Source organism: Ochotona curzoniae, unplaced genomic scaffold (assembly GCF_017591425.1).
Source record: "Ochotona curzoniae isolate NIBS_2020 unplaced genomic scaffold, NIBS_Ocur_1.0 scaffold_2476, whole genome shotgun sequence".
Lineage (NCBI taxonomy): Eukaryota > Metazoa > Chordata > Mammalia > Lagomorpha > Ochotonidae > Ochotona > Ochotona curzoniae.
In genome coordinates this window covers 14,570,235-14,856,639 of record NW_024467095.1, presented here as the reverse complement: position 1 = coordinate 14,856,639, position 286,405 = coordinate 14,570,235, and the positions used below count along the sequence as shown (strand labels likewise).

The 286,405-nt window shown below is 40.7% G+C and overlaps 9 protein-coding genes and 1 long non-coding RNA gene across 12 annotated transcripts; 6 read left to right on the top strand and 4 right to left on the bottom strand.

Moving 5' to 3' along the window:
• Positions 1 to 8,837: 8,837 nt before the first annotated feature.
• TAS2R3 (taste 2 receptor member 3) lies at positions 8,838 to 11,448 on the top strand. Its single transcript, XM_041002113.1, has one exon. It carries the CDS (start codon positions 9,835 to 9,837, stop codon positions 10,783 to 10,785), a length of 951 nt encoding a protein of 316 aa, XP_040858047.1. The 5' UTR covers positions 8,838 to 9,834; the 3' UTR covers positions 10,786 to 11,448.
• Positions 11,449 to 15,626: 4,178 nt separating this feature from the next.
• Positions 15,627 to 17,121, top strand: TAS2R4 (taste 2 receptor member 4). The gene has a single exon (XM_041002204.1). The coding sequence runs from the start codon at positions 16,114 to 16,116 to the stop codon at positions 17,011 to 17,013; it is 900 nt and encodes a 299-aa protein (XP_040858138.1). The 5' UTR covers positions 15,627 to 16,113; the 3' UTR covers positions 17,014 to 17,121.
• A 6,873-nt stretch (positions 17,122 to 23,994) lies between these two features.
• Positions 23,995 to 25,456, top strand: TAS2R5 (taste 2 receptor member 5). The gene has a single exon (XM_041002255.1). The coding sequence runs from the start codon at positions 24,563 to 24,565 to the stop codon at positions 25,454 to 25,456; it is 894 nt and encodes a 297-aa protein (XP_040858189.1). The 5' UTR covers positions 23,995 to 24,562.
• A 1,152-nt stretch (positions 25,457 to 26,608) lies between these two features.
• On the top strand, positions 26,609 to 46,938 carry LOC121170858 (trypsin-like). Of its 3 annotated transcripts, none has more exons than XM_041002258.1 (5): positions 26,609 to 26,767; positions 41,316 to 41,457; positions 44,735 to 44,985; positions 45,673 to 45,809; positions 46,651 to 46,938. In XM_041002258.1, exons 2-5 carry the CDS (start codon positions 41,372 to 41,374, stop codon positions 46,798 to 46,800), a joined length of 624 nt encoding a protein of 207 aa, XP_040858192.1. In that variant the 5' UTR covers positions 26,609 to 26,767; positions 41,316 to 41,371; the 3' UTR covers positions 46,801 to 46,938. The 3 variants fall into 3 exon arrangements, with proteins under 3 accessions (XP_040858192.1, XP_040858190.1, XP_040858191.1); XM_041002256.1 differs by lacking the exon at positions 26,609 to 26,767 and adding an exon at positions 35,357 to 36,097; XM_041002257.1 differs by lacking the exon at positions 26,609 to 26,767 and adding an exon at positions 38,789 to 39,354.
• Positions 29,694 to 35,918, bottom strand: PRSS37 (serine protease 37). Its single transcript, XM_041002259.1, has 6 exons — positions 35,835 to 35,918; positions 35,445 to 35,560; positions 33,393 to 33,534; positions 31,378 to 31,631; positions 30,467 to 30,603; positions 29,694 to 29,951 (listed from the first exon to the last, which is right to left on the bottom strand). Exons 2-6 carry the CDS (start codon positions 35,476 to 35,478, stop codon positions 29,805 to 29,807), a joined length of 714 nt encoding a protein of 237 aa, XP_040858193.1. The 5' UTR covers positions 35,479 to 35,560; positions 35,835 to 35,918; the 3' UTR covers positions 29,694 to 29,804.
• Positions 44,871 to 48,414, bottom strand: LOC121170861. The gene is made up of 3 exons (XR_005886062.1): positions 48,114 to 48,414; positions 45,509 to 45,970; positions 44,871 to 44,959 (listed from the first exon to the last, which is right to left on the bottom strand). It is a non-coding gene; the product is annotated as an uncharacterized LOC121170861 (long non-coding RNA).
• A 3,956-nt stretch (positions 48,415 to 52,370) lies between these two features.
• Positions 52,371 to 61,205, bottom strand: CLEC5A (C-type lectin domain containing 5A). Its single transcript, XM_041002011.1, has 6 exons — positions 60,880 to 61,205; positions 60,323 to 60,421; positions 56,049 to 56,156; positions 55,614 to 55,750; positions 54,858 to 54,964; positions 52,371 to 53,604 (listed from the first exon to the last, which is right to left on the bottom strand). The coding sequence occupies exons 2-6, from the start codon at positions 60,399 to 60,401 to the stop codon at positions 53,457 to 53,459; spliced, it is 579 nt and encodes a 192-aa protein (XP_040857945.1). The 5' UTR covers positions 60,402 to 60,421; positions 60,880 to 61,205; the 3' UTR covers positions 52,371 to 53,456.
• Positions 61,206 to 68,732: 7,527 nt separating this feature from the next.
• Positions 68,733 to 69,898, bottom strand: TAS2R38 (taste 2 receptor member 38). The gene has a single exon (XM_041002010.1). It carries the CDS (start codon positions 69,681 to 69,683, stop codon positions 68,733 to 68,735), a length of 951 nt encoding a protein of 316 aa, XP_040857944.1. The 5' UTR covers positions 69,684 to 69,898.
• A 20,145-nt stretch (positions 69,899 to 90,043) lies between these two features.
• On the top strand, positions 90,044 to 215,140 carry LOC121170993. The gene is made up of 117 exons (XM_041002490.1): positions 90,044 to 90,121; positions 96,099 to 96,225; positions 97,188 to 97,258; positions 100,145 to 100,265; positions 101,189 to 101,298; positions 101,620 to 101,771; positions 102,281 to 102,452; positions 103,753 to 103,852; positions 105,777 to 105,889; positions 106,230 to 106,355; positions 109,330 to 109,461; positions 109,586 to 109,702; positions 111,492 to 111,605; positions 112,552 to 112,636; positions 113,859 to 113,976; positions 115,442 to 115,613; positions 116,761 to 116,877; positions 117,428 to 117,582; positions 118,657 to 118,741; positions 119,245 to 119,301; positions 119,806 to 119,930; positions 122,894 to 122,982; positions 124,475 to 124,524; positions 124,817 to 124,984; positions 127,929 to 128,081; positions 128,379 to 128,579; positions 129,830 to 129,984; positions 130,069 to 130,237; positions 130,507 to 130,603; positions 131,415 to 131,527; positions 132,882 to 133,007; positions 134,042 to 134,170; positions 134,412 to 134,522; positions 134,824 to 134,886; positions 137,413 to 137,547; positions 137,999 to 138,086; positions 138,809 to 138,947; positions 140,121 to 140,254; positions 140,365 to 140,399; positions 140,492 to 140,608; positions 141,324 to 141,472; positions 142,047 to 142,131; positions 143,247 to 143,303; positions 145,036 to 145,160; positions 145,453 to 145,541; positions 147,467 to 147,516; positions 147,641 to 147,808; positions 150,414 to 150,566; positions 150,949 to 151,149; positions 152,426 to 152,580; positions 152,665 to 152,833; positions 153,095 to 153,191; positions 153,974 to 154,086; positions 154,839 to 154,964; positions 155,907 to 156,035; positions 156,297 to 156,407; positions 156,685 to 156,747; positions 158,565 to 158,699; positions 159,143 to 159,230; positions 159,957 to 160,095; positions 162,159 to 162,292; positions 162,403 to 162,437; positions 162,530 to 162,646; positions 163,033 to 163,181; positions 163,792 to 163,876; positions 164,965 to 165,021; positions 166,551 to 166,675; positions 166,938 to 167,026; positions 168,959 to 169,008; positions 169,457 to 169,624; positions 170,840 to 170,992; positions 171,312 to 171,512; positions 173,730 to 173,884; positions 173,969 to 174,137; positions 174,405 to 174,501; positions 175,919 to 176,031; positions 176,213 to 176,338; positions 177,510 to 177,638; positions 177,900 to 178,010; positions 178,249 to 178,311; positions 179,249 to 179,383; positions 179,908 to 179,995; positions 180,693 to 180,831; positions 181,832 to 181,965; positions 182,076 to 182,110; positions 182,203 to 182,319; positions 182,664 to 182,812; positions 183,427 to 183,511; positions 184,627 to 184,683; positions 185,004 to 185,128; positions 185,350 to 185,438; positions 186,818 to 186,867; positions 187,317 to 187,484; positions 188,551 to 188,703; positions 189,040 to 189,240; positions 191,742 to 191,896; positions 191,981 to 192,149; positions 192,395 to 192,491; positions 193,288 to 193,400; positions 194,673 to 194,798; positions 195,779 to 195,907; positions 196,169 to 196,279; positions 196,909 to 196,971; positions 200,055 to 200,189; positions 200,657 to 200,744; positions 201,449 to 201,587; positions 202,921 to 203,054; positions 203,164 to 203,198; positions 203,291 to 203,407; positions 204,320 to 204,468; positions 205,001 to 205,085; positions 206,226 to 206,282; positions 208,313 to 208,437; positions 210,760 to 210,848; positions 212,154 to 212,203; positions 212,712 to 212,882; positions 214,835 to 215,140. Exons 2-117 carry the CDS (start codon positions 96,099 to 96,101, stop codon positions 214,916 to 214,918), a joined length of 13,515 nt encoding a protein of 4,504 aa, XP_040858424.1. The 5' UTR covers positions 90,044 to 90,121; the 3' UTR covers positions 214,919 to 215,140.
• Positions 215,141 to 222,241: 7,101 nt separating this feature from the next.
• Positions 222,242 to 281,667, top strand: LOC121170694 (probable maltase-glucoamylase 2). Its single transcript, XM_041001936.1, has 48 exons — positions 222,242 to 222,347; positions 223,721 to 223,797; positions 228,165 to 228,288; positions 228,392 to 228,501; positions 228,819 to 228,973; positions 229,469 to 229,640; positions 231,535 to 231,634; positions 232,001 to 232,113; positions 233,260 to 233,385; positions 234,751 to 234,882; positions 234,981 to 235,079; positions 235,649 to 235,762; positions 236,342 to 236,426; positions 237,254 to 237,371; positions 242,146 to 242,317; positions 242,849 to 242,965; positions 244,161 to 244,315; positions 244,468 to 244,552; positions 245,444 to 245,500; positions 246,226 to 246,350; positions 247,148 to 247,236; positions 248,437 to 248,486; positions 248,865 to 249,032; positions 250,593 to 250,748; positions 251,787 to 252,065; positions 254,242 to 254,396; positions 255,239 to 255,407; positions 255,970 to 256,066; positions 256,532 to 256,644; positions 257,105 to 257,230; positions 258,948 to 259,076; positions 260,291 to 260,398; positions 261,711 to 261,773; positions 262,565 to 262,699; positions 264,264 to 264,348; positions 265,158 to 265,296; positions 269,168 to 269,301; positions 269,546 to 269,580; positions 269,682 to 269,798; positions 270,416 to 270,564; positions 270,654 to 270,738; positions 271,113 to 271,169; positions 271,893 to 272,017; positions 272,727 to 272,815; positions 275,182 to 275,231; positions 277,798 to 277,971; positions 279,175 to 279,365; positions 279,540 to 281,667. The coding sequence occupies exons 1-48, from the start codon at positions 222,242 to 222,244 to the stop codon at positions 281,665 to 281,667; spliced, it is 7,737 nt and encodes a 2,578-aa protein (XP_040857870.1).
• Positions 281,668 to 286,405: the final 4,738 nt, after the last annotated feature.

The following is a 286,405-nucleotide window of genomic DNA, read 5'->3' as shown; positions in this document are numbered from 1 at the left end:
TGTGTATTCTTGTATTGCAATATTGATTCAACCACTGTTTCCTGAGCGTCACTCTGTGTCAGGCATTTACCCTGTGGTTGTGAGTATTGATTTTCCAATGTCTTTGCTCTGTAGACTTGAAAGCAAGGACTGAATCCGCTCTGTTACTGGTCCTTCACCAGTGCTTGGTAAATGTTGACAGATGAGTAATCCCAGTGGATAGTAAGCTTTAGCCAAATTGAAGGGAGTTGCTGGGCAGTGTGGTTAGTGTCTAACATAAGTAGCTTCAAGACTATCTGACCTTCTTCACATCTTCTGTTTTGGGATAGTTTTAGTAGTAGTATTCTATAATAGTTCATCTCCTAGTGTTCTGGCTCCGTTTTTCTTTTACCCTTGTGAGCTCTCTCCTTTGGAAGTCTTGTCCATAGCTCTCGGGTAAGATTCGGGTGCTCGTACAGCTTGGGACAGTGTCTCCTTAGGTTAGAGCACTGGATATTTCATTTTCTTATTTTTACGTAATCTCTTCTTACGTGTCTACACAGGTCATTTTGTGTACTCAATTACTTTTATTACTGACTTCAAGAAACTACAGAGTACTAATAATTTACTAAGAAAGACTTCCAAGTTATGAATTTTTTTGGTGCATCTTCTGTTTTTGGGGTTTTCATTGTTACTCTCCAGTTCTGCTGATTGGCTGCATTCTCCCAGAGGCGAGATGAGCAAATTGCTTGTTGGATGGCTGAGTGCCCTTGTTCTGTACAGGCCACTCTGTCCCCAGCTTGGCTGCTGGCCCGGCCTTTGCAGTTTCTCCTTAGGCTCCACGTATCATGCCCTGTGCTGGGAGTGTGGCACTAACTGGCTGAGGTTATGTTGGACTCGAGCGTTTCACGATTCGGGTGCTGTCAGGGGGGTCTTTGGTTTATATATTGACTTCTGCTTCCCTTGAGTGTTTCCTATGCACCTGAACAGGTTTTTTTTGTTTGTTTTTTGCAATATACTTTGGTTGAGGAAAGATGAAGTACTTTGACTTTTTCCTGTCTTAGGTATAGTAGAAAGTTAAAGACTGTTCCTTTTATCAACAGGGTTTTTTTTTTTTATCGGTTTTGTTTGTTTGTTTGTTTGTTTTTAATTTTTATTACAAAGTCAGGTATACAGAGAGGAGGAGAGACAGAGAGGAAGATCTTCCGTCTGGTGATTCACTCCCTAAGTGATCGCAATGACCGGTGCTGCGCCGATCCGAAGCCTGGAACCAGGAACCTCTTCTGGGTCTCCCACACGGGTGCAGGGTCCCAAAGCTTTGGGCCATCCTCGACTGCTTTCCCAGGCCACAAGCAGGAAGCTGGATGGGAATTGGAGCTGCCGGGATTAGAACCAGTGTCCGTATGGGATCCCAGCACGTTCAAGGCGAGGACTTCAGCTGCTAGGCCACGCCGCTAGGCCCACAAAACAGCTTTTATACTTTATGAATGCTGCAAGAGGTACTGCACATCAATTTAGATGGAATGATAAATCTGCATTGGAATAATCACAGTGTGCAAAGCTGCTTGATGACTAACCCACTTGGTTACCATGTCCAGGACACAGGGACAGTGGAGAAGTGTGTCTGGCCCAACTGCTGGGAGCTCCGAAGCTCTTTTGTAAACTTCCACTGGAGATTGCCTCCTATTTCCATAATCCTGATAGGCCAGGAGGCTGTGCCAACAGCGGTTGAGTCCTCAGCACACAGCTGGTTTGGCAGACCCAGTGGCCCAGCCAATGTCATGACCCCAATCGGCAGGTTTGCTGGTGTGTATGCTGTGCCCTGCCTACATGGGCGGCCCCACCTGCTAAGCAAACATTGTGCTGCTCCCCACTGGTTTTGACACAGAGTAGACTTGTGGGATCTGCAAGACATTGTAGAGCTCGCTAGTCCAACTTCTGGGGCTCAAATCCCCGTGTTGGATGTCATGTTGGGATCAGGAATCGCTGCAGGAAACCACCCTGCGGCTTTGCTTCCTGCGTCTGTGTGGCATGGAAAGATGTGCTGGTGTACAGGACAATGGGATAGAGTGTATCAGACAGCATGCGTGGTATTATCCCATTTTTGAACACAACTTACAGTTTGTGTAAATACGTGTTTAGAAAAGTCTGGGAGGAGAGACATTAAAGTGCTGTGATTATCTCTGAAGGGGGTATATGTGCCATTTATTTCTTTACACTTTCATTTTTTTTTTAAAGATTTATTTATTTATTGGAAAGTCTGTATATCTGTGTATCTGAGCGCAATGGCCGATGCTATGCCAATCCGAAGCCAGGATCCAGGAACCTCTTCTGGGTCTCCCACGCGGGTGCAGGGTCCCAAAGCCTTGGGCCGTCCTCGACTGCTTTTCCAGGCCACAAGCAGGAAGCTGGATGGGAAGTGGAGCTGCCAAGATTAGAACCGGCGCCCATATGGGATCCCGGGGCGCGTTCAAGGTGAGGACTTCAGTCACCAGGCCACGCCGCCGGGCCCTACACTTTCATATTTGTATAGCTTGTATAATATATTTTTTTTTTTTAAAAAGCTTCTTTTTCCAGGGAAGAACACCTTTCCAATATTTCGGAACCAGGCTTACTTAGTCATCTTCAGCCAGTGCTATTTGATTTTTTTTTTTTTAATGTATATACTGGAATTGAACAAGAACATTTATTGTATCTTTCCCTCAACCAACAGCATTTCGGCATCTTTTGCTTGTAGATTTCTTTCATCTCCTAATACTTTAAAGACCAGCCTATGTGAGATCCAGTGAATGTTGCCAGTGCAGTTCCCAAAGGGGCATTTGCTTGTCAGGAATCACCGGATGGGAAGTCCAGAGGCTTCCCAAACCACAGGCAAGTATGCGTTTTACAGACACTGTTGTCGTTTAGAACCAAGCTGCAGCCTACCCCTTACCTTCAGCTAGGAGAACGTGTTCGCAGTTTCTGTGCTCAGAAGTGCTCTTGCCTTTCTTGGAGGCAGTTACTCTCCACTGAAATGATCCTTTTGCCTAGCATACAAAAACTATAGGACTTTGTAAATGACCTTCAATTGGATTGGACTGAAGCGTTTGTGGGAAAATGAGGGCAGGATCTGGATTATATTTTGTCAATAGTGGTGGCAGTAACGTCAAGAAAATTATTCTAGAAAAAGAAATGATTCCCAGATCAATGAGTTACAGGGAAACTTTGGAGCAGTGACAATAATCACACTCGTGACTGAAACTTGTGTGCTTGTCAGGCACGGCACAGGGTCTTTTTAATCATTATCTTGAGTATTCTAAGAAGGTTATGTTCTCACGTTACAGGCAAGGAATACCAAAACAGAGATTATATAACTTGTCAAAGATGTGGCTTGCAATGTGCACACCTGGAATTTAAATTCAGGTGTGAACTTTGCATTTTCTGTTCCCTACCTGTTTCCTCCTATACTCAGATTTCCACTCACCGTGTGTGTCCAGTGTGACTGTTAACTCTTCGAGTGTCCCTTGCAGAGTGCATCAGAATCACACTAGAATTTGGATAAATAGTTGATAGTGGTTAAGAAAAAAGTTCCGAATGCAGGAGAAATGTCTCCACCATGGGGGGTGAGTCTGGGTAGCAGCCTGAAGGCCCTTCTCTCTGCCAGCTTGCCACTGGGCCAGCTCCACAATTACATCTACTTAGGGTAGTGTGTGGCTTTTTAGGTTGTTGCTAGCACGCACCCAACAGCAGTGAAACATCTTGTATCCTTAGTCTTTAGCCATTGGCTCTCTGCCACATTTTAAATGTCAGGTAGTGTTTCAGTCATACAGGCGTCCCCTGTGCTTATTTAGTTTCTCTGCCTCACCTGTAACTTAAGGGGGGAAGAATGTGCGATAGTATTTCAGAGCTCAAGCTGTTCAGGTAGGATGGGTTTGGGTCCTTGCTGTTCTATTCACCAGCTGAGTGTCATTTGGTGGACTGAGTTCCTCTGCTCGGTCTTTTCTGATTTTGTCCTGAGTCCAGCATGGATGGCAGTGCCTGCCTTGTAAGGCTGCTGGAAAGAGCACAGCAAACAGTAAGATAAATTATTTGGTAACAAGTGTTTTATTGTAAAGATGAGTGTTTTAAGATGATTTATTTTGATTGAAAAGGCAGACAGTGCTCAATACATGTTGGCTGTTGTAGTTGCAGTTTTATAGGCTGCATCATTCTTTCAGTCCCTTTGCCCCTCTTACCAAACCTTGTAAGGTGTTCTTGAGAGAATGCTCACCAGAGGGTAGTTTATCATACATTTGTGGTTGGATTGACGTCTGCATTACTGAGTATTTCACATTGATGTTGTTTTTTTGATGGTTTTTAGTCTTCCGCATATATTTGTAATCATCTCGGTGGTTTTTTGCATTTACGCCTCCAGGTCAACTAAGCATGTGCTGTGTGTCCTTCTCTCATGCAGAACCTGGGTGTAGGGGATGCATGTATCAGACTCTTGTGTTGAAGGGATTTCACAATTTAGAGAGATGGGGCCTGGGCGGCAGGTGGCTCAGCAGGAGCCTCTGCCTCGACATGATGTGGTGCGAGGGAGAGGACCAGTTCTCAGTAGAGGAAATAACATGAAGGCAGATCAGAAACCTTGAAGCCTGTGAAGCAGAGAAAGATGGTACGTGGGAAGTGAGTCTGGCCAGAGAACTTGAAGAGGATCTTGGCAGTGAGGAGCCACAGATGGTTGTCTGCTCAGAACTATGCGCTTGCTTTAGAAGAACGACAGAGTGACAGGTCGGGAGAGGGAAGCCCTAGAGACAGGGAGATACTGTGATAACCCTAGAAGGTTTACACAGTGGGGTGAGTGGGATCCTAGGGCACATTTGAGATTCAAATCGATTGATCAGATTTCAGTTTGATTTTATTTGGAAAGTAGAGAGGTCTTCTGTTGTTTCCAAAGAGGATTTATGAGATGATTTTCAAATTTTTCCAGGATTCCAACTTTCTATTGTGGAAAATCATAGTGTGGCACAGTTGCCGACATACTTTAAATGTATCTGGATTTGTTAGTCATGTGTGATTTGATGGCAGACATGAAGACAGCTGCTGAAGGGAACGTGGTCCTTAGAGGAGAGTGTGTCGTGTCATGGCGAGCCGTGTGGGGAAGCACCAGGTTAGGCTCAGATGCAGGACAGTGTCAACGAGGGAGTGTGGGCAGAGGAACGTGGGCCAGGCGAGCTGAGCAAGTTGAGGATTATGCTGTTTGGAACAATTTGGCCTGCTCTGGGCTGTGGATTCTAATAGAATCTTCATGCTTAAGTACCTTCCTGGAGGTGGTCGAAGGCCAGTGTGTAGTATTTTAGATTGCCAAAGTGCCAAAGACAGAGATGGGAGTCAGTTTGCATATCAAAGGTATGTTCTGACAAGTTGTTTTGATCTGTCCAAATTCACCAAGACTGGGAGAGGCAGGCTCTTTGTACTCCAGGACCCCAGGATGAGAAAGCTTTATAAACTGTAAAAATAAGTAAGGAAATAAATAAAATAAAAGCATGTATCTGTTGTTGCCTCTGTGTTTCTGTGACCTGTCTTTTTTTCGGGGTGATGGAGTGCACGTTCCTAGTCTCGTTTTCTGTTGGGATTGCCGAGAGTGTGGGCAGAAATCATTTGGTTGTGCTTCCAGGAAGGTTCTTAAGGGGGCGGAGTCTGGTGAGAGACCCAAGCCTTGTGCCTCTCCAGGCCTTCACCCTCGGGTTCCCTTTGTGAAATGTGCCTGTGATGCCTGAGGCTCTAGCAGCCATCTTGGATCCAGAGACAGCCTTCAGGATGCCACGTGGGAGAAGCTGGGGTCTGTGACGGCCTGGAACTTTGAGGGCTTGGACGTTCTGCTGCTGGACTTCCTTAGGGGATACAAGTAAACATTTACCGTGTGTAAGCCACTTGCTTGTGTTTTTCCACTAAAATCTAACTCTCAAAAATTCATACATTCTTGCATTTTCTCCAAGTCCACATCAATTTTTTACCCGCAGGTCTTTGAATACATGACCTTTTGCTTCTGGTTGAAGTCATGTCTTTCACCCTGACCTAATATTACTGTTTCACAGCCTTATTTATTTATTTGTTTGTTTTGTGAACAATACCATAGGTGATCTGTAGGGTTGTCAGTTAAGACAGAATTCTGAAGGGAGTCTTCCTGGAGTGGAATTTCAGCTTTTCTCCTTACTAGCTTTGTGAGTCATTAAACCTTAGCTTTCTCTAAAAAGGAGGATAATAATAGAACCTGTCTCATGTTCTGAAAACTAAGTGAATTATTGTAGATACCTTAAAATGATGTACACACATAATTCAATACTGTAGCTATTATTTTCTAGCCTAGATAGTCTGCTACACTAATAGATAATTTATCATCATTGCTGTCCCTTCTATGTTTCTAGTGCCTGGAATTCCCTTTATTTTACCTCACTTAGTTTTAAAGCCTTAGCTCAGGAGCACGCGTTACTTAGCCTGGTGATTAGGCTGTCCACATCTCGCACTGGAGTGTGTGGGTGTCATTCCTGATTCTGACTCCTAACACCAGTTTCCTGCCAAAACAGACCCTTGGGTAGTGAGCAGTCGGCGATGGCTAGTTTTCCCTGCCAACCGTGTGGGAGAATTGAGTCCCAGGTGTTCAGTTTTACCTGGCTAACTTGGCCCTGGCCATTTGGGGAAAGAGGCAATAGATTGGAGCCTTCACCCCCTGCTTCAACTAGGATAAAAGTAAAATATGTATAGAATGAAAACTATGTCAATGGCAGCTCTTCTAATAATGTTTACGTAGTTGAGAGGGATGCATGCCCATTTGGGCCTCTGTGTAGTGGGGAGGATTGAGGTATGGAGGAAGGTGAGTGGGCTAATTGTCTTAGTATTTTTTTTTTCCTCCTGTCTCTGAAGTGGGGGAAACGACATTATCTGGGGATGGGGAAAAGTGATTTGATGACGCATCAGAGACCCCAGTATGGGGAAGAATGTTCCGAGGGTGTTGCCTGGGGTGACTCATTCTGAATCAATGTCTTTGCTATACCAGAGTTGAAAAGATCTTTCAAGGTCTTTTGATTGATCAAGTCCACCTTAGTGCATCCACAGATCCAGAGACTTGCTGCAAAATTTGGTCAGCCTGTTCTGCTTTCCATCATTTGATGAGGTAGTTGACATCTCCTGCTGGCCTACATGAGCTGGCTGTCATGTGCGCTGTATGCATACTATTCACTGCATGGGCCTCAGCAACTGAAGAGACCCAGACATGATGCAGATGCTTCTAGGTCGAACCACGTATCTTGTGATTTTCCCTGCAGCTAAGGTTTGATTTGTTGCCTGGGGTGATCTCAGACTGTTACGCGCACCAATTAGTACAGGGTCAGTTTTGATCTGTCACCTGCACCATCCAGCCGGGGAACCCTGCAAGACATGCATGCTGGTGGTATGGCATGGCTGCTGGGGGTGCCCTGCCTTCAAAATAGAAACACTGAGTAAAGCAGGGTTAGAATTAACGGCCTGTGGTCTCGTTGGCTCTCACAGGTCACGATGCCAAAGCTCTTGACAGGTCAGGTTTCTTGTCCAGGGCCACCCTGCCCGTAAGCCTCAGGGCAGGGTGTGGACCCAGACCCAGCCTGCTCTCTGCCCTGACAAGGGTCATCAGAAAGGCCATAACAAAGTGGGAGAAATGTGTGTGGGTTTTTTTTTTTTTTTTGTACTAAAATAAACTTACTTTGTGATTCCATTTTTCCAAAAAAAAAAAAAAAAAACCATGCACAAATACCATGGCTATAGAACCTGGTTAGTTCTGCCCCCATTCCCATCTGGGTGATCCAATGGGTGCTGTGATCTAGCCCAGTGCAGCCACCATAGGCCTGTCCCTTATACTGACCAATGGGTACTACAGCCTAGTTGGGGCAACCCCTGATAATTCCTACCAGGCCTGCCCCACCCCCTATTTTCTGTGTGTGTGGGCAGGTGCTGCAGCCTAACCTGGCCCATCCTGTGTCCTATCTGGTTGCCCCCAGATCCAGCCCATATGTCTGCCAGTGGTTGCTGCCACCTTGTCCAACCTGGCCTGCCTCCAGCTCTGGCTGTGTGCTCACCAGTGGGAGCTGCAGTCTAGAAGGGGAGTACCCACAGTTTCCCTACCAGGCCTGCTCCCAGCCCTGAATTTTGACCTTGCTAAGGGGTACTGCTCTCAATCTGAGTAGGTACTGTAGCCTAGCTCAACCCAGCCCAGCCTGCCCCTGTAACCAGCCCACTTGCAGGCTAATGGCTCAGACTGCCCACAGGCTCAACTCTATGAAGCCAGGACACCACAGAGGTTTATCTTGTTCTGATGAGACTAGATTTCAGTCCTTCAGGTTTATCCTCTGTCACTCGAGATGTGCTCTTGAAGGACCTAGGGGTATGTCCTGTCGTTGGCTAATGTTGCCAGAACAGACCACTTTTCTATCTTGATGGCTTTGATTTCCTTCTTCCTCCTTCAGGTCAGTGCTTAAAAATAGTATTTGTTACAACTCATTTGTGGATTATCAAATCAATGATGTGAGATGTGATATAAGCAACATTGAAAAATAGGATATGAGAGAAAATGTTAGAATAGCACTCAAGTAGAAAGAGGAGATACGGTTTTATGAAGCCCTTGTATTCTCAGATTATATATGTATACATAATGTGTACATGTATATTTATATTGTGACACATACATGCATCCACATACACATAGCCATATAAAAATTATTACATTTGATCATAGTCAATTTTTTTTTTCAGATTTGTTTATTCTTATTGGAAAGGCAGTTTTACAAAGAAAAGGAAAGATGGAAAAAAAAATCTTCCATCCCCTGGTTCGCTCCCCACGTGACCACAACAGCTGGAACTGAGCTGATTGGAAGCCAGGAGTTAGGAGCCTCTTCCAGGTTTCCCTTGTGGCTGCAGGGTCTCGAAGACTCGAGCCATCGTCTGCTACTTTCACAGGCCACAAGCAAGAGGCTGGATGGGAAGTGGGGCAGCTGGAATACAAATCTGCCTGTATGGGATACCAGCACTTACAGCTAAGGATTAGCCAGTTGAGCCACCACACTGGTCCCATAGTCAAATTCTGTCAGGCACTCTTAGAAATACGAGGCTCTTTTAGTGGATAGATTGGTATGTGGTTTGTCAGCCTGAACTACTACTGATTTATCGTTAGTGATTGTGTACTTGAAAAGGCCACAGTTTTATTAGTTTATATGCTGCAAATCTGTAGTTACTGCTCATATATCCTGATAATTTGTCATTTCTCATGATATGATTCCCTAGTGAAGAATTATTTGGAACCTCTGTTTGTTACATCTGAAAGGTCGTGCCTTCTCATTTTAACCCTGGGAAAGTGACATTGAGCTTTTAAACTGTTTTCATCTAAAGCTTCTTTCAGGGTAATGGCTCATCTGTTTTGATGGAATTCTGATAGTTCTGCTTTTCTGTTTATGCCTAAGTCCTCCCTCCTAAAGAAGAAAGCTTTTTTTGCTCTCCAAAAATGATTCTCTGCTTCTCCCTTTTGGAGCCACTCATTTTCTTTTGGCTCCACACCCTTCCCCTTTTGAAATGCATTCCAAGTCCTATGGTTTTTATGCCTCTAATCTCTTCCTTCTTGCTGAAACTAGATACTACTCCATTTGCATTTTGGCAAAGAGCTGAATGTAGGATCATAGAGGAAATGTGACAAGCTTTGTCCGCTGTGAAGAGAACAGATTAACCTTAGAGAACCGGGGAAGACTCATTAAACTGTAGTCTGCAACAGACTAAATTGGGCAGACAAGAGAGAAAGAGAGAGTCTGTGAGACAGTGGGCAGAGTGAAGAGATTCCAGGAGTTTGCGTGTATCAACCGAAAGAACAAAGAGCAGAGCTATCTGATCGCTGACATGTTGGGATTCAGTGAGTGGCTGTCCCTAGTTCTGTCTGTCACTCAGTTCGTTGTGGGCATTCTTGGCAATAGTTTCATTGGCTTGGTCAATGGCAGCAGCTGGTTCAAGAACAGGAGAATCTCTATGTCTGACTTTCTCATCACCAACCTGGCCCTTTCCAGGATTGTTCTGCTGTGGATTTTCTTCATTGATGGTCTTTTAATAGTGTTTTCTTACAGCACTCATGACTCAGGGATAATGATGCAAATTGTTGATATTTTTTGGACATTTATAAACCAGTTGAGCATCTGGCTTGCTACCTGTCTTCATGTCCTCTACTGCCTGAAAATCGCCACTTTCCCCCAAGCTGTGTTCCTCTGGCTCAAGTGGAGAGTGTCCAGGGTGGTGGGATGGATGCTGTTGGGTGCACTGCTCTTTGCCTGTGGCAGTACCATGTCTCTGATCAATGAGTTTAAGATATATTCTGTCCTCAATGAAATCGGTGACTCAGAGAATATGACTGAAGTCGCCCAAAAGAAGAAAGGGGAATACGAAGTGATGCATGTTCTTATGAGCCTTTGGTATTCCCCTGCTTTGTTTTTATCCCTGACCGCCTGCGCTTTGCTCATTCTCTCCTTGGGGAGGCACACACGGCAGATGCAGCAGAATGGTGTCACCTCCTCAGATCAAAGCTCCAAGGCCCACAAGAAGGCCATTAGACTCATCTTCTCCTTCCTCTTCCTCTTTCTCCTCTACTTTCTTGCCTTTTTAATTTTATCGTCAAGTTATTTCCTACCAGGAACTAAGAAAGTGAAGATGGTGGGTGAAATAATTACAATGTCATCTCCTACTGTGCACTCATTTATTCTCATCCTGTGGAACAACAAGCTGAAGCAGGCCTTTATGGAGATGCTGCGGTGTGAGTCGTGTCATCTGAAATGTGGGTCTAAGGTGTGCTGCTTCCCTTAGAGATCAGAGACTAGAGCCCGGGAGACCTCCGGCCTGGCTCAAGTCTGTCGGGGTCTTCCTGACATTCCCAGGCGGCCACTTCCGTAGCAACAGTAAGAGAGACACTGCTTCTTCTCTCTGATTGCTTTGGAAGGTTTAGAACAGTGTTTGGTGATGGTAAGATATCAAGAATGCTATGTAGTCCTGTAGCTGTGTTTTAGTAACTTTTAAAGCATTGGGAACACTGTTACTGTGTAGACATGGAGCTGTAGTTTAGCAACTGTCGTCTTGGGACTAGGGATTTGAGTACATGTCAACTTAGGTTTGGGACTAGTGTAAATGAGTGTCATGGACTTTAGGGAAACAGCAAAAGCTTTTCAATATTCTAAGTGTGGTTTGGACTTGCGGTTATGTCAATTTCCCAGGACTTTGGCCTTATGTGAATTACTTTACTTGTCTGTTTATTTTCTTCTACTATTTTAATGTAACATCAGCTTTATAGGGTAACAGAGAATCACAAGATCACATGTGCCAGCATTGTAGGACATTGTAATAAATGAAGAATATTGTAACCTAACTGTCATGTAGCAATACCAGTTCTCATAAGACAGCAGTTGTTGCAACACATTGTGTGGTGAAGAAAGCACTGGAGTGTCCCAGCATCATAGCCTAGCAGCCAAAGTCCTGGCCTTGCATGTGCCAGGATTCCATATGGGCACTGGTTCTAATCTCCACAGCCCCACTTCCCATCCAGCTCCCTGACTATGGCCTGGAAAAGCAGATAAGGATGGCCCAAAGCTCCGGGCTCCTGGCCTCAGATCGTCGCAGCTTTGGCTGCTTGAGGAGTGAATCATTGGACGGAAGATCTTTCTCTCTGCCTTTCCTTCTCTCTATTTATCTGCCTTTCCAATGAAATAAATCTTAAAAAAAAAAAATAGGCACTGGAGTAAAAATCAAGACCTGTAGATTCCAGGTTCCAATCTTCTCTTGCGTTTTATGGCCATTTTGTGAAAGTAAACTTACATTTTCTAAACTGGACCAAAAAAATCTATTTCATTTTTGACCTTGAACCAAGATGCTATTTTTAAAAGCACAAAATCTCACTGAGTTTAACATAAGCAACTTTAATAAGTTACCCTCATTTAATTTGAAGTCTGTTCAGCACTGATTTACTTCCTGTCATTAAATACTTTTGATATATCAGTTAGTGGAAATATGTTTAATATTAAAAATTCTCAAGCCTGTGAACATATTCAAATGGTATTTCGGATTCCAGAAGAGATGGTATTTCTGAATCTGTATCGGTGATTATATTTTGGCTTTGAAGTGTGCAGTGTCTGAATGAGAATGTGTGCACTGAGGCCAGACGTTCTGTGCTCAGATCCTGACGACAGTTCTCGGGAACTGAGAGACCTGATGAAAGCTTGTCTTAACCCGTCTCTGTTGTACTTTCTGTGTTTGTAAATGGAGATGTGGTGGAAGAAATGAGTGCATTGACATAGAAGTAGTGCTCAGAGCCTTATGTGAAGGAAACACTCAGAAAATATTTCTGTTGTTATTGTTGTTATTTTGGAAAAGGGTATATTTTGACCTGACAGAAAGAATTGTCACATTACTTGGCAGTTAGGGATAAGTAACCAAAAGTTAATTTGATGATTATTCTGAAATTCTTACCTCATGAGGCTTCTATGAATATGCCTAATTCTGACACAACCTCAAGTTCCCTTTCGAAGAGGTATCTGCTGAAACTTGAAGCATAATTTGTGACTCATTCATAATTCTTTAACCTGTAAATGTTAAAAAATTGCTGTTTTCCTCTTCCGGCATTTCTGCAATTAGTAAGAATCTTGGTGGCTTTTCAGTATAAAGGAGGTACACTGGAAATCTATGCTTTTTTAAAAAAATAGATTATTTAATTTTTGATGATGTTTACATAGTTAAGAAGGATGCATACCCATGTGGACCACCAGTTATGGTGGGAGGATTAAGGAATAGGAAGTGGTTGAGACAAATGTTTCCAATCTTTTTTTTTCCCCCCTGTATCTGGGAAAGTGGGGAGAGAAAGGGAGAAAGCTACTCCCAGCAGCCCAACCACATCAGTACCCAGGCATAGGGGAAGGCACCCGATGTGATCGCAGGGTCCCCGATGCGGAGCATGTTCTAGGGGTACTGCTTAAGTGGTTTTGATAGTCCTGAGATGCTGTGGATTTCATTGTTTCAGGGTAGAGGAAATCCTGGCAAGATCCATTGGCTGACATTATCCATCGCAGAGTCGCCACTAGCCCAGATACTCACTGTCAAATCTTGGCTGGGAGAACTGTCCAGTTTGTTCTGCCCTCCATGGTACTAGACGTCCTCTGTAGGCCTCAATGAACTGATTGTCATGTTCCCCATCTGGACATGCTGTCTGCTGCACAGGCTTCAGCAACTGAGAAGATACACTTCTGACACATACTCTTCACAGTCTTAGACTACAGATCCTGTGATTTTCTTCCTGGTTGGAATTCTGAGTCCAGTGGTAGGTTGCACAGGGGATTCCCCAAAGCAACCTCACCTGTGGTGACTCCTGATCTGACTCCAAGGTGCCAGTCAGTACAGGGTCTGACTCAGTCTGTTACCCTCATTGGCCCACACGTACATTGATTGTTGTAGTTGCTGAGTCAGTTCTGTCCCCAGCCCCATCTCATAGGCAAACCAATGGATGCTGTGGTCCAGCCTACCCTTGCCCACCACATATTTGACCCTCATGCACACCAGCAGGAACTGCAGCCTAGTTGGAGTAACTTCCCACCAGGCCTGCCCCCAGCCCTGGTTCCTGCGCATGCCAGTGTGTGCAGACTATTCCAGTCAGTCCTGCATCCCATTCAGCTCTCGTACATGTCAATGAACCCTATCAGCCTGACCACCCCCACTATCCAGCCCACATCCTTGCCAGTGTGTGCCACTGTTTCTCCAGTCAGGCCTTCCCATAGCCCTAGTTCCCATGCCCACCAGTGAGAAATTCAGCCCATCAGAGGAGTGCTGACAATTTCCCTAAGGCCCATTCCCAGGCCTGGATCTTGCACTTTCCAGGTGGTTCTGTGATCCAGCCAGATAGAAATGGCCTGCAGTCCCAGCACCTGCCAGCCAATGCTGTGGCAAATCCCATTTAGCCCACACTTACTCATGCATGCACCAGTGGATATGGTCACTTGCTCAGTCTGGCATGTCTTGCCTCATTCAGCATTGGCTGGTGGGTACCTAGCCCAACCTGGACAGCCTACAGTCCCAGCCGTAATGTGAACTGGCTTGTGTTGTTGCTCAACCTGGCCTGTCTTGCACCCCATCCTGGTTCTCACATCTGCCAGTGGGTGTTATGAACTGGCCAAGCCCTGCCTGACCCCAGAGCTAACCCTAGACCCACATGTAAACTGATGGGTAACTATAACCTGGCCTGGTCTGGACTGCTTCCTGCCTTGGTTCCTGCCTGGCAGGAATAGTCCCCTTACCTAACCAGCCCATACCTATTCTGGCTCTTTCCATTGGGTGCTACAGCCCAACCTTACCTGGCCCACCTCAGACCCAGCGTTCATATGGTCAGATCCCAAGACCTAGCCTAGCTCATCCTACACCCATCCTGGCTCCTGGCTCCTGCAAGCACTAGTGGGTGCTGGAGCCTAGTCCAGTTTGGCACACCTCAGCCTAGTCCACACCCAGGCTGAGGGATGCTGCAGCCATGTTCAGCACACTTTGCTGCCCAATTCCAGCTCTTGCACTCACTAGTAGAACCTCATCACAGCTGGAGTATCCCTTTTGCTCCCAATGAGGCCCACTCTCAGACCCAGATCTCATGTGTGCCAGTGTGTTTTAGGCCTTTGTCTGACACAGTCTGTACCCTGTCTTGGCTTTTGTGTGTGTTGGTGGATGTTTCAGCCAAGCCTGCGCCATACCCAATTCTTGGGTCTGCTTGTGGTTGCTGCAGCCTGGACCAGCCTGGCCTGTACCCAGCCCCAATACCCATGATTGTTGGTGAGTTCCATGGTCATGCTTAGCTTGGCTCATCTCCATTCCCAGCCTTCAAACCAAGCAGCTGGTATGGCAGTCCTACAGGGGTGAGCCCTCAAATAATCACAGAATCTGCTTCCAGACCTGGATCTCGCACATGCTGGTTGGTATCATGGCCCAGGTTGATATGGTTCACTCTCCTACCCTGACACTCACTAGTGTGTACTGTGGTTGAACTCTGCTAGGAAGGCCCTTCAGCGATGGCTTTCATACATGCCAGTAGATGGTCATTGATACCAACAAGCCCAGTTCAGGTCTCCCTCATGGGCAGGTTTATTGGTTTGGCCCTGAAGGGTCCCCTGAATTCTCTACTCCAGACCAGCTGTTCTCAGCCCCCTTGTTTATCTGCAGGTGCATTAGCCTGGTTAGTGGAGGTCCCCCGGAAGTCACTCTTCATTGGCCACATTCTCTTTCAGCAGTCTTTCCTGCTACACATCTCCAGACTGCTTTCCCTGAGCATTCCACAGTCCCCCATATCTGTGAGTATGCTCACCGCCAAGCCCAGTCCTCAGGCAGTGTGTTGGGCCACTCTGGGGCCCTGCTTGCCTGCCCAGGGCCCATGCACGTTTGGGCACAGGTCACCTGATTCCATCTGCTGGCATACTGGCATTTGCCCCCAACATATGTTTTTTTTTTTTTGATTGAGTTTACATAGATGATTAGGATGGGAAGGGTCCAGGAGTAGAAAATGGGTGAGACCTTTTTTCCACATTTTGTTTTCCTCTTCCTGTATCTGGGGTAAAGGGGGAGACAAGGGGAGAAACCACATCCAGTCTTCTCAGAGAAGAGGAGGGGCCTCGAATTTGGTTAGATAATTAGATATCATCATGGATGCAAAGAGATAAAGAAGTGGCATTGGCCTGGTCAGGAGAATGGTTAAAGAAAACAAAACAGCAGAATAGAGGTATGGGTAGGAACGAAGTATGGGCTTCTCACCACATTCTGCGATTTCTATGAAGAAAACGGCAGAAGCAGTGCTTAACTGGAGTGCTCTAATTTGAACTTGAAATCCTTGGAGCCTGCCATGACTTTTCTCTAGCCCTTCTGCTGTTATGGGAGAGGATTTCCTCGTTCCCCTAGGCTTGTTCCAGTAAGGCCTTTCTAAGAAGAGGTTATGGCTGAAGAAATAGTAATGCAATCCTCAGAAGATTTGCATCGTAGGAAAATCAGATGGCTCTTAGACCACCAGTGGCTCATTCGCCACACTGAGGGAAAAATAAAAAGGGAGACCTTCTTCCTGGTGTGTCTCAGTACTTCTAACTCCCACCATCAGAACCACAACTGCTGACTCCTTAATAAGTAACAATGCTTCGGGTGCTTTATTTCTCTGCTTTTATCGTCTCGCTTATTTTTGATTTTGTAGGGATCATCACAAATCTGTTTATCACAGCGGTCAGTTACAAGACTTGGATCAAAAGCCACAGACTCTCTTCTTCTGACATGATCCTATTTAGCTTGGGCATCACTCGATTTCTAATGCTGGGATTGTTTCTCCTGAATATGGGCTACTACATTGCTGCCAAAGTGGAAAGGTCGGTCTACATCTCCGTCTTTTTGCTAGTGTGTTGGATGTTTTTTGAGTATACCAGTCTCTGGTTTGTGACCTTGCTCAACGTCTTGTACTGTGTGAAGATTTCTAGTTTCCAACCCACTGTGTTTCTGCTGCTGAAACGGAATCTCTCTCTCAAAACCCCTTGGTTCCTGGGAGCCTGTGTAATGATTTCTGCCTTTACCACTCTCCTACATGTCATGCTCAGACAGACACTAGCTTCTTCTACACTTGTGACTGAGAGAAATGACACATCCTTTGACCCCAACGAAGACATCGTGTTTTTGGTGGTCTCTTCAGTCTTAAGCTCATTTGTCCAGTTTACCATTAACGTGACTTGTGCTTCCTTGTTAATCCATTCCTTGAGGAGGCATATAAAGAAGATGCAGAGAAACGCCACTGGGCTTTGGAACCCCCACACTGAAGCTCACGTTGGTGCCATGAAGCTGATGGTCTGTTTCCTCGTCCTCTACATTCCACATTCAGTGGCTAGCCTGTTCTATTTTCTCCCTCCGAGTGTGAAGATGAGTTGGGTATCTAAAGCTATTTGTACAGTGATTTCTACTCTTTACCCTCCAGGACACTCTGTCCTTATCATTTTTACTCATCGTAAACTAAAAACCAAAGCAAAAAAGCTTCTTTGTTGCAACAAATAGTAGAATTTCTGTAGTGAATATTGCCAGGAGTCACCTTACGGTTTGAGAGTTTCGTCCTCTTGCAGTTTTCTCAAAAGCCTGAAGAATTTGTGATTGCTAATTTGACAGTTCAGGCCTGGAATGGCTGGCTGCATTTCAGTTCACCTCCGCCCCCCCCCCCCGCCCCTTTCTTTTGCTGTATTTTAAAGTAAGGAATGTTCTGTAAGGAATTTGTTTGAAGCATTACTTAAGTATTTTGCATGGCCGCTACATCCGTGGATAATGGAACTAACTACATCTTTCCAACAGCTACTGAAGTTTAAATGGGAAGTTTCCCTAAATTAATGAATATATTGAGATATTTATGAATAATTGCATTTTTGTGGCTTAGTAGAGGAGCACTGGGTAAGGGCCCAGCAATGGATATGTAAGAATCAATGAGAGTCTCCAGATTAGTAGAGACAAGGGAAGGAAAGGGAGGTTTCCTAGAAAAAAGAAAAAGAGGAGAAAAGTGAAAAGAAATAGGTATGTATTGTGAAACTAGACAGGAAAGGTGTCCTCCCAATGACTGGGTGACAGTAACTGAGTTAATATCAGCAAGAAACCCTAGGACTGAATTTATAGGTTTGTTCTTGAAGAGAGGAGAGAACCAGAGTTTGTAAGTTGAGGGCAGTGAATAGTATTAAAGAAACTAAGTCCAGAATAGTTCCAAGGATCTTTCAATCTAGGAAGCTAGTGTAAGGTCAAAACCAAGTGCCAAACAGTGAAGTTAATGTGATAACTATGCATATACAGGGTATTGTACCTGATCATGTGATAAGATTTCACTGGAAAGTCAAGAGAAGGTATTGAACTCCCATGGGGAAAGCCATGGACTTTTGGTACATTTATTTCATGGGTTTATGAATTTGTGCACAGTGCACTGCTTTTCTAGAAGGAGGTTGTTTTCTAATTTGGGATAGTAGGACAGTGGTTTCATACATAAGAAATCTGAAGACAGAACGTTGGCAAATTTTCACATGGTAACTGGGAAATCATTCTATTTGTAAAACTTAAAAATTGCTTATGTAATGGTTCTACAATATCTACACATCTCAAAATAAATGCATCTTGAAATTTTGCATCTTACATTAATCATAATCTTGGCTTGAATATTCAGTACAAAACCGGAAAGTGTTTGTCACGTTAGAATCGTAAGAGGTAAAGTAATTGCTGAAGTAATTAGGTACATATTGGGAACTCTGAGTGTTAGAAACTCCCCTGGCCTCCCAATATCTGTTCTCTCCCCTCTGTTGCGTAGTGGTCAAATTGATGCTTAGCATCAGGATGTCTAATTATAGTCTCTAGTAACCCAGCACCCACATGGGAAACCTGGAAGAAGCTCCTGGCTCCTGGCTTTGGTTTGGCTCAGCCCCGGCCTTTGCAGCCATTTGGGGAGTGAACCAGTAGACAGAAGATCTTTCTATTTCTCCTCTGTATAAATCTTCCTTTCCAATAAAAAATAAATATTTTAAAAAATTACATAAGTTTTGGTGAATGTCCTTTTTCTGTTCTAGTATACCACCATCATATTCAGTTTTCACATCTCATCCTGGGCAGTTTCTGAGCCTTTTCTGGTTTTCCACGACCTTGACAGTTTTGAGTGTTATTGTTGGGACATTTTGTGGCACGTCTTTCAATTTTGGATTGTCTGATGTTTTTCTTGATAATTATATGGGCTTTGGAGGAAGGTCGCCAAGGTGACTGTCCCTTCTCATACCACATCACATCAGGGATACATAGCAGTGACCTTTCACTGTGATGCTAATTTGACTCATTGATTAAAGGGTTGCTTGGCATTTTTTTTTATAGTTAAAGTTACTGATTTTTTTCCATTTCCATACTCTAATCTTTTGCAGTTGGTAAGTCTAGTCTAAACTCAGCAGGAGGGAAGTGAAACTCCATCTCTGGGTAAATTCCACATTGTGTGTGCTGAATTTGTCCCTCCAGATTTTCATACTCCTGGAAATAGACAAAAGTAGTTGTTGCTCTCCTACCTGCGGCCTTCTCTCTGATGGATTTTTACTGTCTTCACTTTCTCCGCCCCAAGCAAGGCTGCCGATGCTCAGCCCTTTCCTCCTCCAAGGCTGCAGCGCTTGCTGCTCTCCGGTGTGTGGATGGTGTCCTTTGAAGCTTTTTTCTCCCTTTAAGTTCCTACGTTAAGTACCAAAAAGGAAAGACTCACCAGTGAGACAGAACCTTTTCTAGAAGGCTTTGGAGAGGGAAATTGGAAAGGCTTTGAATAAATGTCAAATTGTATTTTTGTTCTTGTCACATATACTTAATAACAAAATGCTTTATTTGATCCGTTTCTGAAAATCTGGATCAATATAAGACCTTCAGAGTGCTAATTTCCTCCATTGCTACAGAGAGGTCTCCAGGACGTTCTCTAGTGGCAAGATAGGTTCAAATCTGGAGAGTGTTTCAAAAGGGTGTCAGAGCACAGGGATACAAAATGTTTCAGAGTTGCCAAGGGGTGTGTGTGTGAGGGGGAGGAGGGGGGCGGAGAGAGAGATTTGGATGGAATGGGGAAGTGTTCCAGAAAGGGCTGTATTTAATCCCACAAAAGGGGAAAGGATTTAAAAAAATTTTTTTAAAGTAATGATTACATGGTTGATCAGGGTGGGAAGGATCAAGGTTTAGGGAAAATTGGGTGAATTCATTGCATCCAAATTTGCTATTTCTTCTTGTTGCTCCTGGGGGAAGGGAAGAAACAAAGGGGAAAACCACTCACGATTTTTCGTACACCCCAGTACCCAGGGATGAGGAACTGCCACCTCCTATCAATCCAGAGTCTCAGTGTGTGCCTATGCCGAGGGTTCTGTCCAAGTGGTCTGGATAGTTCTGAAATGCTGCCGACTTCACCGAAAGGATTCTTTTGGAGTTGAAGTCTTTGAAACCCATTTTGTTCTTGCCTTCTGTGCTCTCAGTACTCTGTTTTCTTTGTAGAATGGACTGTTCTGTCGGTGCTGACTGGGAGGCCAGTCATCTTCTCTGTAAGATTCTCTTCTGATGCCTGCTACTTCCCTGGCTTGCTTTTCTTGGTTCAGATACTGTGAAAATACTTGAAGACTCACAGCAGTGCAGTTTACAGTGAAGGAACTTTGAGAAAGATACTTGATCACATCGTTTCAATGCCAGCAACAGGAAGAAGCCTGAATGGTTGCTCTGATAAACCGGAAGGCATTGAGTGTGTGGCTTTGCATAGCAGCATCTGCATCACAACTCAGTCATTAATATCTGTCTTTTTTGGAATAAAAATTTACTCATTTACTTAAAACATAGAGTTACAGAGAAAGAGATTTTTTTTTCCTACAGATTTATTCATTCCCTAACTGATTGCAATGGCTAGCTGGGACAGTGTGAAGGCAGGAGCTTCATCTGAGTCTCCCATTTGGGTTGCGGGACCCAAGCACTTGAACCGTCCTGTGCTGCTTTCCTAAGTACGTCACCAGGAGTGTGGGTCAAAAGTGGAGCCGCTGGGAGATGCTGGTGCTGCAGACAGCAGCTTTACCGGTTACACCATGGTGCTGGCCCCTTCTCACCGTATTCTTACCATAGTATTCCTGTTATTGTAAGTAAGGCATTATATATGTATAAAGACAAGTCACATTTATATATTCTAATGGCAGCCATGTCAAAATGGCTAATTATTTGAGCCTCAGGAAAGCATGAACTTTGTTTTCTTTACACAATATCTGAAGGTGTTGGAATGGTAGTCTGGCTGATGGTGGTTACGTAACCAGTATTTGCCAAGTGGTTAATAATGTTGAACTTTCCCTTTTTGCAGGGTGGGGTGCTTTGCAGTGGTTGCTCTTCAGGGTTGTGGAGTCAGATGAGCTGGGATGGGACTTAATGAGGCTGTGCGGCCAGGTCTCAGGATTTTAGGAAGGACAGACTGACTGTGGCTCTGCATGGCCTCCCACGTTCCCCTACCTTCCTGTAGTTGTGTGTGAAACAAACGTGTCGCCTTCAAGAACATGGCTGTGGGTCACAGGTGCAGTGTCTTTACCAGAGAGAAGATGTGATGGACTCTTGAATTGGAAAAGTGAAACTTTTCTGCTCTGATTCTGAGGTCCCTTAGTAGCTGCCCTTGGCCAGCAGATGCACTTGCTCATTAGCAGTGAAGCAGGTGTTCTGGGAGGGCAGTCAGAGACTCCTCTCCCAGCATCCGTTCCTGCGGCTCCCCTAGGATTGCTGATGCAGGTTGCGGTGTCAGAATTTGTCATTCACCTGCCTGGTTAGAAATGGAGTCACTCTGATCTGGAATTTTGGAAAATGAGTCAAATAAGATCTAAGAGGCCTCTGCAAGCCTTCATTGCCTCGTGCACAGTGGTTGTCCACTCTCTCCCCCACTCAGGCTTTCACGGTGACCTCTGTGGGCCAGGTGAGTCTGATTTCACTTTTCCAGGCTTGCCTGGTGTCACTCAGCATCTTCCGATCCTGGCAGGCCAGGCCAGCCTGCAGTTTCCCTCTGTCCTCAGTAGCACCTACTGCATAAAGATCATGACTTTTGGCTCTTGATTCCTAAGGGCTGAAGAAGGTGGCCTATGGGTGGTTTTTGTTTTCTATGTTAAAATTTTAGTTGAAAAGTAGAACTACACACACAGAGAGAGAGAGAGAGAGTGTTTTCATCTATAGGTTGACTCCATAAATGGTTATAATGGTCAGGGCTGCTCCTGGCTGAAATCAGGGACTCAGAATTCCATCTCATCTCCCATTTGGGTGGTCCCTGGTACTTGGGCTGTTCTCTGTTGCCTTTCCAGGTGCGTTGGCAGGAAGCAGGATCAAAAGCAGGGCAGATCAGGACTTGAGAACCAATGCCCTGATTCGGGATGCTGGGAATACTGGCATTACAGGTGGCAGATTGATCTGCTGCTCTATAGTTCTGGCCTGTGCTTTGCATTTCTTAGCTTTTGTGGGCTTGAAGATTGACAGAAAGCAGCAGTGTCTCATATTCCATATTCAAACCATGTTGGAAATGGAGTGCTGTTTGTGATGTTTCTGTTCCAACGTGCTCTCTGTATGGACACCGTGGAAGATAAAGTCACGCACTTGTGGCGGTCTGAGTCAAGTTTCCATGGCTTTGAAGTTCCTCCTTGACCCAGTTTAGGCTTTGTCTGGCTTTTCTCCCCATCATCTCCAATCTTGCCTCTTGAAGCTCATCACCACTCTTGTTTTGTGCTCGCCTCTTTATCCTAACGGTCATGAGAGCTGAGAAACCTGTGAACGGGGTCTGTGCTGGGGAATGTGGATGCTGTAATGTGGGAGGGGGGCATAGTCCCTTAACTGGATGATTGACCACCACAGCATTAAATAAAAGATGTAAGTCCTTGAGAGGATAATGTGAAAAGCAAGATAGAAATTCAACTGTGTGCTCATGAAGCACTGCAAAGTCTATTATTTTCATAAAATCTGGAAGTCACAGCTGGGTTTTCATGTTTTGCATGGAAAGTGTCATGTTTTTCCAAGTTACTTCAGATAATCCAGTTTTCTTTGCCAATATGTTGCAAATTCTCCTTTATAAAAGGAAGTAGAAAATAGTTACAATTTCAAAATAATACATGTTTTAAATAATGATAAACTTGTACATTAATTACTGGATATGTTTTGGGCAAACATTTTTTGGGTAAAATTAACAAAATAATGATCTCAATTCTCTATGTGGTTTAGCTTCTCACAATACCAGCAGTAAATTATTTGTTAAAACTTTTGCTCTTTCTGAAGATACAGTTTTTGAACCCAGACTAGACTTTCTGGAAATACATCAGTTGGCTACCACAGCTTGTAGGAAGGTTCAGGTCCTAGGAATAGAGTGGGTCAGCTGGGGACATAGGGACAATCATGTTTCTAAGAATTGACACAGAAATTGCTTCTTAACAGGTTCAAGTTTTTCCCCAGGTTTTCTGGCTGCTGGAAGTTGTGGCTGTTTCCTCTGCTTCCTCTCAGGCTGTAGCCAGAGTGTAGAGGACTGGATCTTGGAATGGGTGGAAGTGACATGGAGAGCATGATTCCTGCAGGGAGACATAGTGTGGTATTCCTTACATTGTTGCCCACTCCCCTAGAGCTTACACCTACTGGGCACTCTGTAAATCCCATGGAAAGGAATGGGAGTCTAACCTAAAAATTCCATTATTCTATTCATAGAGGAAGTGAGGCCCAGGGAGGGGCAGTGCCATGGCCACAGCTTCCTGGTATCTGAGGCAGTGTTAGGCCACCCTCCAGGGCTGCTTGCATGTGGTACAGCACTCTTTCTTCCACACGTGTTTTTTTTTTCTCTCTCTCTCTCTCTCCTCTCTCTAGAAGATGTCCATTCCTTTTGCAAAGCTTTCAACTGATTAGCTTGGATCCACTCAGGCTAATCCCCCATACCCCTATTTAAACTCAAAATTGACTGTTGCAAAGCTTTAATTCATCTACAAAAGCCTTTCACCTTTCTCTAGTCACAAAAATGAAAATTTTAAATGTGTGTTTCAGCTTAAACATGCATTCTTGTATTAGAATCTGAAGGATGGTAAATGCTTTTCTTGTATTTCTGTGTAACTGTGATAATTTCATACTTTCAGCTCGTCCTAAGATCTTGATGTAAGTTACATGTTAAGGCAAGTGTGTATATATAACTGGCAATAAACAGCATGTGGTTTTGAAGACCATGGTTAACAGTAATGATTTCTATTCTTTTTTTAAAAAGATGTATTTATTATTATCTGAAAGACATATTTCCAGAGAGAGAGAGAAATAGAAAATCTTCCCTCTTGTGGCTCATCCTCCAGGTGGCTACAATAGCCAGGCTGAACCTTCTGAAGCCAGTCTCCCAAGCAGCTGTGGGAGCCTAAGGACTTGAGCTGTCCTCTGCTGCTTTCTCAGGCTTAGGGCAGGGAGCTAGATGGAAGTAGAACAGCTGGAACCCATATGGGATACCAGCACTGCAGGTGAAAATAAGCCTGCTAAGCCACCGTGCCAGCCCCTATTTCTGTTCTACGACACTTGAATGGGTTATGCCCCAAACTTCTGCTTCTCAACTACAATGGAATATGTCTTTAATGTCTAAGATTATTCATTTTTATGATTATATGTTCAGTGTTCTTTTACAGAAAATGAAATTTCCTTTTTTCATAATGGCATGTGAGTTTACATGTGACACACATATAGAATCTGAGGAGTGTTTTGTTTTTCCTTGGTGAGAGATATTGTAATATTACCAGCTGGTGTCTAGACTTCAGACAATGATCTTTGAGGAGCTGGTGTCTATAGTGATGTTTCCAGTCTCAATCTAGGATTCAATCAGGTAGATGCAAAAGCAGAGGATATCATAACTTCTAAACTCTCTGTTCCCAGTCAAAGGCATTCAATTTCTGCTTGAGAACAGGGTTTGGAAAAATAAGCCAAATTCAGATTTGCTGTTGTGAAAATCTCCCCCGAGTATGCTGGTGCTACCAGCAGATCTGACATCAGCCAGAAGTCATACATATTCATCAGCACGGAGCCAGGCACATCTCGGTGCAGCAGTGAGACACCCTACTTTCCAGCCATGCTGACCGCTGCCCTAGGACTGCTCATGTTGGTAGCTGCGGTTGAATCTTTCATTGGTCTGGTCGGGAATGGAGTCCTCGTGGTCTGGAGCTTTCAAGAATGTATTAAAAAATTCAAGAAATCTTCATACCCCCTCATTGTCCTGGGCCTGGCTGGCTGCCGATTTCTTCTGCAAGGATTGCTTATGTTGAATTTAATCCTACTTCTGCTTTTCAGGAGCAACCACGAGCTTCAGTATTTTAATGTCTTATGGGTCCTGGTAAGCCAGGCTAGTCTGTGGTTTGCCACTTTCCTCAGTGTCTTCTATTGCAAGAGGATCACGATGCTTGAATTCCCTGTCTGCCTGTGGCTGAAGCAGAGGGCCAACGGCCTGAGTCTCTGGTGCCTCCTAGGGCATTTTTTCATCAGTATGTTGCTTCTTGTCAACATTGGCTTCAACTCCTGTAGGCTTTCCCAAGGAAACGACAGTTTTCCGTACTGTCTTTCAGACTGGCGTTATAGGTATATCCATCAACTCACTGCAGGCAGTTGGTTTCCTTTCATGGTATTTTTCGTTGCCTCTGGGATGCTGATTGTCTCCTTATACAGACACCACAAGAAGATGAATGTGCACACAGCTGGCAGGAAGGATGCCCGTGCCAAGGCGCACATCACTGCCCTCAAGTCCCTGGGTTGTTTCCTTGTGCTTCATCTGGTTTATATCCTGGCCAGCCCGCACCCCGTCACCATCAGATCTTCCGTTGATCTCACTGATGCCTTCATTGCCGAGACACTCATGGCTGCCTACCCTTCTCTTCATTCTGTCATACTGGTCATGGGGATTCCTAGGGGAAAGCAGATTTGCCAGAGAATCCTGTGCAAGATCTTGTGTGCTTGGAGAGCCTGGGGCTAGTGATCTTAGCAGACAGGTGTGACCAGGACAGTCCCGGGAGATGCTTCTTGATGGTCAAGGGGCTGACTTTGTTTTTTCATAAGATTTTTCTTCTTTGATGTCAGCTCAATGAATGGGCAACAAGACATTCAGAATAACAGCCAGAATTATTTCTCTTTGTGTGATGCAAAATTTGTATATTCCATGACTTATAGAAATCAAGGCTGGGGTTTGATGTTTGGTAAAAGAAATGTCATGTTGTGTATGTAAGTGGCAAATGACTTAGTTGTGTGTTTTCTTTAGGAATATTTAACATAGTTTTGTTTTGTTTTGTTTTGTTTTTCAGAAATTTCACTTTATCATCAATGGTAATATTTTGAAATAAACTTAGAAAGTATTACATAATTCTCTCATTTGTTAATTGTAGCAAATCCAGTCATTTAACTGGAAGCAAAAGAAAACTTCTGGAAGTGTCTTGTGTCCTAGAAGTGCTTTAAAGTAGAACAGTAGATGTTTGTCATGTGTATTAAGCGCTGATGTTGAGACGTGGAATAGGGAGAAATAGGAATGAGGATCGCTTTCTTCTGTGCTCTAAAAGATCACTGTGTTCTCCGTGGCCATTTTGTGTCCTGCATGGTAGTGTTCTCTGGTGTTTCCACAGTTCATCCTCAGATTTTGTTTTGTTTTGTTTTGTTTTGGTACCAGATCTTTGATTTGGGAATTATCTGAGATGTCAAATCCATAGACACAGGCACTGTCTGTTTTTGTTTTGTTTTGTTTTGTTGTTTTGTTTTTTAAATCTCTGTATTTCCCAAAGGTTAGAATCTCACCTAACCTATAGTCAATCCACTATATATTTTCCATATTTTCTATATATTTTCTATGATTGAGTGGCCAGGGTAATTGGTCTTGCAACTCCTCCTTTGTGTTAGAGATGAAGAAAGTGAAGCCCAGAAGGCAGCAGAGATCCGCTCAGAGATTCAGAGGCAGCTCGAACTCAGCTTCTCATGCTCCCTTACCAAAGAACTAATTTTGCCTTTCTCTCCAATCTTGTCCATTCCTCTCTTCATGCATATTCTTAGCTTTCTTTGCAGCTTGTTGGAACACATTTTCTTTGGTTCAGTTCTTAGAAGATCTGGAATCTAGAAGACAATACTTGATATAGGTCAGTATTTTTTTTTTTCAATTAACTATGCTGATATTCTGCCATTTATTTATTCTCCAACAAATATAATTTTCTTTCCCCAGACAGTGAACATCTAGGCACCTGTGGATATCACCCATCACTCAAAGGAGGCTTGGCCCTGCTGCTGTCACTGGGAGAACTGTGAGGTCAGGCACATCTTTTGTATACTGGGAATAATGACATTTATTCTCTCTCTCTTTTTTTTTTTTAACTTTTTTAGTAGCAGAATGAATTTCCATTACACCATTCCTATTTTTATACAGATTTCTTTTGTGACCACTTATGATAATATGTGACATTCATATCAGAATTTACATTTTATCAGTCTTATTCACATAATGTTTTATTTCATTAGGTTTCAATAGCAACTATACGCAGTTATTTATTGTGATAACATTTAGTAGATGGCAGAACTGAGGCCAAAACAATGATTTTCAACTGCTAAGTGGATGCAGGTGCAAACAACCCTGGATTTTCTGAATCCAAGTCTTGTATTCTTTTCAGGAATTTTCATGTATTGCATTGATTATGCTTGTGAGTCTTCACACTAGGATTTGTATTATTGAATGTAGAAATTCATGTATGTTTTTACAGCAGGTAAAATAAACAGCTAATATTTCAAATTTGATACTAGTGGGGCAACTTGATGCTAAGATCCAAATCACAACAGAATAATTAACCCAAGTGGACACCAATGGATGAATGGATGAAGAAACTCATATCTCACAGATACGGTGGAATAGTTTTCAAGTTTGAATAAAGAAGCAAGGGTAGGCATTGTGGTACGCAGGTTAAGCTGCAGATTGGGGTGCTTACATCCCTTGTTGGAGTACCTGGAATTTAGCCTTACCTCCACTTCTGATCCAGCATTTTGCTGAAAGATACTGGGAAGCCATGCGTGAAGGCTCAAGAGCTTTGGGTTCCTGTCACTTGAGTTAGAAATCCAGATAGAATTCAAAGCTTTTGGCTTTATAGTCAAGCCTAGCCCTGGCTGATCTTTCAAATAAATAAAAATAAATAAGTTAACATTAAAAAAAACCAAGTGCACCTTGTCATTGATGGAAACAGGCACAAACCTGCAGGATGTTATGCTGAGTGGGATACACTGGAAAAACAAAGACTGCTATGCAATCTCATTGATATGTGGAACTAAAAGAAGTTATTTTCACAGAAGCAAGTAGTAAAATAGTGGTTGACAGGAGTTTGGAAGATGAGAAAAATGGAAGGTGTTTATCAGAACGTATAAAGCTTTACATAGCTGAATAAGCTCTAAAGAATTATTGTTCAGTATATTGACTGTAGTTAGTACTTTGTATGCTTCAAATTTCCTAAGAGAGTAGACCTTAAACATTCTCACTACAAAGAAGGAACAACTATATGAAATGATACACTAATTAACTTGTGTATGATAGTATTTCATAATGCATAGACAATGAACACATCACGTTATATGTTGTAATTATAGGCACTTCCCATTTGTCATTCTGATACAATAAAGACAAAATCCCTGCGTTTTCCCATTCATCTTTTGGAATCCTACTTCTTTTCTTTTTTCTATACATGATTGAGCTTCTGACAGAAGTGAAGCTGCTTTGTGTTTTAGCCAAAGAAACAAATCTGGATGCAAATATGTGCTCTTGAATGGAGTTTTATGTAAATAATCTTATAATTTGCATTTTTAGTGCTGCAGTTCAGTCCATTGTGTGTGTGTCTGTGTGTGCTTGTGTATTCAAAATCTTCTAAATTATGTTCTCTGTGATGGTATAGTCTTTCAAATGTTAAAAATGTGATATACGGGCACGCATAAGAAAGGATTCAAACAGCAGTGTGCTGCTCTCTCTTTCAATTGTTCGGCCCATTGTCCAGATACAATCGTATCAATTTTTCTAGTTCTTCTGTGATTTCTTTCACACCTCTGATCATATTTTTGCTTCTCTTACAAGCTTCTCAGATTTAAATTGTAGATTATGAATCTCATTAATCAGGATTTGAGTTATCTTATTTAACTCCAAATTCATTCTGCTCTCCTAAATTAGATTTTAGTTTTATTTTTCCAGTGCTTTCAAATTTTTGTGGACCATGACTTTTACAATATCTACAGATACTAGCCATGTAGGACAAAATTAGTGCCTTGCTTTTACAGAGGTTGCTGCAGTGTCTTTAAGAACCGCTTACTGGGGCCCGGTGTGGTGGCCTAGTGGCTGAAGTCCTTGCCCTAAATGAGCTGGGATCCCATATGGGTTTTATAGGCACTGGGATTTGACTTACTGGTAGTGACTCTGTCCTGGAGTTTTGCCCTTTATTTCCTTTCATCCCATTGGCTCGCTCTACAACTGCTGCAATCATGGTGGCCCTAAGCAAAACCGAGCTTCCCCAGGACCTGAGCCCTTAGCCAGAGGCACAGTCTTTAACCTTTTGAATGAAAGGTAACAGGGAAATAGCAGATGCTGGTCACTGTGGTTGCTTGGACCACCCCATAGTATTCATGGTGTTCAGGCTATGAATATGACAGAATTTCAAGTCTGATTTTCTTGAAATACATTCCAGGTTCTGATACTCCCCAGCTATGACTAATGTCAAATAACCCTTTTTAACCTCACTATTCTCATTTGTCAAGTGAGAATAAAAGAACTCCAGGGGCCAGCACTGTGGTGCAGTAGGGTAAGCCCCTGCCTGTGATGCCACCATCCCATATAGGTGCTGGTTTGAATCTCAGCTGCTCCATTTCCTATCCAGCTCCCTGCTGACATGGCTGGGAAGGCAGCAGAAGATAGCCCAAGTCCCTGGGCATCTGCATTGAGAGACTCAAAAGAAGCTGTAGGCGCCTGGCTTCAGATCAGCCCAGCTCTGGACACGGTATCCATTTGGGTGGGTGAAATGTCTTTCTGCCTTTCACATAAAATAAATAAAGTCTTAAAAAGAGAACTTGGAAGGTTTGTCTATAAGCATTTTTGAGCTTAGCAAAATAACCCCGTCCAGTGTAGTAACTGCTTCTGCTTGATTTTGGTTCTTCACATCATCAAAGGACACGAGCAGAGACATAAGCAAGGAAACCAAGACTCCCTGGCATACTGTACCCAGAGATTTGATTTGGAGATTTTATTTTGAGGTTAGGGAGAATATGAGCCTCTACAAATAGTGGAAAGGCAGAGCTGGCGGGGCACGAGAGGCGGAAGCGAAGTCTCACTTTTCCTTGTCCTTAGTGATGTTCTCAATCCAGGACACGTATTTGTAAACATTGGTGTAGATGCCGACGTCCCCTCCCATGAAGTGACCCACCTCAATTCCCTGCAGTTTGTTTTTGCAGAGGACAGTAGCGACAGCCACCTCCTATCGGAGATCATGCAGGGAGAGAGAGAGAGATGGTCAGATCCTCTCTTCTATCTTCCCTCATAGGAACCTGCCCCTGGTTCTCTATTGGAATGAATCTCGTCTCCAGGCAGCGTATAGGTCATAAGGAGAGCCCCGATGGGCAAACAGACGGCCTGATTTCTGTTATCACTGGTCTGGTGCGATCCTGAGCAAGAGAACAGTCTCTCCAGAAGTTGCACAAAGACACTTAAGGTGTGCTTGCACTGGCTGGGCTGGTTTCGGTTTGTGGGAAACTAGGATGATTTTTTGAAGCCATGCCCATCTTCACAGTGTTACTTGTGGCTCTGAGAATGAACACGTAGCCAAGTGCTGTGGACTGGAGGTACTGCCTGGTGCTTTACAACAAGTAAAGACACCTGGAGACTCAATTACTGAAGAAACAAAAATGGCTTTAGATATCAAAAAAATAATATTAATGGTTACTTAACCGGGCACAGGTAGGCAAATGAAGGAGAAAATAAAGAAAAGATTACCCCAAAAAGCCTGCTGAATACTTTGATAAATTTAACGCATAGAGAGTTGCGGTGGCTTTTCCCTTGTTCGGTTTGCTGGCACTCTCTATCAGACATGGTGGGGGCCTCTATGTTCTGTCGCAGGTCAGGATGTCTGCCTAAAAGGAAGCAAATGACAGTTGGTATTTAATCCTTCTAACCAATGCTCCCCCCTCATTTAAGTCTTTTCATGTTTGTTTCTAAATCATGAGAAAAAGATGAGGTGGAGGGCTGGCCCTGTGGCACAGTGAGTCAAATTGCCACTTGTAACAGTTACATTTTGTATGGCAGTGCCAGTGGGAATCCTGGCTGCTTCACTTTCAGTTCAGCTGCCTGGAAATGCCAACACACTTCACAGCAGATGTCCAAGTGCCTAGACCCCCGCCACTCAAATGGGAGATGCAGATTGAGTTGCTAGCTCCTATTCTGGCCTTCTGTGGTGTGTGAGCTAGCAGATGGAGGATCTCTCCCTCTCTCTGTTGCTATGCCTTTTAAATAAACTTTTTTTTTAAGTGAGAGAAAGAATAAACTTTAACGTAGTTATGAGAGTCAGTCCTGAGATTTTTTGAGCTAGTCTGTGTCTCTTTCTTTCTGGTTCGTGTTTGGTCTTGGACAAAAGGAGCAGCTGAAAGGAACAAGTGCTTTGCCTGTGGAATGTGTGTGTGGGCTGTAAGGCCACAGCCTCCATCACGTGGTTTGTGCCTCTGACACTTAGGAATGGCACAGCCAGGTGGCCTGGTGGCTGCAGGTGCCAAAGCCCCCAGAAGCTTTTGGCACTTACGGAGCCTTCTCTTTGGTTCAGGTCAGGCCTGCAGCATACCCCTGGGGTCTTCACCCCTGCCCCTCTCCTCCCCTCTGCTCCCCACTGCTGAGGGCATGGGTGCTGCACTCACCGTTGTTCTCCTGGCTCCAGTCCAAACCCGAGAGCAGGCAGATGGTGCCTGGCCGGACATTGCTGGTAGCCAGGGCGATGGGCTGGACTTTGTGATTAAGAGTGGCAGGCTTGGCTAGTTTAATGAGCATAAGGTCATCCTGGGGGGAGGTGTCAGTTAAGTTCCAGTAGCGGACAATCTGGATAGGGTTAATTGTCTGCTCTGTGCCGTCTCTGATTCTGCTCTTGAAATTTCCCAGCATGACTTTCAGGTTTCTGAAGGGAAAAAGTTGTTAGTAATGACTACCATCATCATCGTCATCTTCATTGCTAAGATTCCAATATGGTAGATGTTGTAACCAGTACCTTATCTGGATTATTTATTTATTTATTTTAAAGATATATTTATTTTTATTACAAAGTAAGATATACAGAGAGGAGGAGAGACAGAGAGGAAGATCTTCTGTCCGATGATTTACTCCCCAAGTGACCACAAAGGCTGGTGCTGCACCGATCCAAAGCCAGGAGCCAGGAACCTCCTCCAGGTCTCCCACATGGGTCCAGGGTCCCAAAGCATTAGGCTGTCCGCGACTGCTTTCCCAGGCCACAAGCAGGGAACTGGATGGGAAGTGGAGCAGCCGGGATTAGAACTGGCGTCCATATGGGATCCTGGCGCATTCAAGGTGAGGACTTTAGCCACTAGGCCACACCGCCGGGCCTCTTATCTGGATTATTTAATTTAGCTCACAAGTCTATGCATGGATCCTCTTTTTTTTTTTTTTTAATTTACCTATTTAATTATTATTTGAAAGTCAGATATACAAAGAGGAGGAAAGACAGACAGAATGATCTTCTGTCCACTGAATCACTTCCCCCAAGTGGCCGCAATGGCCAGAACTGAGCCAATCCTAAGCCAGGAGCCAGGAGCCTCTCCTAGGTCTCCTATACAAGTGCAGGGTCCCAAGGCCCTGGGCCGTCCTTGACTATTTTCTCAGGCCACACAAGCAGGGAGCTGGATGGGAATTGGGGCCGCTGGGACACAAACCGGCAGCCATATGGGATCCTGGTGGGTGCAAAAGGCAAAGGCTTTAGCTATTAGGCTACCGTGCAGGGCCCAGTGGATCCTCTTTTTGTTGCTTTTATACATAAAATAATGGAGGCACTTGGGAGTTATTTTCCTATGGCAATTGAGGTCCTTAACTGCCATATTTTCATGTAGAAGTTCCCAGTGGAGTGGAGAGAAAAAAATAATGCATCCCCAAGAAATATTTACCATCCACTCAGCAGAATCAACTGGGCAGTTTCATTTTTTGTGAGGATGGGAGAATGGAATGACTTGAGTGTTGTATAGTTCTGTTTGTTGCACTGAATCCACTAACAGCTTTCCTTCACATTGCTGTGTACTTATGGAAACTAAATCAATGTGTTCTCTTGTCCTCTGACTTCCTTTTGGGTTTTGTCCAATAGAAACTACCAGGAATATTTAAAGGGAGAAAAGAGGACCTTGGGATATTGATATCCTCTCAGTCCTATGGCTGCAGTATTGCCACAGTCTGGCTGTGCACCTTGCCAAAGGTTACTATTTCTGTTACATCACTTAATGGTGATCCTGGGAATACAGAACTGGTCCCTCCATTTCCCGGTAACATCACTGTGATATTACAGTTAGTTCTTCTATCAAACTCTCTTCAATTCACCCAAGTTAAGTGTATTATCAGTTGCCTGCTGGGCTTTTACTGGTAAAATGTGGTCAACTTGCCAATAAAAGAAAAAAAAAACTTGAGAAAATTGCTGGTGGGAGACTAAGAAGTTATAATGTAAAACAAGGTTCATCAGTTCTGACACTATTGATATTTTGGGCTGGACGAGTGTTTATTGGGAGGGACTGTGCTGTGCAACATAGGATGTTAGGAGTATAGTTCCCCTAGCCTCTACCCACTTGATGCCTGTAGCACTGTTGTCCACTTGTAACAGGTGAAAATATCTTTGATATGGTCAAATTTACCAGGGAAGGAAGTTGTTGTTTTTCGTACTCACGGTAGGTAGCAGTGAGCTGGGGCCAGCACCCAGCTGGGTTTGATGAGAACCCCGACACAGGGGTTGAAGTGAGATTTGAGATACACCAAGTAGGGAGCAGGATCTTCTTTCTGCACAGATGAGTGAGTGAAGGAAGATGTGCCTGGGAAAATAATTGAAAAAAAATTTTTTCTCATTGAAAAGAAATATAAACAATTGGTCAGGAAATGGGATACTTGACATTTTTCTAATAAAGATATAGGTTAATATAACATTATACTTAACACCCATAATGTATTGGTTAATATGATAATACTCTATCTAATAAAGAGTAAATAGAGGGTGCTACAGCTCAATAGGCTAATCCTTCTCCTTCAAGTGCTGGCACCCCCATATAGGTACTGGTTTGTGCCCTGGCTATTCCACTTCCCATCCAGCTCCCTGTTTATGGGCTGGGAAAGCAGCAGAGGATGGCCCACTGCCGTGGGACCCTGCACCACATGAGAGACTCAGAAGAAGCTGCTGGCTCCTGGCTTTGGATTGGCTTAGCTCCAGCCATTATGACTCTCTGGGGAGTGAGCCAGCAGGAACGAAGATCTTTTTCATTCTCTGTAAATCTTCCTTTCCAATAAAAATGTAATAAAATCTTAGAAAAGAGTATAATGAGTATAACTGAATTTACTGCTTGTAAATGGATTCAAATTTCTTGAAAAGGCAAAAGAGTTGTAAATTATCTCCTGCAAACTCATAAGTCCAACCAAAGAATGCATTTTAAAGAAATAAACAATTCTAGGTAAAGACAGTAAGAGTGTTAATCAGAATACTATTTAATAACTGAATGTGGTAGCATGAATATCTAATATAGCAATGTTGGACGCTAGAATATAGACCATATGTACTATGAAATTCATTTGGAACAAGTGAAGCATTATATAAAATAATTATATATTAAAGAATTGTACTTAGAAGAAATATCAAGCATCAAAGGAAATGATAATGCTTCAGTTTAAAAATAAAATAGATGTATATGTTTTTTGCTATATTATACTTATAGCAGCAAACAAAAACATTTTAATGTGCGAAATTAATATATTGAGTCTGGGAATACATTCAGAGCATTTGAGGTGCGGTAGTATGTGTTGACCAAGGTGGGATTCTGATAATGATTTTTTCCCTTCCTGAAAAATTTTCAAATTTCTAGTATGAAGACATGGTTTATAAATGAATTATTACAAGGAATAAAGTGGAAGGAGGTCAATTCTAGTGTCAGAAATACAATATTGGTCATATCTTGTCTGATTTGGGTTTTTTTGTTAGTCATCTCCAAGCCTGAGATTTTATTGTGTCATTCTCTTTTCTGTGTGATAAACATTGTTAAGAATCCCAAGGTGAAAACAGCGGGCTATTAATAAGGCAAGAGACTTTGAACTTGATACCCGGGGTAAACCTGAGTGCTTTATATGGATTTATTGAATCTTCACAACTACACAATATAGACACTAAGATTCTCATTTTGACTGCAAAAGTGGAAACATACAAGCATGAACTAGTTCTGTCTCGTGCAAGTAATATGTGATGTAACATAAGCCAACAGGGAGGGACTGATGAGCAATACCTCAGCAGCAGATTCTGCCATTCAAAGAAAAAATCTTAAAGGAAGGTAGGAATCGAAGCGAGTAGTACTGCAGGATCCCGGAATGCCTTATATTCTGAGTAAAGTTTCAGACAAAGGAGACTACCAGAAATCAAAAAGAGTTTGTATCCCGGAAAGCACATGGGGATTTGCCAGAGGGGGATGAGGTAGATGTTTTGGAATAATCATAGGGAAGGCACTCACTATTGAGCATCCTTCAAGGCAGGTGGGTGCCATAACCCACCCCATCCCTTGGAACCAGAAGAATCAGCTCGTCCTGTCCTAGGATCCTTAGGTTGGAACCCAAAAGGGAAGAGCCCTCATTTTGTTCCTGAGAGTATTGACTCCTCTGTACCTGCCACACATCCTCCTTCTGTCTTAACTGAATTCTACATTAACTTCTGCCTTACAGGACAAAGTGGAAGGTGTCAGATACATACCAGCAAGGATGCACAAGCAGAATATAAATTTCATGATGGATTAGATTCCTTGTAAGATGTAGAAGAGGAGCCACAGAGTGTGGAGCCCTCAGCTCAAGTCGTCTCAATAACGCCTCCTAGAATCAGTGGAGTAGATTAGGAAGGGTGCAGTATGGGACTGGAAGTCAGTTTTGGACACTTCGGGAGAGGGAGATGAGCGGGGACTATGTTCTTATTAGGGTTCTTCATGGAAGGGAAAAGCTTACTTCCATATATTCCTCTCTTCTGTTGTTAAGGGGTCATCTGCTTGATGCTAGTTCAGCTCTCCATGGAAAAGGGAGCTACAGGCCAAAGACTTATCGTCCCCACAAAATTCTCGAGGCTAGGGCTGTGGTGGACAGAGTTCCTTACCTTACTTAGCTCATGGAGACAGTATCCCGGAAGTTTGCTCTGAACCCCTGACTGGTTAGTTATGCTGTCCTCAGGCCACTCCCCTCTTTGTTACGCTAGCATGATCTCTCTCCCTGATCACTGTTTCATCACTCGGTGATGACCACCAGTGTACTTGGTCTGGTTATCCCAATCCATAGCTGTGGGGTGCAAAAGTGAAGAAATGGAAAAACTTTCATGGAGCAGTTGTCTCAAGAGTTGGCATATAGTTCACATTCTACAGGGTCCATATCTAGGATCTCAAAGTATGATGGTGAAAATTCATTGGGTAGTGGCTCTTAAATACTGCTTACTTAATGCAAAGCTTTTCTGCCATAATAGACTCCCACAATCATGTGCGGATGCTTGGAAGGTATGCTTTAATGAGAACATGTATGGGGACAGTACTTAGTAACATCCATTAAATACTTCCTGAATGTCAGGCACTGAACTGAGTTCTTCAGAATTTCTTCAGTAGTAATTTTATTTAAAGTTAGATATACAAAATTATTTGTAATGCATATCACTCAAACCCTTTGCAGTTCCTTAAATTCATTTTCTCATCCCAATGGCACAACTTTAGAAAGAGAACTGGGGCTGGTTTCATTTCTTCAGTTTTTTCTTCCCCCCGATCTCTGGGTGACAGAAGTAAAACAGAATTTAAGTGATCTTCTTGATCACACATGGTAGGAAATGTGAAGCTCAACGTACATTTTGTTACTGGATGCCTACAGCTTTTCAACTGTCTCGTCCAGGGTTTATTCTATCAATTAGCATGGATGTTGTAGATCTGTTCAAATTCCCTGAAGTGTGGAAAGTGTGGCAGGGTGCACTATCTTGAACCTCACAACAGGCAGAGAGCTGTGTGGGCGAAAGTAGGCTGATTATAAAATGTACTTATGCTTGGAAGACAAGGTGAAGGTGGATATGGAAGTGAAATTATGTAAAATAATTGAACAGTTGAAAAAGAAACTTTTCTCTGAGGTTGTTTGCCCTAGAGTTTTTCATATAGATTGGGGCTGGAAAGGAAGTGTGTGGTTTGGTTCTGAACATAAAAGGAGGACCCCTAGCTCTCTGAAAGAGATGAGCCATGGGGACTACAGTCTGTCTATGAATTTGCAATTGACATTGTAGCCCAGACCTCTGGTCTCACACACACAACTGCTGGCTGGAAAACATATTTACATTTCCTCCAGTTGCCTGAAATTTACCGTATACTAAAAGAAAACTCTTCATTCCTGTCAGCTTTTAAACTCACTGTTCTATCATTCACTTGTTTGACTTCTCTTTTTCTCACCACTGACTCCTAAAGCCCTTCTTAGTTCCCATGAATTTCTTGAATCTATGTCTTTCCATTTCCATTGCAACCAGTCTAATCCTTTCCATAATCTTGTATCATTTGGGCTATCTTCCATTGCTTTCCCAGGTCAAGGGCAGGAGCTGGATCAGAATGAGCAGTTGGGAGCACAAATTGGCACCTGGTTTTCCTTTCATATTCTTATGATTATCATGGCTGTAGCCATTTAGTGTTTGTTCAAACACATAAGTAATGCTTGCTTTTGTGAAGGTCAGAAACTAGTCTTGAGAAAGGCAGTTGAAATTGGAAAGTAATCCAGCCCTCTCCCACCAGCATGGTTAGAGGCTGAACTTTATTGTAACAGAATGCAAAAGGGGGACAAGTTAGGGCACAGAAAGCCTAGATTCTAGGCTGAGAGAGTGTCAGCGTGAGTAATGAAATGCTAGAATCTCTTAACACAATACTTGGCTTCTTTCAGATCCCAGCCCAATAACAATTTGCAGCTGCTTGGTTTTCCAGAACACCCTGCTAATCCCTTCTCTGGGTAGAGTCAAGCCTTCAAGCAAGTTTCCTAAGAACTGCACTGATGTCTGAGCTACCCTATTATGAGGCAGACAATTGGCCTCAGCATCACACTCAATAGCCCAACATCCTTTCTGGCCTAACAACTCTAAACCATCCTCCCCAAAGAGGGTGCTAGTTCCTGAAATTGCTAACTGCTACCCACTCATCTATTAATGGGTTAAATGGTCTTTATGTTCAAACTTGCCTCATGTTTTAATTTGACCCTAAACAAACTTTTAGTAATGTATGTAGATCTCAATCATTCCTCAAGCCAACATCCTGTCTTTAGGATGGCCATTTTGTTTTCCAAAACGTAGATGAAGTCTTACTTATTTCCTGCTTAAAACTTTTCTGTACATCTATATTGCTTCAAAAAGAAGTTCAATCTTTTAGTATCATTTCATGGCCCTCTCCCAAACCTCACTGTATCCCGACAGTGCCACTCTATAGTTCTGCCTCCTTTGTGCCACACCCCTCTCACCCACCTTCCTTACAGTTTTATCTGGGTGCATACAGGCCTTAAGAAAAACAGGTGTTTTTGTTTCAATATTAATTACTTCAGCTTTTAGCTGACTCTTATTGTTAATCTCTTCCTCCATTTTTTGAAGGCTACTAATGTTTGATATGAGCATCTTACTTAAAACTTCTCTTAAAAAATTAAGACTCCTGCAGATAGATGTGTATGTGTATTGATATCCAACATTTCCTCATCTATTGACACACGTTTGATCTTCAGTTCTTCGACTGTTAGTGTCATAGATTCCATGTATGTATGTTTACATCTGTCCCCAGCCACATTCCACAGAGCATCTCAAAGCTACAGAGTTACTGAGTCTAGTATTGTACCATTTTACCATCCCCACTGGTTTTTCATTTGTATATTACTGATAAATTTTGTCACCAAAATTCAGTTATTTAATTTGAAAATGGTACCTACAGAGACAGGGGTTAGAAAATATGTGAGAGAGGATAGTACAGTGATGCTGAGACTGGCATTGGTTGGGAACTTAGTTCACACTGTGTTGTCATGAGATATAACCTGTAAAAGGAAAGCTGTTTTGAGGAGCAGTGGGAGTGTGACTGGCATCCATACAGGGGTGGGAAGTCAGTGTGTCACACAGAGGGGCGGAGATGTAGCTGACCACTGGGAGAACAACGCCAGTGGGATGTCTAGAGGGAGAGGATGCTGGACACAGTGCAGGGAAGGAACTGAGGAAAAGGATTGAGAGGTCAAGGGAGGCCTTTGGAATGATTCTACCAATACAAAAGGGACTCTACGGAAGGCTTACTTGGCTCCTATTTTGGAAGCGAATAGAGCTCAGATTCCTGAAACTAGCTTTTCCCAAGGCAGGTGTCAGTACAACTGAGAAGATAATAAAAAACTACTGGCTGAAAGAGCAAGCAGTTGTGTACTGAGGCATCCATTTTACACAAAGACCTGGAATGGAAAGGAGAGACTTCTGGGTGACAGACTTGTAGATTATTTATCTCTAGTTCTCCCACTTGCACCTGGTCCTGTTGTTGAGAATCTCTGACATCTGCGCTGTGTCTGTTCATTCCTTCTATGACTTTTATCTTCAAGACAAGATTCAGGCGGCAACATGAAGTTCATCATCTTATCTACCTTGCTCATGGTGGCTGGTGAGTGACTGAAGATACTGTTTTGTCAGGTTGATTTGTACTCTCCTGGGAATGAGGCTGTGGTGCTACAGTGAAGAGGGTGAGCTGGCGGATCAGGCCAGGATCAGGACAATTTGGGAAACAGGAAGTGTGCGAATTCTTCCCTTCTATCTATCATTTCATGCTCTATCGTTTCCAGGACTGCAAATATTTTGTTATGGCCTTAAATTCATCTCTGATGGGGCCAATCTGGGGCACAGTGCTTTTGAGGCTGCCTGTGACCCCAGCATCTCATATTAGAGCAGCAGTTTGAGTCTTGGCTGCTCCATTTCTCATCTAGATTCCTGCTAATGCACCTGGGTAGACCCTGGGCGATTGCCTAAATACTTGGGCCCCACTACCCTTGTGGAGAACCAGATGAGCTCCTGGTCTTGACACGCCCAACTTGGGGCATTGTGGCAATTTGGGGAACAAATCAGTGACATCTTTCTCACCCTCCCTTTGTTCTTTCTCAATCTCTCGCTCTTGCTCTCACTCTCTTTACTGTCACTCTGCTTTTCAAATAAATAAATAAGTTTTGAAGAGCAACAAAAGGCCTCCTCTGAAAGGATGATAAGGTTCTTGGCCTGAAACATGGAGATATGCTGGAAGTGAGGATAGAGATGGGAGTCTGGAAGGAGGTGTAAGAACTGATTATGTACACAAGAAGCAGAATAAGTTTTAAGTTTCAAAAGAATAAGAGCTTTCCTGGCTTTATTATCATGTAATAGTAAATCTCTAATAACAGTGATAATCACTATCATCACCATCATCATTATTATCACCATCAGAGAAGCATTTTGTAATTATTATTATTATTTTAATTTTATTTTTGATGATGATTACATAGTGGAGAAGGGTGCATGCCCATGTGGACCACTGATTAGGGTGGGAAGGAATAGGAGAAGGTGGATGAGACCATTGTTTCCAATTTTATCTTCTGCCTGTATCTGGGGGAAGGGAGGAAGGAATGAGAGAAGCCACACCCAGCATCCTAACAGCATTAATACCTGGGGATGGGGAATGCCACCCAATGTCATCCCAGGGTCCCCGATATGGAGCAGATTTTTGAGGACATCGTTCAAGTGGTTTTCATAGTTCTGAGATGCTGTTGATTTCGTTCTCCAAGGATGAGGAGATCCTTCCAAGGTCCAGTGACTGATATGGTTCATCTCAGAGTCTCCGTTCACCTAGATACTTGCTGTCAGTGCTTGGCTGAGAGAGTTATCCGATTTGTTTTGCCCTCCATCCTCTGCTTTGGAACTAGATGTCCTCTGCAGACCTCAGTGATCTGTCATGTCCCGCATGTGCATCTGAGCATGCTGTCTGCTGCACTGTCTTTAGCACCTGAGGAGTCCCAGTTCTGACACATGCCCACCATGGTCAGACTACAGATCCTGCAATTTTTCCCTGCAGCTCCTCTATCCGGTCACCTCCCAGTGAAAGATCTCAAACACCTGGGGGATGGGAATTGCCACCTGATGTCATCCCAGGATTCTTGGGCCAGCCTGATTTGGCCCACCTCCTGTCCTGCCTGGTACACCAGCCTTGCCCGATTAGGCCACACCCAATGTTTTGCTTATTATATTTGTAAGCTCTTTTGGAGCCTGTTTTGTACTTATTTTTTATTTTCATTTTCTGTTTTTTTTTTTTTCTGATTTTGAGTTCAAAAATATTCTGCTTTTCTCTCCTCGCAACATTATTATCAGTTTAATCATGGAGGCTTTTCACTTGTTGAAACTTTTAATTCTTTAATTTGCCTTTCTTTTTTCACATATTCTACTTATTAACTAAGGTTACCTATTTTAGAAAAAAAAATGGATTCAAAAGCATTCTCATTAGTTGAGACATTTGATGATGACTGTTTTATCATCTTCAGTTAATTCTATCATATTAGTCATACTGATGTTGATAGCTGTTGTCTTTTCTCATTCAAATTCCAGGTGCTGTTCTATTCTCTAACGAGGAACTGGAGGAAACAGATAACCTCCTCTACTTAATGTACCTGAATTCCAGTTACCAGTCCTGCCTGGGGACTCTGATTGCCCCGCAGTGGATTCTGACTGCTGCACAGTGCTTCTTACCGTACGTAATGGGCTCAGTCTGTGTCTTCCGAGGCTCCACAGTTGGCATTTAATAGTCCTTTTGGGAATTCTAGAAAACTTGCACTGATCAAAAAGTCTTAGCCGAGTGAAGATGCAGGAGAGTTTGGCTACTTAGATAAAACATGCCCTATGATTGTTTTACTTTGTAAAGATCCAGAAAGGAAATGTAAATGTAATATTTTATATATATGTAAGAATAACTCTCAAACCCTGTTTGTAATGTTTTTAATGTCCATTCAAAGTGATATGTCTGTGATTATATTCCATTTTCTCTGCTGTATAATATTTTAATGTGGATGTCACTCAATTTATTACTTTTCATTTTATCTAACATTTCAGTTTCATCTTCCTTTCTTGTGAAATATATAAAGTATGAAATATAAAGAAAATATTATCCTTACTTTTTTGTCATTTATATTTCATTATGGCTCTCAGAAACAACCGCTTATCTACTTTTTTCCCTTTGTACTTTAGTCTTGAATGCCACAGAATTGTTTTAACAGAAAACTTATCTACTTACTTGCCCAAAAGTCACGTATTTCCCATGAACTTTTTCTGGTATTCATGTTTATATTTATATAGGAATATGCTTCATAATAGATTAAGCCTCAAAGTGATCTTAGGACAAAGCTAATTTGACAAACCAGACAGACAAGATAGTTAATATCCCTGCTGTAAACAGTATGCGGAGCCAATGATCCCATCATGTTGCATGAGGAAAACAATGGTGTTTATGTGCTTGATTATGCACGTCATCTCTTATTCTCAATGCTTGGAACTCTAAGTACTTTGAAATGTTTTATGCTTGACAGTGAGGCTAACCTAAATCTAATCAAATTTATTTTTGTTCCATGTGGCCTAATACACATATCCTGAGAGTAACTTTATCTTTTTAAACAATATTTTGTGTACTTTTTGTTCTAAGAGAGCTCTCAAATGAAGACTTACTCTGCTCAAACATTCCTGAAGATGACTATACCAAAATGATTCCTCCAGTTTGCTGTACCAATGATAGAAGTAGTTGCATTGATTTGAACAGAGAATGAGCTTGTATTTGGTCTAGTTGACTGAACAGACTGTAATGACTCAGAACTGCAGTAGGAAGTGGAAAGAAGCTGGTCAAAGACCAGTCATCTCCAACTGGTGTTCAGGCCGAATGCCCGGAGTTCTCAGGAGTGCAACAGCAAGACCAAGGACAGCCATGTTTTAGTGACTGAAGGCACAGTTTGTTTAATATTGATGATCTGATGAGACCTTGGCAACTTCCTGGTTCCTGGAGTTGGCTCAAAAATGGACTTATTGGGTCACTTCCTGCCTTGTTTCTTTAGACTTTCCTTTTTCTAAGTACTCAGCAGTTGACAAAGATGCTAGACAAATGATTCTGCTGGGCTGAGAAAATAAACTTAGCATTTGGAACTCATCAAAAACAAATGAGCGCTCATTAGCAACATGGTACTTATGGTTGAAGAAACCATGGGTAGGTGCTGCATTCTGTGTTTGGAGTTTCAGTGCCTGTTAATGAGTAGATTTCAATTGGATTTCAGTGGAATATCCAGAATGGCTGATCGCTGTTTCACTAAAGGGTCATCAGGAAAACATCTTTGTTTCAGAGAATTTTAATGGAGAAATGAGTAGTGTATATTCAAATGATGTGCCTTTGCCTTGAAATATTTAAACTTTCTTTGTTGTTTTAAAATTAGAAACTATTTAATTGTTTATTTTTAATCTCCATTAGCTTTAGAATCACCTTTTAAAATTATTTTCCAGGGTCCAGCATGGTAGCCAAGCAGCTAAAGTCCTTGCCTTGCATGTGCCAGGGTTCCATTTAGGCACTGGTTCTAGTCCAAGCAGCCTCACTTCCCATCCAGCTCCCTGCTTGTGACCTGGGAAAGCAGTTGAGGATGGCCCAAAGCCTTGGGACCCTGCATCCACAAGGGACACTGTGAAGAGCCTCCTGGCTCCTGGCTTCAGATCGACTCAGCTCTGGCCATTGCAGCTGCTGGGGGAGTGAGTGAATGGACATAAGCTCTTCTTCTCTGTGTCCCCTGCTATCTGTATGTCTGACTTTCCAATAAAAATGAAAATAAATCTTTAAAAAATTGTTTTTCATAATACATTTTTGCAGGTATAGGGTTTCCTTCACCCTTCCGCTCTACTTCCTTCATTCCCGTGACTGCTGTTGATTTCTTAAGTATACTCTCACATTTGTTTCTCTTTCTGTTCTCAAAAGAGGCTCTTTCACAGAAGCTACTACATTCACAGACTTGATCATCTACTTTTTTTTTTTTTAAGATTTATTTATTTTTACTGGAAAATCTGACACACAGAAAAAAGGAGAGACAGAGAAGAAGATCTTCCATCTGCTGATTCACTCCTCAAGCAGCCACAATGGCTAGAGCCAAGTTGATTCAACGCGAGGAGCCAGGAGCCTCATCCAGGTTTCCCACACGGGTTGCAGGGTCCCAAGGCCTTGAGCCACAAGCAGGGAGCCGGATGGGAAGCAGGGCTGCCGGGATAGAGTCGGTGCCCATATGGGATCTTGGCAGGTACAAGGTGAGGACTTAAGCCACTAGGCTACCATGCTAGCTCCAATCGTCTACTTCTACGCTTCTTCTATCTGCTTCTGGGTCTTGAACGTGAGCTGCTTTCTGGAATTATGAGTTAGGGGTCAAGTTATTGCATTGCTTATTTCCTAAAGGCACCGCTCATATCACATTAAATTATTGAATTCCTTTTTTTTTTTTTAAAAAAAAGATTTATTTATTTTTATTGGAAAGGCAGATTTACAGAAGGAAGCAGATACAGAGAGAAAGATCTTTTATTTTCATTTCCCAAGTGACCGCAATGGGGCACATTAGAAGCCAGGATCCAGGAATCTTGTCTGGGTCTCCCACATCATTGCAGGGGGTCAAGGCTTTGGGCCATCCTCTACTGCCTTCCCAAGCCATAAGCAGAAAGCTGAATGGGAAGTGGAGCAGCTGGGACATGAACTGGTGCCCATACGGGATGCAAGCGCTTGGAGGTGGAGAATTAGCCAGTTGAACCAACGTGCTGGCCCCAACCCACCGAATTTTATAACTTACTGCGTACTTATGCATAGGTGGCAGTTACAGATAAAGGATCATGTGAGCAGAGACGAAGGAAAAGAGCTACATGCATTACTGATCAAGGGAAATTGTGTATACATATAGTATGATTAGTCTTTTCCTCTGTGTTAATATCAGCTATATATCTTCTCTCTCTCCTTCACCCTCCAGAGATCTTCAGATTTTCTTTCATGGTGGTTCTAAAAACATTAAAAAATTTTCTGGGGAAATACTCCCCTATGAGAAGATCATAATTCACCCAAACTTCACTGCCACTTCCCCTAAAAATGACCTTATGCTGATTAAGTTGTCAGTTTATCTCTCCTTCTTCTACAACCTGGAATTTCAATTGCCTACTTTGGACACACATGAAGTTAGTAGTTGCTTAATTCCTACCTGGATACCAAATAAAGAATTTAATGGTGAGTGATTATCCAAAATACATTTTAGTTGTTTTCCTAAGAGAGATTAAAAATTTCCAAATATTTGAGGAGTTAGGAGGCAAATGAATTTTCAGGCTTGGTATCAAATTGTAAAACATGTGGAAAACTAGGAAAGGAAAGCCAGTATTGAGTAGAGGGGATGCTCTCTTGAAAGACTTTGGCAATCAGTCCGTTGTTGAAGAGTTACTTGTGTGAGCCACATTGGTGTATATTACAGGAGACTGTTTCTCAGAGTTGCATATTCATGTATTGGTTCTTGATGTTATCAGTTATAACAATGGTGTGTATAATCCAGGAAGCACTGATTACATACCCTGCAGTAAGTATTCTACATGTATTATATAAACTTCACTGATACAGATTTCTTAATATTTGTATCTTATACATGAAGAAATTGAAACTTGGGGAGACGGATCTGTTGACCCAGATCATCAACTTGGTGATGGAAGAGTCTGAATTCAGATATTGGTCAAATGTGTGTGAATACCTCCCCGCCCATCACTCCTTTATGCTTCAGTTGGAGATAAACTCATCTGTGGCATGGGCCAGTGCTTCTCCCTCTGATACCCAGTCTGAAAAGAAACCTTGAGGGAGGAAGTGGAGGCGGGATGTTTTGTGAAAAAGCCAACAGAAATGTAATTTTTTTTTTTAATTTCTTGTGCATAGGAAATTCAGAGTTAATCCAGCATACTGTTAAAACTGTAAGGCATTCTGATGCAAACTGCGCCAAATTGCTGAAAGAGAAATTCCTCAAAGGCACGTTCTGTGCGGGATTTCTACTAGGAAACAAAGAATACTGCCAGGTAACTTCAGTCATTTCGTTGCTCATTAGCTCAACCTCTACTTTTTTTTTTTTTTTAAACTCTGTTACCTTTATGAAGGGCTTGCATTCTACATCAGGCTGAGTATTCTGATTATTCTGCTCACAGTGAAGGGTTGAAAGAGTAGCCTTCTCCTCTCCACCCTGTGTTAGAGATGGAAATAAAATCTGAGAATGGAACTTGCATTATTTTGACATATTGTTTACTCAATACTATGTCAATTAATTCCATAATGTTGTATATTGATGCTGATGTTTTGTTGGGGATTTTAACTGACCGGAACTTTACTCTGTTAGCTCTACCTTCAGACCAGAGAAGGTCTCCCCAAGAGGCCACTGAACTTATCTGGACAATAAGATGCTGGACTTTATGCTAGGTATATGCTTGCAATGAAGGAATCTCAACTGAACTTGAAACTGTGGTTATGCAGCAAGGTGGAGGAATCCACTATGGAGGGAGGGGTGTGGGAGGGGTGGGGAGAATCCCCAGTGCCTATAAAACTGTATCACATAATACTATGTTAATAACAAAAAAAAAAAAAGAAAGAAAAATGCATTGGAAAGAAAAAAAAATAAAAAAAAATCTGAGAATGCAATGCTGCCTTGCAGCCCCCGCCCTGGAATGTCCGTCTGAGGGATGATCGGGAAGTAGTGTTAATCAGGGTGGTGGATTTTTTTTTTTTTCTTATGTACTGGGACTCTATGTGTGACAAACATAGTGACCTTGGGTTTTCTTCGGATTTTGTTCGGACCTTGGGTTTTGTTGTAAGGATTTTCCAGGTTGAAGGACAATCCCGATGATCTCTTGTCCTTTTCTTTGGTAGGAGTTCAAAGCTGCACCAGCTATATGTGGCAGCCAGTTACACGGGATCATGTCTTGGGAAACAGGATGTTCTCTGAGGGGATACATCACTGTCTTCACTGATGTTTACAGTTACCTTCCTTGGATCAACAGCATTATTAACACATCATAAACCGACCCAAAGCTCCACGGACACAGTTAACTCGCAACTGATCAAACACGATCTATGGAGAACACATTGGGTATCTGGTCCCAACCTTTGTGAGGGCCTAGGTTAACTGAAACTTCAACAGAAATTGTGGCTAACTATTGTGTTGGCGTGACTGGTTTTCTTAGTGTTTCTCTGCTTTTTCCAACACCATAAGTAAGTATTGATACCGCTGAAAAGGTGAATACTCAGGAGAGAAGGAGTTTATTTGGGCACAATTTTTAATTTTTAATATTTAGCCCTAGGAAATGGATCAGGGGATTAAGCAGATGAGGAGAAGGACATAGATATTTTGTCTCCTTTCTTTACATACAATTTGATTGTTTAATTTTTTAAGATAGATTTTGCTAAGAGTTTGTAGTTTATTCTTTTTTTTTTTTTAAAGATTTATTCATTTTTATTGGAAAGTCAGAGTTGCAGAGAGGACAGACAGAAAGATCATCCATCTACTTATTAATTTCCCAAGTGGCCACAATGGTTGGAACTGAGCTGATCCAAAGGCAGGAGCCAGGAGCTTCACCTGGAACTCCCACGCAGGCACAGGATCCCAAAGCCTTGGGATATCCTCATCATTAGTTTATTCTTATAAGGGATTGTTTTAAAATCAATTTTCCTGTAAGCACTGTAAAAATCAGAACATTGCCAAGTATCAGATCCCAGAAATAGTTGCCAAGGTTTTCAGTGTGGGCTTCACTGATGCAGATCTTTGTGGCATGTTGAACCTGTTTCTCAAGAATGAGCTTTCAAGTTTTCATGTCATGCATCTATTATATGCTCTAACTAATGTTTCTGTTAAAAGGAGATCTGGGAACTGTGAGCATGAGAGGCTCTGAGAGGCAGGCAGTCTGTTGAGATCAGTGTATGTGATTTGCTTTGTAATTTCTGTCATTGCTTTGAAAAGAACACACAGCCCATTTAGCATAGTAATCACATTCCTTATGATCACCATAATTAAAAACTCAGCTGTTTTGAAAAATTGGGTCAATTATCACAAACTTGCACTTGTATAGTTAGTCACAAGATTGTTTTGAAGTATTCTACAGGAGGATACAGTTGTATTAAACAATGGATTTCTCAGGTTTTCCAGCTCCTTCCAGGGCACACATTAGCAGGAAGTTGAAATTAGGAGCATAACTGCACTCAAATCAGGCGTTTGACTAAGTAGGACATGGACCTCCGACCAATGTTCTAATTGCCAAGTCAAGTGCCCATCCCTCGCCTCATTTTTATGCCACTTTTCTGTTTTACTCTTGGGAATTAGTTTTTAACTTTTATACCTCAGCTCAAGCAGCTCATGGAAATGTAGCATTTGAGGACATCCGGGGAGAATGCGCAGCTGACCAGCCGGAGCTGAAACAGGCATGTTGAAGATAGAAGTGGTCCCTGGTGCCAACAGACATGACTCTGAAGTCCACGCTAGAGAAGTGAATAGAGGAAAAAGCTAGTCAGGCTGATTGTCTTTATTCCTAAACTGGTTTTTTTCCCTTTAACTTATTCGTTGGTATTCTGATTTAAAATACTCACAGCATGTATAAAACACTGTGGCTACAAAGAAAGATGAAGCAAACAAGATACAACCTACTTCCAGGCACTTACAATTCAGTGTGGGTGGTGCTGGCAATGTGGCATAGTGGCTGAAGCTGTCATCTGCAGTGCTGGCTTCCTATCCAGGAGCACCAGTTTGAATCTCTGGCATTCAGCCCTGAGTGCTGAGAGTTTGATGCAAAGCAGCAGAAAGAAGAGGACAGCCGACCAGGTGTGTGCTGGTGGAGGTGAGGCTGTCCTGTTGCAGAGGTGATGATGGGAAGGGGCTCTGGCAAGGAGACATTTGAGCCATTTCCTGTGACAGTGAAGAGCTCAGAACTCCTGGCCCGTGGAGAGGTCTGGCCTGTCTGCTGTATTCCGACTGTATTCAGCAGAGGACTTTGAAGTTAAGGTCGTTGTTGCTGAAAATTCACTTTATTGTTTTTAAGAGATGCATACCTTTCTCAAGTTCTGATACACTTCACAAGAAAGCTTCAGAAATTTATTTGGAAGGCAGAAAAAAGATAGATATAGATACCGACACAGAGATCTTACAGCTACGAGTTCATCAGTCAAACGCCTGCAGCAGCTGGGACTGCCCAAAGTCAGGAGTCAGGGATTCAGTCGGAATTTCACAGTGTCTATATCACTAAGCCATAGATTGCCTATACTGTAATATATACAATATATATGATATACTGTAATATGTAGCTCTCTTTTTAAAGATTCATTTATTTTTATTGAAAAGATTTACAGAGAGGAGGAGAGACAGAAAGAAAGATCTTCCACTCATTGGTTCATTCCCCAAGTGGCTGCAATGGCTGGAGCCAGGAGCTGCTTTTGGATCTTCAACACTGATGCAGAGTTCCAAAGTTTTGGGCCATCCTCAACTGCTTTCCCAGGCCACAGGTAGGAAGTGGAACAGCTGAGATATGAATCGATGTCCATATAGGATTCCGGCAATGCAAGATAAGGATTTAGCCACTAGGCCCAATATTTAGGTTTCTGAGCAGGAATAGCCAGCACAAGTGTTTGTTGACAGTAGAATCGAATGACTACATAATCCTAGGTTCTTGAAGTTATTCAGTGTTTGGTGACCACTGGCTGTGCAAAGCCTCTTTTTACTGCTCTGGATTGAGGATACACTGTTGATTTCTACCCCAAGTACAGTTCCCTTTCCCTTAGTGCTTGTCTGGTTTCTAGGCTGCTGGAGTTTGGGGAGTTCATTCATTTCACACTTGTGGACCCCTTTATCACCCTGGGGTGGTTCTTTTTAATTTAGACACACGTCTTATTGGTGGCATTTTTCATGGTATAGGAAGAACTAAATAGGAGCTCTTCTCTTGCTTAGCAGTTGTCGGATGCTGTTGCCTTCTACAAAGAAGGTAGGGTTGAAGATCTGAGTTCTGGGAGCTCAGGAGAGAAAGGCAGGCTGACCTTCAGTGGTCCTGAGTTTGAGGCAGGTGCAGGCAGAGAGGTAGAGGAAGAAGCAGCCTTTGGTACTTCTCCCAGCATTTTTCATGTTCTTGAAACCCTTTGAATTCCATGACACCTGTTCGCTTCTGTTCCCTTCTGTTATTCATGCTTTCCTTCCTGCTTTCTTGCTCATTCCGGTTGGTGTTCCTCTTTTGACAGCTCCGGTTCTGCAATTCTTTCCTGGGTTCCCCTTTCCCCACTCCCTCACAAACCTCAAGCTGGCCATGTTATAATCCATATTTCCTCAGCATTGCCCTGATGCCACATTTCCAGCATTGCCCAACCTCTCCTCTCCTTGTCAACTAACTTCCATTTCTCATCCTAAGGCTCAGTGTTACCCACTACAGCATTTTTGTAACAGCACAATGTTGATACTGGATGGAATATCAATAGGTGACCTGATCAAATAAAATATTATTTATCTAAAAAATGGAATGTTACACATCTGTGCAAAGGGTGACATTCTTTCTGCAATGATTAGAAATAATCCCCAAGGTTTCTTGTTAAGTGTACTGAATTTACTATCCAACACTTTTTTTTTTTTTTTGCAAAAGAGAGGTATAAATGGGCATACAAATGTATTGATTTTGTTTGCACATGGAAAGCATCATAGCAAAGCTATAACTGGCTACTGTGGATTGTGGCGTGGAATTGGACAGGTGAGGTAGGGAAGGTCAAAGAACACCTGATAGTCAATAACCTTGGTTAATGAACAGGAATATGTTACGTTCTTGCATTTATCCACTAACTTATTATTCCTATGAAGAGAAAGGACCACAATTAGCTCCTCAGTCATTCTTCTTACAATGGCAGGCTCACTACTTCCAAAGATACAATAGATGTTCCTTGCTCATGTTTAGAGTTCACTGAAAGATCATGTCGATTGAAAGCCGACTGCAGAGGACCATTACAACACAGAACAACATCCCCAGTGAGTGGGGCTTTGCAACTGCTATTCTCCTCTGAAGTCCACACTTGCTCATCTGTGTACAGGGCAGAAAGAATCAGAGAGAACGATTAACCCAGGATTCTGTGCTCCAATGAAACTTACCATATAATAACTGGAAACTTGAGCGATTGATCGTTTGCACTGTTACTCCCAATTCTCAGGGCAATAGTTTCGTAGTATTTTGCTTATTTTTCTACTTTCCCAAATTAATTACAGAAATACTTGTTTATTATATATAAGTCATACAATATTGTTATTAAACGGTATATCATATTCTGTCAGGAGCCTCTCTCACATCTGACTTTGGGACTTCTCTGTTGATTTCATCCAAGAGTGAGACAGAATTTACCGGCTGTTCAAATTTACACATGGACAACCTGGAAGTTCTGAGGAGGTAGTCCCAACTGAAAAAAAGCTTCCACTAGTGAAAGTGGAATTTGGTATCAAACTTACCCTAAGAGGGACAACCATGAGACTTAGTCAAGGCAAATAGTCCCAAAGATCAAGCAAGGTTGATGTTGTACCCGTTGTTTTTTTGACAGGCTTGTTAGCTTTAATTTCTTTGTCATTCACTCTATTCCCATGGACATTTTTTCTTAATGAAATAATAGCATATAAATTCTTAGCTCCTGGTGAACCCAAGCCAACACTACTTAGCTTTGACACTCTTACTAAGCAAAGAAGGACTCATTTAAATCATAATATAACTCCATAGAGTAATATTATTATAAATCAAAGAATTGTGACAGAAATGTAATTGACTTACTACATATCACATTGTTAGCACATAAGGACTCCATATTTAAACCTAGACTGTCTGGCCTGGGAGTTATTTCTCTTAAACACTGTGCCAAGTAGCCTACATTCTTAAACCATGTGATGGTGATTATTTGCTACAGGTCCAGATTTAATCAACATTAATGTTGTTGGTATATCAAAAGTCACTAAGAGTGAGAGGAAAGCTATGAAATGGAAGAAACTTTTGGCAAATCAGCTATTACATGAAGACATTACATGTAAAATGCAGAAAGAAAATTTGCAACCTAATAATGAACAGATCAATAACTCAACTTTAAAATGGGCAAAACATCTGAATAGATATTTCTCCAGGGAAGACATATAAAGGGAATAAGAACATAAAAAGATGTTTGACATTATTATCAGGGAAAATTTTTTTTTTAAAGATTTGTTTTTATTATTTTTTCATTGGAAAGGCGGATATACAGAGAGGAGAGACAGAGAGGAAGATCTTCCATCCGATGATTCACTCCCCAAGTGAGCGCAACGGGCCAATACTATGCCGATCCGAAGCCAGGAGCCTCTTCCGGGTCTCCCACGCGGGTGCAGGGTCCCAAAGCTTTGGGCCGTCCTCGACTGCTTTCCCGGGCCACAGGCAGGGAGCTGGAAGGGAAGTGGAGCAGCCGGGATTAGAACCGGCGCCCATATGGGATCCCGGGCGTGCAAGGCGAGGACCTTTAACCACTTGCGCCACCGCGCCAGGCCCAAGGGAAAATTTTTTAAGACATTTAATTTTTCCTTGAAAGTCAGGGAAGTTTTCACTTCCACTCAATTTTTCTCTTTTTCATTCCACACTGGGGTCAACTGGAACAGCACTAAGTCAATTTGATGCCAGCTATTGAGGGAGTCTTTGGATCAGTAGACTGTATTGGGTAGAAAGGATTCTGGAGAACTGAGTTGAAAAACACGGTGTGGTCAACAGGACCCACCAGACTACACTAACTTATTAAAATATACATATGGGATGACTTAATCAAATTCTGCAAAGCAAAAAGTGTTTATCCAAATTTCTGTTGTAAAGGAGCTATTTGGGATAAAGGGAAATGCCATAATAGGACACATTTTTTATCATGAATGATTTTTTTGGGTTTTGTTCAAAGATCTATGTTTCTTGGTCCCCTCATCCATTTAGATTTCTTCCGAGAAGTTTCTGAGCAGATTGCTGTGCTGCATAGACACCTCACCATTCCCATAAATAATATTCTCTCTGCTACAAGGCCAAATCTATGAGCTATCCCCAAGTTTAAATCAGTTCAGACTCAGGAGGGCTCTGCTTTCCCACCTTGGGGATGCGAATGGGAGAGAGCTGAGCAGAGCTGAGGTCACAGAAGCTAAATTGATCCCTTCTGCCCATGCTACTCTCTAAATAGTGTTGACGCCTGTCCAGTCTGCAGCTTCTCCCTGATTGTATGGGGGAGTACTCCAAGGATGAAAAAATTCTGTTAGTACCCTAGACCTTGTTGATAAGTCAAAAATGCACATTTCTACAGAAAGTGATGCCATTTTCATGCCAGTTAAACTGAATGCATGACACTGGCTCTATTTCCTGTAGATGGTTACAATCCAGGCCTCCAAAGCAGAATACAGAAGCTCATTTTCCTAAGCGGGCGAGGATCTCCCCTGGTGGAATGACTGAGTATACCACCTGTGTGGATCCAAACGGGGCTGCTCTTACGGGAAATGCGGTCTTAGGGATGGCTCAGAATGCAGTGTTTGCCTTGGTTGTGCATGTATAAGTATAGTAAGAAGAAGGGTAATGGTGCGTTAGTCCTGAGGATTCATAAGGGAGCTGTGCCAGTACACTGGCATAGTAAGTTGATGTCTGTATTTTCTGGACCAATCCCAGTTGGAAATATTCTCCTTTGCTGTCTCCCTAAGTATATTCATTCTTGTTGTAGAGTTGTGTTCGCTGGGGGTTCTTCTCGCAGATCCAGCGGTAAGTCACGTCACAGGATGCTGCATCAATTGTTTTTGATAGGCCTATGGTTGCACAGTTGAAATTCTCATTATGATTGGTAACTCTAGGTGAGAAAAGAAAGAAAGGTTAAGGCTTAGCATTTCAGCTCTGCCGTTCACTTACTTCAGGGGGAGAGTCTTCTAGCAGCTGTGCATGGAGGAATGGCTGGGAAACTAGGTTGGCATCCCGCATCTGAGCTGAGCCTTTTGCCCTGATATGAACTTCCTTTCCTAAACCCACTCCCTTCAAATACAGTTCTAACTTCATTTTTTTCTTGGCAACGATCTTGTGAGCTTTTGTGGATTCACACTATCTGAGATTAGCTTCTTCTGTTTGGTCAGAAATATCTGAAACTTTGCCCTTTTTTTCCTCAAGAAAAAATTTTTTGGACTGGCATGTATATTCACAGCAGGAGGACTAAAGAAAGTGTAATAGAGAGTTCCCATTGCTTCCTAGACCCAAGCTAGGCTTAAGCAAAAATCAATGGGTCTTTATTATTATTATTTCTGTCATTTAGTCTTTTTCATTCTGATGATTCTGATTTCATGGAAAAGTTATATGAGTTTCGGGCTTAAATAAATGCAGAATCAGACTGTGTGATGCTCAATATAATTTGAAGCCTTTTTTTTGGAAGGGGTTGTTAATTTAACTATTAGATGACAGTTTTAATAGAAGCTCTCTGTGGATGATCATGGTGATCATTGCAGATAATTATATATGTAAACTGTTTATCATAATTAGTGTTTGGCATTTAGTTGACATTGAATGAATATTAACATCTTCTTTATGGGGAAGCTCAGACACAGACTGGGGAATTAACCTGTTTTCAGAATCAATGTTTTCATATGAACATTGAGACTATTATGTTCTCCTCTGAAGATGATCTCTATGGTATGATCCGTAGGAGAAAACTCTTTGGGAATTAGAACTTCATAGTTTTAAGGCATTGACTAATTGCTTGTAATAACTTTTCTTTAGGTACAGAATCCCCATCTGGGGAAAGTTGTAGGCACTGGGTAGTAAGGTGTGATTTGTGGGTTAAAAGAGACTTATAAAACACAGTGAAGAAATGCTATGTGTATGTTGATTTGTTTGGGTCTTGATTTGAGCAGATAATTTGTTATATGAATACTATCATCACTACTTCAGGATGTTCAATATTTTCTATAAGAAAAAACTTTAAAAAATGTGTCTGGGAATAGATGGGTTGGAAGAAAGGAGGAACATCAAACGGCGGCAAGTCCCAGCAGGTGAACTACTTGAAGACAAATCTTAGGATTAATCTCTTGAGGACAGGAAAATGTGATGTTCACATACTTGCCACTGAATACTGAGTTGTTGATCCAGCGCCACTTCTTCTCGGCAGGTTGGTAGAGTAAGCCAATGAAGTATTTCTCAGCACCAGCTAGGTCCTGGAGATACTCCTAGAAATCAGAAGCAGGTCCTTGAGCTGATGGGCTCCATGATTATGTCTGATCTGGGAACAAGAAGGGCTGATAGGGAACTCGGGACTGACTATTGCTGGAATTGAGCACTAACTCCAGAAGTTCTCAATTCTCACACGGAGTTAGGAACACCTGGAGGTCTTGTTAAAAATGCAGACCAAGGGGCTTCTGATTGAATAGGTCTGATATTATGGTGATGTGACAATGCAGGGACCAAACTGTGGGATATGGTACTGTACAATCTGAAACAGGGTAGTCTTAAATGCATCTTTTAACATTTAACATCTCTGAACATAAGCTTGCTTTTATTGAAGGAACTTTTATATTATAAATAAGGTTGAATCAGAATGTGTTGATTGGTGAGTTACTGGCAAGCCATCAGTGTGATGAGCTGCTTCTGGGGTTAGCAAGGAGTGGAGACAGTGGAAACCCAAGGATCATATACCATTGCTATTGAGGACAGTCCCCAAAATCTAGTCTCAGGATGAGGGGTTAGAGGCTCTTCGCCAGCCACCTCTTCATTCCTCACCCACTCCACCTCCACCATACCACACGGTTCCCCATCCTTCTCACCACCTGGGCCCAGGGTAGGGTAAGTTGCTTTATGGCACCACTCCAACGATCTCACCATTTTCTCTGGGGTGTTGACAATTGCCAAAGTGGATCCTTTTGTTTGACAATCATCTCTGCTTTTGTTCCAAGACAACTCAGAGGTAGACAAGAAGAAACATCTTCCTTGATGAAGATCCCAGTCTTTGGGGCACACTGAAATGATTCAAGAAGAGAGATTAGCGAAATTAGTGGTTTGGATTGTGAATCCTGGAACTGAATCATAAAAGGTGGGGCGTGGGTTTCTTTCTAGCAATTATACAAAGCATTTTCAACTGAAGAAGAAATTTAACCACTCTAGTCTGACTTTAGTCTGTCAATAGTCACAGAAAGAATGAATTATAGGTCTTTATGGCCTTGTTGAGCAAATTCCATAAGAAAGGAGATGATGAGAAAGTCTTTAAGAATTCAGTACTTGGAGAGAGGAGAGGAGGTAGTAAAACATGAACTTTACCTGTTCCATAGCTCTGAGTGGGACTGAAGCCATAGCTTTTAGTGGGACTGAAGCCATAGCTTTTAGTGGAACTGAGGCTCTCATCTCTACTCCCAAATATTTGTGGGACTGAAATAAAAGGAAAAATCTAAAAGTTACTATAAAATAAATGAAACACACAGACATTGGGGCATAGGCACAGTTGTGTGTGTGTGACTCTTGTTCTCTGGATGTTGGAGATATTTCCAGATGCTTTCCTACTTCGGACCTTCCATATAACTAATTGTCATGCTTGACATGTCAAGTTTTATTTCATGTCTTCTAATTTATTTGTGTGTGTGTGTGTGTGTGTGTGTGTGTGTGTGTGTTGTGGAAGTAGGTGTGAATTTCTGGGAAAAGAAGAAGAAAAGAAGGAAGAGTGGTGGAGGAACTTAGCATCAAAGGGGTCTCTTGCCCCTTAGGTAATTTTTTGATAGTGTTATCCTTGTCAAACTTGTTAAACTGTGGGGTGCAGGCTGCTGTTCCCACTTCCAGTGTCCAAACCAAAACTGGAAGTATGATATTGTAAAAATTAAAAGAAAAATAAGAAAAAAAGGGGCAATGGAGGGTAGGAGGGAGAGAAGGAGGGAAGGTGTCCTGGGAAGTATCATTATGCTCTGAAAACTGCATGTGAGATAAAATCATTTCAAAAATTAAAGGAAAGAAGGAGGAGGAAGGGGTTTGAAGGAGGGGAGAAAGAAGGTAAATATGTTTATCTTTTCAGCATGGTTTCTATAATATACATAAAATCTATTACCTTTATATTAATAAAAATAAAATGCATAATTCTTGGCAGATTTTGGATATTTCTTTCACTAAGACTGTCTCAGCTCTAAGAATGATGTTAATAGGGTCATATTTCATGATTATAGGGTGGGGGGATAGCAGACAAAAAAGTTGATGAACTACTCGAGATTTCCTATAAACAGTAAGGAGAGTGTTCTTTCCCCTCTGATAAAAATAGGGGAATCAGTGTCACTCATATTTTCCCTAAAAACTCAGTTTCTACACTGGCTTCTGCAGTGGCTTGGGAAGCTTACTGGAACTTTATTCAGCAGCCCATTATCTAAATATACAGGTAAAATACAGGTTAGCATCCACTTCTTATTCTGTTCTTCAGCTCACAGACTGTATAATATTGAATGGCCTGGTTTCTTTTGGAAACTACTTTGGGATCAAAAATGAAAGAGCTCAGGGCCAGGCCCAGTAGCCTAATGGCTAAAGTCCTGGCCTTGTACATGCTGGGATCTCATATGGGCACTTGTTTATGTCCTGGCACCCTGCTTCCCATCCAGTTCCCTGCTTGTGGCCTGGGAAAGCAGTTGAGGATGGCCCAAAGCCTTGGGACCCTGCCTGCATAGGAGAACTGGAACCAGCTCCTGGCTCCTGGCTTCAAATCAGTTCACCTCTGATTTTTGTGGCCATGAACTAGCAAACGGAATATCTTCCTCTCTGTCTCTCCTCTTCTCTGTATATCTGACATTCCAATAAAATAAACAAGTCTTTAAAAAAATGGAAGAGTATGTATATATTTCAGGAATATTTGCTTTATGTAGCTTACTGGATGGGGTTGCTTAGTGGACATCAAGTTGAATTTGAAATGGTTTTTCTTGAAATGGTTTTTCTCTTGAAGACATTTGGAGTAAACTCTGTCTTCAGAGAAAGAGGTGGCTAGTTCTTAGAAAGGTCTTCAGGGGTGAAGCATTTAACAGGGAGAGCTGTGTGACTCACATCTTTCTTTATTCCTCCATAGCTTCTGTCATTGTGCCCCATTAATGTATCCTATTTTTTCTTAAATACTATGATTGGTCTAACATAAAACTTGTCACACTACACAGTCTCTCTTAAAACCATTTCTTGCAGGTAGATGCTTTTAGTCTAGGAAGTGTTTTGACGTTACAGACTGTACACTGTCCTCATGCTGAAAGGCAAGCTTAGGACCAGAAGGGTCTTGTTTTTCTCCCAGACATGAAGGAAAGGGAATTGGGGTGAGTGTGCTGCTGCAGGCTGAGCTGCTACTTGGGAAATGCACGTGGTATATCAGCGTTCCTGTCTTAGTCTTGCCTACTCTTCTTCTGATTCAGCTTCTTACTTATCTGCCTGGAAAGCAACAGATGACAGTTTCATATTTGAGATGCTGTTGCCTATACAGAAGATTCACTCAGAACACCTGGCTTTTGCATGGCCTAGCCCCAGCTGTAGTTGTCATTTGGGGAGTAAATCTATGGATAGAAGGTCTCCCTTTCTGTCTGTTTTTCTCTGTTTCTCAGTCACTGTCTTTCAGATAAACATATAAACAAATTAAAAAAAACACGAAAAGGACTAATTAGGAGATATTTATGAACCCTTTTGTATAAAAGAAAGGTTTAGGAAAGGAGGCCTTGGGGGAGTCTCTAAGAGTTCAGCACATCAGAAGCCGGATGATAAAGATGACGTCACCATCATGCAGTGTCCATTCCAGAGGGACCCATGAGGATGAAGACATCGTTGCTTTGACCAAAAATCTGGAGAACTGAAAAGATAGCAGGATGTTGACTCAGCCCCGGATCTGGGTGCTTGGTGCGTATAACAAGCTTGTACTTCCTGAGGGCGGCTGGGCAGTGTGACTCTCCTGGGTAATGGTGAACCACCTAACGCAGGTCAGTGATGCCTAATCAGTTACTCAAATTTCTACTCCTTTCTTCCTCTTTTAACTGGTAAGATTGGCACCTTCCTATTGTGTCTCGAGGAAGACCTGGTCTGCTTGCCCAATTGCGGGGTACTACTCACATTTCCTTCCTCATTTGTTTTCCATTTTGGCTTCAGGGTTTGGAGACAATTCTACTAATTCGAAATAAAATCCTGTGATGTGAATATTTTTTACTTTTATTAACTTATTTGAGTTAATTAATTTGTATGCCTATGGAGAGAAATTTCTCCCAAGTCCTATTACTGTATAAGTCACCTCTTAGCACAGCCTTATTTTTGACTTGAATTAGACAGTATTTTCTTTTTTAAAAAAAAGATTTATTTTCACATAATTTTAAAGACAGAGTTATGGGTGGAGAAAAAGAGAGAACTTCCATCATCTGTTTCACTCACCGACACTCACCAAACAGCCACAATGGCCACAACTGGGCTATGCCAAAGCCAGGAACCAGAAGATTCACCTAGGTCTGCCACACAAATGACAGGGAGCCAAGCACTTGTCCTGTCTTCTGCTGCTCTCCCAGGCATGTTAGCAAGCAGCTGGATTGGACTGGAGGTTGGGCAGCTAGAACTTGAACTACCGCCATGTGGGATGCTGGCAGCCATGAGGTAGTCTAAGCTGATACGCTACAACTCTGGCCCCAGAAAAAGTAGTATCAAAATATTTTTCAAAAAATATTTATGTAGGCATTTGAGAAACAAATACAAAGAGAAGACAGATGCAGAAAGAACTCCCATCTGCTGATTCACTCCCTAAATGTCTGTCACGGCTGGGAATCCAAAGTTGGGAGTTGGTAATGCAACCCAAGTCTACCACCTGTTGCAGGAACCCAGCTACTTAAACTATCACAGCTGCACCCAGAATGTAACGAGCAAGTTGGGAGCGAGAGACAGATGCGGGAACTGACCCCAGGTGTTCTGATGTAAGACATATTGATACTATGCTGAAATTTCATCTGCCTGTATTCTCAAATTTGAAAACACTAGGGGAGGCTGGTGTTGTCGTGTAGGAAGCTGAGCTTCTATCTGAAATGTGGGCATCACTTATGAGTGCCAATTGGAGTCCTACTACTCCATTTCCAGCTCCCTGCTATCACACCTGGGAAAACAGCAGAATATGGCCCGCCACGTGGGAGACCCAGAAGAAGCTCCAGGCACTTGGTTTCCTCCTAACCCAGTCTTGGCCTTTGGTGCATTAGCGAGTGAAACAGCAAACACAAGATTCTCTCTCTGTGTCCCCAGTAACACTGCATTCTGAATAATTAAAATAACAGTTATAGCGATTTCAATTCAGATTACCCAACTAATATTCTGGTTGAAAAGCTTTGCATGAGGTTCTAGCCAGTAGACAGTGGTTGATTCTATGTCTGTAATAAGGATCAAGGGAGCCAGCCCCATGTGTAGTTGGAGAATGAGAAGGCATTGCCAATTGTCCTCTATTGGATCAGCTACCCTCAGCTGTGGATACATTTGGCATTTAACCTTCAGATGTTTTGCATTTTGAGACAAGAGTCAAAGATGAGCAAGACAACACACAGGCTGGGGTAAGCCATTTTTGAAATACTTACAATACAGCAAAAATAAGGTCATTCCAATGACCTTAAGCACCACTACCACAAGCGCAGAGATTACCATATGCCAGTTCATGATGAAGGAGATGTGTGGGCCTGTGGGGTTAGAACATGCCACCATTAGAACCTGAGAATGAGTATTCCGTTCACCAGGACACACTGCGGGCTCTTGTTCAGATCCCCCCGGAGGGGTTGGAGGTAGGAAGATGGGCATGTCATGGATAAGTACAAAAGGAGAGCAGCACATGTCACAAGATAGATAGCAGCTTTGACATGCTGCCTCTCCTTTCCCATCCCTGAGTTCTGGGCCTCAGCCTTGTCTCTGTTTGTCACCCCCCAGGCTCTAACAAGCACGTCCTTTCCTAGATTTCGAGAATTCTTGGCCTTGCAGTGATTCTGGCTTCCCAGGACCTGGGTGTAACCTTGATCACACTGACATCTGAAAAAGTCTCAACTTCAGTACATCTGAGGTAGGTGACAGAGCAGCCATGTCTGGAGGGTCGTGGCATCGAGAACAAGACAACAGTCAGTGCAGAGGGGACAGACAGACTAACCTGCTTCCTCCTTCCGGGCTGGGCTGGCTTGCAGATGGGGGTCGTCCTGGTGGGGTAGGCAGGGGTATGATCTCCCTGAGAGCTCACTGCCTCTGCTCAGGCAGCGTTCTGCTTCACAGTCTCCCTGGCAGCGCACTCCAGCCAATCATCTTTCCTGTTCAGTGTTCACTGCTGAGGGAGCAGGCGGGGCCCAGAGGAGGTGGGAGTCTGAACTGTGGCAAGAGGAAGCTTCCTCCCGCCAGAGTTCCAATTTAGGGGAGCACTTGTAGGAGAATTTGGAAAACAAAATATCTTGATACAGATTCACCCCACCCTTTGGACTGAATTCCCTTGGGCCATAATGGGAAGAACAGGATGCTAACAGCCAGGGAATATCAACAAGGGGGAGTACTTTGTAACTTGTGTTGCAACACTTCTACACAGCCCAAATTATGTCAAAAGAGTTGTAAGGTAAGAAATCCAGCTGAGGCTCAAATTAGTGGGCAACTCTTTCTGTGCTACGTCTGTTCTGTTCACTCTCAGCTCTGCTGCACCTGTCATCTCTAAAATCAAATGTGTATAGCTGTTACAGCCTCTGCCTGTATTCTCACAAGAGGAGTAGGAAGGGCAGAATACATGGGTAGGTAGATGGTGCATTTAGAAACAGGACCATTTGTCAAACATTTTGCAAGTTACATGTTAAGAATAAACCAACACTATGTTACAGTTTTGGATAGTGTGCTATTTAATATATGCATAAAAGTCAATGAGTTATTTGACAGCGTGACAACTGTGACTCTTCAGTAAAGAATAGTGAGTACGAATGAACATTCTAAAGTTAGGTTGGGATTGGATTCCTGGATCTGGAATTCACTAGCTGAGTGTTCTTGACCAAATGACTTAATATATGTTAAGTTCCCAAGTTTTCCTCTTTAAGTAGGAATAAATCTGATAAATGCTCTAAAGGACTGTTGTGAGAAATAGCGGGGCAATCTTCGCAACGTTAAAACCACGACACCTGGCATCTTGAATAAAACTTCTGTGTATCCTGTGTGTCTTACACCTGATGCATCGTGGGCTCCTAACTGAACAAGTGTTTGTATGTTTCCTTAGTCACTCTCTTAAGCTAAGTTTCCAGAAACTGGAGTAACGGCAAAGGAGATGCCTTGAAAGTTAAGGTTGCATCTTGTTTTACTAGGATCATAATCTGAAGTTTTTAAGATTTGGGCGAAACTTGATTTCTCTGGACAGTGTACTCAGCTGTAGCCTGGGTTGCCATCCAGAAGTATTCCACTTATTTATTTGCTAGTAATTGATTCAATCTGTTAGGGTGGAGTTCAGCAACTTGATCAGTATAATGTAGGAATTTCCTGACTGGTAGAAAAAGACACTTTCTAATCAAATTAAAATATTGAGACTCTTGGATAGTAGGCCAATTTTCTACAAAGTAACAGTAAAGCAAATCTTTCATATACCATCACGACGGGAGAATATGTCGGTCAAAAGGGCTAGCCACAGAGATTTTTGGGGGTCACATTCTGGCAGATGCACTGGGAGATCTCTCTGTGTCTTCTGAGAAAGTCTAAGGAAACTTCCAAATACTTCTTCAATCTTTGAGTTTTTGAAAATGTCAGAAGTGCTGCTACAAGTCAAGACCTGTAAATGTAATTAAAAATGCCACTAAGAGGTCATTAGAAGGTAAGGCCGGCATCGTTGGGACCAGCATTGGAAGGGCCTTCTGATCACACATAGTTTGGAGTGTCCCCACTTGCTTCAGGTGATAACCAATGCGTCCTGCTTACTAAGTAACCTACATTCACCCATGCTGTACTACTAGCACTGTGTTAACTTTTGACAAGATTTGCTTGTTTTATTCCAAGTGCAGAATGAGAGAGAGAAAGACAGAGCGAGAGAGAGAGGGAGAACGTATCACTCAAGTGTTGGCAGCAGCCAGGAGAGAGGCAGGCTCATGTCAGTGGCCAGCAGTCCTGTCAGGTCTCCCCCATGAGCTGTAGGAGCCCAGATACTTGGGCCACCTCTTGCTGCTTTCTCAGGAGGAGTGGCAGGAAGCTAGATTGGAAGTTGAGCAGTAGGAACTGAACTAATAAGGGATGCTAGAGTCACATGTGACGGTTTAACCTGTTACATTTTAAAAAAGATGTATTTTTTTTTATTGTAAAGTCAGATATACAGAGAGGAGGAGAGACAGAGGGGAAGATCTTCTGTCGATGATTTACTCCCCAAGCGACTGCAATGGCCGGTGCTGCCCCGACCCAGGGCCAGGAGCCCAGATCCTCTTCTGCGTCTCCCACGCAGATGCAGGGTCCCAAGGCTTTGGGCTTTCCTTAACTGCTTTCCCAGGCCACGATCAGGGAGCTGGATGGGAAGTGGAGCTGCGGGGGTTAGAACTGGCACCATATGGGATCCTGGTGTGTTCAAGGTGAGGACTTTAGCCACTAGGCCACAGTGCCAGGCCCTAACCTGTTACATTTAAACACTAGTCCAAACATGAAACAATTTAAAAATTAGATTCCACTCAGCAGGGTGACAACCTAGAATTCACAGAATGCTCAGAAAAGGCCAAGTTTGGAAGTAAATGGAGGACTCTGTAGTAGAATTCAGTTATTCTCACAGGGTCCCTAACCTGATAATGTTGGAGGTGGGAGGTAAAGGGGGACTATGGGGCCTGAAGGCAGGGTGATTTAGAACTGTCAGGTTCTGGAGCTTACCAGGAGCAGTGATCCCATGGAAGCAGTGATGCTTGGCTTCCACCATGCATGGTGGCTCATGGAATAATGTGCAAGTGACAGTCATTCCAATTGAATGGTGAGGCAATTACCCCATTAACATCATACTACAGCAACACCACAGAAAAGAAGCACTATGTCCAGTGGTCACATTTCCTGCTCAGGTTGCCTATAACCTGATGATAGAGAACTGGAATAAAGGGACCCGTGCTGAGCATATGTGACAAAGCCACAGTCTGAAGTGCTGACATCCCATATGGGCAAAAGTTCCAGTATCAGCTTGTTCCACTTTCAATTCAGCTCCCCACTAATGTACCCAAGAAAGCAGCAGAAGACAGCACAAGTGCTTGGTTCTCCTACCACCCACATAGGGGGCCTGGATGAAGTTCCTGGCTCCTGGCTTTGGCATGGGTCTGTACTGGTCATTGCGGCTATTTGGAAGAATGATCCAGTAGATGGATGACCTTTCTGTCTCTGCAACTCTATCTTTCAAATAGGGTAGATAAATAAGTTTTTTTTTTTTTTTTTTTAAATGGAGCTGGACAAAAGGAAAGACATTCCCTACCTTCCTTACTTAAGTCCTGTGTGGTGTCTGAGCCTTACAGTAGCCACAGGACCCATTGCGACTTGAGTGTGAGTAGAACTCCTCTCTAACTTCAGAGTTTAATTATGCAAAAGAAAGTCATTGGAGGTGCTGGAAAGGACATAGAATAGGGTGAGGACTGTGAAACAGGAGGTCCAGTGTCCTTACAAGGCAGCAAATGTTAGAAAACGTTAGGATTCTTTTCACTTTTTTTTTTTTTGGTTAAGGTTTTAGAGAACAATGACTTCATGACAGGATTATCATGAAACAAATACATGCTTTGGGATTTAATGACTGATTTATATATTTTTTTTAAAAAAAATATGTGAGTGAAGATCTCTGAGTAGCTGGTTGGAATAGAAAAAGTTGGAAGATGTTACTGAAACATGAATGTGGAATTTAGAGGAAAAAGGAAAACAAAATGGAGTGGAATACAATTAGAAGACAAACAAAGGGATTGTTAGACCCAATAGACCTTCTCATGGACTGTGGTCTGTCAGAGAGAAAAACAGAAAAACACAGAAATCAGAAGAGCAATGAGTCAAGAAAATGTAGGTGAAAAAGCTAAAAGCTAGGCAGAAATCAAAGACAAAAGTTCCCAGCCTAATACATTCTGCTGAATCCCTATCTTCTACCTGTCCACCCACCCCAAATGAAATAAATAAACAATTCCAGGGACTGGCAGCCTAGCATTTCACATCAAAGTGTCCAAGTTTGACCACTGGCTGTAACTCCTTATTCCAGCTCTCTGATAATGTAAACATTGGGAAACATCAGATATGGCTCAAGTAAGTTGATCCCTGAGAACTTGGCTTCATCCCGCCCCAGCCCCAGCTGTTGTGGAAATCTCAGAAATAAACCGGAATATGGGAGCCCTATTATTTATCTTCATGTCTTCATAAATAAATAAATAAATAAATAAATAAATACTCTATAGGTGTTTGGGTAGACAAACTTACAAAGAAAATGAAATATTCATTTTACTTTAAATTTTTTTTTGTTAAAAACTCACCAGCTTAACAGATTATAACTCAACATCTATTTTTTAAAAATTTTATTTTTGAATTTTTATTGGAAAGGCAGACTTTACAGAGAAGCAGAGTAAAGGAGAAAGATCTTCTGGCTGCAGTAGCTGGAACTGAGTTCATCTGAAGCCAGGAGCTAGGAGCTTCTTCCTTGTTTCCCATGTGGATGCAGGGTCCCAAGGCTTTGGGTCTTCCTTGACTGCTTTCCCAGGCAGCAAGCAAGGAGTTAGGTGGGAAGTGGAACAGCTGGGAGGGGCATGAACCAGTGCCCATATGGGATCCTGACACATGTAAGGCAAGGACTTCAGCCAGTAGGCTACCTTGCCACACCAAACATAGTTTTAAGAGACAAACAATGCATGGCTTGTAAAGTACCACAACAGGCTTATTGTCTGGCTGCAGCAACAGCATCCCATATGGGATCTGGGTTTGGGTCCTGGTTGCTCAGTTTCCAATCCAGCTCCATGCTCATGCATCCAGGAAAGCAGCAGAGGAAGGCTTAAGTTCTTAGGACCCTCCACCTAGTTGGGAGACCCAGAAGAAGCTCCTGGCTCCCAGCTTCAGACTGACTCAATTCTAGCCTTCGCAGCCATTTGGGAAGTCAGCCAGTGGATACAACACCTCTTCTCTCTCTCTCCTTCTTTCTTAGCCTTTCAAACAAAGGTAAATCAATTTTTTTTTTTTAAAGAAATAAACACCCTAATTTGGGTAATAATAATACAAATGAAATCCAATATAGCATGAGATCTATAAGTTGATCATGGATGTTGCTGTTAGAACTTTGAATTTAGAGTCCAGCCCCCCATCTTTCCATACCCAGAGTGCTCCAAGCTTGTCTGCAGCCTTAAAACAGTTTATCATTATATTCTGGATTCTTCAGCCTGACACCTTCTCAGCGCTTCATCTCTTGTGAGCAAGTGCTCAGACAAACGTCTGCTTCATCACTCCCACCCCTCTGAGAGAGACAGGTGGCAAGGGGTCAGCTGAGGTTGCACACACAGCCCACAGATCACTTTGAGTAGACCAGTATTTTAGCTTCATCTCTTCAGTGTTATAAGTTTGGATGTACATCTGAGACGTATTGAGAGTCTAATAGATATTTGTGTGTCCGCAGAGCAGTGGTAGGTAGGAACTGGGGCTTAGCCAAGTCTCTGGATGCCTTTCCTGTACCACTGCCTCCTTGGAAGCTCTAGTCCTGTTTGTAGAGCTGTTTTTTTTGGAACAGTGTAAGAATTGTATCAGGTCATGCCTCCACTGAAAGAGGGTGAACAAAAGATGGAATGGAGACCGTGGGAGAGATCTATTTCTTTGTGAAAAGCAAGTGATATCTTATGTATTAAAGGTGCAAGATGGAGGCCTGGTGTGGTAGCCTAGTGGCTAAAGTCCTTGCCTTGCAAGCGCCGGGATCTCATATAGGTGCCAGTTCTAATTTCGGTGGCCATGCTTCCCATCCAGCTTTTGCTTGTGGCCTGGGAAAGCAGTGGAGAATGACCCAAAGCCGGATTGGCTCAGCTCCAGACGTTGTGGTCACTTGGGGAGTGAATCATCAGACGAAAGATGTTCTCTGTCTCTCCTCCTCTCTGTATATCTGACTTTCCAATAAGAATAAATAAATCTTAAAAAAGAAAAGCTTTGACATTTTAGTATAAAATGTCAAATTAGTAATGAACTACAGAAAAATTCTGAGGTGTCTTAAAGTCATACTTACTGGTGAACTTGACAACAATGTGGCAACATTTCATAAAAAGGAACTTCTCTGTTGATTGCCTCAATGATTAGGAAACACACTGTGCTAATAATATATCATGATGTGGCAATGGATACTGTACAGCAGACATGCGTGAGTGTTTGGAACCACTAAAATATGTGGGGCTTTGCATGATGAGTTGAGTTCGTAACACAGTTGTCTACTGTAATATAACAATATTCTGTGGACTATTATTTCTAGGACCACCCATCCCTATACCCAAATATGGAAATGTTCAAGTGCTTTATATAAAATGAGCTAATGAGTGGGGCATCTGGAATAGAACCAGCACCCATATGGGATCCTGGTGCTTGTAAGGTGAGGATATTAGCCTTTAGGTTATTGTGTCAGGCCCCATGGAGATTACATTTAACACCCCACTTCTGGGGCTAAAGTCCTCACCTTGAACGCGCCATGATTCCATATGGGCGCCGGTTCTAACCCCAGCAGCTCCACTTCCCATCCAGCTCCCTACTTGTGGCCTGGGATAGCAGTGGAGGACAGCCCAAAGCCTTGGGACCCTGCACCCATGTGGGAACCCTGGAAGAAGTTTCTGGATCCCGGCTTTGGATCAGCACTGTCCGTTGTGCTCACTTGGGAAGTGAATCATCGGACGGAAGATTTTCCTCTCTGTCTCTCCTTCTCTCTGTATATCTGGATTTGTAATAAAAAATAAATAGTCTTAAAAAAAAAAAACCCACTTCTGTGCAATACAGGTGTCCCAGACAGTGGCTTAACCTGCTGTCATAATGTTTCCCCTTATAGTTTTTTATAAAATTAAATGTAGATCAGTTTCACGATGTGATAACTTCTTGTTTCTCTACTTACCTATGAAAAGTGAAAACTGTATTTACAGGAAGATGGAGTCAAGAATTTTTACAGAAGCTTTATTTTAATAGCCTCAAGTGTTAAATAATGCAAATGTTCGTCAACAGTAAATGGATAGGCAAATTGTAAGTGGATGACACCAAATCATGTAAATACGTATATGAAAAAAATGTTCCATATCTTAGTTTATCAGGGAAATGCAAATTAAAGCCAGATACCATTACGCACCTGTTAGACGACCCAAGAAATAGAACACTGACATCACCAAATCCCAGCGAGAATGTGCAATAGCAGAAAGTCTTCCTGCTGGTGGGAATTGGTGGCAATGCAAAATAGTAAGCCTTTTTGGAAGATAATTTGATGGAAGATAATTTGATGGAAGATAATTTGGAAGATAATTTAATTTTTAAATGCAAAATCGAACATGCCCCTATTGTGTGCTATAGTGTTCATATTCCTTGGGATATATGTAAAGGAGTTGAAAGCTCATGTTTACATAAAAACCTACACAGTAGTTAATATTTTTAAATATTAAGTTAGCACCAATAATGAGGAATAAATGAGAGGTTGTGTTAAAAGCCAACCATGTTATTTTGAAGTATAAATATTATTTCAAAATGGTGACTTCTCCTGGTTTGGCTTATACCAAATGATAAAAGCTACATTGTCTAAAGGCTTTACACTGAATATTCCACTTTTCTACTTTGTTCATTTAGTCAATCTAGGGAATCAACACTGTTATGTCTGTCCAGGTTAGATGTAGAGCTTTAATTTGTATTCATCTGTGGGTGATTCCACTGATATAAAATAGAGAGAATTTCAGTTATAGATTAAATTAGGAATTTTAATGAAACATCAGAAGTATTTTAATGAAGAACTGGAAGCATATTTACAAAAGTCAACACGGCATCCTGGAATCCGCCCCGTGTCCTTCTCTTAACTGTTCAGCTCAGGACCCAGTGTAGAATGGTCCCCAGAGTTCTCCTTAACTTGGCATTGCTTGAGATCAGGACGGCTGCATGTCCAGTGGGACAAGCTGCCATCAGCATTACACAGACCATGCCCCCCGTCTTGCTGTGCCACTTTGTCCGTAAGGGCACAGAGATCCAGGCAGCACCAAATGAGACCACATAGAAGCAGAGGGAGGACACCAAGGACCTCAGGGCTTTGATGTGGGCCTTCAGGCTAGGGTCTTGGTTATCTCTGGTGTGGGTCTTCATTGCTCTCACGTGCTTCCTCAGGGATGCAATCAGCAGCCCGGTAGAAATCAGAAAAGACAGAAACAGGGGAATGGAGACCACATTGCAGAAAAGGAAAGAAAATGAGAAATGGAAGTTTGTCATGTGCAAATTGAGCTCTGTGTTGTTCCTGAATAACAGAGACGTGATTGAGATGTGAGATCTGCTGAAGAAATCCCACACACAGAAGACCGAACAGATGCAGGAGAACAAGATAGCTCCTAGGAGCAACTGGCGGATCTTCCTGGAGATCAGGCTTACCAAGCATAGCAGGAAGGCGTCGGAGAAGCGGGCGACCTTGGAGCAGTAGAGGAGACTGAGGCAGGTGCTTAGCCAGAGGCTGACTTGGTTTGTGACTATCCAGAATATGATGACGATTTGGTAGCTGTGGCTCAGAGGATCCTTCATCTGTTGCAGAAATGTGAGATGGATGGCATCCAGAAACAGCAGCCCATGCAGAAAAATCCGGGTGATGCCAAGACACAGCAGTACCAGGTCACAGTTGCTCAGTGGCCGTTGCTTGACCACATCCCAGCAATTCACCAAGACAATGAAGGCGTTGGCCAGCATCCCCACTGCTAGTTCCAGCAGGGAAAGAGATATGAATGTAATCTTGACTTCGTAGGACACAGATAATTCAGGAGTCAGAGTTAACATGCTGCTTTTTTCCTGGTTAGCTGATCTACATAAGACTCAGATACCACCCAGTGGAGAAGTGTGTCTCACAGCCAGGATCTTGCCTTTACACAGTATGCAATTCTTATCTGAGCTCTATCACAAAGTGGGGACACAAGAACCTCAACATCAAGCCCAGAAGGATGCTGTTGCTTCGGAGGGTCTCTTGGAAATGCACAAGGCTCATCCCGAGGGTGGCTAATTTCAAGTTAGACTCACAGCTCTGACTTCTCGGGTGACACAGAAACTTTTTGAAAAAATAAATTCAGGTGTCCCGTTGCAACAGCTTCCCCAGAAGGCCACAGCACAACATCAGGGATGCAAATAAGATAGGGTCTTGTTTCCTTAGTTCAATTTTGCATGTCCATCTGGACATGTGGGGGTAGAAGACAAAACAGGATTTGCTTATGGATTTCAAGAAAACTGGCAGCAGGCAAAGCAGATATTTTTAACGAAGTGAGGTTTGAACTAGTTTCCATTTGCATGCTTTGTATTTCCTTCGAGGCTGTCATCACAGGCTATGTTTTAATGAGGACAGGTGCCTTCTGGCGCCACTGTGAGTGACTGCCGCTTTGGTTGCCATTGCCAAAGGTTTTAATTCAATCATCTTTATTATGCGAGACCCTGTGCTTGTTAAAAGGAGTCTTAGCATGGACTAGACCAGCATCTTCGCAAGAAAAAAAGAGGCCATCTGACCTGAGTTGTTGAGGGAGAATTTTGACTCTTCTGTCTCTCACTCTGACTTCTTCACTCATTTGCTACAAAGCAACACTGGAGGTCCTGGCAGAAGGGCACTGAGGTCACAGCACTGCTCCTCGCGGCCCTTTCAGAGTTATCCATCTCCTTCCTGACCAGCAGGCCCCGAGCCCACCGAGGGCTGAGACAATGGTGTTCACTGGCTGCAAGAAGCACTGGAAACAAAATGGTGAGGGATGTTCGTTTCTTAGGGAGAACTCACAATCTTACATAGGAGGGGAAAAATAGGGACGGCAGAAGGGCGGTCCCAACAATACTCCACCCAGCAATAATTCCAATTGGCTAATAGAGATGCCTGTCTCTCTGGACCCTCCAACCAGAAATCACATACTGCACATAGAGGTGGAAGCTATGTCTTAAACCACAGGCAGGTAAGCCGAAATTCATTACCTGAGGTAACCACACGTGAGCCTGGAATTGTGACCAGCATGTGATGTCTCAGCAGTAAATGTGGATTATGGTTACCGTTGTTCTCATGTGGTTATTCTTTTCAAATGAATTTTAAAATGACTGTTTAATTGTATGGATAATGGGGGTGCAGCATGATCATTTGAAACACATATTCAGTATACAAATATCAGATCTGGTCATTAGCCTTTTCATATCCTGTTTGACTGAAGATCCTTACTTTTTAAAATCGTTTTTTTTTTTAAATATTTAAAGATTTTTAGACCTATCTTCAGACCATAGAAGGTCTCCCCAGGAGGCCACTGAACTTATCTGGACAATAAGACGCTGAACTTTATGCTAGGCATGTGTTTGCAAGCAATGAATCTCAACTGAACTTGAACTATGGTTATGCAGCAAGGTGGAGGAATCCACCATGGGGGGAGGGGTATGGGGAGGGGGGGGGGGAATCCCCAGCGCCTATAAAACTGTACTACACAATACAGTGTAAGCAACAATAAAAAAAAAAAAAAAGATTTATTGACTTACTTGAAAGGCAGAGTTGAGAGTGAGAGAGAGAGAGAGAGAAAGAGAAAGATGTCCCATCAGTTGGCTTGCTCCCCAAATGTCTGCAAAAGTCAGAGCTGGGCTGGTGCAAAGTCAGGAGCCAGGAGCTTTTTCTGGGTCTTCCATGTGGTTTCAGGGGCACAAGGCCATGGGCCATCCCCAGTTGCTTTCCCAGGTACATTAGCAGGGAGCTGGATTGGAAATGAAATGGCCTGGCTCTATGTAGGTCTGTAGGGGATGCCAGCACCACAAGCAGTGACTTTGCCTGTGATGCCACAGTGCCTCCCCTTCTTAATTTCTTTGTAAGTAGAAACATTAAGTAATTGGTCACTAAAAATGTTCCTGTTTCATTCTAGCCTGTTCATACACAGAGAGTAATACAGTGCTGTATCTAAACAAGTAGCATTGCAACTGTGTTTAACTCCTTGTGTTTGTGACTACCTCATGTGGGTCATTTGTTCCTTATTATATACCAGACTAAGAAATTGAATTTCCTGCTTTCAACTGAGCAACATTCCCCCTTCTCTACACTCCACCAGGTGGCAGTATTGTACCAAAGGTGTTCAGGAAAACTTTGCTTCCTGTCCACAGTCCAGATGGAAACAGCTTGGTCCACTGCACAAACAGAATTACAGAACATCCAAATTACAACCTCCCCTGTCCCGTCATAATTCATGGAGGCAATCAGACACGTTGTCTGTGCTGGATTTTTGGAGGGACAAATCCCACCATAACTCCAAGGGATCTTTCATAGAATAGCACAAACCACCAATGACACTCTCACTCTCACTTGCCTTATACACACGCTGTAAGAATGACATAAGCTTTTATGTAGATAGCCTTTAGCAATTGGCTATTGGAAAACTGATTAGGAAACTAAGAAGCTCAAAATCAGTCTCTAATAAGAACATAATAAAAGCAGTGACGGGAACAAAAATTATTTTATCAGCAATTATAAAAAGCTAAACACGTCTTTACTTAACAAAGTTGTGTTTGGATTTTTGCTGCCACTGGACTTGAAGTCTTTGGACTGAATGATTTTTTTTAAAGATTTATTTATTTTTTTATTACAAAGTCAGATATACAGAGAGGAGGGGAGACAGAGAGGAAGATCTTCCGTCCAATGATTCACTCCCCAAGTGAGCCGCAACAGCTGCTGCTGCACTTATCGGAAGCCGGGATCCAGGAACCTCTTCTGGGTATACCACGTGGGCTCAGAGTCCCAAAGCTTTAGGCTGTCCTCCACTGCTTTCCCAGGCCACAAGCAGGGAGCTGGATGGGAAGTGGAGCTGCTGGGATTAGAACCTGCGCCCATATGGGATCTCAGCGCGTTCAAGGCTAGGACTTTAGCTGCTAGGCCACGCCGCTGAGCCCAGACTGAATGTTTTGTAAAGCTTGCTTTTATTTTGTCTGAGAGGAGAGTGTAGAGAGAGCAATCTTCCATCTGATGGTTTACTCCTTAATTACCTACAATGTCCAGGGCTGAGCCAGGCTGAAGCCTAGAGGCAGAAATTCTATCTGGGTCTTACACTGTAGGTGGCAGGGACCCAAGTACTTGAGCCATCATCTGTTGTCTTCCAGGATGTACATTAGCAGCGAGTTGGAATCAGAAGTGGAGGCAGATGTCAAGCCAGGTATTCCAATACGGGACCCAGGCATCCCTGCACCGCAACATTTGCCCATGAGTAATAAGCAACTGCTCTTGTTTAGTTTGCCAGAACACTACCACTAATAATATTAAACATTATTCCCTGAAAATATCTTGCTTAGATGTTTCCAGTGACTGGCTAGATGGACATATTAAAAGACACCGATTAAGAAGGGAATGTGTGGCCTGATACCAGTGGTGCAACAACTCACAAGCTTATAAGTCACTGCTTGTAATTCCGGCATCCTGTGTCCAGGTATTTGTTATTTGAGTCCCAACTGTAATGCTTCTGATTCAATTTCTGGGAAGACACGGAGTGATATTCCCAGAATTTGCCTCCGTCACCACTGTGAGAGACCTGGGTGGAGTCCCTTACTCCTTGGCTTCTGCCCTGCCTTTGCTGTTGGGGAAGTTTGAGGAAGAAATCAGCAGACAGTAAACCTCACCCCCTCTGCTACTCTGGCTTTAACGAGCCTGAGGGAAGAAAACAGAACGTGTTCCAGATACTGTGATAGGCACTGCAGACGTGCTGGTCGACAAAGGCACATCACAGGAGCTCATCGGAACGCTGGAGGGGAGGGAAGCTTTCCACAGAAACTTCCTAGAAGTGACACTGATATTGAGAACTTCAAAGATGAGCAAGAGACTACATGTTACAAAACAGTTGAAGTCATCTTTGTAGGGTGATAGTCACTCCAAAATTGAAAGAGAAGATGAGCAGCCACCGAATCTAACAAGGATCTAATCAAACAGGATGCAATAAATGAGGTTATTTGTCACCCACCCTGTGAATATAGGAATGTAGTTTTCAGCTTGCACTTTGATAAATAAGCTATGATTCATTGAAAATGGTGTGCTGTGGCATAACTTGTGCCCACGATGGGCTGCTGGCGAAGATGGCTTCTTTAACTTCTGTGTGAGTGCCAACTTGAATGCTGAGTAATTGCTATTCCTACCCTCCATCTACCCACATTCCACTGGGAGCTGGTTTCAGTTCTTACCCTGTGGGTAGCCAGAAGGGGATGTAGAAGGTTGCTTGAGACAGTGTAGACCTCCTGCGCTCTGTAGGAGTCACAGCTAAGCTTGAATCTCTATGTTTCCAATCTTCCCAGGCAGCTGCATGAAGAAATGGGCACCACCAAACCGGCAGAAACCTTTAATCACTGGTAGCTTCTGCAAGTTCAAGCCAGTTGGGGACCTAGAACCCTGCTGTCATTTAACAATCCCACCAGAAGGAGCCAGACGATCACAAGGTCTAGAATTTCTGTCTTGCTCACATTGCAGGCTGACTCCTGCCACTTTATTTAATGTAGCAACATCGCAGATTTTATACAACTGACATTGTAGGTGATAATGTGTTATAATAGGCTAGATATTCTTCATTTATAACTTCCTTGTAAAGAATGTAATATATATCTATATATATCCTTAATATATATAGATATATAATATATATTATATATAATATATATAATATATAGATATATATTAGATATATATTTTAGATATATAGATCTATATCTATATATATAGATATATATCTAAAGTAGAGCTTTAGAAAGATTAGATAGTCAAGCATCTTGGCCGGGGCAATTAAGCTTAATGAGAACTCAGGATTCCTACGGCAGATATTCTGACTTAACTTAACTTTGTTACTTTGACCAGTGGGGGTGTGGAGTGCAGGGAATACCCTTGCTTTCATCAGATGCTTGATAATGTTCTTTCCAATCTCAACCATATATGAGCTTTATTGTTCTGGAGGTGGGAAGTGGGGGTGGCAGTCAAACTCTTAGGAGCGCCCCCAAGGTGGTGGAGGGAGAAGGGGATGGCAGTCCAGCCCATTCCCAGAACATTGGGATAGTTGAATCTCAAAGAGGCTACCACTCTGGTCAGGGAAAGAAGAGGGAAAGCCTCATTACTCTCATTACAATGACTTGTCTGTCTACCCAGCAGGTTCACATCCCGCAATTACTGTTTCTTTAAGAAGGAAGCTCATGTTTTATTCTTTTAGGACTCAGCATGGTGCTCCTGTTGGACACATAACCAGATTTCTGTCCATTTATTGGTCATTCACCTTAAATCCACCAATTTTTCTTTCCTATGAATGTTGTGTGTAGGCCCCCTTGGAAGGTGGGTGAAGGCACTCCTCGGATCTAATTACGTTTTCTGCACTTGAGGAGTAAAGACTTCCAGCATTCTGTAACTCATTGTGCAGCACTCATCCAGTGAAGAAAGAGCTGAGCTGGGAAACACGCCCTGGGATAACACTGTAGTCACCACAGTGTAAGCACGGTCCCGGGGAGCATGGTGTTTGCCAGGAGGCCTCGCCTCTCTTCCAGGTCTGTGGACTCTGGAAGCAAGGAAGTGACCTCTTTGGGCTGCCAGGAGGGAAAAAGCATTGAGGTTCTCCAGGAATGCAGATTTATTGTGAACTATATAAATATTTCTCAAAGCTTAAAGTGCCCTACTTTGGGAGACCAGTATTACCAGGGAACTTGTCATACATGTAAATTCTTGGTGCCCACCTAGATGTTTTGAATCAAAGACTTTGTAGGCAGAGCCCATTAACCCATGTTTCAACAAGCCATTCAGGCACACATGATATTTGAAAGTATCTGGGATTTAAGGTGAGAAACAAATTTTCCAGGATCTCAGCAGTAGGCACATGTCACAGAGACTGGGGTTTTGCCTGGGTGCTGGAGCTTTATTCTGGATCTTCTTATCAGAGGAGCTACCTGCTGTCTGCTTGTAGGCTCTTCTGTAAGCAAGGCTCAGACTCTAATTGGAAAGTGAAGAGGGAGTGACATGATCATTTCTGGTGCTATGTGGGCAAGAGTCTCAAGAATTCCCAATGCAGCTCTTCCAGCTCTTGCTGTTACGTGAGGAATATGACAATGAAATGGGGTGTGGTGTGAGATGTTACTCCATAAAAAGTAAGACCAACCTCCCAGAGACTCCCAGGACAGAGAAGTAGACCCCTGCAGTGTCCATGCCCCCAACATGCCATGTTGTGCATGCTAAACGCTGTCATTGCCTTTGAAAATTATTTCTGTCCTCTCCACTGCTACTAGTGGAGTATGCCACTGGAGTATGCCAGGAGACCCAACTGTAAGTCAGCTGTCTTTCTATCTTTGTTTCAGAGAGAAGAGTCCAGTTGGAGCAAATGTAATTTGGTATGGTTTCTTAGAATGTCGCCTTTCCTGCTTTCTGTGTTGGAAATATGCTAGGTGTTGGACTCCAAGCATGAGGGCAAAGCCACGAGAATTTCAAAGCCTGTGCAACTCAAACCAAGTAGTAACTACTCCCCTCCACACTCCTTAAATGATACGGGTAAAACCTTGAGCAGAGATGTCTAGGCCTGCATGACTGGAAGTTCAACACAGTTACCAACTGATCCAATAAGAAAGGTAGGCCTTGCTGCTAGAACTCTTAAGGGTGGAGATGGAGAAGGAGAAAGACAGAGATGAGGACAGATACTGGCAGTCAGGACTTACTTATTTGGCAAACGACAGAAAGAAGAGATCTCTGTAAGAAGGACCCCTAGTCTAATTGTCTACTGAAGCAGGAAGTGGCCAGGAGATGCCAGTCTGCTTTCTCTCTAGGTCTTCTTGTCATGAAGAGGCAGAAAAGAGGAAATGCTCAAGAGGAAATAAAAGAAAGATTATCTCTACTTCCTTCATTTTTAAGCCATATACACCATGTAATTGTAATTGCTGAGAGGATGTGGGCAGAATGGTGTGAAGAAATGAAGTTCAGTGTTTATTTCTGTTCTTGCTGCTCATTCTTTCTGTGTGTTATGTTCAGAAAGAGAACCTAAGTGGACAAGTGGCGAAACAGCAGAATGCTTCATAAATTCTGGGCTGAGTTTAAGATTGGCTGCCTTTGAGCTGGGAGCCCATCTCTGGCCCAACTAGTCTCGAGGCCAGTGTGGACTTTTGTGGTGAGGAATGTGACTAAGGGACTTTCCTTGGCAGGGACCTATGGTCAGGGGATCATTTAGAAGGAGTTGTGGGCCCATTTTCAAGCTTTATTTTGTCTATAAACAGGGGCTAAGGAAGAGAGGATAAAAACTCGCTAAGCTGTTAGACAGTGAATAATAATTAGCTCTGTTCTGTTTTGGAAAGCGAAAAAGAGAACATTGTAGATCACAGCACTCAATTCAAATTGTGCAAAGAAAACACATGGATCCAGCCTTTCTCAGAAAACAAAACAGGACAGGTGTGGTTGAGCCAGAGAAGACAGCAGCAAATGGTATTCTGAGCATGACTATAGGTCATTGTCAAGGAATTTAAGACATTTACTCTGATGCTGTTTTTATGCATTTCCCAAGAGATTTGGGATCAGAGGGAAACGTATTTCTTATGTGTGAAAATGTCAATGGAATTCAGAGTGATGTTGGAAAAATCATGTACATTTGCATACTGCTATATGCTTAATCCATATACTACCACATTTTAAGTAATTCAAAATATGATAGAAACTTCTTATTGTTCTCCAGTTACCTTTGACTAAATTGAACATCTAAAAAACACATTATGCACTTTATGGCATGCTACTAACTGTACGTTTCCTAGGACGTGTGTACCCTGACCTAAAACGTTCAAATTTTATGGGATGTCAAATTAAAGTCCCTGAGACTGGGTTGCAAAATTTGAGAGACACAGATAAAAGAAGGATCATTTGTTGTTTATAGTACAGATTTTAGTTGCTAAGAGCTTTTGCTGGAAGTATTTGCTTGTGCTGGGCAAAGGGAGATGGTGAGAGTCTTGCAGTGGGGACAGCCTAGGCCATTTGAGAGCAAGTCACAGGAACTCACAGAAGTTGGTTGGAAGTGAAGTGGCAGTGGGAAGGGAACGGAAGTGGAGCTTGTGTTTTAGTGAGAAATTAGGACAATCACATGGGATTAAATTGTATCAGTTGTCTCAAAAAATTCAAAAATTAGGCCTGTTACAATGTCTCAATTGGCCAATTCTCTCCTTGCAAAACATCAGTTTCCCATATGGGTTCTGATTCATGTCCTGGTTACTCTACTTACCATTCAGTTCCCTGCTTATGTCCTGAGAAAGAAGTGGAGGATAGTCCAAAGCTTTAGGACCCTCCACCTGTGTGGGAGTCCTGGGTTTTAAATCAGCTTAGCTCTGGTCATTGCAGCCAGTAGGAGAGTGAACTAGCAGGTGGCAGACCTTTTTGTATCTCCTTCTAAGTCTGTCTTTCCAATAAGAATAAGTAAATCTTAAAGAAAAAGAAACTGGAAAAATTTGCCACCTAGTCTTTTTCTTTCTTTGAGTTTGAATGAATCTCTTTTAAGAAAAAAATTACACCTCCCTACACATCTTTCCCATTTCCTGCCCTGATGCCCAGTGGCCCTCAAAGGAATGAGGGGTAATTCTCATAGAAACTTTAGGCTTAAACCGAAGCTGCCATCTCTGAGGTGAGCATGGTAGAATTTGATAACTGGCAGGATTTGAGGTTTTCTCCTTTGGGAAACTTGATTGGAGCGAGCTTTGTGTTTGGTGAGTGAATGAACAAACACCTGTGAAAGCTGTGTTCTTCCTGTAATGATGGCATCCTCTATGAACACTGAGTTGGCTTCAAATGGGATTAGTGTGAGTTCAACCCTGTCATCACTGAGTGACTTTCAGCAAGTAATTTTTTCTAGTTTCTATTTCCTCACTTATATACAAGTATTCAAAGTATCTGGCCTACCTCCCAGGGCTGTGTTGATCAGAGATAATGCAGAGTAAAGTGCTCTGAAAAATGCAAGTGTCATATAAGTGTAAAGTTTTATTACTAATACGTGAGTGCTGGATAAGTATTATGGCTGAAGACTTGCATATCTGAGTGTGTATGTTTTCCTGTGTCTGTGTTGGGGAGGGGAAGGCGGGGGCAGAGGGGCAAGATGGAAGGCAATGTAACACTGCTGAGTAAGAGCTATTTCACAAGAGAAAGGAATTACTGAAATGTTCTGTGTAAGTGGTTCATGACTCACTGTCGTTGCCACTTTCTTCTTGCACCCTGTACCATCGTTCCCTTTCCAGGTGGCATGTGATGTGAGGGGCTTATATGTGGGCCAGAAGAAGAGAAAGCACTTGGCTTCAGTAAAAACAAAAAGGTACAATTTAAAGTGTATAGGCTGTGGGGATTGAGACAGACCATTTTGTGGAGGAGGAAATGTTTGGGTATGTTTGCTCATGAGTATGTATAATATGAAGGGGGACGAGAGCGAGAGAGTAATAGCAAAAAGTTATGAGGTCTGGTTTTCTTGTAGTAGTCTGTAGAGTCAGTTCAGTGTGGGGGTGTACTGATGGTTTCCTAGTTGTCTACTTCTTCAGGGATCCCTGATGGAACAAAACACCTCCTTCCAGCCGAATCCTGTGAAATTATTCTAGGGGTTGATAACCTAGAGGAGTAGTTCCTAACAGGGTTGAATTAGAGACACTGCTGGATTTTCAGAAAAGACAAGCTGGGAGTGGCTAGGACCAATATTGAATGTCAGCTACTTACTATTTCAATTTTGGCTCAAAATAACTTTATGAAGTGCATATTGTCATAGCTAATTTACAGATCAATCAACTGAGCTTCAGATTTAATGACTTTCCAAGATCTGTAGTAAGTGGAGAATTAGGTGCCCAAACTCATACTGGTTGGATCAGACTGCATGGTTTTTCTATGAAATTGTACTGAAGACTGGGGAACCTTAAACTACCAAGATTTAACATGGACACACTATAAGAAATGGATTATCTTTTAAAATCATTATAGTTAACAGTTTCATACTAAAGGAATACTTCCAGGGACAGTCATCATAGCCCATTACTGATAAAATTTATACAGATGAGAATATTAGTTTCCATAAGAACGTTATTTCAGGGAGAGTCCATGACCTCATTTTTTAAATTATTATTATTTTATGATGTAGTATCATAGGCTCTGGGATTTTCCTTACACCCTCTCAAAGTCCCAAAGTCCCTTCCTCCCCATGTTATTAGAGTAGTATAGTCCTTCATAAGCAGTCTTAAGTCTGTAATTCTGTTCTTTAAGTTTATTCTGACATTGTATGTATGGACAGTGGCAGACAGTTCAGCATCCTATTGTCAAGATATATTTAACAATTTCCTTGGGAGTTTGGGAGTCCATCTTTGATTTGGAGGTAGAAATACATACTGCATTGTATCTTCACATCTGGATATGATAGCTCCTATTACACAGCTACAGTGCATCCCATTAAATGAAAGGCACAAAACAAAATCAATGATAGGATGAAAAATAGAAAATTCACAATAACATGAAGTTAAATAACATGCTACTGAATGACCAATGTGTCACTGAAGAAACAAAAAATAAGATAAAAACCTTCATGCAAACAGAATAGTCAGTGAAGAAATTAATAAGAAAATACCTTTTAAAGAAATGAAAAGAAAAACAAAAATATCATAATCCATGAAATGCAGCAAAAGTGACATTGAAAAAGCTATTGGTCTTACATTTTTCATGAAGGATGCCTTACATCAGAGAGAACATGTGATATTTGCCTTTTTGGGAATGGATTTATTTCACTGAGCATAATCGTCTCTAGTTGGGACCATTTGTTTTCAATTGGTAGAATTTCATTATTTTTAGTGTCTGAGTAGTATTGCATGGAGTAGATGTACCACAGTTTTGTTATCTACTCCTCTTTGGACTGGCATCTGGGTTGTTTCCATGGCTTTGCTATTGTAGGTTGTGCTGTAAATATAGGATTACAGATCCTTTTATCACATGCAGATTTCATTTCCTTTGGATATATTCCAAGAAGTGGAATTGCTAGGTCATGAGGCAGATCAATTTTCAGTTCTCTTAGCACTTTTCATAGTGGTTGTACTAGCCTACATTCTCACCTACGGTGAAGGAGGATACGTTTCTTCCCACATTCACGCCAGCAGGTGTTGTTAGTGAAGTTCTGAATATAGGTTAATCTCACTGGAGTTAGGTGGAACCTCAATGTGGTTTTCATTTGTATTTCTCTGACAGCTAGGGAGCCTGAGTATTTTTTTCATATATCCATTGGCCATTTGAATCTGTTCTTTTGAAAAATGTCTGATCATTTCCTTCATCCATTTTTTTTACTGAGTTGTTTGTTTTGCAGCTTTTGAGTATATGCATCTCATTTAATCCTGGATATTAATCCCCTATCCCTTGTGTAGTGTGCAAAATTTTTCTCCCATTCTGTTGGTTGCTTCTTCACATTGTTGATCATCTTCCTTGCTGTGCAGAAGCTTTTCAGTTTGATGTAGTCCCACTTGTTTATTTTGGCTTTGACTGCCTGTGCTTTTGGTAACTTTTCTAAGAAGTCGTTTCCAATTCCTATATCTTGCAGAGTCTTTCCTATGTTTTCCTCTAATAAATTGTTGGTTTCTGGGTGCAGATTTAAGTCCTTCATCCATTTAGAGCTGATTTTTGTATAAGGTGACAGGTGGGGTGGGGATCTTGCTTCTTCGTTCTGCAGGCTGCTATCCAAGTGTTGTAAGAACATTTGCTTTAAAGAACTGGGCTTTTTTTCCTGGATTATTTTTAGTTCTCTATTTTTAGTTCTTTATTTAAGATTAGTTGGCTGTGTCATGACCTCACTTTCAATATAAGGAGGCTGGGCTTCATGGTTGGAATTGACTGGTTCTGACTTTGATGAAAATTGTGAGGGGATTCAGCTAGCAGAGACTTGAGGATTTGCCAGCACTACTCTGAGTACCTTGAGGAATATACATATAAAACAGGATAATATGTTCTCAACTGTATGATTCAGTTTCTGTATGTTTCAGAAAAGGGAAAACATCAGAATCACAATCACAACTCTATGGGGTCAATGTTGTGCTATATGAGGGTAAACTATTGCTTGTGACATCAGCAACCCACATTGACAGGCCATTATCTCATTCAGGTTTCTGCTAGTGTGCCTGGAAAGGATGTGAAAGGTGGCCGAAGTACTTGGGCCCCTTGCCTTGCATAAGGGAAATATGGATCTAGTTCCTGGAGTCTGGCTTTAGCCTGATCTTTGGAAAGTGAACCAAAGGATTTAAGATACTCTCTTTTCCATTCTGCCTTTTTTTTTTTTTTTTGGAGAAAGAGAGAGAGAGAGAGAGAGAGTGAGAGAGAGAGAAACTCCATCTATCATGTTGCCCAAGCATGCCAGCAGGGAGCTGGATTAGAAGAGAAGTAGCCAGGATACTAGAAGCAGTGCTTATATGGGACAGTGGCATGCAGGCAGCAGCTTTACGGGTTTCCACCACAATGACAAACCCTCAGGTAAATGAGTCTTAAAAAAAAAAAAAAAGAAATTAGAGGCATCGAGTTCTATGCAACACTTGTGATGGCCTGGATTTTATGCTAAATGCTTCACGTACCTTATTGCATTCCCTCTTTCTCATTGCACATCATCACCTCAAGGAGTTGCAATGTTGGCACAGCTGAAGGAACCTAGGATTGGAATCCAGGATCTACCTTCTAATCTGAGCCATATTAGATATATATGATAGGTATAATGTAACAGATACTTATGTATCTTCTATGTAACATCAAGTCTCTCTCGTATCATTTTGTACAATTTATATATTGGTTGCCTAGATATCAATTTTATTTCCACTTAAATTAGGGAAACAGAAGTTTATTGAATTAACCCATGCCAGCTGGCAAGTTAATCTGGGTTTTGAATTTTAACCTGCCCACTTCAGATTTGGACCTTTTTAGTCAGCGCTCACGTAGACTTCATTACAATCCTGCACTTCACCTCCCTCATCTGTAAAGTGAAAGGGTGGCCCTCAATGGGCAGAAGACCCTTTGACCATTTGGCGTGGGTAGGTGTTTATTCAAGTCAACAAGTTATGATGTATAGTCTTATCAGTTGGGGATGCGCCAGCCAAGCTGAAAGGGCTGGAGACATCAGAAGCTTAGAACATAAAATTCCACTGTGATGTCCTCAGGCTCTGGGCTCAGTTTCTTGCCAGGTATGCAGTTTGTGTTCCCATAGCCTAGCAAGTCCTAACTGTTTTCACTGGCAGTGGTGAAGTGAGAGAAATCAAAACAACGAAACAAACTTTTCACAATGATATTTAGATATTTATGTTTTGCTTGTCTAGGAATATTATGAAATGATTATAAGAGATCAGACTTTTTGTTTAATTTCTCCAGAGGGTGTACAAAATTTTTAAGTTCAGGCCCTTTGGATCACATTTTTTCCTAAAGATTCACTGTCTCATAAAGATAGAGAACCACAAATATCAGTAGTGGAGAGAGATTAATTTTATAAAAAATTTTATTGTTATTATTATTTTCCAGAATATAGTTTTTAAGGTATGGGATCCCCGCTCTCTCTCGCCAATGTCCCCATTGTCTGTACCTACAATGTTAGGATACACGTAAAGAACAGAATGACAGACTTAGGACTGCGTATGAAGGACTGTACTACTCTAGTTATATGGGGGAGATGAGTTGGGGGGAGAGGGGATTTGGAGATGAGGAACGGAAAATCCCAGAGCCTATGGAACCGTATCATAAAATAATGTTTAAAAATGTAAAAAAAAAAGGGCAGAAACAAAAGTAAAATAAAATAAAATGAAGCATGGATGGGGTGGTGTTGTGGCATACTGTGTTAAGTAGCTACTGTCAATGCTTAAATCCTACTTGGGAGCACCAGTTCAAGTCCTGGCAGTCCTGTTTTTCTAGCCAGCGCCTGCCTAATATGTCTTGGAAAGAAAGCAGCAGAAGATAACCCAAATACTTGGGCCTGACATTCACATGGGAGACTCAGAGTTATTGGATTCAGTCCGGCCCAGCTCTGCTTGTTGAGGACATTTGGGAAATAAACCAAAGGATGGAAGATCTCACTCACTGTCAACTGCTTTATCACTCTGTCTTTCAAATCAATAAGCAAATAAATAAAATTATTTTAGACACATAAAATAAGGTATGGTAAAAGACATTTTTAGAAAAATTTTAGTGTCACAGACTAAGGTTTTTGTAGAATTTAGAATAGTTACTAATAATAGCAATGCAGAAAGGATGCATAAATATGAATTCCATTTTTATATTATTAAGGTCTGGAAGTATCAAATTAATCTGACAAATAATAGTGAAGATGTTGCAAGATTTAATCTCAGCTTCTGTATCAATTTCTCTGGGCACTGAGAACCTCAGGTTCATGGGTCACAGGGAGTGGCATGCAGGGAGGACTCTGCCCTACCTTGGGGAAGATGCACTTTGTAATAGAGCATGTTCTTTTTTTTTAATATTTGTTTTTGCTTGAAAGTCAGGTTTATACAGAGAAGGAAAGACAAAGAGAGAAATCTTCCATCTGCAGGTTCATTTCCCAAATGGTCTTAATGGCCAGAGCTGAGCTGATCGATCAAGAGCTGATCAAGGATTCAAGAGCTTCTTCTGATTTCTTCTTGGGTGCAGGGTCCCAAGGACTTGGACCACCATTCCTTGCCTTTAGGTATTTTTTCCTTATGTATTTGCATATTTTTCTTTGTCAACTTGCAATTGAATAATAAAATGAGTATTTCTTTTAGGTATAATATCAGAGTGCAAATAAAGTTGTGTTAGCATATTAATGACTTTGGTCCAAGCTACTTTCATATCATATGTTTTTAGTTTTTAGGGTTCAGAGAAGTTAATAAAAAAAAATAAGCATATTTTTTGAGGAGATAGAAGAGGGAGTAAAGAGAGGAAGGGCTCAGCATTTCTGAGTTGGGGCAGAGACTTTGAAGGCTGGCTTTCTTGAGTTGGAGCAGCAAGTGGTGTCCCTTCTGATGGTGCTTGCTGGGGAGGGTGCAGAGCACCAGGTGGGTGGTGGATGTGCAGAAAGGCTCAGACAAATGCATTGGTGCACTGGTTGTAGCATCCCACGTAGGGGCTTTCCCAAGGAATATGTATTTCACTAGCCTTTAGTTTATCTACCTGTGCCCAGTGTCATTGGTTTAGGAGTTGAGGCAGCAGCGGTTTGGCAGAAATGGGATGCCAACAGTTTCCATGACTACTTCCTGCTGAGAGGGTACACAGTTAGGGGTGTGGTTCCACCCTCTTCCAGTATGGAGATGGTGGTTACTATAGCAATGACTGGAACTGGACACCTTTTGGCAGATGTTGTAGACATGGATTTGAGTTTGAGTCAAGTATTCAACAACTGGAAGAGAGAACTGCAGAGCTATAGAGAGATCTTCCACCTGCTGGTTCACTACTCAAATGGCAGTGATGACTGGAGCTGAGTTGACCCAAATCTAGGAGCAAAGAGTTTCTTCTGAGTCTCCCTCACGGGTGCAGGGGCCCAAGCGCTCAAGCCATCCTCCACTGCTTTCCTAGGCAATAGCAGGGAACTGGATTGAAAGTGGAGCAAATGAACTACAAACCCAACCCATGCACATATGGGATGCTTGTGCTATAGGGCAGAGGATTAACCTGCTGTGCCATTGCACCAGCCACTTCTTCAGTCCCTTTCAGACACATAGGCTAATATCAACCTAGCTAGTAATCAAATTTGTGATTCTACCTGTATGGCAACAGGGACCCTGGGCTGTTCCCTCAACAGTATGCTAAGTGAAAGGTTTCATCCTGGGACCAACAGGCTTTGTGATTCTGATCTTGAGATCCTTCAGCAGCCAGATTTCTGGCAGAGTGGGTGGGGCGTGTTTGGAAGTTAGCCTCTGTCACTGCAGCTGTTTGTTCAATGCCCTGGCTTTTTGCATGAAAAACAAGTGCTATACTGGGAAACCTAGAAGCACCAGGTTTGGACCTGACTAGCCTCTGCTGTTGTGGCCATCTGCGGAATGAACCAGCAATGGAAGATCTCTCTTTCTCTTTGTCTCCTCCTCTCTCTGTAGTCCTGCCTTACAAACAAACAAATGAACAACTATTTTTTTTTAAAGTTGCTATTTTGGGCATGAATTGGACTTGTTGGGTTTCATTGGTGGTAGATCACCACATAAGACATCTATTAATCCTTTCAAATAGGATCCAACATGTCAGTCACTGTATGTCATTTACTTAGTAGAGTAATGGGTTTTTAAAAAAGATTTATTTATTTGAAAAGCAGAGGTAGAGAGCACAACACACACACACACACACACACACAAAGAGAGAGAGAGAGAGAGAGAGAGAGAGAGAGAGCTTCCACCCACTGATTCACTTCCCAAAGGGCCTCAACATCCAGGGTTGCTCAAGGCTAAAGCCAAGAGCCAGGAGCTGTATTCAGGTCTTCCATGCAGATGGCAGGGGCTCAAGTTACTGCACCATTCTTGGCTGTTTTTCCAGGTGCATTAGCAGGGAGTTAGATTTTAAATGGAGCAACCAGGACCTGAAGCAGGGCCTATATGGAATGCTAGCATTGCAGAGGATGACTGATATGTTGACACTGGAGAGCAAAAGATCTTAATAGGTAGAGAGAAACTAAAATAAATTAGCAAATGAAAAATATGAACATCTGTGTCAGAGCATCAGGGTGCCTGCTCTGGTCAGTCTAGGAAATAACTTAAGGGGGCGATTGGAAAACAAGGCCCTGTGGAGAGTCTGGGTGGCAAAAAAACAAAAACAAAACAAAACAAAACAAAAAAACCCTCTCTTCCCCATCTCCCAAGTCAGTTTAGAATGAAGCCTGTTAATGACAGTTCTTCCCAATATTTTTTAAAATGGTGGCAAAAGTGGCCAGTTTGCTGGCATATCAAACAAGTGCTCTGCCTGCAGCACCAGCATCCCATATGGGTGCTGGCTTGTGTCCAGACGGCTCCACTCAGCTCCCTGCTTATGGCCTGAGAAGGCAATGGAGGATGGCATGAGTCCATGGGCCCCTGCACCCACCTGGGAGACCTGGAGGAAGCTCCTGGCTCCTGACTTTGGATCAGCTCAGCTCCAGCCACCGCAGCCATATGGCGAAGTGAGTCAGCAGGTTCTCTTAGTCTCTCCTTCACTCTGTAAAAATTTGCCTTTCAAGTCTTTAAGAAAAAAAGTGGTGACAAAGGAAGTAGAATAAATGAATATGTAGTGCTGTTTAGTAGGGACAGTGATGGAGGCTGCCGCTGAACATTTCCCCACTTCTTGACATTTGAGATGACGGAGAGGGGGTGGTGACACATCAGGAGAATGTGTACCTGACAGCCCACGTGGGAACCTCAGCAGAGGACTGAGAGGGGGAGCAGCACAGTTCCCATTGGCGGAGGGTGTGGAGATGAGAAAGGTTCGGAGGGTGGAGTGGGCAGCTGTGCATGGTTGCTGAGAATGCAAGTGGACAAAGCCACTAGAGAAGGAGAAGTGAAGAAGGGACTGTGCAGATGGCTTGAAGGGAGGGGATGGTTGCTCAATAGGCTTGCATGCTGTGTGACTGAGTCATCTGGGAAGAGCAGGCAGACCGGGAGAAGGAGCCCGAGAAGTAGATCTGGAACACAAGGAAGATTTTTATCTGGAATCCAAGGCAACAAAAGGAGGAGGGAGGAAGGGGTGGGTCCTGCTTGGTGGGAGCCAAGTGAAAAAGGCTCAGGATCTGGGCTTCTGATATTTTCTCTAGGGAGGAAAATCTGATAGGTGACAGACGAAGGACCATTACAGAGAAAGAAATGCCGGTGAAGACATAGGGAACCTCAGATCATTTTGCATAGCAATTGTTGAAGTTGTTTAAGTCTCAGAGAATCTGGTAGTCAGGAGTCCTGTTTTGGGGCTCTAGATTACTATGCCAAAACTTGTGGAAAGCAGTTGGGGTGAGTTCTAGACTGTCCAAAACAGGAGGGGGAGAGATGAGAGCCCTTGGAATCCCTGCCTCCACCTGCAAGCAATCTCTTAAGCCAAAGCATCCAGGGGATGAGAGAAACTCAGGCCACAAGAGACCGTTTCTAAGTCCAGAGGAGGCTACCCTGACCTAATGCTAGTATTTTTGCACAGTCCGAGTGTTAAACGCAGCAAAGTCTCCTGAGAATATTGCAAAAGAACTCATCTCCCTTCCTGGGGTTGTCACAGATGAGGTGTGTTGAGGGAGAGGTGGAGGTTTCCCATGGGCTGGGCATTAGTTATTTAAAACAGTTAAAGTTCTAGGTTTTACGTTATTACGCGCAGCTAACTCCCGCAGCCTGGTTCTTTACTATGAGCCGAAAACACCAGACGCAAGGAAGTGTCTTAAGGGGTTTTATTCCAGTGGGGCAGGAACGGGATGGGGTGGTGGGAAGGCGAAGAGGAAGGGAGAAGAAGAAGGGGAAGAGAAACCTGAAGAAGAGAGAGATGGAACCGCACCTGGGGCTTTTATGCCATTCAGGGGAGCCCCGCACGGTGTGGGGGCGGGGATTGGGAGGGATTGAGGGCAGGCCCCAGGGGATTGGTGCCTGAGACTGTCACAGCTGACTGCCTGAGAATGATTGGTTAGTGGGCGGCGGAATTGGGGAAGGGGCGGGGAGATTAGGGGCGGGATTCTTAGGCGAAATGCCCGGTTCCATCTGATTGGCGGACGGCTGGACTGGCGCGAATTTCGTGAGCCGTGAGGAAGATTAAATGGCGCCGGGTCCAGGGTAGGAAATTCGAATAACTCTTTACACCGGGCACCTCGAGATTGGCTTCTTTGGGATTTCAAAAGCAAAATATCAGGTTTTAGGATTTTAGATTTCAAATATGGCAAAGAAGCAGCCAGTTTTATTTCAGACTTTATTTCAAAGAACGGTGGGTGAAGAGTTGGGGTCGAGCTTGCTTGGGGGGTGGGTGGTTTGGCAGGAGTTTGGAAGCAGCGTTTCCTTCAGTTTGAGCGGCAGGCGGGGTCCCTTCTGAAGATGCTTGCTGGGAAAGTTCAGCGTGCCACATGGAACCTCATATAGCAGATGGGAGACGTGCAGAAAGGCTCCTGGGTCAAGTGCATTGTCACAGAAGTTTGCAGTGTCCCAGGTGGCTACTTTCTCAAACAATGAAGAATTTCACTAGCCTCTAGATGATATGCAACTAGTTTCATTGGCCTTAAGGTTTTCAGTCCTTTGTGGACTAGCAGGTTCCAACAAAAAATGGTGTACAAACATTTGTACTTGTCTATGTTTTGTGCACTGCAAGAATTAAGTCATTAGTCAACCTGTCAGGCCCAGCTAACTGCATCAGATTTTTATGTTCTCCTTTACATCCTTGTTGTTTTCTCTCATGCATGTGAAAACATAATTCAGAGACTCACTAGTCACAGCCAAAACAAGCCTAAGGACACCTCTTGGAGTGTGTGGACAATCGCCCCCAGGTCTGCCAACTACCTGGGGGGTGTGGTTTAGCAATGACCTGTCCATGACCAGAAGCACAGCTTCTAATCCTGCGTGCAGAACGTGATCTCTGACCTGACTGGAGGGTCAAGGGGAATAGACATGCCTTCTAGCCAATTACAGTGTCATGGAACAGGGAGACTGCCGGAAGGTGGCCTCCTGCCTTCCCCTTCCTTAACCTTTAAAAACTTGAATTTGTACTGAATAAGCAGACTTTCTTCACCAGTCTGTCTCCAGTGGTTCTTGTGGCCAAAGAACACCATTGCCTCACCCTCACCCTCGGTGGCCTTGGGGCCTGCTGGCAGGCTTAAACGCTGAGAGAAGTGACAAGGAAAGAAGAGAATCTTTTTGAAAACATTTTCAAAGCAATTTGCTGCAATCACAGACCAGCAGATTGTGGTATTCCATGCCAACGACTGCATGAGACATTTGGAGACATCTGGAATCTTACGGGGTGCCAGGTCATTTGTTTATTTTTGCTCTTTACCTACAAATTAGTCAATCCAGCCTTTTAACAGACACTTGGAAAGCCCTTACCGCTGAAAGAACATTTAATACTTGGGAGAAACGGAGATGAGTGGACCTCACAAAAGATCTTAGGGGATGTTCTGCTTCCCAGAAGACCTTGATTACTAATTAACCAACAATTCTGGTCCTGGGAAGAAAAGCTGAGCATTCGCTTGCATTTGACATCCATTAATGTTTTCTTGATAAGCCAGCAAATAGTAACCAGGGTATTGGTTACTATTTGTAGATTGTGCTTCTCTGCTTTTATTGCAAAGCCAAGCCATCCTTCAGAGCGTTCAGGAGCAGCAACCAGAGGCAATGAGGTATGTTTGTGACTTTGATGTTCATTTATGGCTACAAGAGATCTGTGCAAGAGCAAGGAAGTTACCCTGATTTCCTTTGGCCAAATATGCCCTTGTTAATTTGTTCATTACAGACAAAAAGAAGCAGCATCAACAACAAAATATTCAACCACACCAAAACCATATTTAATTTAGTTATCTCCTTCTTAGTACGTGTGTACGTGTGTACGTGTGTATATTTCTCTGCACCAAGGCTGATTTTACATGCCTGATTATGGATAAACTGTGTGTTTGTGTCTCTTTGAGATGTGACTTATTTGATATTCAGGGTGAGGTAGCAGGAAGGAATTCTTTCTGATTCTTGATATGAAATGTGAGAAGTGGAGAGAAGGATTTCAAATTTGGGAATGGGATTAGAGCATTTGGGAACATTTCTTTTCAAAAGGATATGGATCTGTAGCTGAGAAGTGGTGGAGGAATCGACTGTAGTAAGGAAGTTCAGAATCCATCACTATCTTTATGACTTGATGCCTTTGTACATAAAATGAAAAATTATGGTTGGGAAGAGTCTGGGAATGTATGTGCACTATTGGACTGTGTGTATGAGTTGAGGTGCACTGGAATGTAGGGGAGATTTCATGTGGAATGCAAAGGCAGTGTCACAGTTGTGTGAGAAACAGAGTGGAATTATCAGAGAGGCCAAGAGATAAATCTATGGGGCAGTTGTTGACCGCTCCCTGTGAAAACTTAAAAAAAAAAACAAAACTTTGGATTTCCATTTATTCTAGAAACTAGCTAGATGGAGCTGGGAATTAACAGTTACTGTAAGGGACCAGGGGTCCTCTCTGTCCTGGGTCAGATGGTTGCCTCAGGCAGCCTCTGGCCACCAAACTGGTCAGTTGGCTGCCTTGGGCAGACTCCAGCCACCAAGCTGGGCTAGGGGGACCTCCCCCCACCAGGGTCAGACCGCTGCCTCAGGCAGCCTCCGGTCACCAAACTGGTCAGGCAGCTGCCTTGGGCAGCCTCTGGCTGGCCAAACTGGGCCTGGGGGACCTCTCCTGCCTGAGTTGGTGGCCCTGGGCACCAATTGTGCTGAGCAAAACCCTTAGGCTGTCTGGTGGTACACTCTGGGGGCTTAGGGGTGTGGATTTGCAGGAGACCTGGGGTATTGCACAGGTGGGGGTGAGCAATACCTTAGGGTTCATGCCCAGGTAAGGAATTACTGCTGAGGGACTTCAATGGCCACCATATGAGTAGGTAAGCGAGGGGCTGAGATCAAATGGTTTGGAGGGGGCAACAGGAGGGCCTTTAAGGGTCAGGTTGAAGTATCAGCACACATGGGAGACCTGAGCAGGAGTAGTTAGCATAGATTATCTCTGAGCACCACTCACTGGCACACATTAGAGCTAAGGCTGGGCCTACCTGACAGGGCAGGACTACAGTACACAACAGTGAGAATTGGAACAGGGGATGTTAAGGTGATGTTAGGATGGGCCATGATAATAACTAACATGTGAGAGATTCAGGTCTGGTGGAAGAATCTTGGGGGGAGGTATGTGGACTCACCCCTGTGGGATTGCAATCTCTGCTGGCATCCAAAAACTGTGGATGGTAACAGACCTGGCTGGGGAGCTAAAGGGACACCCCAACTCAGTCTGGGCTGGACATGGTTATAACCTCCCTCTGGAGCAAGTGAAGACTGGGTCTGGGGAGCAACAGACTGGGCTACCTTCCAGCACCCGCTGGTACTTGTGAGAGCCAAGGAGGGTGTAGAACAGACTGGGCTAGGTCTTGACTCCACTGAATCATGTGAAAGCTGTGTCTAGGCATGGACCAGGTGTGGCTGGGCTGCAACTCAGCAGTAAGAACCAGAATGGGTGTGGGTCAGTTGAGCAAGGCCACTGTTCCTGCCAGGGCAAGAGTTGGACAAAGTCAGCCTGGGCCAAAAACTCACTGTTGTGCACAATATCTGCCACTGGGAGGAGACCCGATAGAGGAGCTTGGGAAACTTCTTCATTAGAACACAGTCCCTGAAGGAACCAAAGCAAGGAGTAGCCCAGACTAGTCCAGGTGACAGTACTTTCCAGCATACATGTGTGTCAGGTCTAGGGAAAGACCAGGCTGGGCCAGTTCATAACATCCACTGGCAGATCTGAGAACCAGGACAGGGTGCAGGGGATCTAAGTTGGGCCGCAACATCAGCCAGTTCACAGAATGAAAGAGGAAGTATAAAGAGAGATCTACCATCGCTTGTGTACTCCTTTAATGGCCACAATGGCTTGGGCTGGGCCAAGCTGAAGCCAGGAGCATTACAGGACACAGTATGATTTTTAGTTATGAAGGTGGAGTTCAAATATCAGGTGTTCAAAAATCAGGAGCCAGAAACTTCATCTCCCTTATGGGTACAGGGGCTCAATAACTGGATCATCTTCCACTCTTTTCCCAGGCACATTAGCAGGAGTTGGCTCATAAGTGTAGCATTGGGACTTCAACCAGAGCTCACTGGGATGCCTGTCTTGCAACCAGTAGCGTAACCTGCTATTCTTTAATTATGATCCTATAATACACATAGAGAAGGAGAGACAGAGAAAGATCCTCCATCCGTTGGTTTACTCCCCAAGTGGCCGCAATGGCTGGAGATGAGTTGATCTGAGTTGATCTGGACAGGAGCCAGGAGCTTCTTTTGGGTCTCCCACATGGGTTCAGAGTCCCAAGGCTTTGGACGGTCCTCTACTGCTTTCTTAGGCCAGAAGCAGGGAGCTGGGTTGGAAGTGGAGCATCCAAAAGATGAAGTGGCACCCGTATGGGGGCTTGTCAAATGCAAAGCAAGGATTTAGGCACTAGGCCATCATGCTAGACCTTTAGTTTTTCTTACACTGCGTGCCTAATTGAGGTAGTTGGTCACTGTTAGGTCCCTGTGACAGATCAATCAGATAGTGCTGGAGGGTTTTTTTTTTTTCCCCTTGAAGGTGAAGAAAATAACCAGAAAGTAGGTATTACTGTCCCATAGAACAGGTAACTATATTTGAATATATGAAGCCAAAGGGCTTTTGATAAGAATCAAGTAGGTATTGAAAGATGCCAATGAGATTTGCCTCATAAGTGATGTTCATCTATGTCTGTTGGTTATTTACTTGTGGATAATAAGTCACCTCAAATATTTATAACTTAGAGCAACCCACATTTATCATCTCACAGATTTTGTGAGTCATAAATGTGGGAACTGGTGAGCTGAGTGATCTAGGTCGGGGTCTGTCATGAGATGGGCTGTCACCCAGGGCTTCAGTCTTCTGGAAGCCTGACACCTGCTTTTCAACATGACTCACTGCTTGGGCTGTTGGTAGAGGCCTTGGTTCTAGCCTCTGTTTTGGAATTTCCACAGGGCTGCTTCAGAGTGATGATGACATAGCAATTGGCTTTGTCAAGAAGTAATCCCAGAGAAAAAACAAGGAGAAGTAGCAATGCTTTCATACCTAGGCTGAGAACCTGTCCTTTCTGTCTAGGCTACCTTCTAATGAATGAGGCAGTGTTATAGAATTTGTGTTATAGCATTTGCTATGCTATGATTTTATTTAAACATTTTATTTAATTTTACCTATTTCCTTAGTGTTCTGTCTGTGGGTATCTATAGTGTCTTTAATTTTTTTTGTTGCGATATATTATGCTATCATGAAAAGCCTTTTCTGTACATAAGTGATTCTCAAATGTGTACATATGTTTATGGGGTACATTTGTTGAGTGGAATTATGTGTGAGCAATTATTGTTATTGCTAAAGCTTATTGAGGACACCATGATTTCATTAGTAATGTGTGGGTGTTTTTTTCGTAGTGTCTGAGTGTTAGTAAAAATTTTAGAAAAAAATCAAAACCACAAGTATAAAGAACAGTCTTCTCTCTCACAACCTTTGGAAAGCACTAAAGGGTGGCAGTTCCTTTCCTCAGGGACCATAGGGTCACTCTTTGCTTTATTGCTTAATTTAGTTGTATCAAGTATGAAGATTATTACATTTATGAAAAATTACAAGCAAGATGAATACTATGAGTTTTTTTTTAAATCAGGATTTTGGGAATATGATGTATTTGGCATAGCTCAGGTTAGGAAGAACAGTGTGTGATTAATTTTTTCTAGAGAAAACCAAAGCAATTCTTCACATTCTTTTGCACAGTAACAGGGAGTTACATTGACTAACAGCAATTTCCTTTTTCATAAATATGAAAAGCAAGTCCTCTTGTCATCTAAACCTTGGGCAACAGATGAAGGAAGGATGTTTAAGATGGAGGAGAATGTCTCAGGAAATATTGGTGGGGTGGAAAATGGGGATGTACCAAGTTTCATATCATTCTGAAGTTAGAGAAACATGAAGAAAGAAATGACTATTCTCCTAAAGAGAGGAAGAGTGTGATGTACAAGGCAGCCTAGGAAAGCAGGGGTGGGAGGCCTGATGAAGAAGCTAGACCTTGACCGCGTTGGACTGTTGCCCTGAATCCTCTCCATAGGTCTCTGCACGTGTTCTCACATAATGAGTGAAACACCTGACACGTGAGGCCATAAAGCACTAAATAGATAGGAGGTCAGATCAGCACAGGAACAGCGTCAGCAATTTGCATCGGTCACTCCTCCAGATGTTGAGTGGCATGAGGGTGAAGCTGTCAGGATTTAATCACTTTCTGATGAGCTTAGCCCTCTTAGTAATATGACGTAGGACTTGGGCTCCAACAGATGCATGTTGGAGGGGCACATATGTGTAGGCTATAGCAGTGGGCCAATGTATAACTTAGTTTTACTTTTTGGGGTGGTAATTCCTCAGGGATTCCCTGGGAGATCTTAAAAGGCAACCACTATCCAAGATGATAAACATGGACCTTCTGTTCTGGAATTCAAGTTTCCATAAGCTTGTACCTAGATTCCTGTTTCCAAATCTTATTTATACCTAAACACACACACACACACACGCACACGAGGATTTCGTATAGATATGTGACTCTAGATTGGAGCAGGAAAGGCACAAAAGGGCCTAGGATATTATGTTATACCAGAAACCAAGAAAACATCTGAAGTTGCTACAGTTAGGCCAACTGGACTCTGTTTTTGCATCAGTTTCTGAATAATACAAGTTTTAATTCTATGGTCCTTTACCAGCTAAGCTATTGATACACCAAGAGTTTAAATTCTATCTCCAGGACCTTAGTATATTAACATCCACAACAAAGCAATGTTCAAATCCAGATGTGGAGAAAATTTATACAACAAACCCTATCAATTAAAAGAGACTTAAACACAAACACATATATCTATAGGAGAATAAATTCATCAACAAGCAAGGAAAATTTCAAGATTGAGTAAATATTTCACGACAGCAAGAAGGTATTATAATTTTTTTAGGTGTGGTAATAGCATTTTGCTTGGTCTTTTGTAAATGTTCTTATTTTTAAAAAGACATACCTAAATACTTTCAGATTCAAAGCTGTGAAACCTGAGGATTGCTTTACAATATTCTAGGGTTACAAAGGTGAGTAGGAATAAAGACAAAATGAGACTGGCCATAGGTGATTTTTTTGAAAAAGATTTATTAGAAAGGCAAATTTTCAGAGACAGAAGGAGAAACAGAGAGAAAGATCTTCCATCTACTGCTACACTACCAAATGGCTGCAATGGCCAGGGCTGAGCTGATCCTGAACCAGGAACTTCTTCTGGGTTTCCACATGAGTGCAGGGGTCCAAGGACTTGGGCCATGCTCTAGTGTTTTCCCAGACCACAAGCAGAGAGCTGTATGGGAAGTGGAGTAGCTGGGACATGAATTGGATAAAGGATGCTGGCACGTGAAAGTGGAGGGTGAACCTGTTGAGTCACAGCACTGGCCCCGAGCTGACTTCTTACTTTAGATGATGGGCATATGGATGTTCAGTTTGTTATATTATTCCTTGTGTACATTAGAGCTTCTCCACTAAAATTTTGCTGGTTATATATTAAGTAAAATTCATTTTTTAAAAAAAATAGATGGCAAGAAGGAACTTGAAGAAGTTTACCACCTTGGAGCTTGTGCTCAGCGCTATTCTGCTTGTGGTGTTCATCATCGCTGCTGTTCTGATTGTGCTTTTGGCCATTGGTCCAGAGGAGTCAAAAGGTAACAAGTAATTCTGGGCACTCCCTTTTCTGTACTGCTGATGTCAGAGCAAGATGCTCATCCACGGTACGAGACTGATGCTTTAGTGTTCACTGGTACGCACTTGTGTGCATGTGTGGGTATTATGCTGCCTGGAACGTCTAACATGTTGGCCATACAGTAGGAGTTCCTTGTAGGTTCTACTGTCTGACACTTCTGTTTCTCAGTTTAACTAGCTCTTTGAAGGATTCCACTAATGACGTTTGAAACAATGTTTCATGAGTTTTATTGAATAATTCTAATTTTGTTAATCATAATCCGTAATACACTTGTGTGACGGGTATATTGGCCAAAGTATTTGCTTCTCTCTCTCTCCCTGTCTTAGAAAACTACCTGGCCTAATTTATTAATAGTTACTTGAATTGTTTTATTCACAAAGAGAATCTAGACTGAGCTACTCGTAGTAGTTCTTTATCTGATTAATCTAGAAGCAATTAAAACTTTTAAAGCAGAAATTAGTGCAAATATGGAGCTTTTTCTTTTTTTTTTTTTAAAGATTTATCTATTTGAAAGGCAGAGTATAGCGAGAGAAGAGAGAGAGAGAGAGAAATCTTTCCTCTATTTTTCACTCTACAAAGACCTTAATTGTTGGCGCTGGGTGGTACAAAGCCAGGAGCCAGGAGCTTCCTCTGGTTGCCCCATATATATGGGTGCAAGGGCCCAAGCATTTGGGTAATTTTCTGCTTCTTTCTCAGGCTGTAAACAGGAAGCTGTATCCAACGTGCAGTGCCCAAGTCTTGAACTAGTGCCCATATGGGATGACAGCACTGAAGGCAGCTTTAACTGCTATGCCACAGTGTTGGCCCCTTGAATCACTTTTTTTATTAGATAGTCCAATGCAAAGAAAAACATTTACAAATGTCATTTTTGTATGTTAAGCTATTATTAATTCATTGCTGAGTTTCTTAATTTCCTTATTTTAGATTCTGTTGAGTGCCCAGTGGTCGACGAATCAGAACGGATAGATTGCATCCCTGACCAGACACCAACGCAGGTTTGAATTATGGATTTAGTTTTGCTTTATTTTTAAGACTTTTGTATTTATTTGAAAGGCAGAGTAACAGAGAGAGGGAAACAAAGATCTACTCACTGGCTCACTTCCGAAAAGCCTAGACCATCTGGGGCTGGTCCAAGCCAAAGCCAGAACTAAGAAATCTACCATAATCTCCCACATGAATGGCAGGAATACTCATCCACTCCCTCCCAGGTGCATTAGCAGGAAGCTGGATGTGGTATGAGAGCATCCCAAGCGGCAGTTTATCCTGCTCTCTCACAATACCTGCCGCAGATACTGCTTCCTTTGAAGAGTTCATACCATGCTTTCCTGTCTATACTCTCAAAGATTGTGCAGTCCTTAATGCTTAAGCAATTTAATATTGACCCCTTGCTTGTGTGGCAGTGTAGTTTAGGAGAGGAAGAGCTAAAAAACAACAACAACAAAAAAGAAACAAGCCCAAAAACCTCCCTAGTGTTGCCAGATCCAGGGGATAAAAACAAATATTTCTCAAATTTAAATTCCAAATAAACAGCAAATAAGATCTGGAACTTACTCATGATGTGTTGGTATGTACTGGTCTTTGGCAACACAAGTTGATTACCAGCTCTCATAGACTCTGTCCCTGTTTCCATTGTTGTTGCCTCATTTCAGATTCCTAGGTTATCTAAGGTGTACCATAAATATTCTTACACATGCATAAAATGTGATTTAAAATAAGAACAAAGTGCTACCAGTTGTGCTTTGCGAGCAAGGAGATTATTAACGTCAAGGTAAAGATAGAGCAGGCACTGACTTATGCCCTCTGCTGAAGTACAGCTGATTATCATGATTGCAAAGGGCATTGCATGGACCATATCCATCTGTTGTTATCTTATGAAGGAAAAAGTAGACTGAAGTGTAAACAGATGCATCCTGTAAGTGAAATCCTGACATGCAATGGCAGGCCTGCATCAAATATGGAATGGATATTGTTCTGAGTCATGACTGAGCATCACTGCTGTACTCTTGGCTGTAGCCATTTTATTCTCAGAGAACTGCTGTAATTCATGATGTTCCAGAAAGTTGCTCTTAAGAGTTCTTCCTACCAAAAGACAGTATTTCCACCCCCCCCCCCGTTAGATGATAAATGGGATGAAAGGGAGGCAGTGTGAATAAGGAAGAGATAGCAGCTTATCATCTTGGTGATCTCTTCAAGAGAAGGTAAATGAATAAAAGAATGATGGTGAGGAATAACATCCCAGTCCAAAAGCAAGAGCTTCCAAATATCCAGAAGCTTGGATTTAATTTCTCATTCTCCATGAACATTTTATTATTGGGAAGATTGTGTGGGTAGGAATGTGTGTGGATGTGATGATGAAACAGCTAGGAGCCCAGGGTGGCTATAGTAGTGTAAGGAGACAGAACAGGAAATGAGGTTATTCCAGAAATGGAAGACTTTGGAAGTCAGAGAGAGGAGTCTGAGTTTGATGGGTACACGGTAGCTAAGAATAGAAATTTAAGGCTGAAGGGATCCATGTAATGTATCAAAGAATAAAGGTAATAAGAGCTTAGAAACAAGGATGAAAGAACACAAAAGAAAGAAAGAGTAAATGCATTTTCAGCATGGGGTCAAAATTAAAGATATACAGGATATTGAGAAGATAGAAAGGATGGAAAATGACTTCAAGGTAGAATTGCTAATGTAATCAATATTATGGAAGGAAAAAATTGGGTAGCCCATCTAGAACATAGGGAATGATCATATATGGCTAGGATATAGAGTAGGTATCAGAGCAAAGACAATGTCTGGGATTGTAAGGTAAGTAGATGACTGAACATGCTGCTTTGTCAATAGGAATAGGAAGCTGTGGTCTAGATATGTAATGCCTAAATAGGATTTGGGTGCTACAATGGAACTACAATCCTGATTATAAGGTCCGACATCATGACTGGCACCATGGATTAAGCCACCACTTGAGATACCATCATCCCACATGAGCATTGGTTCAATCTCAGCTGCTCTGCTTCTAATCCAGATCCCTGGAAACAGACCTGGGAAAGCATCAGAAAATGGCCCAAATGCTTGGGCCCCAGCTACACATTTGAGAGACCCACATAGGGCCCACAGGTGTTGTAGCCCTGTGTGGTCTGGTCTGCCCCCCCATCCCAAGTCATGCTCTCTAGTAGAAGTGGTAGTCCAGCAGGGGAGCCCTACACATTCCACCTACCAGCCAAACAATTTTCAAAATGTGACTCAAGATTCGTAGAAAACAATCTGTACTTAAGATATTTTACCTAGAAAAGGTTCAGTTTATTCAATTTTCTCATTCATTTGTTCATATTTGCAACACATTAAAATAGCTAGGACACATTTTGGTGAACAGTGATTTGAATGATTAAAGTATGATGTGTTTTCATATTCTAAAATGTCATAAAGTATCATAAATGACATAAAGTGTAGGATACTCCGTTTAATATTTATTTAAAATTAAACCAAAATTGCTTTGCTTTGTGAAATTCTGAATTAAGTTGATTGCAAATGTTTTTTAATTCTTTATTTGTTTTAAAATTTCTATAAATGAACCTATATTTGTATTATTGAATTTCTGGCTATGTAACTGAATTACAGTTTAGGATAGTTAAATATTTTCATTCTTTTTATTGTGATGAAACACATGAAATGCATTGTGTTTTCTGTTTTGTTATGCAGAATGGACACAGATCAGAAAAAATTGGTTGTGACTAAATGCACCTTCATTTATGATTTTTCTCATAACAGAAAACTTATAAAATGAAGTTTATAAAATGAAGTTATTGATGCCTCAATCTCAAATTAAATGTTTTAAGTCGTACAAATACCAACATTCTTCCACTTGATGGAGTGACAATGATTCCTTGTTTCAGGCTATATGTGAGCAGCGTGGCTGCTGTTGGAATTCTCAGGGAGCTGCAGGTGTCCCTTGGTGCTACTATTCCAAGAATCATGGCTACCAAGTGGAGAGTGACCTTGTAAATACAAATGCAGGTAAGTTAGACTCTGCCACAAGACAGGCACTCCAAGTCTGGAGGATGGCTTCTTATCCCCCAGAGGAGAGCTGCCTGGCTGGGACATGCCAACATGTGTCACACAAAATGGGCATTGTTGAACCAAGGACTAGTATATATATATTTTGCTACTAAGGAAAATTTGCTCTTTACCTTGAGAGCCTGGAGACCGTGTTGTATTTCTAGCGTGATTCTGTGTTCCTCTGTACATGTGCAATCGTCATGATGTGTTTGGTCCTCACGTTTATCAGTTTTTAAGTAGAGGATTTGACTCCAATTTTACATGATTTTATGAAAAGGAACAATTCTACTTCCAATTTTATAAAAATTTGGCAAAAAGTCCCCTAGATGATATGGGTGTTTATAAACTTAACATGTCCTCTCCTTGCTAACTGTGTGATGAAGAGCATCTTAATGAAAACTGATGGTGATTGAATTTGAGGAGGAATGTTCCTCATTCCAGTTGCTCTTGGATTTGGAGCTCTTGGAACAAGGTCACAATTCATACCTTATTTTTCATTTAATTAGGGAAGTAGCACCAATTTCTGTGATCACCTATGATGTCGTATACAAATGACAGAGAGGGGATAAGCAGATATACACATTGGGGCTGAGAATGTGAAGGTATCTGAATAGCTATTGGGCAGGTGGAATGAACTTGACCTCTAAGGGGGGTCTTCAGGCAGCCTTTGTAGAAAAGCAGCACAAACCTTGGATAAGCAATGCCAGCTTTAGGATCTAACCTAAAAGAAAATGTGTGGATAATTGGATATTTATTATCTCTTCCCTTCTTTGGGGAAATAATTTTCTTCTTTTCCTAATTAGCCCCTTTGGCATAAAGTGTGATTTCATAGAGCTACTATTTAAAAACTGGACTCAGCTGATTTCTTCTTTACATGTTAGGGTTCACAGCCCGGATGAAAAGCCTGACCTCTTCATCTCTGTTTGGAAATACTGTTGACAATGTCCTTCTCACAGCAGAATACCAGACTTCAAACCGTTTTCACTTTAAGGTAATGTTGTGGTGGTTTGTTTCTTTTGTAAAGGTTTCTTCTGTATTTGAAAAGCAGAGTGACAGAGAGATTCAGAGACAGAGGGAAAGAAATCTTGCATCCTTTGGGTCACTCACCAATGGCCTTGATGGTTGGGGCAGGGCCAGGCCCAAGCCAGAAGCAAGGAATATAATGATATAATGTAGTGTAGATGCAATGACAATTTTTGTCTGGTTTCTAATGCTACGGCCACAGATATAGGGCAGCATTGGTGCTACTAGCGTCATTTCTGTTTTTCAATATAACGAAGTTTTTATTTGGCTTTCTCTACCCTCTATACAGTTAACAGATGAAACCCGGAACAGATATGAAGTACCCCATGAGCATGTGCAACCCTTCCAAGGAAATGCTGCTTCTTCATTAAACTATGAAGTTGAAGTTTCCAAGCAACCATTTAGCATCAAAGTGACCAGAAGAAGCAACAATCGTGTTCTGTAAGCTCTGGAAACTCATCAGGGGCCCACAGCAGTAAGGCTCTGTGGTAAAGGAAGGGTCTGTCTGGCATTGAAAAAGAGTGCATTTCAACAACGATCCTCCAGGTTGCATGCCTGACACTCTTTTTCCAAATGGATGCTATTTTGTGCCTTCCTTTCCTTTTCTTCATTCTGTTTGTGTAGTCAAGTTAACTTTTTATTTTCCCTTTTCTTTTCCCTATTAGTCTAACCACCTGCTCAGTGAATATTTGCTGAATTCCCACAGTCACGTACATATGGTGTTCAGGGCAGGTGGTGGGATTTCTGGGGGACAAATAGAAGAAATGTGCCACATGGCATCTACCCTTGAGGAGTCCTAAACTGTTTGTGTCCATGAGACATGTCACAGGAGGGTACATGGGACTGATAACAAATAGGGAGCAACTTGAGCTATAAAGAACACTGTTGTAACCGGTTAGGCTTTCTCTACCCCACTTGTTCACCTGTCCCTGTGTTGTCACCTACGTTAGGTTTGACTCGAGCATCGGGCCGCTCCTGTTTGCTGATCAGTTCTTACAGCTCTCCATCCGCCTGCCCAGTGCCAATGTTTATGGTCTTGGAGAACACGTGCATCAACAGTACCGACATGACATGAATTGGAAGACCTGGCCCATTTTTACGAGAGACACAGCCCCCGATGAGGTAAACTTTTGGGATAGGCTCTTTTCTACTGAGTAGCATAACCTTATTCTTAGAGAATATCTCTAGTTATACATTGAGGTGGTTAACAGTAAGTTCCTAGAGTGAGACTCGCTGAGTTGGAATTCTGGCTGTTTTATTTCCCAGTTTTGTGATTCTGGGTCAGTTAGTTCCCTCTCTGTATCTTTAGCTTTTTACTTATGAAATGAGTATAATACTTACAGGGATAAGTGAATTGATATATGCAAATTTTCTGAAAGATTATGTGCAACATAGAAAATGCCCAGTAATTTTCCAATTACTTTCCCTCTCTTTGAAATTTTATTTTCCCTTTCTTTGAAATAAACAACTGTGGAAAGTATATTATTATTTTCTCTATTTTGAGTGTACAATGGATTATGGATTTTCATATTTTTAGGCTAATTTTTTTAAAGATTTATTTACTTTTATTAGAAAGGTAGATTTACATAGAGAAAGAGAGACAGAGAGAAAGATCCTCCATCTGCTGGTTCATTCAAAATGGCCACAACAGCTGGAGCTGGGTTGATCTGAAGCTAGGAGCCAGGAACTTCAGGGTCTCCCACATGGATGCAGGGTTCCAAGGACTTGAGTCATCCTCTACTGCTTTCCCAGGCCATAAGCAGGGAGCTGGATGGGAAGTGGAGCAGCCGGGACACAGACCCTTAGGAGATGTTGGCCCTTGAATGTGGAGGATTAGCATGTTGAGCCATGGTGCCAACCTTTGGCTGATCTTTGAAAAATATTTGTCAGCAAATTATCACCATGTATGACTCCATAAAGAATGAATGGGGTCATAGAAGTTTCGTTTTGAGTATTATTATTCCATTTTGTCTTGCTTTTGTGTGTTTGTTAAAGCTTGAAGCGATGATGTTTCCCAGGCTTAGTTGCACTTTCCTTCTGAATGCCCTTTCTGACTCAGTAGAACTAAGGGCTGGATGTAGGATCATAGCAATAACTTTTTAAGTATTCTTTTCATATATTGTTTTTATTCAGCAAAAGAACCCGGAGAAAAACATAATGTCCTTCCCATCCCTGCTTTGGATGTGCATCTGCCTATCAGAAAAGCAGAGTAGGGGCTGAGTCAGCGCTGCTGATCTGGGGGTGGGAATGCTTCTTCTGAGAAACCTCAGGGTGTGGCACGTGTACCATCATGTGGGAGGTGAACTGAATAGATATTGCTTATCAGTTACTCACAGACTGAAAGCTGTTTTCCTTAGCCAATCTGACCATATGGCGCTTATACTCCTTGGTAATAATGTTTTGCTTTTTAATGTTTCTTTAGACTGGGACTAATTTGTATGGCGCTCAGACGTTCTTCCTGTGCCTGGAAGATGCGAGTGGATTGTCCTTTGGGGTGTTTCTGATGAACAGCAATGCCATGGGTAAAAGACTAAAACAAGCAACCTACAAAGTGTGCCTTTCATTTCTTTCCTCACAACACTGTGATAAAAGGAAATGATCCTTTCTTAATGCCTGAGAACACAGATTAAAGCCTTAGGTGTTCTCTGGTTGTTCCCTTTCTAATTCATTACCTGTTGACCCAGGGCAGTCATGCACAAGGAAATTGTCTCTTAGCTCAGGATTTTTCCAATCTGGTTGCCTCTGTTAGAATATTAGATGATTAGAATTGGAATATTTTCTATTATAGATTTAACATCATGAACTCCTCCATGTAATCTGTTGAGACAGTTTCTCCCAATTTCTTCTCATCTGTTATTAAGCTTTTCATGCAGTAGACCCTAGCAGCATTGACTTACCATAGAGGTAGTGGAGAGGAATCAGAATTTCATAGGGTTGATGATGAAGGCAAGATCCTGACCCGTCCCCGCCGACTCTCCTTCTAACTGAGAACTATCGCATTAGACAAGTGCTACTCAAAATGTGATCTATGGGTAGTTCACAAACTGCTTCAAATGAATAGTAAGTACAGAAACTTAGAGTAAACATTGCCTGTAGCAACTAAGCATGCACATACAACTTTTCCTGGTAATTCATTTTCATGTTATTCTGTAAGATTGTCTGTTTGCAGTACATTGGAAATTAAAGAAGGAAAGATATTACCTTATCCTTCACCAAAGAGTGTTTGCAAAGCATTCCTGGGGACCTAAAATGACTCCAAGATACTCAATAGAGGATTCTTAGACACATAATTCTAAGATTGCAAGAGCATTTTGGATGGTTCTCAGGCAGTTAGGATACCCAATAGCATAATAACAGTAAAATATGATAAGGGCTACACAGTTTCAAGTTGATGAAAGGAATCAGAACACAAGCTCAAACTTCATGGGAAAAAAATCACATGATCCTAAATATCCCATACAAGTTGTTCCTCTGGCCAAAGAGTACATTTCAGTCAGTCTGGAGGGCTTTTAGCCCTAGATGCAATCCAAGACTGAAAGGCAATTTCTTGAGAAGCCTGATTGGAACCTAGATAGACTTTGAATTTATAGTGTAATCGCACACATTTTAGTTCAGTTCTTGTTTGATATGAGATTCACCATGTTTAGTTCCCTGTGTGGCTGATAGGATTATAATCTCACATTAACACTGGAATGTGTTATTGACATGTGGGAATGACATGTTTTGTGAATGTGCAAGGATGGAAAAATGTCCTCTACCCCATATATTTAGTTCTTGGGAGAATGCGAATTAAACTGACAAAAGCATTAGCAAGAAAAAAGATGGTTTATTTACATGTGCAATATTCATTTACATTAGAGTGCTTGGTGATGTGTAACTCTTAGGGTGGTTAGAACGGAGACTTTGTAAAATATCCTAATAGGGAAAACTTATGGGGAAAATGACTTTTTGGGCATAGGAATGTGTCCTTGGGAGAACACCTGGGGGATCAGATGGTCTGGTAACAGTGTCTTAGTATTGTGCACATTGTTTCAGAGAAGATTTGTACTACTCCTTGGAGCGGGATAATAACCTGTGAGTTATTTTGAGAGGGTCTGCTTTTAGGTCATTAAGGGATTTTAGTAACTTCAATGGCATTAACCTCCAGTATTTTTTTAATGCCATTGTGGCATATTTGTTTCCTCTTTATGTGTCTGGCTACTTTTTTGTTCAGTGCCCTGGCACAAGATGTCACCTGCAATTGAAAACATTCATAGAACAAATACTGTGGCCCATGTGCACTGAGGTGGATCTTGAGCTTTAGTCTGTCCCTGTGCAGGAAAACTGTAAGGCATTCGGATTGCTTTGTGTTTGCTCAGGTACTCAGTGATTTTCTGGTTAAATAGTGTGTGGCTGTGACTCCAGAAAAAAGTCTAACTTTATTTTCTTCAATTTTAATCTTTCAAGAGGTTGCCCTCCAGCCTGCACCAGCAGTCACTTACCGTACCATCGGGGGCATTCTTGACTTCTACGTGTTCTTGGGAGATACACCCGAACAAGTGGTTCAAGAATATCTGGAGGTAAACTCATGTTATCACAATTTACTCCTTAAGAGCATATATTAAAAAAAAAATTCAAGCATGATCCAAAAATACCTGTTATCATAATTCTCAGATATTACAGAACAATTTGAAACCTGCTTCGCAATATTTTGTGATATGAAAGGATGGCAGAGTATAAAGATACCCAAAATGGGGCCCTATGCTCAGTGGTTTATAAAGGATCTGGACAAACAGATTAGCATTCTACCAGTAATGAATCAGTATGTTGGAAGGTGATAGATGTTCTGTACCTCAAATCAACACACAGAAAAGTTTCATCCAAGATACTGTATTTTCTTATATCACATTTTTGTTCCAGCTCATCGGACGACCAGCTCTACCCACATACTGGGCACTTGGATTTCACCTCAGTCGTTACGACTATGGATCCCTGGAGAACATGAGAAGAGTCGTGGAGAGAAACCGTGCCGCACAACTGCCTTATGTAAGTCAGCCTTCTCTAGCAGGAGGCTAGTGGGTGAGCTGCTTGTGTCCAACATCAGTGTAGCTGGGTTTGAGTCCCAGGTTCAGTTTTTGACTTCAACTGCTAAACCATGGAGTCCCTGGGATGGCTCAAGTGATTGGGTTCCTGCTTCCCTCAGAGCACACTCGGATTGCATTCTAAGCTCTCAGTCCTAGCTGCTGTAGGTACTGGGGAGTGAACCAATGAGGAGCTCTCTGCCTCTCTACCTCCCTCTTGTTTCTCATATATGTTAAGAATTAAAAAAAAATCCAAGTCCAGCAAATGCACTTCTGCAAGAAATAAATGCTCTCAAAGAAGAAATAATTTTTTTCTTAATCTCCTGGAGATTTTATATTTTATAATACAAAGATTTTGTATTTTTGGCATTGCAGGCTTTTTGTTGGATTGATAATTCCTCAAGGAAACTTTAATCTTTATAGAAGAAAATGGTATTTAGAGATTATAACTATGGTTTAGGAGGTAAACTGCCTTTTGCTCTTTTTAGCATTTTGTGTGAAATTTACTTGTGCTTACTGTTTTGACTAAAGTTTTACAAAATGTATTTTTTAAAAATTTGAGTTCTAAAGCCAATATTTCCCCTAAACATGAATTCTAGAATAGTCTTTGTTTTCAGTGTAGATTTTCTTGCCTAATTCAAATATGTCAAGACAGGGATTCACCATAAAGATGACATCATATTTTAAGAAATTCTTCTAAGATTCTGAGATTAGCTCATTTCTTAGGTTCAGTGTCAGATAATAATGATACAGATCCCTTTAACTTCTGCTACTTCTTGCCAAGCAATATGTGTTCACAAATCTTCATTTTTTTGAAGATTTATTTTTCTTGGAAAGTCGGGTCTACAGAGAGAAGGACAGACAGAAAGAAAGATCTTCTGTCCATTGGTCCACTCCCCTAGTGGCAGCAATGGCTAGAAATGAGCCAATCTGAAGCCATGAGTCAGGAGCTTCTTTTGGTCTCCCACGTGGGTGCAGGGTTCCAAAGATTTTGGCATTCTCTACTACTTTCCCCGGTTGTAAGCAGGGAGTTGAATGTAGAATGGAGCAGCCAGGACATGAACCAGTGCCCGTATAGGATCCCAGTGTGTGCCAGGCAAAGACTTTAGCCACTAGACTACCATGCTGGCCCCCAAAAATCTAAGAAGAAGTTGAGGAATGGGAGTAATTCAATATTCTAAGGATTTAGACAAGAACTTTTACTATTAGCATCCTTTGTTCACAGAAGATAAACTTAGGTGAAGTTAGTGGAAATCACTTGACCAAGATTGTGTAGCTAACTATACTGCCAATGCTACATCACTCATATCACATGATTGTAATTTTTTTTTTAAAAAAACCAGTGTTTTGATTGCTATTGAATTGGTAATAAATCAATATTTTGGAATTGGAAAAGAGAAAGTTTATAAATACATGTTTTAAAAAAGCACTTAGTAGAGGGCAAGTATTTTGCACTGTGGTTAAAACGCTGCTTGGGACAGCTATGTAGAGTGCCTGGGTTTGGGTCCTGGTTCCACCTGAGTTCCAGCTTCCTGCTGTGCACACCTCGGGAGGCAGCAGTGATGACACATGTGCTTGGGTCTCTGCCAATCAGGTGGGAGACCCAGATTGAGTTTTGGTCTTTTAGTTAAGACCTGTCAAGGGCCCTACTGTTGTGAACATTTGGGGAGTGAACCCATCCCTTTGCACGATCCCTCTTTTGTCTCTGTTTCTGAGTTTCAAATTAGGTAAAAGTCAATGCAATTTAAAAAATATTGCTTAATAAAATTGAGATTCAAAAGGCCTAGGAATCCTGACAAAATGATAGGGTTGAGGTGGGAAGAGTGGGCTTTCTGAGTAGGTTTGTGTATCCACTCTGCTCTGGCCACAGATCCCACTGTTCCTCTGTTCCTTCTTCTCTGATGTATTGCAGGTTTTTATAATTGGGAACAGATGTGGATAGAAGATGAAATGGCAGAGGCAGAACTGAGGTAGAAGGTTAAAGGCACAGTCACAATAATGGACTTCCATGGTGGGCCTGTTGCTCGATGCCTGCTTTAGTTATCTATTAATGGCTACATGTAAGATTACAGAACTCCTTAAATATTGTAGGTCTTATTTAGTATTAGAAAAGCAGAATCACTGATTTCTAAGCTTACAACTCTAGCATGAGGGTAACTCTATTTTTATGCCATTCTCCTTACATATGGATAGGTAGTTTCTTGTTCAGTGATCCAGGGAGTGATAGAATTGGAATATTACCCACACATGGTGAAGTGAAACATGAAAGAGAGCACTGACGTATGTACTAGAAAGCCATTAACTGAGTTGAATGTTGTAATCCAAGTTTAAGTGGATAAAAGGGTATAGCATTTGCGTGCAATGAAATGCTTCCATGGTTTGATAGATAAATTTGAATGTACTTATTATATTTGCCATAATGGTGTTGGAGGTTTTGGCAAGGTTTGCATGGAAAGAGCCTCAAAGTCTCTACTATAACCTTGTTCTCTCTCACCTCCCTATCCTCTTCATAATGATCTCCACTATTATTTTTCTGGCAAAATTAAGAAAGGATAAGTATAAAAAACTTGAAGCAGAAAGAAGCAACAGAGAAAAATGTTGGGTAGAAGAAATGGAAAAGTATAATAGTGATGGTTTTTGCTTTTATCTTGTGGATGGAGTAAAATTTAGGCAGTGGTTGTGTCTTTAATAGCTTGGGTAATTTATCATCAATAATACAATGACTGATTGCGAGGGGGTATGAACTTAGGGAAACAATGCGTCATATCTTTTTCTAAATTATTCTTAGAAAATAAGAATTTAGACACCAGGGACAGATTACTAACACCAAGGACGGTCCAGCACATTTATCTGGCATTATACTAATGGTAACTTGACTGGCTTCATGTAACTGGCAAATGCCTAAGTGCTAAGCTATGGATTTTGATGAATTCTTGAAGGATGTTCAACATGCTGACATTGATTATATGGAGCGGAGGAGAGACTTCACCTATGATCCAGTGAATTATGTGGGCTTCCCTGAGTTTGCTGAGGAGTTACACAGTAATGGGCAGAAACTGGTCATCATTGTGGTAGGTGAAATTATTCTTTCTTCCTTTTCATTATATCCCCTCCTTCCCTTCATCCTCCAATTCCCAGTCTGTGAGTTCCTCCAGTCTACAGTTAGTTTCTTTATTATCTTTTTCACCTTTTTAGGATCCAGCCATCTCCAACAATTCTCCCTCAAATGATCCCTATGGCCCATATGACCGGGGCTCCGCTATGAGGATTTGGGTGAATGATTCAACTGGGGTGACTCCTATCATTGGACAGGTAACTTCATGGGGAAGCTGATGTGTGTGTTTGTGTATGATTACTTTCATGTACCTTTTCAGATGTTTATGTGAGAGTGTTTCTAAAAGTTCAGGTGAAAATGGGATGAAAAAGTATTTTTGTTGCAAACTTTTATGACCCATGCATCGTGTTTTCATAATACCCACTTTCCATCAACCTTTGGAGGAACCTTCATTTTCATGGATTGGTGATTGCAGTATCCTTCTCCTCCCCAACCTATCATATCACTGACACTCTTTGGCCAATGGCATTAATCCCTTTCTGGCTGGTAAATCCAGTGGAATTGTTTCATGTCCCTTCTTATTCAATTCCTCTGCAGCATTTGGCAAGTTTGCTCCTTTCTCAAACCTACATCTGTCCCCATGTTATATGAGTTTATTAACTGCTGGTTCAGGATATAATCTTTTAGGAAAATTAGATAGAAAAAGGATAGAGAAAAGCAAATAATATGAAAAAATCATACCAGGTGTCCATCAATAGATGAATGGATTAAAAATGAGGCCCAAATGCACAATGGAAAGCAGTTTATCCATAAAAATGAATCCTATCATTTGTAACAGAAGACAGCACATCTGAGAGACATATTAAGTGAAATAAATCAGGCACAGAAAGCGAAATTCCACATGTTCTCCCTTATATGTAGAAGCTAAAAAAATTCTGTTTGAACAAAAATAGCAGTTACCAGAAGCTGAGAAGATGGTAGGGAATGCGGAAGGTTGGAGAAAGACATCAACTTGCAGTTAGTTAGAAGGAGTGTACCTAGTGTTACGCAGTATAATGCAGTGTCTGCTTCACATTAGCCTGTTCTGTATTTTCTGAGAAAATTAAGAACTCCAAGGCTCTAATCATACTGTAATATTAAAGAAAAGGAAGTGTTAATTACCCTCATTTAATTAGAACATGTCAGTTGCATATATCACACCTTATACATATTTATAATTTTTGCTAATAGAATTTTCAAAAGTCAATTAAAATAGGTTACTATGATAGAAGTTGAAGTTGACACAGTACTCTACCCCATTTACCATGCTAGAACTGGCGTAGAGAAAGATACAGGAAAGAGAGAGCCACAGACAGGGACTAATGAGGGAGGCATTGCTGCAATACACTGATGGTTCATTGAGCACTAGATCACTTGCTTTTTTTTTTTTCTAATAACTTTTCTCAGAATAATTTTATTTTATTTTATTTTTTTGATCACTTGCTTTTTAAAGTAAAATTTTCCTTGGGTGACTGTTTCTTTTTTATTTTAAAGATTTGTTTATTTATATTTTTTATTGGCAAGGCAGATTTACAGAGAGAGGAGAGACAAAGATCTTCCATCTGCTAGTTTACTTCGTAAGTGGCCACAATGGCTGGAGCTGAGCCAATCTGAAGCCAAGGAGCCAGGAGCTTCTTTTCATCTCTCACATGGATGTAGGGTCCCAAGGCTTTGGGCCTTCCTCGACTGCTTTCCCAGGCCACAGGCAGGGAGCTGGATGGGAAATAGAGCAGCCAGGACATGAACCAGTGCTCATATGAGATCCTGGCATATGCAAAACAAGGACTTTAGCCACTGGGCTATCATGCTGGGTCCCTGGCTGTTTATTTAACATTTATTCTGAATAGTCTGAGTAGGAAAGGGCCTGTGCCTGGACACTTTGGCTCCTATGATGCTGTTAACAATTTTTTTAAGTGAATTAATTTATTTTATATTATTTTCATGTAGTTTATACTATTTTATACTGTTTTCATTCCTGTTATGCATGCTATTCTTTTTACCCTACAGGTCTGGCCTGGAACAACTGTGTTTCCCGATTACACTAACCCAAACTGTGCTGTTTGGTGGGCAAATGAATTTGAGCTTTTCTACAACCAAGTGAAGTTTGATGGAATTTGGATTGTGAGTTCCTAACACTTTATTTGATGATGAATATTCAGATTGTGTGTATTTATATTTGCATCTATATGTACAAAATTTGCATGGAACATAGAGAGGTGAGAAGAAAGCAAATATAACAGTAATTCTCAGAATTCCCTACATCACCATCCAAATCACAAAACACATGGGTTACGATCAGATCAGAATGTTAGACTGGAAGGAAACTCAGACAAGTTTTTCTTGAGTTTAGTTTCTGCTTTTACAAATGAATGAAGTTAAATCCAAGCAAGTCACACACCCCTTGCACTACGACAAAGCCTATGAATTTTTCAGTTGCTATTTCAGGGCTCTCTTGGGCATCTTGAATGAGCGGATCAGAGTTAAGCAGCAATAAAACTGACATTCAGCAAATTGTAGGGATTTCTAAAGTTGAAAGGTTTCTATTTACAAGAGAATGATAGGGAATTAAAAATAAATAGGTACATAAAAAGATGAAAACAAACATCCTATCAGATGACAGCACCAAAATATATCTGCCAACAATCTTTTGGTATGCATCCTTCTAGATCTTTTATTTTCCATAGCTGTGGGCTCATGTATGCATTTCCCTTCCATCATTGTATGAATATGTACTTATGTGCTCATGTATGCTTAGTTATATTCACAAATATGGGCAATTTGTGATTTAAGTCATACTTTACAAGTTGCATTTTTTTCGCTTATGTTTGGATCTTGTTTTTAGTGATTATTGACATGCATGAATCTTAGGAAATAAAATCTTTTCCACGAAGCCTTCAATGGTTGGAGAAGACAGAACTATCTGTTTCATTCCATGTATCTAAATACGCCATTTAAAAACTCTAGATTATTTACTCTGAATTATTTCCCATTCAAAAAAGAGGTAAGATCAGTACGATGTACAATAAGATGCTATTTTTTGTTAAAGTTGGTTGTCTTTGTGTTATAGGATATGAATGAGGTGGCCAATTTCGTTGCTGGTTCAGTTTCAGGATGTTCCACAAACAACCTGAATTATCCCCCTTTCATCCCGAGTAAGTCTTCTTGATCAAGGTGTTGATAATTTAAATTTATATAATAGATCAGAGGAGTTTGTGCTTATGGGTACCTAGGGGAAGAAAACTGAGGATAATATAAAAATAAAAGTAGGATATAAAATGAAAAAACCATACTTTCATTACAAAGGCATTCATTTAGTCTAGTCCTTCTATCTAGGCTACAAACATGTCTAGAGGGACACTACAGGAAACTTATGGTGTAGAAGTCAAATGCTAGTGATAATTCATGTCACTCATAAATGTGTGACACCACAGGACAAGGATGTTCAGAGGACCAGAGAAACAGGACTGGTCTTGAGGGTTAAGTCAGGTGACGTGTTGAAACTAGACACGAACCATTGGATGAAAAGGAAGCTGAAAAGGAAGCCTGGCAAATCAGCGTATATGTTGCTACTGAACTTTGAACAAGTTCATTTCAGAGTATGCCTTGGAATCAATCAACACTGTCTGAAGTTCAAGGAAAACTAGAGACTCCAGGACAACTTATTATCTTTATTGAGAAAGGAGTGAAACTGCTAGGATTAGAACATCTTGTGAAGATAACAGGAATAGGTCAGAATCAAATACTGAGGGGTTTGAATGGGAGACAAAACAGTGTGCATTTCAATGTTTTGGAGGCAAAAACTGTGCATATTTTAGAAAGAGGAAGATATGATAGTCAAATGGTTTTGGAAATAATAACCTGGCATTGATGCACAGCTGGTTAGGGGATAATCAAAAATAAACTAGTTGCAAAAAGGCTATTGCAGTATTTAAGACCAATTGTAGTTTGAATCTGAACAAAATAGGGCAATAGGAGCAGAGATTAGGTGAGTCAAGTAGAGATTGGAAGTAATTCTTTATCACACATAATAAAAAGATGAAAGGAGTCAGGGATTAATTTGTACTTTGATCCAGTATTTCTGTTCTTGGACCACTTAGCTCGTTTTGAAGAGTGCACATTGAGTCTCAATTCTAGTTGGTTCTTCCTGTTTCCAAATGCCTGCTTGCCTATAACCCCGTGAGATCCCAGGTGAGAACATGTGTCTGGGAAGCCATAATTTATTTATATATTGGAGAATCTACCCTTTCTGTTAGCAGGGAAGCAGCATGATTGCTTTTGTAAATGCCCATCCAAGGGAGCCAGCTTTTCAGCTGTGTCGTCAAGAATCAGGAAATGGGCATGTAGACTCCCACTGATGGATCCCTCTTGTTTCAGGAATCCTGGATGGGCGCCTGTTCTCCATGACTCTCTGCATGGATGCGGTGCAACACTGGGGCAAGCAGTATGATGTCCACAGTCTGTACGGCTACTCCATGACAATTGCCACAGCAGAGTAAGGCTATCACTGCTATGGGCTTACATATCATCAGGCTTTTTGATCTGCTCTATGCTGGGTTTTCTATATAGTATATAAAGATTTACATAAAATATTTAGATGTATACAAGAATATTTGAAAAATTCTGTAGGCTGTAAGCCAAATAGAATCAGCATCGTGGAGTGAATGAAGAAACTGACATATGCAGAAGAAATCCTGTAAATATTTGTGGTATACATGAAATTATATAATGAAGGAATGAAAGACTCAAAGGAAAGGTACAAGAAAAAAGAGGATTTAAGAAACTTGTACAGAGACAAAATGTCTAATAAGTGAAAAAAAAATGGCAAATGTAAGCACTTTTCTTTGTGATTTCAAAGCTCATGGACGCTCCCTTCTGGGACACACTGTGTAGATTACCATGTGAGGGTTATGTAACTTGCAGGTTTCTTTCTGCTCCGAGGTTTCATATGTTGGCTCAGCACCCATTACAGTGCTCTGTCAACCTTTGGGTGTTGACTCAAACAGTAACAAAGAAAAGGTATTGAGAATTTCTTCTACTTCTAAAAATGATGGTAAGAAATATGACCTAAAACACACTCATGGATGATCAGAGTAGTGAATCTAATGTTAGCCATTTTGAAAATTGTTGAAAATTTGGTAACATGTTTTAAAATGTATGTATAAATATAGACTTCTAATTTACAATCCAGAGGAAAAATATGTAGTGATGGAGATATATATTATATATACAATTAAATGTTTAAACTATTGAACATTGCAAGAGTTTAACTATGAAAAGTCTATTTTTAAGACCATTTCTGTGCACATTTGGAGTCCCATCACATGAAAGACCAAAGTATTAATGTCCATGTAAAGTTAAAATTTACCTTTGTTTTGTAAAATATGTATTCTTTAAGTTGTTAAATTTTTCCAGGTTGTTTATATATTTTACATTATTTTTAAAAACATTTTGACACTCTCACGTCAAATGCAGACTTTCACTACACACTCATATATACAATTTGTGTTGAAAAACAGAAACTAGTAGTGTAAGGAATTCGTGACCATGGTCACAATGTTGGGAAAGGAGAGTGCATTGTCATATGCATGGTATGATTCAGTGAAGCAGTATATGTAACTAAATACCCAATGATATAACACCCACATACTCTATTTGCTTCTATAAATGACAGAAAATATGTGACATTTGTTTTTCTGGGTTTGGCTTATTTCATTTGTAATGATCAAGACTGCTTCTGAGATTCTTGGCAGTTACTAGGTTAGTCATGTACACAAAACACATCAAAATGTGCACCTGCTTAGTGGTACAGCCTGCTCCAAACAGCAACTCAAACTCTAGTAGCAGGAACTAGAAGAAAGAATGGGCTACTCATTTTTCATATCGTGGTAGGGTGGCTTTGTTACCTGGGCTGAGACAAGCTGAGACCTCCCTTTGTCTCCCTGAATCTCCTGCTGTAGGGCCGTCAAGACTGTCTTCCCTAACAAGAGAAGCTTTGTTGTAACCCGTTCTACCTTTGCGGGATCTGGCAAGTTTGCAGCTCATTGGTTAGGAGACAACACAGCCTCCTGGAATGATCTTCGATGGTCCATCCCTGGCGTGCTAGAGTTCAACCTTTTTGGTATCCCAATGGTGAGTCTTTATTTCAATCTCAATGAATCTCCATATCCAGAAAGTTTCATTCTGGAATGTTCTCAAATCATGAGGTTCTCCCCTCTTACCTGCCTGGACTATTTATTTAATGCCTCGATACTATGACACTTTTTATTGTATGGATTTTGAAAACAAAGAAAATAAAATCTTGATATTCTCTGAAATAGGAGGGTACCTCAGAAAGTTCATAGATAAGTAGAATTAAAAGGTAAGTTTTGGGGCTCGTCTTGTGGTGAAGTGGATTATACCACCATTGCAATACTTGAATGCCATGTGGCTGCTGGTTGACATCCTGGCTGTTCCTTTTCTGATCCAACTCCCTGATAATGTACCTCAGAGTAGCAAAAGATGACCCAAATGCGTGGGCCCCGGATACCAACATGGGTGACCTGGATGAAGTTCCAGACTTACAGTTCTGGTCTTATTCAGCCCTGGGCATTGAGACCATTTGGGCAGTCAGTGAATGGATTGAAAATCTTCCCCTGCCTCTCTCTGTTACTCTTTCTTCTAAATAAATTTCAAATACATACATAAATATTTAAAAAGTCTTAATGAGAAAGAAGTTGTTTGAGTTTAACTTTGGGAAGCAGGTACATCTCCTGAGAATGCGGAAGGGAATTTGAGAGACATGAACTTAAGCAGCATGGGGGAGTATTGAATGTGTCTTATAGTATGTAAGATCAGAATAAGAAGGCATGCAAAGAAGTGGGTTGGAACTAGCTTCAAAGAGCTAATCAGACAAACAGTGAGGAGATCCTGCAAATTTTTGAGCAGATGGATGACATGATCAAAGTTCTACTATATTAGAATGATTCTGATGAGGCAGTCAAAATAATTTTAGCAATGTTATTAGTTACTATTTATTCAAAAACTATTTTATACTCTTCTCATTTACTAAAATCCTGTGTGGCAGATGAATTCTCCTTTAAGTGAGGAAACAGGCATCGAGGGTTATTTGAAGTCTTCCAGCAGTAAGAAGTGGAGACAGTGGATATATAGCCCAACCTGGACCCTACAAAGTCAGCCTTCTCTTTAAGGGGCTTTAGTGAAGTGCAAGAAGGAGGACCCTGTAGGCAGCAAAGGAGGGCCATGGCGGTGCAGCCCGCATGCTGTCTTGTCCTTGCAGGTGGGGCCCGACATCTGTGGCTATTACCAGGATGCCTCTGAGGAGCTCTGCAGGAGGTGGATGCAGCTGGGGGCATTTTATCCATTTTCTAGGAATCACAATGGCCAAGGCTACCAGGTAAGGCATCCAGAAAATTAAGGCCAAGTAAATCTGGCACTCATTAGCACTGGATCTATCTGACTCCTTGCCGAGAAATCTGCAGAGCCATTCTCTTCTAGGTGTTTGTAATAGATTGCAATCAAATGGGACTAATGCTGTGATATGGAGATGTCCGCAGCGTTAGCCTCTTATTTAATGTTGCCTTAGTGGGTGGCGGGGCCGGGGGGTGGGAGATACAAGCCTGAGAGTTTCTGCCGAACCTCTGCACTTTTTATACGTACTGTTCATTTTTTAACTAGAAGCCAATGAAGGAAAACTTCAAAGCTGTTTAAATGCTAGTCCCCCAAGGGAGTAATCCTGAAGAGTGAATGAGGCAGAGTGAGCTGCAAAGTGAAAACAGACATTTATTGATGAAAAGGTCCCTCCTTGCCCAGCTCTGCTAGGCAGAGGCAAAGTTTGCAACCAAAGACCCAGGTCATTCTGGAAGGAAATCCTTGCTTGTGGAATTCCTCAGGAGCCCTTGCTATCCTGAAGTCAATCAACAATTGCAAACTCTTTTTCTTCCCAGGAACAGGACCCTGCCTTCTTCGGAGCTGACTCCCTGCTGCTGAATTCTTCCCGGCACTACCTTAACATCCGCTATACTCTGCTGCCTTACCTGTACACCCTCTTTTTCCGTGCTCATAGCCGGGGGGACACGGTGGCCAGGCCCCTTCTGCACGAGTAAGCTCACCTGACCCAAAGGAAGTCTGCCATGCAACTGGATGACAAATATTAGGGCAAAATTAAACATTCATACATGTATATTAATATATATATAATTATTAATATATGTAAATATGCGTGTCTCTCTATATATTTATATTTGCTGCCTCGATATCATCCTAGGGATCCATTAAGCATATATATTAATATGTAGATATCAAATGTTCTGTTCCCTTTAGTGTAGTGAATTAGATTAAAAGTCATGGGACACATATGATTTTATTCTACTCTTAAATAATCCTATATCTTAGACAAATCATTTAAATTCTTTCACTCTTAATTTCTTGGACTTTAAAGGAATTGGTCCAGGAATAAGCGTGTCATTCAATAAAAATAGTATAAAGGAGCTGTAGCATTCTAGAATTCTAATTTCTAATCAATTTAACTTGGAAGCAGGGTATGTAAGAGTCTCCTTGTTGAATACAGTTATCTCCCTTTGTGTGTGGCATGGTAGGCTTTAAGCACATGCCAGGGGTCTTCAAAAAGTCCATGGAAAATGCGCTTTATGTATTTAAAAGTATTTGCACCAAAATTAACTTACCTTTTAATCTTATTTTCCATAGGTTTTTTTTTTTTTTGAAGTGTCCTCAGATCTGTTCAATTACATATCCATTCCTTGGGATAGGTTTTTCCATCTTTTACAATTTCCCTTTAACATAGATGTCATAAAAGAGAAAAAATACAACTCTGAATTCTGAATACCTATATTTAAGATCCAGTTCCTTTGTGATAGTTGGCTAAAGTTCTAAAATTTGTTGATTTTTTCTTACATTTTTCAAAACTAAATGATGGCAAATAGAGTTTCAGTTTAGAACCTGCCTCCATTGATGTTGGAATATGGATTTCTGTCCATGCAGGGGGAAGGATAGGAAGATGTAAGGGCAAGGGAAAGTGGATTTTTCTGCGGGGCTGCCAGGCAGGTGGTGAGAGAGTGTCATAGAATATTGGAGTGCAGAGCACATGGGAGCAGATTGTGGAGAGAGCTTCCAAGTCTGGACCTGCATCTCAGCAAGCTGCCTCTCTGGTCTACAGGTTTTATGGTGATAACAACACTTGGGATGTGTACCAACAGTTTTTGTGGGGCCCAGGCCTTCTCATCACTCCAGTTCTGGAAGAGGCAAGTATTCCACAGAACCATGCACGTGACCTCACTTCTATGCCTTGCTTTATTCTACACTTGTTTCTAACTTCTCTGGCTGACTTGACCTTGAAAAGAGCATGCTGGGATTTGGGGCAATGGTAATGGTTATGTAAGGATTGTGCATGTTCTTCTCTAAAAGTCATTTTCTTTTGACTGAGCTCCCAACTGGTGTAGAAGTGCATTCGGGCGACATAATCTTGTGTGTGGTCAGCTGCTCATAGCAGTTCACCCCCTGCTTCCTAGTGCAGAGGCAGAATGCGGTAGTGACCCAACACTAAAGTCAGTCTGACTTAGCAAGATGTGGCTGTATCTCCCCTGCTGTGTGATCTGGGGCCAAGCGTTGTGCTGGTCTAGCATCTGTGAAGGAGGGATCATAGAAATACCTTCCATTTGGGACTGTTGAGAAGCTTCAAGGAGATAATTTGTAAGAGCCTGGCACAATATATATATATATATATATATATATTTTTAAATCTCAGGGTGCAAGGACTGTGGTGGCATATGTACCTGATGCTGTCTGGTATGACTATGAAACTGTAAGTATTTGGACTTCAACACCTTTAGACTCTAGCTGTAGGTGCATGGACAAGATACTTCCCTAGAGAGACATGTATCCATCTAGGCACATTAAAGCATTTTTGTAATATTTTCTATTATTTCCCAGCAGAGCCCTTGGGAAGTAAGCTAAGCCTTTTAACAATAGTCACCATAAAATTTGAAAAGCCACCTAGATTATCAGCAGTAAGATAAGGACTCCAATATTGTCTGTAGAGTAAATATTGTAGGGTCTGAAGGGTGGTTTGAGTTTGATCAGGTTTTAGTTGGCTTGTTTAGGATGATCTTCATGTATATCAGACAGTCTGACCTTGGGATCAGTTCTTTCCCACACCCCTAACCGATAGCAAAACATTCTTAGTCGTGCTTTCCCTTATTTTGCTTGGTTTAGTAATTTACCTAAATGGGGCAGGTAGGTAGCTGCACAGGTTGTCAGTTAAGGCTCCTTGTGCTGCCAGGCCAATGTGATTTATTGTGTGCTTCAGGGGGGTCAAGTGAGGTGGAGGAAGGAAAGAGTTGAGATGGAACTTCCTGGAGACAAAATTGGACTTCACCTTCGAGGAGGCTACATCTTTCCCACACAGCAGCCTGATACAACTACTACAGCCAGGTATGGCCAGGGATGTCCTTTAAGAGGGAGCTGGCTACTGCTGTGCTGGCTAGAGTATATTCTGGGACAGCAGTGTGGGAGGAAGTGTGCTGGGGTGTGTGTGTGTGTGTGTGTGTGTGTGTGTGTGTGTGTAAGGGTGTGTAAATCATAATCCAACAGTCCTGGGGTCTCCCTAACTCTTTTAAAAAACATATTTTATTGTCATTATTTTCCATGATAGAGTTTTGTAGATATAGTTCCCCCCCACACCTCTCCTTCCTCTCTTCCTGTTGAGCACCCCCTCATTTCCTCCATATTATTACAGTAGTATAGTCATTCTGCAACACTCGCAAGTCCAACTTTCTGCTATTTAAGTGTATCATAGTGTTGTAGCTATAGGCAAAGGTAGAAAATCGAATATCATATTGTCAAGATACATTCAGATGTTTCACTTGGAGTTCTCCTTTTATTCGGGAACAGAGATGCCTACTGCAATGCATCTTTGCTTTTTGGTCTTTAGTTTCCATTATGCAGTTCATCTGTGAGAATCTATGTATGCACATGTTTACTTATGTATCTTATAATTTTTTATTTTACATCTGAGATTTGTCCTTTAGGGATTGGCTTATTTCACTGAACAAAATGGTCATTTTGTTGCTATATACTAATCTCACAATTATCTTTCCAAAATGAAAGTCTTGACTTGCTGTCTAGCTCAGTGTCTTTCATTGAGAGAGTGTTCAAGGACACTTAAAATATGGTTACAAGTTACCTTATTGTGTTTCCTATAACACTATTAGTCTAGTTTGTCTCTTTATCTATTCTCTCTCTCTGCATCCATCCATCCTTCCACTGATTCATCCATTCACCAACCCATCCTTCCATCTACCCATTCAATCATCCATTCACCCATCCATCCATCCATCCATCCATCCATCCATCCATCCATCCATCCATCCATCCATCCTTCCATCCATCCATTCATCTGCCTGTTTATATCAGCCAGGTCCAAAGTCTCTCCATTCTGCAGGAGTATCCACATATCTTATTGCATTTGGGCTTTTGTACGTAGTACTGTTTCCAGTGTTCTTTGTGTGATGCATTCTTTATGGTTCAGATTAAACTCAGGTTTCTGCTGCATAATGTCTTTCCTAATTTGTACAACAGAGGCAGTGTTGACATTTCCAACTCTTGTCATGCCTTGTGTGGTTTTCATTTTTGTTTGGATTTTCTCTTCTTATTCTTAGTATCATCGAATATTTCAATTGTAATTTCAGTGTGTGTAATTTACACACTGAAAATTCTCTTATTTGAAGCCATTGGGAAATCTAACCCTATTGTTAGTTGTTTTTACTAATCAATTTTTAAAAGTTGACTTAATATCTTGTGCATTCCATGATTTTTTGTTTGCTTTTCAAATGTTGCTAAACTAAAAAATCATATGTGGATTTCATTGCTCTAGAGATGATTCAACTGCGATTTTGTTGCAAGTCAGGACTGTTGTTAACTTAGTTCAATGTTCCCTTCTTCAAGGATTCTGGTTAATATGAGATTAGAAGGTTCAGCCTCTCAGCTTGGAATCCCAGGCTTAGTAACTCAATTTTAGTTTTGTTGTAGGAATTTGCCCCCTCAAGAGTCCCAGGTGTTACTTATTGAACATTCTCGTGGTTTTAGCTGCTTGGTTTTCTAATTGTTGTTTTGGTCTGTTAGCTCTATCTCTGTTTTCTTACAACCCCAGCATAATTTTAATAGAAAGATGCGTTGGAGCTGATCTAGGATCCAGTTGTTTTTTTCTAGTGGGTGGACTGTTCCCAATATCCAGTCTAGCATACTCTGCAAATATCATTCTGGACATTTAGATTTATATTATTTATTTGAAAGGCAGAGTTATGAGAGACGGAGGTGGAGACTTTTCCCCTCTGCTGTTCCACTGCACAAATCACTGTTATGGTTAGAGCTGTACCAGACTGGAGCCAGGAGGTTGGAATTCCATCTAGGTCTCCACTGTGGGCACACAGGCCCATGTACTGGGCTTCCTGCTGTTTGCTTTCAAGTACATTAGCAAGGAGCTGATTTGGAAGCAAAGCAATTGGGATTGGAATTGCTGAACTGGTATGGCATCCAGTGCTGCAGGCTGTGTCTTACCTTGCTGTTCCATAACGCTGGCCTGATACTAGACTCTTATGGTATCTTTGCTTTTGTGCGACTTCTCATGTTTTGTCTTGATTATTTGGTGAATGGGTATAGTCTTTAAGGTCAGAAGGTATATCTTAAGAAAGCAGATGATTTGCTGGTAAAAGATCGTGATTTGCACAGTGAAAGAATGAATTGGAAGGAATATCCAATTCAGTGTCCACAGGAAGCTGGAAATTGAGAGCTGGTGGAAGAGTAGTGAAATGGAGATTTCTTTATCTTTCTTGCTGATATCCTCTATTTCATTATTTCTTAGAGTGTTGTTTGTGATCCTTATTCTAAATTACAAAATAGATATCTAGAATTTTTTTTTTTCTCAAAACAAATTAATTATTAAAACCAAATAAGGAAAGTTGATATTACATAGCCTGACTTTTGTGTATGTTATTGCTTTCTCAGTAACAATGATTCTTGGGCAGGGAAAAGAATATCTTTGTCACAGCAGTAGATTCTTTTCCTGCAGTGTCATCTCTCAAGTGATCTAACTGAGCCAGTTATTATCTAGAATGTCCTACCCTTCTAATAGTCTGGAGTTTAAACAACAGTTGTAGAAGCAGTTTAAATTGTAGTACTTACAATAATTTTGGTGCTTACACAGAGTTTATTGCTAATGTGTAGGATATTTCTGTCTCCTATAACATATTGACATCAAAGATGTACCTACTGGTGTTGTTGTGCCTAAAGAAATGCAGAGCCATCTGTTGCTAATAGCTGGTACCATTTGATAATCAGTGTCCATGTTCATTTGGAAAAATTCCTTGAGGCCTCAGTCTTTGTCTCTTATGTCACAGTCGACGGAATGCGCTTGGTCTCATCATCGCCCTGGATGAGAACAAAGAAGCGAAAGGTGAACTTTTCTGGGATGATGGAGAAACCCAAGGTGAGCACGGTGATAATACACTGTTCCCAATTCTGCATTTTTGATTTATGCACCTTCATACCAGGCACTACAACAGAAGTGCTTGAAAGAAGAATTTTGTCTCAGTTTGCACCATTTGGGGGCAGTGGCGAACCGTAAATAGAAGGATAACTTTTGTTGTTTATTTTGCCTAGAATTGTTTTCATTGGTCTCTTCTCTCTGTCTCTCTCTCTCTCACACACACACACCCCTACACGTGTACTTATGTACTCTCATTTTGTTGTCAGTGGATACCTGGAAGCTAATAACAGGAATATTTCTGTAATCAAAATATCTTATCTCCAAAATAGTTATGAGTAGATTTTGATGGCATGAAAAATATACCCATGCCAGTGAGGCAGTGAGAAGATGTTATTCTAACGTACATATTTCTAGCAATATGTTCCAACACATTCCTTTCAGGCTCCAATCTGTCAACAGTTCTTCAGGGCTCTAGCTTAGAAGCTTGAGGTGCATGCCTTGAGGGAACTTGGAGGGAAATCTTTTCTGGGTTACAGCAGGATGCAGACATAGAAACCATGATTCCGTCCTGGGGATTCTATGAAAAAAAAACTTTCAATTGAATTTCATTAAATGAATAATATTGAATTAGAAAAGACTGGATATATTTGATTGGATATATTCTAGCCATTCAAATGGATGTATTTTTACCTATATAATTGGATATATTCTAGCTATAAATTGGATATATTCTAGAAATATAATATAGATATATGTTTGATACTTATATGTTTAATACACATATACATATATATCTTTGGCACACACATACAATGTACACATACACAGTTGATATATGTATATATGTTTGGCATGTATAAATAAATATAACAATGATCAGAATCAAATTAATATGCAAATTAATGAACAAGAGAGCCCCTAAATTTGCTCATTTTATACCTAAAAGTATGTGCCACGTGATCATTGCCTCCCCATTTTCTCTACCCCCAGGTGATGGCCAACCCTCCTATGAATAGAATTTTTTTTGATTATACTATATGTGTCTTTCTGTGTTTGGCTTATTTTCTTAGTACATCATTCAGATTTCAACATTGTCAGAAATAACATTTCATTTGCTTTATGGCTGAATAATGTTTTATTCATATAAAAATTTCTTTATGCAATGATTATTGATAGAAACATTGTTTCTGCACTATGGCTATTATGAAAAGCAAATTAAACACTTACATGTAAGGGATAAAACATTACATCTCTTAGAAGAAGCCAAGGAAAAAGCTCCTTGCCATAGGTATTGGCAATGAATTTTATTTTGGCAATGAGTTTTGTTTTGTTGTTTTGTAAATGTTTATTACTTACTTATTTGAATGAGAGAGAGAGAGAGAGGAGAGAATGAACGATCTTTTATGTACTGGTTCCACTCAAATGGCCCCAAAGCCAGCTTTGATCCAGGAAAAGCAGGAGACAGTTTGATTTGCTTTTCTCTTACTTTCAGATACTGTGGCCAATAATGCTTATCTCTTCTGTGAATTTTCTGTCACCCAAGTAAGTAACCATTTTTATGGATCCTGAGTATAGGTTTTCTCTGATCATTCTTAAATACATACTTATAGCGTAAATCAAAGCAGCTAGAATTTTTAATGAGAATGTATGTATAATGAGAATATATATAATGAGAAAAAGTATGGTTATCGAATTAGGTTCTACTGTTTAAGCACACATCAGTAGAGAAAGTTAGGAATGCTCAGAGCAGAGGGGAGTATTCAATATTGTGTGACCTGAGAAGCTGTGTGTGGCAGGTGTATCATTGTCCCTACTTGTCTAATTGTTTTTACAGAACCGCTTGGATGTGACGATTTTACAATCAGGCTACAGGGACCCCAACAATTTATCATTTAAAGAGATCAAAATCCTTGGGACTGAGAACCTCAACAGCGTTACAGTGAGACACAATGGTGTCCTGACTCAGAGTTCCCCTAACGTCACTTATGATTATGACTTGAAGGTAAAAAAATCCATCTTGTTGATATAGTTTATAAAAAAATGATTTGTAGTATCATGGTATTCCTGCTTGCCAAAGTTGCATGAATTTCTGAAGGACCGGGACGTACTCTGAGCACTGCATGCAGAGATGAGGGCACTGGGAAGGAAAATAAGTGAGGGGTGGTAGAAGTGCCATGACCAGGGAGCTGCTGCTAAGGAATGGGAACAAGGGGGATCGCCCTTCAACTAGAGCAACTTCTCTGCCATTCCGTGTTCTGCTGTTTCTGACATCGAAGAAGCAAAAATTGTGGACACAGAGGAACAGGGACAGTAGGGAACAGGATTAGAGGGGAAGTGGATCTGAAATAACCCTGACTGATGCTGGCAAAATAAAGGTTGGGGGTAGAGATACCATGAAATAAATTTTGAATTGTTTAAAAAAATTCACTGAGATGCGAGACATATGACTTTTGCTGCAATATAAACATTTTAAGAAATACTCTCAGGAAAGGAATTTGAGAATGCCATCGTATGGGTAACTTTTGGCTAGGTGAAATGATATACATTTTCACCTATTATCAAGAGACTTGACACCTTGAACTAATCAGTTATTATTTATGAAGAACTTTCCCTCATAATTCTCACTGCAGGTACCCCAGTAATTCAATTTTGGGAATACTGGGTTCATATATTTGTGAGTAACCTTCTAATGTTGAGAAAAATATGTTGATTTTATCTGACTGTTATGACATGCTGATGATATTTGATACTCTCTTCTGATAACACATGTCAAAAATCCATATATATGATTAGTTACAAACAGTAGTATGTAGCTCATTATGTGTATGGAAAAATTATAAGATATTTAAAGGATTTATATGGGAAAACAAGTTCAGTAGATGGTCTTCACATAAGTCAATTGACATAAGACTACATGAACATTGTTATTGTTTTAAATTAGGGAGACTATATATGTATATGAAACAATAGTGTAGGAGGCAAGGAACTCAAACCCACATATAGGAAGTGGTAACTTATGCTTATTGCCTGCTCAAAGCTAAAGATAAGAGTTGAGCAAAACTTTAGGACAAGAGCTGTACCTTAGATTATACTATAGTATTCAGGGATTCATCAGCTATAGGAGACAGGAAATTCAAAATGGTAAGTTAAAGTAAAATGGGAATTTCCCATCCTTCCTATAATGACAAGTTTAGGAGTTGAAAGTTGTTAACATTGATTCAGTGCCTTAGAGTTCTTGGGTGTGTGTGTGTGTGTGTGCGTGTGTGTGTGTGTGTCTGTGTGTCTGTGTGTGTCTGTGTCTGTGTTTCAATTCTTGGGACTCAAAGTGACTGTTTAGCTTCAGTCACACACCACTGCCAGGCCATTAGTCAATAAGAAAACCATGGGCTAGCAGTATTCAATGGACTTGAACTTACCTCTTAATGAGCTTTGATAAAAAAATGAACTCTTGATTACAAGTTGAGGTTTATAAAGTGAAATAGTGAGCAAGAAAGGAACATACTGTATGAGGGCAGGTGACCAGGAGGGTTTTTTTTAAAGATTTATTTTGTTTTTATTGGAAAGGTAGATTTACACAGAGGAGGAGAGACAGAGAGAAAGATCTTCCATCTGTTGGTTCACTCCCCAAACAGCCACAATGCCTGGAGCCAAGCCTATCCAAGTCCAGGATCCAGGAGCTTCCCCTGGGTCTCCCACATAGGGGCAGGGTTCCTAGGCTTTGGACCATCCTCTACTGCTTTCCCAGGCCACATGCAGGGAGCTGGATGGGAAGTGGGTCAGTTGAGTCCTGAACTGGTATCCATATGGGATATCGGCAGTTGCAAGGCGAGGATTTAGCCACTGAGTCATTATGCTGGGCCCACCAGAAATGTTTACTACAAATGGGATAATCTTCCTAGAGGGGCTAGGAATACTGGAAAGATTTCCAAGTTGAGCTGTCAGGTTAACTATTACCAACAGATCTGAAATGGCCTTTTATTAACATTCTGTGAATGTTCCATACCTTGCATAGATAATATTCACTTTTGTCAGGAACTCAGAACAGGAAATTTGTGTTCAGGTTTTGAAGAATCTTAGGCACCAAATGTGCCTAAACTTCATTTCCTCTCAAATGATCTCTTTTTGAGGCTTGAATCAAGGTTATGTCTTTGTGTGACATTGGGTGTTGTGGTTAGAGATTAGAAGGAAATGGGTGTGCAGGATGATATAGATTGGGCGACTGAGAGAAGCATCATACTTGGAATGTGATTTGATTGTCCAAGACAAGGGAGAACTTTAACTGTGGCAAGTGCTAGTTACAGAAGAGAAAACTGCATGACAGAACAGTGTATTAGAAGACTGTTAAGTGTTCAAACTGGTGAGTGAGATTTTAGGAACAAGTTTCAGGTTCTGAGTTTCTGGACTTGAAGAAATAAAAGACTGGATGTTAAAAGGGGAAGGAAAAGTCATGGCTTTTATCATCTCATCATTTTTAAGACTTATTAAACTGAAGACCTGAGGAATGGAAATAATTTGTCATAGAAAATAGGGCTAACAGCCCACGCCATACGATTCTCATTTCTGTGCTTTTCCCACCATTTCCAGGCAAACACGGAACACTGCTTGGGAGGAGAAAGTAGCTGGTCTCTAAGTTCTACTTGGGCCCCGCAGGAGAGAGCCTTTCTGACAAAATGGAAGGAGAAAGAGCAGTTAGTGAAGGAAAAAAATAGGGATATTCACACCTGGTGTATTTTAACCTAACTCTCCCCACCAGCTAATTTACCACGTTCTGAAGTTTGGGAGATTTGTGCCACTGAATCTTTCCCTCCACCATGCCCAGAGCTGCTCATATCAGCTCCAATTGTATCTTCCTTGAGTACTGGAGGATGAGTCTGATATTCAGTTCATTATTTAGAAAGACTTTTGCCCTATAGGCCAATGTCCTTGTACCATTCCCATTGCTACAGGTTGCTGTTATCACAGACATTGATCTTGTCCTTGGAGAAGCCTACACATTGGAGTGGTCCATGGTGACAAGGGATGAAGAAAAAATTGACTGCTATCCTGATGAGCAAGGTGTTTCTGCAGAAAACTGCATTGCCCGAGGCTGTGTCTGGGAGGTAACTGGTCCTTGTAACATGACTCAGACCTTCCCCTTTACCCACATGAGGCACCTATGCAATCATTTTAAATCCATAGAAGAGTCCTACAGGGCAACCAGGTTTGACGTGAAGAGTAAGTGACAATGGGGGGGGGGGGAACCACACATTTTATAAATTTTTTCCTTAGAAACCGAGATTTACTGTAGGGTTTTTAAAGTGAATGAATGATGCATAGACCTTCTCTCCCTATACATTAACTCTCCTGAGCTTTTGGTTTGGGAATTTGAAGACTTATGACATTGCTCTATGTTTTAGGAATCCAGTATTCCTGGAGTCCCATTTTGCTATTTCGTCAATGATCTATATTCTGTCAGCAACATTCAGTACAACTCCAATGGAGCCTCTGCTGACATCACATTAAAGTCTTCTCTTTACACCAATGCCTTCCCCTCCACACCAGTGTCCCCCCTCCGTCTGCAAGTGACCCACCACAAGAATGAAATGCTGCAGTTTAAGGTAAGCCCAGTGTCTGCATCAGCCAATCCAGGACTTTTTCAGCTCCATTAGTATTCAATATTACAGGATCCTAAAATAATTTTGCTCTTCTGAGTTAAGCCATGTGACAAAAGACTGGCTCCTTATCTTGATCCTAAGAGTAATTCAAAATGATCTTGGAACATTAATATTTGTCCTGATTACTATAAGGACAATGAATGGGTAAGCAAGGGTGGGTATGGAAAGGAAAGTTAGAAATCTCATTATGCTCAGTGAGCAATTGAGCTTGGACCAAGCATAGGAGAAGCCATGGAGAGTAAGTGTATTTATCATTGGATGGTGGCATTATAGGTAATGATGAGGCAGAAAGAAGCAACGAGTGACTTAAACCAGACACATCAGTCCTTCTGAAATGTACTACGGAGCATGACAGACTCAAGTGTTTGCTGAGAGAGTAAAGGAAATAAAATAATAATTGTACACTTTAAAAAATGTATTTTATTTTATGCTATGATGTAGTTTCATAGGTTATGGGGTTGCCTGTGTCCTTCGCCAAGATCCTACTGTTCCCCAACCCCCAGCATTGATTTCATGTCTAGTTTATAGTGGATGTCCTTCAAACAGTCACAAGTCCATCACACTGTTATTGAAGTATTTCCCAACAATGTAGGCATGAATATTGTCAGGGAGTCCATCATCTTACGGTTAGGATGTGTTCAATTCTTTCACTGGGAGTCCATCTTTGGCATGTACGCATAGAGATATACAGCACTTTGTCTCCGTATTTGAACATGTCAGTCCCTGCTACACTTCCAGTGAATATCTTCTAATTTACACAACCAGTGAGCACAGTTCACATCAGGGTGAAAATTATATGTTTTTACCAATGTGAAGTTAACAAAGCTGCTAGGAAAGTAGAAATGCATCAAAAGAGTGGTGAAAACAGGAATCAAAAAACCATCTTGTAGAAATAGATGCCAGTGCATTACTCTTGTGGCACTGAAAGAATTCATTGTACACTTTTAATGAGCTGCTGCACTAACACCTTGCTATACTTATGTATTGTGTATTGATCAAGTCAAGGGTATCAACTTATCCATTATCTCATATGTCCTATTTCTCGGTGATGAAAACATTTAAAATTCTCCCTTCCATCTCTTTGGATTTACACAGAACAATATTGTTAAATACAATCACTCTTGGTGTCAAGGAACATTTAACGTTATTCTCCCATCTGCATCCTTGCCTAACATCCGTTTCCTCTGGCCTAGATTTATGATCCCAACAACAGCAGATATGAAGTCCCTGTCCCTCTGAATCTGCCTGCGGCTCCATCGAGCACTCCTGAGAATCAGCTCTATGAAGTCGTCATTAAGGAGAACCCGTTTGGGGTTGTGATTCAAAGGAAGAGCACGGGCACTGTCATGTGAGTGTTGGCCGTGAAAAGGCAGCTGCCTGAGGCCCATGGAGGGGCCATGTTCTTTTCCAAATGTTGCTTTTGGTGTTGCAGTTGGGACTCCCAGGTGCTGGGCTTCACGTTCAATGACATGTTCATCCGCATCTCCACCCGCCTTCCCTCCACGTACCTGTATGGCTTTGGGGAGACAGAGCACACATCGTTTCGTCGAGACCTGAACTGGCACACGTGGGGGATGTTTACCCGAGACCAGCCCCCGGGGGTAAGGACAGAGTGTTTGGGTTCTGTGTGTCTGCCTCTCTCTTCACTCTGAGTGTGTGTACACTGTGCTTTGCCCTCCCAGTCTCAGCCTGTCCCCTCACATCGTGTTTTTAGATAGTGGGAGGGGGCAGTTCTCAGGCTCTTTGTTTCATCTGTGCTTAAATGAGTGACAAGAAGAATGAACCTCTATGGGAATCAAGGTTTTCTTGAGTTTCTTTCTCAGGTGCAGTGCTTTTTAACCACCTACCACCTCTTTTTCATGCCTGTTAGTACAAGCTGAATTCCTATGGTGTCCACCCCTACTACATGGCCCTGGAGGAGGATGGCAGTGCCCATGGAGTGCTCCTGCTGAACAGCAATGCCATGGGTAAGGCTACACCTTTGGCTTCTATCATTTTTGTGAATCATCAGGTCTAAAATAAATTTAGGATTGTTTCAACTAACTGCATGCAGCAAAAAAATATCTGCATTTGGGCAGTGATGTTTCTTTTTCTGTTGAAATTTCTTACTTGATTCAGTCTGATAACTAGTGATATCACATCATCTAACTCTCATTTTGACAAAAGGTATGTAAAGACTATTATAACAATTGAGTTTCAAATATTGTGCAGATCAGAGAGGGAGAGCCAGGTTATCAAATGTGAATTACTAATAAAAGGTACCAAATGTAAATTACAAATCAAGCCTGACGTCAGAGTACTCATTTTAGGTACGAGGGTTTGCAACAATTTTTTTGTGAGGTAATGGGATGGAAACCTCAGGGCATGGAATAAAGATATTTATGCAAATGCTGATGTAAATAAAGTCCATTCCTGACTTAATTGTACTTTGTTAGTGTAATTTTCTTTGGTTTGACTGTACGCAATAGTTACCTAAGATGTTATCATTGGAGGAACCTGACAGAAATGTACACAGTGACTCTGAATGCTGTGTTTTCAAAAATGTTTTTTGTACAAAGCTGGTCATAAATAAAAGTTATAACAAATTTAAAAGACCAGAATGATAGGCTGAAATCCATGGATTTGACCTTGGGAATTTGTTGTAACAGCTTCAATTTTGTGTAGTTATAGCTCTTAGTTCTCCAAAATAGCGAGAGTGCAGGAAGAGCAAGAAGGGTTTCTGTGCTGATAACTCACTTTGAAATTTTGCAAGTCATATGCATTTTCCTGTATTTTCAGATGTGACATTCCAGCCCATGCCTGCCTTGACCTACCGGACCACAGGGGGAGTTCTGGACTTTTATGTGTTCCTGGGACCAACTCCAGAGCTGGTCACTCAGCAGTACACTGAGGTAGGAGGAATTTCAACTGGTTGTCAAGTTTGTATATTTGAATGCATGAGACTCAGATGAGTAAGTTGAATTATTGTTCTTTCTGAGAGAAAGGCTGATTACTGAATAAAGAGAAATAAATATGTGATAAAACCATTAAACTCACAGGCTGTCTAAGTGTTTCAGGGAACAGCAATGCTTAGAGCATCACTGAAGGCAGTAATGTTGATCATGACAGTGATGGAGAATTTTTGGTGGTGATAGTGATGATGATAGGGTTGTGAGTGAGAGCATGAATATGACAGTAATGGCAGTGGAAATCGTGGAAGTGGGTTGTTAGTGGTGGCAGAGGGGAGAGTGGTGGTAATGGTCGTTGGGGTGTGATGGGAGTGGTAGTTAGTGATGTTGAGTAGTGATGATGGCAGATGGATGGCAGTGCTGGTGGAAATGGTTTGGGAACTGGCGATGATGCTAGTGGTGATTGTGGTGATGGTAGTATTGATGGTTGTAGTAGAAGGGTTGATCGTGGCAATGATGGTGATAGTGGTGGAAGTTGTGGGGGTGGTGGTAGTGGTACAAGCAGTGAGGGCGTGATGTTATGCATGATGATGATGATGGTGTATACGATAGTGATGGTAATGATGGTTTTGGTAGGGGAAGGCAGTGATTGCATTGACAGTTGTTTTAGCAGCAATACACATTTATAATAATCATTCATTGTCATTTCTTTATTTCCAAATAATTAAGAACTGTACATTTACCAGGGAACATGTAGACAATAAAAGAAAATGGAACTAAAAGATAAATTCATTTTGCTGCAGAAAAATCGAAATTCATGCATATTATATTCTAAAATGCATTCTCCATGAGGTTTTTGTTCCTATGCATATATTTTTTAAAAATTAAAATGCAGTATTTTAGGCTTACCATTTAATTTCATCTTCCATATCTTTTTGGAGATAATTTCTTATTAAATTATTCAGTTCTCACAAAGTCACTGCGAGTGGATACTATTATTAGATTCCATTTACAAGTAAGAAACCAATGTGCGGAGAAGTTAGTAAACCTTTGCCAGCAAGGTCTGGAGCTTGTATGCTAAGCTAGTCATTTTGCTTCTTGATCTTAGAAGCAAGCTAGGCCATGTCTGCAAATCAGAGCACAACCAGATTTTCCATAGTTTATAACCAGGGGGACACATCTAGCACTGAGTTCCTGCTCCAAGGGATTTCAGTGGCTCTGCATTCTCTCAATTTCTCTCTGGATTTGACCGTGCTTTTGTTTATTTTGGAGCACTGGACATTTGTTTATTATTTTTTGTAAGATGCTAATCAAGCTTCTGTTTTGTGAAAACTCACATTTGCTGTCTACTTTGTAGGTGATTGGTCGGCCTGTGATGGTGCCTTACTGGTCCCTGGGGTTCCAGCTGTGTCGCTATGGATACGAAAATGACACTGAGATTGCCAGTTTGTATGAAGACATGGTGGCTGCCCGGATCCCCTATGTAAGTTCTCAGTCCTGGTTACCTGGTTCAGGGACCTCATACATAACCCAAATATCTCTGTTCTGGATTCCTTTGTAAGATTTTTTTTTTTAACGAAGTACATTAAGGTATAAAACTGCTTGCAAGTCAATGTAACACTGTGCCACATGCCAATGCAGTGAAGTAATGTGATTGGAAGTTCCTGACCACAACTTATAGAGTAGACGCTAAAAGTCTTCCAGTGAATTTCTAAAGTAGGAGGAGACAGGGCTGGCTCCAACACTCTTTGTGTTACAGTATGCTTCCTCCCACTGCATTTATACAACTTCAAAACATTTTGCAGAAAATTGCTTGCTTCCATACAAGTTAAAGATCTTACATGTACTAGCTATGCTTAATTAAATAAACATTAATTCAGCTTTAGTCATTGTGTTACATATGTATGTGCAGCTCCAAGGATGGCCTCCGTCCTTTGCTTGCATTGCAGCTGAGTTTCCCTCAGTTTAGAGCTAATCACTTCTTTTAAATTGCATTTAATTTTATAGCAATGTTTCATCAGAGCCTATGAAACATTGTTATAATCACTTGTTGAATGTAGGAATTACATGTCTGATTTCCAGAGGAAATGAGGTAGAAACAAACTCTATCCTTTAGGAGTCAGAGACTTGATCTGATGGACCCCTTACATACTAATTTCGTTCAACTTACCATTTCTATGTTTTTTGCTTTTTCCTCTAATGGAATGAATAGCATACTTCATAAATAAGAAAGCTATGTCTGATTATTCCTTGTATTGGATGCTGCAAATGTATTGTGAATTTTTTGATTTCCAGTAGATTCAGCACCCATATTCTTTTCTAACTTTTTTTAGAACTGAATGTTTGAAAAAAAAATTAGTTGAATTCCCTAGGATCTAATTTTAACCTGTAGCAAACTGGGATGTGATAGAATGAAAAAGAAGCTGTGTTTATTCACTGTTGAGTAGTGAAGGGCTGCCCAGTGGAGCCTGAACTGGGATGAGCAGCACGGACTCAGATTATTTCTGTCTTCCCCAGGATGTGCAGTACTCAGACATCGACTACATGGAGCGGCAGCTGGACTTCACCCTCAGCCCCAACTTTGCTGGGCTTCCTGCTCTGATCGATCGCATGCATGCCGAGGGGATGCGGTTCATCCTCATCCTGGTGAGGGCCTTTGTAGCTTTTCTGTGTTCGGGAGGCAGAATAGCAACATGTGTTTTGAGAGGGAAGATGCTATATAATTTTTGTTCCTATGGTGTGAGAAGAGAAATGGAAGAACAACTAGAAATGTGCATTTCCCAGGAGTTCGAGAAACTCTACTGCTCAGATAGGAGCTAAGGATGTCCGTCAATGCATTGTTATTTCCAGCTTTATTTTTCCAAGCTGACTTGTGGTTTGGTTTCAGGACCCAGCCATCTCAGGCAATGAGACCCAGCCTTATCCTGCATTCACCCGGGGTGTGGAAGATGATGTCTTCATCAAATATCCCAATGGTGGTGGCATCGTCTGGGGGAAGGTAGGATCCTAGCACGGATTGCTTATTCTAGTCAGCATGCACCACAGTTATGTCTGTTTTCCTGTAATTTTGGCCATTTCCACAGGGACTTCCAGATCAATAGTTCTCATTGTGTCAAATCACTGTTTATTGAGACAGTTGAAGACTTTGTATTAGGGTAGATGCACCATGAAATCAGTTTCCTAGAGTAATCCTATATAATAAAATATTACTTCTGGAGACAGGGCTGAAAGTTTCTTAGAAAATATTCAGTATGAGAAACTGACCAATGTGTGGCTGTCCACCTTTTTCCTCTGCACAGGTCTGGCCCGATTACCCTGATGTCATTGTGAACGACTCTCTGGACTGGGATAGTCAAGTGGAGGTAAAGGCTCCTTGTGGGTGTTTTGTGAAGTCAGTATTGCCAGGGAGGGGAAGCCACACTTTGGGTATTGGATGGGATCGTAGTATGGCCAGGGTTAAACATTCAGGAACATGGCCTGTGTTGGTCTGTGTTCCAGTGACTCTTCATGCTGTGTTTTCGCTTCAACTTGGGCATAATTGTTACTGTTTGTGAGGTATAAGACTCAGAGAGCTTAAATTAGTTTTCTGTGCTTTTGGCTGACAGAGTGATGATTTCAAATCCAGAATTGTCTAATTCCAAAGGTTCACGGAATTCCCAAAGGATGATACTTCCATGAATTACTGTCTTCTTTTAAAGTAGTCCGTGCTGTTGGAGTTGAAACAATTTCGTTTTTTTCATTAGTGAATGAAACCTGTTCTTCCTGTAGCTTATTGCCATGGCCAGGTTTCTTCCCCTTTACTCAAAGTACTCTCTGATGCCTCCTTCCTTGATTCTTTTAACTTTGTTTCTACTTCTCTTTCTTAAAACTTCCTCTCTCCTAGGTTCAGGCTATGGTTTGTGATGGACCCATATTCTGGGCTTAACATTTCTCTCAGCTTCATCAAACATTTGTTGGTTGATTGAATACATCTTTTCCTTCTGGAGAAGGAAGACATCAACCCTACCTTTTGGCCAGTTGTGTACACAGTGCTGGCATGCAGCCTGTTGGTGTTATAAATATTCTGCTATTACTTGTGGGCTCATTTCTTGGGATGTGAGTCGACACCTTTATGGAGAGTAAGGACTTTGTTGTCCCAGATATGTAGTTTTTCTTCAACCATGATTATTTGTCCTTGGTAGAACCTGCAGCAGGGAATATGTAGCTGATGCAACCTCCAGAAAGAGGGAAGGACAAGAAAAGGACTCATTGCCCAGGAAAGCTGTTAAGGGATGAAGAGACGAAGAAACTGCTCTTTGTGTGGCCAGCATGTGATATAAATGGTAGTGTCTAGAAACTCTCTAGCAATTAAGAATTTATCAGAACAATCTCAGTGTTGGGGAGCCATGCACAGAAGTTATGAATTCAGGTGTCAGCCACTCAGAAGCTCAAGGACAATGATGCTTTCTGGCAGCGTGTTGCACATGGTGCATTCTAGGCAGACAGTACAGGGGAAAGCCTGCAGGGAGCAGCAATGGGACTGAAAGGAGGTGTGCAAGATATCCATGTCTTATACTGGTGAGTTAGTTTTCAAGGCATCCTTGAGACTTATAGGGAAGACGGATACTAAAAAACAAACAAATAAACAAACAAACAAACAGCATAAAGCTGTGGCAGCTCAGATTGAAGACAGGCCAGTGCTGGGAGATAGTGATGCTTTTACCTGGTGTTTCTTTCTGAACTCCTGGATGCTGGAACACGTTGCCAAAAGTTGCACTCTAGATTCAAAATGAGAGAGCTGCCATGGGGCCAGGCTGCTTGTCTATTTGATGTGCCTACTTTCTGGCAGCAGATGTCACTAGAAATTTAGAAGTCGAGTAGGGCAGGTTTTCAAGACTGGTATGAATGATTCAGACTCAATTCAAGGTTGTTTTCCTTTTGTCGTCTAATGTACCAGGAGCTGTGTGTTTATCTTTATGTATCTTTCTCTGTATGTAGTTATCTATGTGTTTGTATATCTATCAGGAATACAGGGAGAGGGTCTAGCTCTGTATTCCTTCCATCACTAATCACAGAAGATTAGTTGAAATGTGTGGTCTAGGAACACAAACTATGCAGATAGTGGGTTAACACACTACACCACAGTGCTGGTCTCTGACTTTTGTATCTTTACTTGGGTAGAAAGGCCACTTCAGCAACCGAGAATTTGGATACCACTTGGGATCTCTCAGAATGTGTCATTAGGGACAATATGTCCAAATGTCATCAAGACATTTAGAGTTCTAAAAGACAATGTTGATTACCTGAGAATCTTTAAAAGGGAGTTGCTAATGAGTCCACTTTACAGGCTTAAATAAAGTCATTGATTTTGTTATAAAGAGAAGATGAAGAGAAAGGAAAGTTGACACATCTTCTTTAAGTCCTCCCAACTGATGGATATTACACACTCACGCAGTTTTCTGGAGATTCTAACATCTTGGGAAACACAGTTGTGTTCTCGGGCTTCACTTGGCTGTTTCTTTCCCACCTGTTTCTGTGCATTTGACGTCTGCCCTCTGGAGCTGAGGGTGCCTCTGGTTTCTACTTTGGCTTCAAGGAGTCAGTAGACCATGGAGGGATAGAAGTTAAGGGCTGGATATTTAATGTATGAGATAGAAGGCTTGGTGTGTTGACTGCTACCATTACTACTGATGAGTAGAAGAAAAGTCTGCAGATGTTTTCCAGATGCTGAGAAGGGGTGCAGTGTGCTCCAGATTCCCTTCTTTATCATCATTGTTTTTCTCAAGAGTCAAGAACCTGGCTATGATTGGATGGTATCCTGTGGCACAAGACTTTGCATGAGCTTTTAGTGAATGGCTCTGTATAATGTATTTGGAAGAAATGAACTGTATTTATTTTTTTTTTTACAGCAATACCGAGCTTATGCAGCCTTCCCGGACTTTTTCCGCAGTTCCACTGCCAGCTGGTGGAAGAGGGAAATAGAAGAGCTGTACAGCAATCCTCAGCAGCCAGAGAGGAGCTTGAAGTTTGACGGCTTATGGATTGTAAGTGAGTGTATGTGTGTGTGTGCATCAGTGTGTGTGCCTATGTGTAGAGTACATCAATGTTTATTCAGAAGGATAATAATCTCTCAAAAGACCCTGAATGTGTTCAGCTATACTTCTCTGACCTTGAACTGGCTCAACCCTCAAACCTTAGAAAGCTTGAACCTCACCTAGTGGTTCCTGATAGGAAACCTCAAAGGTGATTGGCAATTAATAATTTGGCATTTTGTCATCCAAACCTGGAAGGAAGTAAACACAATCACTATAACTATTGATGCTATATGAAATTATTGGTCTTTTTATCCAGTTCCTCCAAGGATTGGTGAGTCCACATGGGATGGCATTTACATGGAATACTGGAGGTTGAGTGATTATTCCTGGCACCTGCTGTGTGAATTCACAGGCTGCAAATATCTTGAAAAGTAAACAATGTCTGTGTTGACATTTCTAGGACATGAATGAACCAGCGAGCTTTGTGAATGGGGCAGTTCCTCCAGGCTGCACGGATCCCACTCTGAACTATCCTCCCTACATGCCACGTAAGGACTCTTGTCTTCTCACCTGCAGAGCCATGAATCCTCAGAGCCCCAGTGCCAGGAGCTTGCTTGGTGGTACTGTGGTTTACTGAGAACCTGGGACAAATGCATTTCAAGAACATTTTTTACTTGGTGTGTGCATGTCTTTGGGCCCACAGGGTGAATAACTCAAATTTGTCCAAAAGGACCTAATAGTTTTACTGTCTCCAAAGGATCCTTGGACCAGACTTCTGAGTGTCCTAGGCTCCAGTTAATTCTGTCACAAGACAGGGTTGTGTCGAAGTGTAGTATACCCCCTTCATCCTGGATGTGGAAGTTGTATTTGCATTCAGGTCATTGTGAGTTGTGTGACTTTCCAAAGATTCCATGATGTTGCCAAACCTAACTTTCCTAAAATGGAAAGGTTATACATGCCATCATACTATATTATTATGGAATTATATGAAAAAATTTACACGTTAAAATCCAGGGTCAGAGCATATTATGTATGGTTGAAAACAATACATTCTTCCCAGACCCCTACTTTCTCCAATGAACCTGATGTTAAAAACTCTCATGGTTACCATTATATCCTTGAACCCACCACTGTCCTTACACCTCTAATGAAATGAGAAGGAGTAATGCATAGGTCAAGTTGTATTAACATCCAGAGTCCAATTGTTTATGAAAGATCAAGGAAAGGAAGAATCAGCTGATTTTTAACATCCCTGCATCTTTTCCCTCAGACCTGGAAGCCAGGGGTACGGGCCTGAACAGCAAGACCCTGTGCATGGAGAGTGAGCAGATCCTGCCAGATGGCTCCCCAGTGCGACACTACGACGTGCACAACCTGTATGGGTGGTCCCAGACCAAGCCCACCTACGAGTGAGTCACTGTCTCCCGTCTTCTTTGCTCATGATGTGTAGGACAGAAAGTGATGGATGAAGTTTCTATGTAATATATCTTGGTAATTATTTTACTCATTGACCATTGGGATTTGAGATGATATTCCTCCATAGTGACAAGGATCACTTAACTCCGGGGTACAATGTTTGCCCACCAAGCCATTTTTGTTCTCAAAGAATACTAAAAATTGCTCTAGGTAAAATCTTATAAAGCGATTCACTTTGTCTCTCCTAAAATATAGAAAATTTAGTAGACTAATGGGGAGATATTCTGAGTAACCTTTTGAAAGGCAATTTCATCACTATATAAATACTGTTGACTCTGCTTAGACAAACCTAATTGGTATCGGGCAGTTACCCACATAGGCTCTTTTTTTTTTTATTATTTATTGTTGCTTACATTGTATTATGTAGTACAGTTTTATAGGCGCTGGGGATTCCCCCCACCCCTCCCATACCCCTCCCCCCATGGTGGACACATAGGCTCTTAATGCAGTTAGTTGACAGTCACATGCATCTTCCATAGCTGTAACATTGAATTTTACATTGGAATTGTTTGTTATGCAGAAGCAATACACCCTAAAATAATGACAAAATGGATATCAAACCCAGTCATATAGTAGTTGATTAGCATATTGAGTCTTAAATTCTGCACACACAGATTTGTGCTGTACATTTATTTGACTAGCAATGTAGTAGGTTTGTTACTATTTGTATCATAATAGACATGTCACACTAGGTAGACATACTACTTATGACGCAACAATAGGAATTTTTAAGCTTTGTTGTAATTTTATGAACTCACCATTGTATATGTAATCCCTTGATGACTGAAAGGACATTAGCTGACACATGGCTACACAGAATATACAAAGGAAAAAACAAGGATTATTTACATTTTGGTCAATGCAAAGAGTTCACAATGTAATGAAGGTTTTGGTAAAATACAGATAAATGGCACAACTCTTATTATGTACATAATCAAAGATTAGTCATAGGGTGCCTCACTGTGGTTGATTTCCATGTCCGTTGCAAACCATTGGGAATTCCATGTGACTAATTCTTGGTTCAGGAGATCTAAGGAGGGAAAGCACTATGGCTTTCCCCTTTCCTGCTGGACCCTCAACTCACTTCCTTCTCCCCCTCCATCCAGAGCTGTGCAGGAGGTGACAGGACAGCGAGGGATCGTCATCACACGCTCCACGTTCCCCTCTTCTGGCCGCTGGGGTGGACACTGGCTGGGAGACAACACAGCCGCGTGGGACCAGCTGAAGAAGTCGATCATTGGTGTGTGGCCTTGCTCCCAGGCCCCTGGTGGCAGGGCTGGGTGGTAAAGGGCGAGGAGGAGGAGGCAGGTGTCCATGCTGGGTCTGACAGAGCCTTGGTTCCCTTTGCAGGCATGATGGAGTTCAGCCTGTTTGGCATCTCCTATGTAAGTGTGTCCTGGATCCCTGCTAGTGAGTCAGAAGATGGTGTTATGTCTGAGAGATCCTCAAGAGTCCCCTTTGTTCCCTCTCGGTTCAGACAGGAGCAGATATCTGTGGGTTCTTTCAAGATGCAGAATATGAGATGTGTGCTCGTTGGATGCAGCTGGGGGCCTTTTACCCATTCTCCAGGAACCACAACACCCTTGGGGCCAAGGTTGGACATTGATTTCTCGTTCAAGTGTTTTGTGTTGCATGAAAAGCACTTTCTATTTGTGAGTTTTAATTCATGCTGTTTTCATTGGAGGCATATTGAAAACCATTTAATCCTGTGTTCCCAGTAAACTGTATTCCCAGGCATTCTTTATTTAAGCATAATCCTTTCAAACATAACTGGAAAGAATTTATTTTTCTTTATATTTAATTGAGAGGATGGCAGAGGGAGTGAGAGAAAGAGAGAGAGATAATATTCCATACACTGGGTTTTTCTTCTGACTTGTAGCAATGGCTGCATTTGGTCCAAGCCAGTCAGAATCTTGGAAATCCCTCTGCGTCTCCCATGTGCATATAGCTTAAGCCCAAGTGCTTTGGCTGTCCTCCACTGCTTTGCAATGTTTATTAAAAGGGAGTTGGATTTTGATTGGAATAACCTGGGCTTATATGTTGTAAATATGGAATTCTGGCTTAGCATTTAGTCTGTTAGCCCAGTGTACCACAACAATAGTCCCTCAATTTTTTAATACTGAAAGTTTAATTGTCTTGGAAGAACTTGGAAGAACTTCCGTTTTCATATTCATTAATATATTTATAAGTAGTTTTCTTTTGTATAGCTGTGTGAACCTCAATGGAAATGATCAATAATTGAAACCCCTGAATGTAAGTTCCTCTAGGGTTCCCTAAATGTTAGTTCCTGACACTCTTGTGTTTTTCAGAGACAAGACCCAGTGTCCTGGAATGCTACCTTTGAGGATATTTCCAGACGTGTCCTGGAGACCAGATACACCCTGTTGCCATATTTCTACACCCTGATGTACAAGGCCCATGTGGACGGCAGCACTGTTGTGCGGCCTCTTCTGCACGAGTGAGTGTCTAACTGGATCCCAGTGACTAATGGGTTATTTGTTTTATTCTGTAGGATGGCAGGTGATGTGAATAATTAGTGTGGGATTGAAGGCAGACTCTTCTCTCATAATCTCTGTCCCAGACCATATAGTGTTTCTACATGCTTTATATCATTTTTAAAGTTGTTTCTTGAATAAAAATATTTTAATAATACAACCCAGTTTGGGATTGTTTCTTTGCATTTTATCATGCTATTTCCATCGATGTCCTATATCCCGTAAGCTCAGGTTTTAAAAGATATTACTCTCTGTGGCAACATTGTGGAATGTGGGTTTCAGTTAGAAATGTCATGAGTAAGATGTATGGTGATGTAGAAGAGAACATATAGAAATCCAACCACTTCTGATGATATCTGCGTCTGTGATAGTGCACATAGGTATCAGGCCCATATTTTCCTGATTGAGACAGACATAGGGAAAGAGGTGGGATGCCAGGACAGAGCCGACTGGCATATGAACGCTAGGTGTATCCTTAGAGCTTATCTTGGGACCTTTCTACAGCTGTAGTTTTGACACCATTATTTTCCTGTCTAGGTTTGTGTCTGATCAGGTGACTTGGGACATAGATGGTCAGTTCCTCCTGGGCCCAGCCTTCCTGGTCAGCCCTGTCCTGGAGCCTGTGAGTATGGAGGCACTGGTTGTATAGCTGATGAATAAGGAAGAGAAAAGCAACCTGTCCTGGGGCTTCTCGGATCTCTTTTTCTCTCTCTGTGTCTTCCTCTCCTTCTGAACCCATGATTTAGGGATTCTGAGCCTCGCAAGAATTAAATAAGACTGTGAAGTGTCTTTAATTTTTAAATCAAAACAGCCATTTTGATTCCTAGTTCAGTGAAGATTAAAAATGTATTCTGGTGTATTTTAAGTACAATAATTTCTCCATTCATTTAAATTAAGAATATTGTTTCAGGGGGAAGAGGTGAAGCAGTGCAAATATTGTTGATATTCTTCTGATATTATTAAAACCTTTTTCCCCCATAGAAATATTTGTGGCATTTTTGCAATATTGCTGCTGGGTGCTTCTCTACTTTCTTCTGCAAGATGCCCCTCAGGGAGCATGTACGCTTCGTCAGTTCTCAGTGAAATATCAGTTGATTGTACCCTCCTTGTTGTAACTATAATTAGGGGCAGACATTTGGTTCAGAAATGCGAATGCCCTTGCAGTATCTATATCCCTTTATGAGGGTCTTCTTTGTGGTCTAGCTCCTCTACTTTAATTCAGTCTTTCTGCTCACGTCCACCTTGTGGACAGAAGGTGACCCTCTGTGATGAAGTAGAGCCTGATGTCCATGTGGGAGAACTGAGATGAGATCCAGACTTCCGTCTTTGGTATTGGCCTGATGCCTAAAATTCCAGATCCCAGTTTTTCTTTCTCTCACCCTCATTATCAATTTCAAAGTCTGTATGGTGTTCACAAACATATTTTTCTGCTTGACATCCAAACATAGGATACATAGGATTTTTTTTTTTTTTTGCTGCTTTATGGAAGGGATTGGGAATATCTATAAGCAAGTGGTGATTTTGATCCTTGAAGTCTTCAGATAGAAATAAGGCATTTGTTGGATGGAGGGAAATCTCCCACTGCTTGCAAAGGGGAAGGGAAAGGATGGTCCTCCAATGCTGAGCTGCACAGAAATTAGGAAGTGGCTCTTGTCAGCAACCACCCCCCAGCTTTTTTTTTTGCAAACTGATTACACATTTATATGCTGCCCATGCCTTCTTTGTGCTTAATTTTAGAATGCCAGAGAAGTCAGAGCATATTTCCCTGGAGCCCGTTGGTATGACTACTACACGGTAAGTTTTTCTTAATCTTTAAACAATCTGGGGAAATTGTGGAATACAAAAGCACTTCTGATCAGATCAACTCAGACCAAATGCTGCCTCTGGATCCCCTGCTGTGCAGCTTCAGTTCCATCACTCTAAGTCTTGTCTTTTCAGTTTTTTCACCTCCACATGCATAAGACCACTTCTCTCATAACAATGGTTTGAAACAAGTCACAAACAGCTTGCTCAGTGCCTGGCTGTCCCAAGGTGTTTCTTTTTAATGTGTGTGTTTTAATCATTCCCTTTTCAGTGAAGTGTCTAAAGGCAGACACTGGTGAAGCTAAGTGTGTAAATTTAGAGGCCTTTTAATCCTAATCTTAAGTATCTTCTTGTGTAGCATACTTGCTCAAAGAATGATCACTCTATATAATTTTCTTAGGTGAGGGATCATGAGCCAGTTTATAAAATGCTAAGTTGGGTCCCTGGCCAACTTACTGTAACAGTGCAAGTGCTTTTAGAACTGGGATCCTACCACAGGCTTGCTGTCATTGAATTGTGGAACTAATGTGATCCCAAGACTTAGGCTAGAAATAGGGTCTTCAAACAATTTTGGGTGGTCCTTGAGGGGACATGGATGAATCATAGCTGATTCTTGTGGGAAAGTTGAGGAGGCTGTTCCTCACTTTTTAACCAGGACCCCCATCTTATTTTCTTCTTTTATATGATTTATCTTATTATTACTTTTAAGATCAGAGTTACACACAGAGAAGGAAAAACAGAGAGTGAGAAAGACACATCTTCCACCAATTGGTTCATTGACTAATTGGTCCCAAAGGTCTAGGTTAGGCCAAGCTGAAACCAGGAGTCTGGAGTTTCATCTGGGTCTCCCACTTGGATCATGTAGTGCTTTTTTTCTAGTAAGGAGGAGGATGGGAAGTAGAGAAGCTGGGAGTTAAACCAGTGCTCATATGAGGCTCTGGTGGAGCAGGTGACAGCTTAACCTGATGTGCCACAAAGGTGGCCCCACTTCCTACTTTTGAGGAGAAAAAGTGCAGAACTGGAATTATAAAAAGGAAGACAAGAAGCAGAGCATGTCCCAGCCTCTCTCCTCCCAAGGGGGTTGCAGTCAGATTGGTTGCAAACTGGACAAGGACAGGGAGGTTTGTTCTTCCTCTTCTGTGTATTGCAGCGACCTGAATCCCTCTGGCTTCTTTTCCTGTTAATCATTTGTATCTGCCCTATGTTAAAACATTGCTATTTGCCCCAGCCAGTGCTTTTCTGGGAGGGATTAGCTAACATTCTTCTTCTTCTTTTTTTTTTTTAATATTTTTCGTTTATTTGAAAAGTCAGAGTTACAGAGAAAGGGAGATTACCACAGTAGCCAGTGTTGCATCAGGGCAAAGCCTGGAACCAAGAACTCCATATAGGATACCCAGGAAGTAATGAAGATGGAAAGATAAAAAGTCATCTAAAATAATATAAAGTGAGACATTGGTAGAAAAATATGTTGATGTTTAATTAAAATTAAGATCATATTGTTGGAATTAGTGAAACAGTGTGTCTTTAAGTAAGTCTTATTCTTGGTTCTGTAGCAAATGCTGGAATACTATGGCCAGTTAAATCTGAATGACATTTATGTTTTCTTGTGTAATGTCAACTGTGTGTTGCAAGGGGAATAATAGGCAAGAGGTGTGGCTGAGCTATCTGGCATCATATACTGCTGTGCCTCCTGCCTCATCTCTTGTTCTCTTCTGGCCCACAGGGGTCAGAGGTTAATGCAAAGGGACAGTGGAGGGTGTTGGCAGCCCCTCTTGACCACATTAATCTTCATGTCCGTGGGGGCTACGTCCTGCCCTGGCAGGAGCCTGCACTGAACACCAACCAGAGGTGAGTGGGGGACTGGGGTTCCTCTGTCCACAGCAATTAACTCACATTTGCATCCCATCAGCACGGAACATGGATGCTTATTGCTGCTGACTGGGGTGTTATTATATCCTTTGGTGCTACTCACACCAAAGGAAGCTGTTCCTGGGTATATTTTCATTTACCTCCTCACAAAACAGTATGATCTGCTGATTATGAATTCCCATTAGAACTGTGAAAAAGCATTCAAAGGTGATTTGTGGCCATTGTTTGTGCTTCCACTCTGTGTCTCTTATGTAAATATCATTTCATGCAGTCGACAGAATGCACTTGGTCTCATCATCGCCCTGGATGAGAACAAAGAAGCAAAAGGTGAACTGTTCTGGGATGATGGAGACACCAAAGGTGAGCACTGTGATGATAAAGACACTGTTTCCAATCCTGCATCTTTGGCTTATGCCTGCGCCTCCTCTGCTGCTGGTCCTTGGCTGTGGAAGTCTCACCAGGCATACTAGGCAAAGCTACTTGAGATATTTTGTCTCAAGTTCCAATATTCAGAACCAGTGGTAAACCATGGGTAGAAGAAAAACCTGTTGTATCTGCTATCATTAACCCCACTGGCCTTGAAGTGCTTGCATGTGCACGTGCACACACACACACACACACACGCACACACACACACACACACACACATCGGTATACATGTGGACTCTGTTTCATTGTCAATGGAGATCTGGATGGCATGTGTTCGGTTTTATTTCTGTAATTCAATATTTGATATCCTTTCTAAAAATTGTTAGGAGAAAATGCCGATGATATGAAAAACATGCAAATGAAATGAAGCAGTGAGAATGTACTGAACTTGTGTGTATGATGTCTGCACATATTTTTTGCACTTTTTTTTCCTGGCTCCAGTGAATTCCTAGGGCTCTAAGTTAGGAGATAGCTGTGAAACTTGTTGTGAACACACTTAGAGTGGAAACTGTATCTGTTTACAGTAGGATGCACACAGAATAGCAGTAACTTGGCCTTGGGGACACTGTCAATTATATGGCCATTTTCACAATGTTGGTTTATAAAAACCCATTTAACTAAGTAAAAATATTTAATTGACAATGGACACTGAATATATTCAATGTATGCAATATGGTGGTTAGATACAGATAAGTATACCCAATGATATCGCAGTCAAATTATTAATACATACATCACCACTACTGCATGTTAGATCCACTTACTATGTCTGGCTTATTTTGTTTAGTATAATGTGCAGATTCTTCTGTGTTTTCACAAATAACAATTCCTTCTTTTATGGCTAAAAGATATTCCATCTACAATGTGTACCACAATTTCTTTATCCATTGACTGATATGTTGTTTCAGTATCTTGGCTACTGTGAAAATATAAATAAAAGCTCTCATATAAGGAGAAATTGTGAGTTGATAAAAGAAAATAAAGTAAAAATGTCCTTTAAAGCCTCTATCATTGCTGTTGGCAATGACCTATTTGTATACAATTCCAAAAGTACAGAAAATAAAACAAAACACAAGCAAACAGTATTGCTCCAAACCAAAAAGTTGCAGCAAAGTGAAAAGCCAGTGTACAGAATGGGCTAAAATGTTTGTAAACAATGAGCTTGCATCGGAAAATGAACTAACGTCAGTAATGTACAAGGAACTCGTGTGACTTTGTAGTATAAGTGAAGCAAAACAAAACAAAACTACACCCCCCTAAATAACCTATTTAAAAATGGGATAAGTACTTAAATAAATGTTTTACAAAGAATCTAGTCAAATGACCAACAGGTATATAAAGATCTCAGTAATATTATTTAATAACAGAGAAATGCAAATGATATATCAAAATAAGATATCATCTGACACTTGTTAAGAGGGCTATTGTGAAAAATTCAAAATATGTATAAATTGGCAAGGGTTGGGATCAACAAAAACACTTGCACACTCTTGATGAGGATGGACATTGGCAGAACCATTGTGGAAAACAGGACTGGGGATTTTTCAAAAAATTAAAAGTAAGTCTACCATCCAAGCTAGCAATCCTTTTTCTGGGTATATATATATGAAATAAGCCAGTGTCTTGAAGATACATCCTCACCTCCATGTCCATTGTAGCAATGGTTACAGCAGTCAAGATGTGAAAATGACTTCCACTAATGAGTGGGGCTGGGGTATAAACACAATGGAATATTATTCAGCCATAAGAAGAAGAAATATAGCCATTCACAACGCTGAATTGTAACTTGAAGAGGTAAGGGGGACTCCATTTCTTGGAGAGCAGGCCAGTCTGACTTTTTCCCCTCTTGTTTATAGATACTGTGGCCAACAATGCTTATCTTTTATGCGAGTTTTCCGCCACCCAAGTGAGTAGCCAATTTTTGTGAACCTCAGGGGAACACTTGTCTGACCATCAGCATGCATGGCCTTATGTATGTGTGCACTTACATTAAGACAAATGTGGAATAATTTTCCTTGAATGTTTTGCAGAATCAGTTGGAAGTGAAGATTTCACAATCAGGTTACAAGGATCCCAACAATATAGCATTCAGAGAGATTAAAATCCTTGGAACACAGGAACCTAGCAACATTATAGTGAAACACAATGGTGTCCTGATTGAGATTTCTCCCAATGTCACTTATGATTATAGCTCGAAGGTAAACATCTGTCTTATTCTACAGTTGACCCAGAATTGTTTGTAGCATCATGGCATTTATGCTTTCTAAGTGGCATGCATTCCTGGAGGACTAGTGCACGTACTGACCTTTGTGTGGGAGGGAGGTCAGGGTCTGGGAAGGAGAATGGGAAAGAGGAGAAGGATGGAGCTGGAATGAACTGGGAAGGGGCTGAGGAATGGAGACAAGGCACAGTGGTCTTCCCATTTCAATATCACCTTTACTCCTCAATATCCTGCTTTCTCCACCTTCACATAAATAGAAATCATTAGAAAAAGAAGGGTTGGGAGAATGGGTAACAGGAATCAAAGTAACTCTGAGAGCTGCTGACTGAGAAGCGAAAGATAACGGTGGGAGATAGCAATTCCTTAAATGAAAAATTATGAACTACTTTATTCTTAAAAAGAAAAAAACCTGTTTTGATATATGAGATATGTGACTCCAGTGCACGCACTTAGAGAAATACTTTGAAATAAGAATCTGGCAATTCTATCTAACAGTGACAATAAACAAGGAAAATTTTTTATTAGTTGTCATGAGACTTGACACTCTTGCAAAACTTAGAATCAGTTTGCTTTCATGAGGAAACTGTTTTCCAGAAAATCTTCACTGCAAGTATTCCAGTGGCCTTGCACTGGGAAGGCTGGGAAAACATTTCAAAGCTGGGAAAATAAATAAACTTTGTCTTTTACTATAATGACATACTGATGATATTTCGCTTTTTGTCCTGACAACACATACCCTGGATGTGTCCAGCATAGGGCTAGACACTAAGTAGTATATGGATGGCCAGTATATAGAAACCATTTGCAGGAGTCATTTGGGAAAATAAATTTGGTATATGGTTGTTAAATTTATCTATTGCTATAAGATCAAAGGAATTTTTTTGTTGTTTAAATTCAGGTGCTTAGGGAGACAATTTATATGTGTGGAATAATTGCAAAGGCAGAGAAACTAAACCAACAGATAAGAAATGATAGCTTCTTCTGAAGTATGTTTTCAACACTTGAGGACAAAGCGTAACCTCAGGCCTGGAGTAAGGTCTTGGATAATGTTATGTCAGGGATTGGTCAGTTAGAAATGACAGGAAACCCCAGCTGGTAATCTACATAAATTGATATTCCCCCCCTCTCTTTTTGCAGTAATAAACAATAGATTGAGAGTCGCTGATGTCTCAGTGGCTCAAGCTTGTCAGCTATGGGCTGTTTCTTCCTCCCAGGATTTGAAGTGCTTTTTAGTTCCAATAACCATGTCTCTGTTTTAGCAGGAATGGCAGTGAGGCAGGGAGGTGGGAGTGATGGTAAGAGGTATGAGGGGGGGCGGAGACAGACACGAGAGATAGACATGGATTTAGACTGCTAAAGAAAATGTGTGAAGAGCAACACGCTGTGAGTTTGAGCTTACCTCTTCATGATCACAGTTACGTTTTATTCGCTCCATTGAACTCTTTATTGAAATTGGGATTTCTGGATTTAATAGTAAGAGAAAATATCTCATATAAGATAGGCATCTAGCAGTGTATTCTGCAAATGTGTACATGTTAGTAGAAAAGGCATTTACATATATTTCCAAGTTTCAGAACAACTCAATATGAGTTAGAGTAGACTTAGCTTGGTATTCAGTCAATTTTACGTGACTGGCATAGCTAATATTCACTTTATCAATAAGATCAATTTAAATAGGAGATTTATGCTTAGATTTTGCATATCTTATTACTAAAATAAATTTATTCTTGATTTGTTATCAAAGAGTTTCCTGTTGATTTTTGCATCAAGACTGTGGCATTGTGTGATCATTGTTTAGAGTGCTGGGGGGAAGATTAGTGGGACAAGGAGGTGCAAGATGATTAGAACTGGGAAACTATGAAAATATTTAAATGTAACTTTACTGCTACAAACAAGTGAGAATTTTACTCTTGCAAAGTGTCATTCTTAGAGAAGAGTAATACAAGAAAGATAAATAGTATTTACTGATACATTAAGTATTTGAATTGATGAGTGAGATTTAGGGGAGAGTTCAAGTTTTTAATATCTTGTTTTGGAAAAAAGAGGCTGGGATATTAGAAATATAAGGAAGTATAATGAGTTTGCCAATGCATCAGTGTTATAGCAATGAAAGATATAAAGTACAGAAAAAATTTTCATAGAAAAATTAGGATGAGAAGCCTGGTCATGTGATTCTCATTGCTATGGTCTTTCCTTTACTCCAGACTAATAGGGAACACGGATTTGAGGACTAGAGCACAAAACTCTAAGGCTTAATGGGACAAAACTCTAAGGCTTAATGGGACATGGAGGAGAGAGAATTGAGACAAAATCCTGAAGGGAATTAGGAGTCAGTGTAGGGAAGAAAAGGGAGAGGTTCATATCTGGTTTAGAGTTGCCTAACTCTTCCCACAATGTAACGTACAAAGTTCTGGTATAGTCAGGGAATTTGTGCCACTGAATCACTTTCCCTACTGTTTCTGCCACTCTCCGTATCAGTTACATTCATGTATTACTTAGATGCTGGAGAATCTGATTTCAATTTTGTGATTTAGAAAGATCTTTGGTCGATGAATGGTTTTGTGTCTTTCCTGTTGCTACAGGTTGCTGTCATCACAGAAATTGATCTCATCCTGGGAGAAGCATACACAGTGGAGTGGTCTTTGACAGTAAGGGATGAAGAAAAAATCGACTGCTATCCTGATGAGTATGGTGTCACTGAGGAAAACTGTGTCTCCCGAGGCTGTGTCTGGGAGGTAACCAAACAGAAAGCCTTATAGCCCTTTCAACCTACGCTCCTTGGTGAGGATGGCCCCTAACCTTCACAGCCACTTAAAATCTGTCGAGTGAACTTGGTTTGAATGTGAATAGTAGATGGGAATAGGAATGGGACACATTTTATTAATATTTGCTTGTTGACCAAGAGTTTAAATGTGTTTGTTAAATGATTTATAACTGAATGATAAGTCAATGATACTTTTCTTGGAGAGCAAGTAATTGGGTTCATTTAATTACCAAATGATGTATGATTAAGTGAAGTGATGTTCCCCATTCACTGAACTCCAGATGCCTTTGTCTTTAATAGTTCCAAAATCACACATGGCCTTCTTTTTTGGTGACACTGGCCTTCTTTTTCAGGAATCCAGTTCTCCCGGTGTCCCTTACTGCTACTTTGTCGATGATCTATATTCTATCAGCAACATCCAGTATGACTCCAATGGAGCCTCTGCTGACATCTCCTTGAAGTCTTCTCTTTACACCAATGCCTTCCCCTCCACTCCTGTGAACCCCCTCCGTCTGCAAGTGACCTACCACAAGAATGAAATGCTGCAGTTTAAGGTAAGCTTGCAGTAGTCTCTAGGCCTTTTTCAGTTCTGTAACTTTTTGCTCTACAAGATTTAGGATCCTCGTTGACTCTTCAGAACTAATCCTGCAACAATAGACTACATCCTTAGCCTAAGAGCAATGCAGAGTCACTGATGGAACAGGAATAATGGTCTTGATTTTTGTTGCAAGACTGCTGAGGCTACTGTAATGATCTGGTGGGAAGAACAGAAGTGAATCTGCGGAGACCACTTAAAGGCACTCGTTAAGTGGGTCAATGATGGAGCTTGGAGAATGGACAGTAAGGGTGATGGAGAATAGTGGAGAGAAATGTGCTATTTGTTTACCAGAATGACTGATATCATTTCTGTATTTGGTAATGGCTATAGAGCATTTCAGATTCAGCCCATATGTCTTGAGTGAAACCACTTAATTCTCCCAGAAACAGCACTAGAACATTTCCTTTTCTATAACCTCAGCTGTCTGAGTTCTACACTAGATTACACCGCTCAGGTGCTGTGGATTTTCCTCAATAACGATCTACCCAATAACAGGTAGATTTCTTAATGTAATGACATTGACTTAGTTCATTAACATATTTCCCACTGTAAAAGCAACTAGGCATAGAGTAGATATTCAGTGAATCAATCTTATATACAATCTATGATTTTTAAAAAATAAAATATGCTTGATTTTTGGGGGGCATAGTGGTGGGTTCTTCATAATTCTGAAAGCTTTTTAGAAATTTTCACATGCCAAGACACAAATGAACAAATCATGCATTCTTAGAAACTACATATCCTACAGAATAAGTTTTGAAGTTACTACAAATGTCCAAGTGAATATATTAATGTAACAGATGCCTTTCACATGACATAAGAGCCACAAATAAAAATGTCAAGTCTGATATTTTTCTTTGGTAAGGTAATTAAATCCCAGCTGTCAGCCTAAAGAAGACAAAAAATACAACACGCAGGTACTTTGTCAAATTCACGAAGATTCTGCTGAGGATTAATCTTAAGAGTATCAGCCTGGCTTAAAGTCCTCCTTTCTTCACAAATAATAATTGTATGTCTTTATGTGCTGAAGCATAATATTTTGGTGTATTTCTACAAAGGCCCTTTTGGCTATACACCATCTCAGGTATCTACTATATCTTTATTATGAGACACATAAAATGTTCTTTTTCTGAAATATGTGATAAAATATTATTAATATAGTCATTTTTATAGATTGCCAAATTTACTTCATTATTTGCATCCTTGCCTAACATCCGTTTCCTCTGGTCTAGATTTATGATCCCAACAACAGCAGATATGAAGTCCCCGTCCCTCTGAATCTTCCCGCGGCTCCATCGAGCACTCCTGAGAATCAGCTCTATGAAGTCGTCATTAAGGAGAACCCGTTTGGGGTTGTGATTCAAAGGAAGAGCACGGGCACCATCATGTGAGTGTTGGCCGTGAAAAGGCAGCTGCCTGAGGCCCATGGAGGGGCCATGTTCTTTTCCAAATGTTGCTTTTGGTGTTGCAGTTGGGACTCCCAGGTGCTGGGCTTCACGTTCAATGACATGTTCATCCGCATCTCCACCCGCCTTCCCTCCACGTACCTGTATGGCTTTGGGGAGACAGAGCACACATCGTTTCGTCGAGACCTGAACTGGCACACGTGGGGGATGTTTACCCGAGACCAGCCCCCGGGGGTAAGGACAGAGTGTTTGGGTTCTGTGTGTCTGCCTCTCTCTTCACTCTGAGTGTGTATACACTCTGTGCTTTGCCCTCCCAGTCTCAGCCTGAATTTTCAAATTCATCTTTCAGACAAGGGGAATAGTTTTTAGGCTCTCTGTTTCATCTGTTTATATAGTCACCAAGAAGGGTGGTGTATTATGAGAATTTTTAATTGAGTTTCTTTTTAAATTATAATGTCTTTTAACCACCTACCACCTCTTTTTCATGCCTGTTAGTACAAGTTGAATTCCTATGGTGTCCACCCCTACTACATGGCCCTGGAGGAGGATGGCAGTGCCCATGGAGTGCTCCTGCTGAACAGCAATGCCATGGGTAAGGCCATGCCAGTCACTCCCTTTGCTTTAGTGCATGAATCCAAGTAGCCTTGGAATTTATTTGATCTAGCTGCATCTACAAGATGAAAATTATAATTTTGTGGACATTTGTGTGTTTTTTTCTCTTGATTTACCATTTGTTTAAGTTTAATAATAAGTTTTAAGACTTCACTCAACCTTTGTTTCAGTGAAAAACATGTAAGAATGGTTAGCTAATCTGAAACCCAAATACTATGGTGGTCAGATAAGGGAGCCAGTTATATCTCTGAAATATCCGAGAAGCTAAAAGTTTAAGCTCTCATTCAGGGGCAAGGGTGTGAAGAAAAATAATACGGTATTTAGGAGACATATATCAGTAGGGTAGAGAAAAGAGTTATAGAAATTGATGAAAATAATAAGGTACATCCTTCTGTTAATAGTATTATACCTGTCCATATTTTAGATGTGACAATCTTGTTGTATAAGATACCGCTGAAGGCAGCTGAGTGAAGTGTACACATGTACTCTAAGTACTGTTTCTAGCTTCTTTCATGTCTTACATTGTTCTGAGGTAAGGTGGTAATAACACTTTTAAAGGAGCAGAAGATAATCAAGAATAGCAATTGGGGAACCATCCAAGTTTGGGGCGCTGTGAAAATCCATGTTACTGCTTCAGTTCTGTGAGGTTATGGCTTATAGTGTTTTAGCGAGAACCCAGGAAGAGCGAGGCCATGTGGGTTTCAAGGATGATTCCTCTCCTTTAAGGATTCCTGTGCAGTTGACATTTTTCTCTATTTACAGATGTGACATTCCAGCCCATGCCTGCGTTGACCTACCGGACCACAGGGGGAGTTCTGGACTTTTATGTGTTCCTGGGACCAACTCCAGAGCTGGTCACTCAGCAGTACACTGAGGTAAGCAGTGATTTCAACTGGTTGCCAAATTATTTATACAGCACATTCTGTGTGCCAAGCCCACATTTGGAAATCCAGTTCAAAGTTGAGTGACTAGAACTGTTTTGTTTCTCAGAGAAACATACTGCTGAATAAGGAGAAATACATACATTATGTTCAGTCCCCAAGTAGTGTGCAATGACGAGCTAATCTGATATGAAGCCAGGAGCCAGGAGCCTTTTCTGGTCTCCCATGTAGATGCAGGCTGTCAAGGCTTTGGGCCATCTTCTACTGCTGTCCCAAGCCACAGGCAAGAAGCAGGAAGGGGAGTCGAGCAGCCGGGACATGAAGATCCCAGCACATACCACTAGGCTACCACGCTGGGCCTGTAACTGATTCTGTTTCTAGCCCCAGCTTACAAGTAAGAAACCAGTCTGCACAGAGGTTATTATTTAATTTTTGATTGAGGTGACAAAAAAGTTTGCTGCTTGAGCATAGTAAGTGAGCTGGACCACAGTTAAAAGTCAGAGAAAAGTCAGATTTTGCAGATTTCCTAAGAAGTATCTCAAATTTGGCTGGAAGTGCTATCCACAAGATCCCTTGGCTCTGTTCCATCAGTTTCCTTCTAAAAACCCAGGTGAACTTTCAGTCATTTCCCTCTAGACACTCGCCTGGATGTGAGGATACTGGAATGCTGGACAATGTTCACTTTACAGAGAACGTCAATATAGCTTCTGCTTTTTGAGGATACATATTTGCTGTCTACTTTGTAGGTGATTGGTCGGCCTGTGATGGTGCCTTACTGGTCCCTGGGGTTCCAGCTGTGTCGCTATGGATACGAGAATGACAATGAGATTGCCAGTTTGTATGAAGACATGGTGGCTGCCCGGATCCCCTATGTAAGTTCTCAGTCCTGGTTTCCTGGTTCTGGGATCTGCATAGCTAACCAAGTGATCTCTGTATGTGGAACCTGTGTGAAATTTTTATATTATTCTACAGAGAAAAGTACATATTTTTCACATCTATCACATAGTGCCTCCTCACAATACAGGTCTTATGCCTATCTTGTAGAGATGGAATTCAAAGACCGTATTTGGCCAAAAGGAGGATGGGAATAGGGAGGGCTCCGGTGTCTTTTCTATGACCTTTTGCTTCCTTCTGTTTTTTTTTACATGACTTCAAAACAGTTAGTGACAAAATATTGGTTCCATGTGAACAAGAGCCTGTGAATTGTTGTTTTAATCAGTTGTAAAACTCAAAACCAGTCATGTCATACATGCATAATGTGTGTGTTCTCAGTTGCAACCCTCTGCTCACACCAGAGTTCATCAGCTGTGCTTCATCAGCTCTTAGGAGACTTCTGGTCCAAAGGATCTGTATTTCTGAAGAAATTTAGGGGGCAAAATTATCTATATCTTGTACTTAAGAGTTTTAATAATCAGAGAGGTGATTCCATGGATAACTTATATATATTAGCTTTATTTCTACTTAACTTTTTCCATTGTTTACTGTTGTTCTAGCACTGGGAAGTTTACTGTGTGACATCACACTCATGAGGAAGTGCTATGTCTCATTATCTTGAATATTCTAAAGCCATTATGGGTTTTTGTTTAGGGTTTATTTTCCATTTGTGTTGCCTGCTGAATTAGTTTTCTTTTCCATTTTACAACTGAAAATTTGAAGAAGCGGGTCAGTTTTCCAGGATCTATACTGATCTCATGATAAAGCCAAGATGTGAGAGCATTAGAAAAGGCTTTCTCTAACTCACTGTGAGGGAGTAGAGTTGTTCTATGGACCTGAACTGGGACCGCAGGCAGCACTGTTTCCTGTGTCTTCCCCAGGATGTGCAGTACTCAGACATCGACTACATGGAGCGGCAGCTGGACTTCACCCTCAGCCCCAACTTTGCTGGGCTTCCTGCTCTGATTGATCGCATGCATGCCGAGGGGATGCGGTTCATCCTCATCCTGGTGAGTGCTCCCAGTGCTGTGTGCAGGGTGTTTGGGAGGCTGAGTGGGCTGTGGTGGAGAAGGCCTTTCCTGTGTTTGCCTTTATGATGTGAGCAGAGAAACTGAAGTGCAACTAGGAAGGTGCATTTCCTGAATGTTGAAAGTGCTCCACCATTCAGGTGGAAGCTGAAGACTTTCCCCCTTGGAGGCTTTCTCTCTTTCTAATGTCCCATTGTCATTCCCAGCCTTGTTTTTCTGAGGTGACTTGTGGTTTGGTTTCAGGACCCAGCCATCTCAGGCAATGAGACTCAGGCTTATCCTGCATTCACCCGAGGTGTGGAAGACGACGTGTTCATCAAATATCCCAATGGTGGTGGCATTGTCTGGGGGAAGGTATGACCTAAGCACTGATTCATCAATTCCCAGTCAGGGTTGAGTCACTGTGTCTGTGGTTCCTTTGGCCTTTTCTATTTAGACATTGAAGTCAGTTTTTTTTCCAACCAAAATTTGATGAGGACTTTCCAAGTAATTTAGATGCATTATAAAATCATTTTTTTTACAAAGTAAATAGTGCTATATTAGAAGTGATTATTGCTTCTCTGGTGGTGACTTTAAATTTCTTAGAAGAATGTGATAGCACTTGTGGAATTGCTTTTGTTTTCCTATGCAGGTCTGGCCTGATTACCCTAATGTTGTCGTGAACGACTCCCTGGACTGGGACAGTCAAGTGGAGGTAAATTGTTCTTTGTCAAAGTTGAGTAAGTTGGGTTTCCTTGGAGGGAGCAGCCACACCCACGTTTTGGGTCACTGTTGCACTTTAGATGCAAAATAAGAAAATGACATGAGGGCTAGTCTGCCTGGTTTTGAATCTGTGCATTTATATTCCAGCAGTAGATGCAGACATCCACTAGCCAGGTTGTTAAAAGTGATCCAGACTTAGTTCACATTTTTTTCTACTCCTTGCCATGTGTCTGTCTATGTATATATATGTGTGTATATATATTTGTCTATCCTGGATTCTTTGGTGAGCATCTAACTCCTTTTCTATTACACTTCACAAATGATTGCTTGAAATTTGGTGTTCCAGGAAACTGTAACTGTTGGGCCAATGAACATACAGGGGTCATGAGTTTCCTGTGTGTTACATCTTTACATTAGTAGACAGACACACCGAGAATCATAAAGGGATTGTCTACTCTGTTGCTGCTTTGAGTTCCACAGTTCATGAGTCACTATGGGCAGCACTGCTATCTTGCAGACATTTGGAGAGTCAGTGCGAGATTATCACAGTGACTGCGGAACGCCATGAGGCTGCTGTTTGGTTGTTCAGCTGTTTGGCTGTACTTGGATGGCAACCAGCGATATCTGCAGCCATTATGCTGGCTTCACCACAAATGATTATCCTAAGTGCCAGTTGTACCATTGATCAATGTTGCGTTAGGGAATCCTAGAGTCTGTTAGGCAAAAAAATTCTCAGTAGCTGCAATTATTATATCCAAAAGATCAGTTCGATGATACTTGTAAGGATGAGGCTACTGATGGACATGTCTGGCTTCCATGAGGGTAGCATCGAAAAAATAATGAAAATAGCCAGAGACCTACAGAAAGTGCTGTTCTGAGTCCAAAGCTTAGAAATGTCAACTAGTTCATCTGGGGTGTCATTTTAATTACATTTTAACAACATGTAGGGGTCCAGGTGGGTTGTTGAGCAGTGGTTGGAAATGTTTCTGCATTAAGCTAAGGATTGGTTACACACTGAAGTGAGGGAAAATTAGTGCTTTGGCAATGGCTGAATATTTTTATTACATAAAGAAAGATCATCAGTGCAGATTTTCTTTTGTGAGGTTGATACATCGCGTTTACCTAATTCCCCACTGAATTCCATATTGGGTGCAGTTCTGACTCAATGGGATTGACACTGATGTTATTCTAATTCTCCATCCTGCCACCTTCCCCAGGGCTCTAACTTGGCTCAGCTGGAGTTGTTTGTATCTGATGAGGGTTCCCTTTTTCTGTTCCCATGGTGTTTACCTCCATCTTCCAACAAGGGCCTCCCTGTGTGCCCTTCTCGGGATTCTGATGGATGTTGCTCTCTGGGAGTAGATTCTGGCTGTACTGATCCATTTCTGTTTTCTTCTTTCTGTTCCTCATTTGTCTTTTATGTAGACAGATGAATTATTCTTTGCATTTTGTCTGTTGTGCATAAGAACCTCATTTCCCCTGGGCTCATACCTTTATCTGCTGTTCCTTCCCATCCTTGCACTAGCATCATTTAACTCTTTGGCTCTTAAAATGCAGTTATATATTTATATATATTTATAATTGTCACATATATATGCATGTCATATATATATGTATGTATATATATTTGGGGTGCTGTTTTAACTAGTTTCTGTTCCTAACTCTCAGTGTTTTACTTATGAATCTAGACCATTATTTTAGACTCCGATTATACTATTACTCTGATTCAAGTGTTTTCTTAAGTTCTCAATGGTAGCCTATTTACTGTCTAATAGTTAAAACAAATATACTATATTTATATTTTTACAGCAATACCGAGCTTATGCAGCCTTCCCGGACTTTTTCCGCAATTCCACTGCCAGCTGGTGGAAGAGGGAAATAGAAGAGATGTACAGCAATCCTCAGCAGCCAGAGAAGAGCTTGAAGTTTGACGGCATATGGATTGTGAGTGTGTGTGTGTGTGTGTGTGTTTATCTCTGTGTATCTAAGTGTAGGTCTCATTGGCCCTTAGTTGAAAGGGTAATAATCTCCCAAGATAGACTTTGGATACATGACACTGTGCTTCCCACATCTGGCAGTGGGACAGCCTTGCATACCTTCATGCCTGGTTTCTGATCAAGAATTTCAGAAGTGTTTATAGCAAACACTTTAGCACTTTGATTTTCTTCCATCCAGGTGGGGAATTTTTTTTTATTCCTCTCAACAGAAATTTTGTGGGAGTTAATTGAACTCTTTAGCCAGTTCCTCCTGGGGATTAATGAGCCTCCTTGGACTGGCATCCACAGGGAGTTCTGGATGTTGAATGATTCTTTACTACAAGCTTCCTCTCTGAATTGATAGAATATAGCTATCTTAGAAGTTAGCTGTGTCTGTGTTTACATTTCTAGGACATGAATGAACCGTCAAGCTTTGTGGATGGGACAGTTTCTCCAGGCTGCACAGATGCAACTCTGAACCATCCCCCCTACATGCCACGTAAGGACCCTTGATCCCTTCATCTGCAGAGCCAGAGCCACTGAGAGCCATGTCCAGAAGCTTGCTTATCAGTGACGTGGATTCTTGGGGGCCACAGACAAATTTACCTCAAGCATTTCACCCAGTTGGGCTATGCACAAGTTCCTGAGTCTGCTGGATAATTTCAAATTTGTCCAGCAAGCAGATAGCAGTAATAATGGCTCCAAAAGACATGCACCTTCTAAAACACATCAGAACCCTTTCCACAGGTAGTATCTCTCCCTTATCACAGAGTAGATAGGCACTGCAGGTATGGTTCTGTTCGTATGTTGGTTCCAGAGATCCTTCTGTCAGCGAACATAGTGACTTTCCACAGATTACATGATGTGTACTAAACTTACGTGGATTATTTTTAAAACACAAAATGCCACTGATACTCTCATTTTTCTAACACTAGGATTAGAGATATGTGAGACAATTTGCTTGTTAAAACCCTAGATCAGAGCTTGTCTAGCTCCACTGACAGCTGTGAATTCATTCCCAAACCTCTGCTTTCTCCAACAATCCTGATGTTTATAGCACTTGTGGGTACCATTGCAGCTCAGAGCTGAGCAGTGTTCCTGCGCATTGTGAAAGAGGAGAAGGACTCGTGCTGAGGAGTTATCTTAACATCAATAGTCCTTTGAAGAGAGGTCAGCAACACACAGGAGCAGAGCTGGTTTAACATCCCTGCATCTTTTCCCTCAGACCTGGAAGCCAGGGGCACGGGCCTGAACAGCAAGACCCTGTGCATGGAGAGTGAGCAGATCCTGCCAGATGGCTCCCCGGTGCGACACTATGACGTGCACAACCTGTATGGGTGGTCCCAGACCAGACCCACCTACGAGTGAGTCATTGTCTCCTTTCTCCTTTGTGCATGATCTGTAGGACAGCCAGGGAGGGATGAAGGTGGTATGTGACAATTCCTGCTTACTAAGCAAACACTAGGTGAGCATGGAGTAGGTACTGTGCTTATAGATTAAATATAGCAGGGTGCCACCAGTGCGGAACCAATAGTCCAGTTATCATATGATGTCCTAAACATCAGAAATCACAGCACAATATATTACTCATGTGTTTGTTGTGGCGATGCAGATGTAAACAATACCTGTGCATTGCCTGTCACATAAAGTATAACACGCAGCATCCCCAAATCCCACTACTGCATATACAGCCAAAGGTATGAGCACATTGTATCAAAGGGATACCTGCACCCTCATGTTCATAACAGCGCTGTTCACAATGACTAGGTGTCCATCATCACACGAATAGAAGAAGAAAATGAAGAAAATTGTGTCACAAGGCAATATTAGAAAATGATTCAGTTACATAAAAGGAATGACAGTTTAACATGTGCAGCAAAAAACTTAGAATCAGTTCATGATGTTGAGTGAAATCAGGCACAGAAAAACAAATATTGCATGTACTTGTGTATATGCGGGAGCTTTTATGCAAAAAAAAAGACAAAAAGAAATGCTTGAATGATCAGTTGTGCTGCAAATATAGTGTTTTGTCAAACTTCATTTTAAATGTCAAACCAATGTATAAAAATTATGCGCTAGTATTGTTTTAATGGATTTGTGACTAAGCATTTATATGAGTGAAACTGAACATGCTTTCATTTTATACTAAGCATTTATATGAGTGAAACTGAACATGCTTTCATTTTATTATCATAAAAATAGCCCGTGGCTATTTTTGGCTGAACATTGTTCTTTGTGTTTTGTAATTGTTGACCCATTTGCTTAGTAACATGCTTAGCTGTTGGCCATAAATAAAAAAAATATGTTATTTCAAAAAATAAGAAAATAATGAGTAGAAACAAATTGAAAGAAGAAATCTATAGCATATGAAATTAAATACAGTGCATGAAGTTTGGTAATAATGGTAGCACTCACGTTCCTGATTTATGTATTTTTATTATTATTGTGGAAGAATTCAGTACAGGTGCTGATAGTATAAACTTAGTTACAGGTGACAAAGAGAGTGCAGAGAACTGGACAACTCTCCTTTGCCTTCAAAGTGAATCTTCTTGACAGGCAAATTTTTATAGGGCATTCTTGTTGAGTAACGAATAGGTGCACAGAGACATGATTGAGCTCAGTGAAAAATATCAATTATTCCAGGTATGTCATTAAGGGAATTCAGCCTCTCTCAAGAAATATAGAAAACCTAGGACAGATAAGGAAATCATTGGTGGTGGTATCATCATCATGAGACCATGATACACAGACCTGGAGATGATAGTTCTACCACTCAGTGTGGTCTCTAGATGTAATTGACACAGTGTAACTGTCAGGGGGCTGCTCGAGGTCTAACAGAGCTTACTATTGTGCAGTAACATACTGTTTTTGTAGACAACGGGGATATAATTTAAAATAAGAAAAGTGTAGTATTTTAAATATGTAACCAGAATAGTCACTAATTAGCATTATGCAGTATTTTGTGCTATGTTTAATTGTGTAAGCTGTATCTTGGTTTGACTGCTGGTGTATCAGGTTTGTTAATGTCTGCATTCTCATAGACAACATGCATGTTGAATTGTGCTACATATTGAAGATTATGTCATCACATAGCAGTAAGATGATTCATTATCTCCATTACACTTTCATGCATAAAAATGTACCATTATGATCCATCACATACATATATAAGAGCACTGTATATGGCTTATTGAATGAATAATTAGAAAGACAGAAGCATTGATTGCATTTTGGTTAACACGGTGAGTTTGCTAATAGCAAAGGTCTTGGTAAAACTCTGTCCAGAGACACATTCAGTTTCATGTAATTGTGCAGCCAGTATTGTGTGACCACCTCTTAGGTTCAGGAGTTCTGAGCAGTGGAAGCACTATGGCTTTCCCCTTTCCTGCTGTATCCTCAATTCACCTCGTTGTCCCCCTCCATCCAGAGCTGTGCAGGAGGTGACAGGACAGCGAGGGATCGTCATCACACGCTCCACGTTCCCCTCTTCTGGCCGCTGGGGTGGACACTGGCTGGGAGACAACACAGCCGCGTGGGACCAGCTGAAGAAGTCAATCATTGGTGTGTGGCCTTGCTCCCAGGCCCCTGGTGGCAGGGCTGGGTGGTAAAGGGTGAGGAGGAGGAGGCAGATGTCCATGCCGGGTCTGATAGAGCCTTGGTTCCCTTTGCAGGCATGATGGAGTTCAGCCTGTTTGGCATCTCCTATGTAAGTGTGTCCTGGATCCCTGCTAGTGAGCCAGAAGATGGTGTCAAGTTTGGGAGATCCTCAAGAGTCCCCTTTGTTCCCTCTCGGTTCAGACAGGAGCAGATATCTGTGGGTTCTTTCAAGATGCAGAATATGAGATGTGTGCTCGTTGGATGCAGCTGGGGGCCTTTTACCCGTTCTCCAGGAACCACAACACCCTTGGGGCCAAGGTTGGACATTGATTTCTCCTTCAAGTGTTTTGTGTTGCATGAAAAGCACTTTCTATTTGTGAGTTTCAATTCATGCTGTTTTCATTGGAGGCATATTGAAAACCATTTAATCTTGTGTTCCCAATAAACTGTATTCCCAGGTATTCTTTATTTAAGCATAATCCTACCAAACATGAACTGGAAGAACCTAATTTTCTTTACATTTATTTGTGTGTGAAAGAGAGGGAAAACAAGAGAAAGATGGGGAGGGACTGCTACTTATCAGTAGTTTTTTTCTTTTTAAATTTATGTAGCTGTGTGTGAACTTCGTTGGAAATAGTCAATAAGTGAAACCCCTAAACGGTAGGTCCTCAGGGGTACGTTCCTGACACTCTTGTGTTTTTCAGAGACAAGACCCAGTGTCCTGGAATGCTACCTTTGAGGATATTTCCAGAAGTGTCCTGGAGACCAGATACACCCTGTTGCCATATCTCTACACCCTGATGTACAAGGCCCATGTGGACGGCAGCACTGTTGTGCGACCTCTTCTCCATGAGTGAGTGTCTAGCTGGGATCTCAATGAGCAATGGGTTATTTACGTCCTTCAGTAGGATGACAGGTGATGCAAATATTTGTGCAGGCTGAATTCAGACTGTCCTCTGTTCAAAGCTCTCCAGACACAGATCATAGGCCAGTACTCCTTCGGCACAGTGTTCTCCATGGCCTCGATCATTGTAAAAGTTACCTCCTGAAGAACGATCTTTATGTGATGCAGCTCAGCACCTGAGTGCTTTTCCCAGTGTGAATTGTGGGAAGTTGTATTTGGCATTTGTAGTTCTTTGATCTTGTGTGGTCCCAGGTCAGAAAACTAAGTATTGCTCTAATGGAGTCTGGGGGCGGGGGGGGCGGGTGGTGAGAGTCTTGCTTATTTATCTGTGCCATGGTGAAGCCATGTGGTAGTATGTTATGGTAGAGAAAATGGTTGAGATGAATATCAGAGCACAGTTATGTACAGCTCTGTGTGTTCTCGTTTGAGGCAGATATTTGCAGGAAATAGGGATCGATGAGATGCAGTTAAATTTCTGACTTGCATGTGAAGTTGAGATGTTCCTTCAGAAATGGTGTCTCCTTGGGATTATGTGTGACACTTTCATATCTCTTTCTAGGTTTGTGTCAGACCAAGTGACTTGGGACATAGATGGTCAGTTCCTTCTGGGCCCAGCCTTCCTGGTCAGCCCTGTCCTGGAGCCTGTGAGTATGGAGGCCTCTGTGGGCAGAGCACCCTTGCTATGTAGCTTGCCTAACAAATAATAGAAAAGCAACCTGTTGTGGAATCTCCTGAGACTTGTTCCTGTGTCTGTCTCTTCCTTTTCTTTTGAGCCCTTCATTTAGGAATTCTTGGCTTCAACCTCCTTCTGTTCAAATCTGAGTACCAATTCTTGTGTATTGGGAAATCAAATGGGATGTATTTAAAGATATAATCATTTCTCTCTTCATTAAAATTAAGAAAACAGACTCAGGTTTGAGGGTAATGGAAATAATGCATCAATTTTCTCCATCGGTATTGATTTTTGAGTGAACTTGCAGCCGTGTGTGGAATCTTTTTGCTGGCTGGCCCTTTCCTTCCATTAATTCAGGCCTCCAGAGAACAACAGTACTTCTCAAGTTCCTCTGCTGGTGATTGGGCTTCCAACTGAAACAGCAGCTAGTTGCACCTCCTCAGATCTCACTGTGCCTCCATGGGGCAGCATCTGGGCATGGAATTTAGGATGCCATTCAAGAGCCTGGGATCCACAGCTCTAGTTCCAGCTTGTTGAACCAACCATGGGATTTGCCCTTGATGGTTCAAGTAGTTGTCTTCCTGCCAACCCTGGGGTAGGCCCGAAATGAGATCATAGCTCCAGGATTCAGGCTTGGCCAGCCTTGTTTGTTGAGGGTGTTCGTGGAGATGACAAGCAAATAGAAGATCTATGTTTCTGTCTCTCTGTTTCTCTGCCTTTAAAGTAGAAGAAAAGAAAAACACTCTCATTTTATGTATGATGTTTTCTGTTCTTGATACCAAAACTGGGCTGTTTGTCTCTTTAAAGGGGGAGATGATGTTAGTTTATAAGCCAATGGTATTTTTTTCCATTGAGCTTTGCAAAGGAAATAAGACTTTGTGGAAACCACTTGTTTGAGTGAAGCAAATATCCCCCTGTTTGAAAACAGGACAAGAAGGAAGGTTCCCCACATTTCTGAGCTTAGAAACCCTGTGGTTTCGATTTTTTTGCTCTGTAATTTGGATCTTTGTCCTATGTAACCATGCCTGACATGCATGCCTTCTTTGTGTTTAATTCTAGGGTGCCAGAGAAGTCACTGCATATTTCCCTGAAGCCCGTTGGTATGACTACTACACAGTAAGTCGTTGTAAATCTTTATATAGCCTGGGAATATAGTACAGAAGCTTTAGACTGGACAGTCTTCAGGCCAATTGCTGCCTCTAATCTGTCTCTCTTCTCCTCTCTCTATATCTGACTTTACAATAAAAATGGAAATAGGTCTTTTAAAAAACTTAAGTGCATTGCAGTATAAACAATTTTAGAATCCAGGTATAGTTTTGTCATGTGTATTTCTCATGAACCTTAGAAAATATTTTGCTATTATGATAAAAATCATATACAGCACATAAAGTGATGAGTAATGGTTAACATAAGATTTTTCCTAGAATACCTGGCTTTTAAGTAGAAGTAGATTTTTTTAAAGTAGACAATTTTAGTGTTGAGTAATGGTTAACATGAAAGTTTTCCTAGAATGATTGACTTTTAAGTAAAGCTTTTAAGTAAAAGATTGCTTTCTTTCAGATTTGATTGAAGAAGGAAAGATAAAATAATTAATGAGCAATTGGGTGGAAAAAGCCTTAGTGTTTATTTAAAAGGAATGTTAGATATTTGAAATTGACATGTCAGTGTGTGTGTGCAACCAATATTTGCCATTTTAAAACCTATTATTGATTCTGAAGCAAACATTGGCAAACCATGTCCTGAAATTGTGTCTGAATGCCACCTGTTTTTGTAAATAAGGTTGTGTTAGAGCATAGTCATGAACATTTGTTTACTTGTTATACAAAAATAACTACCCCTTCCCTCTTAAGTATTGATTTTCAAATGGAGGAAGTTTGCATTCTAGTAGATAGGAGGTAATGCCTGGAGTTGCATTTGCTTGTGGCAAGAATGTGAATGGAAGTTAACTGTGCACCCAACTCTGCAGACAACGAGGATGCTACTAAATATCAAAACAAGCAACAGCTCCAGATGTCTATAGTGTTGACCAGAGGAGCTCTGCCATATTTGAGAGGACTGTGGCCAGATTTTTTTTTTTTTTGGACTTGAGACCTGTGCCTAGGCTAAGAGCATCTCATACATAGCAGCTATGTTACGTGAAAGTTAAGTTTTTCTAGAGTGAATCAACTTATGTGAATATGTCCTGTGCACTGGAATGACAGGCGTTGGTTAAATGGATGTGAGATGGGTGTTGGGAGAGTGTGGAAAAGAAGATGAAGTAGACTCTTCGTGAAAGAGAAAGTCTAAAGTTCCACTGTGGATGGAAGTGTTTGTGGAATCTGTAAGTGAATGGAAGTGTTGTTTCACCTCCTTCAGCAGTGCTCTGTAAAGCAGAACAGGCCGAAGAGTGAGGGTGGCTGGGACCCAGGCCAAGGCTTTATGTTGTGTGAGTGGTAACATCTCAAACAGCAAAAGTGTCTCACAAGGTGATGTGACAGCAATGCGGGATTTTATGCAGCAGCTGGGAGAACGTGGAGAGTGTAATGTCAAGTGTGTGTTGAGAGGTGAATAACAGGCAGGACATGCAGAGGTGTGGCTGAACCATTCGGCATGACACGTTGCTGTACCTTCTCCCTCATCATCCTTCTTGCTCTTCTGGCCCACAGGGGGCGGAGGTTAATGCTAAAGGGCAGTGGAGGGTGTTGGCAGCCCCTCTTGACCACATTAATCTTCATGTCCGTGGGGGCTACATCCTGCCCTGGCAGCAGCCTGCATTGAACACCCACCAGAGGTGAGTGAGGGACTGGGTGGGGTTCCTCTGTCCACAGCAGTTAGCTCACATTTGCTTATTGCTGCTGATTGGGGTGTTTGTATCTGTGGTATTACCAACACCAGATGTGACTTCCATTTCTGCCTTTGCATCTAATCAAAGCTGAGCAATCGGATACTAGTGATTTTCCCTTGTGAAATTTCAAGGAAGCTTTCAAAGATGATCTGGAAAGAGCCTTTGAGTCCTCAGTGTGGGTCTCTCACATACATATAATTTCCCACAGTCGACAGAATGCACTTGGGCTCATCATCGCCCTGGATGAGAACAATGAAGCAAAAGGTGAACTGTTCTGGGATGATGGAGACACCATAGGTAAGCACTGTGATGTGAAAGTTGCTGTTTCCAATTCTGCGTCTTTGAATTCTTCCCATTGCCAATAACACACACACACACACACACACACACACACACACACACACACACACACACACACACACACACACCCCTGGGAGGTATATTTTTGATATTAAACCTGTAGTCAGCATGTATGTGTCATTTCTTCAAACAATGAATAATTGTTTATGATGTGAAAACATACCCTGCCAATGTGGCAGTAAGAACATACGATTCCAGTGTGCATACTTTCAGCGATAATTTGAGCTGATATTTCTATCTCCAGGATGTGAACAAACCCAGTGATCTGGTTTAGGAAACTGCTTGGGTGCTTGCCGTGAAAGCACTCAGAGGGGAATCTTTTCCAGGTTTCAGCAGGATGGAGACAGAGAGAACAGTGGATTGGTCTGCCCATAATCTTGTCATTTGTGAAGCTGCTGCTTAAAAAAACTAATTACTTACTTAAATGGCAAATATTTAATTCGTAAATAAAAATAGAATATATTCAAGGTATCTAATGTGATGGCTTGATACACAGAAGCATCATACACAACTATCACTAATTAATTATGTGGCTATCACTATTATTAAGTCAAAGTCTGTGTCCTTTCATAATCATCTTCCCTTGCTTCCTGGTCCCTGGCAACTATCATTCTGCCTCATGTCCCTATGAATTAAATGGTGTCTGATTTCATACATAAATATACTCTATAATAATTTATATACTATATGATATCTTAATACATAGAATAAGATATATTTCTATATTATACTTACATATAAACATATATTTATACATAATTATAAAAGAATACATATTTCTGATTATATATATATATTCGACATATAAGATGTGTCCAGTGTATTTTACCTGATACAATGTACAGGTTCATCCGTGTTGTCACAAATAATATTTCCTTCTTTGTATGACTGACTAACACTCCATTTTCTGTATGTATCTCAATGTCTTTATCCATTGAATTTTTGGCAGATATTTGTTTCTGTTTCTTGGCCATTGTGAGAATGAATTAGGAATTTCAATCAAAGGTGTGAATATATAAAGCTACCTGAAGAAAACAGGAAAATTTTCTGTGTTATTGATCCTGGTAATTATTTTTTGGACGTGGCTCTAAAAGCTCAGTCAATAAAAGCGAAAATAGCAAAACAAAAAACAAAAACAAAATCATGGAGTGCAGCAAGTTACAAAACTTGTGCACATTAATAGAAAAAAAAATCAATAGTGAAAATTCAACTTGCAGAATAGGAACAGTATTTGAGGTCATATATTTGTTTCTGAGGGTGGACTAACATCAATAATATGCAGGGAACTTAGTGAAAATTTCTCAAAATAATTCAATTAAAAAGGAGCAAAGAATCCAAATAAATGATTGTCCAAAGAAGACAGTCAAATGTCTCACAGTACATGAACATAGGATCAATGTTATCAGTCAACAGTGAAATGTAATAAAAATCAGTGAAATATAATCTCCTACTTATGAGAATGACTTTTTATGAAAAACACAAGAAATGATAAGTGCTGCTGAGGGCATGGGAAAAAGGAAACACTTGCGTGCTGTTAACAGGAATATAGATTGATACAGATGTTAAAAATCAGTGGCATTTTCTGAATAAATTAATAATAGTTTATCATCCAATGCAGCAAATCCTTCCTCTGGGAATATCCAAAGGAAATGAATCAGTATCTTGAAGACGCATGTGCATTTTCATTTTCATTGCAGCATTGTTTCCAATAGCCAACATGTGGAAATGACCTCTGCCAATGGATGAAGATATTACAGCCTTAAAGAGATAAATGCTGCTAATTGTGACACCAAGATGTAGCTTGAAGAAGGGGGGGTGAAATCTGATATTTGGGGTGCGCCAATCAGTCTGACTTGTCCTCTTTTGCAGATACTGTGGCCAGTAATGTGTATCTTCTATGTGAATTTTCTGCCAGCCAAGTGAGTGACCAATTTTTATGAAAATCTGAGATAAAGGGTTTTTTCTGGTCATCAACTCATAGGTGCTTATGTATGTGTGTATGAATATTTAAACTTTACATGAATTTATGATGGTAGTTGAGTGTACTTCCAGCTTGATTGAGCTCTTCAGCACTGAATCATCCATATCATCAAAGTGAGGAGGTGCAATGCTTGTAGATAAATCCAAGCAGCAGCCATTTTTAATGACAGATTTTTACAATGTGTATGTGTATTCTTGGATTTTTTTTTAACTCATAAGATTACTACAGTAAGTTGTACTGCTACAGTGCACATAGTAAAGCTATGTGAGCTATGTGACACCAAAATACTGGAGAATTTAAGTTCCAGGACAGAATATTCAAGTGACTTGAGCTTCTGTAAATGGCAAGTGTTCTTTTGTGCTTAATTGTCCTTGATTGTTTTGCAGAACCAGTTGGATGTGAAGATTTCACAGTCAGGCTACAGGGACCCCAACAATTTAGCATTTAAAGAGATCAAGATCCTTGGGACACAGAAACCTAGCAACGTTACATTGAGACAAAATGGAGTCCTGATTCAGAGTTCTCCTACAGTCACTTACAATTATAACCTTAAGGTAGAAATCCCTCTTGTTGATGTTTTATGCAGAATTCTTTGTCGCATCATGGAATTCCTGTTTGCTAAAGTAGACTGAGTTCCTGAAGGACCTGAGCAGAGGACCACGGCTCTGTCCTAGGACTGGGAGAGGGAGGGAGGCAGAAAGAAATTCAGTCCCAAAAGTCAAAAAGAAAACATTAGGTTAGTATCAATGCTTATTGGATTTGAACTTGCCTCTTGAAGGCCGCAACTGCATTGCCTTGATTGAAAATTGAGTTCTTGATTAGAACATGTGCTTAGATTAAAACTTCCAAGTGACTCAGGCCAAGTACTGGGGATTTTGTGTAATCTGTAAACTGGTATTCACTTTTAAAAGGACATTACTTTGAGAAGGAAACTTATGATCAGACTTGGAGGCTCTTATGTGACAAAATCATCCCATACTTGGTTTCTTCACCAGAGAGTCTCATGTCAGTGCTTGGATGATGGCTCTGACATTGTTAACATTGTCTGGAGGGCAGAGGGGTTCGATTAACACGACAGGGAGGTGCAGGATGATTGAGACTGGGAGACTGGGGGACTAGTAGAGGATGGATAATAATCCTTATAATTTAATTTGGTTGATGCAGACAAGTTGGAATTTATACTATGAAGAGTGCTATTGATGGAACAGATCAATTACAAAAGATTATAATATTAAATAATGTTAGAAAAATCATGTATTTGAATTGGTGAGTACAATTTCATGGATAGGTTTTAAGGTTTGAGTTTCTGGATTTGGAGAAATGCAAAGACGGAGATATTATAGATGGAGGAAGATGTAATGAATTGGATGATTCATCATTGTATTGCTTGCAGAAGACAGAGCCTAAGAATAGGAATAGTTTGCCATGTTATTCTAATTACTGTATTCCTTCCACTACACCAGATTATGGGGAAACACTGGTTAAGTGAAAGGGGAATTAGACTTAGCACAACTTGGAACCTGCAAGAAGTGAGCCTTTCTGTCAAAACAAAGGCAACAAAGAGGAGTCAGGGAAGGAAAGAGAAGGGATATTTTCAGCGTCCTGTAAAGGAAAGATACAGAAAAAGTGGGAAATTTGTGCCACTGAATCATTCTCTCATCCAGCTGTGTGTTACTTGGCTGGTGGAACATCTGGTGTGATTTCTGTTTCATTTTAGGAAGATCTTCTCACTCTGGATCAATTTCTTGGTGTCTTCTCCATTTCCGCAGGTTGCTGTTATCACAGAAATTAATCTCGTCTTGGGAGAAGCCTACACAGTGGAGTGGTCCTTGATCACAAGTGATGAAGAAAAAATTGACTGTTATCCTGATGAGCAAGGTGTTTCTGCAGAAAATTGTGTTGCCCGAGGCTGTGTTTGGGAGGTAACCAGACTGGTGGTGTTTATATGTCTTAAAAACCATTTCCACTTCTCTGCACCTACATATATACTTATAAAACTACCTAAAATCTATAGAAAAATCTTCCAGGAGAAACTAGTTTGGCTGTGAAGAGTAAGTGGCAATAGCAACAGTACCTGTCTTCAAAGTATTTTACACAAAGACCAGAAATTTAAGTTTGTATCATTACCAGATAATGTACAATTAAGTAAGTGATGGAGTGACTTTCTCTCTCCTTACGTTGTCTCTACTGATTCCATCAGGAGAGCACATTCAGATCTGTGACACTGGCCTTCTTTTTCAGGAATCCAGTTCTCCCGGTGTCCCTTACTGCTACTTTGTCGATGATCTATATTCTGTCAGCAACATCCGGTATGACTCCAATGGAGCCTCTGCTGACATCTCCTTGAAGTCTTCTCCTGACACCAATGCCTTCCCCTCCACTCCTGTGAACCCCCTCCGTCTGCAAGTGACCTACCACAAGAATGAAATGCTGCAGTTTAAGGTAAGCACAGAGTGAGCATCAGTTCTATTGCTATTCAAGATTACAGGACCCTAGATGTGTTTGTTCTTCTAAGTTAAAAAATGACAACAGCCTGGATCCTTATTATGGCCCTTGGAACAATGCAAAGATCTTGATAGAATAGCAAGGTCTGCCCTAATTTGCATTTCAAAACAATTTCTCTGGTTACCAAAATGAGAATGGTTGGAGAGCAACATGTGGGGAGATAAGTTAGAGACTCATGAGATCCTCTGAGGAATGAAGCTTGGATCAGGCACAGGAAGTTAGATGGAGAATGGAGAACTGTGGACATGTTTAAGGTTGAGGAAGTGGGATTGCAAACTTGGAGGAGGGGTGTGCAGACAGTGTCATCAAAAAGGAAAGCATGCAGGGCAACCACTTTTCAAGGATTTATCTTTATTTGAAAGGCAGAGTTGTGAGTACATGCTCACAGAAGTGCACACACATACAACTGGAAGAGAGAGATTTTCCACCACATCCAGGCAGGGATCAGGCTGAAGTCAGGAATCTGCAGCTTCTCCAAGGTCTTCTACATGGGTTCAGAAGCCCAAGCCTTTGGGCCATCTTTTGCTGTTTTCCAAGTACGTTAGTGTGGAGCTGAGTCAGCGGTGCAACAGCCAGGTCTCCAGTTGGTACCCTTATGGAATTGTGGCATTGCAGGTGGTGGTTTAAATACCTACAATGCAGCCCCAGATTAATGTATTTAACCTATACCTGCATGAAGGAAACAATAGTATCAACTGAAGTGAGGATGCTGAAAAGATTTACGCTTGGTCTGTACATAGAAAGCATGTATTAGACCTGAATTTGAAGTGATTTTTTTTTCTTCCATGGTTTTATTACAAATAATATTAAGGAAAAGCTGTCTGTTCTTATCCCTATTTTTGTATCAAACTATAAGCTCTTAACACTGATGTTTCTGAGTCCTAATGCAAAGTCTGTTAGGTAGTAAACAGTCTCAGGCTTGTTGATGCAGTAAATGGCCAAGGTATGTCAAGTGGTGTTGCATGGAAAGGCCTTCACGCTGTCACACTTACTTGGACTCTTCCACTGAATGGAAAGTGCACTTTTGCATGTTGGTGGCATCTAACTGATTGGAAATGAATGATCTTGCCTGCAGTGCAGCCTTACTTATATGTCTGTTGACTATGCAATTACTCCATCTAAAACACTCACATCTTTCTGAGCTGACTTTAGAACTCTATGAATTTGTGTATATTATTCCTTTACCAGAATCACTTTACTCATTTCTCTGCATTACTAATGGCTAACTTGCTTTATCCTTCCCAATGAATTGTGTCATTTTCTGAGAGACAGTGTTACTAATTTCTTCCCTATAATCTCCACAACACTTTGGTCTGTTCTGGACTAACACACATCACCAAGATATGTATTTTCCTTCATGTTTCATTAGCAGGTGCATTTTTGTAAGTAATAAATCAATCTTATTGAGTTTATGTCCTTAGTGTCTAGTGCAGTATCCAAGGAATACAGTGTATATGTAATGAATCAAATTTATGTACCATTTTCAGCAAGGAAAACAGTGATTACTTAGTCAAAATGTTTGGAGGGTAAGGAACAGTGCCTGTCTTTAAAGTATTTAGAGAAATCCTTTTTAAATCATGAAAACCTTCCAAATATTTGCATCTAATAATATACTAACATACATTTAAGCCAATGTTATATTAAAAATATCACACTTATTTCAAAATTATTTTTCAATTAACCAAAGTCCGAGGGAATGTACGACTGCTTTTGAGGTCTCAAATGGTATATGACGGACTCAACCCAAAGTGTTAAATCTGACAGTATTCTTTGATAAGGCAATGAAATCTCAGTCATTGTGAGCTTAGAGAAGTGAAAATAACTTTCTGTTGAGGGAGTAGATCTAAGTGAAACTGCCCTTGCTTAAAATATTCCTTCTTTAATTGACAGGTAGCAATTGTATATAACTTCATGAGATACAGGTCTCTGTGTTGGTATAATTATACGTTGTATATTGATCAAGAAAGTTGCTAGAATCATCTATCATCTTAGATATTTATCATTTCTTTGAGAGGTAGACATTCAAATTCCTTTGTGTCTCTCTTGAATTACACAGAACAATATTGTTAAATACAATCACTTTTGGTGTCATGGAACATTTAATGTTATTCTCCCATCTGCATCCTTGCCTAACATCCGTTTCCTCTGGCCTAGATTTATGATCCCAACAACAGCAGATATGAAGTCCCCGTCCCTCTGAATCTGCCCACGGCTCCATCGAGCACTCCTGAGAATCAGCTCTATGAAGTCGTCATTAAGGAGAACCCGTTTGGGGTTGTGATTCAAAGGAAGAGCACTGGCACTGTCATGTGAGTGTTGGCCATGAAAAGGCAGCTGCCTGAGGCCCATGGAGGGGCCATGTTCTTTTCCAAATGTTGCTTTTGGTGTTGCAGTTGGGACTCCCAGGTGCTGGGCTTCACGTTCAATGACATGTTCATCCGCATCTCCACCCGCCTTCCCTCCACGTACCTGTATGGCTTTGGGGAGACAGAGCACACATCGTTTCGTCGAGACCTGAACTGGCACACGTGGGGGATGTTTACCCGAGACCAGCCCCCGGGGGTAAGGACAGAGTGTTTGGGTTCTGTGTGTCTGCCTCTCTCTTCACTCTGAGTGTGTGTACATTCTGCTTTGCCCTCCCAGTCTCAGCCTGTCCCCTCACATCGTGTTTTTAGATAGTGGGAGGGGGCAGTTCTCAGGCTCTTTGTTTCATCTGCTTAAATGAGTGACAAGAAGAATGAACCTCTATGAGAATCAAGGTTTTCTTGAGTTTCTTTCTCAGATGCAGTGCTTTTTAACCACCTACCACCTCTTTTTCATGCCTGTTAGTACAAGTTGAATTCCTATGGTGTCCACCCCTACTACATGGCCCTGGAGGAGGATGGCAGTGCCCATGGAGTGCTCCTGCTGAACAGCAATGCCATGGGTAAGGCCATACCAGTCATTTCCCTTATGCTTATACTCCAAACATTCCTGAGTAATTTTAAATTGTATGAGACCTAGTAGTCTCTGGAGCTCAAAACTAATGTGGGTAATGCTGGTTTTTTTTTTTCTGTTTAGAGTTTTAATTATTTTAGTCTTGTATCATATTATAAGATTTCATCCAGCTTTTATTTCAGCAATGATTATGTGAGAAGCATTGGCAATCCTGGTGATGCTAATAAATGAAGTTCAGCAATATAACTTCAATTACCAGAGCTCTCAGTCAGAAGGTGAAGATGTAAAAAGAAAAAAAAAAATTACACTATACAGGAAAAGGCATCACAGTGCTGGGTGAAAGATATCTAAACGAGCTGTTGCTATAGTGTTAGAGGGCTAAGCCGTCACCTGCAGTGACATTTCATGTAGGCGCTGATTCACTCCCAGCTGCTCCACTTCCAATCCAGCTTTCTGCTAATGCTCTTGGGAAAGCAGTGAAGGACAGCCCAACTGCTTGCACCCTGCACTCATGTGAGACCCAGAAGAAGCATCTAAATTCCATCTCCTGGGTTCAGCTCGGCGCAGCCTTGGCCATTTAAAGAGTGGACAAGTGATTAGAAAACCCTTCTCTCTTTCTCAATCTGTAACTCTGGTTTTCAAATAAAGAAAATAAATCTTTAAAAAATAATATTTAAATAAAACCACTTAAAGCAAATTTGGTCAATACTTAAGAATGTGTGTCAGTGTCAGTCACCTGTGTCTGACAATATAAAACTGCCATATAAGATGCTGTCATTGAGACCGGCGTGGTAGTCAGGTGGTTAAAGTCCTTACTTTGCATGCACCAGGATCCCATATGGGTGCTGCTTCATATCCTGGCTGCTCCACTTCTCATCCAGCTCCCTGCTTTTGGCCTGAGAATCAGTCAAGGATGGCCCAAAGGTTTTGGAGCCTGCACCTGCATGGGAGACCTGGAAGAAGCTCCTGGCTGCTGGCTTCTGATCAGCTCAGCTCTGGTCATTATGGCCACTTGGAAAGTGAAGCAGTGCATCGAAGATTTTTCTCTCTGTTTCTCTTCCTCTCTGTAAATCTAACGTTCTAATAAAAATAAATAAGTCTTTTGGAAAAATAGATGCTATCATTGGAGGAAGCCATGGGAAGAGTATGCAGAGTCCAATTTTTGCTGTATCTTTTCAGTCTTGTGTTATCCTGAGATAAAAGCGTATAAAACTTTTAAATGAGCAGAGTAAAGAAACTTATAGCAAGATAATAAAGTACAGCAAAGCTTGTCAGGTCTAGTAATGTGTCTGTGTGCATTTTGTTGTAACTGCGTCAGTTCTGTGTGAGTAGAGCTATTAGTTCTCTACAGCAGGAAGGGCACATTGCAGATTTCCACAATGATTTGCATACTCCTGTATTTCCAGATGTCACATTTCAGCCCATGCCTGCCTTGACCTATCGGACCACAGGGGGAATCCTGGACTTCTATGTGTTCCTGGGCCCAACCCCAGAGCTGGTTACTCAGCAGTACACTGAGGTAGGAGGGAATTTAAATGGATGCCAAGTACTTATACAGCATGTTCTGTGTGCCAAACCCACATTCAGAAGTGGAGTTGTTAGTAATTGAATGTATTGATTATTGGGCTTGTAACATTGAAAAAAACCCTTATTACCGTAATCCATCTTCTGCTTCTTGAGAACTAATATTTGCTTTGTAGGTGATTGGTCGGCCTGTGATGGTGCCTTATTGGTCCTTGGGGTTCCAGCTGTGTCGCTATGGATACGAGAATGACAATGAGATTGCCAGCTTGTATGAAGACATGGTGGCTGCCCGGATCCCCTATGTAAGTTGTCAATCCTGGTTTCCTGGGTCTGATAGTTCACGTATAACCTAGGGGTCACTACGTAGATTCTACTGGGAGATTTTTAAAAATTTAACTTGTTTATTTTTTTTCCTCTGTGAGTTTTTTTTAATGATGTTCCATAATGTTATGAAGTGCTTTGTCACGCAGTGTGCCGCTGAGCCTCCCTTAAGCACAGTAATTGGTGCTTCTTGTCTGCTTGTTGTATTGATGGAGCTCAAAGACTCACCGTGGTTTGGGAAAGAAGAAAGGCATAGAGTTGCCTCCAGCACACTTTCTTTTACACTGTGATTCTTCTCGTTTTACACAACTTCAAACCATATAGTAAAAAAAAGTTTGAATCCATATGATTAAAAAATTACCTAACAGGAGTGGGAACCCTTTTTTTCCCCCAAGGGTTGTTTGTAGATTTATAAAATCATTTATAATCCACGCAGCAGTATTGACTTAAAGCTAGAATCCTGTGTATTTACTGCACTTTGAGTCCCACCTGTTATTTACCTGGCGGGGGCAGGTGTTCTCTACCAGATTGTGATTTTATTTAATTAAAAAATTAGCTCACACGTAGTTTTGGCATTGCATGCATATGTGTGCATATAATTATGTTCTCAGCTTTAACCCTTCCCTTGAGCTGCAAACCATCCTTCTTTCCGAGTTAATCACTGGTTGACGGTCAGGGTCCTGGGCCTGGTTTATCTAAGGGAATGCATGAGGTAGCAGTTATCTATATCTTGAGAATACAAGGGGATCAGTGATCTGAGAATGGATCTCATGGAACCCTTGCACATTAATTTCATTATTCTTTCTTGTGCACTGTTGCTGCACCAATGGAAAAGGTGCATCAAACACTCTCTCATTCCTAATAAGAAATCAGTGCCCAATTAGCCCCAAGAATGAATACTCTACTGCCATGAAAGGTTTCTACTTTCTAGCAGATTTTATCATCCATGTCATTGTATGAGTCAGGTTTAAATTTTGCCACTGGAGATTTGAAATAGTAGGCAAATTCCACAGCACATGCAGGCGATTTATGACAAATGCTGGGTGTGGAGGGGTCAAGAGAAACTCTGAAATTCACACTCAGGTTGTAGGGGATTGTTTTATGGACCTGGACTGGGACCGCAGGCAGCACTGTTTCCTGTGTCTTCCCCAGGATGTGCAGTACTCAGACATCGACTACATGGAGAGGCAGCTGGACTTCACCCTCAGCCCCAACTTTGCAGGGCTTCCCGCTCTGATCGATCGCATGCATGCCGAGGGGATGCGGTTCATTCTCATCCTGGTGAGTGCTCCCAGTGCTGTGTGCAGGGTGTTTGGGAGGCTGAGTGGGCTGTGGTGGAGAAGGCCTGTCCTGTGTTTACCTTCATGATGTGAGCAGAGAAACTGAAGTGCAACTAGGAAGGTGCATTTCCTGAATGTTGAAAGTGCTCCACCATTCAGGTGGAAGCTGAAGACTTTCCCCCTTGGAGGCTTTCTCTCTTTCTAATGTCCCATTGTCATTCCCAGCCTTGTTTTTCTGAGCTGACTTGTGGTTTGGTTTCAGGACCCAGCCATCTCAGGCAATGAGACTCAGGCTTATCCTGCATTCACCCGAGGTGTGGAGGATGATGTGTTCATCAAATATCCCAATGGTGGTGGCATCGTCTGGGGGAAGGTAGAGTCTGAATTTTTTTCCCCCTTTTGTGTGAAAAAGTTCTTATTTTTGCAACTGTTATTTTTTGTGATGTAGTTAGAACATTTCAAGAAAGGTGCATGCATTGTGGGATCTTCTTTTTCTCGAGCATAATTATAGGATAAAGTATTAATTTCATTAGGGCCATGGCTTAAAGTTTCCCAAAAAATGCTATGCAACAAGACTGTGTGCTTTTCTATTAAATCTTTTCTCCCCATAGGTCTGGCCTGATTACCCGGATGTTGTTGTGAACGGCTCTCTGGACTGGGATAGTGAAGTAGAGGTAAAGGTTCCTTGGGGGTTGTGAATGGAATCAGACTTGCTAGGCACGAGCAGTGGTAAATCATAGTGTTGGATATGCCTGAAAATTTGACAATGATCAAGGATAACATATTTGACTATGTCTTCAGTGTCAATCTGTGTCACTATCACTTATTTTATTTCCTTAGGGCTTAGGTATTATTTTCATGAATTAACAGAGAGCTAACCATCCATGTCTGTGTGGTAGCTGACGGAGTTTGGATTTTCACAGGACATAATTTTGACCTATGAAAAGTTTGAAGTTGTAATTTCGATTCTAGATTGTTCAGTTCTAAACACTGATGCATTTCCCACTGGATGATAGCTCCAAGAATGACTGCCTTGTGTGTGAATAAGGACCTGTTGTCTTTGGAGCAGCTTTTAGCTCTTATCTTTAGGGGTTAGGACTGTTTATTTATACAACTTATTTTCGTTGAGAAGGATTGCTAACTTTACTCCTGATTTCCTCCTTATCCTTTACTTCGTTGGCCTCTCAACTTTCACTTTCAGTTTTAAGTTTCCAGACAAATTTTAAAAGTTGCTCTCTGCTGGGAACAAGTTCTTGCTTGTGATAGGATCCCATGACTGTTCATCTAGTTCAGTCCATGATGTATACGCCGTGGAGCAGGGAGGTTAATGGTTGGCATTCAGTGCATGAGATACTGCATGGTATGGTATTATTGCTGCCACTCGTGTTGGTGGGAAGGAAAAATGGTCTATGAATGGTTTCCATATGTATAGAACAAGTTGCAGTTTGCTCTTCTCAATACTCATTATTTTTCTGCTGAATCAAGAACATTCTTTTAGACTGATGAGAGTACCGATCACCCTATGTGGCAAGACTTTGCCTGAGTTCTCAGTGAGTATCTTTCTGCTGTCTAATGTCTTTGGGATAAATGAATGATATTTAATTTTTACAGCAATACCGAGCTTATGCAGCCTTCCCGGACTTTTTCCGCAATTCCACTGCCAGTTGGTGGAAGAGGGAAATAGAAGAGATGTACAGCAATCCTCAGCAGCCAGAGAAGAGCTTGAAGTTTGACGGCTTATGGATTGTGAGTGTTTGTGTGTGTGTGTGTGTCCCTATGCAGCAGTGTCTGTCTCTGTGTACTTAAGCATGAGTCTCATTGACCTTTAGACAAAATGGTAGTAATCTTTCAAGAAAGACACTGGACATGAGACTGTATTTCATCCACCCAGGATGGCACAACCCGGAAAGTCTTTGTACTTTGTACCTTGCCCGAGACTCTGTAAAACCTCTGAGGCAATAACAAGAAATTTCCTGGAACTTTGATTTCTTCCATTTTCTCATGCGCTGCTACAGCATTTTTTGTTTGGTTTGATTCCTGCCACACCCTGCCAGTCATTCTTTAGGGATAGTTGGTATTTGTAGACAATTCATACTAGAATTTGATTATCTCCTCTGTTTTGGCATCTTCAGGTATTACTGGATGTTGGATGATTTTTCTTTTTTTCTTTCTTTCTTTCTTTTTTTTTTTTTTTTACTACTAACTTGTCTCTAAAGTAACATGCTGTTACTGTCTTGCAAAGTAAGCTGTATCTGTGTTGTCGTTTCTAGGACATGAATGAACCAGCGAGCTTTGTGAATGGGGCAGTTCCTCCAGGCTGCACGGACCCCACTCTGAACCACCCCCCCTACATGCCATGTAAGGACCCTTGGTCTCCTCACTTGCAGAGACATAGCCGTTGAGAGACTAGGGCCAAAGGGCTTGCTCACTGGTGCTGTGATTTCTTGTGGGCAGAAGCAAATGCAATTCAAGCACTTCATGTAGTTGGGTGTGTGCAAGACCCTAGCTCTGCTAGGTATATTTCTCAAATTTTTCTAGAAATATTTTATTGGTGTTCAGAGATCATTTTCTATGTGTTGGGTGAGTTTCCACAGAATATGTGCTGTGTCCAAATCTGAATTTTTAAAAACCTAAATCAATGATGTCACTCTTATCTTGATAGTATGTTTGTAAAAATTTTGTGGAACAAAACAGGGAATAAAAGGTGAAGAAGGGAAGAATAGTTCTACCTACAAAAGTATATCATGGAAAATAACAATAACAAAGCAAGAAAAGAATTATGGGAAATAACTAACACATTAAAAGTCTAGAGCTGAGCCTATCTCACACTGACAATTGTACGTTCTTCCCCAATTCTTTGATTTCTCTGATGAACTTGACATTGAATTTATCTGCAGGGACCATTGCATTTCAGAGCTTGGTACCCTTGCAGAGAGGGAAAGGGGATTGTGGAGAGGTCAGTTTATCATACGATACAGGATCCAATATCTTAAGGAGAAATCTAGGATAATCAAGATAAAAGCTGATGTTGACATCTCTGCGTCTTTTCCCTCAGACCTGGAAGCCAGGGGCACGGGCCTAAACAGCAAGACCCTGTGCATGGAGAGTGAGCAGATCCTGCCAGATGGCTCCCCCGTGCGACACTATGACGTGCACAACCTGTATGGGTGGTCCCAGACCAGACCCACCTACGAGTGAGTCATTGTCTCCCTTCTCCACTGGGCTCAACCTATAGGGACAACCAGTGATGGAGGAAGCAATTAGGTAGCAATTCTTCTGAACATAGAGTCTGTCTCTTATTCTTATAGATTTTAAGAAAACACCCTCACACTTGTGAGAAGCCAGTAATCCTGTTGCTGAGTGATGTCAACACATTCCTAGTCTTGACACAAAATATTTCTAACAAAATTCTCATGCTGCAGTTATAACACCACTATGGCAGTGCCAGTCTGTTAAAAGTGCAGCGTGCACAATTATGTACAGTAAATAATACTTGATAACTTGGTAAGAGGTACTTGAGGACTTGGTAAGAGAGTATGTTACTGGTTTATGTACTCAGTCTACACATTTTATCATTAGGGAGAAACACAAGGAGATGAAGTGATGCATCATGGTACACTAGCTGCTATTATACCTTTTGTTATCAACAGTACAGGGAAGGCAAAAGAATGAATATCTCTTCCCTTTGTTTCAAAGGGTTGTTTGTTCAATTTGACCATTTTTGTTGGATAATCAGTGAGTTCTCAATTTAGTGCATATACGTGTTAAGGTTAGTGAATGATGCAAATTATCCTAAAAATCATTTAAAGAAATTTTCCCTTCTTCGACAAGGGAAGAAAACCTAATCAATCATCACAAGACATTCTGAAAGATATGTTGGGAGATAATTTCATCATCGTGTGAACATTACAGTATGTTGGCATAGACCTAGAGGATGTAGATCAATCGCAGTTTGTGGTTTATGTTAGTGAACAGACATGGTAAACTTGAGATATGTGAGACTGCTGTAAGTATAGTGTGGGGACAGGAATCTCAATCTAATCATGGTTATGTGGAATTACCATGGTAATTGTGATTCATGAATGGCCAGAGGAACTTTGTATTATGCATGAATGTACTGAGTAAAACAATTAGCAAATTTAAGAATTTCTACTCTATTCTGCCATTAACTCACCTCCTTTCCCCTCCATCCAGAGCTGTGCAGGAGGTGACAGGACAGCGAGGGATCGTCATCACACGCTCCACATTCCCCTCTTCTGGCCGCTGGGGTGGACACTGGCTGGGAGACAACACAGCTGCATGGGACCAGCTGAAGAAGTCGATCATTGGTGTGTGGCCTTGCTCCCAGGCCCCTGGTGGCAGGGCTGGGTGGTAAAGGGCGAGGAGGAGGAGGCAGGTGTCCATGCCGGGTCTGACAGAGCCTTGGTTCCCTTTGCAGGCATGATGGAGTTCAGCCTGTTTGGCATCTCCTATGTAAGTGTGTCCTGGATCCCTGCTAGTGAGCCAGAAGATGGTGTCAAGTTTGGGAGATCCTCAAGAGTCCTCTTTGTTCCCTCTTGGTTCAGACAGGAGCAGATATCTGTGGGTTCTTTCAAGATGCAGAATATGAGATGTGTGCTCGTTGGATGCAGCTGGGGGCCTTTTACCCGTTCTCCAGGAACCACAACACCCTTGGGGCCAAGGTTGGATATTGATTTCTCCCTCCAGTGTTGTGTGACATGTGAAAAGCACTCTCTATTTGTGATCTACAGGTTATGCCATCTGTATTTCTTGGAGTATTTACCATATCATTTCATGGTGTGTTTGCATGTGCTTACTTCCTGATGTTCTTCAACTTTAAAAAAAATTTTAGACAGCATATAGCATATATTGTTTTCTGTCCTGGTGTGCTTACAATATTTCCTGATTTTTGTCAGTCATCTTTGGTGTGACTGTGTGGCATCTTCATCAGGAATAAGCTGTCAGTGACTTCCTTGGCTTCCTGATGTCCTCTGGGGTACGTTCCTGACACTCTTGTGTTTTTCAGAGGCAAGATCCTGTGTCCTGGAATTCTACCTTTGAGGATATTTCCAGAAGTGCCCTGGAGACCAGATACACCCTGTTGCCATATCTCTACACCCTGATGTACAAGGCCCACGTGGACGGCAGCACTGTTGTGCGGCCTCTTCTCCATGAGTGAGTGTCTAGCTGGGATCTCAATGAGTAATGGGTTATCTGCTTCAAAAAAAAGTTGCAGGCATTGCTTTTTTCAATGTGTTACACAAGTTATTGATCATTGATAGAAAGTCATTTCTCAACTGAGAAAAGAACTTTTTCAATGTCTAATACACATTATTTCTCAACTGAAAAAAGAACTTAGATATGACATGATTCTTCACAGCATCGTTTGTTTTCAAGTTGACTATGCGACACCTTCTCTGGCAGCTGTAGTTAGTTGATCACGTGTTCTTCCAAGTCCATTGAACTCGGGTCTCAAATGGAGGCACTGCTTGGACCTTACTTGAAAAATGAGGTCATTCCAGGCATTTAAAGTGTGCCATGATGAAGACTTCTGGCAATGTTTTATAGGAGAAACATAACTACATGTAATCATTTCTGATGTTTGCTGAACATGACAAAGCACATGTGGATATGGTGCTTATGTATTCTTGACTGAGGCTGACCTAGAGAAGACGTCAAGATATAGGAGATGTGCTAGATTTCTCATTTGAGTTGAACTTCCTTCAGGGCCAGACCTGAGCTATTGCTGACTGAGGCTGTGATGGCGGCACCTGCATTTTCCTCTCTAGGTTTGTGTCAGACCGTGTGACCTGGGACATGGATGGCCAGTTCCTCCTGGGCCCAGCCTTCCTGGTCAGCCCTGTCCTGGAGCCTGTGAGTATGGTGGCCCTGATGGTCAGAAGATTCCAGTTTGGTGGCTTTATGTGTACACTGGGGAGAAGAATGCCCTCTGGGGACACTTGAGACCCATTTCTTTTTCCGCCCCTTGTCATTGCTGGCTTTCTGAGCACATCACTCAGGGATTCTGGGCCTCAGGTTCTTTGAGTTTAAAATTAGCGAAAATTATTCTGGTTCCTGGGACGTCATGAGTAAAAATACTCTCTGACATATTTGAATTTGCAGTCATCTCTCTCTACATAAAATCAGGCATGGAGAATGTAAATAGTCGTGTGAATAGTTCTTTGCTTTCCTCTATCACACCACAAAACCTTTTAGTGGAACTGCTTACAGGAAAAGTGTACCGTCTTGTTGCTGCCTGACCTTCCCATCCTTCCACTAGTGATTCTCCAGGGAGCAAGAACCCTTTGCATACCTCCTGTGTTGATGACAGAGCTTTTGATTGAAAATTCGGCCAATTCCGATCTCCTCCAGTATTGCTGCACCCGGAGAACACAGGCATTTGTTCTATGTCACTTGGAACGCCTGGTTCATCTCCTTCCAATCTACCTTCCTGCTAATATGCAATCTCTTAGAAAGTATATGCTAGCTCAGAAATGTGTGTTCCTACCCACCCGTTGTAGGACCCTTGTGAACTCCAGGCTGCTGACTTTGATATTTTAGTGACTGCCCGGGCTGCTGAGGCATTTAGGAGCGAAAACACTTCTGTTTTTTTCTGTTTCTCTTTTGCTTTGTCTTCTTGTCTTTCAAATAAAAAATAATTAAGATGATTCTGTTATACCTCCAAAATATTTTTGTCTGTCTCTAACCCAAACTCGCTTGTTTGCCATTTTCATGAGGTATTAGTAAGGGATGATTTTTCCATTGCATTCTTGGTAAGGTAAAATGCCTTTATGGACGTGCCTGTTGGGAGAGGCACATCTCTGTTAGCACCTTGGAAACTAAGGAAGGTTCCCACACTGCTGAATTGTGTGGAGACCCAGAAGCTCCAGCATCATCGCTATGATTTTTTAACTCTTTCCTCTGCAAACTGGTTATTCTGTTTCAGATAACTGTGCTCATTCTTATGTTTTGTTTGTGCTTGATTTTAGAATGCCCGGGAAGTCACTGCCTATTTCCCTGAAGGCCGCTGGTATGACTACCACACAGTAAGTTTTTCTAAATATTTCTACAGCCTGGGAAAAATAGAGTGCAAAAGGTTTAAATGGGGTCAGACCTCAGGTGAAATGCTGCCCCTGGATAACCACCTGCTATGCTGTTGGCCCCATATACCCAAGACACTTGCAAGATGTTGTAGTAGCAAGGCAAGATTTGGTTTGGCTGCTGGCTGAAGGTGGAAGATGTTGGGATAGGATGTGTGCTGATGGATGAGTGGCACACAGCAGGTTCAGAGTTGTGGACAAGATGTCTAGTCAAGCACAAAGTTATCTTTTCCCCTCATCATCTCTTGTTCTCCCTTGGACCACAGGGTGTGGAGGTTAATGCTAAGGGACAGTGGAAGGTGCTGCCAGCCCCTCTTGACCACATTAATCTTCACATCCGTGGGGGTTACATCCTGCCCTGGCAGCAACCTGCATTGAACACCAACCAGAGGTGAGTGACGGGACTGGGATTTCCTCTGTGCCTGGCAATTAGCTCACTGATTAGTAATGAAGCCCATTGCTACGGAAACATGGATCTTTACTGCTGATGTCTAGGGTGAGAATGATATACTTACTAAGAGTAGCTATTGATGGGAGCACTCAAAAGTTTTTTGGAAAAAAATTCTTTGACTCCTCAAGATCTGTCTCAAAATGTAAATATTATTTCCATAGTCGACAGAATGCGCTTGGTCTCATCATCGCCCTAGATGAGAACAAAGAAGCGAAAGGTGAACTGTTCTGGGATGATGGAGACACCAAAGGTGAGCACGGTGATGATAAAGACACTGTTTCCAATCCTGCATCTTTGGCTTATGCCTGCGCCTTCTCTGCTGCTGGTTCTTGACTATGGGAGAAATCACACCAGGTATGATAGTAAAAAGCACTGGAGAGAATTTTGTTTCTGAAACACTATTAAGGGTCCATTTTAGATGGGCTACAAATAGAAAGCAAAGATATTTCAATATGCTAGAATTCCCCTTATCGGCCAGTGAGATGTATGCATATACACGTTTCTAAAAAGTTCACATGAGTTATTGCCCGTGAGCATTGAAAAAACATGCTTTCAAAATTATTCCCATAATTCATCTGATCTTTTTGTCACAATGTATACAAGCAACTGTTATAGGATAAAAATACCCATACCCACGTGAGAATGCAATATTCTGGTGTGCCTGTGTCTAGTCATGTGTTTAAGCACATTATTTCTAGCTCCAGTCAACTAACAATTCCTGGGGCTCTCGCTTACACAGTATCTTGAAATGCCTTGAATGCACTTGAGGGAAATCTTTTCTAGGCTGCAGTACAAGGGAGACAAAAAACTATTGGCCTAATATTCTTGGGAACTCTTTCTGTAATCCTGTCATTCTCAGTATGTCGCTTTAAAAAACATGCTTTAATTAATTATTGATATGAAAATATTTAATTGGTAAATATAACTATTGCATACATATTCTTAGTAAAAATGTGGTTATTTGATACATATAAACATATGTCATGGGGCTGGCTATGTGGCATAGTTGGTAAAGCTGCTCCCTGTGATGCTGGCATCCTAAATGGGTGCTAGTTCTAGTCCTGGCTGCTCCACTTCCAATCCAGCTCCCTGCTAATAGCCTGGAATAAACAGTGTAAGGCGGACTCAGTGTTTGGGTCCCCGCCACACTCATGGTAGACATGAATTATTACCTCAGCCCTGCTCAGTGGCTGTTACAAAAAAAGGCAAGCGATATCAATTTTTGGTGAGGGTGTGGAGAAATGGAAACACTTATGTGACATTGCTGGGAATGTAAATTGGTAGAACAATTACGTAAAGCAGAATGCTGATTCTTTAAGTAATTAAGAATAAAGCTACTATCCATTGCAGCAGTCCTGCCTCTGGGTATATATTCAAAGGGAATAAAATCAGTATTCTGAGGATACATCTGCATCTCCTTGCTCATTGTAATACTGTTCACGATAGTTAAGCTATAGAAATATATTCCAGTGATGGACAGGTTGTGGTATGCATACACGGTGGACTATTCCTCAGCCATGAAAAGGAAGAAATACCATTATTTATTAAGATGTAGCCTGGAGGAGATGCAGGATGCAGTCTGTTCCATGGTGGGCAGGCAAGTCTGACTTTCCTTTCTCTCACTTTCAGATACTGTGGCCAATAATGTTTATCTTTTCTGTGAATTTTCTGTGACCCAAGTGAGTAGCCAATTTTATGAATCTTGCTTATGGGCTGGTCTTAACATGTGTGTGCTTATATAGGTCTGCACTTACATTTGAAGTTCCTTGTGGCTTTATTACTACAGCCGAGGCCATTTCTGTATTTCTGTTCTTTCTTTCTTTTTTTTTTTCATTCAGTTTCCCCAAATGGATTCAACCATGTCATCGAAAGAAGACGATGATCTCAATATTTATAAGTCAAACCAGCTAGTGTTTCTCATAAAAGTGTTTTAGAATTTGTCTGTATTCTTGCCCTTTTTTTACTGAGAGAATCATTCAAATTTGTACTCCTTGAGTCTACGTAGTCCATCTTGGAGATGCATGGAGCAGTGGGGGAATATCAGTTTTAATGTGAAATACTGAGAGACTTGTGCATTGCTATTTGGCAAGTGTCCCATTGTGACTAATTGTCATTGGTTCTTTTGCAGCATTACTTGGATGTGAAGATATCGCAGTCAGGTTACAGAGACCCCAATAATTTAACATTCAAAGAGATTAAAATCCTTGGAACACAGAAACCTAGCAACATTACAGTGAAACACAATGGTGTCCTGACTGAGATTTCTCCCAGTGTCACTTATGATTATAGCTCGAAGGTAAACATCTTATAGATAAGTTTATCCATATTCCTTTTAGTTTCATGACATTTCTGCTTGTCAGTGTTGCAAGGGTGTTAGAATTGTAACAGCCTAGAGCACCCTCTGTGGCCTGCTTTGAAGAGGTCATGGAGTTTGGAAGGAAAACAAAGATGATGGGGTGCCACATCACCTGGGAGCTGCTGAGGAATGGTGACATGGCACAATGGTCTTTCCATTTCCCTTCCCCACCCAGCCTTCTCTATAATCTGCTATGACTATATATTCAAAGACACAAATAAGCAGGATTATGAAAACAGACAACAGAAAATTTGACTGATACTGTAAGGTGGTCTGTTTTGAGGAGGTAATTGGTTATTATGAGACTTGAAGCTTTAAAAAAAAGATTTATGCGAAATCTTTTCTCTGGGTAATTACTCTATGGGTGGTCCAGTGGTCCAGTATGGGGGTAATGCACTACATGGTTGCTTAATTTTGGGTGTTTGGGGACAATTAATACATATGAAACTATCATGAAGGAAGCAGAGAAATCAGATGCACATATCAGAAATGTTGACTCGTGCTCATCAGTTTTGAATCTGTTAGTCTAAGAATCAAAGAATGGGAATATTTTGTCCCAGGAAAGTGAATATGAGAACCCAGGTCATGTGAGTCTTGCTGACGTGTTTCTTGTACTACTTCAGAGCATGGGAAACATTGTTTTGAGGGAGGGAATGACAAGACTGTCAGCTCAACTTGGGACCTGCAGGAGAGGGGCTTTCTGACAAAATTAAGAGGACTTGTACTAACTTGGAGAGGACAGAGAAGTCAGGGTAGGATAGAAAAGGCAAGTTCATTCATGATTTACTTTAATTTAGCACAATGTAATGTAGAAGGGTCTGATAGAGTTGGGAAATTTGTGCCACTGAAGCAGTCCCTCCATCATGCCTATAGCTTCTCATATCAGTTACAATGATTTATTCTATTGGATGTTGAAAATCAAATATGAGTCAGGTTTCTCTTTGCTTTATTTGGTATGATCTTTGTCCTGTAAAATAATGTTCTTGTGATGCTCCTATTGCTACAGGTTGCTGTTATCACAGACATTGATCTTGTCCTGGGAGAAGCCTACACAGTGGAGTGGTCCTTGTTTACAAGGGATGAAGAAAAAATCGACTGCTATCCCGATGAGTATGGTGTCACTGCAGAAAACTGCATTGCCCGAGGCTGTGTCTGGGAGGTAACCAGGCTGGTGGTGTGAGCATGCTTTAACACTGGTCCACTTACACTGCAGCTTTCCAAGCAGAGCTGCAGTAACTGCAACTTCTTAAAATCTACTGAATGGGCTTCCAGTGGAAACTGTTGTGGCTGTGAAGACTGGGTTGGACACATTTAAGATACTTTTACATCCCACACATTTAAGATACTTTCCTTGGAGACCAGTGAATTAGGTTAATTTTATTGCTGAATGATGTATATTCAAACCAAGTGACGGATTGGCTTTCTTTCCCCATTCACTGAGTTCCAGAAACCTTTGTCTTTGACAGTTGTAAAACCATGTGGCCTTCTTTTTCAGGAATCCAGTTCTCCCGGTGTCCCTTACTGCTACTTTGTCGATGATCTATATTCTGTCAGTAACATCCAGTATGACTCCAATGGAGCCTCTGCTGACATCTCCTTGAAGTCTTCTCCTGACACCAACGCCTTCCCCTCCACTCCTGTGAACCCCCTCCGACTGCAAGTGACCTACCACAAGGATGAAATGCTGCAGTTTAAGGTAAGCCCAGGGTGAGCATCTATTACTGTTTTCTATGTAAGGTTACAGTATCCTAAAAAAATTACTCTTCTGAAGTGAACCCTCTGCAATAAATTTGACCCATATCCTGATTCTAAGAATATTCTGGAACAGGATGACCTGTCCAAACTTTCACTGTTTGGCTCCTTAAAGAAAAGGGTGATGAAGACAAGTTAGAGACCTTCTCCAGGTCGTTGAGGGTTGGAGTTTGGATTAGGTACAAGAAAATAAATGGAGGAAAGTGGATAATGGGAGATTAGGAGCTGGTGGTAGATTTGCAGTTTGTGATGAGGAAATGGGAACTGTAGGAATGATTATCAAGTCTCTAACATGCATCTGCATGTGGATGGCAGTGATATTAACTGAAATGGGATTATTGAGAAGGCTTGTGCTTGTAATGTAAAGCTTCAAGTTCATCTGTAGGCACTGAAGTGGGGTTCTGTATGATATAGTCACCCAGGGACACTTGCAGCCCATGGATTTATTGCATCTAAGTATTAAGGAGAGTAGCTGCTGTGTGTCTTCCTCTAGTTAACCATGTGCTTCTCAAGGACAGTGCTTTGTTCCTTTATATTGATGCTTCTGAAATCTAACACGTATTATTACATATAGATAGGCCTTTATTGGGAGAGTAAGTGAACAAGAGGAAGCAATCTGACTCTTCTAATACCTGGATGATGCTCATTTGTTTTTGTTGACTTCTTCATAGCTCTCGCATGTGGCAGACAACTAATGTATCTGAAATAAAGAACTTATCTGAAATTTTTAGCTTCCTATCTTCTTATTCTGTCTCTTTGCCAAAGAGCATCTCTATTCGAGAGCTGCTTCTGAACCTATTCAGTATTCTGCATTTGTGTGCGTGCTATTACTTTATCAGGTGGCTAGTTCTTGTTTCTGTTACTGAATCATAGCAAAACTTTCAAGATCCATGCTGTAGTACTCCCACACAATGACTGCATTGTCAAAGAAGTGTAGTAGATCTTTCCTTCTCTAAACCGACACAGAACTTCTGCATGCACTATCACACGTGACTCAGGTGCCATTGCCCTTTTTCTTCCTAATCACAGGTGGATTTCTTACAGCAATAACTTGGCATTTTTCAGTTCATATCCCTAGTGCATTATACAGTATCAACCAGCAACAGAGTGGATACCTAGTGAATCCAATTTTTCTGTCATTTTCATCACAACCTGTGTTGTTATTTCAGTTACATATTTCTGTTTTGACAGCAATATCTTTCAGTTCTAAAACTTTTTGAAAAGTATTTACATGAACATATGTGCTCATGTATGAGTAGCAAATAATATATTCATGAATACCACACTGCAGATTTATTTGTCAAGTGATAGAGTGATTGTTGTGACTGTGGTGGGGACAGGAAAACACACTTGCATGTAAACTCGCAATGTCCAAGTGCATGTGTTGCTAGAATAGAAGCCTTCAAAATGAAATATCACAGACTGCAGTTCAAATAATAAAGCTGAGTTTGTTGGAATCATATGATTTCAGAAGATAATTTAGCATTCAGGCTCTTTGCTAAACACATCCAGATTCTGTGAAGGGTGTAGCTCAGGGGCTGGTATTGTGGTATGGAAGATTAAACTGCTAATTGCAGCTCTGGCATCTCAGGTGTATCCTGCTTTGAGTCCTGGCTGCCCAACTTCTGGTCCAGCTCCCTGCTAGTGTACCTGGGAAACCAATGGAAGATAACTCCAAATCCTGGGAACTTGTACACACGTGGGAGATCTAGAAAGAGTTCCAAGCTTCTCACTTTGACTTGGCTCAGCCCCAGCCTTTTACACTATTTGGAGAGGGAATCAACAGATAAAATTTTCTTTCTGTAGCTAAATCAATAGGTAAATCAATAAATATCCCCCACCCCCGAAAGAGTATGGATTAAAGAAAACTATCCCTACTTCCAATATTTACTTTTGGCAGGTAATAAATCTATAGCTTTATGAGGTACCATACTATTTTGGTACATCTATTTAATTTTTAAAAATTTATTTTTACTTGAAAGGTCGAGTTACAGAGAGAGAAGGAGAGACAGAAGAGGACACAGAGGGAGAGAGAGGTATTCTGTGCAGTGGTTTGTGGATAATTCCACAAACAGCAGCAGCAAAAGTTAGAGTGGGCAGGTCCAAAGCCAGGAGCCAGCAGCATCTTCCTGATCATCCACACCTATTCTGAAGTAAAGCCACCTGTGGATGAACTAGTGACCCTGCGAGATGCTCACACAGCAGGTACCCGCTATGCCACAATGCTGGCCCAAATATTTTGGTACATTAATCATTGTGTATTGATCTAGCCTGGAATTTTACATACCTATAACCCCAACATTGCCTGTATTATAATTTACTCTTCCATCTCTTTGGGTTTACACAGAACAATATTGTTAAATACAATCACTCTTGGTGTCATGGAACATATAATGTTATTCTCCCATCTGCATCCTTGCCTAACATCCGTTTCCTCTGGCCTAGATTTATGATCCCAACAACAGCAGATATGAAGTCCCCGTCCCTCTGAATCTGCCCGCGGCTCCATCGAGCACTCCTGAGAATCAGCTCTATGAAGTCGTCATTAAGGAGAACCCGTTTGGGGTTGTGATTCAAAGGAAGAGCACGGGCACTGTCATGTGAGTGTTGGCTGTGAAAAGGCAGCTGCCTGAGGCCCATGGAGGGGCCATGTTCTTTTCCAAATGTTGCTTTTGGTGTTGCAGTTGGGACTCCCAGGTGCTGGGCTTCACGTTCAACGACATGTTCATCCGCATCTCCACCCGCCTTCCCTCCACGTACCTGTATGGCTTTGGGGAGACAGAGCACACATCGTTTCGTCGAGACCTGAACTGGCACACGTGGGGGATGTTTACCCGAGACCAGCCCCCGGGGGTAAGGACAGAGTGTTTGGGTTCTGTGTGTCTGCCTCTCTCTTCACTCTGAGTGTGTGTGCACTCTGCTTTCCCTCCCAGTCTCAGCCTGAATTTTCAGACAAGGGGAATAGTTTTTAGGCTCTCTGTTTCATCTGTTTATATAGTCACCAAGAAGGGTGGTGTATTATGAGAATTTTTAATTGAGTTTCTTTTTAAATTATAATGTCTTTTAACCGCCTACCACCTCTTTTTCATGCCTGTTAGTACAAGCTGAATTCCTATGGTGTCCACCCCTACTACATGGCCCTGGAGGAGGATGGCAGTGCCCATGGAGTGCTCCTGCTGAACAGCAATGCCATGGGTAAGGCCATGCCAGTGGCTCTCTGTGCTTTTGTGTAATAGTCCTTCTGAAGTATCTTCATAATGTGTTTTGACCTTACTGCCCCTTTAGTTCAAAATTATCTTGAGGACAGTGATGATATTTCTTTCTGTTCACTTTCCTGTTTATCTTAGTTGAGCAATGTGATCATACTTCATCCAGTTCTTATTTTGACAAACCATGGACTGAGGGCTTGCAAACAGGAGTGACCGAGTTCTCTGGAGGTCAGCTAGGGAGAGCCTGTTGTATCATTTGAAGCACCAGTGAAAGTACATATTTTAGGATGATGTGGGTGTGAAAAAACATGAAGGATATGGAAAAGGACACATCAGGAGGGTGGGAAAAAGATGTCTATATATAGAGGGATGAGATCAGATAAAGTTAAGACCGCAGTTAATGATGTTGTATCAATGCTATTTTGCTCAGTCTGGCAAAGTGCAATTTTTAAATGAGATGTTATCTTTGGAGGATGTCAAAGCTGATCATAGTATGCACACAATGAGTATCATTTTTAACTTCTTTTGAGTTTTAAATTATTGTGAATGTAAGAGTAGAATGATTTAAAAATATTAGGATGATAAGACACAATAAAACAATAAATCACAGCAATGTGGGAACTTGCAAGGATGTGATCCTGCGACTGCTTGAGTTCTACATGGGTATAAATCTCAATTCTCTACACAGAGAGAATCCAAAAATGGGAAGAAGGTATAGCATTCAGGGGTGAATCCTCATCTTGAAGTTTTCCAGGCTGATTTGCTTATTTCTCTATTTTCAGATGTGACATTCCAGCCGACGCCTGCCTTGACCTACCGGACCACAGGGGGTGTCCTGGATTTTTATGTATTCCTGGGACCAACCCCAGAGCTGGTCACTCAGCAGTACACTGAGGTAAGGCAGAGAAAAATGTCTTGTGTACCAAACCCATATGCACAGGTGTAATTCTCAGGTGAATAACGGGAATTGGTGGTCCATCTCAGAGAAGTTACAGAATAAAGAGAAATAGATAAACCTTTAAAGCCTTTATATTAATAATATCTCTAGGCATTGCAGATGAGTAGAAGTAGTAGTAATAATAATGGTATGTGACATGGCAGTGATGGTAGAGGTGGTGGTGATGGTGGTGATGGTGGTGATGGTGGGAATGGGTAGTGGTGATTGTGGTGGTCATAATGAGGATAACAGTCATGCGATTAGGTGGGAATGTTGGTGTGATGGCGGGTTGTAACTGAGGTGTGGTTGGAGTGATAATGGTATTGAAAGTGCTGGACGTAATGGGGCAGAGGTGAGGTGGTGTTGAGGTGGGGTGGACTTGGTGGTAGTGGTGACTCTGGGTTGGTGGTCATAGTAGGGATGATGGTAGTGATGTGAGTAGCAGGAGGCAATTGTGGTAACAGTGCAGGTGGAGGTAATGGTGGTGATGGCGATGGATATAATAGTGGTTGTGGTGATTGTAATGGTGGGCGCCAACTTTTATGTCAGGCTCTCATACTTACAGTATGTCACGTATGTATCACTAAGTACATGTCAAAAACTGTATGTATGTGTGGATAAGTCAAAGGTTTATGCAAAATGGGATATGGATATACATTTGTTTTGCTAACAATATCAAAGTTCATGCATACATTTTCATGACATGAATTTTTAAAGAACTTTTTGAAAACCACTTCCATGCCTGACTTCTAAATCTTTTTGTATCAAAATAAGCTTATATTTTAATTGCATATTCTACTTTCTTTTTGAAGTAAAATCAGATTAGCTAACCAGTCCACACAAAACCACTAGGAGCAGAAACTATTATTAGCCCCAGTTTGTAGGCAGTAAATCAACATGTAGAGAAGTTACTTAGCATTGCTCAAGGTCACATAGCCAGTAAGACCCGGAACTTGAATAGTAAGCCAGGCATTTGTTTCTGGATTCTGAGCAGTAAAAATTAGACCACCTCTAGAAAGTAGAGAAAAATCAGGTTTTTCATAATTCCTACGAAAAGTTTACAAATGTAGTAAGAAGCTCTGTTTATGATATTTTAACATTTTTGCATTGCTTCCATTTATCTGTAGATTCGAATGTCTAGCTTGGAGAACTGAAAACTGTCTTGTTACTTCATGTACACCTTCAATCCAGTGTCCTTTTTAGAACTAATGTTTGCTGTCCACGTTGTAGGTGATTGGTCGGCCTGTGATGGTGCCTTACTGGTCCTTGGGGTTCCAGCTGTGTCGCTATGGATATGAGAATGACACTGAGATTGCCAACTTGTATGAAGACATGGTGGCTGCCGGGATCCCCTATGTAAGTTTCCAGTTCTGACATCCTGGTTCAGGGAGCTCACAAATAATCCAGATGTCTGTATCTGGAACCCTCTGTGAGCCTTTTATGAGGTTGTCAGATACAAAGTACTCTGGTGTACACTGTGTCTCAATCAACCACGACTGTAAGCTCATGTTGCCTTCTTATGAGAGCAGAGCTTAAAGACTCACAGTGGTTTGCTAAAGAAGGCTACATCAGACTCCGTTTGGAGGTCCTTCTCTTATGTTGTGTTTCTTTCCATTTCTTCCACACAACTTCAAAATATTTAGTCAAGTAATCTTTTATTCATGTAAATAAAACATTCCCTAAGCTGTAGTTTTGCTTAATTATAAAATTAAATCTAGTCACGGAACTACAAAGTATATGTAGATATTAGTATGTCCTCAAACCTTAGCTCATGTTGTAGCTCAGGTTTTATCAGTTCTGAGCAAACTGCTGATTGAAAGTAGGGATCATGGATTTAGTAATCAGAAAAAATGTACATGGAAACAAACTCTCCATTTTTCCTGAGGACAAGAGAGTTCAATAATCAAAGAATGCATCCCACAAACCACTTACATATCAATTTTGTTTTGTTTAACTTTTTTCCTATTTATAATTGTTCCATTAATGGAAGACAGGCCTTCTAATATTTCATTCATAATAAAAATGTGCTGTGTGTGATTACTCCTAAATTTGAAAATTCTGAATGCATTATAGCATTATAGTTTTTTTATTTGTTTGTTTTTTAGTTAGAATGGCCATCCATCTAAGCTGTGGGCTGAAATAGATTTTTGTGCTTTTTTTAAACTTAGAATTTGAAAAAAATGTGTGAGTGTACAAGGCTCTAATTTTAACCCATGACAAACATGGAATGTGAATGAATTAAAAAATCTGTATATAATTCACTGAGAAAGGTAGAGGGCTGCTCTATGGACCTGGACTGGGACCGCAGGCAGCACTGTTTCCTGTGTCTTCCCCAGGATGTGCAGTACTCAGACATCGACTACATGGAGCGGCAGCTGGACTTCACCCTCAGCCCCAACTTTGCTGGGCTTCCCGCTCTGATCGATCGCATGCATGCCGAGGGGATGCGGTTCATCCTCATCCTGGTGAGTGCTCCCAGTGCTGTGTGCAGGGTGTTTGGGAGGCTGAGTGGGCTGTGGTGGAGAAGGCCTGTCCTGTGTTTGCCTTCATGATGTGAGCAGAGAAACTGAAGTGCAACTAGGAAGGTGCATTTCCTGAATGTTGAAAGTGCTCCACCATTCAGGCGGAAGCTGAAGATCTTCCCCCTTGGAGGCTTTCTCTCTTTCTAATGTCCCATTGTCATTCCCAGCTTTGTTTTTCTGAGCTGACTTGTGGTTTGGTTTCAGGACCCAGCCATCTCAGGCAATGAGACTCAGGCTTATCCTGCATTCACCCGAGGTGTGGAGGATGACGTGTTCATCAAATATCCCAATGGTGGTGGCATTGTCTGGGGGAAGGTATGACCTAAGCACTGATCTGCTAGCACTCACCCTGGATGAGTCACTGCTATGAATGTGCCTGTGGTTTTGGCCTTTTCCAATTTGGGTTTGAAGTCAAAATTCTTATTTTGTTGTTGGTTTTTTTTGGTTTGTTTTTAATGACTTATCTTTATTTGTATTTCAAAGACAGAGAAGGAAAGACAGAGAGAGAGAGAAGTCTTCCATCACTAATTCACTTCCCAAACTGCTACAGTGGCTAAAGCTCAGGCAATTGGGAGCCAGGAGTATCTTCCAGGTCTCCCATGTGGGTACAGGGGCCCAGGATCTGGGCCATCTTCCACTGCTTTCCCAGACTGTGAGCAAGGATCTGGACAGGATGTGGAGCAGTCAGGGCATGGACTGGTGCCCATATGGGATGCTGGCACTATAGAAAGGGGCTATGTCTACTATACCAAGGTGTCTGCCCCAAAGTTCTCATTGTAAAAATTAATATTGATGGATACCGTGTGATTGAATTGTGGAGTCCTCTCAGAAATCCTGTGTGATAATCAACATGTTCTCTAGTACTATGGATTAAATTGTGTCAGGATATACTATGTGAGAAAAATGGACCAGTGCATTGCTCTTGAACCTTTTCCTCTGCACAGGTCTGGCCTGATTACCCTGATGTTGTTGTGGACAGCTCTCTGGATTGGGACAGTCAAGTGGAGGTAAAGACTCTTTGGGGATGTTGAATGCAGTCAAGGTTGGTGGCAATAGCTAGCCATGTCCAAAATGCTGGTCATTTCTGTACAGTGGATGTGAGTTTGATGAGGAAAAAAAGATACAGGGATATGTCCTGGATGTTAGGCTGTGTGCCAACCACTTTGACATGCAATATTTCACTTCCAGCTGTAGCACTGATATTTTTATTCCTGAAAATCAATTTTCGGACAGATTAAATTTCTGTGTGTGCAGGCACAGAATGATTATTTCAAGTCCAACGTTGCCAAATTTTAAAGGCCCTTGAAATTTTCACTGGGTCCCGTGTGTACAATTTAGTTTATTTCCTCTGAATAACGCTTGCTGTCATCATTGCTTTGATTATTCCTTAGAAACAGTCTTAGGCAATTGTCTTCATTGATTGATTGCTTCTCTCTCTTTTTCATTCTTCCACATCAAGCTTTGCCATCATTACTCATAAATCCCTCTTCCTACCCTCAAGTGCTTCCTTGAATTTCTCAACTTTGTTTTTGGTATCTCAATTTCCTACCTTTTGTTAAAACTTTCTTGGCAAAAGGTTTTTACTTGTGATAGATTTATATAGCCTATTCTTTTGGAATGTGAATATTTTTTCTGGGTTCACTAAGTATGCATTTGCTTGATGAACACATGGTTTCTTGCTAGTTGACAAAGCCTTCATTTCCGTCCTCTATCTAAGACATGTACACAGTGTTCTGATATTGGCTCTTTCCTTATTTATTGTTCTGATAATATTAGTGATTGGGTTTTTCAGGGTGTAGGTGAGCACCTTTCTGCAGAATAAGAACCGTTCTGTGCTCCAAGCATTTCTTCAATAGTGAATATTTTCTCTGTATATGAATTGTAGCAGGACATACATAATTAATGCAAGCTGGGAAGGCCAGATGAGGTCCTCTTTGTTAAGTACCTGCCAAGGGCTGAAGAAATGAAGATGATTGTCTCTCCTTGGTCAGCAGTGCAGTGGAACTTACAAGATTTGGAATCTATCAGGATCAAGGATTAATCAGACAAATCAGCAACAAGAGAGCAGCACGGCAGCTGTGAGTTCAGTTATCAGATAGTCAGGGACAATGAGCCCTTTTGAGAGCTCTTTTCCCTATATAATCCCCTGTAAGATTACAGCTGGTAGCAGAGGTAAAGGAGAAAGGCTCTGTTTGTTACCAATGGGACTGATAGGAGGTAGACGAGATATTCCTGTCTTAACCAGCGGAGTTTGCTGCACAAGTGGTGTGTTGTGCAAGAGGAAGACAGATGTTAAAAATAATAGCATAGTCAGGCTTAGTTCTGGGACAGCTTTGATAAGGCAGTTAAATAGATAGTACTTTGAAGTGGTGAGAAAGTTTCCTGCTGTTGGCCTCTAATAGATAGTGATTTAATGCTAAAGACAAAGTGAAACAGTTATATTTTGGAAGTCTCCTTGTTGACTGCAGTATGCATCTCTTTTCCGGCAGTAGATGCCAAAGGAAAAACAGCTGTAATCTAGGACTGATTGATAAGGTTAATTAAATATTTTATACACAGTTCATGATCCCTTTCATTTTGTCTGCTATTGGACAAGTCTCTCTGTCTCTTCCTCTCTTTTTCTCTCCCTTCCTTACCCTCTGCTTCTCTCCCTCTCTCCCTCTATCTACGACTTAATTCAGCAATCCTGGACTAGAGTCTTGGGTCTGCATGTTGGCAGCACACAATGCCTTGTGCTAAGGGATCCTAGTCTAGACATACAGAATAATGATGACCAGGTAGAGGGGAACTGAGGCCAAGAGGTGAATGCAGACAGGGGTTGGGGTTGGAGCTGACACTGTGATACAATGGGCAAAACTGCCTCCTGCAAAGCATATGGGTGTTGGTTTTTGTCCTGGCTGCTCCCTGCTAATGAAAGAGAAAGGCAGCTAATGCTGGGAAAGGCTGAAGGGCATGATCCAAGTATCAGGGCCACTACCATCTGTTCCAAGAACCAGATGAAGCTCCTTGCTTTGTCCCTGCCTGGGGCTGGCCTATACAGCCATCTATGGAGTGAACCAGTGGACAGAAGATCTGTCTTCCTCCCTTCCTCCCTCCTTTTATCTTCCTATATCCATCTCCTCTATAACTCTTAGCTTTTACAATAAAAGCATAAATGTCTCAAAAAATGAGGTGAGAAAAGCTAGCACTTTGGGTAATGAGTAAAGGTAAGAAGAGCAGCATTTTACGAGGTTTATGAGCTCATATTTAAGCGTTGTGTCTCAGAAGTGCTAAGCTACACACTGTAGATAATATCTTGATCAATCAGAAAATATAAAATAATTTCCTTGTCCTAACAATTGTAATATGCAATAATGAGTTATCTTGTTCAATATTTTTTTAGTTGAACAGTGATTATACTTATTTATGGATTTGAATGTGATCAGTTGTTATGGGTGTACAGTATGTAATGACCAGATAGGGTTATTAGCTTTTCCATCTCCTCAAACATGTGTCATTTGTTTTTGGAATCTTCAAAGGCTATTATGTGTTGAATCCCTTTTCAGTTTAAAATCAAGACATTGATTTAATTATTCTAGGGATGATTGGTAAAAGGGGAGATTTACTTTTCCCTTTTAGCTTCTTTTAACTTAGTTGCACACACCTGATGTTCTCATGTGCTTCTTAAGATTTAGGAAACAGGTGCATCCTGAGCTTCACCTGATTCTATGCATTGTGTCGGTTCCGCGTAGTTGCAGGGGCTCCTGGCTCCCGCTTTGTGTTCCAGGAGTCCTTCTTGGCAGGACAGAAGTTAAGGTTTGGCCTGTGACAACACATGACATAACTAGTTTAGGGCTTGAGTGCAGGTGTTTGGAATGATGTGAAGAGGAAAACAATGTTTGGATGTTTTCCCAAACCAGGGAATGGGTGCAGATTGCACTAGTTTTCTTTTTGTTATACTCGGAGTTTATCTAACAGATCAAGAGAACTTAGGCTCTGATGAGAGTACCTTTTTTCCTTTGTTTCAGCACTTTTCACCAGTTCTCAGTGAGTGCCTATCTGCTGTCTAATGTATTTGGAAGAAATGAACTGTATTTATTTTTTTTTACAGCAATACCGAGCTTATGCAGCCTTCCCAGACTTTTTCCGCAATTCCACTGCCAGCTGGTGGAAGAGGGAAATAGAAGAGATGTACAGCAATCCTCAGCAGCCAGAGAAGAGCTTGAAGTTTGACGGCATATGGATTGTGAGTGTGTGTGTGTGTAGTTGAGAGAACACGCACATGCATCAGTGTGTGTCTTAGTGTGCCTCAGTGTAGTTAATACTGACCTGTAGATAAAATGGTCATTGTCTTTCAATAAAGACTTTGGACATGTTAGACAGTGGTTTCTTTTATCTAGGAATGGCACAGTTCTAAAGTACCTTGTACCATGTCAGAGGTTCTGGTTGTAAAAAAAAAAAAATTCATAGACCATGAACAGAAATTCCTTGGAACATTTTTTTGTGATGGAGAATTTTTTTTTTATCACCATGTCAGTCATTCTTCAGAGGTTAATTTTTTTTTTTAATTCTAACTTCAATTTGATGAAATTCCCTAGGCCAGCATCTGGGAGTTATGATATTTAAGGATTATTCATAGCTCTTGATATCTGAACTGACTGACAGGTTATTGCAAGCTAGAAATTCAAAGTCTATCTCTGTTGACATTTCCAGGATATGAACGAACCAGCGAGCTTCGTGAATGGGGCAGTTGCTTCAGGCTGCACGAATGCCACTCTGAATCATCCCCCCTACATGCCACGTAAGGACTCTTGGTCTCTCAACTGAGGAGCTCTAGCTGTTGAAGGGCCCAGTGCCCAGGGCTTATTCATTGGTGCTGTGGTGTCTTATGGGCCAGAGACAAATGCACTTCAAGCTTTTCATCCAGTTGGCTGTGTACAAGTCAATGTACCTGCTGGGTAAATTTCTTAAGTTTGTACAGAAAGTTCATAGCAGGGATAATGTTTTTAAAAGACTCTCACAGCTTAGCTTGGAATGTATTGTGCTGCAACATAATATCTTCCCTTTACCATGGAGTGGATGGACTTTGGAATTATATTAGTGTCTTGGCTCTGGAGAACATTTGATCTGTGAGTTATGTACTTCCCATAGATAAATGATTATTACAAATCGTGGCTTTCTGAACTATGAAACATACATAATGCTACCTTAATCACGGCATTATCATAAGAATTAAGTGAGAACGTACATATTTAAATCTCATGTCAGAATTTGCCAACTGTGTATTCTGTCAAACCTCTGCTTTCTCGAACAAACTCGATCTTGGAGATATCCTCAGGCACTTTTGCAGTACAGAGCTGACTGGCACTGTCCCAAAGCCCCTGGAGAAGAGGAGAGGAATCAGTGTGTGCTCAGGTCATCTAAGATCTGCAATCCAATCTCTTGAAGAGAGATCGGGGACACACAAGAACAGAGATGGTTTAACATCTTTGCATCTTCCCTCAGACCTGGAAGCCAGGGGCACGGGCCTGAACAGCAAGACCCTGTGCATGGAGAGTGAGCAGATCCTGCCAGATGGCTCCCCGGTGCGACACTACGACGTGCACAACCTGTATGGGTGGTCCCAGACCAAGCCCACCTACAAGTGAGTCACTGTCTCCCTTCTCCACTGGGCTCAGTCTGTAGAGACAGCCATGGATAGATGAAGCTACCGTGTAGCAGTTCTCATTTCCTAAGAAAACACTTATTGAGCCAGGCACTATGCTTATAGCAAGGAGAGAGATAAAGCAAGTTTCACTAATGAAAAATCCATTAATTGTCAAGTCATGTCATAAACCACAGAAGGCTTAAAGCAATGCATTACAATCGTGTATGTCTTGGTACATGTGTAAAAAAAAAACCTACTGCATTGCCAGCCAAATAAAAGTAAAACATAGTTATCTATTGATGAGGATAGTGACTTCATTACCATTTCTGGATTCAATCTACTCCACTTTTCTGTCATTCTTGAGTGGGAGACACACGGGAATGGGTAGGCAGTGGTGCTGTTACTGTGATAGCTTCAGCAACAATGGCAATGGGAATGTGGAAGACTAGACATTTATCTACTGAGTTCAAAGATAAATCATCTGAATTAGGATCTTCTTTTGGCTGTTTATGCTGGTTAGTCGTTGTGTTTGACTTCAATGAATAGCACAAATTATCTTTAAGGAAATCTGAAATGGAATATACTCTGTCTCCCCAGTTCTATCAAAACAACAGAGACATGCACTAGCCTGGAAGGTGTAAGCCATTCACTCAGTGAATGCCACCATATGCTATAGTTTGGAGACTTAGGAAACCTGATTTATATGAGGATGCTTCAAGTTTAATATTCTTTTATTCTAAATGGATTTTTTATGTGAAGATGAGGCATATTCTAAACTAATGGAAAAAACATAATGCTCAGAATATGAAAAAGTCATGATTTATCATTATTCAGTATTTTGAGCTTTTTGGAGCCGTACTTTTATGTGACTGGAAGTGCAGTAGTTTGGTTACTGATAGCATATCACACACATGACAATACTTTGTAGTCATACCACATGTGACTCTTGGGCTGCCATGGGAAGTTTTCAGATCCTTTGTAATTTTATGGGATCACCATTATTGTATATGATTCTTCATGGGCTTAAGGGGCATTATAAATACTTGGTTGCACAGAGTAGACAAATACCAAAATCAAGGATTACATACTATTTTGGGTATCCAGTGAGTTTGCTACATAATGAATGATTTGGTAAAACACAGTGTAAAGACATAGCCATTATTATCATGGTCTAGGATTAGTGGGGACCTTATTGTGCCTGATTTCCATGTGTCCTGTGATTGTGAATCTTCTGTGACTGCCTCTGAGACAAGAACTGTGAGGAAGGGGAGCTTTGTGCATTTCCTTCTCCTACTGGGCCTCAACTCACCTCCTTTCCCCCTCCATCCAGAGCTGTGCAGGAGGTGACAGGACAGCGAGGGATCGTCATCACACGCTCCACGTTCCCCTCTTCTGGCCGCTGGGGTGGACACTGGCTGGGAGACAACACAGCCGCGTGGGACCAGCTGAAGAAGTCAATCATTGGTGTGTGGCCTTGCTCCCAGGCCCCTGGTGGCAGGGCTGGGTGGTAAAGGGCGAGGAGGAGGAGGCAGGTGTCCATGCGGGTCTGACAGAGCCTTGGTTCCCCTTGCAGGCATGATGGAGTTCAGCCTGTTTGGCATCTCCTATGTAAGTGTGTCCTGGATCCCTGCTAGTGAGCCAGAAGATGGTGTCATGTCTGAGAGATCCTCAAGAGTCCCCTTTGTTCCCTCTCGGTTCAGACAGGAGCAGATATCTGTGGGTTCTTTCAAGATGCAGAATATGAGATGTGTGCTCGTTGGATGCAGCTGGGGGCCTTTTACCCGTTCTCCAGGAACCACAACACCCTTGGGGCCAAGGTTGGACATTGATTTCTCCCTCCAGTGTTGTGTGACATGTGAAATGCACCCTCCATTTGTGATCTACAGGTTATGCCATCTGTATTTCTTGGGGTATCTGGCATATCATTTCATGGTGTGTTTGCATGTGCTTACTTCCTGATGATGTTCAACTTTTTTTTTTTTAATTTAGACAGCATATGCCATATATTGTTATCTGTCCTGTGTGAGCTACAGGGAATTTATCCACAGTGCTAACAATATTCCTTGGCTTTTTAAAAATTTTTACTTCCTTTTATTATTATTATTTTTATCATTCTATGATATAGTTCCATACAGGCCATGGGATTTCCCTTATCACCTCCCTAATTCCCTACGCTCCCCCACTGAGTTCCCCTATATCATTACTAAAGCGTAGTCCTTCATAAATAGGTATATGTCCATTATTACACGCATGGACAATGGTAGAGAGTCCAGCATCCTATTGTCATGATATAGCAAACAGTTTCATTTGGAGTCCATCTTTGGTCTGGAAGTAGAGATGCATATTTCATTATGTCCTCACATCTGAACATGACAGTCTTCATTAAACAGTTACTATACATTCCCTTAAATGAAAATCCACAATACAAAATCAACAATAGGAAGACAAATAGACATTTCCAACACCATGAAGTTAAATAACATGCCTTTGAATGACTAATGTGTCACGGAAGAAATGTAAAAGAAAATCAAGAACCTTCTTGAAGAAAATGATGCTACTGCAGATTTTTTTGTTGCTGGTTTCATCTCTTCAAAACACTTTCTTCTGATTAAATTCTTCAATGACTCATAGATCGTACAGTATTCCCTGACTTTTGTCAGTCATCTGTCAATGACTTCCTTGACTTGATGTCCTCTAGGGTGAGCTTCTGACACTCCTGTGCTTTTCAGAGACAAGACCCAGTGTCCTGGAATGCTACCTTTGAGAATATTTCCAGAAGTGTCCTGGAGACCAGATACACCCTGTTGCCCTATCTCTACACCCTGATGTACAAGGCCCATGTGGACGGCAGCACTGTTGTGCGGCCTCTTCTCCATGAGTGAGTGTGTGACTGGGATCTTAATAACCAATGGGTTCTTTCTTCATTCAAATATGGCAGGTGATGAAAAGAATTCCTCTGCATTAATGGGAGCACTGCCCTTTTCTCATAACTCTTTACATTTGAATACTTGCTATTACTCCTGTCTACACAGTGTGGCACGTGGCACAATTTGTTAAGAGTAGATTTTTTTTTAATTTAAAATTTTACAGTTCTGTGCAGGATTATTTTTTTCCAATTTGATCATGTTTTGATGTTGTGCTTTTAAAGGACATCATGGTGAAGATGTGTGAACATATTCTATGTGACAGGACATAGCAAAATTTCACCACTTCTGACGTTGAAGGAATGTGACATAAGACATTGGGTGTGGAACCCTTGAGTTTTCCATTGAAACAGATCTAGGTCAGAGTAAAGATGTGGGAGAGGCTGCTGAATTTCTGAGTGGCCTCTCAGCCTGAGGACTTCCTCTGTATTTGTACTTGCGATCTTGCCATGGTTGTGATGGTGGCGCCATCGTTTTGTTTTCCAGGTTTGTGTCAGACCGGGTGACCTGGGACATAGATGGTCAGTTCCTCCTGGGCCCAGCCTTCCTGGTCAGCCCTGTCTTGGAGCCTGTGAGTATGGCGGTCTCTGAGGGGCAGAGGGTCCCTGCTGTGAAGCTGAGCGAGGATGGTGGGAAGAATAAGCCTTGTCTGAGGACTCCTGGCATTTATTTCTTATTCTGTTTCTTGTTTCTGTGCTTTCCTCTCTTCAGCCCATCACTCATGGATGCTGGGTCTCTGGTTCTTTCTTTTTCAAATCAGCAAATCAATTCTCTTTTTTAGGACATAAACAATAAAAAATACATTCTGATATATTTGAAAATTTACTCTCGTAAGGGAAATGAAGAAGACAGAGGTGTGTGTGGACAGGATTGCAAACCATCCCTTTCTTTCCTCTATTACTACTATAATAGAACCTTTCAGTAGAATGAGTGATGTGTGCTATTTCACTCCTGCCTAGCCTTCCCTTCATTCTAGCAGATTTTTTGCAGGAATCAAGAGCAATTTCTCTATTGTCACTGCTGGTCATTGGACTGGGTTAAATGAGCTAATTGTGCCTCCTTGATTTTACTGCCTTTACTTGGGGCAGGAGTTTGGCAGCAAAGTTTAGGGTACTTTCTGGAAAGTCAGTATGCTTTTTTTGGCAGGCATCTTTGGAGTCTTGGCTCCTGCACTTCTAAACCGGTTTCCTGGGTCAAAGCAAGTAATGTTTCAGATATATGGATTTCCTTTACTCATGTGGGAGACCTTGAATGAGTTCCGTATTGTTAACTTTGGCTTTGTCCAGGTCTTGATGGTGCAGTCATAAGGGCACTGAAGCACTGAATTAAGTTTTTCTACCACACCCCCATCTCTATCTTTTGAACATAAAAAAGTAAAAACCAATCTTGTTGCATCTACATTTTTTTTTCTCTCTCAGCCTCAGACACAGATATTTGTCTCTGTAATGAGGGCATGGGCTGGGTTTATAAGCAAATGGTAATATTTTATTTCTTTTAACTCTTAGAAAGGAAAAGGGGCTTCTTGGAACCCATTTGTTTAGTGGAGGCTAACTTGTCTATTTGTAGAAGAAAGATAAAGACAGGTTCCCTGCATTGTTAATCTCTAGAGAGACAAGGAAGTGAAACCAAGACCATCATTAGGGTTTTAACCCCTCTCCTCTGAAACCAGGTAATTTTGTTTACCACCCATACCTTGTCTGCTTAATTTTAGAATGCTAGAGAAGTCACTGCGTATTTCCCTGGAGCCCGCTGGTATGACTACTACACAGTAAGTGTTTTTTTTTTTCTAAATGTTTATACAACCTGTGAAAATGGAAGAATATAGAAGGTTGAAATGGGCCAGATCTCAGGTGAAATGCTCTTGCCCCTAGATCATATCTGGTATGTTCTTGTCCCCATTACTTCAAACTTTGTGCTTTCAGTTTTTTTCACTTCCAGATGGGTTAACACCACTTTTTTCAAGGCACAACTATGAAAATATGGAAAACAGCTCATCAGTGCCTGGAGAACCATGGCTCTTTATGTGTGTTTCCTTTCCCCATATTATGGTAGATACTACCAAAGTTTGTTCTAACTGTTTGTTTGTTTCTTTCTGTCTTTCAACATCCTTTGCTGCTCTAACTATGTAAGTGTAGAGGCATTTTTCTCTTCAATGTCTCCTTCTGTTGCACAGATGCTCAAATGAAAGTTTTCTTATCTAATTGCCAAAAGGAAATGGGTAAAGAAGCAGTGTGTAAAATACTCACAGCGGTATAGGCCCAACCCTTGTGAAATGTTAGAGCAAGTGTATCTAGAAATGTGGAATCTACCTGGGACTTGCTATCACGTAATTGCAGGGCTGTGGTGAGCTGCATGGCTCAGAAAGGAAAGGGAGTCTTTAGAGCTATGTCAGTGTCATCTCTCTTGGGAACACAAACAAGGCAGAACTACATTCTTGAGTAGAATGAAAGAGGGTGTTCTCTGCCCTTAGGAACTTGAGAGTGAGCGTGTCCTTACTTGTACCCCAAGGGGTTTCTCTTGCCTCATTTTAGACTAAATCTTCCCCAAGTGAATTCACTTTGCAGGGTTCTAAGTGACAGAATACTGGAGACATTTTCCTTGGAACTCACCCCTAATCTGGATCTAATATCTGCTTGTCATAGAGACAGAGAAATGGTATTTTAGAAGTTTTATAGGAAAGTAGAATTAAAAGATAAGTTTACTTCGGTACAAAAATGGTTGAATTTCATTCATAGTTTCATTAAAGTATGCATTTTTTCGTGGACTTTTTAAAGGATCCTTGTATGTACGCAGATCATTCTGTATAGAAGGAAGTGCTGTGTGAGCCCTAGCAAAGAAAATTGTTCTGAAATGGCCAGTTTTCCTTATGGCATTAAATAGAAGATAGCTGTTCTCAAAAAGATTCCATTAAATAAAAAAAAATAACAAAAAATGAAATCATGTGCAAAGCCAAAGCTTATGGAGTAAGCCACTGGGTAAAAAAGAAATTTTTAATGTTTAGTTAAAATGAAGATTAGATTGTTGGGATTAATGAATAAGCGTGGCATTTGTTAATCTGTATGCACTTCATGTACCTGTTTTTGTTTTTGTTAGGGAGCTAAAACTGCCAAACCACAATCCACAATTAAATCTGTAACCTATTTTTGGAAGGCTGTTGCATCTGGCATCTACTGGGGGAACACTGGGGATGCTACTAAATATCAAAGAAGTATGGGGCAGCCATCATATGATGTGATCTGTCCCCAGGTGTTAATAGTGTTGCCCTGATAAGCCTGCTCTAGTTGAGACAATGTGGCATGACAGTCCCTTTGGATTTGAGTTGCAGTATTTGGGCATGAGAGCACCTCACATATGAGACAAACATAAATGCAGGTATACTAAATTGAAGATAATAGTTCCCGAAATCAGTCAGCTCACCTTGATCTTTGCTGTGAAGAAGGAGTCACAGGTGTTAGTGGGTGGCATGGGCCACGGTGGTGGTGTATGTAGAACCTGTAAGAAGTAGATGAGAGCATGGCTCTGCCTGTTCCAGCAGTGCTCTGTGACACAGGAGCAGCTATAGTGACAATAGCTGGGACCCAGGCTAAAGCTTTATTGCATATAAGCAATGAAACTTCCAATGGTAAGACGATAGGGCAGCATGTAGATTCCGTATAGTAGCTAGGAGAATGTGGAGAGTGTGGGGACAGGTGTGTGCTGATGGATGGTAAGCATCAGCTTCAGAGCTCTGGACAAGTTTTCTGGCAAAATGTCTTGTTGTGTCTACTTTCTAATCATCTTATTCCCTTTGGCCCACAGGGTGTGGATATAAATGCAAGGGGAGAGTGGAGGGTGCTGTCAGCTCCTCTTGACCACATTAATCTTCATGTTCGTGGGGGCTACATTCTGCCCTGGCAGGAGCCTGCACTGAACACCAACCAGAGGTGAGGGATGCTGTGAGGTTTCCCTGTTCAGAACAGGTGCTCATTAATTGGTAATGAAGCCCACCAACTGGGAAGAATTACTCTCCAAGTCAGTATTACTCAATGCTCACATTTTCTGTGTTTGCTCATTGGTATTTCATGCTTTTTAATAATCTGCACTCTGAACAACTTTTTAAATGTGTTTGTTTTTTAAAGATTTATTTATTCTTAATTTGAAAGGCAGATTTTTGATATACATTTATTCTTATTATTTACTTTTCACAATTTTGTAGGCATAAGGATTTTTCCCTTCTTTTCCCTTCCTTGTTTGTCTATTCCCCTTCCCCTGCTATTGTTCCCTGAAATATTCCATAATATAGTCCCTTAATAACAGTCACAAAACAACTTTCTGCTGTTTAAGTGCATCAGGATATGGTAGGTATAGGTAGAGTTAGAAAATTTAGTATCCCACTGTATGATATGAAAAAAATGTGCAGGCTCCCTAGCTGTTAGAGAAAAGCGAGTAAAAGCCACATTGTAGTTCCTTCTTCTAACTCCAGTGAGAACAGCCTACATACAGAATTCAACAAATAACTGCTGGTGGTGATGTGGGGAGAAAGGTACTCTAACACGTAGTTGGTGATGCTGTAAGTTAGTGCAACCACTGAAGAAGTCAGTAAGAGAAGAATACTTAGACAACTGGGAATTGACCTATCCTATGAGCCAGCCATCCCACTCCTGAGGCTATATCTAAAGGAAATGAAACCTGCTTGCCAGAGAGCAATCTGCAATCCTGTATTACTAGGAGCACAGTTCACAATAGTGAACTCAGGGAAACAACCCAGATGTTTATCAACAGATGAATGGATAAAGAAATTGTGGTAAATCTACTCCAGGGAATACTACTCAGCCATTAAAAACAATAAAATCCTACCAATTGCAGTAAAACGGTCCGTACTGGAGGTCATCATGCTTGGTGAAATAAGTCAGTCCAAAAATGACAAATATCATACGCACTCTCATATAAGACAGTCTTTAGGCAAAATCAAAATAAGTAGATATAGGCAATCAAGTATATGCATGTAATCTTACAGATAAAGGATATGATGGAGGCTAGCACACTGGAAAGAAAAGTCATGTTAGTACACACAGTACACTTCTCTATTCCTGAATAAAATGTAGGTCTCCAATTTTGAAAGGCAGATTTTTACGGTGTAAGAAGGGGAGACAGAAAGGGGCTTTCTATCTGTTAATTCGCCAAATGGTCAAAAGCCAGAGCTGAGCAGATCCAAAGCTGGGAGCCAGGAAATGTTTCACTACCTCCCATGTTGGTTCAGTGGCCCAGGGCCTTGAGCCATGCTCTGCTATTTTCCCAGCAGAGAGCTGGATCAGAAATGGAGCAACCAGGACATGAACGGAGACTATTTAGATTTTCCTTGATGTCTTCCTAAAACAAACAAACCAAAAACTACTGCTGAAATATTTTTAAACCATATCACAACTTTGTAGATGCCTGAGGCTGAGATTCCTTAAGTACAAGTTTTGAAATTTTTCAGAAATAGGGCTGTAACAATTAAGACTAACGTAAATTGAGTGGTTGCTTGTACCTACTTCTGTGTTGATATGAAGAGTTTTATTTAGATTTAATATATTTTTTCCTTAATGAAAAGGGAAGCAGTGAATTCTATGAGATGATGCTCTAATTTTCCCCATGTCACAGATGAGCATGGAGAGGATTTGAATAGCTGAGTGACTGGTTCAGAGTCACATAACAGCAGCTAGGTGAAACAGAACCATGTCAGTTCTTAGACCCAACTCCTGTGTTACCAATGATTTAGATAAAAGACTGGAGGATTTATAATTCATTGTTCTTATTTTAGGAAATTAAGCCATGGAACTGAAATTTATTCATCAAGGTTTTCTTCACTAAGGGGAAAGCCAAAAACCAGTTAATGAGTGTAGTTTCTTTGCAAGCCTCCAAGTGGAGACTCCTCTTGATTCATTGCTAATTCACTCATTCATAACATGAAGTCATGTTCAGGATCTTCAAAATATTCATGGGAAATGGAGTTAAAAGATGTTAATTTTGATGCAAAATGTTTATGCATCAAAAGCTGTGCCAAATCTGTGCGTAGCTTTTTCATACATATTTTGAAGAACTTTTTGAAGATCCATGTTATATCTGGGTAGAGATAGACAAGAGCTAGGTCCCATGTCCCTTGAAACCTTGTACCCAGACTTCATCCTATCCAGTGCTTCTTTCTGCTACTTTGCTGTCGGACAGCCTTGGTTTGTGGTTGTGGCTTTGTTTATAGCTGCTTTTTATCTCTCAACTCACTGCAGCCGCCAGCGGTTCTTGGGCTTCAAGGTTGCCTTAGATGATGAAGAAACAGCCGAGGGCTGGCTTTTCTGGGATGATGGGCAGAGCATCGGTGAGTAAGGGTCACCCTCATTAAGTTCCTAAGTTTCTTACAGACCTAGTTTTTTTTTTTTTTTGCTCTCTTATGTTTAAAAATTCTGCATTTCAAAATATCACCACTTATTACCTCAAGTGTATATTTCTTATTACACATGATCACGTGAATGAAGTTTGTTTATTATTTCTCACCATCACTCCAGTATCTTAGTATCTTTATTCACTATGTAGGGCATCAGTGTGGGAGTCATACAGAAGTTTGTTTGTAGCCACCTGAATAATTTCCATAGGATTTATGAGTGAGAACACAGTTTGAAATTGCATGATTTACTGTTGCAATAAAAGGGACAAGACCTCTCACAGCTTTTTCTCTTATTTTGGGGATTTTCCATTAGGGAACCTAAAGTTGTTAAATTTTCAGGAAAATGGCTCAAGTACCATTGTTTATGTCTAATCAGCGATAGTCTGCACAGATTTCTGCAATGATGGAAACATTTCCAATCTTCTGTTGTCCATTATGATATCAAATAAATATATCATATGCAATCAAACAATTTGAGTGTGACCAATGCATTTAAGCAATTAAGTTTTCATTTTATTTAATTATAATTCATTTAAAGCAATGCATTTTTTTCAGGTAGCAACTATGTTGAATAGCACAGTTTTATAGGACTAACAGAGGCTACAGCTACCATGATGAATGGATTAGAAGGAAGTTAGCTCTTGGGGATTAATGAGAAAGCTAGGAAGAGGAGGCTAACAGTGGCAGATCTCACATAACACTCATGATTTGTCCACCGTGTTCTGGTTTGTAATAGGTGTGTTAAACTTTATCTTTTCTCTGGGCCTCTGGCATACATTAAGGATAGAGAGACAAGTAAGTTTTGTTTTAGATTTTATTTTGGTTTTGTTTGTGATTTGCAGCTTACACTTTTTAAATTGCCTGACCATCCCAAAGATGCACCAATTAAGACAGCATTGCTGGTGTTCTGGTGTCTGTGTGTATGCATATATGTGCCCAGATGTGTGTGTTTAAGCTAAAGGAATCTGGAAATTCCTAGGTGACTAGGAAGATCTCAGGAATGGTAGACAACAGGAAGAGAATGACTTGCGGAAGAGGTGACCCCATCAGATCAATGCATCTATACATTTCATTTCACATGTGTTCTGTTATCCTGGGTTACGTGCAGCCTGGTGGATCTCCTTAAAGAAGACTTTGGTTATGCAGTAGCACTATGGAAAGAAGAATAAAGGCAGATAAAATAATCTGTACTCTCTTAACTAAGACAAAAACCTCAGGTGTTAACTTGCTTGTTTGCAGATACCTATGAAAGAGGACTATATTATTTGGCCAACTTTTCTGCCAGCCAGGTGAGTAGGAATGGAGAACACACGATGCTAATCAAGAATAAAATAATGTTGAGAATCCTTTCACTGCTTGTCTTGCTGAACATATCTTCCCTTCTTCTAGATGTCACAGTTTATCTCTGTTCCCAGTTCATTTTCTGTGATTAAACACACCCATCTATGTCTCATTAGTAACTTACTTACCAGTTCACAGATGTGCAGCCTATCGCTGGAATATGTAGCCCCCTTTTCCATGGTTCTTTGGAATGCTGTGCAAATGTGTGACAGCTCCACCTGTGGAATATAAATTGACGAATGGTTGTGACTGTAGAGGGCGCTGCTGCAGACCCTGCAGTTGTTTGTCTATACAAAGCGGATGACAGTGCTGAAATCATGGTTTCTATTATCCAAAATCCCAAAACTGTTTTATCTCATGCATGCATTGTGTCTATGGAAATGTTGGAAACCATTTAAACTAATTTTGCTGCTTCTCTACCCTTTTGTGTTGTTTTTTTTTTCCTCAACATGACAGAATATGATGCAGAGCCATGTAATTTTTAACGGTTACATCAATGATGGAAATCCTTTGAATTTGGGCTACATTGAAATCTGGGGAATAAGAAGTGGCTCCATCACCGATGTCAGAATTTCTGTGAACAACACAGAGATTACGCCGTCCTTCAACTATGATGCCACCACACAGGTTTGTGACCAGCAAAAAGTTTGGTGTTATTTCTCAGCCACGACACGCCCATGCATTTTCTGTTTGCAGATGATTCTCTCTCCCCAAAGGTCCTCCAGAAATCCTTGGCACAGTGGGTTAAGCCACTGCTTGCTATGCTGGCATCACATACCCTAGTGCCTGGAGTTCTGGATGTTCCAGTTCTAACCAAGCTTCCTGCTAATATGCCAGGGAATGTAGCAGATAATGGTCCAAATTCTCGAGTCCTCGCTGCCCGTGTAGGAAAGTCCAGTGAAGTCTTTACTTCTTGGCTTCAGTTTGGCCCAAACATGGCTGTTGTATCTGTTTGGGAAGTGAACCACTAACTAGAAGATTTTCTCCTCTCTGTCTCTCGCTCCCTCTGTCATTCTTTCTTTGGAATAAATAAGTAAACAAATCTTTAAAAATATGCTAACCAATTTGTAACACACATTTTCTCTCGTTATTTTTATTTATACTCAAATACTTTTGTTATTTTATAATTTAAATATTGATCATGTGATTTAGTATTACTTAAAAAAGAAAATTTTGTAAATTATTTAAAATTTTTTCCTCGGTACTGTCAGAGATGTTAATGATTCAGAATTTTGTAAAATATATGCCACTACTCTCAATGAGATTTTCTCCCAAGCCATTAACCTACTTTCTAGAAGTTTTACCCAATACTTTCTTCTTAAAAATTAATTTTTAAATTTTATTTGTTTATTTGAGAGAGGAGACAGAGAAAGAGAAACACTTTTTTTTTCTAAGTTCTTGCAATAGCTGTGCTAGCCAGGGCTGAACCAGGAGCTGGGGATGCAAATGGCTCACATGGATGGCAGGAATTGTCTTACATGAACCATCACACTGTCTCCCAGTGTCTGCATTGGCAGGAAGCTGAAGTCAGGAGCTGAACCCAGGTACTCCAATAAGGGATTTGGGCGTCATACCAACTACGCCAGACTCCCACTCCCTTTGTACTTTCTTGATCTCTCATATTAAATATTCCTTCCTGAACGGTTTTACAGTATCTCCACTCATAACATTGACATTAGCAATGAAGTTCACTTAGGTACACATAGCAGCAGTTAAGTCAACAAGAGAGATGCCTTGTTCAGGGTTCTTCCAAGGCTCTTGATTACAACACATTCTCATTTTGTGAATGTAAACTATGTGAAGAATCCACACCTTGGGATTAACATAATGTTGTGGTGGCAACATGTATCACCCTGGCGGCAATTTGGTAATTCTTTTGCTGTTTTTCTATGCTTTCTCCTAAGCTATTTTCCTTTCCCGTCGATCCTGGTTAATATGCTCAAATAAAAACATTTTCCTTCAGTTATGTACTTCTCATTTGGTTCCTCAAACTGGTATTATTGTCAACCAATTGGTTTCTATTGCTGACCAACCAAGGGGCTACCATACAGGTTAATGGGTATATAGAGCATGAAGCTTTATGGAAAATGGAAGAAAGAAGGAATAGAGGTTAGGAAGAGAGAGAGAGAGAGACAGAGAATAGGAGAAAGGTTTGGAGGAAGAGAGAAAGGAAGAAAAAAAAGGAAAGAAGGAACAAGAAAAAAATAATTCAGAAATATTAGACTCTTATCAGGTAGTTAATTAAGAACCATGAGGAAATGGAGAAAAAAGAAATAAAAAAGGGTTTCCAGGGAATATAAACACTGCAGAAGAGTCGAGAAGTAGCACCATGCCCACCTTGTGTCTGCGTAGCAGTTGCGTGTTGCATTGTTGAGAGGCCCATTCCTCTCACTGATAAATCTTTGCACTCAAAGGAATTAGGAGCACTGTAGTCATCTAAAAATTTGAGAGCAGTCTGGTAGCTAGGTAATGAATTATGAAGTATGCAGGACTTCGTGACTCTGACTTGCACTTGATTGATTTCCGTGCAGGATTTTTGAAGTGCTGGATGCTAATGCTTTTTCTTTCATTTCAAACAGGTGTTAAGCATGAATATAACCAGCCATTACATCAGCCTACACAATTTCAGTTCATTGACATGGAGAAGCACTATGGATTCTTAGTGCAAGAACTTGATTTCGAAACTACTAATGTTTCATACTCATAAAATTACTCTATGTTGCTAATTACCTTTTTTCCCAGTAAAATTTTATATTAAATTTGTTGTATATTTTGTCTGTGACTCGTAGAGTTTTAATTTTAGCCTTATGTGACAGGCACCAGGAATGTGTGGAAAAATCTACTGATTACTGATATTATTAGGGTGGTGATGTTTTCTTTGATATTTACTAATGAGGAGCTGAATTCATGATGAAGTGTGTGTGTGCTTGTGTGTGTGTGTGCATTCAGGGAATAGAACTCATTGTCTGGTTAAATATTCAACAAGTATGGAGGCAATTCACTTGAAAGGGAGAAGAGAAGCTAAAGGGAGAGAGGAAATTTAGGGAATGGAGATGAAGATAAGATTTAAGAAGGCTGAGTGAAGAAAAGAGTTTGAGAACAAAAACAAAAAAATGATTGATGGGGCCAGCACTGTAGCTTAATAGATAAAGCTGCTACATGCCATGCCAGCATTCCCTGTGGGCACTGGTTTGAGTGTGATTGTTCCACTTCTGATTCAGCACTTTGCTAATGTGTCTGGGAAAGCAGCGAATGACAGTCCTTACACTCACATGAAAGACCTGGATGAAGCACCTGGCTCCTAGCTTTGGTCCAGCCCATCCATGGCTGTTGTGACCATTTGGGATGTGAATCAGTAAATGGAAGATTTCTGTCTCTAGCTTTCCTTTTCTCTGCAAATCTGTCTTTGAAATAAATTTATTTAAAAAATGTTTTCCCTTGGAATCTGTGATGTTTTGGGTCTAGTGAGGGTGAATTCTGGGTTAAGGTTTCTTACTCAGTAAACTTCCATGAGTTAACCTCACCTATTTTCTTTGGCCTCAGAGTGCTTGCAGTCTAATCCACCAATGGAATGATCAGACTTACAAAGATCCACCAATTTCTTTACATCTTTGCAAGGAACAAACTTATGATTAATTTTGTGGAACAATGGCTTAATCCTCACAGCAGGTGGTATGTGTGGTAAACTGTCAACATTGGAAACAGTTCCTATTGTGGGAATTTCACAGAAAAGGACAATGGCAACCTGGGTGCTTGTCTCATGGGAAAGAATTTTTATGCGGACAATTTCAGTATGAAAAGCAAGGTATGTTAAAGATATTGAAAATGGAACTCAGGTGCGTAGAATTCACATTCCAGTACGCACTTCAGCTAACATCGCAGTTGCTGTTCTTATGGTTAAACCTGAAGCCAGGAAGCATTAGTTTTGCCAAAGAAGGCAAGAATAAGGGAGAAGCAAGATTCTAAATCTTCAAAAGAAAATTTCACCAAGGACCATGACCCTAACTATCCTCACACTATGCTCTCAGATAAAGCATTAGATGATTAGCTTCTAATCAATGTTCAGCAGTGGTTTTTAAGATTGCTTAGAAAGGAGTGCATTTGAAATGAATGTGTTTGCTTGCCTGGGTCTTCTGTCCCAGGCAGCAGCCTGCTTTCACACTCATGTCCACACCCACCTGAGGCTCTACAGGAGTAGCCCTTTCATGTTGCTTTAGTGTTCTAATGATTGAAGTAAGGCGATTTTGGATGAGGGTCATTTCCTAATTCTGAAACACGGGGGAAAAAAAAACAGGAATCCTTTGGTAAAAGTAGTGGGACACTTGTCAAGCCTCCAATCAACTCAGGACAGCCAAAAGACAAAGCAACTGTATTTGATAGTTGAGAAATAAAGTTACCAGTGAGGATATTCTGGCAGGAGTTGGCATTAGCTGCACAATGTACCCAAGAAGAAGCTTTCAGGTCAGATAATGTTAATTCTTTCCACAGCTAGTACAGCTGTAAAAAGACAAGAAGAGTTGTAGATACAAAAGGTTTATTTACGAAGTATTTGTAAAGTGAACAAATGTCTGTGAAAAAAAGAAGGAAGGGGAAAGTACCTCTTGGAAGGTATTTGGGAGATGGGATATCTTCTGAAAGGAGAGAGACTGACAGAAGGGTTGCAGAAAGTATCTGGGTCTTTAAGAGTTCCCTTACTTGAGAATCTAGATGGTGGAATAGGGTAAGGACACAATTAAACAGACGGAGGAACATTAGCCAGTGTGAAGCAGAGAGGGCACATTCTAGGAAACAGGATAGGCCAGAACAACTGCAGAGGGGCACCTGAAGACTGACAGACACAATGTGTGGTGTTGCAGTGGCATTCAGTGAGCAGCAAACTGAACTATACCAGCAGCCAGAACTCCACCAGCAACAAGGTGGGAAGGGGCATTCACTGAAAGCTCAGGAGGTGAACCCAGACAAAGAACTGCCCGTCCTGCTAGTCTGTTCGATTTGACCAGGAGCAGAGACAGAGCAGCAGATTCCAGATGGGCAGTGCAGGAACAGGTTGGATTTCACAGCCCAATCCAACCCCTAGAGCTGAATCAGGTGCCATTTTAAGGAAGCAAAGGCTATGAACTAAGCATGCACTGAGCTGGGATCGAACTCATTTCTGGTTCAGTGAAATGTAACAACATGGCATCCTACAGGTTCCACCCAAGATAGGTCTGGGTAGTCCCCAGACCTGACAGCCAACAGATCAAGAACTCTAGTAGTGGTACACCAGGTGCCATTTTGTATAGCGTGGCAAAGAATTTAAGACTGCAGGGGACAGCAGTGGGCTGTACATGCGCTGAACTTGGTGAGAACTCACCGAGCTCATCGCATTGCACTGGTTCCACAGGAAAATAATACCGACTGTAGTACTGCACCAGTCAAAATAGACCTGTGTGGCACTCAGACTTAATGGCCAACAGGTTCCGGCAAGGTCTACACCACCAACAACCTAGCTATATAGGACTTAAAAATATCTGTGTTGATCAGACAAGTACAGAAGGTACAACCATGAAGAAAATGGACATGACTTTGGCTCTTAAGCTCTGCATATTACATGGACCAAAAAGCACATATAACACCATGTGATAAGCAAGCTAACCAGAAATGAAAAGGGCCACAGAGAAGTCACTACTATTAGGAGAAAGTCCCTGCCTTCCCCTTGATCAACAAATGGAATGTTCTTTTGTGACACGGGGAGAGAGAGAGAGCAAGGGCTCTTTTACGATCTGTTGGGAAATACACTCCTGTCCTCCAATTGCTGGCAACTTTATAGGGCAATAAATCGATTGCAGCAGAAGGTGACTCCATCGGACACAGTCACCTTTGCTCAGTGCTCTTCAAGAGTCCCTGAAGGATAGCCACGGGAAAGAAAAAATAATAGTAAGGCTATGAGGTGAGTGCTTTCCTGTACTGATGCTTTTTGGAACAAGTGGAAGCCTTGAAAAGAATTGTGTATTCCTGTTACCTACTGTGTTGTGAGCTCTGGATACCCTTTCTTTTCTTCCAGATCTGATATTTTCTTCCTTTGCTTTGAGGCTGAATAGTGCATGGAAAAGAAAAGTGTGTGGGGTGTGTGTGTGTATTTTGAATGAACATGTGTGTTGGTGTTTTTAGAAGGGAAAAATTGTAGGGATGCCTGTTGCTACAGGGATGGCTGAGTGACCCCACCTCTGGCTGCAGAAGGTCTGGGGTTGTCTGTAGAGTGTTCCTGGACTTGTTGAGCTGGGTATTACACCTGTTTCTTAGAAAGCATTTGGGCTATATGAAGGTGCCTACTTCTGACTTGTAGGGCCTGGAAAGAAAAATTTCCCTTGAAACCAAAACAATACTTGAAGAAGGAGGTTGTTATTTGTATCAGAAACAAAGAAATGGTGGATGTATAGGATGGGTTCCTTAGATTTCTTCCATGGTTTGAAATTCCACTACTGCAGGATTATGTTGTAGGTCTAGAAGGCGTTGTGACCAGAGTACTCAATGACTATGTTAAGATACAGAGGCTCCCACCATTTGTGTCAGTTCTACAACCGACCACAGTAGAAAACATTATTAATATTCATTTATATAATGACAAAGTGCATGTCTGATAAATCCTGATGTAGGATTTTAGAATAATACAACAATAAACCTACTATACATGGATTAGAGTCAATCTTTTAAAATAATAGACTAGAAGAAACAATTGACAAGGTTAAAAGCAAACATAGTTAAATTTTGATTTCAGTTTCAATATTAGTATCTTTAAAGACTAACAGCTAGATTGCCTTGGTGAATGCTCTGGATATTTATTTCTTATCCTCATTATAATATTAATGTGATTTGGGGGATATTATACATTAAACTAAATGCTGCATCAGTTAATTATTGAAGCTTATATGAAAATATTTGTAGAGATTTAGAGGCAGAGGGCAGCTTTGTGGTGCAGTGGATTAAGCTGGAGCTTTCAATCTGGCATCTCTCATCAGACTGCTAGTTCAAGTCCTGGATGCTAAACATTTTGACACAGCTCCCTGCTAATGCATCTGGGAAAGCAACAGAGGATGATCCAAAGTGCTTGGGCCCCTGCACCCATGTGGGACATCTGAGTAGAGCTCTGAGTTCCTTATTTCTTTCACCTGGCTGAACCATAGTCACCATGGGCATTTGAGGGAGTGAACTCAAGGAAGAAGGAGACCCTTCTCTGTCTCTTCTTAGTTATTCTGCCTTTAAAATAAATAAAAACAGCTTTAAAATGATCACAATATTGGAGTGGGATTAAGAAGAGCAGGAGTACAGGGAAATATAAAATGGATACAGAAACATAGTAAAACAAAACAGAAGAGAGAAAAATTCCTTCCTCTACTTTTATTTACATTCCTTATGCCTAAATATTGCTTTACTGTGGAAGACAACAGGAGTGAAAGCAAGCAGATAGATGAGTATAGAAGGTGGTGTGAGCACTTGATCTCAAAACAAAAAGTTTGACATTAAGATGAATATAGGGTTGCAGCATGATAGCTCACTTGGCGAATCATCTGCCTGCCAGTGCTGGCACCCCAAATGGGCACCAGGGTGTGTCCCAGCTGCTCTACTTCCCATCCAGCTCCCTGCTTGTGGCCTAGAAAAGAAACAGAGGGTGACCCAAAACCTTGGGACCCTGCATCCTCCTAGAAAACCCAGAAGACACTCTTGGCTCCTAGTTTTGGATCCACCTAGCTCCGGCTTTGCAGCCATTTGGGAAGTGAAGCAGCAGAGCCGCAGATGGAAAATCTACTGTTTTTCATTCCTTCCTTTCTTTCTCTCTTTCTGTAACTCTATCTTTTGCAATAAAAATAAGTAAATGATCACAGAGATCCGTGCGATTCTGCATGTTCTGGGTCACTTTTCAAAAATATTGGAAGGACTTCCATGACAAAATTAGAACTGGCTGTCAGAACTTACAGAAAGAGAGATGTGATAAGGAAAAATGGACTCTCAGACTTTCTATCCCGTTTCTCAAAGTATCAGTTATTTGGGAAACAGATGTTGGGTATGTGTGTACAGATAGCTTCATGTTGGAATATACTAAGTTTGTGGAATATCTAAATGAGACACCTGCCAGGCCACTGGACTGCGGAGCTAAACTTCTAGGTCGGAAACAGATTGGGATGCCATCACATGCTATATGAAGTCACATGATTGGTATGGATTGCTCAAGGAGGGGGTTTAAAAGGAAGGTTTACTTAAAAATACGAGAAAAAACATTTCTGAAACAAGAGACTGGAGGAAAGTTGAAAAGGAGCCAGACTGGTGGGAACCAAGACTGAATGATATCAAGGAATCTATAGGTGGAGAGGTTCAAGGAGGAAGGAGGGGCTGATGCAGGAGGTCATTAAGAAAGTGCCCATTGTATTCTGAAAGAATGAACCTGGGAACCTTGAAGAAACAAGTGCCAGTGGAATGCAGGAAACACAAGCCACACCAATAATATATGAGGAAAGTGATAGCATGTGGAATTACCCTCCTTGAAGATAAGGTATGAAATGAAAAAGAAACCTGAAGTAGGACCTAGAGAAGAATACAGCATCAGCAATATTCTAGCTTGGCTTGGATTCATTCATTAATGAAGAAGAAATCGAGTTCAGTGGGAAAGACTGAAAATGCAAGAAAGACAAGGGGCCATTGGTGGAACCGTTTTTGAGAAATTCAGTGGTTGAGAACCCTAGAGAACATATGCATACTGCCAAACAGTACTCCAAACTGGCTGGAAGCATAGTTGTAGGACCCTAAACTCCTAAATGAGGTCCACTTCACCCGATGCAAAGACAGCCAATCATTAACATTGGGGTGGTGGAAGAAAATATGCATTTATTGCACATCGCACAGCAAGCAGATAGACAGCTATTGCTTAATTCCCAGGCTCCCAAGAAAGTTAGGGGTGAAGGTTCTTGTGCACTAACACTGGGGCTGAGGCATACATGATCAGCTTGTGTCCAATTCCTTCAACTGAAAGTTAAATAGTAAGTATTGGGACTGGAGTTGTGCTGTAGCAGGTTAAGGTGTTGCCTGCGATGCCAGCATCCTATATGGGCACCAGTTTGAGTCCTGGGTGCTCCACTCATGATCCAACTCCCTGCTAATGTGCCTAGGAAAGCATTAGGGTTTGGGGCCCTGTTTCCATGTGGGAGACCTGAGATGAAGCTCCTGGCTTCTGGCTTTGGCATGACCCAACCCTGCCTGTTATAGCCATTTGGGGAGTGAACCAATGGACGGAAGATTCTCTCTCTCTCTCTCTCTCTCTCTCTCTCTCTCTAATTCTGAGCTTCATATGAACAAGTGAATCTTTAAAAAAAAAAGAATTCAAATTCTTTGATTCTCAGTTTAGAACTTCTTCCAGTATAGCAACTGTATAGAATCAGGGTCAATGGGGGAATTTTCAGGATTACTGTGAGCCACTGAATTTATGTAAGCTTATATACTGTGACCACACCAGCAGCATTGTACTGGAGATAAGGAACAAGTTCACTTGTGTTGGCAGATTCTTAAAAGGATCCAAGAACTATTAATGCTTAAGTACCTCAGCAGCAACCACGAGCATCAGTTTGCTATTTACTTGCCTTCTGAGCATGTTTTCTTTTTACCACCCAAGATACATAGCAAGGTTCGAGTGAAATCTAAAATGGCTTTGTGAACCATCTCAACTTCTTTCTTCAGTTTGTGATTCCACTCTCTTCTTCCAATTCTTTAAATCTGATACACGTTTCCTTGGGTAATCTTAAATCCTTGGCAGATGAAAAAAAGGGCAAGTGTCCAAGAGGTTTTGGGTGTTCATTACAGAGTTATTTGCAGATGCTGGGGTGAGTGGAAACAAATATTATTTGGGTTGCATGAAGAGGGACATATCTTGCAAACAGATTCACAATGCTTATGCATACTCTTGCATTGGTAGAATTATCTAATGGTTGGTCTTAATCCGGTCATTTGTGTTTTTCTAGATGGCAAGAAGGCTCAGTGTGCTGGAAATCCTTCTGATCACCTTCACTGTTGTCGTAGGCATTGCAGATATCTTGTTAGGGCTTTTTCTATTGAATATCTCTTCAGGTAAGAGACATGCTTTGGCATGTTGGAAGGATGGGTAGGGAAAATTTCTCATATATAAAGGAGGCATCACTTTATTTCTTCACTTTTCAGCAGGCTGCTGTGCTATAATATTCAAATTCCATATCTATAATTAATTTAAGCTAATCTCCAAAACACATGCGTCTTTTCTGTAACTAAACCTTTAATGTTAATGACATTCAGAGTCCTTCCAGCCTTGTTCATGCAATTTTAATGGGATACAAAATTATGCTCACCAGTCTGTGTCTAGACCCAGAGTCATGAAACAATAGAGTTTACAACAAGAGAAAACAATTAAGGTCTCCACGCCCAACACACAACATTATAGAAAATGAAATTAGGTTACAGGGAATCGTGGTTAAATTGACCTAAGTATATCAGCTTCAATTAGGCTCCAGCCTATTTTATGATTAAAATAATTATGATCTCTTCACAGATGACTCTGAAGCTATTCTCTCTGTTACACACACACACACACACACACACACACACACACACACACACACACACACCAAACACAATCCCTTCTCTGCCAGGCACATTCTATGTAAAATAGAATAGTAAAACAGAATGCATAATAAAACATCATTCAAGTCTCATTTTGTTCTACTTCGTCTCCAGCACCCTGAATGCACCTGGAGAACAGTTTACATCTTTGGGCCCCGGCCCCCATTTTGGGAGACCCTAAAGAAGCTCTGGCTCCAAAGTGGCCCAGACCTGGCTGTTGTGGCCATTTGGGGAGTGAGGAAGCAGATGGAAGACTCTTTCTCCCTCTGTCTCTTTTCTCTCCCTCTCTGACCATCTTAGTCTCTGTATTGCTGCCTTTCAAATAAATAAATAAAATCATAAAAATGGAGAGAGCACTGGTGCATACTAGACCACCAATGAAATTTGAAAACATCATGCCAAGCATGAGAGGCATGACAAAATATGTCAAATATTTTGTTTCTGATTATGTGAAATGTTTACAATAGGCAAATTCACAGGGATAGAGTGCATTAGAGCTTTCCAGAGATGGGGTGAAAATGAAAACAGTGACCACTGATGGACGGTGAATCCTTTTTAAGGAGAAGGAAGTATTTTGAAACTAAATGGCAATAATTTGCTAAAAAGTTTTGTAAAATACTAAATATTATTGAATTGTGTAATCTGAAAGATTGCTTTAATGGTGTGTGCATATGTCTCTTTAAAAAACTAGACAAAGTTTAAACTAAGTGTTATGCATCACATATAAATATAGATACCAGATATCTAAATGACGTGTTCAGGCAGAGAATTGATTGCACATGTGTAACACTGCCTGATTTCTCCCTGGAACTTAGAGTACATCGTCTGTTTTTCACTTCTCTGTACAGATTCGTTTGTTCCAGAATGTCCTGATATATCCGGATCTGAAAGGATAGACTGTGCACCAGGACAGGAGGTGACAGAGGTCAGAGACATGGGACCCCTCGTGTTGATCTCCTGGGGTTTGTTTTAAAAGCAAACGAGTCTGTGAAGTTGGAGAGGGTGTGGCAGGGTGGTAGCATGGTTTATGGGTCTCTGAAATTAACAGCAATGCAATGAACAACAATACTCAGAAAGTCGGGGGGGGGGGCGGCAAAGTGGAGGCAAGGAAGAAGTTAGAGGAGCCAGCATTGGTCCAAAACTCCACCAAAGTGGAAGGGAAGCTGCAACTGCATTCCCAGGGCAGGTCTGAGAATGGCTGTAAAAATGTCTGAGAGTTGGATTCTGATCCCTGAGAGTAGAGACTGTCACGTGGCTTCTCATAGCAGGAGCCTTCTGCATTTCTGTTCTTGGCAACAGAGTTCCAATGAATGTGTCCTAAAGAAAACATTATCTCACCGAGGAGCCTTCGTTAAACAAACTCACCAAGTCACTTTCGTAAGACAAATATTTGAAAAACTCAGTTGCGATTTATGTTTGTCATAAATTTCGAGTCTATCTTATTCTCCTACCCTTTGTTCTACATTTTAGATCTTGCAGTATTCTATTGTGATGGTTGGTTCTGAGTTGAATTTTAGGTACAATTTAAATATTGGTGTTTTAATATTTCTGTTCTTCCCATTCTAAAACACAAGAAGTCTCTCCATGTACATTGAGGTTCAATCTAGGAGAGCAGTGTTTCTATTTTTCTTATAAGAGAATTACTGTTTAATTTTCAAATTTAAAACTTTATCAGTTCTTGCATTGAGTTTTTTTATGGTATTTTTAAAAATAGATCTCTCCCAGCCTGCTGTGTTCACTTATCTGTTCCCCTCTTCGTTGCATTGATACCTTTACCATAAATCATTTTATTTACATATGTGAACCACTTTTAATAGGATTTTCTTATGATACCACACTGGCCTAGCTACTCTAACTTTAAAATAGGTCTTAGTATGTGGCTGTATAAGCTCTTCAAATCATTTTCATTTTTTAATTCAAAATGGCCTCATTCATTATTTTCCCTTTAGTAGATTTCTGAATAAATTTTGCAATCTGCTTGTGAATTTCTTTACAAAACCTACTGCAAATTTGAAGGTGACTCATCACATTTAAAGGTTAATTTTCAGAGAATTTCAACCATAACAAGAGTAATTGTTCCAGTCTATAAACATTGTATATAACTACATATACTGAGACTTTCGACTTTGAACATTTTGATATGGATTTTTTGATAATTTATTGTTTTAAAACATTATTTTAAAGTTAGATTTTCTTTGTATATTTGTGGCATATAGATCAATTTTTGATTACTGATCTTGTAACCAAGGTATATTTTTAACTTTCCTTGTTTGCAGAACATGCTATATTTTTCTGATATGACTAAACTGTACAAAAAAAGCCATTGAACGTTTTTACCAATGCACGGTTCATTTTATTCTTTGTCTTATAATTTCATTTTCTTTGTCATTTTCCTTGTAATTTTCAATATGATTAAAACCAGTTTAAAAATTTAACCAAGTTTAAAATCTAACACATAAATATATTAGGTTTAAAAACATGTACGTTTCTGGAGACTGATGGATGCTAACTTGGTAGAAGCAGGGTTTGCTGATTTTGCAAGAAGTGCGCTATAGATCATTTGTGGGAGGAAGGCATTTACAGGGGGGACTGAAGAAATCCTTATCTCATGTAGTGGCTGCACTGGACAGTTTCCAAGTCACCTTTCAATCTAATTTCTGTTAACAATGTCTGGTTCATAAATGATATGGAATCTGTTTGGAAGGTACTGGAGAGTACTCTTGGGAAATTTTGGTGTTAAGCACAGAATAGAGACCAGGAGATGTTATGAATGGACATTGACATCCAAGCCCGAGTTTATGAGCATCTGTTATTGTGGGGGGCAGGTGAAATGGACAAGCTCCTTCTCCTGGGGATCCCCAATGCTGACTCTTGCCTTCCTGTGCTGTATGTACATACATGGAAGAAATGTGGAATTTAAAAGCGTTTTAAGGTCATCATCTCCAGGGCTTGACCTCTGGTGCCTGGGATACTGGAAGTGCCTTAAAACAGGAAGAGGGATGTTAGGGAAGTTTGTACACAAAAAACATCATGGTGTCCTGAGTGTTTATTGCTTGTAATAGACGTCTGTAGACTTTGAAGCAATTTATGACCATGAAACTAAACTTTGAACTGTACAGGCCACAGTCTCAGGATGATAGAGGTCCCCAGGGTCTGCCCTTCACTGAGGAAAATCAGGTGTCAAGAGTCCAACCAGGGGACCCTCCCGTGCTTTTGGTTACCTGAAGACAATGGGGCAGGAATGTGAGTTAGACATTAATAAAACTTTTTGCTTATCCTGTGATTGTTTTGCTTTTATAGGCATAGAACAGTGATTTAAGTTATATTCATATAGGTTTTTTTTTTTTCAGAACAGTTGCATCAAATAGGGACTTCTAAGATACCTTTCATTGTGGGTCCTATACCTTTTTCCAATGGGTAGTGTCATATTATGTTATTGTTGTTAGTGTTTGGATTACACAGACTCTACTGAATACATTTCTTTAGTAAGAAAGATTCGGACATTAGAGTTGTCAACAGAGTAAAATGGAGAAAATTCTTAGTGTTTTCTTTCTACCTCAAAATTCCACCCTGTCCCTAAAATAAAGTCAGTAGCTTAGCATGTATCCTTTTCCCAATATATCTAAACTTTTAAATAGATTCTATGCATATCTGTGTATATATACACTTTATGTTTTAACACACTTTTATTCTATATTTTCAACTTACTTTTTAAACTCAGGATGAATAACTTTAATTTTATTACTGCAAGCTTAAAACACTTGGCTTCTTTGAAATATGACTTTCTTCTGTGAGCATGGTGAAATATTCAGAATTCTGAATTTTGAACTATTTTTTCACTGTTGGCAGTGATATATTCATTATTCTAAAAGACTAATGAATTCAAATCGCTAAAATTGTATATGTCCACATTTGTAAGTAAAATTTCAGGTATATACTATAACCATATGGCAAAACATCATTTTTTAGAAAAAGGACCTTAAGTATTTCTCAAAATTTTTCGTGATGACTGATCATTTCAGGTGTTCTGTAGCTTCTTATCCAATTTTAGTTAATTAGTATTCTATTATGTAAAGATTTGTAAGGGATGGTGCCACAGCACAGTGGGTTTATGTCTGCAATCGTGCCACTAACATTTCGTATGGGTGTTAGTTCAAGCCCAGGCTGCTCCACTTCTGATCCAGCTCTCTGCTAATGTGCCTGAGAGGCCAGTGAAGTATGACCTGATTATTGGCTCCTGCAGCCATGTGAGAGAGTTGGATGTTGAACCAACAGATGAGAGATCTCTTAGTCTTTCATCCTTTCTCTAACTCTGCCTTTCAGATAAATAAACAAATCTGACTGCTTGACCGACCAGGACCAACATCCCTTACCAGAAGGTGGCTTCGAGCAACACATTTACAGGATTTTTGTAGGGACAGTTTATAAAAGCTTGTTGCAGCTGGACAGTGTGTGCCGTGTGCCTAGCTCTTCTCCGGACTGGTAGTTAAGATAATCGGACTTAAGCCTTGGAGCCACCTGTGAGATAACCAGACCCTGGTTTTGATTCCCGGGAACTGAGAATTATCTGTGCTGAAGGTCATGCAGGCTGCTTGGCCTGCGATCTCACAGTCTCACAGTTTCATAGCCAAGCAAGCAAAGCAGAAGTGACAGAATTGAAAAGTATTGCAGTTAGCAATGTGCCATGTTTACTCCATTTTGTTTTCAACTCTCTGGGATGAGTGAAAGAGAGACAGAAAAAGATATAAAGATTTTCTAGTGCCTGCTACACTCCCAAAGACCTGGACCAAGTAGTGCTGAAGGTCAGGGCTGTGTACCTGGCCCACGTTGGTAGCAGGGTTCTCATCACTTGGCCCTTCACAGCTGTTTCCCAGAGTCCACATTAGCAGACACTTGTATCAGGAACTGGTAGTGAATTTGACCCAAGCTCTCTGATTGGGACACAAGCATCTTAGTGGAAGTGCTGACCACAACATGCATGTAATAGCTGTATATATTTACCTAAAGAGAATAATTGGCCCATGTAATTACCTGTGTAATTTTCTGAATTTACTTACTCTGTAAGTTTGCTGAAGGCAAGATCTAGGCTATATGTAGCTGGATTATATAGCTTTGGCAGATAAAACTGTCTATTGAGTGGCTGGGTGAATGTATGGATACTGGAGGAACAAATCAATTAGTGCAATGATCACCTGTCTTAAGTTGTCGTTGGAATAAGAAGGAATCTAGAGGAGTAGATAAATAACTCCTCCTTTCTTGCATTTTCAACCATGTGAACTTGTGCTGTTATAGGATACCTGCAGATCGAAACTGAAGTGCTGCTGGAAACCTGAGGCAGCTGTAGATGTTCCTGTGTGCTTCTTCCCCAGGAACTGGGGCTACGAAGTCAGTGGTGGCATTACAAACACAAGCACAGGTGAACTTTCGCTGGGGCTCTAGGCAGTAACTCATTCTAACCCAGATAAATTAATCCACAAAACCAAAGTTAAAAACTTCTCTCCCTTTCTCTCTTCTTCTAGGTTTTACTGCTCAGTTGAAAAGGGTGGCATCCCCATCTCTGTTTGGAAATGATGTCCTTAACGCCCTCCTCACAGCTGAAAATCAGACATCAAATCGTTTTCGTTTTAAGGTTGGTCTGGCAGTGCCACTGAGTTCAGGTCTGGAGAAAGCAATGACATCCTTTGGACTTACTGCATTCTGGATCAGGCATTACACGAAGGTGCACGGGCAGGCGGCATCTCTGTCGCTCCCCACAGGAATCCCTGGATGGGGTTGGATGGCTCATTTTTACTTGAGCAGGTGTATTCGACTGGGTGATTTCTCCTTACCCATCAGTAACTACAGGGAAAAGAATCAGAGTCTATTGTCTTGGAGATATATTGGTGAGGGAACTATATGAAGAGATAGTCTTTTTGGGAATTGTCTGGTCTGCTTTATTTCTGACAGATTACTGATCCCAGTAACCTACGCTACGAAGTCCCCCATGAAAACATTAAGACGCTTAATGAGACTGCTGACCCTTCCAGTCTGAGCTATCATGTAGAGATCACAAACAAACCCTTCAGTCTCAAAGTAATAAGGACAAGCAACAGAAGAGTCTTGTGAGTATCTCACGTCATTTATTCTGACTTACTGGGCACAGAGATAAGTATAACCTGGGAAAACGCTCAAATCTCAGAAAAGTGTCAACAATTTCTGTATACGTATTAACACTGTAATCTGATATGCTTCTAAAGAACACAAGAGTGTATTATGTCAGTTTTCATAAGCAAAGCACCCATCAGCTGGGTGATTTGGGGCAGAGTTCCTCACCTCATTCCCATCAGTTTCCTGGTCTCTAAGAAGGGAACACAGATATGTACTTTAGCCAGAAGCAGCCGGATAAGAACCTCCAAAAAACGGCTGGAACCCAGGTGTTTCCCAGCCACAACCCAGGGCTCCCGACGTCCTGTTGATACTGCCATGCTCCTTTAGATTCCAAGATCTTGGCTTGGAGATGGATAATCCCTGATCTGCAGGTGTATGTGGAACGTAGCTGCCAGCTTCGTGGCAGACGGAAGAGTTATTGAGTAACTCTCTTTTATCCTATGGCCTAGGTTGGACACGAGCATTGGGCCCCTCCAGTTTGCCCACCAGTACCTACAGCTGTCATTCCGACTGCCCAGCAACAATGTGTATGGACTAGGGGAACATGTACACCAGCAGTACCGCCACAACATGACCTGGAAGACCTGGCCCATCTTCACTCGGGACACTGACCCAGTAGCGGTGAGGTTCCTTTCTTCCTGCTTATCACTCATCTTTGGGAACACTCTTCCTTCTGCATAGCTCCTACAGAGATAGCTCTACACCTTGTGTTGTCCATGTTAGATGTATTAACGCTGAGAAATGCTTGGCCTTGAGGCCTAGCAACTCATGATTCTAACTGTAACAATTTAAATAAGTCAAATGTTTGATGGAAAATATCATTTAATAATTGCGTGAAAGCCCCGTAGATATTGGATGCTAATTTGTCAAAGTGGTCATATCTGTTTTTAATAATTAAGTGTTGAGAGCTTAAGCAGGAACTATCCTTTTAAATTGCAATGAAAGTTTTTGAACACTTACTCTGCTTTTCCTTAAATTTCCTTTTATTTTATTTCTTTTTGAAAGGCAGAATTACAGAGGAAGGGGGACACACACACACACACACTCTGCTGGTATAATTCCCAGATGCCCACAACTTCTGGGTGGTATGAATCTAAGAACTTCAGCTATCACCTTGCCTTCCTTCACCTGTTGTCTTCCTGGGTTTGCTTAGCAGGAGTCTGAGCTGGATACCAGGGATTCAGATATGGGATTCAGGCTTCACATTCAGCAGCTTGACTTGCTGTACCACATGCCTTCCCTATGACTGTAATGTTATATCTAATCTAGGCTTCTTGGTCATTTCTATGCCATAGGAAAAGCTAATTCTTTTTCTTTTCTTCTATAGAAATTTACCATAATACAAGGTATTGCCCTATAACAAGGGCGAAGATCATGACAATATCTCACAGGGAACTTATGTTACCTTCTTCATATTTTACTCCCATTATTTTTATAGCACATATAGTCACACATTATATCTTTTCATATTTATGCTCGTCATAGCCTTCTGACAGGTTTGATAAGCAGCTTTTTTTAAAAAAAATAGTTATTGGAAAGGCAGATTTTTACAGAGAGATGGAGAGGCAGAGAGGAAAAGATCTAGCATCCTCTGGTTCACTTCCTACGTCAAGAGCCAGGTGTCTCTTCTGGGTCTCTCACAAGGGTGCAGGGTCCCAAGGACTTGAGTTATCCTTCACTGCCTTCCCAGGCCAGAAGCAGGAAGCTGTCTGGGAAGTGTAGCAGGCAGAACATGATCAGCACGCTTGTGGAATGCTGGTGCTTGAAGGTGGAGGATTAGCCTGTTGTGCCACAGTACCAGCTCCAAATATATAATTATTAAACTTTCTTACTACTTAAATTTTATATATTTACCATATAACATACTTTACATAGAAAATCAACAACAAAGAAATCGAAAATAAATCACAAAATCATCATGTAGTAAAAATTTTGTTATAAAGCAGGACAAATATTTTCAAAATTTTTGAAAATAGCTTTACTGCGGTATCATTTATATGCATAAATTCCTCTGGTTTGGGGACATAATTCAGTGACTTTTGATACATTTACCCAGTCGAGCAGCCATCATTCTAAAAAGAGCCACCATTCTAAAAATGTTGGTTTTAGAATGCTTTCATCACCTCTGTGGGATTCCTTATGACCTTCTGGGTTCCTATGCCAGGCTCCCTACAGCTCCAGGCACACACTCATGTTCTCATCTCTGTACCTTCCTTTTTCAGACAGACCATGTAGATGAAATCACATCCTATATGATATTTTGTGCCTGCTTTTCTTCTTAACATAACTATTCTGAGAAATGCTCGTTTCTGATTGTTGGAAATTATTCCATTTTTTGGATCTATATGTATATATTGTTTATCTGGTAGTTCAATGTCTTTTTTGATACAATACTAAACTATATCAAATATTGACCAGCTGCATGCGAGTCATGGCTTTTTATTTTAGTTTTAGGGAAAAAGAAGGCATTCTATACCCATAACATCATGAATTTTGTTGTTGTTGCTGTCGACAGGGCATGATTAACTTGTATGGAGCTCACACGTTCTTCTTGTGCCTAGAGGACACCAGTGGCTTCTCTTTTGGAGTGTTTTTGATGAACAGCAATGCCATGGGTAGGAAACCCTTTTTTATATTCTGTGAACATTAGCATGGTTTGAAATAGCATCACCACCATAAATCAGTTTTAGAACATTTCCTAAAGCAGCTTTATAGAAAATAATCACATTTATGGTGATGCCACTATTTGATAAAATGCTCATTGAATGGACTATACTTCTATTGAAGCTGAAACCTGAGACTAGATGCACCTACCCAGCAATCCAGGTCATACCATAAGTCGTTTTCATTGAAAACATAGCTGAAAATGACATCAACTAACACATTTACCAACTAATGACCGGATTTTAAAAAAAGTGCTATATGCACATTATGGAATATTACCCACGAGATTCTGATCACCGTCATTTTAACCCTTTCAGAGGTCACCCTTCAGCCTGCTCCTGCCATCACTTACCGCACAATTGGGGGCATTCTTGACTTCTATGTGTTCCTTGGAAACACTCCGGAACAAGTGGTCCAGGAGTACTTAGAGGTATGGCTTTGCATTTAGGTGTTCGTTCGTTGTTACTGCCGTCACACATACGTTATAGCTTAAGAAGAGAGAAAAAGAGTTGTTTTGTAACTCTTACTTTCATTATATTATCGCACAAGCCTTACTCCTGAAGAATTCTATTCTTTTTTGTTTCTGCTGTACCTTACTCAGGACATGAGGTGCAGAAAAAATATTTTTTAGTTAATTAAAAAGTTAATTCACAAAAAAAGCGTTTTTTTTTTTTTTAATTTAAAATCTTAGGAGGTTTATTCCAGCGAGTCAGGAACGGGATGGGTTGTGGGGAGGAGAGGAGGAAAGGGGGAGGAAGTGGTGGGGAGGGAAGCTGGAAGGAAAAGGTAAAAACAGAGCCGTACCTGGGGGCCTTTATGCCATTCAGGTGAGCCTGCAAGGTGTGGAGGCAGGGATTAGGAGGGATTAAGGGCAGGCCCCAGGGGATTGGTGCCTGAGACTGTCACAGATGATTGCCTAAGAATGATTGGTAAGTGGGGCGGCAGAGTTGGGGAAGGGGCGGGGCGATTGGGGGCGGGATTCTCAGGTGAAATTCCGGGTTCCATCTGATTGGTGGACGGCTGGACTGGCGCGAGTTTCGTCAGCTGTGAGGAAGTGGAAACGGCGCCGGGTCCAGATAGCTGCAGCTGTCAGGGACGGGTTAGGCTAAATGCAGGAGCCCAGAAATTCATCTGAGTCTCCTGCCTGATGTTAGAAGCCCCAGCCGTTTTCCACGGCACGTTAGCAAGGAGCTGTTTTGGAGACGTAGCGGCTGGGACAGAACCAGTGCCTTTATGGGATGCCGGCGTCACAGGTGACTTGGCTTAAGCTACTGCGCCACAATGCCGGCCCCAGAATAGAATTATTGAAAGAATAAAAACGTTATTGCTTTTTCCCTCAAAATGATACAAATGGAAAGCGTTCCCTTAAAATTCTGCTATTTTGTGATGTTGTGGTTGTTGAGACTACATTTAGGTTCCAAGCAAAGAAAGATGTGAAGTGTGGAATTTCACAAGTTGCCCTAGGAGATTGTGCCTGGAGACTTTGCAGAAGACCAAGTACAACTAATGTTTCCAGTGTTTGACATGATGCTGCAAGCAGAGTGCCAAAAGCTCAGATACTTCATTTTCCTCGCAGCTGGTTGGTCGGCCATTCTTGCCTTCCTACTGGAGCCTCGGGTTCCAGCTGAGTCGGAGGGATTATGGTGGCATCCAGGGGTTGAGAGAGGTGGTAGAACGGACTCGTCAAGCTGAGATTCCGTATGTAAGTTGTGACTTTTCTTATTACACATTCGGCATCATTCCCTATCCTTCATTTTTTTTTGTTTGTATTTAACTTAATTATCAGGAAAAATATAGATAGGCATTTGGTCAGATATTTACATACTGCATTACCTATCTGATTATGGAGGGTGCACAATTTATGGCATTTATTGGATATGGCTTTCGACTTTATCTTTACCACTTCATTGATCAATGCAGTGTTGGACTAATTAACATCCCTGAATGTTAGTTTCCACCTGTATGAAAGAGTTGGCTTCTAGTAAAGAATGCCAGGCAGGTTGCATAAAGGATGACCTGGAGGTGCACTTTTCTAGGAGAAAGTGCCACCTGAATGCCAACAGCTGGCGATGCTTCTATTGACCAGCAGTAAATGAGTTTCTTATGTTCTACTTCTAGACTGAAGGTTGGAAGGTATTTGTGCTGTTCAATGCACAACAGTAAATAAAAAGATGATCCTTAAAGTGTGTAATGTTTAATAAGCCTCTTCAAGAGACACATAACATGTGGCTGATGAAGACGTCAGGACTGAATATTTTGGACCACTTTTCTCAAACTAATGCACATGTATGTTAACATGAGAGGGGAGATTGTGTGGATAGAAATGAATTTGGTCTGGAATACAGTCTTTATTCTGCCTCTTAGAGCAGTTACCAGGCCCAGTGAGGAGAGCAACTTCGTCAGTGAGATGACAGATGGCCATGTGTTGTTTGACGTTAAGGAGAAATTGTATTTTGTATTTGCTTTTACTTCTCTGATATCCACTATTTGCAAAAACGCCATTCCAGGAGGAATCTGATTGCTACTAACACCTAATTTATTTATTTATTTATTTTGGAAAGCATGTTTATGCCCACGATTAACATGTATTTAACACTATCTTGCAAATGAAAATATGAAGACTCAGTGTGATTAATAATGTTCCCAGGCCACACAACTGCAAGGTGGAATCCTAACCACACTTGTCATTATTAATCTCTACCCTGGCAATTTTCTTCTATTCTGGTACATTCTGGCTTCATTTTTGGAGTTCAAGTTTGTACATGGCCATAACATTACTCATGGACCCATTCAAACAAGAATGTGAACTAGCACCTGCTTTCCGTCAAGCATCCGACTCTTTTGGTACACAGCTGAACAAGGTGCCCTCATGTTCCTTGCAATGCTTTCAGACATACATCTGTCAGGAAGAGAAGGTAAAGCCACAGCGTAATGGCAGCTGCATCTTTGATGAAAGGTGACTGCATTATTCTGGAAGTTCCAGAAGCAAGAAGAAATGTGGCTTCAAAGTCATGTCACTATGGTGTATTTCCTAGTTTCTGAATGACTGGTGTTAGCTGTCTTTCAGGATGTCCAGTACTCCGATATAGACTACATGGATGGAAACAAAGATTTCACCATTAATGAAACCGCTTATCCTGGTCTCTCCGATTTTGCCAAGGAGTTACATGACAATGGACAGAAATATGTGATTATTATGGTATGTTCAAACACTCATCCAGTTGCCTTTTTTTTTTCCTCTTTCAAAGGACAAAGGACAAGCACAAAAATGAGATTTATGTTTTATTTCTTTCTTAGAACCCTGGCATCTTCAGAAGCCCTAACTACACAGCTTATAACAATGGAAGCCTTCAGAGAGTGTGGATACTGGACCGTCATGGCTTTGCGGTTGGGGAGGTAATTTCTCCAAAGAAGAACAATTAAAGTTATTTGGAGCAGTTTGTGTTTTTGGACTGGGAGATGAAGAAAAGAAAAATTGTAATGCTATCGCTGGGTTCTCTTTTGTTACTATTTTTAAACCAGTAGTTGTGATAAATCAGCATTCTAAATAATTTCAAAAGCTAAGTCCGGATGCTGCAGTATTATATATTCATTATCTGGGAAAAGAAAAAAAAATGAGGCAGCAAGGCATTCAGTAACTGCTTTTTACTTCTAATTTAACTTATTTCTGAATTATAGTAATTAGTCTTGCCAGCATTTTAAACAACCTATCTCTTAAATCGTATGACAATATGACATAGTGCATTTTTCATAGAAAAAGACCTGAGATGGTATTTTGTTTATTTAATCAGTTCTTTTTCTTTTACGTTGTTTCCCTGTATCTCACTGTTTTGTCATTGTTTACAGAGTCACACATTTTAAAATAATAAGCACTTGGGACTTCCAGGAGAACAGTACAGAGTAGTAAATGAATGATCTGATCACTTAACACACTCATGGTCAACGCCTTCCTGTTTGTTCTTTAGGGATACCCTGGACAAACAGTCTTTCCCGACTATAGCAACCCGGTGGGCACTCAGTGGTGGACAGAGCAGTTGACTGAATTTTATAAATACCTGGAGTTTGATGGAGTGTGGATTGTAAGTTATTATTCCAGACTCATTTTGATCTTGCTCTCTAACAACAAAGTTTGCTTAATGTAGTGTTATTCAAAATCCTTTCACTTAATGTTGAGCTTTTCTTTGAAGTAGGCTCCTAAAAATTCTAGGTTCTTATATTGAATCTGACAGTAACTGATGATTTCATATTGTTAAACAGTTCTTTTGTGGACTCTTTGCTTTCCTTCATTAACTGCATTTCAACCTTAAAATACTGTTCCATTAAAATTATGATTGCTCTAATTATAGCATTGGCTGATAAAAAATTAAAAGTTGATCACTAGTGAATAAATTAATGAGAACTTTGTTGTTACTTGGCTGTGCAGGGAAACCGACAAGTACATTTATCTGGAATTTGTAAAATATATTCATTATCAAAAATGACTCATCATGTATTTTTGATTCATTTAAAAATGGTTTTGTTATTGCTCCTTAGTGGAATAAAAGATGAAAAATTTCAGATAAAAATTTTAGCTTCTGTTAAATTCTTCCAGGCAATACTGAAACAGCAAATCCGATATTAATGATGTATTACATTTTGTTTATTTTGTGTCTTGGAAGGAAATGGATGAAGTATCTAGCTTTCTCCAAGGTCCCCATCTTGAGTGTGAATCAAACACCTTGAACGAACCACCTTTTGTGCCTAGTAAGTTTCTCCTTGCTTGCTAATATAAAGGCAGTCTCAACAACACAGTGTTGTCAAGAGCAGTTCAGTTCCCAGGCCAGGGACCAGCCCCACACATACCCCCCACCTTCACTGAGCCTCTCCAGGGGTTTGACCTCTGGTTACTTTGCAGCTGTCTATTACAAGAGCAGTGTGTGTGGACAGTTACTATTCTGAACCGGGGACTTCCTCCAGGTGTCCTTCCCCTCCAGGATCTCATAATCTTTCATTCAGTTCACCTGTTCCAGGCCCCTCAAGTGGTTCAACTTGAAATGATGAGAATTGCAGAATATCCACAGGCACAACCTATCTAACATTGAAGTAAATGTGTGACTTTTTTTTTCCCTCTCCTTTCATCCGTCTCACTGTCTCTCTTGTCTTTCTCATTTGTGGGATTTATTTCTAATGAGGGCTGACTTTTCTGATTTTGGACGAATGTATGTGAGAGGCGATGGTTAAGGGAGCAGGTAGAGTATAAAATAGTCTGTGATTCTTTTTTATGGATGTATATAGATAAACAAGACATGCTTTGTATTTCTTCTCAGATCAATTGAACATTCTTAGAACACGTTTCTCAATTGATGCATTCATCCCCACATATTGGGAATTAATTTTAAGGATCCATGTCCCTGAGAGGTTCAGTCTAGGTTTTACCGGGGGGAGGGAGTGACTTTTAGGATAGAATTTGACCTCTGAGAAGGAGGAAATTGATGGGAAAGGTGTAGTCACCAGGAAGAGAAGACCTGGGTGGTTCTTTTGCTGATGTTGGCTGGAGGAGAAATGCCACCTGATGGATGCTGTCCTCCTAGGAGTTCTCAATCGTACGCTTTCTGAAAGGACGCTTTGCATGGACACAGAGTTCTACTCAGGTCTTCACTACGATGTCCACAGCTTGTATGGCTACTCCATGGCAAGAGCCACAGACTCGTAAGTTCTTGGTTTTTTACTGGTTCTGGATTCAGGAGGTGGGAGATGGAACGTTTCTGTTTACCTTCATATTTATATCATTAAAATTGTTTTTTTTAGTTATTAGGCTAAGGAAACTTAAGATTTTTTTTTCCATACAAACCTTCGGTCATTGTAATGATCATTTTGATTGGTTTATAGCTAAGGGGCTTTATTATTTCACAAATATTAGGAAACATTTGGAGCTCTTGAGTAGAGGACAACCCTTGTCACATTCCAATACTGGATCTGATATGATTGACACTAGATTTTCTTGATTTTAGAAAATAATTGAATGATGCTAAAGTAAATCTACATTAATAGATTTTTACTAAAGCTATTCATTGTTTATACTTGAGTGTCATCAATTTACCTGGAAGGTCCATTCATAGTCTGCGAACTTCTCTCCACATAACCTGTGCTGGTATCCCTCTGCACTCTTCCCTCTGTCTCAAGATACAAATACTCATCATTAGCAAGATCATCCTCATTACCATCAGTACCCCTATCACTGCCATTACCATTATTATTGCCACCACCAGTAGCAGCATCACCATTGTCGCAACCATTATCATTACCATCATCGCCACCACCACCGTGATCATTCTAGCAGTATCAATGCCTTCAATGTTACTACCACCACCACTATCAGCACTGCCCTCAAGGCCACAGCTGTCATCACCACCACAACCTTCCTCATTATAACATTATCAATGCTCCTCATTATGAAAGCCTATTAGGGAGACACACATGTGTCCTACAGATTCTTCTCTTTTCATATCTTGTTCTGTAATTTTATCTAATGATACCTTTGAGAACTCAGGAATAGCTCACCTTACCATTATATCCTGTTCCTTTCTTGGAAGATAGTAAAAAAAAAAAATCACTGTATCTAAAAGAACAAGAAATGTGGAGAGAGGCTTAAGGAATTTTTATGTTTAGACTTGCAGCACAGATGGGGGAACTAAAGTGTTTGAAGAGCTGTTAGACTCTTCCAGTGGCTTAGTAAAGGACATAAGCCTTAGGCTTACTTTGCTGATGGACTTTTGTCCTGGTGTTTCTAGAACTCACTGTGGGGAATATGGACATGGAGACTTTGTACTTCAGGGGTGTATCTTAGTCCTCACCTTACTTGAACTTTTCTGTCTAGGTGGAAATGAAAGTCATGACTATCCCCCTGTTTTAACAGTTACTTATTTGTATTGAAGCACAGATTTTACGTAGTGAAAAAGAGAAACAGGTCTTCCATTTGCTGGTTCATTCCTCAAATGGCCACCATGGCTGGAGCTGAGCTGATCCAAAGCCAGGAGTTACTTCTGGGTTACCCATGTGGGTGCAGAGGCCCAAGGGTTTGAACTATCCTCTGCAACTTTCCCAGTCCATAAGTATGAAACTGAATTGAAACTGGAGCAGCTGGGACACTAACAGGAGCCCACCTGGTATGAAGGATTAGCGAGTTATGCCACTGCACTTACTCTGTAATTACCAACATTTTTAAACTCAGCTTTCCTAGTCTTCCAGATGCCGCTCATCTCCTCACTAATACTCTCCTTAATGTTCTTATGATGATCTTCTTTCTTTACTCTTTCATCATCAATAAGTCTTACAGGCCAATCTTCATACTTCCCTTTTTCTTCTGTGCCAACACAAGACTATTTATACCTTTTCATGATTTACTCAATTTAATGATTTTAAAGGATGTAATTTTATCAAAGCCCTGTCACTGATTTTCATATGCAAATATCTAGAACCATCTTCTCTGCTTGCATATCTTAAAATGTTAAACACACCATTCACTCAGCTCTGTTACCTATTTTTGCCTAATATCCACATTCTGGCTTAGCATTCTAAAACTCTGAAATTACTTGTTTTGGCTGTTAGCAATACCAGTGCTATCAAATCTGAGACTTTGAATACAAGTTAGAGACTTGGCATCAACTTTTTAAAAATTCTACATCCTCACATATAATTCATAAAGTTCTACTTTTGAAAAATTGTATAAAATTTTTATAACCAGAAAATGTTTTGCAAGGATCCTTAGTTTTTCCACCACTGACACTTCTCATGGGGTTAGCCAAAAATGAGTTCCCTATATTTTAGCCTGATTTTTTTCAGCACTGTTTTCTATCATTTCTATTCAAAACATGACCCAAAGTCCAGCAATACCCGTGTCACTGGGACAAGTGCTAGAAGCAGAGCATGTTATCTGAACCAAATCTTGGAAAATAAAACCTACTTTTCCACATAATCTCAAGGTATACAGAGTATATGTTAAGGTTCAAAGCCTGTTATGCCATCCTGCTGTTAAAATGATCTTTCTGAAGCACAAATGTGCTCAGTTCTCTCCCAGTGTAAAGTATTTGTGATTTACTACTTTTCTCTAAAATAAAATCTGGTTGTCTTAGTATAATCTACAATGTCCTCCCTAACCTAACTTTTTCTTACTCTTTGTTTCTCACCTATGCCACTCTTCACATTTTATGCCCTGTTAATATGTAATTACTTGTTCCCCAATTTAAATGCTATTTTATCTTTCATATCTCATGTTCTGCTTGCCATGTACAAGATGGTCTTCGTCCTTTCTGTACGTTATGCAAATATTTGTGTATCTAAACTCTGTCACCTTAGATATGAATTCCAGGAACCTTAGTTCTATGCAGATCCTTTTCACCTTTTTGATACTGTAGTTGTTCATATTTCATATTCTTTACATGTAAAATAATCATTCTTACATCCTATTCTTTTCTCTTGCTGCACTGAGTTTTTAGAGGTAAGGTCATCCCTGTATCCTTACCCTGGTGAATAGTGTGTGCCCTGATTAGATGACGGTTGTATAAACACCTGCCCTGAGGGATCAGCACTGTGGCCTAGCACTTAAACCAATGCATCCCAGATCAAAGCATGAGGTTAAGCCCTCTTTCCTCCATTTACTATCCAGTTTCCTGATAATGTGCCTGGGAAAGCAACAGACAACTGCCAAAGTACTTGGGTCTCTGCAACCTCCACGGAGATATGGATGAAGTTGCTGGCTCTTGAATTTGGCAGGACTGAAATAACTCTCAAAGTATTTTGGGAGTGAATCAGTAGATGAAAAATCTCTCTCTGACTTTAAATAAAAAAAAAATAATAAAACAAATGAATAAGTAATTCTTAGAAAGCAATCTATGAGAAGGATCAGGGCAAGCTAGGTACACTTGGCACATGCACCTGTAAGAGGCAGAGATGATGTTGGTTTTGTTCTTTGGTAATTCATTTCTTTCATTACTCTGCATCATACTGTATTGTGCAAGTGAGAGAGAGAGACCTGATCCACTACAGGAAAATGTAATTTTTTAAAATGCCCACAGAAGTAGGCCACTTCTCTTTGATGTCGTATTATTCCTATTCTGATCTCTCTCTCCTCTTTCTTATTTTATCTTTACTCAAAAATAAAGTGACATAAATGAGACTCAGTTTCTTCACCTCTGTAGTGTGAGGAGTGTATCAATCTTCCCCATAGCCTCTTCCTGTGCTGACGTATTTTGATTCTTTGACCTTTCTGTTTAAGGGGACAAGTGTTGGGAGAATGAGTGCATGACCAGAAAGAGGGTGAGGGAGGAATAGGGGGGAAGTGAAAGAGAGCTTCAGATTGCTTTATTGTCTCTGTGTTGCCATGTGATAGAAATGCTACTAAAAATCCTGAATGGTTTTGTTCATATTTCTAGTAGTTATAAAGGTAACTGTGGTTGGGTACATAGATGATAATCTTTTGTAACTCCCTGGGTCAACAGGATGATGTGAATTCCTGGTGAACGGTGGCCACAGTCAAACTTGGCCTTTGGCCAAGAGTTGTGTTCAGAGAGATCAGCATTCTAACCAATGGAATCTGGATTTAATCCAAAGTAGAAGTAAAGATTGAGGACAGTGGTTACTGAGCTAAGTAGGTAGTGAAATTGGTGGGTGGAAACGAGAAGCTTAGAGATCTCTCAATGTGATTTTTCTGAGATGTTAAAAAAAAAAAAAACAAAGGCTGTCATCTAATGGCTGGCTCTAAACTATGACCTCAGATACCCTCACTACTGTTTTAGTTTCACTTTATAGGGCCTGTGTTTGTTTCTTTCGCTAGTTATTACTGAGAAGTGTAATATGCCTGAAGTCCATGGTAATAAAGGCAAAGGGTTTTCCAGTGTCTATCAAGGGATGGGGTAGGATCGGGGATGAGGAGTGAGTCTTCTCCCACAGGTCAGTAAATTGTCAGAATGGATCTCTGCACTTTCTCAAACCAGTCTTTTACTTCAGCATTCTTTCCTTTGTGCCACCAGGGTTGTATAAACTCTTGCTTCAGTCAACCAGAGGGTATGATATGACAACTTGAATTGTTTGCTCAAAAGAATTATGCATGGGTAGAAAGGCGTGGAACAAAGAGGCAGTAGAAAACCTTTGTCTAGACAGATATTGGGGCAAAGAACTTAAGACATGATTCTAATGTATGGTTGACCAAAAGAGCTAGAATACAGCCAGATCTAACAAGATGGAGAAAATACAGTTGGAAAGAAAGGATCCTACAGGAATTTCTTTGGGGTCTGGAATAGAAATTTGAACTGTGTTACATGAGACCTGAAGTATCACAAAGGGCAGGGAACAGATCTTGAACATGCTGAATTACTTGTTTGGTTTATGATGGCTTGCTTTTTTTTTTTTTCCCCCTTTTGGTACAGCATGAGTCCTAGGTATTCACATTTAAATTTTACACTAAACTGGCTTCATTCCTCTTTAGGGCCATGGGAGATATCTTTCAAAATAATAGGAACTTCATATTATCCCGTTCTACTTTTGCTGGATCTGGAAAATTTGCTGCTCATTGGCTTGGGGATAATGCAGCTACCTGGAATGACCTCCGTTGGTCTATTACAAGTATTCTCGAGTTCAACCTATTTGGTATTCCCATGGTAAGCCTTGTTCCATACAAGGGAACTTTAACACTCTTTAACACTCTTTAACGCTCCTTTTGCTTTGAGGGTATATGAAAAACTAAGGAATATGTGCCACACTGTGATACATACTGGAAAAAAAATCACCTTGTTATGTATACTCCCTCTGAATGATACTGGTTACAGTATCATTATTCTCTCTGCCCCATGAAATTTCTGGACATAATGAGATACTACAAAATATATTAAGTCTCACATGAAAAAATATATCAGGGGGCATTCTAATAAAGAAATGTGATACTGAAATATAATTATTGAGGGAGAACCCTCGATACACAGATCACTGTCTGAGCAATATACAGTGCTCTTCTCCTCTGCATGTCTGGAAGTTTGTTTCTTGCACTGTGCTGGAGGGACTCTGGGACACCGGGATCTCTTTAAACATGAAATGACAGAGGTAAGGCATACTCATCCCCATCAGGTAAGCTTAGAATCAGTGCTTCGACGCGTGCCTTGGCTGCTGTGCTTACATGTGTGCTGACTTTCCAGGTCGGTGCCAACATCTGTGGCTACAAGCAAAATGTCTCAGAAGAGCTGTGCAGAAGATGGATGCAACTGGGAGCATTTTATCCACTTTCCAGGAACCATAATGGCCCTGAGTTCAGGGTAAGGGCAGAGAGACGCAATGAGAATGTTTCAGTTATCTAATTTGCTAGTTTTCAGCGAGAGTTGGCATTATACAGCACAGGTTGGCTCTTAGTCCAGAGTAGGTGGGTAAATCTTGGAGGATAGGCCCCAAAAAAGTGCCTATAAGGAGTAGGGGTTGTGTGACAAGCTTGCATATATTGAATGGTTTTACTGTTGGAAACACAGCAATAGAGGTGAAACTTTTCAAAGCGTGTTTAGTGTTTCTGCCTCTTTGTTATCACCTTACAGAAGATGAAATAATAGGGCTTCATAGGCATTTTGCTTAAATTCTTACATAAAAACTGGCATCATAGTCCTCCCTTAGCAGGGATAAAGTAATCTTATTTATTTATTTTTTTATGTTCTCATAGTTGTTTACTATGAAATGATGGGGTTTTATGGGTATTTTACTTAATTCTTGCATGATAAACTAAACACTCTGAATTTTTTATATGAATGGTTTTGGAGGCTTCCCCATTTCATTCTACTTTTATCATCTGATTGGAAAATAGATCAATTGGGTTCCATGTTCCTCTTGAAGATGTTTTATAATGGCAGAATGTCTAAATTTGTATGCCAAATTTCTGGCAGTAGAGATGAAATGTAATCCTACCAAAACAATAAAAATGTATTTGCTCAGTCTTAAGATTTAGGTTTAAATAATTACAGTCAAATACCAAAGTCCAGGTGCTCAGTTTCACCAGGCATATTGTAAGTGTTCATTTATAATCCCCATCATGGGCAGTGTAACTTTGGACTTCTAGCTGGATACCAGCGTGATGGGAGCTGTGGGATATTATTGTCTTTGGTGTTGGGCTTAGGGTTTTCTCGAGTCCTACATGGGGGTTCACAGTAGTATCAAAAAATAGTTTTAGTCCATGGGAGGAAATGGGCATCCCGGGGTTGACAGAGACTGCTGTTGAATGTCATGAATGGTAGTAAAACTTTTGCCACCTGTTTGAAATTCACCCCGAGAAAGTTGTGCAATCTTTGATAATGGTTTTCTTATCTATGAAGTAAAGGGGTAGGACCAAGATGCTTTCTGACCAGGTTCTTTAATGTTTTACGAGTTGGAGAATGTGGCTGCTTTGATCTGACAAAGCTTTTCATCATGAGAATGTGTGAGTAAACAGCAAGGGAAAAACAGCCAGCTGTTGATTTCATTTCCTTGTAGGACCAGGACCCTGCTGCCTTTGGTGATGATTCCATGCTGTTGAATTCCACGAGACATTATTTGAACATCCGCTACACCCTGTTACCCTACCTCTATACTCTCTTCTACCGTGCTCACACCCAGGGCGAGACGGTGGCAAGGCCTCTGGTACACGAGTGAGTTTCATGACCCTCAAATAATGTTTCAGAGCATAATGTCACCTCACTTTGATGGTGGTAACAAGGTTAATCAGGGCCTTCTTGCCTTAAAATGTGTTACTTTCCTATAGGAGAGACTTCCCTTGCCTCACATGCCCTCTCTTTCATAGGTTCTACCAAGATCCAGTCACATGGGATATTCATGAGCAGTTTTTATGGGGGCCTGGCCTCCTCATCACTCCTGTTTTATATGAAGTATGTTCACCATCTAAGTATCGGGGTGGGATGTTGATGCTGGTCTTCATGTTTCTATAGCTAGATAAGCTGGAGTCTTGGGAGCCGTGGCTGCATTCACATCTAAACAGCAACACAAATGAGAAGGATTATTATTCTTTTCAAAATAGAAAAGAGATTGTTATTCCCACTAGTCTACCAAGCAAAACAACTGCTGTATTGTGGAAATGCCTTAAGCCCTGAGCTGTTAGGCACGTGACTGTGATTTTGACATGTAGCTTTCAGTGCTTTGGTGTATGTGTGCTTACCATTTGTCTGTGTTTCCACTTGTCATTGCAAAGAGAGGATAGTGTGGAGAGATACAGGGAGGAAGCAGTGCTGGGCAAGGAGAGGCTGTTATTAGAAGTCCTTGTATGAGGGAGCAGAAAGTTTCCATCTAGATGTGGCAGGTGCATGAGTAAGTGGGGAAGTGTGAGGGAAGGATCAGAATCCCACCGTTCAGTTTGTAAATGTAAAAAGTCACCAGTAGTCTCATCTCAAACACTCTTTTGAGTGTGTGTTTTAGACAGGCAGGTTTTGCTAACTTATAAACAGCCCATTTATGGAAGGTGATTTTATGGATACGACTGGCCTGTCTTTTCCCAACTCTCAGGTTACTGGAATAGCTCAGCAAACAAAGGAAACGAGGCTCTTCTATTTCTTTTAGAAAGTAAAGGAGCGTTGAAGCAAAATAAACCTGATTTTTGGGCACAGCTCTGTTTTGTGTAAACTGCTTAGGATTTCTGAGTTTTGGAGTTTTCGTTTGTAGAATGGAAGGTCCTTGCTATCTCAGGCTTATTCATTTGAGGATACGTGAAGTTACTTTGTACAGTATAAAGGATAAGATAACGTTATTTACTGCTGTTTCCCTAGGGCGTGGACCAAGTGAAAGCATACATACCAGATGCCATCTGGTACGACTATGAGACAGTAAGTGAAGTAGCCTTGGTTTTCTAAGAGGACAAGCTCACAGGAGCTTGGGAAGGATAATAGTACAAGGCTTTATAATTAGATAATTGTGGCTATTTTTCTTAAGGCATCTTAGTCCATGAAGGGTGGTATAACAAAATTCTATTGTGTGATTTTTAAATAATAGAAACGTATTATTCACTGTTTTACTAGAAAGTGCAAGCTCAAGGGACTGGAAGGTTTACTCCATGGTGAGGGTGCACTGTGCTTCTCTGAAGCTGCCTTCCCACTCAGCTGGCGTAACTTAGTCCTTTTCCCAAAGGCTCCACTGCTTAATACTGCTGCACTGAGTATTGGATTCCAATTAATGAGTGTTGGGAGAAATCTAGCATTCAGATCGTAACAGATGGGTATGATGAAATAATTTAAATATCCAGAGCAAGGTGATGGGAATTGATTATATTATTCTGGCTACTGTTGCATCAGGAGTAGTCATTGGATATTGGCTGTTATAACCAAGGAAAGTAAAACCAATTCTGAAGTCACAGTGTAGTATAATATAAAGAAAGGGGAGTATTGGAGTCTCAGGGCAGCTCTGTACTACCTACGTGCTTTGGGCATGTCATTTCACTTTGGAAGGGCATCCATCTTTTTTTTTAATATGAGGTAACTGACATAGATAGTATCTAAGGTCCCTCTGAACCCACACAATGACTTATTTGATTTATTTTCTTTTGGTTGATTAGGGAGTAGCCATGCAATGGAGGAAACAATTTGTGGATATGGCATTCCCAGGTGATAGCATGGGGCTCCATCTTCGAGGAGGCTACATATTTCCCACCCAGCAGCCAAGCATTACTACAGAGTCCAGGTAAGCTTCACACTCTAAGATGTGGCTGCTTTGGTGCTCTGATGGGGCTGGGCATTATGGGACAGGTAAATATGGATGAAGAGTGGACAGATCAAGGGAAAACATTTCCAGTCAGTACTCCTCATCTCTTCCTTTCAGAGCTGATCTATAACTAGCATCTTAGTCCTCCCTTAGCAAGGGGTAAAAGAGTCTTATTGCCTTAACATTCTCATAGTTCTTTATGATGAAGATTGTAAGATTATAGTAATTGTCAAAATCATCAGTTACAAGAATCTTCTATGGCCAGAAATGTATAAAAGAATACAAATTAAATAGGATATAAAGGTTATCATGTAAACGTCAGCATAGTTTAGAGATTGAGAGTTCAGAGTCTGGAGAAATACACCTTGAATAATAAAAATATTTATCTTGAGTAACTAACTTCTCTGTGCATCTGCTTATGTTGGTAATCAATGAATGATGATAGTTCAACTAGCTATATTGAGGATTAAATTAAGTGGCAATGTAAGTAGTGCCTGAGAAGTATACCAGGCACATGGCAAGTGTCTCCAGATTAATTGCGTCTATAACCACAAATCCAGTGTTAAGCAGTAACTGCCCCTTTGCACCATTTTTTCCTATATTTGTTGATCACTAACTCTGCTGCTTGCCCACATCCATATCCAACTAAATACTTCTACCATCCAGTCCCTGCGGTTGATTCTGGGTTTGTATGTATTTGGGACACGAAGAAGGGGTACTTTTGCATAGGTCTGTGTCTTCTTCATTCTCTGAAACTGAAAACTTGTCTCTTTCAGCCGGAAGAATCCACTGGGACTCATTATTGCCTTGGACCACAAGCGAGAAGCCAAAGGGGAGCTATATTGGGATGATGGCGTATCTAAAGGTAGCTCTGCCCATGGCTGCATCACCAGGGTTCTCAGTGAAAACTGGCTACTATGGGGTGCCTAGCACGATGCTAACTCTATTACCAATGTATTTATTTCCATAGTGTAGAAACCAGGGTTTGAAAGTTTGGTTAGCTCACAAATTAAAGCAGACTTAAAATGTAACTTGTATGCTTTTGCCTCTCCTGAAGTAACTGACATTGTGATATTTAGTTTCTGTAGGGATATTAATAACAAGCTTTGCATTTTGTTAATAACTTTTGAAGCACTGTTCTGATTACTACTGAAGCAGAAGATCTAGTACATGTAGTGCTATTCTACTATGAAGCTTTTATATACATACCTCATATAAGCTGATGGTTTGTGATTATGTAAAATCATGCCCTGTATCTTATTTTATACATTATACATATTTTATGCCTTTTTAATATTTGTCTGCTATTGACTAGCCATTTTTTTTTAAAATAAATGGCATGTTTATTCATTTTAAAGGCAGAATTTACAGAGAGCAAGAGTGAGATTTTCCATCTATTGATTCATTCCCCAAATGTCCACGATGACCGGAGCTGTGTTAGACTGAAGCCAGGAGACAGGAGCTTCTTCTGGGTCTCCCATGTGGGTGACAGGAGTCTAAGGATTTGGACCAACTTCCATAGTTTTCTCTGGTGCATCAGCAGGGAAACTGGAAGGGGAGCAGCTGGGACTTGAGCTGATGACTACATGAGATTCTTGCATTGTATGTAGTGGCTTAATTCACAATGCCATAATACCAGCTCCATTGACTTACATTTGACTTACATTATATGCAATATATATATATATTATATTATAATATATATATAATATATTATATTATAATATATATATAATATATAATATATATATTATAATATATATATATATTAATTGTATGTAGAGATGAGCAAGATGTAAACATCCCCCCTGATGAACTCATGGTTCAGAAGTGTAATTATAATGTGTATGTAGATAAATGTAACTAAAATGTCTTAAATTCCAGCAAAGTGGTACTATAGAGTGCCACTTCAGAGAAAGTAGCCCAGGAAACTTCTGTGTGGGATTGATGAAAATGCGCAGAACTGGGATGAGTAAGGACTAGAAGGCTAAAGAATTCCAGATACAGAGACCATGACTCTACTGCTTCCTGTGGTAACCAATCCTCAATGATGTTTCTTTTTTAGATGCTGTAACTGCAAGGAAATACATTCTGTATGAGTTCTCTGTTACTGATGTAAGTACCATTTTGAAAGCACACATGTATTTTCCTTGCTATGGCATTTTACATCAAGTTTTTAGGTTTTTTTAATTTAAATAAATGGGGGCAGATTTCATAATTCAGTTTCATACATTCAGACTTCATACATTCAGTTTCTTTTAAAATTTATTTTTACTTTTTATTAGAAAGGCAGATTTTCAGAGGAGAGATAGAAAGATCTTCCATCTACTGTTTCACTCCCCAGATGGCTGTAATGGTGAGAGCTGCCTCCACTGCTTTCCCAGTTTATAATCCAGTTTTAAGAATATGATGATACTTCCCAATCTACACTTTCATCCCCTGCCTCCTTTTTTTTGTTTGTCTTTTTTTTTTATCTTTATTCTTTCTTTTCAGAACCAACTACAGGCAAAGATTATAAATAAGAATTACGTGGTCCCTGACAAACTCATGTTTACAGATATCAAAATCTTGGGAATGGACAAGGAACCAGCTAATTTTACTGTCTCATTTAATAACATCCCCACTTCTATTTCAAGTGTCATCTACAATTCTTCAACAAAGGTGGGAGAATATGACATTTACTTTCCCTTATCTTTTGGTTTTGGGAGGTCACGGGGACAATTGGCTTGCCGAGAGACCAACCAGGTTGTAGAGAGGAAACAGCAGAGACAGTGGCATACTCAATACACACCCTTCAACTTGGTTTGCAGTAGGAATAGGACTTTGAAAAGGCTGGTGAAAGTTGGCACCTTAAAAGAAGAAAGTTCTTTCCTTCCCATCTTTTAAAATTTATGAAAGGCGAACAAACTTCATGTATTTTCATATATTATAGGTGTAGGAACAAGATGAGAACCCCCTTGCTTTCTTATCTTTTAGGTTTTTATGACATAGTTTCAGTTTATTTTATAATCACAAACTTAACCCACCTCTAAATAAAACAATGCAACAAAAAGTAAGTAGAAAAAGTGAGAACCCCAGGCAAAGACAGTGTTTTTCTAATTAGCCTAGGTGTGACACTGAAAGCATTGTTTGGTACTTCGGCCCCCTTCTGAAGACTGTTTACACATTTGTCTTCTTGGTGAAGTTAAACATTCCTTTTAAGACATACTTGACATTTCTTTTCCTATTGTGTTAAGTTATTTGGTTTTTAAAAAAAGAGTAATTCATGTTCTTGAAATTACAGTTACAGAGAGAAAGGGAGGCAGCAATCAGGGCTGGGGCAAGCTGAGGTCAGGAGCCCATCCAGGTCCCCCATACGATCCCAAGCAGTTGGGTCATCTTCCACTGTTTCATTAAGGCCGTTAGTGCAGAGCTAGATTGGAAGTGGAGCAGCCAGGAAATCAGCCATGTCCCTGTGGAATGTTAATGTTGTAGGAGGTGGCTTTACATGCTATGCTCCAACACTGGCACCACTTTAAGGAAATTACTACAGGAAAGAAGAAGAGTGAAAGAAAACATCAGGCAAAGTTTGGTTTCTTCCTTGAGTGATTCCTTTGCATGTTGAATTGCTCATTTCAAGTGCCGGGACATGCATTACTCTTTTAGATAGCTCTCTTTCTAATTTGAGGACACACAGCAGAAGGAAAGTCCTTGGTTCTAAAGTTAGTTAGAATGGGGCTTCAATCCTGTTCTGCTGTTAGTTGTAAGAATTTGGGCAAGGTGTTAGACTTCTGTTTACTTCAATGTACAGCTCTGCAAAGTGAAGATACCCATGGGATTCACAGCTAGATATTACTTAGGATTTATGGAAATTGTGCTCATGAAGTGGTTATCATATATTTGATGCACATGCTTGCACAATGAAGTTTAACTATTGTTAGTATCATTCATCATTATTAATCTGAATAATCATGATATCCAGTGGACAATGAGCTTACTAGTTGCAGTCCCATTGTGATCTCATATTCTGTAAAATGATTAAATCTCCTCTTATTCCATGCTTCTAAAATACTCCATGAGGTGATAAAGATCAAAAAGAAGCTAGTTTCCAAACATCCATGACAAAATGATACTGGGGGAAGGAGTCGGTTTTGGTTCTGACTAGGAACCCCAGGAGAGAACTTCATCTGGGTGCCTCTGCCTTGCCTCACTTGTCAATGCACTGCCTACTTGTTTCCCCAGGTCGTGAGCATCTCTAATCTCCAGGGCCTAGAATTGGGACTAGAATTTTCCCTGAAGTGGGATCTTCCAGTCAGTGACCTAGAAAAGTTCAACTGCTACCCTGAGAATTCTACTGTCTCTGAAGAGAATTGCAGGTTGCGAGGGTGTCTTTGGGAGGTAATGATCGGGAACAGATTATCATGTTGCTACAAAGTAGAGACACTTTTCCACTAGCAGCCAGCACCTTGAAGAACTTTGCAAGTACTGGTGACTTTAATGGTCATCACAGCACTCCAAGATGCGTTGTGCCTACTCTGCATGGCATGTAATCGGTATCTCTCCCAGATACTTGGAATCAGAAGCCACCGATTGCTGCTTTCATTGCTGTTCCAACTACATTATTCATTTGTCCATTTTTCACAAATTTAGGGAATTGGATATGCATTGTGCATTTGGTATTTTAAGGAGTTCTTTCACCTTGGGAATCCAAAGCAGGAAGAGTAAGATAAGGCTGTTTCTTTGCTTTTGAGCAATTGGAACAGATCAAAGTGAGACAAAAGAAGTAGAATTCACAGGAGACAGTAAGGAGAGTGGCAGCTGAATCTGCCTGAGTGTTTTAGTCTTTAGATCATGCTCTATTACTGTTTATTCTAGGAGGCTGATGTTCACCTGCATTTTAAGAAATGGGTGATATTTTTGAGAGTGGTTTCCATAAAAAAAGCACCATGAATGAAGAGGCTTAGAATAACAGAAATTTATTCCCTTCCAGTTTTAAAGTCTACTAATCTGAGCTGAGGGCAATGGCAGGTTGAGTTATCAAAGGCCATGAGAGAGAATCTGTTCCATGATTCTCCTTGAGCCTCTGGTGGTTGTTTGCCTGCTGTATGTGGCCTTCTTTGGTTTACTGATGCATCATGCCAACATCTGCCTTTAGGCTCCTGTGGTAGTGTCTCTGATCTATCTCTGTGTGTGCCAAGCTCCTCGTCATAAGGACGTCACACATACTAAATCAGGACAAGCCTTCAACATTTCATCTTCATGCATCATTTGTAAGGAGTATGTTCTCAAACAGCCACACTTGTTAGTACCAAGGACTACGATATAATGCAATTTAAACTGTAGCAATGGACATATTGTTTGAGATTTTTGTACGATATTTAGAGTCTCAAAAGTATGTTATCAGGAGCTGATCAAGAACTCCTTCTGGTATTCCAGGCTACAACCACTCCCGGCGTGCCCACCTGCTACTATGACACCATCCCTAACTATGCTGCCAGTAGTATTCAGTACCTGGCCACAGGTATCACCATGGACCTCAGCCTCCTGGAGGCTCCACAACCAGCACAGGCAATGAAATCGTCCCTATCAGAGCCACTGGGAGCTGGGCAACCCCAGTCAGCAGCAACAACCACCGCAGATCCCATTCTTTCTGCCAAAATCAACTCCCTCAGGGTGACTGTGGTCTACCACACAGAATACATGCTGCAGGTCAAGGTAATTCATTCAGATTCTGGTTGTCAGTATGGAGTTTTTAACTTTCAGCTGTATATGGGTGCAAGAAATTGCAAGATTATTAGTTCAAGTTCCTCATTTTACAAATGCAGAAACCAAGGCCCGAGAAAGTATGGTTAATAAAGTTAGCAAAAAGCAGTTTGGTGGGCTGATGTAAAGGCTCAACTGGTGAAGCCTTTGTCTACAAGCATTGATATCTCAGACAGGCACCCATTTGTGCCCTGATTACTCCACTTTCCATGTCTGCTTATGTTCAGAGAAAGCAGAGGAGAATGGCTCAAAGCCTTGGGACCCTGCAGCCATGTAGGAGAATCAGAAGAAACGCCAGGCTCCTAGCTTCAGATTGGACCATTGCGGTCATTTAGGGACTGAGTCAGTGAGTGGATTATCTTTCTGTCTTAAATTGCCTTTCCAATAGAAATTAATAAATCTTAAAAAAAAAAGTGGAGCTTAGAAGTGACTTTAGATCCACCAGAACTGTGACTTTACTATGACAGAACTCTAAGTTACTGGAGTACTGTCTACTCAAAGTATAGTGCCTTTGTAACCCCTAGAAAAATGAGTCTGTTTTGTAGTAAACACACACATGCAGGAGACATTCACTTCCAGCACTAGAACTATTTCTATAGTAGTGGCTCCCAAACTTGAACATGCATCAGAATTACCTGTTGCTCTTTTGATAAACCCACACTGCTAGACTCACCCAAAGGTTTCCAGATCTGTAACTCTGTATGGGGCTGAGCTTGGGAATTTGCATCTCTGACAAGTTCCCAGGTGTTGCTGATGCTGCAGGTCAAGGACCTGCACATTGAGACTCACTGCTGTGCTCCAGCTACTAGAAATTCAATGAGAGCCACACATTTTCTTTCTTTTTTTTTAAAGATTTATTTATTTATTAGAAAGTCAGATATACAGAGAGGAAGATCTTCTGTCTGATGATTCACTCCCCAAGTGAGCACAATGGCCAATGCTATGCCGATCCGAAGCCAGGATCCAGGAACTTCTTCCGGGTATCCCACATGGGTGCAGGGTCTCAAAGCCTTGGGCTGTCCTTGACTGCTTTCCCAGGCCACAAGCAGGGAGCTGGATGGGAAGTGGAGCTGCCGGGATTAGAACTGGCACCCATATGGGATCCTGGTGCGTTCAAGGTGAGGACTTGAGCTGCTAGGCCACCCTGCCTGGCCCGAGCCACACATTTTCTAAGGTGTATTTTAAAAATAGGAGAAAACCAAATAGAATCTAATTTTAAAAGTTGATTTATTTAACAGAGGGAGGGAATTAGAATGAGATCTTCCATTTGTTGGTTAATTCTCCAGTGGCTGCAACAACCAAGACTAAGTTAGGTCAAAGCCAACAGTGCAGAACTCCATCTGGGTGGTAGGGAGTTAAATCCTATGTCCATTGTCCACTACTCCCTGGTACAACCATAGGGAACTGGATCAGAAGTGGGACCCAGACTGGAACTTAAATACAGGATGCAAGAGTCCAAACCTCAGCTTCATCCTCTCCAACACAATACCATCCCTTTCCTGAACGAATGTTTTGAAATATTTAATCTTGAAATCAAAATCTAAATGTGGAGATATTTTCCAATCTTTTAATCATGCAAAGTTTTCAGAATCTGATATGATTTTGTACCTACAGGAGGATTGCAATTCAGAATAGCAAGTTTCAGGTGCTCTGCTGCCATGAGTGAGTGTTGAGTACCTCCTGAGACAGCCCTGTTCTCTGCATTGCTTTTCACACTTCAGTGTATAATGTCTCAGCTGAGGCAGCCAGGGAAAATGAAGCTTCTGTTTCAGGAGGTATGGAGAGGGTCCTGAGAAAAAGCATCCTTAATGGTTTTGCAACAAATGATGCTGCTTTTGGTCTGAGAAAAAAAATTTGGAGAAGCAAGGGTTCAGGAACTGCCCTCACCCCGCATCCACTTCCCAAGCAAAGATGTACAAGTGAGAACAGACAGGAGAGGATAGTGGTGCCTGGTAATGACACTTGTCTTTGCATAATGCTCTTGGCTCTTCTCGTTTTCCCCACACCAATGCTTTTAGGCAAGTTGCAACAAGTTGTGTATATAAACCAGAAAACTTCAGAAGGAAAAGTTGGCTTGAGGGATTTCAGGTCAGAGTCTCCATCACAAAGATTTCTTTCTCCTTGCCAGATCTATGATCCCACTAATCAAAGATATGAGGTACCAGTATCTCTAAATACTCCACCATTTCCAGTTGGCTTGCCTGAAAACCGCCTGTATAATGTTTCAGTTCAAACCAATCCTTTTGGAATTCAAATTCAACGCAGAAGATCTGGCTCTGTAATGTAAGCACACTTTATTTGGCTCCAAATAAAATGGTTCTTTATTTAATTATAGTGGTTCTAATTAGCACCAGTGCAGTGCTAATCTCAGACTATGTAATCGTGTGTGTTTGTTCAAGAGCCTATCAATTTCCCCCTAATCAATAGGAAATAGAATTTTTTTGTTAGTCATTAACTCAAAAATAATTAATTGGTGTTTTGAATAAAGTAATAAAGTGTTGTTTGATTTCAGAAAAAGAAAAAACATGTTCTGTTTGCTGTTGTTGTTGTTAAGGAGAATAGTAAAAGATCTCATAGGCACAACCGATAACCTCACATGAGAAGTAGTTATTGTACCTCATTAGGAAATAATGACTGGAGGGAAAGGCAGAAACCAGCAAGGAAAGAGAAATGGTTTCTCAAAATTGTTGCTTCTGTTGACACTGTAGACTTAAAGATTCTTTTGTCCATGGTAAAGCTTGAAGACTTCTCTTCATCCTGATGATGTGGGTCTGACTCAGCCTGGCGTGAGAATCTCCATTTGTGGAAGCAATCCTATGTGCATCTTTCTGGGTACAACATCTGCTCTTTTTGACTGTGTCTAATTTTCTCTTTGTCATCTTATTCACCAAGCAGTCCTTTGTCCAACCCAGAGAAGTTGTCTTAAGAATTGTACACTTTTCTACTGGAAAAGTTTTAGATGTTTTTTATTCATTCACTGATTTACTTTTGTTGCTTTACTGAGCACCAAGAACTAGAAGTCAAGAGACAAATGAGACATAGCTTCTGAATCAAAAATTAAATGTCACAAGTTTGCTCTGGCTTGTGTTGTGCCACTCAGCATGGAGTGTGTCTTTGTGTTGCAGTTGGGATTCTCAGCTCCCTGGCTTCACCTTCACCGACATGTTCATCTCCATTTCTACACGCCTCCCCTCTCAGTACATCTATGGCTTTGGAGAAAACGAACACACGACTTTCAGAAGAAACATGAGCTGGCATACATGGGGAATGTTCGCTCGTGATGAGCCACTGGCGGTAAGGACAGAGGAATAACATTGGTGATCTGCTTCCCTTCATGTAAATTCATTCATTGTTATGGTTCCTTTTTCATCACCTTTACCTTGTGTAGATAAACTTGGCTCTCAGTCATATAGGCCACATACATGTCTTGGTCTTTTACCCTTTAAAAAGGTGTGTATTCATTCCATACCCTCCAAGGACTACACATTTCACTCACCTCTATTTAATATACTTAATTGTCATGCAATTGTGAGGTGCTTAAGTACACATTAAATAAGACATTTTCATTACTCTGTAGTGGCATGATAGCTAGTCAGAAAGAAAAGTACAGACATAGTGGTGTCACAGTATAACCAGTGGTATGAAACAATGATATGCTAATAAGCAAGGAGGCTTGGAAAGGAGCATACAGCTCTCATTTGGGTTGCAGTGGAGGTTCAAGGAAACTCTACAAAAGGCATGGCATTGAGGTGAATCCTTAATGTTGAGTTTACTGCTGGGTTATTATGTGTGAACATTTTTCTTGTTTATTTTTCTTCTTTTTTTTTTATTACTCCCATGACATTTTTATTACCAGTACATGAAGAATTCCTATGGTGTCCACCCCTACTACATGGCCCTGGAGGAGGATGGCAGTGCCCATGGAGTGCTCCTGCTGAACAGCAATGCCATGGGTGAGACAAATGCATTCCCCTGCTCCACCATAAATAGTTGTGACTGCTCAGTAGGGAGCCAGGCTATCCACAGCAATAGAAACATTTAGGGGCAGGGAAAATGGAACAAATAATTGAAGCTTCCAATCATGTATTCATTCAGTTGTTGCAGATTTATTAAAAATTCTATGCCAGATATTATGTATGAAATTTTGATGAAACATGATCTCTACCTTTTTTGATCATGACATGTTGGCTGACTTCACAAAGTGATGGAAGTCACTGAGATTGTATAGTATGTTTGCGGGGCGCACGAACCTATCTCTGAGTCCAATGGATAGGACTGTCTAGAGGAGGTAGCATTTGAGAACATGAGTGAAAATAGCAAATTTTAGGGCAGATTCCCCCTCAGGGTGCTTGGCAACTCCAAGAATGCTCGTTATGTATCCTAATATTCATTTAAAATTTTTTTTTTTTGTTTTACAGATATAACACTCCAGCCCACTCCAGCTCTGACATACCGCACCACTGGAGGGATTTTGGATTTTTACATAGTTTTAGGGCCAACTCCTGAACTTGTGACTCAGCAATATACTGAGGTTGGAAGTGACTCTACTCATTGATAAATCATCAATGTTCATCATAGTATTATCATGTTCTTAGTAGTGACATAGGCCAAGTTTTTCTTATTACTCTTGGGTGTCCCCACAAGATTATTGTCTTTTCTTAAAGTCAGATTTTAGTGTTGCAAGACTATCCTGGCATGTTAGTATTTCTGGATTATTTGCTAAATAACTCATTGATGTCTAATCATTAGTAACCTCTTACTTCTCAGGTTTCTGAAAGTAGAGACTATAGACTATCAGGAATTTTTAAGACAGTTTTTTGAGGGTTTTTTTTTGTCATCCTCCATTCTGCATTTGTTTGACTTTTTTTCCTCTTGAGTAAAGTATTATATATCCAGTAACACTCAGTAGAAATGTTCAAAACCTTTACGTGTAAGCTGATCACTTTCTCTTTTTATATGTTTGTTTGTTTATTTATTTATTTTAATTCTAGTTAATTGGCCGGCCAGCAATGACTCCATACTGGGCCTTGGGATTCCAGCTGAGTCGCTATGGATACCAGAATGATACTGAGATTGCCAATTTGTATGATGCGATGGTGGCAGTCCAGATTCCTTATGTAAGACATCGTCACCCAGCTTGTGGATTAACTACTTATGGGAATTTGTGACTAATGGTATATCAATAACAGGTCCACAGAAGAATTACTGTTGTGGCTATGCCAGTAAGAAAAAAAATGTAGCTGTGGAATGAGTGCTCTGTGGAGTACAGTGCTTCTGAAACTTATCTGTTGCTATGTGGGTTCCATACATCCTTCAGTAGCAAGTGATATGATTGCAAGATGCTGGTCCTCCCTGTCTCTAGTCAAGGATGTCCTGCAGCAGCCATAGCTGCATTTTAGCTGTCACTCTGGGCAATTAAAAGTGAGGTATTGGAGAAATTGATATGAGGTGACAACGATGGAAGCAGATGAAACCAAACATTGACTTTTTTTCTGAAGCACATACATATGTCTTTAAATTGTACAGTGACAAATACGCATAGCCACTTGCTGTAAGAAAACAGAATTTCACAAAATGGTTGTTCTTAGTCTTACAATGATCAGGGTTTTATCACTCATTGCCTTCCTCCAGTTTCAATTCATGGCCTGAGCCTTTGGAGGATAATTAGTAATCTGAAGATGAGAATAAAATAAAGTGTAATGATATTCTTGCCAAACATAACTTGACACATATATCCATATATAACTTTTCCTTGTTATAATACTATCTTACTCTGTATATAGGGATTAGTCAGCAATTAGAAAATATCAGAAAATCACAAGACGAAAAAATTCACAGAGCCACTTCAGCAAATTTAATCAATGATAATAATATGTTGATTTATTTTCTTCCAAGTTTTGCTTCCTTCATGTACATTTGTTTCTCTGTGTCTTCCAGTAATATTTGTCCACTCTAAGGGTCATATCAGATGGTTATCTTTGATCTAAAAGGACGCAGATATTTTTCCATTAAATTCTTAACCTCTTTGTCTATAGTTCAACCAGCATGAACAGGATGAGTTTGAAGTGGAGTACTATATGGGAAGTCAACCTGGGTTGACTTACATATATATATTTTACATATTATACATTATTTTATTTATTATAAAAATAATTATAATTATAATGTGCATTTATTGTACATTATTTTATAGCTCTCTAGAGTATGTGTATTTTCTTGGAAAAAATAAATGAATATTCTGAAAAGTTACAAAAGAAAAGTTTATATGACATACATAAATTCATAGCTTTCCAGAATATATATTTGTATAAAAGCTCTATACACCACATAATATTTTATAGGTGTCTAGATTAGATTTATATATATTCTGGAAAGTTATATGTAGATATTTGATACAGATAAGAATATAAATACACATATTTTAGATAACTTTAAAATAATGTATGACTAAACGTTATTAAATTCAGTAAATCTACTGCAGATAAAACAAATCAACATATGATTATTTTGTGTTTCTTAGAGAACTCTCACTGGCTTCCTTAATTATTTCAATTAGTGCTTTGATGGGTTTGTGGAGTTTTGGACTCGAAGAATGGAAAGAAATTGAAGGAAGGAAGCAGGGAGAATTCCAAGTGGAGAAACAGAAGATGAGTGAGGCAGTGAACTGCATGCAAGAATCAGAAAGAAAATTCAGACAGCAGAACTGAAACTTCAGTGTGGGAAAGCATAAGATAAATTAAGAGGATTGGGGGTAGGGGTCTGGCAGAGCAGTTAGTATGTCCCGTACGGTGCCTGATGGAGGATTCTGACCATCTTGCTTGCTTCCACCCATAGGACGTCCAACATGTAGACATGGATTATATGGAGCGCAATCTAGACTTCACTCTCAGCTCCAACTTTCAAAGCCTCCGTCTCCTGATGGAACGGATGAAGAGAAATGGCATGAGATTTGTACTGACTCTGGTAGGTATTGAGATGGATTAGATAGTGATTCTGTGTGGCCCTTGGGCCATCTCCCACTGCTCTCCCAGATGTATTTGCAGGGAGCTGGATCAGAAGTGAGCAGCCAGGAACTGAACAGGTGCTTATACATGATGCTGGCATCACAAGTGGCAGCTTCAATCCCCATGCCACCACGTTGGCTGCTGGAATGTGTAACTTTTCCTTACTATTTTATTCGCTTACTATTCCTTACTATTTTATTAGCTTATTTTATAAGCAAAACAACAAATCATTCCACAGAAGCAAAAGCTGTCCCTTTCTCATGTTTAGCTTTGGGAGTTCACAAACCTTCCATGCGTGTCATCACTCAGCAATGGTTAAAACCAGGGAAATTGTTTCTTGTTAACTAAACATGCAATAAATTGAGTTATTATTGAGAACACTAATTTATTATTTTATAGTGAAAAATTGTATCTTGGTACATATGCAAGTTACCTGCAAGTTATTGTCCCTTGTAGTCGACAGAATTAGGATATCTTGCTGACTTCATTCATTTTTTTATTCATTTGAATATTTGTGAAACACTATTGAAAAATCACTGTTCTGGAGGTTATATGTGTTTATGTATCCTAAATTAGTGAATAATATTATTCATTTTTTCCTCAGCAGTGTAATAATTTGTAGTCTAGTAAGAGGAGGCAGCTAACAAATACTAAAAATTCAAGAGATAATTAAAAATTGTGAAACTGCATAGTATGAAATGTCTCCAAAATTTCATGAAATATGTGTATTATGAAAAAAACCTGTATACTAAATTTTGTTTAAAAATTGTACCTGGGTAAACTTAGCTTTGAATTAAAATTTTCCTTAAAAATTTGGAAATACTTTTGTATCACACAGGGCAGTTGAAGTGAGTATAGCATGTAGTGGAGAAGGAATATCAGTTTAGTTGGGTAAGTTAGGCCACAGACGTGGATAACTTTGAAGGGATGCTTTTGTAATGGTTGTATATCATGCTTTAGGTACCTAAGGCACCAGCCCATTTCATTTTGTTAGGGTGATGCACCCAGCAGGCATAAGGCAAGTCATTCATGGCTTTTGAATTTTGTTTTACTCACTGGTATTGAGATTCATCACTGAAGACACAATGAATTATTAAATTTTTAGGAGAGAGAATTCTTTAAATATGCCTTTTTTTTTTCTCATCCTGGTGGCTTGATGTCCTTTCACTGCAGGGCCCAGCCATTTCTGGTAATGAGACACAATACCTCACGTTCACTAGAGGACAAGAAAGCAACGTGTTTATCAAATGGCCTGATACCAGTGACATTGTCTGGGGAAAGGTAAGGTGGGGGTGGGGGTTTTCTGTGTTGAATTAGCGTCAATGTGCATTGACTAGAAGAATCTCGCAATAAAACCTTGGAATAATGTGTTGGGAAATGAATCAAGCATGATTGAGGAGAAGCCACTGGGTGCTGAGTACCTCAATAATCTTCAATAAAATCAAGGTTGTATGTCTAATTGGAATTATTATTGAATGCTAGCTTATTGCCCCCAAACATCCTGGTGCTCTCACCCCTGATGTATTCCACTTAGCCAATAGTGAGAATCTCTTTGAGAGGGATTTTGATCCATGTCGTTCAGCCACTGAGATTCAACACATTCATCTTTGACCTGTGATGATCAATTAGACTCTATAGAAATAAGTCAGTAAACTACTGACTCTCTTTACTTTTACCTTCCTTAATTCCTTTTTCTATGTCCTCAATCTGATCCTCATGTGTCCAATGTAATAATATTCTGAATGGACTTCCTGACTTCAGGTAATAGTGGCTCTTAATCGGATTTAAGCTCTGTTATTTAACTGTATTATATACTTACTATTGTTCTGAGTATATTCCAGGTTAACACTCAGTGGTGACTTTGTGACTTGGCCAGAAAATATCCACACTTGAAGACCAATTTAAATCTTAGCCCTTAAGAAGCATTCACTGTCTCAGCTCCTCCTGTGTCTCTCTTTCTGTTTTATTTCCTTGAGGAGTATAATACATAACTTATGTATATAACAACCTGTGAATTTTTGGGAAACAAGCATTATTTATTATGTAGATTGTAGCAGATACAGATATTGGAAGGGTACATGACATGTAATAAGTGTTCAGTAAGTGTTTGTTAAGTGTGTTTGTTAATTAACTCACTAATGTATATTTAATGTCCTGCTATTGTAGATGAATTTGATTGAAAGCATATATTTAACACTATATATCTCTGGGTTTTCCAAAAAGTCATGCTATTACTTAAAGTTTTAAGGCTAATTTTATGGGTTATAGATGGAAATCAATCTTATTCTGACACAGGCTTCACATTTATTTGCAAAGGGAATTTTGTTAACAATCTGACAAATCAGAGAGCTGAAAGGCTATTTTTCTAAGATAATTTAGCTAATATTAATTTCAAAAATCAAAGTGTAGAAATGTAATGAATGAGATAGAGATCTCAGTATAACTCAGATTCACTTACAGGGGTTCTATATGTTTAATGAATGGCAAAAATCCCTCAGTGTTCAATGAAGATGCATGTTATTTGAGTTTAGCATGAGGAATACCATGATCTTTATGTGATAATTAGGCTAAACTTTTTGTTCTTTTTCTTTAGGGTTGGCCGAAACTATCTAATGTAAGTGTGAATGGATCCCTTAATAATGAGCCTCAGGTTAGGGTACAATTGTACATGGATTTTTTTTTCTTTATGCATCTAGATGCTTATGCTTTTTATTCTGTATGGATCTATTATCTTTTCTTTTGGAAAAATAGTTTCAACATTAATGTCCTTGATTGCTGGTAATTTCTTAGCAGAAATAAACACCTAAAATTAAAATGTATAGGAGAAACTTATCATTGAAACTTTCTTATTTGTGAAGCATTTTAATAGGTTGTGGTTCATTTGAATATGTTGCTGCTTGAAAAAGAATAACATGGAATCTAAAATATTTTCACTAGAAGATTTTTTCTGTATGAACAGACTGAAACTTAATGGATTTCCGATATACAAAACAAAATACAGGCCAGTTGAAAGGAATTCTGGCATTAACTTCACCCTGGTTACCAACTTGGTCTACATGTAGCAACCCTTTCTTTGTGTGGCTCATGCATCCCTGGATGAGCAATCCTCCTACAATTCATTTGGATAGTCCAGAGAAAATGCATGTATTTCTAAAGTTCGGTTGCTTAGACACCAACTTTTGGTTTTCCATTGCTATGATTTAATATCCAGTCATGTAGGAAATCTTATGATTAAAAGGGACTTGGAAGCTATTTAGCCTTCTTCCAAGAAATTAATCAAATCAGCCTTCCTCAATTTCCCTGTCCACTCAACACTATATAACATAAGACTTGAAGTTAGCTCAGAGTCTGAACAAATAACTATTCCAGTTTCCTCTCCAAGTCCTCAAATTTCCCTCTCCTAGAGAGGCTGAGCCCCTGCCTTCAGAGACTTTATTACTCTTGCAGCTCTCCGGGGCCCATGTTGCGTTTCCTGACTTCCTGCGTAATAGTACAGCTACATGGTGGAAGAGAGAGATAAAGGAGCTCTATGCCAACCCCCGAGAGCCAGAGAAGAGCTTGGCATTTGATGGCTTGAGGATCGTAAGTGCACCTTTGATGTATTTTCTTTGGGATTGTTGGTGATGAGATTATGGGGTGGTGATTCAGAGACTGGCAAAGCTGGGAGCTAGGAGAGAGGTTGTTACAGAATCTGGGTTTGGGATCATGCAATGCAGCGCTTATTTTGGTTCAACACAGCCACACATCTTTAGGGGAAGTTGGAGCGCATGGAGGAAATGTGGCGCTACTGGAAACACCAGAGCTTGAGAACAAAGATATTGTGGATTCTCTTCGTTCCCACCTTCCTGTCCAATACCCCACTGGCCAATCCTAATAGGAAGCCTACAGTGAGGGAACCTGAGAGCCCAATCCATTGCAAAAGGTAGAACTGGATAAACAGCACCTGCAAGGCAGCGATCAGAGAGCAAGACACTCAGCAAAGCAATGGTCCAGGATACATCATGGGAATGGCTTTAAAAGTCCTGCTTGCACAAGTGTTACACAGATGGGCCAATCTTAAAAACAGGGCTTTATTGTGAAGTCTTAGGAACATGTCCCCAAGGTTCCTCAATTTGTGTTTTTTTTGTTATTGAAAAGCATAACCAGCATCCTGATTGCTTTCCTCACTGGCCTGTTTCCTGGAATGTTAAGATTTAAGTTCCACACCAGCTCTCAGGAACTGCTCAGGGATGGACTGAGCTGCAAGCAGCTTGAGATTCTCCCAGAGACAAACCTGTGTAAGCTCACGGGCAGCCCTGAGGACTCCCTTGGCACTCAGTTCTGCAGTGTAGAAAGGCAAAAAGCACCTATTTATTAACTAAACAGGTGAATCAGACGGTGAAGAGAGGTGGCTAACAGTGATAATGAGAGGTGCTAATAATTCTGGGGTATTTCTGTAGGAAATTTCAGGAGAGAGTGCTATGGCTGATAACTCAAAAAAATGAGTACTTTCTCATTGCTTGATTTGCCCTGAGTTATATCCTACTTAATGTAGTCCAATATGCAAAATTGTAGCTTTTCCATTGATAGTGTCAGCCATATTCCCTCAGCAGCCCATATTGTTTTAATTTAATAATTTATCTCCAAATTTGATTTCGTTTCCAGATTGATATGTATTATGCACAACTTTTCAGGAATGTATCTACAGTAGAAAGTGAAATTATGTATTGTTGTAAATAGTCTAGGTTTACAAAAGAATTATCCTAAGTTACAGAACTAAAAAAGGCTAGGAGAAAATGACAGTCACCACTGGCTACGGATTAATTGAATAATCTATGCAGATTAATTAAATAATCTATGCAAAAATCAAGGGATTTGCTTAGATCCTGGGTCCAAAACTATCTCAATATTTTCCCATTATGAAATGCGCTTCCTTAATTAAAAAAGTACCAAGTAAGCCAGAGGGAGTATAATCCCTCCACTCAAGATGGCACAGATATTGTTGGAATCCATTGTGGTCACCACTAGGGATTTAACAGAGTAAGTAAAGTGACAGCAGGGTCAAGGTCTTCAGTAGGACTTGGCTGTTTCTCTGAGGTCAGTGTCTTTCATAGCAGATGTATAATGATCCTGCCATCATGGAATCCTTTTTGCTAACTCATTTCAGGACATGAATGAACCATCAAATTTCGTGGATGGATCTGTCAGTGGCTGTCGTGATGAAATTCTTAATAATCCACCTTATATGCCATGTATGTAAGATGATGACTTCATCAAATTGCTTTCCTAATCAAATGCCCTGGAAATTTTCCTCTTTGCTGCCAAAGTGAAGCCTAATTCAGGATATAAAATGCACTCTTAATCATGTGCAAAATTCCAAATAGAATGATGTTGAATAGAAAATTACTATTAATGAAATTCATAAATAATAAATTAATAACCAAAAACAAGCATTATGACAGGATTGTAGAAGACTCAAAACAATGATCAGTTACACTGATCACTGTAAGTTGATTGTTGAAATTTTAAACAGATTCCCATACACAAACGCATATCTGCACATACAGAGGAGACATAGAGTGAAAGGTTACTCCTGTTCTGCCCACGGTTCACTAAATGATTCATTTCATTCATGCTCTCCTTCCTCTCTAATTCAATACTAAAGTACCAAGCAAGTGCTGACAGCTCACAGAAATTTAAACTAATACCAAGTTGATTGAAGTAAGATCTGTTCCCTGGAGAACATTACCATCTAGTGGATGACAGAGTCCTGAAAACCAAGAGATTTATTTCATTGACAAATGGGGCTATGGCAGCACTCCAAAAACTAAGCGAGAGCTGAAACAAAAAGTAGGATATTTTCTCCACTTCTGTACCTTGTTTTGCTTTGATGATAAGGTCAAGGAATGTTGAATTCTGTAAGGTTAAAAACCGCAGAAAATTGGTCCTGTTAATTGGTTGTATGATTATTGATCAAAATAGAGAAATGCTAAAATGATGGGCATTTCTAAACCACGTGAAAATCAAGTTGCTTGGGAAGTAATTGATATTTTCCCTTCAGATTTGGAAGCCAGGGACAAAGGCTTGAGCAGCAAGACCCTGTGCATGGAGAGTGAGCAGATCCTGCCAGATGGCTCCCCGGTGCGACACTACGACGTGCACAACCTGTATGGGTGGTCCCAGACCAAGCCCACCTACGAGTGAGTATGTTCGTCACTGTCCCCAAGATAATTTTACACATCATTGCTGTCTTTCTTGTAATGTTACTGATGTCCTTGTTTCAATAAGATTCTGTTTAAATGACTGTATGTCCAAATTGCACACATGGTTCCCCAAGCAACTGCAACAGCTTTCAGTGCATTTATCAAGTAGGTTGCTAAATCAGGTATTTTTGAACTGAATAGTTGGTGGTGTTTAGTATATATAGTGGGTTGTGCAATGTCTCTAAAATGTTAAATTTTATCTTCTCCAAAGGAAAACCTTGACCTGATAGCAGTCATTGCCATCTTTTCCTTGATGTCCTGAACTCCAGCCACCAATAATCTACTTTATATGCATACAGACTATCTGTAGTAGACATGTCATATAAGTGACGACATGTAATCTGTGGATGTGTGGACCTTTGTGCCTGAGGGGTTTTTCTGGTTTGTGCGTGTGTGGGTTTTTTTTTTTTTTTGCATGGCACATTTTCATGCATGCACATCTGTGCATGCACAGTATTTTGTATTTCATTTTTTTTACAAACAAGTATTGTTCCATTGTATAATGCTATATATATATAATACATATATATATATATATATGTAGGTGGAAATTCAGGTTGATTTCATTTCTTGGCTATTACAAATAATGATACTATGAACACATCATATTTATGAACTAGCTCATGAGTAAACATATTTTCATTTCACTCAGATAGGTATTTTATAGTAGAACTTACTTGTCACACAGTAACTTAAGTTTAATATATATTTTTTAAATGCTGAACTGTGATAAAGAGTTTATCATTGCAAGAAAGGATTTTGAATTCCTACCCGTAACAAATGAGAGTTGCTATTCTACTACATTCATTCCAACACTTGGTATTCTAAATCTCTTTTTATGATAGACATTCTTTGTGTGAAATGATATCACTATCACTTTGTGTGAAATGAATTCCCTATTTTAAAATAATATTTATTTGGTCCTAGTGCAATGGTCAAGTGACTAATGTCCTTACATTGAATGCCCCAGGATCCCATATGGGTGTTGGTTCCAATCCCAGGGGCTCTGCTTCCCATCCAGTTCCCTGCTTGTGGTCTTGGAAAGCAATCGAGGATAGCCCAAAGCCTTGGGACCCTATACCCATGTGGGAGACCTGGAGGAAGCTCTGGTTCCTGGCTTCAGATTGGCACAGCTCCAGCCATTGTGGGCACTTGGGGAGTGAACCATTGGATGGAAGATCTTCCTCTCTGTCTCTCCTCCTTGCTGTATATCTACCTTTCCTATAAAAATAAGTGAACCTTTTTAAAAAAGGAGTATTTATTTATTTTACTTGAAAGAGTTATAGGGAGGGCAGAAGAGACAAAGGGAGCTTCTATCTGCTAGTTCATTCTCCAAATGACGAAAGGCCAGAGCTAGACCAGACTGATTCTGGGAGTCGGGAGCTTCTTCCACATATCACACATGAGTACAGGGGCCCAGCTTTAGACTATCCTTCACTTCCTTCCCAGGCCACTATCAGGGAGCTCGATTAGAAATGGGCAGCTGGAATTAGAACCTGCGCCCATACAAGATGTTAAGATGCCATTGTCGCCGGTGGAAGATTTGCCTACTATGCCACCATGCCAGACTGCCTATTGCATTTCCTAAATGACTACTGTTTTTGAGCAGCATTTCTTGTATGTATTGGTCATTTGTACATTTTTGCAGAAATATGTTTCTAAATCCCTTGCCAATTTAAATAGAGTTGTTTGTCTCATTATTTTTTAAGGGTTTATTTGAAAGGCAGATTTACTCAGGAAGAGAGAGAGAGAGACAGAGATTGATCTTGGTCCACTTTCCCGCATGGCTGCAATCCCTAGAGCTGGGCCATTCTGAAGGGACGGTGAGCGTCTTCCTACTTTCCCTTATGGATGCAGGGACCAAAGGAACTGTGCCATCCTCAGTTGTCTTCCCTGGCACCTTAAGAAGGAGCTGAATAGGGAACGAAGCAGACAGGAGTTGATCGGGTGCTCAGACAAGACGTTGGCATTGCAGGTGATGACTTTGCCTGCTATACCACAAGACTGGAACCTCATTATTAAATTTTAAGAACTCTGTATATTTTAAATACAAGTTTCTTGTGAAGCAGGTAATTTAGAAATATTGTGGTCTCATTCTGTAGAGTGTATTTTCATCTTCATGAAGATGCTATTATTTTCCTTATTGTCTTCATGTCTTGTTAAAAAATCAACTAGCAAGTGGAAGCTTATTTTTTTAAAAGATTTATTTATTTTTATTACAAAGTCAGATATACGGAGAGGAGGAGTGATAGAGAGGAAGATCTTCCGTTCGATGGTTCACTCCCCAAGTGAGCGCAACGGCCGGTTCCAGCGCCTTAAAGAGTTGTTCCAGGATAAATAGGACATTGAAAGAAAAAGAAGTGTGGACAAATAAATAATTCATACGTCCAGGCAGACATCTAACAGCTCAAATTTAATATGTTGAGTGATGGATGAACTTTTCCTCCAAATTCCCTTCCCTTCTTAAGCATCACTACTGGGGATCTGGTCTGTCATCTTCTGTGATCTCAGAACCTTGAAGTCTGAGTCTCACAAAGGATTCTTCCAGTGCTTATGCATTCTTTAGGAAGTGATTTGAACAGTGTTAAGTGTATTTAGATCCTGCTGGGCTTCTCCTTCTTCTACTGTTACTGATGAAGTTCTTGGCATCACTCATAACCCAGCTTTCTCTACAGAGAAAACACCCTTGTACTAGCCCTCTGCCTGATTCAAGGTCTTCCTTATCTCTCATCTAGATTCTTGTATAATTCTAAGTGCCCTCTGCTCCATTCCGTTATCATATACATATGTGTGTTTGCATGTTTTCATATACGTATGCACAAATATACTTCCCGTATATGTGTGGTGAAACTATTTTTCTTACTTCATCATGTTTTGTCTATTGCTTTTATTCTTCAAAAAAGAAGTCCTTTATAAGAATCAGATTACATTTTCATTTGCTTTAATAAGAATATGTTCATGCATGTGTGTCTCTATCAATTTTTAGATTTATTTTGGTGTGAATATTGGAAGTAGGTGACCTAAATGGAGCCCCTTTTCTTGGCATCAGTTCTTGAGCAGGTCATTTGTATTTATTTATTTGTAATGCTTCCTTTAGCAAATATTTGGATGGCATACACACTAGAGTATGTTAGTAGAGTTTTCTTTTTTTTTTCCGTTGATTATTTTCTTCTACAAAGTTATCTTTGTTTTCAGACGAGATGCATGTAGGTAATTTCTCTTTGATCAGAGATATTCAAATGCCTTTCATATATATTTTCCTGTGTATGCCAAAAATATGCTGCTTGTTGAGTTTGCCACAAAAGAGTGAATATCATCAAAATGTTGCAATCATGTATGCTTTTAGATTCCAGCTCTTCATTCTTTCTTTCAAATGGCTAAGATAAATGATCTCTCTTCTTTAAGCCCCAATTTTCTAGCAGTAAAAGAAATCTAAGGAAACTTTCTCGTGAAGTGGTATACGTAAAACTAACTAGTATACTGCCAGCATTAAGTGTTCTTTAAATGACAGCTGTAGCCCTGAGTGCCCACCACTTCCTCCCACCTCCAAGCAGATAATTAGCTAATTGGATTTTTTGAAAAGTGAAATCCCTGTTTCAGAGAGCAAGATATATCTGGTTGTTCTGTCATGACATAGGATGGGATGCTTTGCACCACTTTTAGTCAGCAGGTGCTTTCTGGGTAGTTCTCAAACTCTGAGCAGAATATTTCTGTCACCTCACATATGAAGCTGCACTTTCTGTTTGTGACAAAGGCCCGTGGCTGCTTCACATTCACCTTCAATTCACCTCCTTTCCCCTCCATCCAGAGCTGTGCAGGAGGTGACAGGACAGCGAGGGATCGTCATCACACGCTCCACATTCCCCTCTTCTGGCCGCTGGGGTGGACACTGGCTGGGAGACAACACAGCCGCGTGGGACCAGCTGGGGAAGTCGATCATTGGTGTGTAATACTGTTCCTAGTGGCTTCTGCTAGCAGAGAGGGTCCGGGAGTGTGTACTGTTCAACTACAATGGTTATGCCTGGACCATGTGTCCATAAGAATTAACTAGTCTAGGGATGTGAATTTTAATTTATATATATATATATCTCCTCATGAATGCCCAGAGCTCCCTAACAAGGTATACAAAAGTACCCTTCCCAAAATGCTTCCTTATCCAACACAGCCCTATCCTCTCTCATTGCAGGGATGATGGAATTCAGTCTCTTTGGAATACCTTATGTAAGTTATACTGGAGTCATTGCTAGTTACCTAGTCACATTTCCATGAATCTGCGATCCTCTGAAGTCTCATCCCACGCTGTGATTTGTGCTTCTTCTCAGACAGGAGCAGATATCTGCGGATTCCTCGGAGAGGCAGAGTATGAGATGTGCATTCGCTGGATGCAACTGGGAGCCTTTTATCCATTTTCCAGGAATCACAACACTATTGGAACAAGGGTAAGTCAGCAGTTCATGCAACAAGTGTAGTACATTCTCATGTCAAAACTTCTTTTGAACCTGTACAACCACCATGCTTGATTTCTGAAAAAATTCATAAAAATCCAATTGTATGAACTGGGGACAACTCATAGAATATACACCAAGTTTACAACCACAGAGTTAGTGATATGTTTGATAACTTTTGAGTATGTTTTTCTCACCTCCTGATGTATTGTGAGGAATCACTCTTGCTTTAAGAAAACGTTATTCAAATCAATTGGAGCTATGTCAGTGCTTCGTAAAAAATGGTCCCTCTACACATATGCAAGACCAAAGCTAGACACCAAAGCATAAGACATGGGAATGAATGCTAAAGAAGAGAAGTTAAGAAGCTCTAGGTTTTTTTTTTTTTTTTGAGCTTTTGTAGGGAAAATGGTGACAGGAAGAAGTGGCTGGAGATTTTAGATGTATATATATTATTTTATATAAAACATACCTTATAAACATATTTTACCATATATAGAGAGAGAGAAAGAGAGAGCGAGAGCGCACATTAGTACTTGCTGATCCCTTTCTGATACTACATACTTGGAGGGATGAAAAGGTCATTTGTCCCATGCTCTTTATTGCTTTAGAGACAAGATCCCGTGGCATGGGATTCAAGCTTTGAGATGCTCTCACGCGAAGTCCTGCAGATCAGATACACCTTGCTGCCTTATCTCTACACTCTGATGCACAAAGCTCATGTGGAAGGCAGCACAGTCATCCGACCTCTTCTCCATGAGTGAGTAGAGTATTTCCCTGAGCAGATCTCTGGGTGTGTTCATAACAGTTTTAAGAGTACAAATGAATATTTCATATTTATCTTTCAAGGTTTACAGATGATGTGACAACATGGGATATAGACCAACAGTTCATGTGGGGACCTGCCCTCCTCATCAGCCCGGTGCTGCAAAGTGTGAGTTTTTGCTGCAGATCATAAACCCTCCAATCACCAACTCTAAGATATAAGAAAAGGATTTTTAAGTCCTCTTGAATTGTTTCAGGCAAATGTCTTTCCCTAGGACCCTTATAAGAACTCATTTTCTTTATCCAAGATGATTGTCAATGGAGTTTCACAACACTTGATTGCTTCTTTTAGAATGTCATCACTTTGTACTATTTTATAGCTTACTTTTTGAAAAGTTTATTTCCTCACACGTTTGCATGCTTTGAATCACCAATAAAATCTCCCCTGTCCATTATTCTACTGAAAACATCTTGAAAATTGAAATTACACTGTGTTTTTCCTTATTGGAATATTCATAATGGTATGTTGATTTTATGTTTCAGAACACTTTTGAGATCCGAGCTTATTTCCCCCAAGCCTATTGGTATGACTACAGCACGGTAAGGATGAAGAGATGCATGGCTTGTTAAGAACCAGATTAGATTTCATAGGCAAGAGAATGGCTGGGGCATTTTTCTACCTTCTAAATCGTATTTTAATGTTTTTCTATAAATAAATATTTACTGATTGGTTTGAAGGACAGATTTACAGAGAGAAAGAGAATCAGATAGAGAATCTTCCATTCACTGGTTCACTCCCCAGAAGACCGCAATAGCTGGAGATGAGCCCATCTAAAGCCAGCAACCAGGAGCTTCTTCAGGGTCTGCCACATGGGTCCAAAGGTCCAAGCGTTTGAGTCATTCTCCAGTATGTTCCCAAGCCATATGTAGGGCGCTGGATTGGAACTGGAGCTAGAACTATGGGATGGTGGTGCTGCAAGGCAAAGGCCTGTTGAACCACTATACTGGCCCCAGGCATGTCTTTTCTAGGGAAACAATTTTCAATCTTTTCAACCTGGCAAAGTTTTTTTAAAATGAATTTATTGATAACAAGATAAACAGGTAAAATCTGAGCATCTGTATCACATAGATACCAGCCTTTTCTAGAGATACAGAGATAAGGCTAGATTTTCAAGTTTTAGACAAAAAACAAAAATCAGGTATCTTCTTAGGATTACAGTGTTTGGCTGACTTTCCGACATGTTTCGAAGTGCTCAGCATAGTGCATATAGTGATGTGATCAGTGTATCGATCATCATTCTTTGCCTATATTCTCCCTTGTAGGGGTCTGGTGACAACTCAACAGGAGAGTGGAGAATCCTGAACGCTTCTCTTGACCATATCAACCTTCATGTCAGAGGAGGCTACATCCTGCCTTGCCAAAAGCCAGCCATTAACACTCAATACAGGTAAGGAGAGGTTTCTGTGTTTGAACAGGCAGCCTTCCTAGAGTTCATCACACAATACTGACTGTGTTGATAAATGAACTTGTAGATAGATTTTATTGGTTACATTCTGTGACCACTCTGGAGTGCTAACTTGGGGTAAGTTAGTACATGGTGTCAGACTTGGGAAGATCTTTGATCTGTAGTGCTGTGCAAAGGCAAAATTTTCCTACAAGCGGAATGTGTTTCTCAGTACACCCCCAAAAGAGAGATATTCTGGGATGATTAAAAAATGAACGTTGAGGAATGAGTTGACCTGGGGATGTAGTAAACCATTCAGTTTAACTGAAAAGAAAAATAAATAAATAAATAAATAAATAAATAAAACCCAAGTAAGAAACCATGACAATTTACTTTATTCTATCTGTAGTAAAATCTAAATGTTATTTTTTTCCCCTTGGGTTTTCCTTTGAAGTAATTCATATCTTCCCATATCACTTGTGATTTATACATTTGTAAAGTGCATATATTTGCTGATTGGAAGCTGAAGTTTAACCAAATGTTTTACTAAATTTATAAAATATTGATTGCCTTTTCAATGTCACATTTAGTCTCATTTTGCCTATCTTTGGAATGTTAGGCACCTATTGAATATATTACTTTAATTTCTAAATATGTTATATTCTTAACAGAGCCTGTTCTAAATCTTAACTCTTTTTTTTTAATGTGACAGTCGACAAAATTTTATGGAATTGATTGTGGCATTGGATGACAATGGGGAAGCTGAAGGCGAGATGTTCTGGGACGATGGACAAAGCATTGGTGAGTATGCACTTTCCAGAATCCTGACCATCTTTCAGAAAATCTAGACCATGATTGCTCAGTCTATGATTAGTGGAAACTGAAAACCTGTCTCTGGTTCTGCCACTGTTCATGAGGCAAAAGGTGCAGAGGGAAGGTTTACCGTTTTTGCCTGCTAGTAATGTATTGTACTATTACAATACATTAGACCAAAACCTCAGACCAAGTATGATCCCAGTGTAATTTATCAGGGACCTGATGTCATGGATCTCCATGTAAGTGTCTCGTTCTAACAGAATACTTGCAGAATCAGGCAGTTAATTCATTCTCAGTGAGATTCGGATGAGGCTCTGTGCTTTCCCCAGCCATCCGGAGCAAGCATCCTCTCCCTCCCAGCAAGGCCCACTCACAGTTGGAAATCTTTCCAGTGACTCATTTAGGGGCACGGAATCTTGCCCCAAGAACACCTCATGTTACTTTTTATGCTTTTTTCTCCAACAAAAGAACATACTAGTTCTACCTTAGATAATTGGGCTTATTCATTAGAGTACAACATCATCTTTCTCACACATTTCTGTAGAGATAAGCTGTTACCAACAGTCACTTTTCATGATTTATCACAGTAGAGAAAATTTTGTTTTTGCACGATGCCACATTTTCAGAAATTATTTCTAATTTTTAGTTAATCATACTTCTAAAGACTTTCTTCTTGATATTTTCCCTCTTTGTAAGAGTAAGGCATACTCTTAAAAAAAAACACTTTGGATATTTTTGGTGTGCTGCCTTTTGCTTTTGTATCACTTAAGAAGATGTTAAGTTATGTACAGGTGAAATATATTGCATATTTAATTTATGAGTATTGTTTATCATTGTCCATTATGGCAGAAACATCATGTACCATTCACGAGCACCATCATGCTGATAATTTTCTGTTGAGAGAATGTATCAAAATTGATCTAATTCCCTGCAGTTAATCTCTACACAGGGTAGTTTCTTTAATAAAGAGTATTCATTTTAAGTCTCTTTTTTAAATTAGAGAGACTAAAAGGAGAGAAAAAGTGAGGGAGAAAGAGCTTGTAACTAACTAATGATTGATTCCTTGAATGTCTGCATGGCTATGGCTGGGTCAGGCTAAAGCCAGGAGCTTGGAACTGAATCTAGGTCTCCCACATGGTGGTAGGAACCCAGCCACTGAGTCATCTCTTGGTGCCTCCTGGAGTGCACATCAGCAGGAAGCTAGAATTTAATTTAAACCCAGGCATTCCCATATGAAATATGGTATCTTAATTCAGGCCAAATGCATGCTCTTCTACAGAATGCTTTTTTTTGTTTGTTTTGTTTTAAAGAAACAACCACAGCCATGCTAATCCATGTTTCATGTGCATTAACCTCTGACAAATACAATTTTTCAGCTAAAAATCTGAGATTTTAATGTCTGTTCCAAATGTGTAATCTGTTCTGTGAGCAATAACATGCAAAATGAAACCATATGACTGTATGCAGTAATATATACTGCACATGGTGTAAGTACAGATTGCAGTGTGTTAAGGATCAACTTATCCTGAAAGTCTTTGACAACAAAAATTAAAATATCAAAGTTCTATATATTTGTTTATGAAACAGAAAATGAGTGAGCGGCAGAAATCTTTCACTTTCTTATTCATTTCCCAAGTGCCTACAAGAGCTAGGACTGGACCAGGACAAAGGAAAGAATCAGGGAACTCCCTCCAGGTCTCCTGAATGGCTGGCAGGGACTCACAATTTGGGCTGCCGCCAGTTGCTTCCCAGGATGACATTCGACAGAAACTAGATTGAAGTTGTGGTGAGACTTGAATCTGGCAACTGTAATATGGGATACTTGTGTCCCAAGAGGTTGCTAAACCACTAGACCACTATGCCACTTCATCGTACAGGATATTTTCAATTTTCATTGTGCTTTCTGTCAGTGTAGGTCAGAGTCATTCTTCCTGGATTTTACATGTGTATGTAAATGCATAATGTGCAAGTCTATATGTATAATGTAAATTAAATACAATATGCGTTTCTTTTAGCTTTTTAATTTAGCAACATGCTTTTTAAAGTTCTCAGATGTTACTGAATGTAATAACATACAGTACATTGCATATTGTGGATATACCACAATGTATTTGCTTATTCATTTACTATTCAATATTTTAATTGTTTTATTTCTTATACAAAAATATGCCATGATTATAGGGAGCATAAGTTGTTTTGTTGTCATATATTTTTATCCTTGGATGAAAACCTGGAAGTAAAATTGCTGGATCAGACAATGAATGAAGAAACTGCCATATTGTTTTCTAAAATGACTATACTATTTTAATCGTTGAGTTTCAGTTTTCTCTGACTACACGTCTTACTTGCAGATACCTATGAAAATGGAGACTATTTCTTGGCAAATTTTACAGCATCTCAGGTAAGACAGTTTTATTGAATTGCATGCTTTCTCTCTGCCTACGTATAGATTAAGCATTATCAGGTAACTGTAAATATAATGGTTCATATTTCCACAGGAGACTTTGCCTGTCTTTACTCTTGTAATCCATATGTGCTTATATTAGGTGAGGAAGAGACAATATTCCTGTTGACAGTTGTATGGTATACTGTCATTTGGCAAAAAAAAAAAAAAAAAAAACAAAAACAAAAGCAAAACAGTACATTTAATACTCCAGTACAAATGTATTGTCACTTTTCTGTAATAGTACTTCAAGTAGTTGCAGATAACTATTATAGATGCCTCCTGTCTTCTTTTCATAGAATTATATATCTCTATGCTTACTTCCTGTGTTTAATCCTTATCATGGTTTATATAACTGAGTATTCTATTTTAACTTCATTGATCTTAGGAATTGAGAGCTTATCTTAGAATTATATTACCCAACATAAAACTAACTAGTTACATGTGGCTAATGATCACTTAGAATGTGGCTATTGAACATTGGAAATATCAGAAATCTCATTACTATTTTTGTAAGCACATATATCGGATGTTTGGATCATTTATATTCCTTTAGGATGGGTAACATCATCCAATTTTCAGATATGATTACCATGTCATTCTGTCCTGAATTTTCCTTTATAAAACTAAGTGTAAAGATTTCTGTATTAGCTTAATGTGTAAATTTCCTATTAATTTGATCATATTTGAGTTGAAGACTTTATGTAATTTTCTTCTCAAAGTATTATTTGCAGTAGAAGGTGTTGGTCTGGAAGTCCATAATTTCAGTTCAAATTCTACTCCTGGTTATTCACATGAAGGAAGCCACCTCCCCTGCTTGACTAGTGTTTCTTATTTATTTATTTAAAACATTTTATTTCAGGGTAGTTTTACACATACAAAATAAAGATTGTGAAGTAGTGAAGTAGTTTTTTAAATTATAAAATATAACATTTCTCTTTAAAAAATACTTCTAACTCTGAAGTCATTCTTTTATAATCCTAGGTATTGATAAATGCGTTCTTATTTGTGTGATGTTTGATGAACCAGGGCCGTGAGAAACACTTCTCAACTACTGTAGGTTCCATTACTGTCAATGTTCACTTGGCTAGTGAGAACACTCGCCTGTTTGTGGGAGTGGGGCTGTTTTGTAGCATCCTGTTGATCACTACAGTGTAAATATTTCCAGCATCTTAACTAATTTTAAGATACCAACTGGCTTGCAAATTTCCAGGAAATTTAACCATTAGTTTTCCCAAACTCATGAGAATCAGCTCTAGTAGGAACAATTTGCTTTGTTTTATTCCATTTTCTTTAGTTTCCCTTTGGTTCTGCCTATCTAACCAACCACAAAAATCCTTTTATTTTCTATTACCATTGGAATTGAGAGATTTATAGCCTCATTTCCCTTCAACTCTCCTCTTGATTTATTGCTTAGAATGTGCATAATCTTATCTTGCTCTATTTAATCATTTTTTCTCTGTTTCCTCAGCACAAACCATGTAACCCTGGTACTTACTCACTGAGTGTACTCCGGTTTGATGTATTTTTCCCTCTCTCCCGTTTATGTTACCTTTATAAATTATGTCAACCCTTCTAGGACTTTAAAAAGGAAGATTTATTTATGTAGTTGAAAATAGTTAAAAATATGAGAAACAATGCGGTTTTTTGTTTGCTGTTTCACCTCCTTGATGACCACAAAAGCCAGGACTGGACCAGGCAGAAGCCAGGACCCAGAAACCTTCATCCAACTTTCCCAAGTGGGTGCAGGAAGCTAAACACTTGGATAATCTGCTTTCCCAGGCCGTTAGCAGGGAGCTGGATTGGTAGTGGAGTAGCTATGTCATGAACTTACACCCTTATGGGATGCTAAGCTCCTAGGTGGTAGGTTAATCTGGTACACCACCACACTGGTCCCTTTTTAGGAATTTTGAAACTTTATCGTTCCTGAATTTCTCATTGACTATCAGGGTAACCTTTTCTTTTTCTTCAAAGCCATAGCGAAGATTCACTCTGATTTTTATTTAACCTTAATGATGTGTCATCTCATGATTTATTTCATATTTTGGCAACACTTATATTATTAATTTTGGGGCTCATGATTCAGATAAATTCTGATTACTCTTGTGAGCTGTCCTTAGTCTAACTACTGCTTGCCATGCTCCTCTGTTCACCTTGTATTAACTTATGCAGCAGTACACATAGAAACACATGATTCAAAATTATGTCATTTAGTTGTGAGGTCTTAGGCCACACAGTTCACTTTCTAGGTTCTCAATTTCCTCCTCTTTAAGAGATAATGACTCTTTTTAAAAATACTGTATTTATCACATAGATATATTACCCTAATTTGGCATATTCAAAATTTTCATTATGGCAGATACTCAAGAAGTATGTCCTCATGAAATGTTCAGCTAGAAACAAACAGCAAAAACAATACAACAAAAGTAGTTGGAGGTTTCTTAACATTTTAGAGTATATTCTATCGACAGTGTGCACATGTAAACCTGTGTAAAACATAATGTATGTTTTCTCTTCTTTACAGAACACCTTGCAAATCAAGACCATATACAATAGATTTTTGAGTGACTCAAATCCACTTTATGTTGGGAGTATTACAATCTGGGGTGTGATCTCGACTTCGGTGAATCAAGTCAGTTTCACCTATAACAACCAACAATTCATGCAGACAAATTTTACAAGTAATCCTTATGAACAGGTAGGTCTGCAGAAAGAGTATCACAGTCTAATTTTATGACTCTACAAAATGACCAGCATTCATACTGTTATGTATATATATAACATATATACAGCATATACAGATAAAGTATATATATACACATAGTATATATATGTTATGCATATATACAGTATATACTAGAGCCATATTATAAGTATGTGCAATAACTATGCTCCTTGAAATCGCAAGTGTTGATCTTCTCAGAAGGATGATTTTCTAAAATTATTAGTTTCCCTCATTCCTTCCTGAAGTTATTTGCACCTTGACCTATTGATGGATTTTATGGATTCATGAAAATTGACAGTGCAAATGTGTCATCATGAAATGAACTCATTTCATCTGTGTTGTAAGATAAACTTAACTGGTTAGCAAAACAAAGTGACATAAGTAAGAAGTCCTACTGGAGAATCTGATGTCAGTTGCTGGAATTAATTACACCAGTGTTTTGGAAGATGAATTACTAATGGAATTGCAAAAGGCAACCACAAAGGGGAAAATGTCACACTGAGCAGTTTGGAATTAATCAAAAGCATGGGTTCAGTAGCTCAATAAGGAGCCTTTAGAAAAACATTTGCTACTATACTTTAAGTTCTGTAAGAAGAAATAAAGGTTCCCAGACAGGATTTTAATTTTGAAACCTGTGCACCAAATCCTTTTACTTTGTCTATTATAGATAACTATTGTAAATATTTTTTTTCTCAAACTATTGAGTTTAAAATTATTTCCTGCAAGTAATTATCTGTGCTTAAGAATGTGGTAGAGAATTCTTAAGTACTTTCTTTTAAAACTCTCTATGGCACATCAGAAGCCACTACCTTATAAGGTTTTAAGAAAGAAAAAAATATGAAACCAGCCTGCCATCAGGAGAATAAAATTCTGTGGCAAGGCATAGAGACATCGATAGATCATACTTCAAATCGTAGCTAAGAATGTCTGTGAACAGAGTGTTTCTGACTAAATGAAGTGGATTGAAAGATTTCCAAACAGAGTGACCATGCACACGGAACATCTCTCCCCAAAAATACGGCAGGAATCTTGTGAATGTGAAAAATACTGTTCACAGCATATTAGTCTATTAGAAAAGAATGTGAATATGCCAGTTTTACTCAACTGTAACTCGAGGTCTGACAGAAAATGCTGTGTAAGAAGTTTTCAAATGCCAAGTTTCTCTTCTTTATGCAGGTGCTCAGAATTGAATGGACTGTCAGGAATATCAGCCTGGAAAAATTAACTGAGGTTATTTGGGTTTATGGTGATCCTATCCTCCCCGATACAACAACTTCCTTCTCAACAAGTGCATATCCACCTCCAACAGCTACGGAGACTACTAGTTTTGAGACTATCACTAGTTTTACTACTGTAAATACTACCACGTCTACTACCAATGCTACCACTGCTACAAGAGTTAGTACTACAGAGACACTTTCTCCTGCAACTAATGTTAGCAATAGCACTACTGGTGATAATATCACTTATTTCACCACAACTACTGTTAATTCTGAGATTACTAGTACTAGACCTGTTGTGAGTACTCCTTTCCCTACAAGCACTGCTGGTGGTACCACTACCACCACCACTGATCCCATACTAACCACCTCTTTCCTGGGAAGTACACCACATGCTACAACTAATGCTAGTGACTCTAATGTGACTACTCCTTTCCCTACCAACACTCCCAGTGATGCACTGATTACCACTGATCCCATACTAACCACCTCTTTCCTGGGAAGTACACCACATGCTACAACTAATGCTAGTGACTCTAATGTGACTACTCCTTTCCCTACCAACACTCCCAGTGATGCACTGATTACCACTGATCCCATACTAACCACCTCTTTCCTGGGAAGTACACCACATGCTACAACTAATGCTAGTGTCTCTAATGTGACTACTCCTTTCCCTACAAGCACTGCTGGTGATGCACTGATTACCACTGATCCCATACTAACCACCTCTTTCCTGGGAAGTACACCACATGCTACAACTAATGCTAGTGTCTCTAATGTGTCTACTCCTTTCCCTACAAGCACTGCTGGTGATGCACTGATTACCACTGATCCCATACTAACCACCTCTTTCCTGGGAAGTACACCACATGCTACAACTAATGCTAGTGTCTCTAATGTGACTACTCCTTTCCCTACAAGCACTGCTGGTGATGCACTGATTACCACTGATCCCATACTAACCACCCCTTTCCAGGGAAGTACACCACATGCTACAACTAATGCTAGTGTCCCTAATGTGACTACTGCTTTTCCTACTGCTGAGAATAGCACTACCACCGTTAATCCCATATTAACCACCTCTTTACCATTAGATACTGTTTCTAATACCAGTGTTCATGATACAACCACCCTTTACCCACTCCTTACTACAACTGTTCCTACACTTGTCACTCCTCTGAGCACAATTACTGCTGGTCCAACAACTATTACAAGAGATCCTATTACAGATACTGCTTCATTTACAAATAGTGTTACAGCCAGCACCAGTACAGCTCTTGCTTTCACTACCACTCACCTTTCCACAAATACTGTTGATACAAACAGCACTTCTTCTTCTCATACATTTGTTCCTTCTGCCTCCAGTATTACTACTGTGGACACTAGTACAACTACTCATGTCCCTCCCACATCATCTCTTCCCAATACCTCTGAGTCTAGCACTAATAGTGTTGCCTCAGATACAACCACATCATTACCTTCAAATATAAGTACCACTAGCTCAAGTGATTCTGTTCCCATTACAACTACACCTTTCTTGATAAATATGACTACAACTAGCAACATTACTACTGTACTTGGTACCTCTAGTCTATCCCCAACAAGTCCCGCTAATTTTAGCACTAGTACTATTGCTCCTAATTCCAATACTACTAGCAATAGCTCTAGTACGGTAATTCCTGATGTAACGGTTTCTTCCCTTACAAGTTCTGTTAGTGTTACCAATCTTACTACTGTTTCTGTGGTAATCAGCTCATCACCAACACCTGTTACTGATGGTGGCACTAGTCCTATATTTCCCAATGTTACTACTCCTTCTTCTGTGAATTCTACTGGTAACTACACTGGTACTATTATATCTGATGTGACTTCTTCTGTTACAGGTAATTCCAGTACTGGTACTAGGACTACCACAGCCTTTTCCTTCCCAGCAAGTACTGATACTGTCCCTGGTACCTCTACTTCTTCTGCCTCAAATATTTCAACTACTTCACCTCCTATTTCCTCTCCCTCTACTCCTGCTGATGCTAAACCTGAGTCTACAGACAGCCCACCATTCACTACACCACACTCTACTGCTCCTATAACACCGTTCTTAACTCACACCACATCAGTAAACACAAACTTTCCTAATTTAAGCACTACAAATACTACCAATGCAACCACTCCAGCCTCTACTGTAGATTCAGTTACAATAAATATTATCAATATTACAACCCCAAGAAGTACAAATACAACTACAGGATTGAGTACAGATACTACGATTACGAATGATATTTCTGTAGAAACCACCACACAACTCAATTTAGTTCCATCTCCTATAGGCACTCCTGAGGACACAACCACAGCTAACGCATCTTCAACCACACTTCTTCCAAACATTACAACTGCTTATCCTCCAGACATCCCTATCGATTCTTTAAATACCACCCTTACAGGCACTTGATATATGACCATACCAACCACTGCCAAAGAAAGTATTACTAGTGCAATGCCAGTGTTGTAGACACTGTAGGAATGTATCAAAGACAGTTAATTTATATTGATGTCTGCATCACAACTGTTTCTGTTGTGAATATTTTTTGCACTACTTGAGATACAACTGTAGCTAGTCCTTAAGACTCTGCCACTTCCCTATGTATAATTCCAATAGCTACTACATCTACTGCTGAAGTTACTGGTAACACGATTATGGCATATACTACCATTATAGCTATATGTGATTTAAACAAAAATCTGTGAATTCAATGTCAACTTCTGAAGGAGTCCTTATAAATTCAAATACTTCAGGTACCACAGATATTGCCACCACCAATACTGTAAGCAGTAAAGGACAGAATAAATGTTACATGTGCAGGTGACTTCAGTAGGTAACACTGTACACATTTATATTCCAAATATCACAAACACCTCAGAGAGAATAGCAATTTCTGATCTAGATAAGACACTCTCTGGCAACAACAAATTATACTGACAGTAATAATAACTGCAATTGATGCTATCATGGATATTATAAATATCATCATGTATTATGTATTATGTCCTAGTACAACAATAAGGGGTGCTATTTCATCCATAAATGCTACTGTAGTTTAATTATTTCAGATATGGAAAACCAGTAGATATGGAATCTTATGCTACCTATGTTTTCACAAATGTGTGTTTGATGATATTTGCAAATATCAGTACTCTCACGATAGCAGATATGACTCCTCCAATTTCTGCAGAAAGATGCAGATAGTCAAGGATGAATCGATTACATTTTTAAAGTTTCATCAAAGCAGCTGTGGAAACTTTGGTATCTGGAATATTTACTACTGTTATTTTAAATTATTTTTTATTTATTTTACTATAGTACTATTGGTTAAAATACATATTTTATATACTTAATCACAGACTTCATAGGTACGTTTTCTTTCCCAGACATCATCCGATTATCTCCATAAAACACTGATGCTTAAGATGTGGCTACTGAAAGGGCTTAATTTGTTTCCTAAATTATAGGACATAATAGTGCAACTGAGAGCAGTGAATGAAAATGAATGAATGAAATGAATGTCATTTTGAAAAGTCCCTGGGAAAATAAAGTGCTACCTTCAGCATTTTATGTGAACTCATCAGCAATGTTCTTAACTCTTGTTATAAATATCATTTGTACACATAATGAAGCATCTCTGGAATGGGACTAATCCCAATCTGAAATTATTTTATGTTCCCTAATTTAACCTTTATGCATACCCTGAAGCTAATATATGCAATACTTTTAATAATTTATGCATGATAAAATTTTTGTGCTGTGGAATTTTCTACTTGTCGTATTGGCACTTGAAAGGGTTTTGGATTTTTTTTTGATCATTTTGGATTTAACATTTTGGGGTTGGGCATATTCATCTTGTGGTTTCTTTTTATAGTTGCTAAAGTACTTTTAGAATACTAAGAAGAATTCTCTTTGTGATACAGTGTCAGGGCATTGCCATAATCTCCCATGACTGGCTCTGGCTTTAACCTGACTCTCCTATCAGCCAGGAGTCACCTAAGGGAGGTGTGGCTGTACAGATGCATCTCAGAGGATACAGTAGCTGCCCTGAATTGTGGATCCCTATCTGCTTTGCTTTTCCTTTTCTTTATCATGTCTGCCTTATCATTTTCTGTTTAAGTCACATTTATTGCATTAAGACTTTCAGCATGTTCTTGGTCTTTCAATTCCAAGTTTACCATTTATCTGTCACTTATGACTTATTAATTTAATCATACTTTTTTCTCAGTAAACTCTAAGTTAAAACTGTATCTGGCCAGTGGACTGTATCCAGGATACAGGGACCATTTTCAGAGAAACACAAGATCATATCTATTTTCATAGTAATACAAAATTGATATTTGTCTTCATGCTGTTTCTCCCATTGGTAGCAGTGGTGTTTTCTAGAGACTCTATGCTATGTGATGTCACAATAGGTGGATTTTGAAACAGGTGTAGGAATCTAGCTATGTTCTATTAAGATAAACACTAAGCAGATTTTTTATAAATGTGAGACAATGCCATTTTTCTTACTAATTGCTTTGTTTGTTTTGGAAAATATGGTTATTTTTCACAAAATGTATTATTTATGCTAACATGCAATAAGCATATTGCTATTGCAGTGAATTAAAAAAATAAAAATAAATAAAAATAAATACAGATGGCTCAATTTAAATTTCTTTAAAACTTTGCTTTCAATTGAGAGCTATCTATACATATTCACTGAATACAAAGTAATAACTTTACCCAGATAGGTTTTGCTTAAAGGTCAAATAAGAAAAGTAGCCCATCAATTCATCCATCTACCTCAAATATTTGTCCTTTCCTGGGTAGCCTTCACTCTGGGTGTATTGAAATGTAGACAATTTTACTACAGGAACCTTGCTATGTGACAGAATGTTAGAACGTGTTCTTATCTAATGCTAACCTCCTTGTACATGTTGACCAACATTTATGCATTCTCCTCCATCTCACCACCTCAGCCTCTGATAGCCACCATTCTATTCTCTGGGAGGTCTACATATTTAGATTTCACAGTAATAAAATCATGATGTAGTTGTCTTTCTGTGTTTGGCTCATTTCACTTGACATAATATCCTACAAGTTCCTACCAACCACTAGAAACTGATAGAATTTCTCCACTCTCTATGGCTTAATAATATTCCTTTGTGTATATATGTACCACATTTTCTTTGTCCATCCATCCACAAGAACTCTGTTTAATGGAAAAACAGATAGATAATCATTAAGATAGAGCTAGAGAGAAAGATCTTCCATCTGCTAATTTACTTTTCCAGTGCCCCCAAAGAACCAGGGCTAGGCCAGACCACAGCCAGAAATCAGAATATCCATCTGTAACTCCCCTGGCATGGGTAGCAGGAACCCAAGTACTGAGCCATGTTCTCTTGTCGCCCAGGCTGTGCACTCGTAGAAAGTTGGATTGGAAGTATAGGTGAGACTCAAGCTCAGGGACTGTAAAATAAGATGAACATGTCCTGAGTGGGGAATTGACACAGTGCCCACATCACTGTATTATCCTTTAGGATCTCCTTACGTTAAACTGTTTTTTCTCTCTGTCACAGTAGCTTAGATGAGCACGAAGTTTTCAGAGTTCTATTTTGTGTTGAAATAAAGAGTCCATCCTACTGGATGGGAAGAATGTTTTAAGTAAAAATCATTGTGATAGCTATCATTTGTGTGTGGTCCTTGTGATTGCTGTCTTACATGTGAAATATAAGTGTGGAAATACTATTGTATTTCCATCTTATGAAAGGTAATTGAAGCTTAGAAAAGTGAGGTTACAAGCTCAGACTCATAAGTTAGTAAATACAGAAGATGGGAGTTAGAACCATATCATCTAATGGTGCAGCCAACACTATTTAATGTTGTTCTGTGGTTTTCCATATAGCTGGTAAAATAGCATAGGACAGAATCCCTAGACTTGGGGCCAGCCGCTTAAGAGCCAACTCTGAGCTTTGCTTTAAGGAGACCTCCCTCTGGGAGTGAGGGACTGTTAGTCTTATTTCTTCTGTTCACAACCTTCCTTTCTCATCTCTTTCTCCCTTGTACTTCAGAAAACTCTTAGACCTTCAAGAATCTCAACAGCCCTAGTTTCCCACACTCTACTACACGTTGTAGCAAATTACTAAAATGCAGTGCTTGGCTGATTCGAACTGAGAAAATGAATAAGGAAACCATCCCACAAGAGAGGAAGAGCATGTAGTCTTTCAAGTAAGTGGAGGTCCTGGAAAGGCAAATGGGCGCTTGGAACAAATTCCATTTCCATTAGAAGAACGAACACAATAGTGCAAGTTAGGACAACACTGGTGTGAGTACTAGAGAATGTAGGATCACAAAACTGCCCATTTTAAGAGGCATTGAAGGAGTTCGGCAGTCTTCATTCAGTCCAAAAGAGTTAACAGAAAATATCAATTTGCTATTTCTGAGTCGCTGATCAGACCCCAGCCCACACAGTAGACTGTTGGACCAGTTCACAGAGGGCCACCTGCAGGGACTGTTGCTTCAAGTGCATGCCCTTCAGCCTCTGCCTAGACCTGGATAAACACCTGAACTACACAATGTGCACGGACATGCATTTTCCATCTATAATATGCCACATAAAGGATAATTACAACTATTGTGTAGCTCCCCCAGTGTGCTGATGTGTGTTTCAGCTTTTTTTTTTTTTTCCTGTTTCCTTTCTCTTGAAGCTCCAAGGAGCAAAGCAGTTTTCCCTCAGTGCTGGTACTTTATAAGGCCATGCTGAGCCTCTTCTTTCAAGCTCAAGTTTTATAAAGGAAAGCTGTTCCACAAAGGTGTCTCTAATGGGTTCCAAATTGTGCTTCTGGGGAAAATGGCTTTTGTTTTGAACTGGAACAAAATGTTTCATTGCTAAATTAAATAATGGCCATCTTGCCTCATTTTACAAAACAGTTAATGGATGTAATTATCCCAATTTTCTATTATTTTTGATGTTTTGTTCTTTTTATGTTTGCTGCTATTCACATGTTGCCTTTTGGGAGCTCTAGCTGAGAAAGCAATTTCTGACAAATAACAGACAAGAAAGATTTTGAAATAGTCAGTTGAGTTCATTTTGCCTCTGTGTGTGTGTGTGTGTGTGTGTGTGTGTGTGTGTGTGTGTGTGTGTTCGTGTACGTGCAATGAACAT

What these genes read in the sequence shown, in the direction of transcription:
- TAS2R3 (XM_041002113.1), top strand. Translation starts at nt 9,835, where the DNA reads ATGTTGGGATTCAGTGAGTGGCTGTCCCTAGTTCTGTCTGTCACTCAG.
- TAS2R4 (XM_041002204.1), top strand. Translation starts at nt 16,114, where the DNA reads ATGCTTCGGGTGCTTTATTTCTCTGCTTTTATCGTCTCGCTTATTTTT.
- TAS2R5 (XM_041002255.1), top strand. Translation starts at nt 24,563, where the DNA reads ATGCTGACCGCTGCCCTAGGACTGCTCATGTTGGTAGCTGCGGTTGAA.
- PRSS37 (XM_041002259.1), bottom strand. Translation starts at nt 35,478, where the DNA reads ATGAAATTTATATTCTGCTTGTGCATCCTTGCTG. An exon ending in CCAGCTCACTGCTACCTACC is followed by an intron (nt 31,632 to 33,392) that starts GTGAGTACGAAA and finishes TTTTCCCTTCAG; the next exon opens with AAACCTGAAAGTCATGCTGG. An exon ending in CTGGAGCCAGGAGAACAACG is followed by an intron (nt 30,604 to 31,377) that starts GTGAGTGCAGCA and finishes GCTTCCTTTTAG; the next exon opens with GCAGACATCCTGACCTGCGA.
- LOC121170858 (XM_041002256.1), top strand. Translation starts at nt 36,037, where the DNA reads ATGGAAAAACTTTCATGGAGCAGTTGTCTCAAGAGTTGGCATATAGTT. An exon ending in TATAGTTCACATTCTACAGG is followed by an intron (nt 36,098 to 41,315) that starts GTCCATATCTAG and finishes TTCAAATTCCAG; the next exon opens with GTGCTGTTCTATTCTCTAAC. An exon ending in GCTGCACAGTGCTTCTTACC is followed by an intron (nt 41,458 to 44,734) that starts GTACGTAATGGG and finishes TTCACCCTCCAG; the next exon opens with AGATCTTCAGATTTTCTTTC.
- CLEC5A (XM_041002011.1), bottom strand. Translation starts at nt 60,401, where the DNA reads ATGAACTGGCATATGGTAATCTCTGCGCTTGTGGTAGTGGTGCTTAAG. An exon ending in GACCTTATTTTTGCTGTATT is followed by an intron (nt 56,157 to 60,322) that starts GTAAGTATTTCA and finishes CTTTTATTTCAG; the next exon opens with TCCCACAAATATTTGGGAGT. An exon ending in CACTCAGAGCTATGGAACAG is followed by an intron (nt 55,751 to 56,048) that starts GTAAAGTTCATG and finishes GAATCATTTCAG; the next exon opens with TGTGCCCCAAAGACTGGGAT.
- TAS2R38 (XM_041002010.1), bottom strand. Translation starts at nt 69,683, where the DNA reads ATGTTAACTCTGACTCCTGAATTATCTGTGTCCTACGAAGTCAAGATT.
- LOC121170993 (XM_041002490.1), top strand. Translation starts at nt 96,099, where the DNA reads ATGGCAAGAAGGAACTTGAAGAAGTTTACCACCTTGGAGCTTGTGCTC. An exon ending in TGGTTCAAGAATATCTGGAG is followed by an intron (nt 105,890 to 106,229) that starts GTAAACTCATGT and finishes TTTTTGTTCCAG; the next exon opens with CTCATCGGACGACCAGCTCT. An exon ending in CCAACTTTTCTGCCAGCCAG is followed by an intron (nt 212,204 to 212,711) that starts GTGAGTAGGAAT and finishes TCAACATGACAG; the next exon opens with AATATGATGCAGAGCCATGT.
- LOC121170694 (XM_041001936.1), top strand. Translation starts at nt 222,242, where the DNA reads ATGGCAAGAAGGCTCAGTGTGCTGGAAATCCTTCTGATCACCTTCACT. An exon ending in GTCAAGCTGAGATTCCGTAT is followed by an intron (nt 233,386 to 234,750) that starts GTAAGTTGTGAC and finishes GCTGTCTTTCAG; the next exon opens with GATGTCCAGTACTCCGATAT. An exon ending in GGATGATGGCGTATCTAAAG is followed by an intron (nt 247,237 to 248,436) that starts GTAGCTCTGCCC and finishes TTTCTTTTTTAG; the next exon opens with ATGCTGTAACTGCAAGGAAA.